At 36.2% G+C, this 288,358-nt stretch overlaps 12 protein-coding genes and 2 long non-coding RNA genes across 20 annotated transcripts; 8 read left to right on the top strand and 6 right to left on the bottom strand.

The window, feature by feature from the left end:
* Positions 1-5,205: 5,205 nt before the first annotated feature.
* LOC127174410 (uncharacterized) lies at positions 5,206-5,835 on the bottom strand. Of its 2 annotated transcripts, none has more exons than XR_007828879.1 (3): positions 5,641-5,835; positions 5,332-5,454; positions 5,206-5,240 (listed from the first exon to the last, which is right to left on the bottom strand). It is a non-coding gene; the product is annotated as an uncharacterized LOC127174410 (long non-coding RNA). The 2 variants fall into 2 exon arrangements; XR_007828878.1 differs by having other exon boundaries at positions 5,332-5,379; positions 5,730-5,835.
* Positions 5,836-57,175: 51,340 nt separating this feature from the next.
* On the bottom strand, positions 57,176-123,668 carry ccser2b (coiled-coil serine-rich protein 2b). 5 transcript variants are annotated; one of them, XM_051124462.1, is made up of 12 exons: positions 123,437-123,668; positions 107,755-109,146; positions 105,097-105,281; positions 87,545-87,644; positions 85,014-85,125; positions 84,013-84,169; positions 79,692-79,772; positions 77,820-77,906; positions 76,349-76,459; positions 73,819-73,906; positions 72,506-72,545; positions 62,783-63,087 (listed from the first exon to the last, which is right to left on the bottom strand). In XM_051124462.1, the coding sequence occupies exons 2-12, from the start codon at positions 109,109-109,111 to the stop codon at positions 62,961-62,963; spliced, it is 2,445 nt and encodes an 814-aa protein (XP_050980419.1). In that variant the 5' UTR covers positions 109,112-109,146; positions 123,437-123,668; the 3' UTR covers positions 62,783-62,960. The 5 variants fall into 5 exon arrangements, with proteins under 5 accessions (XP_050980416.1, XP_050980415.1, XP_050980417.1 ...); XM_051124459.1 differs by lacking the exons at positions 72,506-72,545; positions 73,819-73,906 and having other exon boundaries at positions 57,176-63,087; positions 123,417-123,668; XM_051124458.1 differs by lacking the exons at positions 72,506-72,545; positions 73,819-73,906 and having other exon boundaries at positions 57,176-63,087.
* A 5,781-nt stretch (positions 123,669-129,449) lies between these two features.
* Positions 129,450-138,627, top strand: patl2 (PAT1 homolog 2). The gene is given in 20 exon segments (XM_051123629.1): positions 129,450-129,558; positions 130,131-130,223; positions 130,225-130,309; positions 130,583-130,866; positions 130,943-131,008; positions 131,131-131,184; positions 131,268-131,438; positions 131,529-131,606; positions 131,705-131,850; positions 132,078-132,152; positions 132,218-132,341; positions 133,580-133,700; positions 134,143-134,240; positions 134,380-134,433; positions 134,812-134,954; positions 135,035-135,191; positions 135,268-135,408; positions 135,482-135,579; positions 136,028-136,168; positions 137,978-138,627. Coding segments are annotated over 20 exon segments (2,184 nt in total). The 5' UTR covers positions 129,450-129,537; the 3' UTR covers positions 138,012-138,627.
* A 7,147-nt stretch (positions 138,628-145,774) lies between these two features.
* cmn (calymmin) lies at positions 145,775-165,310 on the top strand. The gene is given in 48 exon segments (XM_051125098.1): positions 145,775-145,847; positions 148,202-148,252; positions 148,392-148,439; positions 149,132-149,182; positions 149,367-149,408; positions 149,547-149,594; positions 150,463-150,513; positions 151,010-151,063; positions 151,168-151,215; positions 151,341-151,397; positions 151,690-151,737; positions 151,856-151,912; positions 152,011-152,061; positions 153,011-153,067; positions 154,625-154,675; positions 155,084-155,140; positions 155,241-155,292; positions 155,724-155,767; positions 155,904-155,960; positions 156,049-156,099; positions 156,512-156,568; positions 157,155-157,202; positions 157,342-157,395; positions 157,492-157,542; positions 157,772-157,819; positions 157,960-158,016; positions 158,118-158,182; positions 158,233-158,344; positions 158,490-159,131; positions 159,676-159,723; positions 159,844-159,897; positions 160,135-160,179; positions 160,370-160,429; positions 160,558-160,593; positions 161,032-161,091; positions 161,206-161,271; positions 161,367-161,414; positions 161,651-161,713; positions 161,806-161,874; positions 161,962-162,030; positions 162,131-162,199; positions 162,390-162,449; positions 162,604-162,672; positions 163,066-163,140; positions 163,234-163,272; positions 163,741-164,001; positions 165,007-165,057; positions 165,147-165,310. Coding segments are annotated over 48 exon segments (3,429 nt in total). The 3' UTR covers positions 165,152-165,310.
* Positions 165,311-165,823: 513 nt separating this feature from the next.
* Positions 165,824-171,211, top strand: paqr4b (progestin and adipoQ receptor family member IVb). The gene is made up of 3 exons (XM_051124929.1): positions 165,824-166,207; positions 168,617-168,835; positions 169,735-171,211. The coding sequence occupies exons 1-3, from the start codon at positions 166,042-166,044 to the stop codon at positions 170,166-170,168; spliced, it is 819 nt and encodes a 272-aa protein (XP_050980886.1). The 5' UTR covers positions 165,824-166,041; the 3' UTR covers positions 170,169-171,211.
* An 80-nt stretch (positions 171,212-171,291) lies between these two features.
* pelo (pelota mRNA surveillance and ribosome rescue factor) lies at positions 171,292-178,700 on the bottom strand. The gene is made up of 13 exons (XM_051124928.1): positions 178,497-178,700; positions 177,272-177,364; positions 177,026-177,176; positions 176,633-176,723; positions 176,391-176,554; positions 176,207-176,267; positions 175,953-176,114; positions 173,497-173,543; positions 173,323-173,396; positions 172,381-172,452; positions 172,218-172,292; positions 172,095-172,126; positions 171,292-172,008 (listed from the first exon to the last, which is right to left on the bottom strand). Exons 1-13 carry the CDS (start codon positions 178,535-178,537, stop codon positions 171,914-171,916), a joined length of 1,158 nt encoding a protein of 385 aa, XP_050980885.1. The 5' UTR covers positions 178,538-178,700; the 3' UTR covers positions 171,292-171,913.
* Positions 178,701-179,062: 362 nt separating this feature from the next.
* On the top strand, positions 179,063-183,926 carry ppp1cab (protein phosphatase 1, catalytic subunit, alpha isozyme b). The gene is made up of 7 exons (XM_051124725.1): positions 179,063-179,371; positions 181,384-181,515; positions 181,614-181,844; positions 182,024-182,128; positions 182,688-182,911; positions 183,316-183,450; positions 183,697-183,926. The coding sequence occupies exons 1-7, from the start codon at positions 179,317-179,319 to the stop codon at positions 183,811-183,813; spliced, it is 999 nt and encodes a 332-aa protein (XP_050980682.1). The 5' UTR covers positions 179,063-179,316; the 3' UTR covers positions 183,814-183,926.
* A 16,298-nt stretch (positions 183,927-200,224) lies between these two features.
* atp2a1l (ATPase sarcoplasmic/endoplasmic reticulum Ca2+ transporting 1, like) lies at positions 200,225-214,455 on the top strand. Its single transcript, XM_051124630.1, has 23 exons — positions 200,225-200,496; positions 201,450-201,467; positions 201,610-201,692; positions 202,988-203,092; positions 203,207-203,345; positions 203,874-203,954; positions 204,448-204,533; positions 205,431-205,728; positions 206,901-207,067; positions 207,811-207,899; positions 208,002-208,104; positions 208,198-208,329; positions 208,419-208,535; positions 208,656-208,874; positions 210,014-210,125; positions 210,231-210,454; positions 210,561-210,781; positions 210,865-211,067; positions 211,159-211,244; positions 211,340-211,473; positions 212,679-212,796; positions 212,882-212,999; positions 214,257-214,455. The coding sequence occupies exons 1-23, from the start codon at positions 200,379-200,381 to the stop codon at positions 214,265-214,267; spliced, it is 2,982 nt and encodes a 993-aa protein (XP_050980587.1). The 5' UTR covers positions 200,225-200,378; the 3' UTR covers positions 214,268-214,455.
* Positions 214,456-221,463: 7,008 nt separating this feature from the next.
* Positions 221,464-223,200, bottom strand: LOC127174274 (uncharacterized). The gene is made up of 2 exons (XR_007828862.1): positions 223,100-223,200; positions 221,464-221,717 (listed from the first exon to the last, which is right to left on the bottom strand). It is a non-coding gene; the product is annotated as an uncharacterized LOC127174274 (long non-coding RNA).
* Positions 223,201-223,690: 490 nt separating this feature from the next.
* irf9 (interferon regulatory factor 9) lies at positions 223,691-232,629 on the top strand. Of its 2 annotated transcripts, XM_051124632.1 has the most exons (11): positions 223,713-223,784; positions 224,373-224,540; positions 224,901-224,957; positions 225,580-225,702; positions 225,948-226,128; positions 228,031-228,173; positions 228,396-228,480; positions 228,577-228,627; positions 228,708-229,112; positions 231,532-231,644; positions 231,996-232,629. In XM_051124632.1, the coding sequence occupies exons 3-11, from the start codon at positions 224,901-224,903 to the stop codon at positions 232,128-232,130; spliced, it is 1,293 nt and encodes a 430-aa protein (XP_050980589.1). In that variant the 5' UTR covers positions 223,713-223,784; positions 224,373-224,540; the 3' UTR covers positions 232,131-232,629. The 2 variants fall into 2 exon arrangements, with proteins under 2 accessions (XP_050980588.1, XP_050980589.1); XM_051124631.1 differs by lacking the exon at positions 224,373-224,540 and having other exon boundaries at positions 223,691-223,784.
* A 3,000-nt stretch (positions 232,630-235,629) lies between these two features.
* Positions 235,630-236,943, bottom strand: emc9 (ER membrane protein complex subunit 9). The gene is given in 6 exon segments (XM_051124634.1): positions 235,630-236,165; positions 236,245-236,339; positions 236,414-236,483; positions 236,557-236,633; positions 236,748-236,829; positions 236,831-236,943. Coding segments are annotated over 6 exon segments (618 nt in total). The 3' UTR covers positions 235,630-235,984.
* Positions 236,944-242,765: 5,822 nt separating this feature from the next.
* Positions 242,766-247,116, top strand: psme2 (proteasome activator subunit 2). Its single transcript, XM_051124633.1, has 11 exons — positions 242,766-242,933; positions 243,261-243,293; positions 243,378-243,440; positions 243,635-243,721; positions 243,828-243,873; positions 245,105-245,202; positions 245,293-245,361; positions 245,479-245,546; positions 245,675-245,729; positions 246,584-246,670; positions 246,796-247,116. The coding sequence occupies exons 1-11, from the start codon at positions 242,886-242,888 to the stop codon at positions 246,874-246,876; spliced, it is 735 nt and encodes a 244-aa protein (XP_050980590.1). The 5' UTR covers positions 242,766-242,885; the 3' UTR covers positions 246,877-247,116.
* Positions 247,117-247,247: 131 nt separating this feature from the next.
* Positions 247,248-252,224, bottom strand: lsm5 (LSM5 homolog, U6 small nuclear RNA and mRNA degradation associated). The gene is made up of 5 exons (XM_051124635.1): positions 252,135-252,224; positions 249,641-249,736; positions 249,307-249,334; positions 248,218-248,290; positions 247,248-247,472 (listed from the first exon to the last, which is right to left on the bottom strand). Exons 1-5 carry the CDS (start codon positions 252,178-252,180, stop codon positions 247,440-247,442), a joined length of 276 nt encoding a protein of 91 aa, XP_050980592.1. The 5' UTR covers positions 252,181-252,224; the 3' UTR covers positions 247,248-247,439.
* A 3,715-nt stretch (positions 252,225-255,939) lies between these two features.
* Positions 255,940-279,734, top strand: drosha (drosha ribonuclease III). The gene is made up of 31 exons (XM_051124625.1): positions 255,940-256,097; positions 256,989-257,725; positions 257,996-258,302; positions 258,627-258,768; positions 260,389-260,549; positions 260,928-261,008; positions 261,776-261,862; positions 261,974-262,060; positions 262,564-262,635; positions 263,099-263,180; positions 263,262-263,333; positions 264,642-264,811; positions 264,998-265,122; positions 266,319-266,418; positions 266,588-266,695; positions 267,495-267,602; positions 269,171-269,309; positions 269,416-269,476; positions 269,640-269,699; positions 269,879-269,978; positions 270,351-270,453; positions 273,008-273,078; positions 273,657-273,701; positions 274,528-274,685; positions 275,195-275,300; positions 275,576-275,717; positions 276,935-277,017; positions 277,493-277,596; positions 277,885-277,977; positions 279,164-279,210; positions 279,393-279,734. The coding sequence occupies exons 2-31, from the start codon at positions 256,989-256,991 to the stop codon at positions 279,506-279,508; spliced, it is 3,867 nt and encodes a 1,288-aa protein (XP_050980582.1). The 5' UTR covers positions 255,940-256,097; the 3' UTR covers positions 279,509-279,734.
* Positions 279,735-288,358: the final 8,624 nt, after the last annotated feature.

Here is a 288,358-nt window from a genome sequence, read left to right as displayed (position 1 = left end):
GAAAATGGGCATCCAGTGACCCCTTTAATGTAAAGTGTTTCAGATTCACAAGTTTACCTGCTCATTCATTCCTACTAACTAATGGTAAACAAATTTGGTTATTTGATTTTTGACTCAGCTTGACCTTCAAGTTAACCCTCTGTATAATGCTACTGAAATTGATAAAGGAAGAATACAATCAAGGAGGTAATGGGGAGGTTGTGGAATGCCTGAAAAAAAATTGTAGCTGGCATGGCTCAATGGCCGCCGCTTATATAGGCTTGTGATGATGACTGACAGGACTGAATGATTAGACTCCTCCAGAACCTACTTTTGGAACGTTGTTTAAATCAAAAGAAATATGATTACATAAAGATAGAATCACACAGTTAACTAAGATAATTACTTTTTCCTATAATGGCTGTACCTTAGTCGTCTTAACAAATTTGATCTCTCTTGATCATTAATTACAATCTTTTTTTTTTTTTTTTTTTTTTTTTTTTTTTTTTGGGACATGTCTCATGTCATGGGCTGTCCCTATTTATAACATTACACTTATCAACACATCTTAAATCGGGGTGCTCAACCCAAACACACCTGAACCAGGTAATTATGATCTGAAGGAGCACTTGATAATTACAGACAGGTGTGTTTGATTAGGGTTGGAACTAAACTCTGCAGAAAGGTCGATCTCCAGGAACAGGGTTGGGCACCCCTGTCTTAAATCATTAAAATCAAACATTTGCTTTTTTTCTGATTTATTATATTTAAAAGGCACCTATTATTCCCCCTTTTTTCCAAGAGGTAATTTTGGTCTTGGGTGTCCCCAAGTTTCAGCTCAAAATACCCCACAGATCATTTATTATAACTTCCAGAAAATGTAGCATATACGTTTCTGTTTTGCATACCTACAGTAATAAACAGTAGAAGCAACATGACGGAGAGTGAGAGAACCGGTGTTCAACCATATATATGGGAAGCCAAACACACCAAAAGTGGGACAAAACAGTGCAATGTTACAGATCTCGCGCCGCACTGACCTGTCATTGACGAGCCCATGCAGCGACCGACTCCACAGCACAAGGAGGACTGTTTGTTTGCGCCACAGAACTAACAGCGCAGCACAGATCAATTTTTTTTTGTTTGTTTGTTTGTTTTTCATTTTATCATTTTATCACACATGCCCTCAGATAACACACTTAACACTACTGGTCAAAACTTTTAAATTAATAAGATTTTGGTCACACTTCATTTTAAGGTCCAATACCCACTATTAACTAACTATCAGCTATGATTTTTGCCTTAATATACTTCTGATTTGCTGCTTATTAATAGTTAATGAGATAATGACATAATGGGGTAGGATTAAAGGATCTAAAATATTATAATGCAGAAAAAGGCATTACTAGTAATCAGTCAATATGCATGCTAGTTAATAGTGAGAAATGGTGCTTAAATTTAAATTCAATTACTTTTATTCTCACTAAGGCTGGATTTATTTTGATGCAAGGAAAAAAAAAAAAAAAGTAAAACATTATTACAATTTACTCCATTACTCCAGTCTTCAGTGTCACATGATCCTTCAGAAATCATTCTAATGTGGTAATTTGTGCTTAAGAAACATGTTGAAAAACAGTTTTTCATTCAAATATTTCATTTCAAATATTTTTTTTGTGGAAACCATGATACATTTAGCATTCAAAAGATTGCTATAAAAAAAAGAAAAAGGAGAAAAAGAAAGAAAAAAAAAGAAAGAAAGAAAAAATAAATTGATCATTAAATTGATCAAAAGCAACATTAAAGACATTTATAATGTTACAAAATATTTCTACTTCAAACAAATGCTGTTGTTTAAACTTGAGAATAAAAGGACACATTTAAAAAGTAAGAAGTAACTTATTTTTTTTGTAAAATGTAAAAACGAATGAATAAAAAAAAAAAAAACAACTATAACCTTTACACCTTGTAAATGTTAGAATTATCTGTTCATACAGATTTTAAATTATGGAACACATATTCATTATTAACTACTTTAAGAAATATTCTGATGTGTGGTTTAAACATTGCTTTTTGGGACTATGCTATAGGAGGGTTCCGAGGCTCATTTGGAGATTTAGTGACTCCTTTTTGTGGCCACATACTGGCCTTTCTGACCTCAGAGGTCCTGAATGTTTGTACCTGGTTACACAGGTCTCAGGGATAATAGGAAATTTAAAGTGGTGAGATTGGCAGGTAACAGTTCATTGGCAGTAGTCTCTCATCTTCCACCTGTCAAAAGGATTTAAAAACAAATCCCACTGCTGACAGATTCTCTGACTCACAATGAAACATCTCCATAATGGCACTCCCAAGTGTCAGGAGTTCTAGCAGCACACTGAAAGAACAGCGAAAAATAAAAAACACTTCCTCTTGCAGACTAAGCATACTTGTGGGGAAGGTCAACAAAGAGAAACATCTTAACAGAAGATTTTGTCTTGCTGTCAAGCTTCAGAGCATTTTTTAGTTTCACATACAGCTGCACTCTGCTCAGCCTTACCATCTCTTACCAACAGATGCATCCATTCACCTGGTTCCACCAATTCCATTAGAGAGCTTTGTAGGTGAAAACAGATGGGACACTGCAATTTAGTACAATCATTCTAATGACAAATCCCCTCAATTTGTTTATGGGTCCTTCTTGAGGAACCTACCATTTGTCCCAGAAAGTTTCGGTAGTTAGGTTAGTGGTTAACTAATTTATCAAAAATATGACAAATTAATCTTACGGACAGTAATTCAAATTTTGGCCCGAATCAATGGTTTAAAGTTAAAACACTTTACACAGGGATTTGTTTTTTTCACTTCACAAGACATAATTGATGGACTGGAGTCGTGTGGATTACCTGTGGATTATCGCATTGTTTTTATCAGCTGTTTGGAGTCACATACTGACAGCACCCATTCACTCCAGAGGATCCATTGGTAAGCAAGTGATGAAATGTTAAATTTCACCCATCTTGAACAGCCTTAAGGTACATTTTTTAAGCAAATTTTCATTATTAGAAGAACAATTAAATTAATGTTAAATTGTACATATATTAATCTATCTCTTAACATTATTGTCTGAATTTGAAAATTATGTACAAATGTTTGTATATGTTTTATGGCACATAATTTTTTTTTTTTTTACAGCATCTAAACGTACAAATACTGACGTATTTTCAGCATTTAAAAGTACAATACTGACGTACTGATGACACCTAAAAACGAATCCTTATGAATATTGAAATCGCAGAATTAGTTTAATTGCTGTTTTTATTTGTCATACCAATGACCTTATTTTTTTAATTGCATTATTAAATTGTTAATCGTTTATTTAATTTTAAATTATAACATTTTATTCCGTTCTGTGTGATTTCTGCTGCCCGCTCGTTACCAAGAATAGGCCTACATAATGTTAAACAAGGCTACACTTTAAACCCCTAAAATAATAATAACATTTCTGCAATCGTTTAACCATTCATGTAATATTAATGTGATGGGACACAAAGGGCAATTTCTGTAGACATGCTGTGACTAACAGTAGAACCATAAAATACACAGAGCACGCATCATAATTACAAAATGAAACAATTTTATTTGTGCGCTGTAATCCAAATCTTGAGAATCCATATGATTAGGAGGAACATACACAAGTTCTAACCTTTATCCAGCAACCTTCATCTCCATCCCGAGCAGCGAGTCCAGCAGCAACAGCAATAAACCCGCGCTAACGTGCATTTTACGAATTCAAATAGTGCCGCATCAAGAAAGGACAGGTTTTGCGACAGGAAAATCGAACGCTCATTGGCTCTCGCCTGCATTTGTCACAGATGTCGGCTGCGTTCGAAACCGCATACTCAATGAGTAAGTACTTAGTTTCAATAAGTACTTACTTAACGAGTGCTAAAAGAGTACGTACTTCACAGCCAAATCTCGTTTAGTATGAATGTAATTCGGACGTCATCCGCCATGTTTACGTTATCGTGATCTACGAGCTCATAACAAGCGCAACAATTTAACGAGCGGCAGGTTTGATCTATCCGTAAATATTTTGATGTTGATAATTTGCTAATTTTGTGGTCTTGTTAAAAAAACAATTTAGCATTTTATTGTGATTGTGGTATAACCAGTTTTTTTTTTTTTAAAAAACTTTAAAATATATTGTTAATAACGTGATCCAGATTTATAAAAAAAAACTTATAAGATGAAATCGTTCTCTTTAATATGTAGTTAATTTCTTCATTTTATGTGTAAAATTGGCTTAAGTGGTTTAAATCTCCGTTGTTTTCTTTTCTTTTTTTCTTGTTGAATTTAACTGTCGTTTTATCCACCAGGCTTCTAAAAAAAGCACCGTGGTGAATTATTCAGATATTTAACCTTGTTATTATGTTGTTGTTTTTTTCTGTGTATATAATCTCATGCCATGATGAATGCATGATATTTGTTTTCTGTTTTTTTGTCATTACAGTTGTCCATTGTTAGGTACAACCATATTTTCCAGATCTTATATGTAATTATCCGTTCAGCAATAATAATATAATAATAATAATAATAATAATGAAAATAGTGACAGGTGCACTAACACCTCATAGCATCAGTAACTCAACAACCCTACCTACCAAGTACGGTTAAAATACACCTCCATGTTTGCATTGTCTGCACAAAGGAGACATCAGGCAGCTGCTGGAACATCTCGCATTTGGAGACTGATTTTACATTTTACATTTGAAAAAATTAAGATAACACCATAATGAACTGCATTGCTAGCCCACCCCAACATTTAAACACAATAATAAAGATACATGCTAACTAATAATTAATTATATAACTTTTTTTTGACATAGCTATGCATGAATATACACTCGACAAATGCAGCTGATTTGAATACATCAATTTTCAGTTAAGCAATGAATTAATGCATTAGTTAACAAAATATTTATATTTTATTTATTGACAACAATAGGAAACATGAATAAATGAGTAAAAGAAGGAATAAAAGCATCATAATAAATGCATAAATATACAAGTCAACAACAGATGAAACAGAGCTTTATTCAAACTTATTGATCTAACAATCATGTATTTACAGTTGGTGAACCCCACATCCTATTGCCATCTCAATGCAGCTGTGCCAATTCTGCTGCTGCGCTGTGCTTCACAATCTCACTCTTTTCAATGGGGATGTTGTTGAGCCAGACGATGAGAATCCAATCTGGCTATCACCGTGTCTGCTCGACTACCTGTGAAACATTTAAACAGAGTAAAACATTTTACAATTCATGCTGTCAGCATTCCATTTCTTGACAAATTTCATTTCATGTTTACACTTACATGCTAATTTTTGTTGTAGCTCTATTACTTTTGTAGTGGGCTAAACCGCTGAACTGGTAAGCAGAAGGTTGCTGGTTCACAACTACCTGAGCAAGGCTCTTTTCTCCAGGGGATTGGGGGTCCCTGTAATAAGAGCACTGTAAGTCACTTTGGATAAAAGTTTCATGACTTTATTTGTTGATGCTTTTGAAACGTCTGAAAGTTGGCCTCCATTGACTAATACTGTATGAACAGAAACCGGCAGAACAGAATCACATCTTCAATATATTTTAGTCTTTTTCTAGATGCTCTCACTGGCTCTGAGCTTACTGAGGATGAAGAGGCCACAGCAACATCTGGCCCAGATGAGGCAGTAATGGCAGGTGGAGTGATGGAGGATCTCATCTATGGCACCAGACCATTTCCAGGATGCTGCTGTGGATTTCTCCTTTTTCACTGCTCACACCAGTCTGCAGACATTTCAGATCATACAAAGAAGCACAAATATAATACAAAAGCATTCATTTTAACTTTTGTTTTTTTTATATACAATAATTTACAATTTTTTGATTTCTGTATTAAAATAACAAAATGATCTTACTTTATATTTTTGTTTCAGGTCTTCCTTTCTTCCCACAAATGCTGCCATCACCTGCTCCACCACAAAAGATCTGCAGAAAATGCACAGAAATCACAAATCAAAAGTGCTGTTGGATGTTAAAATAAATAAAATAAAGTACAACTTAAGATTTAAAAGATGTTCTATTAATTTATGTAATGTATACTCACTGAAAGCCTTTGATGGCAGCTCTTCACCGGATAAACACACGTGTGTCTCATCTGTCCCTGTAACATCCAGACATGATTCAGTTACCTCTGTGATTCAATTCTGCATTTACATTTTGAGGTAGTTGCTAATTTGTTAACTGGCTTTTTATCCAACACAAATGCTCCTCAATTTATCAACAGTACTAATGGACAAATGAAAATGGATGAACTCATGTTTAGTTACTTTATGTACATGTGTTTATTTACACAATTTGCATTCAACTAAAGCAGTGTTGACAGCAGTGAATTCTACATAATAAGCACACATAACGTACACCACTCACACAGATGTCTGTTTCATGTTGTGATGTGCTCATCTGCAATTCTCTTACAACACTTTACTGTCAGTTGTTAAATAAACATTTAGTAATCGAAGATGTATATGGCTTATGTAAATCCACTTTGTTGATGTACGTGTGCTTACTGGAGCTCTGCTGTTTGCTATACACAATTAAACGTGTTTTTACAGCAAAATTACAATATACTATTTACTGTCTAGTCTTTGCACCTAAATATACAGTTCAGTAAGTCAGCAAATACAAAGGAACCATGTTTTGGTTTGCAATACTCTCATTTGTAAACACCCTCGTCGCGGTTCTCAATCACGTTCAATGATGACGTATTGCTCCCCCGTGGACTCCTGGGATTGAAAAGTATCCATCGATGAACACTCCAGAATCTGGGCTGAAGCAGTAGGACATCCAGGGATATCTCACCTATTCTTTAGGTTTCGAACGTACTTCTTTCTTCATGTACTCTTTTTTCCTACTATACAGTAGGTAAGTAGGCATATTACAACGCAAATTAAGTATACGTACGTCCGAATCTCGCGAGAATTAGTGCACTCGCCTACTAATTCTCGCCTACTCTTTTATGAATACTGAAGATTCAAACATACTTGCTTGCCTACTGTTTTTTGCCTACTATATAGTAGGGAAGTATGCGGTTTCGAACGCAGCCGATGTGTTTCTGGTGAGGTGTGTTTTGAATGATGAGTGCAAGCCTTCACAGAGTGGATAGGGAAAATAATCTGGATAATATTTTCAGTGATTAACAATTTAAATTCTGCCCTGCACCTCACACAAACCTTCCGTATTCCGACAGAAAGGACGATGCAACGCATCGTCATTTGGACTGCTTTTTGGTACTGCGTTTGATATTTTTACAATAAATAAATGATTGCGATTGCATTTATCTCGCTATAAAATGGGTAGGTTTAGGTTTGGGGGTAGGTTAAGGGGGCTAAAAATCTAAATCACTTGTTGATAAAATGATAAAAAGGCATTGATACGAATATCTTATTAATATAAAAGATGCGTAAATATTTTGTTTTTAGCTGAAAATACAAAGCGATTTGTATGTTTCAAACTTTGAAATACGTCTAAACTGTACGTTTTAGCATCTATAAAAACTTACAAAAATGTATGTTTTGTGCCTCTAAAAGTTACGTATACGTATAAACATTGAGACCAGGCTGGCATATTTGTGAACCGTAATGTAAAGTGTGACTGAAGGTGCTAATAATTTTGTAGGATCTGTACTAACATTATTTAACAGTAAGAGAGCATTCATCAGTAGCTATAGCTGGGACATTGTTATGAGGCTGAATATTTATTATCACTACGCAACTTTTGTAACATCAAACCCTTATACTCACTTCTTCTGTAGGTGAAGCTGGATCACAAATGATTTGTATTAACATAGATGCATTTATGTAAATCGGGAGGCACAATCCCTTCAAAAACGAACGTAATCCACTGCATCTTCAGCAGCTCAGATGTCAGGAGTAAATGACGACTACTATGTTCATTATTACATCCAACAACAGAACACCTCAATCGCCTAGGAGACATTCTTAACTATGTCCCGTCATCGAAACAATGGCAGACAGTTCACAGCTCATTTAGGGCAGGTCTAAGGTAAGATGCCAGTGAATTTTGCATCCGATGGCCCCTTTAAACATTTTCTGTGCATTCAGACAAACATGTTTTCTGAAAAGCTTTGTCAGTATATAATGGGAAAATTGTCAAGCCAACTCCATTATTATGGCAGCAAGATGTGCATAGTGTCATGCCCATGTGTTTGTTTTCGTGTTTGTTTTGCTTCCCATGTGCTGTGTGACCTAGTTTTCGCTTGTGTTTAATTGTGTTTATTTCATTCAGCTGTGTCTTCTTAATTACCTTGTTTAGTTTCTTGTTACTTAAGCCCAGTGTTTTCTGTGTCTAACATCGAGTGTTAATGTCAGTTTGAATGTCGTGATGGGCTATGTGTTTGTTCCTTGCTCCTCACCACAGTAGGCATTCCTGACAAACAGACAAACAGACAAACAACACGAAGGTAAAACATACAGATTTCTTTAAATTGCTTTGCATCCTCATTGGATGCTTTCCGTCTCTTGACAAGCTGTTTAGTGAGGAAGCAAAAATGCCATTCATTTGTAAGCAGTGTTTTGCTGTGCAAACCCTGCCATGATACTGGATTTTGTCTGAACATTTCTCATTACTATGTATATACCAAAGATGTTTTTTTATCTTCCTTTATGCTCAGAAAATGTCCACAGAAGTGTTCATCCAGTATTGATTGTTAAATAATAGTTTGGTTTGTTTTATGTTTTATGTTCTGCAAATGTTTGTAAAATGTCAAATTTATTTAATTGTTTAATTGTTTTTGTTTTTATTTATTTACTTAATATTAGCTGGACATTAGACTTAATTTCTAAATTAAGTATCAGTTGATATTAAAATGTATAACAATAATAAAAATAAGCAAACATTAAGATTACATTTTAATATATTGTAAGTGCAAGATAAATAACATTCATTGTTTGTCATGTAACAGTCTAATGTCACTATATTTAATAAGCAGCAGGAGCTAAATTTTAATAGCTCTATTTCTTGAGCTGATGCTGCCCGAGCTCATTAATGTTCTTAAATCCTGACAATGCTACTGCAGTAATGTAAATTCACTTGTAGGCCTATGCTTTATATTTGGGCAATGCCAACCCTTGTTTTGCTCTTGCATCCAACACAATCACTTGCATTTGTCAATCTTCTGCACTTTACTTCCTATGTCCTTGATAATATATGCTGATAATGTAGTAAGATGTGCTACAAATTAACAGTCTCTCACAAATTCTTCAGATTTGTCTGCCAACAAACTCTCTCCAGTTGACATTATTTTGATTTATTCAACAATCATCCTTGATTGTTTTTTTTTTGTTTTGTTTTGTTTCACTGTTAGGGTGAAATTCTTAGTTGGTTCTGTTCCCTGAGAACTCGTTTTGGCATTCTGGTTTGTCATTTGTGTGTGTGGTGGTGGTGGTGTTGTTGTTGTGTTTTTGTTTTTATTGAAAAAAGCATACAGACTAACTTCACTATCTGTTTTGCTTTAAGATCCAAAAATATCATAAAAGTGTCATAAAACAAATCCACATGAATCAAGCAGATTAATCCTTAAATCCTTAAAAAAATGTTCATTCAATGATGTTCCAGAAGGAAAAACAATGCATTAAGAGCTGGGGGTGAAAACTTTTGAAATATCTTTTTTTTTTTTTTTTTTCATTTAGTACTGCTCTTCGGTTACGGATTACCTTGGTCTTCAAATTCAAAAAGTTTTCACCTCCTGGCTCTTAATGCATCGTGTTTCATTCAGGAGAATCATTGAATGTTTGAACCTTTGTTAAATAGTTGTGTTTGAGTCCCTCAATTGTCGTCAGTGTGAAAAGATGGATCATACAGTCACTGCTGGAAAGGGTTCAAGTATGCAAAAGATGCTGGAAAATTAAATAATCTGCACGACCTGGAGGATTTTTCTGAAGAACAGTGCTCAATTTAACTGTTCAGAACAAACAAGGGTCTCATGAACAACCATCCCAATGCTGCAGCACCCGGGGAGCAGTCGGGGATTCGGTACCTTGCTCAAGGGTCTCACCTCATTGTATTGGCCCACTACCTACAATCCCTGCCAGACCTAAGACTCAAACCCACAACCTTTAGGTTTACAAATCTAACTTTCTAACCATTAGGCCCCTGTGACACAATTGCATGTGATGCACAAGTACCAATGAGATTGATTCTAGCATGTGACACAAACATGTGCTTTCAAGTTTGCCATATGGGAAATGCTGTATATGTGAGTGATTAAATGTGAATAAAAGCCTAAATGAAATCTGTTCATCATAAACAATTTTTAAATTAAATTGGTCAATTCATATGGTCTTTTTAAGATACACTTATGACCTTTTTGGATCTTTTAAGTTTTGGTTAAAAAAATGTTGATGGCTCAAACATTTGGAAGAACTTACAGTACTTGCTTTTGGGGTTGATCCCTCTCTCCCAGCTGATGATCTGAAAGGACAAAACTCAGCGGGTAAACCAACTCACGACCCGGTCAGTGGTGCCCAGAAAAAGACAGAAAAAAAATGACTGTCGAAATATCTCAGCTGAGTGACACAGAACAGAACAGTATGTTGTGTAAAAAATCTTTAAAAAAAATCTTTAATGATTCATCAGAACAAAATGCCCTAGAACATGATTTGTTGTTGACTGAATTATTCATTTTTCAAGCATCCACAAACAGCACGTTTAAAAGCTTAAAAAGCGAGTATAAAAACAGAAAAGGTGAATGTGACAGAGAAAAGGTGAATATGACATGAACATAATGACATCTCATGTTCCATCCCTCCTGCTGTTCAAGTACTTGATTAGTGTTTAGTGTCATCTGTACTGCTTCATTCTGCAACCAGCTGGCAAGTAGCATGACTGACACAAGCCATCCGCAACCTTATCTCTGACAGCATGGCTCCAGTGGGGAGCTGACCTTGAGAAGTAATTTGGTGGATCAATATTTGCCTGGATGTGAAACAGAAGAAAGCAGGAGAATGGCAGAAACCAGATTAAGTGAATTTTTATAGGTTTGTGGAGAGCTGCATGTGCAGAACACCACAGCGGCTCTGTTTCTCATTCTTCTCATACAGACTGTGAGAAAGACATGCACGTTCACACGAAATGCATTTATGAGCTGTCTGACAGCTCCCAGTAGTGCTCTAGGTTAATGCTGAAACCATCACATCCAATATGGTGAAAGAGTAATCTGCGGATGGCACAATCATTTGAATCAACACTGGAGTCTTTTTGGCAGACAGTTGATCCAGATACTCACACTTTCAGTAATAATTAAGAGACCAGTTCACCCATAAATAAAAATGTACTCTCCCTCATACAAGATGTAGATGACTCATCGGAACAGATTTGGAGAAATGTAGCATCATTCGCTGAACAGTGGATCTTCTGCAGTAAATAGGTGCCGTTAGGAGAGTTTAGAAAACATTACAATAAACCATATTATCCACATGACTCCAGTCTATCAGTTAACATCTTGTGAGGTGACGTGTTTGTAATAAAGAAATCCATCAAGATGTTAACTTTAAACTATTGTGTCTGACTGTTCATAATGTAGTTTTTTGTAGTGAACAAGTTGTCTTGTCTGAATAAGGAGAGATTTTGATGTGAGAGGACAAAAGGGAATGGACTTGTGATGTAGTTATGAATTATGGCCAGAAGTGACAGCTTTAATGATGGATTTGTTTTTTTACAAACACAGCTTTTCGTTTCACAAGACGTCAACTGATCGACCGAAGTTGTGTGGACCTTCAGTCTGACAGCACCCATTCACTGAAAAGGATTTTTTTTTTTCATAAATTATTCTTTTAATTATTACTATTTTTTTATTTATTTGAACACAGTTTCATAAGTGCCTCTCTTTACAATATTTTAGACTTAGAAAGTGCTAAAACAAAGCTTAATGACATTTTAAATCAAGTGCTGTGTTTGTAGGTTCTAATAACTTCTTAACTTGCTTTATTGATTCTTCTTCAGCTGATAAAAATTAATGCATGAAAAAAGTGAAGGTTGGTACTTAATGAGGTGCCTCACTCTTTCATACCTCCAGAGGAGGCTGACTTGTTCAAAAATAAATAAATAAATGGAATGCTCTACATGGGTAGCATCCTAATCATGTGACCTTTGCGCGCTCCTCGGCAACCAGTGCATGCTTATCAGGACCAGGCTGAGAGACTTGGAATGCAAGTTAAACTTAAGAGCACATTATCTTTACAATTCTACACCAGATCAAAAATGAAAATCATAGATGTTCTGAATATCACTTCTGTCTGCGTTATTTATGCTTGACATACTGCATGGATGCCGCTAGATGTCAGTGTAACTCCAGTGCAGCATCACTGACTAAACCTTTTACCATGAAATAAATTATGAAAACAAAATTAATAATTATAGAACATTTATTATAAATAATGTATGTCTTGGCTCATTGGGTGCATTCTAGGATTGCTTTCCAGATATACAATACATTCAATGCAAATGCACATTGTTTTTAAGGGGTAGCATCTTCCTCCATCCAACCCTAATTATTATTTATTCTAAATCCATTTTGCTGCAACACAATAAAATGCCATGGTATAATCCACATAGCATAAAGAGATACTTTTGAATTACAGCATTCACTTTGTGCATTCTGGACTCTGTCCACTTTTATTTGTATCATGTTTATTTGCCCATTTGTTCCTCTACATAACTTTCATCTAAGGTTAATTGAACTTGACCATGCATGTAACATGATAGTACATTGCAACCAGCGTTTATGATCATGAATTACAGTAGACAAAAGGATTATGAATGACTAGAGTTAAAACAGTTATTTACATCAATTACCATTTATTGTAAAGAAAATGCATACCTTTATTTATTTGCATAGATGCTAAATGGGTGTTGTATGCATGGATGAGTCTGTGGCCAAAGCTGTTTCCCTGTGTGCATGTGCACGTGTGTGTGTGTGTGTGTGTGTGTGTGTGTGTGTGTGTGTGTGTGTGTGTGTGTGTGTGTGTGTGTGTGCCTGTGTGTGTGTGCCTGGTATTCCCTACATTATGAGGTCCAAATGTCACCACAAGTATAGTAATACCAGTAAATTTTTACCTTGTTGGGACATTAAGGTCCCCATGAGGAACAAGCGTATAAATCATATTGAAATAGCAGAAAGTTTTCTGTGAGGGGTACGTTTAGGTGTAGGGTTATTGTTAGGGTAAGGGGAGAGAAAATACAGTTTGTACAGTATGAAAAACATTACGTCTATGGAATATCCCTATAATATCCCCATGGGATTGCCAGGATAATTTAACTGCATTCAACTGAAAGAAGGAAGTCATATACACCTAGGATGCATGGAGGGTGAGTAAATAATACGATACAGTAGTGTTGGGTCCTATCCTCAGCCTGCAAGATCGCAGATACATGATATTATCGTGCTAATGTATTTAATTATTTTACATACTTAGTTTCATTGCCCAAAACCAGCTCCAGCATAACATTATCAACATTATCAAAGAACTTTATCACTGATTAGCTTAGTCTTGCGCAAGTTTATGCATTTTAAAAAACACTCGCATTATAAGTGAAGCTATCTACACAGTATGATGAATAAAACTCTTACCACACAAATTGCTCCAACACAGCCTCGGCATGTGTTTCGTAATCGTATACTGCGTACGTCTGCAGTGCGTTACTGCTCTGAAGCGGTCACTCTAGCCAATGCTTGTATTTATACCCGCCGCGCTGCAGCTCGTTAAAGCGGCTGTCTGCGCTGCATCGATAAAGTTAGACTATTTCCTCACCTCGTCCCTACCCACCCCCCAACAACTTGAATTTCCGTAGACGGGATTTATTTTAACGATATTCTAATGGGCCGCATTGTGACATCATAGCATCCGGAAAACAACCGCTGTTGTCCAAAGGAGCTGTTTGCTGTAGTTCTTGAAAAGAGATTTTTTTAAAAAATGAAATATCTCTCTTTGGAGTGGACTTTGAGATTTGTAACTTTTTTTATGCCCAAACATACACACCATACACTGATTAAAATTCAAAAAGTGAAAAAGCATAATAGGACCCCTTTAATCAAATCATCTCAAGCCAAGGACTGGAGGAGCCGCTGGCTTTTCTTCACTATTTGGCTGTAACATTGGCTATGTTGTTTAGTTAATTTACTGAAAACTATGCAATCACCACTAAATCAGGGTTATGACCTGAATGATGCTTTGGGGTTAACACGAAATGAAAACAAAGTCTTATTTCAGTGATACAATTAGATGCCCAGACATGCAGTATTAGCTCAGTAATTCTCTCTTCATGAGCTAAACGAATGTGGCAACACAGTCTCATTGGCAAAACCATGACTCTGCTGACACTTTCTAAAAACATACCTACACATACAATTCACTACAGGTTCCATCTTTATGGCTGAAAACAACAATAACCTCAGCTACCGGTAATTTAACTGGTACAGCTTTGCACTTGCAATCTGGAGCAGGTGGTTATAGAGCTCATGGAGTACAGATGAGCTCAATATTAAGCTAGTTAACAAGCCAAGGTTTTTTTTTTTTTTTTTTGCGCACTCTTTCAGGGGGTATTGAACGTTTGAAAATCTATAGAACATGAAATTTACTGAAAAGGGCTCCAGCATGCAGTATGTTTGACAAATGGTTCAGAGAATTAATGAATAAACAGATGGATGGAATCCATGAATACATGATGGAATACAGAAACTTTTTTTTTTCATCTTTGTAATGTTTCTGATAATACCAGAGATTTTTAGATCCACTTTCAGTCCAGTCAGATGTTCCACAGAATGTGTTGCTAAACACTGTGCCAACCCCATAGCAAATTAAATTTCCGTTGATCACTGTATGCATCACTTACAAAATTAGTTTTATTTTCCTTAAGATCAAGGCTAAGTGAACATTTGTATATTTTCCCAAATGCCGTACAATATTAATTAAAAAAAGAAATAAATAAATATATTTTGGTTTTGTATTATATATTTTATTCAGTATGGAGTTGCCATGTTTAGTAGGCACTCCCTTCAGCATCATCCAACATACTCTATACCCATAAATATGTATCACCATGCATGAATTGTAAGATTTGAATAACCAGCATTCTCAAAACATCAATATGTGGGTCCACATTGTGTGGCTAAACAAGCATTTGTGCACAATGAAAGGACGTAATGCTATAAAGGCGATGCAAGCTCGTCTAGTGATTGATCATTAATGGGATGCTGCCGTGAGGAGCATGATCAGGGAATAGTAATTATCCAGACGCATTCATGCACAGCATTGGGTACACACACTCATTCATTACAGCCAAGCTGAAATGAGATATGGCACAGCAGATCAATCAATATGACACATTGAAAAAATATGAAGCCCAACATAATGATTGATCTACTGCATCCAAGGAATGTGTTGGGACCAAAATGTATGGTTATACGTTTTTAGACATATTATCAAATGGTAAGTATTTTTCTGTGAGAATGGAATGCATGGTCAACCCCTATATTTGCACATTTTTTTACAACAAAGTAAAACTGCAAGACCATTTAGAAAGTAAACTACCATCATTTAATCATTTCATAAACAGATGAAGCTGTAAGGCTCATTCTCAGTAAAGATGCCATTTGTGTCCCCATGACTCATTATGTTTGAATTTGTGTGTGAATAATGACCTTATATTTTTGATATTTATTTTCCCTGTTATATAGGGATAGACTAAATCAAATCTGAACAGCTTATCAAATATAGAAATGCATATTACTACCACCAATATTTTGATGTCAATCCATTTTTCATTATTCTTTTTCCCATAATTACATCCCATTTGGGTTTTAAGGGCAGAATAAAAAGTTTTTGGTGTTTTTAGTGAACTGACATACCAACAGAGAATGCACAAAAATACAATGAAATGTTATTTTTATTTGAGTTGTTTAAAGATTTAGAAGCCATAGCTTCAGGATGGCCAAAGGCCAAAACAATAAACAAAAGAAATCTTAAACAAAACAAAGAGTATGAAAAATAACCCACACAAATGAAAATGCAGACCAGTAACCAAAATAGCAGACAGGTCACTCCTACCCTCCAACTTACTATTAGAATTTACAATAGCAGGTAACATGGACAATGGGCGTCGCTATCTAACTCGCATCTGATATAAAATACGTTTGACCTGTCTAAAGAAGAGTCCATGGAGTCTTCAATGCAATGTGAGCCAAGCTGGAAGGAACTACTCTAATAATCATCTTATAACAACAGTGCCCTTTTCTTAAAGGGGTCATCAGATGCAAAGTTCACTTTTACATGTTGTTTGAACATTAATGTGTGTTGGCAGTGTATGTACACATCTACCCTATAATGATAAAAATCCACCTTAAATCAGCTGTAACAGTCCGACCTCCATTGTTTTGATGCCGGAGCAGGGATGTAAGTTAGACAAGAATATCTCCAATTGAGGTGTTGTGTTGCTGGATGTAATAATGAACACAGTGGTCGGCATTTACTCCCGACATCTGAGCTGCTGAAGATACAGTGGATTACGTTTGTTTGCGAATGAAATGCACCTCCCGATCTACATATATCCGTATATGTTTGTGCGAATCAAATGCGGCTGAAGTAAACAGGCTCGTCACTCCACAGAGAGAAGAGAGGGACGGGGCGAGCAGAGCTCATTAACATTTAAAGCAACCTCAACCAGAACAGGATGATTTTTGCAGAGCTGATTTTGGCAAGGTAAAAAAGATGTTTTTTACACTATCATTGAGAAAATTTAAACCAAAAATTATTGACTTTTCATTAATAATAAAGAATCATATCAACTTGTGGAAAATGGGCATCCGATGACCCCTTTAAGATAAGCTTATACCATTCTCCCACCTGGCAATATGCTAGCTGGAATTGCACATCTGAAACACATCACATGCTGATAATATTGGTGATCAGGACATTGCAGGACTATGCTGCAACAGCCTTTCCTGTAATGAAAATGACTGCAGCCTTGGAATCCATCTGTTTAGTCTAGATAATGTTTTGGACAGTTAAATTCCCATGAGGCAGAGCTACAGTATGATCTGTGTACACATCGAAGATGTTTGTGTCAGGGTAGTGATGCCATTTTTCTACTGCCCACACAACTGCTAGGCCTTTTTCATGTCCTATGTTTGCCCCTCTGAATGCCCCTGAGGAAAAAGCAGTGACTTTCTTATCACCCTCCAGGTTTTGAGTCATGACAGTTTCTGAGAGTGTTTGCTAGGTAAGCAACAAACCTCTGGTACTATTCCACCATTCCTAAAAAAATACTGTATCTAGGATAGTTTATAATGGTAATAACCCCTAGTGTGTCATTAACAGCCATCCTTCTTTTGCTCATCTCATTCCTAGAAACTTGCCAGTATCCACTCCTTATAGGTTCAGTGAGCTGAATACATGGTCTCCTTACATGGAAAAAATATGTGCACCACAGACATGGAGTTAGCATCAATGTGCATTTTTTGCACTGTTATTATAATAATCTACAAACAATTGTGTCATGTTTCCTGGGAACCAGGACTGCTGGAGATGCCTGAGCCAAAGAAGAGGGCTCTGTGACACATTCCTTCAAGATGTTCTGAATGTGTTTCCCATTGATCTCAAGACATTTTGAAGACTCTTTGTCACACTGGAACATCCTCTGTCCTCAAGATCTTAATATAATGTTGGTCATTCCTTTAGACTTTATCCAAACTAATGATCAATTCTGCAGCAGTGGTCTCACCTTTTTTTTTTTTTTTGGTTGCAAGTCAAAGAGTGGACATAGCTGGCTTTCTTAAGGAATGGTCAACAGTAGTGGATTGGATTTTGGCTCCAGTGCACTTTGGTAACTACGAAAAGAAGGGAAAAGTACTGTAGTATCTTGAACACTTCCTGATAGCCTAGCAAGACAAGCGGGATGGCTATGCCAACAGGGCAAGTAGTTGTCCATATGGAAAGCAAAGTTCACAAGGTCATCAGAATGGATTGGGAGCTTGTGCAGTTAATGAGTTTGATTCTGAATTGGATCAATCCCTCATTATGCTGAGTTAGAATTAATGATAGGAAGTTTAAGTGAATCAAAGAAATTCAACAGAGTAGAGCAGAGCAAGAACAGATATTTTGGGGTGTCTATCTAATTTTTAATGTAAGAGTTGGCATTGCAATTTTTAAATTGAACTGAATGTGTCAGCCACTTCCAATTATTTTAGCTTAATGGTTCTCAGTTCTGGTGCAAAAAATGATGGTCAACCCTACATACTAAATCTAATTCTGTCTGAACCAAAGCCACAACAGATGTTCAAATTGGCTTCAAATTCAAGATGTTTAATTGCAGTGAAAAAAAAAGAGGAATTACTTTCTGCAACTTTGTGACCTGACTTTCAATTTGTTTTCAACAGAACAACTAAACAAGCATAGTGTGTACAAAATGACAATATCTGTGGCTTACAAAATCAGTTGTTAAAAGAATGCCTGAAAGTGCCATTGTTAACTTATCCTTAGTCCTGCTGTCACGTTATAAACATTCCAGAGCTCTCTGTCCCTGTCACAAAGATACTAGATACGTTCAGTAACAGAAACGTTCTAATCTCTTTACTGCAGGTTCAAGCTTGGATATATCACGTCAAATCACGTCTTGTAGCAAAATACTAGTGAACAAGCAAAAAAGTCTACTCTTTTTTTTTGCACCTAACTATCATCAGTTTTGAGTCTTTTATACACTAAATGTCTGTGGGTCTGAATAGTAAGTGAAAATACCTAATAAAGCTGCAGGGTGAAGCACCATTGGAAAATGGGTCTAATACAGTAGAGGTTCTCAAATATGTACACAGGCAAGATTAATTCTCTACCAGATATTATATTTCAGGTTGAATCCAGTATCTGACACTAACATTAAAAGCAATTGAGAGCTTACATAGAAACATCTTCATATGCCTCAGTGCATGTCTTGACAAATGACCAGCAATCATAACATGCTGTTTTAATCACTGAAACAACCATATGTCCCCTTATAAATAATGAATACCTCTATAATGTAATAAAAACAGAACAATATGTATTACATAGTAAACAGCTGTGAAAAAAGCTCACTGCCATCTTATCAGTGGTGTAAGGAAAGGGCATGCAGGCCAAGCACTGCGGGAGGGCCCCACATGGTGGGGACCCCATAATGTTGGATGTAAATAAGTAGGTCACAGTTTATTTGGCAATGTTAAACAATTTTGTAAAAGCCACTAGCACACAATCAATAATAAGTGTTCACAGAAACTGATGAGTGGCAGGAAACTAGAATAAAAGAAACGGGAACCTGATGAATACAAATTAAAATCCATGAAAGTGAATCTAACAGAACATAGTTGTGACAGTAGATTTGCAGCCCACCAGATTTCCACTTTGTGGCCTCTGCAAATTAGTGTAATATTCAGCTTTTTACAGAGATTAATTTTCTTATTTTTGTTCAGTCTTCTCTGCCTTTGTCACAAATTTATCTTCTCCCTTTCTTCCCCTTATTAAATTCATTCATAATTGTGTACAAATTTATGTCCTTTTTTGTACTATACAATTCACAGCTTATTAAATTCCACTTTACAGAGGCATTATATTTGTTTAGACTGTAAAAATAGCTGTCTACCTGTTTTTTTTTTTTCCTAATTAAAAAATAAATAAAATTCTCTGCCTTCTGCAGAGATTTCTATGCAACTTCTTTTATTAACAAACATAATGACATAAAATTGTTAGCAGAAGTGGGTCACTGATAAGTACTGCAACTTAATTGTTGTGAAATCTTATTTATATGAGGAGGAAATATGCATCTGAATGGTAGCTGAATAACTGACATTACTTTCTCATCTCAAAACGCATTCAACTACAAATACACCTATCAGGCATAACATTATGACCACCTTCCTAATATTGTGTTGGTCCCCCTTTTGCTGCTAAAAGAGCCCTGACCTATCGTGGCATGGACTCCACTAGACTCCTGAAGGTGTGCTGTGGTATCTAGCACCAAGGAGCAGATCCTTTAAAGGGATAGTTTACCCAAAAATAAAAATTCTGTCATTCATGACTCACTCTCATCTTGTTCCAAACCTGTTAAGGCCATCGTTCATCTTCGGAACACAATTGAAGATATTTTGAAGTCCAAAAGCTTTCTGACCCTCTCACAGACAGCAAGGATACTACCACGTTCAAGACCCAGAAAAGTAAGTACCAAGATGATTGAATTTTCATTTTTGGGTGAACTAACCCTTTAAATCTTGTAAGTTGCGACGTGGGGCCTCCATGGATCAGACTTGTTCGTTCAGCACATCCTCAGTTGGATTGAGATCTGGGGAATTTAGAGGCCAAGTCAACACCTCAAAACTCATTGTGCTCCTCAAACCATTCCTGAACCATTTTTGCTTTGTGGTAGAGCGCATTATACTGCTGAAAAAGTCTGCAGCCACTAAGGAATACCATTTCCAAGAAAGGGTGTACATGGTCTGCAACAATGCTTAGTTAGGTGGTAGGGGAGAGCGGGGCACAACCTAACACTTTTTGAATTTCTCAGTTAGTGTAAATCCACATGGGGTTCAGAGGATTATTTTTTTATCTATGTTAATTTCACAACTGTCTTGTACAAATATGTTGCTTTGTTTCATAATTACAGTGTGTATGTTTTTCGTCATTTACCTCAAAAGAAAGGAAGTGAAAGTGACAACATGCCCTGTAGGTGGGGTACATTGTAACATGCGAGGGGCATGTTGTAACATGACCATATGACAGCTTAAAATGTTATCTGATCGAATGAAAAAAAATATACACAAACTAAAATATTTTGTCAATAAAATTAAATTATTAACTTTTTCAAATAAAATATTGCAGTTTTTTAAGAATTAAAAAAATCTAATTTTAAAGTTTCACAATGAACACATCGCAACCATGTGTACGACGGCCCTGAAAGCAAAACATAGCTATACAGTATAGTTCAAAACAATGTGCACAAATAGAGGAAACACATTCAGACCTTCAAAAAAATAGTCCCCTCCCTCCAAACACAGCTCTCATAGAAAACGAGACACATAAACGAGCCAAAATGTTTTACCTTTCTCGAAATAATAATTTCTCAACATTAAACTTCGATTGTCAGTCTTTATTCACCTGTTTCTTGTGAGTTCTTTTTAAAATCCATAAAAGTAAATAATGATAATTGCATGGCTAATGTCATAGAATAATAAACTATCTAAACTGATAAATAACAGATTGCAGATTAAAATAATAGCAAATTTGTCTCATTTTAAATGAAGGTGTGTCTAATTGGGGTTGTAGCTAAACTCTGCAGGACACCGGCCCTCCAGGACCGAGTTTGGGCACCTCTGCCATAGTGCATCCTGATGCCATGTGTTCCCCAGGTGAGTGACCCACACACCCCTGGCCATCCACGTGATGTAAAAGAAAATGTGATTCATCCGCTAGGTCACCTTCTTCCATTGCTCCGTGGTCCAGTTCTGATGCTCACATGCCGATGGCACTTTTGATGGACAGGGGTCAGCACTGTGTATTCTGACACCCTTCTATCAGAACCAGCATTAACTTCCTGAGCAATTTGAGATGGATTGGACCACACAGGCCAGGCTTCACTCTCCACGTGCATCAATGGCCATCCGTGACCCTGTCACCACTGTCCACCACTGTCCACTGACACCACTGCACTGACAAAATATTCACCTGCTGCCTAATGTATCCTACCCACTAACAGGTGCTGTGATGTAGAGATCAGTGTTATTCACTTCACCTGTCAGTGGTCATAATGTTATGCCTGATCGGTGTATATGCATACTTTTGCAGTTTTCACCTTTTAAATTCAAATTGTTTGAATTTAATCCATCAGCAATGCGCTTTCACTTTAATTGAATGTAAGCAGTGCTGCAAAAAAAGATTTGGCTTTGAAACATTCCATGCATTGCTGCTCACAAAGTGCTGCTGCTTCACTCTGACTTGCTGTTCATGATGTGAACACATTTGATAACATGGGTGCCAAAAAAAAAACACCTCACTGCTCACACACCACTGGTGCTGAGAAACAGACGTAAGCTCTGGGCACACATACTTTTCGAGCCAATCACCTGAGCTGTAAACGCCATATGACTAATCACTCCGGAGCCATAGGAAATTAAGTAATGCTGATTGGCTGGTGGCACACAGACTCTTTTACTAATTGCAGCAAATGAGACATCAGACAGGGAAAAACATAATACATTTATAACTGTTTGGACAAAATTCATTTTCATCAAAATGCATAGCTACTTTTGAATGGCCATCCTCCGATATCAATAAAATTTATGAAAAAAGTAATATGATTCACATAGTCCTGTTCTTGGAAATCTACCTCCCTGCAAAGTTAATTTCCAACCCTGATGAAACACCTAATTAAGATCTTCAGGAAGACTTGATAATTATAGACAGGTGCGCTGGATCAGGGTGAACTCAGGTAGGTAGAAGTTTCATATTCATATGGTTTGTATAATATCTCGATCCCTGTGAGCCTCTTGTGTCTTCTCCAATAATCTACATTCTACTACAATTTTTTTCTTGTTTTGCATTACCAAATTTCAAGGTTTATTTCTAGATTTTTTTTTTTTTTCGTTAAAATCATTAGCTGACACTTCAATTTCATGCCATTGTACAAAGCAAGAATTTATCTTTCCTGGGTACCAAGCATGAACATACTTAAATGCTGTTCTTTTTAACTTTTCATTCATTAAAGAATCCTGAAAAAAGTATTACATGTCCCCAAAAAAAAAAAACAGATTAAGCAGCACAACTGTTTAAAACATAAATCAATAAATCCAACATAACATACGTTCGGTTTAAATAAAATTTAGGTTTGCATCACAGGAATAAATTATATTTTAAACACTGTTAAAACAGAATGCCACTATTTTAAATTGTAATAATATTCAACACCATTACTGTTTTTTTCTGTATTTCTGTTTGATCAAATAAATGGAGCTTCGATGAACATAAAAAAACTTACAAGAAAAAAAAAAAAAAAAAAAAGTGTATATATAGTGTAGTTAACATGTAGTTACAAAGTAAGGTTAGTAGTATATCTAAAGTGGGCTATCAAAATGAAGTGTGACCTGATACCCTACCATGAAAAAAAAAAACTCACAATTATCTCTGAAATAACTTGAAACAAAAGTAATAGAATCATTGTTTATTCCATATTAAAAAACAGACTTTGCTTTTCATTCAACAGAATATTTTAGATAATAAAGCCAATGACAACTGCATGGAAACATTAGGTGATCTTTAAAGGAACACTCCACTTTCACGGTAGCACTTTTAGCATAGCTCAGCATAGATCTTTGAATCAGATTAGCTCGTTAGCATCTTGTTCAAAAATGACTAAAGAGTTTCGATATTTTTCCTATTTAAAACTTGACTCTTCTGTAGTTACACCATGTACTAAGACTGACGGAAAATGAAAAGTTGCGATTTTCTAAACCGATATGGCTAGGAACTATACTCTCATTCTGGCGTAATAATCAAGGAACTTTGCTGTCATACCATGGGTGCAGCAGGCACAATGTCATTGCGCAGCGCCTGAAAACAGGCTAACTTCTGTCAACATAACCAACGTGACCACCTGCTTGCACAGGGAGACTATTTTCAGGCACTGCGTAATATCATTGCGCCTGCTGCACCCATGGTCGGAATAAGAGTATAGTTCCTAGCCATATCGGTCTAGAAAATAGCAACTTTTCATTTTCCGTCAGTCTTAGTACACGATGTAACTACAGAAGAGTTTTAAAGAGGAAAAATATCGAAACTCTTCGGTCATTATTGAGTGAGATGCTCTAATCTGATTCAGTGACCTATGCTCAGCTATGCTAAAAGTGCTACCACCAGACCCGGAGATCAGCTGAATGGATTCGAAAACGGTAAAACTCAACTGTTTAACTCCAGGGGAGTTGGAAAATGAGCCTATTTTCAAAAAAAGTGGAGTGTTCCTTTAATTTAATATTCTATTCAATCTAAGAAAAAGAAATGAGCATCTTTGTACTATTTATGTGGCTTTAGAGGCAATCTTCATGTAGCTTTCAATGAGGCTTCTGCGCTATCAAAAATAGTTCACCCCACTCTTAATGAGAAAACTGTTCCAGCTGTCTCTGGTTTGAAGTACTGTATGCCCTCTCCAGTCTGCAACTCTCTCCATAGGATTTAGATCAGGACTCATAAAAGGCAACTTCAGAATAGTCCAGTATTTTGTTCTTAGTCATTCTAAGAATTCTGTGTACTTTAGCTGTATGTTTTAGGTCATTATCGTTTTGGAGGACCTAAGAGTTGCACCTGAGAGCTTTTTGATGCTCTGTAGTACATTTAGATCCAGAATGCTTTGATAGTGCTGACATTTAACTGTTCCCTATACAAATTCAAGGCAACCCATGCTGGATACAGCAAAGCCGCACCTGAAACTTGATTGAGCCGAGGTCCTTCAGAAGTGCTGAGTCCTGTTTTCCTGTTGCTGCCACAGCCAAGAAGGCTGGCTACAGTCCCATGGACCTTAAACTTCTTAACAATGATGTTTTGCAGCTGTAGTTAAAAGAACATCAAGCTGCTTGGAGATGGTCTTATAGTCTTTACTTTTGACATGCTTGACTGGTTTCTTTCTGATCTCCTCAGACAACCTTCTCCTTTGCTTTCTCATATCCAAGGTTTAAATGTTTTAAATTTCTCCATTACAAGATTAAAGGCACGTGGAAAACAGTTATTTTAAAACATCACTATAATCACTATAATCACTATAATAAAACTAAATATAATTTATTATATTTCCTTTCGAGGCATACCAACAAATCTGACCAGACTATTTAAGAGTATCTTTGTCGAATAAGCAGTAATTTAGTTAAGTGTTCAGTTCATTCAGTGTTAGATCATGTTTGTTCTTAAAGATGCTATCGCTTTAAATACTACAAAAAATAGCTTACAAGGCCTTTAAAGCTGTAAAGTTATTAGATGTATTACAAAAGTATTGGCATGAAATACCTTTGAAAAAAAAATATGAAATTGGCTTTGTTGCTTTCTAGAAACAGTGCAGCTAAAGCCACAAATCTGGCCATGTTTCAAATCTGAGGATAACTCTTAAATTTCATGTAATATTTTTAAACCATGCCATGCATTTTTTTAGGAGACTCTAAAATGCTAATTAATATTAACATTACTTATGTCTCCGTAAATAAATAATTATAGTATTGCATTAAGAATATGCTCTATTCTGTTAAAAATATACCTGAGATGGCTTTAAGAAAACCAAAAAAAAAGTATTGTCCCAATCGTGTTCATTGTCATTTTTCACCAGTTGAAACATTTACAGGTTCATCTCAATAAATTAGAATGTCGTGGAAAAGTTCATTTATTTGAGTAATTCAACTCAAACTGTGAAACTCGTGTATTAAATAAATTCAGTGCACACGGACTGAAGTAGTTTAAGTCTTTGGTTTTTTTAATTGTGATGATTTTGACTCACATTTAACAAAAACCCCCCCAATTCACTATCTCAACATATTACAATATGGTGACATGCCAATCAGCTAATCAACTCAAAACACCTGCAAAGGTTTCCTGAGCCTTCAAAATGGTCTCTCAGTTTGGTTCACTACGCTACACAATCATGGGGAAGACTGCTGATCTGACAGTTGTTCAGAAGACAATCACTGACACCCTTCACAAGGACGGTAAGTCACAATCATTCATTGCCAAAGAAGCTGGCTGTTCACAGAGTGCTGTATCCAAGCATGTTAACAGAAAGTTGAGTGGAAGGAAAAAGTGTGGAAGAAAAAGATGCACAACCAACCGAGAGAACCACAGCCTTGAGAGGCTTGTCAGGCAAAATCGATTCAAGAATTTGGATGAACTTCCCAAGGAATGGACTGAGGCTGGGGTCAAGACATCAAGAGCCACCACATACAGACATGTCAAGGAATTTGGCTACAGTTGTCATATTCCTCTTGTTAAGCCACTCCTGAACCACAGACAATGTCAGAGGCGTCTTACCTGGGCTAAAGAGAAGAAGAAATGAACTGTTGCCCAGTGGTCCTAAGTCCTCTTTTCAGATGAGAGCAAGTTTTGTATTTCATTTTTAAACCAAGGTCCTAGAGTCTGGAGGAAGGGTGGAGAAGCTCATAACCCAAGTTGCTTGAAGTCCTGTGTTAAGTTTCTACAGTCTGTGATGATTTGGGGTGCAATGTCATCTGCTGGTGTTGGTCCACTGTGTTTTTTGAAAAGCAAAGTCACTGCACCCGTTTACCAAGAAATTTTAGAGCACTTCATGCTTCCTTCTGCCGACCAGCTTTTTAAAGATGCTGGTTTCATTTTCCAGCAGGATTTGACACCTGCCCACACTGCCAAAAGCACCAAAAGTTGGTTAAATGACCATGGTGTTGGTGTGCTTGACTGGCCAGCAAACTCACCAGACCTGAACCCCGTGGAGAATCTATGGGGTATTGTCAAGAGGAAAATGAGAAACAAGAGACCAAAAAATGCAGATGAGCTGAAGGCCACTGTCAAAGAAACCTGGGCACCACAGCAGTGCCACAGACTGATCACCTCCATGCCACATAATAATGATAGATAGAAGAGAGCGCTCAGTTTGAGTGCACAGATCGGATGTTAGCAGATCGACTATAGATAGAGAGAATTGGAAGATAAAAAGAGGAAAATATTGGAGGAACATTAAAAAGAAGGCTTACGATCAGGCAAATGCGTAAAACATAACAGAACACGTTACCGAGAGACCAAACATAATCAAGTTCTCATGCTATTATTGTGCCAAAATCCTTTAATTAGCAAAACATCTCACGACTTACTGTATGTCCAGGTCATGCTTATTCGGTATTCCATTAATGGTCTACAATGTAATTGCCCTTGTTTTGCACAGAACAGAAATAGCAAGTAAATGTCCTGTCATCTCTGCAGGAATTTAATGTGAAGATTGTACAAATATATTACCATATATTTAGCAACACTGTGAAAATGAACAGCGCCCTTCCATCTCTCTGTCTTTTCATCCTCCACTCCCGCAACCTCGTAAACTTTTTGTTTTGATGTTGTTTGGATTTTGGAGGCTACCCATAGAGGAGGGGATATGTCACATCTGTTTTTGTTTTTTGAGGGGATGTTACATCAGATTTTGTTTGTTTTGTCACCATTTCTCAATGAAACTGCATTTGGGTTCTCAACTTCGGCTCGCTTCTGTGGATTTTACGTAACAGGTGCCTCCTCCTAGCACCAACTATCACAGCTTTGTAAAGGTCAAAATCGGTTAAGACATGCTTTTTTGTCATTAAATAATGTCCCTAACAATGGCATGATTAATTTCAGTTCTCTCCTCTCATAAACTTTGCATCTTAAAGCACATGCAGATCAGCCGCACAAGTCAAGTCAAGTCAAGTCACCTTTATTTATATACCTCCTTTAACAATACAGAATTATGACAAGGCGGCTGTACAGTATTAAATAGGAAATAGTACATCAACAATGCCAAGGGCAACAGTAAACACTCAATTTTCAGGTAAAGGTAGTTAATCAAATACAATAAAATAAAATACAATCTTGTGTGAAGATAAAGTGAAGATAAAGTATCCCCAACTAAGCAAGCCAGAGGCGACAGCGGCAAGGAACCAAAACTCCATCGGTGACAAATGGAGAAAAAAAACCTTGGGAGAAACCAGGCTCAGTCGGGGGGGCCAGTTCTCCTCTGGCCAGACACAGAGGACTCACCAGGTCCCGTGGTCCTGTGCCGACAGCCGTCTAGGTGATGAGGTCTTCACTGGGGATCCGTCTCTGGGGCTCATCTAGTCGATGTGGTCTCCGCTGACATTCAGTGCTGTAGAGGTCGTACAAATAATTGTGACCATGCCTATGCTAATTTTTCATGGTATGTCTTTAGTAAATCCTGACAGTAGTTTTTTAAAGCCAAAGGAAGGTTTGCAATGGTGCAAGCTATTAGTAAATCCCTGCAAATCCCTGAGAAGAAATCATGTTTATGTGGTATCAAGAGGTCTTAAAACTAAGATTACAACACCACAACTCCATCTCTGTTATTGTGGAAAAACTTTCAGCCATTCTCTAATCTCACAACTGTGCTGTGCTTGCTAAAGAGAAACCATAATAATAATTAAACCAGACTTCCAGGCCTTTTACAAGATTATCCCCAGTGACTGTCACTGCCTTTCGCTACAAAAGGAAAATCACTGAGACACATATCTTTTATATTACCATAATGTGAATATTGGCAGATTCCTTGTTTGACTTTCCTTAAAGGGGTCATCGGATGCCTATTTTCCACAAGTTGATATGATTCTTTAGGGTCTTAATGAAAGGTCTATAATACACTTTGGTTAAAAATTCTCAATGGTTGTGTAAAACAACACCCTTTTTACCTTGCCAAAACCAGCTCTTGCAAAAATCATCTCATTCTGGTCGAGGCTGCTTTATATGCAAATGAGCACTGCTCACCCCACCCCTCTATTCTCTCTGTGGATTGACAAGCCTGTTTACGCGTTTACCCGCTAAATTTGCTAACTAGCACATTATTAGGAAAGGCGATCGCAAAGATTCATAAAAAAAAAAACCTTATACTCACTTCTGCTGTAAGTGAAGCTGGATCATGAATGATTCGGCGAACATAGATGGATATATGTAGATCGGGAGGTGCAATCTGAAAAAGGGACTATTATTTCTACAGATTAATTAAAAACCACTGCATGGATTTTTATCATTATAGAGTAGATTTGTACATACACTGCCAACACATATCAATGTTCAAACAACATGTAAAAGTGGACTTAGCATCCGATGACCCCTTTAAGGATGACATTGATAACTGTGATTTTGTAAATTTCAACAGAATTATGTGAACTGAATTAATTTAAAGCTTGGTGCAAATGAGAATTGCATTGTTTGGTGTCACAAAATATTTTTATAAATGAAGTTCCAAACGTAGGTTCGGGAGGAGCCTAATCATTCAGTCCTGTCAATCATCATTACGAGCCTATATAAGCAGCTCTCATTGCACTGTCTCAGCTTCAGTTCTTCCGGCATCCCTCCACCTCCCCTTCTCCTCCCCTGTTTCTGTTATTTTCCCTCTAGGTAATATCGCAATGGGGGGTTGAACTCAGTGCTCAAGCTGAGCCTCGGGTTCGAGCCTCCATTAAGCACAGCAAGCTAAGTTTGTTTACCATTGCCCATCAGGACTGGATGGGCAGGCAAACTCGTGAAATAACCTGTTTATTGATCTCAGAGATATTGTAGGCAAAATTTAAATGTCACAGCACACATTAAAATGGTATTGTGTCTTTAATTAAAAGTAATTTCTAAAACACAGTTTTGCTGTATTTCCAGTGAAATTAAAGAAGTTTGATAAAATGCTGCCAGTTTCCTTCTGTGAGTTTTATTATGTTTTGGGTGAATGCTAAAAGAGCATATGGCTCATTTTAATACTGATAAAATATTAAAAGTGAGATTCTTGCCTGGGGGAAGCAGTATACTGCAGTGAGGGTTCGAGAATAGGGGTCAGTGAAAAAAAAAGTGAAAATCTGTGGTGGAACCTGTAAGAAGAATAGATGTTTTCATATGGTAATTTCCCCTCTCATCTCAGGAAAGGTATTTTTCAGACATAAGATGAGGGAACAAACGGTGTAAACACAAATATATACAAAAATATGTTGATAACATTTCAACATTACTTCTTCCAAAAGTAACAGGCTCTGTTGCATCTGCTGCATCTTGAAAATTCAGACCCAGATGAAATTCTGAAAAGGGCATGAGTAGTACAGCAGTATAATATAACTCTGACATTTTTTATTATGTCAAAAGCATGACAATCCATATTTAATACTGTTTATTGTACAATACTACAAATTTTATCCGCATTCGAAGAAAATAGCTGACTTCCACATTGCAAAATAAGGATATTGTCTGCATTCTTACAACCACAAACAAGAAAAAAATATGTAGTGAGTGAGACTGTTATTACAAAAATTGTGCAAGATTCAAAGGTCATGTGGATCCTGACAGAACATTTTGATTCTGCATACCATAAACTGAATCTATTTTCGCAATTTTCAACCACTGAATATTTTCTTTCATACTCTTTCATATATATTTCATTTTTAATTATTTAAACATTAATTACAAATTAAAAATAAAAAAAAATATTTATATATATATATTTAATAATTATTTAAAGTGAAGACATTTAAGGAAATTTTGTAATAATATAAAAAATATTTTTTCAAAATCTAAAAAAAATTGTGTCCCAAATGATAATGTGTGGCAGTGTAAAGAATAGGCCATGAAAATGGCGAACTCTTCCCTCCCTCCATCAGGGCCGTATTTACTTCTTATTGTGACATAGTCAAAATAAATTTTTTGAAAGTATGGTTTTTGAGGAAAGCATTTCAGGATTTTTCTCCATATAATGGACTTGATTGGTGCCCTGATTTTGAACTTCCAAAATGTAGTTAAAATGCAGCTTCAAAGGGCTCTAAACGATCCCAGCAGAGGAAGAAGGGTCTTATCTAGCGAAACAGTCTGTCATTTTTTCAGGAAAATATATTTTTTATACTTTTTAAGCACAAAAGCTCATGTAGCACAGGCTCTGGGATGCGCCATCATGACACTACGTACTATTGAATCACGTCGAAAGGTCATGCGGAACGTAGGTGGAACTACCGACCCAGTGTTTACAAAGCGAACACGTAAAGACTAAGAACAAAAATGCAAGTAAGTTGTAAACGCTGTTTACAAACAAAAAGGTACAATGCTGTCCTCCTCTCAAGTTGTAGGAGAAAATAAGATGAAGTTTTTCGCCATACTCAGTACACAGACGATGAACTTACATGTGATCCGTAGTAGTGATGGGAAGTTCAGATCAGTTTACCAACTCAGGCCTTTGAGTCTTGTTCAGCAAAATGTGTTACTTCCCTAACACATCTACTGCTTACACAAACGTTGATCACACTACAAACAAGATAAAACTATAATGCTATAAGAAACAGAAATTATTAATTCATTGTTTACCTGGGTCTTTAGTCTATGATTAACTCACCTCACCGCTTATCTGACAAGTTTTTGGGTTTGAGTCGTTCGTTCATCACGTGACTGCCCCATAATCAATATCAGAATCAGAATCAGAAAGAGCTTTCTTGCCAAGTGTGCTTACACACACAAGGAAATTGTCTTGGTGACAGAACCTTCCAGTGCACAGAAAGGATTACAAGTGATAAGACACAGATAACAAAAATAAACAAGTGATTAGAATAAATATATGAAAAGACACAAACTATAGACAAATAAATGAGTGATTAGAATAAATATGTGAAAGACAATACACAATAGACAATATAATGTAAGTACATATATTCTATACACAAATTATACAAAGGAATTGAATGTGTGGAAGATATGTTAAAGCGATAGCGTATCTATAATAAATATAGGTATGGATAGCGGTATTGCACGTTTTATTGCACAGTGGGGGGAACATTTAATTGTTCATGAGGTAGATGGACTGGGGGAAGATGCTTTTTCTATGTCTGGCTGTTTTGGTACTCAGTGCTCTGTAGCGCCGACCACATGGCAACAGTTCAAAGAGGAAGTGGGCTGGGTGTGAGGGGTCCAGAATGATTTTGCTAGCCCTTTTGCTCACTCTGGATGAATACAGATCTTGGAGGGTAGGGAGGGTTGTACCAATGATTCACTCAGCAGTCCAGACTATCCTCTGTAGTCTCTAAGATCAGTTGAGCTGAACCAGACAGTTGTTGAGGTGCAGAGGTAGTGGTAGTGCTAGTAGTGTAGAACTGTTTCAGCAGCTCCTTCGGCAGATTGAACTTCCTCAGCTGGCGAAGGAAGTATAGCCTCTGCTGGGCCTTTTTGACAATCGGGTCAATGTGTTTGTCCCACTTCAGGTTCCGAGAGATTGTAGTGCCCAGGAACCTGAATGTTTCCACTGATGTTACAGTGTTGTCCATGATGGTAAGTGGGGGGAGGGCAGGGGGATTCCTCTTGAGGTCCACTGTCATCTCTACTGTTTTGAGCGTGTTGAGCTCCAGGTTGTTGTGACTGCACCAGACAGCCAGCTCTTTAACCTGCTGTCTGTAAAGCAGACTTGTCTCCGTCCTTGATGAGGCTAATGACTGTAGTGTCATCCGCAAACTTCAGGAGCTTGACAGAGGGGTCTTTAGATGTGCAGTCATTGGTGTACAAGGAGAAGAGCAGTGGAGAGAGGACGCAAACCTGAGGAGCACCTGTGCTGGTGGTGTGGCTGTTGGATGTGAATTTACCCATTCTTACTAGCTGTTGCCTATCTGTCAGAAAGCTGGTGATCCATTGACAGATAGAACTAGGCTAGTTTGGACTAGAGGAGTGTTGGGATGAAGGTGTTGAAGGCCGAACTGAAGTCCACGAACAAGATCTTCACATAATTCCCTGTTTTGTCTAGATGTTGCAGGATGAAGTGCAGTCCCATGTTTACATCCACAGACCTGTTTGCTCGGTAAGCAAACTGCAGGGGGTCCAGTAAGGGTCCAGTGATGTTCTTCAGATGGGCCAAAACCAGTTTTTCAAACGACTTCATGACAAAAGGACAGGGACAAACGACAAAGGACATGACGTGTGGCCAAGTATGGTAACCCATACTCGGAATTTAACCCATCCAAGTGCACACACGGCTAAAAAGATCCCTTCACTGATCTGAAGTGAGTAGTGAACAAACACACGCATACACACACACCCGGAGCAGTGGGCAGCCATATTGCTATCGCTGTGGCACCCAGGGAGCAGTTGGGGGTTCGGTGCCTTGCTAAGTGACTCACCTCAGTCGTGGTATTGAGGGTGGAGAGAGCGCTGGTTATTCACTCCCCCCACCCCATTAGGCCATGGCTTTCCACCACAGACGTTAAAGCAACGTTAAACCACCCTCAATCCCTGCCGGACCTGGGACTCGAACCCGCAGGTCTGTAATCGTTAAGTCCAGTAATTTTGGGTTTCTTTGGGATAGAGACGATGGTGGAACGTTTGAAGCAGGATGGGACGCAGCTCCAGGGATCTGTTATATATTTGTGATAAGATGGGGGCCAGCTGATCAGCACAGGTTTTACAGACAGGCTGGTGTGACACTGTCTGGGCCTGGTGCCTTTATTCTTTTGTTCTTTCTGAAGACCTGGCGCACCTCGTCTTCACTGATCTGAAGAGCAGGGAGGAGGGGGGTCTCTGGAGGTGTTAAAGGTTGTAAAAAGAGATGGTCAGAACGGGTGTGGGGGTTCTGTAGTTTGCGATGGCTTTCAGACCTTTCCACACTGAAACTGAGTCATTGGAAGAGAACCGATCTTCCAATTTTTGTAGCTCTTTTTAGCCGCTGTAATCTCCTTATTCAGGGTAGAGAGCGGAAATTCACCAGATGTATGCTAGGCAGCGCCGTTCGAAATCTGCGCTGTCTAAGTTTAACGAGCGCGCCGGCTCGTTTGCCCTGTCTGCGCATCCTGAAACGTTTGATCAGCACTGCTGCTCCGCCAACCACAATGTTCAGCAAAACGTCCAAATAGTTGAAAACCAGTCGATTTTGTGATGTGTTCTGCCAAATGTTCTGGCAATGGTGTTCTGACAAGTTTCTGTGAGTAAGATTAAGTCAGAGTCCATGAACATTTCTTGTTACTTTAATGTTAAGTCAGTTTTGAGAAACAAAACTGTTTTAATTTCCTGTGAATATAACGTGAACAGAAACAACTCTGTACATTAAAAAAATAAAAATAAATATAATATATATATATATATATATATATATATATATATATATATATATATATATATATTATTATTATTATTATTATTATTATGAACATATATATATAAAAAAAAACATTTTAATGAATAATGGTACTTGCTTGTAGTATGCTTATGGATGAAAAGTGTGGTGAAATGTGAAATTCATGCATTAATAGAATTTGTTTGCTCTTAGGGGTTTAAAAGAGAAAGAGTAATACTTGGGATCAAATCACCTTAACATAGTTTGCTTACTACTGCAGTTAACGCAGAGAATTGAGACACTCTTTTTGTTATTGACTTTATATTGTGTCGTGGAAAAATTCTAAATCCATTACTAAATGTGAGACAGAGATTGAATAACCAGTCATAGGATTTGTCTTTGGTCTTTAAATTCTTGAAAGAATAGTCAATCCAACACAGAGAAGTTCTTTAGTGAGGAAGACAGAAGGTAAATCAGTACAGTCTCTTTTATACTGATAAAGGCTGTCCAAGGATCAACTTTGACCTTCAACAGTATCTTCTCAGATTAGTTCTAACCAGTCATAGCCATTCCCCTGTTAGAGGAATGTTCACAAAAGAATTAGCCATGTACACAGAGAAAATACTGCAGGCCAACAGCTGTGCAAATAGGACATGTGGAAAATAGAGAATATACAATATGGAAAAGAGAAAATAAAGAAATTATTTTTTTGTTTGTTTGTTAGTTTCATTTTACATGTTTTATTTGTACTTTGAAAAATTATTTCTCACATGATTATTTAATACATATTTGCTAAATGCTGAATATTGATTTAAGATCATGACAAACATTAATTGTGTGGTCACAGTACCTAAAATGTACACTGTACATTAAAGGAGTCGTGACATGGATTGTTTTATTAGTTTAATGTTCCTTTTAATGTTTTTTGCACAAATAAATAAATGAGTATTTTTCTAAAACAACCTGTTTTAAGGGACATGTCCTTTAAGGCTTGTCAGTAATCGGCCACTGTTATTATTGGCTAACGTCATTGCATAGGAAACAGCATCAATGCCCCACCCCCTCACTATTGCACGTCAGTGTTTTGACAATATGATCCAAACAAAACGGTCATTTCCAGACAAAGCATTATGAAAATAATTTACTTACAGTTTGTGATGCAGCTACAGTCTATAACGCTTCATCTTTCAACAAACCTTTCTTTGTGAACTTTCCATGACACGCTTCATTAACAAAACAACATGCTCTGAACAATCCTCTGATATGATCCATTAAAAATTAACTATTGACTTGTTCCTTATGCTGGGATCCTTTTGATAACTGTACAATGATGTGAACGAGCTGTTTAAACCAAACGCATAAAAGGAAACGTTCTTTTACTCTATTTGTCTGAAAGCAAAAACACATCTGTATACTGTATCCAGTGTAGACAAGATAGCAGCAGTGATTGTAATTTCTATTTGCTGGTGTCGCATTGCATAATCAAGTGTTAAACATTAAGTGACTGGATGCCAGTGGGCAGGGCCTATGGTGAGAAGATGACTATTTGTCAATGTCTTCTTCTACAGGCAGTGTTTATGCAAATATCCGAATGATCTATTTTTGGAGCTTGATTAACCCTCTGGGTTCTGTGGGTGTTTTAGGGGCCTGGAGAAGTTTTGACAGTGACATTTTCAGTTGCTTATAAACATATAAATGGCTTATAACACTGTATTCAGCATAAAGTGGGCTACAATAATATGTAAACAGCATGTATGTACATGATTGTGTTTTTAAGAAATCAATGTTTATGCATGGTTAGTGAAAAACTAAAATCTTTAAGTCACTGAAATTAGGCCATACAGAACATTTGTTCACAAGACTTTTGAGAACTGGATCTTATAGCCTAAATGCTTCATTCATAATGAGGGGGACATTTTAAGCTATGAAACTTTTAATGGTACAAAGACCTTTTATATGCTAAAAGGCAAATTTGATTTCTCATGTCCCAACCCCTTTAAATATTCACATACATTTTAAATTATGTATTTGTTAACAACCTATGTATAGTGTACACAGGAAAAACACTCAGGAGTCACACTGCTAGAAATCTACCTAATGCAAAGATGCCCCCAGATTGAGAACCACTGTTTTATAACATAGCTCATGAGACATGTAGCTAGGCGAGTAGTAAATGCAATAATAAAAGTAATTTTAGATACAGGTTTTTGTTATGAGGACAAATAAAGGGAACTATGCATATGTTCCATTTTCTCAATGCTTATTAAATATATTCATCTTTTCATGCCTTTCTCCAGCAGCAGTACAAACATGAAAACGTTCATACATGTTCACAGTTCATTTAGTGGTATAGTAATGTTTACCACAGAGCAACAAACACAGTAATTATTCTCAATTAGAGCGGTCCCTGCCATACTGAGAATCTCTTTTCCCCTGCTGAGACCCTCCAATTCCTTCTCTGTCACTTTCTCTCTCTCAGTGATGTAGTCCTCACTCCCTGTCAAAGTTCAGATCAGTGGAGGCCTCAAAGAGTCTTTTAGAATGATGAAACTATTACCAACCTCATGACTTTATCTGACACATGCACTTAGATAACCTGTTTTCGACTTTACTTCTCACTTTTCTTTCTTTCACTGTGCATTCCTTCACTCCAGTCATTACCTTTCTTCTTATATACTACTACACCAAGACATTTTCAAAAAGCCATTTCAGTTTTGCTCATAAAAGTGAGCTGTATAAAATGGTTGTCTACTGTTATGAACTGTAATTTACTGACCTTAACAAAATTCTGTTAACAACGCTTAATAAACCATCAGTTAAGAAATAATAAATATAAAAGGCTGTATTATATTGTGAATATATTTACTGCTAAAGGGCATTGATTGCCATGATATACAAAAAGTATACTTATTACATTTAGCACAGCCCCAAATATCTTATTGCCTTTTAAAAAGGATTACTACATAGTCAAATATTAAGGCCATATATTTTCACTAAAGTTTTATGTAATAAAGCAAGTTTCGTCCTTCTGCTAGAAGATCTCATCTCTGATGTGCAAAACAGTAAGCTGTTGATATACACAGTAGCTGATGAACTACTGTGTATATCATGGCTGTTACTGTTGTATATTGCATATTTTAAAGGGGTCCTATTATGCTTTTTCACTTTAAATTTTAGCCAGTGTGTGGTGTGTATGTTTAGCATAAAAAAGATCTACAAAGTTACAAATCTCAAAGTCCACTCCAAAGGGAGATATTTTGTTTTTTAAAAATCCCTTTTCAAGAACTACAACGAGTGGCTCCTTTGGACTACAGCGTTTGTTTTCCGCATGTTATGATGCCACAACGTGGTCCATTAGAATATAATTTCACGAGTTCACCCTTACATCTAATCTGGTTGAGCAAATAGTAAGCATATTTTGGCGTACTGCTCTGGGGGAGGGCTCCGAGCCTGGAATATGGCCTGGACCCAGAGAACTTCCCCTATCCCTATATGGGATACAACAGATTTAGAGTGAGGAGTTGGGGTGGAGGAGGGATGCCGGAAAACTGTCATATGATAGGGGTAAGTAGGGTGTATACATATATGTGACTGTGCTAGTTAGGATGATTAGCTAGACGAGTTACACCTGTGCCGAATTGGTTGATTATCTGATTGTGCTCTTCCCGAACCTTGGTAGAGGTGGGGGATTAGCCTAACTTTAGCAATGCAGCACGGAGAGCAGCTTCTAAGACAAGCCGGAGCACGGCGGGTGTAAACACAAGCATTGACTAGAGTGGCCGCGTCAGAGCCACAACGCACCGCAGAGTCGCCACTGGTATAAACACAAGCATTAACTAGAGTGGCCGTGTCTGAGCTGTAATGCGCCACAGATGCATTTATTTTTGATTGCTTAGATTGCTTTTTGCCAGTCGCAACACAATGATACAGCTAACCAATCACAACACATTTTGTTTTTTGGAAGGCAGGTCTTCATCAAACCTAAACTGATCAAGCCATTTGTTCCAGGCTGGGAGAAAGCAATAATGCAATGTAATAATGTAAATTATTTGAAAAATGATGCGTTTTTCGAACCACCAAGCATGAAAGCATGTTCTTGTACACCCCCAAAACAAAATCAAGACTTTGTAAAAGAGCATAATAGGACCCCTTTAACACAATATTAACCAGACAGTATACAAGACCATAACTATTTATATGATTTTAAACATTAATTACTATATGTAAATAATATAGGTGACTGCTTATTGCTAATCTGTCCAAAAAAAAAAAAAAAAAAAAAAAAATAACCCCTTTTAGTGAAGATGTCAAAGGTGCTGCCTTCTGAGCTAACAGTGGGTTTCATCACATTTAAAAAGATTCCTAAGTCCACAGAGGGAATGTCTTGCAGCACAAATGTCAGTGTGTATCTCATGAGCACTCAAGCTCAGGCAGTCTGCAATCACAGTCATTGAAATGCAAGGTCATTCTCTCCAAATCCATTGGTACTTCAGTCCAGTGAGATTTCTGTATTGGCTGGGCCCAGCGCAAGGGCACAGGAATAGAAAACAAATCATCTACAAAATTCAGTGTCACTCATTGGAATCTGGGAATAAGGTCATTAGCTCATTAGTTAGAGGCTCCAGGGACATGGCTGAGAACTATTCATTTAGGACAACAACATGGAAAAGCTAACTTGTATTACGTGTCAATTTGTGATGCAATGAAAGGACACTTACTTTGCTAAACCTCTAACACGTTATTAAAATGTTACTTTTGATATGTCACACTTCAACTTGCTATTTTGATAATAAACATGTAAACTCAGGAAAGAACATTTTGCATATTAAACAATTTCTTGGTGAATCCAGTGGATTTTCCAGAAATGATGAATCACATTTTTTCCAGGTAATCTTATACAATGTATAACAGACTCTTGCATCAGACAAGTGTTACTATGGAAGCCGCATGTTAAAAGCAGAAGCGAAAAGCCAAAAGATGATTTTCCAGTGCACCATACTGAGTTCAATACTGGCTCCTAGTGAGAGCTGACAGTATGTTTTATACACAGGTGAACCCTGCTATGGCACAGGTCACAGCTAACTCTGATTCATTCATAAATGCGTCACAGGCTGACTTTTACTGTGAGAGGTTATAATGAGTTATAAGTGGTTTAATGACAAACTAGGCAGGCACGACCTAAATGTACTGATAAAGCATCAACATTTGAGAGAGTTTCTTGCACATACTCATCTTAATAAAATCACACCTGACCTGATTCAAAATATCCTTGTAATTAAACTGAAAAGCAAATCCTTGTCAAAGGCAAGATTGGAGATCATACAACAACTCTGAAACAAAAGCATAAAAAACATACTATCAAAAAATATATAATAGTGGCCAAAAATGATATCCTGCCTAAAAAAACAGACATCTTCGTTCTTTATTCAAGAAATGTACGATTTTGTAAATATAGTTCACTTAAAGCAAATCGTGTGCAAATATTCCCTTCTTACATTACTTTTGGCCACTGCTGTGCTGTATGGCAAATTTCAAGTGCAAAAGCCCCCAAACTGACCAAAAATCAAAGTGAAAGAACTGCCTTGCTGTCTACTGTCTACACAGAGAGGTTTTGTCATTGGATGCAGGCAGCATCCAAGCTGGAACTTGTCTCAATTCCTCTGCATATCGAATAGGTCAGAAAAACTTGATTATATAAAAGAAACAATGGACTCTCTCTTTTCTAGCACTTTAGATACGGTTGCTCCTTTAAGCTTGAAGAAGATTAAGGAAAACAGTCCGCCACCATGGTATAACGAGCACACTTGCACCCTAAAGAGAGCAGTCTGGAAAATGGAGCACAGCTGGAAGAATAGAAAACTAGAGGTATTTCATATTGCATGGAGAAAAAGTGCGATCTCCTACAGAAAAGCCTTAAAGGGGTCCTATTATGCTCTTTTACAAAGTCTTGATTTTGTTTTGGGGGGGTGTACTAGAACATGCTTTCATGCTTGGTGGTTCGAAAAACGCATTATTTTTAACATAATTTACATTATTACAATACATTTCTCCCAGCACTGTAAAATCTAATTAGTTGGGCTTACTTAAAAAAGCATGCAAACCGATTGCCTTAAAAAAAAAAAGTAAAGTGAAATAGGAATACTATGTTGTACTGACAAATGCTTAGTACAGTTTACTTACACGAGAGTTCTAGTAACTAAAAAAGAACTGTAGGGGGGTACTTAATCTTTTACTTTAGGCCTACACTTGACTTAGTATAGCTACTCACAGACTCCCAGAGTGCATTGCGACATGAATAAATTATGAAATTTCTTTGTTAATTAAGAATTGCCTCACCTCAAAAACTTTTCTTTTCTTCTTCTTCTGTTATTATTTTGCAAATTAGCAACATATTAATGCACTGCTGCCTCTCGTTTATTAATGTCATTGGTTAATTTGTGGCTTCTTGAATATTTTATGTAAGCGTCACTAAAAGCAGTAAGTAAATTGTTTTACTCACTTGAAAGTAGCTGTAACTGAAAGAAGGAAGTCATATACACCTAGGATGCACGGAGGGTGAGTAAATAATACGCTATAGTAGTGTTGGGTCCTATCGTCAGCCTGCGAGATCGCCAATACATGATATTATCATGCTAATGTATTTAATTATTTGCATACTTAGTTTTCGTTGTAGTTCTGTCAGCTACAGTATCACATCAGATAGTGTGCTATAGATCCCCTAAGGAACAATTCCACACATTATCTGCTATAGGGGAGGAAGAAATATATACATTTGTTAAATTATCTAAACCAGCAACATGTATTTTGACCCTATACTATCTAAGCTACTAGAAGAGGTGCTTCCAGAAGTCATAGATCCTCTTCTGAATATTTTTAATTCGCCATTTTACTGTTTTTTTTTTTTTAATTTCCTTCATATTTTTGTGACTGGTCATTGGTCTTAAATCTTCAAGGTATACTGTTTCATACAAGGAAACTTCATTCTCTGCATCGCAGAAACATTTTCACTTTGGTAACTGACTAAAAACTGTGTCCCTACAGGATGTACATTTATTCCTTATTTTGTTATGAAAACTGTACACGCTTCATTAGATGACTATATTTCTGCCCCACACTAGCAGAGTAATTGGATGACTGGATATTACAGCATGCCAGTCCAGCAATACTGTAACTCAGACATTTCTCTCATTCAATGCTTAATTAAACCTGTAGTTTTCAATACTGGTCCTGGGACATTTTGTGCATCTCTCTTATTTGGCACAAGATGCATTTCATACAATCATAAGTGCCCTGTGAAGTGGATTTTACAGGTTATTCTGGCATTAAAAGTGAGATTCCAGTTTGAAGGGAGCGTAGCTGCATGTACTATGTTATATTTAAAGGCCACTGAACAGCATAGGGAAGAAGAGAACATCAATATATCACATTAGATTATATGAAAAGGGAGGGAAATGAAGGGAAGATCAGGTAAACTTGAAAATACCTTTAATACTTTTACACAAATGACATTGGGGTCTCTGGAAGCTTAAACCATGAAGTAAAGCAAGCCTTGGTAAACTACCAGGGAACAGATAATTCACAGGCCATTTCTCACAGCACCTGATTTCTGAATGAGACCTCTCCAAAACTTAAACGTCTACTTTTCTGCTTTCTGCGGATGTTGGCATTCTGATTTGAGCCTCTTGGGTTGCTTAGCAACAGCACACCACAATTAGAGGCTTGCGTGGTGCTGAGATGCCATAGTTCCTGGAGCCTTTGTACAGCATTCCCATATTTTAAGTGACTATTAAGAGAACAAAATGGATCAAAATTAAAAGCATTAAGAATATGTTCTCAGAAATTATTTTTTTAATCGCTCCTAAAATGTCAGGTGGCACAACCAAAGGTAGTTTTTTGGAAAAACAATGGATTTAATTTGCCTTTTTGTCTGTTTTTGTAAAATTTTATTTGCTTTGTTTATTTTGCTGCTTATTAAGCCACTTTGTGCTAAACATACAATGCTCCATTGAGGAGATAAGTCATCAAAGTGTTTAACACAAACATTTGCATGACTTATCTACTCACCAGAGCATTTAACAGCAGCATTTAAGTAAGAAATGTATTCTTATTAAAGATACTAAAGTTCTTCAATCAAGAGCAGTGAGGGATCTTCTGGTTTTCAGTTGTTTGAATCATTTCAACAGCATAGACAGCAGCAGGTGGTGTATAGGTATTGTTTAATAAACAGATTTAATATACACATCTGTTTTTTTTCCCAGCTGTTTATTTATTCTTTTTTTTTTTTTATTTATTTATTTATTTATTTATTTATTTTTGTTGACAGAACCAGATGTATGCTTAATTTAAAATCTAATAGCCAACTAATAAAGTTTGTGTCATTGTTCAAATGCTTATAGACCTAAACTGTATATGCAGTGATAAATAGCTTTCTTTGGAAATCACCATATGAGGACAGTGTTTTCAGTGAGATCATAATGTAATTAATTTCTCATATTGCCATATAATATATATAATATTATTATATATATAATATTAATTATGATTAAATTAATATCAGCTTAGCAATAATATGGCATGATTCAATTCTTTTCTCTTTTATGGTAAAGCATAAACAGAGTGTATTCAACTATAATTGACAAACAAAAAGCAAGATAAACAAATTATTCCTGATCATAAAGATGCATGAATGTCTCTAGAGACACACAATAGTTGAAGCAGTTATCCCAGTCGAAGCCTTTGAAGGATAACATGCTTCTCACTCTGACAGACACCAGCTGAGAGTCGACATCACTTATCACATTCCCCAGAGCTTATGCCCACAGCACAGAAAGCAGAGAGAACACAATTTATCCCTGACGTCGATCCACATCATTAAGTGGCTGGTGGCACAGGACAGGCCCATTGCGAGGATCAGTAACTCTTATAAGAACTGATTAAAATCACCCTTGGACTCTTGCTGGTCCCTGTAGCGCCAGCCATCTTGTGCATCAGAGGAAATATCACCCTTCTGGTGAAGGTTCATTCAGTTTCTCCCATCCTTCTCACTATTTAATGCAGAGAGAATTTAGGTAAGATAAGACTTGAGATTTTTACAGTTGTCTAAATAAATTTGATTGCCTGTGCAAACCTTGCCATATACAGGTGCATCTCAATAAATTAGAATGTCGTGGAAAAGTGCATTTATTTCAGTAATTCAATTTAAATTGTGAAACTTGTGTATTAAATAAATTCAATGCACACAGACTGAAGTAGTTTAAGTCTTTGGTTCTTTTAATTGTTATGATTTTGGCTCAGATTTAACAAAAACCCACCAATAACTCAACAAATTAGAATACTTCATAAGACCAATAAAAAAAACAAAAACATTTTTAGTGAATTGTTGGCCTTCTGGAAAGTATGTTAATTTACTGTATATGTACTCAATACTTGGACCTTGGTTTCCAAATGAAATACAAAACTTGCTCTCATCTGAAGGACATCTGAGGACTTTAAACCACTCTGCAACAGTCCATTTCTTCCTCTCCTTAGCCCAGGTAAGACGCCTCTGACGTTGTCTGTGGTTCAGGAGTGGCTTAACAAGGGGAATACGACAAATTCCTTGACACGTCTGTGTGTGGTGGCTCTTGATGCCTTGACCCCAGCCTCAGTCCATTCCTTGTGAAGTTCACCCAAATTCTTGAAACGATTTTGCTTGACAAGCCTCTCAAAGCTGCGGTTCTCTCGGTTGGTTGTGCATCTTTTTCTTCCACACTTTTTCCTTCCACTCAACTCTCTGTTAACATGCTTGGATACAGCACTCTGTGAACAGCCAGCTTCTTTGGCAATGAATGTTTGTGGCTTACCCCCTTGTGAAGGGTGTCAATGATTGTCTTCTGGACAACTGTCAGATCAGCAGTCTTCCCCATGATTGTGTAGCCTAGTGAACCAAACTGAGAGACCATTTTGCAGGCTCAGGAAACCTTTGCAGGTGTTTTGAATTGATTAGCTGATTAGCATGTCACCAAATATAAATTTGTTGAGTGAATTGGGGGGTTTTGTTAAATGTGAGTCAAAATCAACACAATTAAAGGAACCAAAGATTTAAACTACTTCAGTCTGTGTGCACTGAATTTATTTTATACACGAGTTTCACAATTTGAGTTGAATTACTGAAATAAATGAACTTTTCCACAACATTCTAATTTATTGAGATGCACCTGTATTGCTGTTATTTCTGTGTTCTCAGTAGTACTACTTTGCCATACTGTTACCGGTGTGTTTTGGGAGATTGCTTGTGTGGGTCAGTTGCTTACTGACCCAAATCAAAAGGGCAAGTTGCAATGTGATTTGTAAGGCATTCTAGAGTGTTGCTGCTGAGCAGCTGCTTATTAGTAAAAACTATATTCTGACCAATAAGATGAAAATTCGGATTGCACAGAATGTGCAAAAGTATAAAGTATAATGGATCATGACAGAATGTTTAATCATTGGAACTGCAAGATTGTCGATTGTCACAAAGCAGCAGTTAGGGCTTGATTCCCTGAGAGTCTGGAAGAGGGGTCAAACCAAATAAACAGATCTGCGGCTGTACTAACTACAACTTGTGAATTTTAAATATGGCAGCACAAAATGTGTCACACCAAAATAAAATCATAACTGATTCACATGTATGACCAACCATGAAAGTGTTTCAAAAATTAAACAAGCACATAATTGCATTTGAAAGACAATCCAGTCCAAAAAATATTTAATTTATTTCCAATTAATTTCCGTTTTATTGTCATTGCATAAAATACAAAGAAATAAGTTAGCAAATCTAACTATGACAGTAAGTATAGCATATTAGAATACAATAACAATATCTTTAGCAGCTGAAGTGAGGTATTGCATATAAAAATATTGCACATCATTATCTTGAAATGGCTCTGTATACAATTAGTGCAACTGAAGTATGTTCTTTCAAAGTGCAATTGGGAGTTCAGTGTTTAACAGTATTCAGTTGCTGTATGGCTCTGGGGTAGAAACTGTTCTTAAATCTGTTTGTCCATGGTACAATGGATCTGAAGCGCTTACAACAGATGGCAGCCAGACAAACAGATGATGTCTAAGGTTGGGTGGGTCTTTTAGTATGTTAGCTGCTCTATTCAGACAACGTGAGCTGAATAAATGTTCCAGTGTGGGCAGTTGATGATCTTCTTTGGGGTTTTGTGCTTGCGTTTTTGTGCAGCTCTGTATATTTATGGTGGCTATCTATATTGCTGGTTAAGTAGATTTACTTATTGTAGAGTTAACGAAGGTTATCATGTGCATTGTAATGTTCGAAGCAGGTGTCATAACAAATGTCAGTAAACCAGGAAGACTTGAAAGGGTTAGTTCACCCAAAAATGAAAATTAGCCCATTATTTACTCACACTCAAGGCATGTTAGGTGTATATGACTTCCTTCTTTCAGACGAATGCAATTGGAGTTATATTTAAAAATGTTCTGGCTTATTTAAGCTTTATAATGGCAATGGGTGGGTGTTTCTTTTCAACAGTCCAAAACAAGTCCAATAAAGTGCATCCATCCATAATTAAAAATGCCTCACACGGCTTCAGGGGGTGAATAAAAGCCTCCTGTAGTGAATCGATGCATTTTGTAAGACATATAAATAACCCAGCTTGCATTAAGAGTCGTACACAGAAGCCATTCCAGGCAGATGGCGTAAGATGTCAGCATTACGTATGCGCCGGTGAGAAGTGACGAAGGCAGACGCGCAGAGGAGAGAGTAAAACAAAACAATGGTCACGAATTAGAAGTACAAAACGAGGATTTGTAAAGAAAAATGTCAGAGGATTTCAAAATAAACTAAGAGGAGAGTGGTTTCCTTTGCTAAAGTAAAGAAACTTTGCTTCCTTTTGCTCCTGTAAACAAACTGCCTATTGTAATCTCACTATTATAATTCATTTCAGTGTCATTTATAATGTCCTCAACAACATTAGACACACTTGAACTTTTTTCATTGGCTATTTGATCAATAACTATACTTTCAAAAAAGCTCTTCTTACATCCATTTTTCTCCAAAGTTGTTTTTCCTCATGACACTTAGTTTGTATTCTTTCAGGCTTATCCCAGAAAATAAATAATTTGTTGTGGCTGCTCTGGGCAAGCGGTGAAAAATTAAGCATTTCAGCACACAGCAAACGGCCTGTCGAATCTATTAAATTAGTTGTGGTCTATCAAACTTTAAATGCTAATGTTTTATATTTATAATTTTTCACCTGAGTGCATAAGGTTGCCTCAGATTTATCAAGATTACTATACATTATTACATTATTACTTCTGTATTTCTGTCATTTTCTTGTGTAAGCTCCTTATAATTATCAGCACAAATGTGTTACATATTTCAGAGTAACCAAAAACAAATATCTACATTTTTACATTTTTGGAGTGTCATTCAACAGTACTTGCTGTTTACATTGAATTGCGCAATACCATCGGTTTCCTTGCTTTTAGAACATCTAAATACCTGTTAGCCAGTCAACATATTTCCTAGAGTTGAGAGCTGTGTCTGTAATCGGCTGATCCTCTCATACAACCAAAACCAACTGAAGCATAACATAAACAGATTTTTGAAAGCTGGGGATGACACAGTCTTGAGGAAATTTGAAAGTTTCCTCTCCACTTCATGGTTTGAAAGTGATCATGGTGTCCATCAAGTTATTTGAGAATGAGCTATTAACTGCAACAGTGGATTCATTCTCCCTTGGGGAACTACAAACGGTTGTCAAGTGTGCATGAAATAAACACACACAGCTCTGGAATATCTACCAGTGCAAGGTACATTAATAATTCAGAAATAAACAGCTATTTCTCTGGCACAGATAGGTTGCCTACACAGAAGAAAGCCCTGTCTAGGCACTGGCCCATATGGTTTGTGTCAAAGAATTCCTTGGTCGAGTTGTTTGTTGAGAGAGAAGACGTAGTTGAAATAAACACTTTAAGAATAAGTACAGGTATAACTGAAGGACTATTATTTTGTCGTATGGCACAGTTTAACCTTTAGTTGACCAATCAGTGGAAAGCTGTGTTTCATGCCCACCCACATGATGAAATACATTTTTTCAAAATATCTATTTGTTTTTCCAATTTCTACCAATGTACATAAAAACAAAAATCTCCACACAAAACTGATCATGCAGACCAAACATAAAATGTAGAAACTTGGAGGGATGGTAGTTGTCATGATCCTGGTCTTCGTTTTCTGTATCCGTGTTTAAGGACACTTATTTTGTAGTTTTTGTGTCTTATTGTTCACTGTTTCCCTGCCTCTCTGTTCTCTTGTTTGTCGCCATGGATGTTCATTGAACCACACCCACTCCCTCATTAGTTACCCTGGTTACCAATTAGATCATTACCTCTGCCCTGTGTATAAATAGTCCTTGTCTTTCCCCTGTATTTTGTCAGTTGTTAATGTCTGTAATGGTTGCTTCCGGTTCTGGTCGGGTTTCTCAGTGTCACCCGTTTTGGATTACTTGTTGTTTTTTCCTTGGACTTTCAATAAACTCCTGCACTTAGATCCTCACCTCATCCTGCCTCAGCTCCGCTTCGTTACAGAACAACTGACCACTAAATGGATCTAGTAGGAGTTTTGTGCGACCCTCTGAGTACCCTTTGCTCAGTTTTTCAAAACGGCCGACCTATCGAATATTATGTGGAGGAGTTCCTTTTATATAGCCATCTTGTGCCTGGAGATGACACTAAAATAAAGGACTGTTTCTGGAGTGGACTCGATCCAGAAATTAGTTTAACCTTACCTGATGAGGACCCCAGCTGGACCTTGGCACAGTATATAGACTTTGTTTTGCTGTTTTGTGAGTCCCCTTTTACTGTGGAGGAGGTTGAGAGGGCAATTCACAACATGGTCGCCAGCCCAGACCCGCTGGACAAGATGGCCGCCATGCCGGAGCCTGTCGCAAAGATGGCCGCCACGCCAGAGCCTGCACACAGGATGGCCATGCCAGAACCAGCCTACCGTAAGTCTGCTGCTCAGAACCAGCTTACACCATGTCAGCCAAGCCACAGCCTGTTAACTTCATGTCTGCTTCTCCTGAGCCTGCACCAGCTGCTGTTCCTGCAAATTCAAGTCACGTCACAACTGCTGTTCTGGTAAAGTCCAGTCAAGTTTCCGAGCCAAGTCAAGTTGCAGCAGTGTTTCCTGAGTCAAGTCGGGTTTCTGAGTCCAGTCAAGTTGCAGCTGAATTTCCCGAGTCAAGTCAAGTTGCAGCTTCAGCGTCCAGTCAAGCCTCAGCTTCCAGTCAAGCTTCCGAGTCAAGTCAAGCCAAAGCTGTAGTTCCAGAGTCAAGCAAATATACAGTCGCTGTTCCAGTGTCAAATAAAGCCACAGCCGCTGCCTCAGGGTCGAGTCAAGTCTCATCTGACCGCTCAGAGCCTCGCCATGCATCGTTCGACGATCCTGAGTTAAGTCACGCCCCGTTCGACATTCCAAGGTCACGGCCCATCATGATGGCCAGCGTACTGGATCCACCCCTAGTGTCAGTAAGGGCAGTTAACATCTCAGCTGCATCAGCGTCTCCAAGACCAACTATTAATGAGGTCCTGCCCCCAGCTGCTGCTCTTCCTGTCATGGCGGTTGCCATTTGGTGTGTGTGGGCTGCACACTGTACTCCTGAGCTCATGTCTGTTCACCAGTTAGCTCCTGAGGTTACGTCTGTTCTTAAGTCAGCTCCTGAGGACACGCCTGTTCACAGGTCAGCACCAGAGCTCTCGTCTGATCACAAGCCTGCACCAGAGCTCTCGTCTGATCACAAGCCTGCACCAGAGCTCTCGTCTGATCACAAGCCTGCACCAGAGCTCTCGTCTGATCACAAGCCTGCACCAGAGCTCTCGTCTGATCACAAGCCTGCACCAGAGGCCTTCCCCGTCGGAGAAGCTGCGCCAATGCCTCCAGAGGTGTCGGCGCCTGCCGTAGAACCTCTTATGGAGGGGGCGTTAACCTCTAAACACTCTGCTTCTCCCTTTTTCCTGTCTGCATCCTCTGTCACTGTTCTCCCCAGGTCCCAGTCGATGACGCAGCCTCCTGTTCCGCCCTGGAGGGCTGCTCCGCCTCCTGTTCCGCCCCGGAGGGCTGCTCCGCCTCCTGTTCCGCCCCGGAGGGCTGCTGCGCCTTCTCCCTCTATTCTGTCTGCCTCCTCTGTCCCTGCTCTCCCCAGGTCCCAGAGCGTGATGCAGATTCCTGTTCCGCCCCGCAGGGCTGCGGCGCCTCCTGTTCCGCCTGGGAGGGCTGTTGCGCCTCCGGCTCCGCCCTTGGGGGCTCTAGTGTCGCTGGCTCTGCCTCCGGCTCCGACCTGGAGGGCTGTAGCGCCGTCTGTTCGGCCTCCGGCACCGCCCTGGAGGGCTCTAGCGCCACCTGTTCTGCCTCCGGCTCCGCCCTGGAGGGCTCTAGCACTGCCTGTTCTGCCTCCGGCTCCGCCCTGGAGGGTTCTAGCGCCTCCTGTTCCGCCCTGGAGGGTTGCTACGCGCTGGAGGGCTCCTGCGCCTCCTGCTCCGCCCTGGAGGATTCCGGCGCTTCATGCTCCGTCCGTTCCGCCCTAGTGGGCTCCTGCTCCGCCCTGCTGGGTTCCGCCTGCTCCGCCGTGGAGGTCTTCTCTCATGATCTGGTGGTCCTCAGCTCCCCCATCTGGCTGACTCCACCCTGGCCTCTTGTTCTGCTTCAGTCCCCTGTTTATCTCCCCTCACATAGACCTGGCCCTCCATCCCTTCCCCAGTTCTGCCTGAGCTCCTCCCCCCTCCTGGACTTGAATTCCTGTTTGGAGCGTCTGGAAGCCGCTCCTTGGAGGGGGGCTTATGTCATGATCCTGGTCTTCGTTTTCTGTATCCGTGTTTAAGGACACTTATTTTGTAGTTTTTGTGTCTTATTGTTCACTGTTTCCCTGCCTCTCTGTTCTCTTGTTTGTCGCCATGGATGTTCATTGAACCACACCCACTCCCTCATTAGTTACCCTGGTTACCAATTAGATCATTACCTCTGCCCTGTGTATAAATAGTCCTTGTCTTTCCCCTGTATTTTGTCAGTTGTTAATGTCTGTAATGGTTGCTTCCGGTTCTGGTCGGGTTTCTCAGTGTCACCCGTTTTGGATTACTTGTTGTTTTTTCCTTGGACTTTCAATAAACTCCTGCACTTAGATCCTCACCTCATCCTGCCTCAGCTCCACTTCGTTACAGTAGTACTCACACAACCTACAATGTCACCAAGGCTCACCCCAATCGGCCTGGCTGGGGCGCTACAGTGATCAAAAGTAAGCAATCGCCCATAACTTCTAAACCATCATGTCGTTTGAATCCTCGCCTCACGCCGGGCAAAACCAACATATTCCCCAGATTCCATCGTGGTTATTTAGGATGTTTTGCAAAACCTACTTTTGTGAACTAGTCCTAGGTTTTTGGCCCGACTGGAACCAAACCAGTGCAGAAAGATTCTCTGGAGAGTGAATATCAATAATTATAAAAAATTGTCCAAATTGGCCCAAATTCCTAGTAAGCCTAAAGGAAAACTCAAAACTTCATGATTTGAAAAAACAGTTGATAGTTTTTGTGAATTTAGGCTTACAATCAGTGTTTGGTGCTTATACATCAATGTCATTCATCTATCATTTCCTCTGATTTTAGGGATTACTCATGGGTAAGGTTAGGTTTAGGTGTAGGGATGTGGTCAAGTTAAAATTTTTGGATTAAAATGTTGTTCCAGGGTCAACAAAATATGTTGACCAAGGAACACATCTAACTTAGCAAAATCAGGACGTGCATCAGACCACAGCTGGCACCATAACAGTGATAAATGTAAAAAAATAAAAAATAAATTAAAAACATACATATAAAATATTTCTATAATAAATCACCTGGATTTGCCAAAAAAATCATTGATTAAATGGTTACAGGCTTGCTAAATGTCTTATTTCATATGTGCTTAAATGCCTTAAAGTTTTTAAACTACTTTTTTTCTAATTGAAAATTTCAAGTGAAAACATAAACAGCTCAGTGGTAGCACTTTAATGCAGTAACCATCACTAACTGATGAGCAATACATTCTTACAGTTTTCTGAAAATATGTGCCAGTTAGGGAGGGATCATCATTATTGTTTTGTGTTCTTATTGGTTTGTTGGCATGTGAGTGATTTTATGAACAAGAAAACCTGCCCACAAACTGCTCGTCAAAGTGGAAAAAGGTTCCGTTGCCGCCAGATCTCAATTACAGAAAATTACATTGTATGTGATGCAAAACTAACTTGACTAAATCATTAAATAATAAATAAATAAAAACTGTTCTATGTTCATGTTTTCTCAAGCAAAATATTTTGCTCTTTTGGCATTGACAAAATATGCTGAGGGTGCATGTTATTTGAGCAAACTAACCTTTTTTTACATGAACTCTAATTCTCCTGCCAACTAGCTTTGAAATGTCAAGTCAGTTATATTTGCTTTTCAAAATACACATTGTTTCAAAGCAGCCATGATGAAATTGTAATGCCCTCCAGCTTCATTCATTAAGGCCTTGAGAGCTCTTACTCAAGAAGCTGAATGTTCAGCATGAACAGACAATATTTGTGTTCCTACTTGCAAAAATAAGAGACAAAGGAGTTCTTTCTCACTGGTTCAGTTATGTGGTTTAAAGATGACGAAACCAAACAAATCCAACCTGGTTCCAGTGCCCTAACCATGCTTGCTATAAACATTTTCTGTCAACTCTGGGATTGATCCAGAGTTTATGCTTAATTCTGAAGCCTGTGCACCTGATGGAGTGGCAACTGCAGAATCACATGAAGCAGAGAAAGTTAGTGTCACAGTTCACTTCTTTGCTAAAGACTAAAAATTCAATTTTTTGCTGAAAAGCGGGGATAACAGGTAAAGAAAAAACACTGTGAGAAACTAAGCTATCTCCTGTGGGTCTACCCTGTTGAAAAAACAGCATATGCTAGTTAGGTAGGTTTTGATGCTGAGATGCTGGTTTATGCTGGTTTTAGCTGGTTTATGCTGGTCCTTTGCTGGTTTACACTGGTCGTAACTGCTAGTTGTTCATACTAGTTCTTAAGACACAATCTTAACATAATGGCTATGTTCATATAACTGGCCATTGGTATATATTGGACTGTGGTGGATGGTGTTGCTATTTGCACATTCCCTAAAATAGAATCCCTAATAACCAGGGTGCTTTCAAAAGGCTTCTCAGTGGGCGCGGAGAGAACCTGTTTGAATCAGGAACAGGAGAGTGAAATCACTTTTCTGTGCAGGTATGCTGCTGCGCTGTCACTCAATCGCTCTGCTACAAGCCTCTTTTACCAGTGTTGTGCTAAATTTTGACTTCCTGTCAGATTATTATCCTGCCTCATTGAGGCTACTACCCGACTGACGCATGTAGTGTTAACCAGCGATGCCTTATCAGTTTTAATAATAAAGAAAATATGAATCACCAAGGATAATCAATGATAAATCGATGCACGCAGTAAATCGCAGTCTAATAAAATGAAAATATATATGATTGCACTGCACTGGAAAGTAATTAAGAGTTAATTAAAGTGTTTTAATTGATGTGTTGCATCAAATTATTTGTGTGTGTGAAAAAAGTATCATTCACTGTAAAAAAAAATGACAGTGATTTTAATGGTAAAAGACTGTAAAAAACCTATTAATTGGTGACCAGTAAGTTCCCCTACTATATATGGTGAAAAACTGTATTACATTACATGCAATTTTACTGTCGTATACCATTTCTGGTAGTGAAAAAGCGTATAATTTACAGTAAATAACCATAAATTGTGTCATCACATTTGATGTTTTTTTTGTTAAAATAACTATGTTTCTTCTTAGTTTTTTCTTATCAGTTGTATACATGTAAAAATATTGTATAAACCAAGCATAGTATTTACACTCCAGAGGAGAAAGAGTCATTTTATGGTGAGAGAAAAAAGCACTGATATAGGAAATATATGTACAGATATACACACATATACCTAAAACAAATAATGAACAATAACAGAGCAAATTTGTTTCAACACTGCAGATCAGGCAAAGCATGGAGCACTAAAGCCATCTACTGGCCATAGTCAAAAAAATAACATTTCATATCATGACACCCAGTGTATAATTTGATTGATTGATTGATTGATTGATTGATTGATTGATTGATTGATTGATTCATTCATTCATTCATTCATTCATTCATTCATTCATTCATTACTTATGACAAATATTTTCATTTACCATTCATTCATTACTTACAACAAATATTTTCATTTATTGAAAATATTTTTACTGAAATGCAGATTAAAAATGTACTTATTTTAACCGAAAAATGTAGAGGTTAAAACCCGCAAAATCCCTGTAGAATTGCATTCCCAAGAAATAAATGCATCCATTGTTTTTATTTTATTGAGAATGAACAATTTTGGGAAAAAATAAAAAAACTTTTTGTTATAGTCTCTCTGGAAGTATAACTATGGTATAATATTGGCTTTCCCAGTAATAAAGATGGTTCTGCTAATTCTTTTCTCTGCTTTTTTTTCTAAACCATGTCCTTTTTCTACCCTCTCTATACTCTGCATAATCTGACAGCGTCCTACTTTCAAGAAGCAACTCCTAACACGCAATTTGGCTGATAAGTCCTGACGGCTGTTTGAAAACTCACATTGAAATTCAGATATCAATTTCATACCATTTGAATTTTGCTTTTATAGTCTTACAAATGGCATGAGAGGCATGCCATGTCGAATTGCATGGGGCATATGGCATTGGCTTTTGATGTAGATGTTCACGGCAGACCGCAACAGGTGGTTAGTCTGGGTTCAGCATGTGTCTGAATTTTCAAAAGCGTGTCAGTGACATACAGTATAACCACAGAAAACCATCAACGCTTGGAGAACCTTTTTTCTTCTCCAAGACCTACTTTTTGAGAATTAGTATGCACTTGAAAAGTCAAAAAGCAAATTATACAGAATTCTGATTCATTTAAATTAATTCCAGTGTACTGTATTAATATGAAGAAATTTTCTGTATTGATTTCTTTTTTTCCTCTTCTAAGAGTTAAAGAAAATGGCTTTCAATTTTTAAAAACTATTTTTTCTGCCAGGACTTTGAATGTTTTTCTTTGCTTACAGTTTTGTTCATTATACCCCTGTATCATTGATAGCAACCTGAAGAAGGCCATGTGAGGCCAATTTCTGGCAGCCAAAAAAAAAAAACAATCAACCATTGCCTAAATTAATGTGCTTTGCAATTATGCATACAGCTTTTTTTCTCCAAGTCAATCAAATAAAAGAAATAATGCCACTGTTTTTCAAAGCCTGATTTAGAATGGAATTTTTTTAACGATACATAAAATTTAAGAAAAGTAACAAAAATAGAGTGAGTGGTCATTTGTATAAATGGTAAAATGCACAGGTGTGTGTCAAACAGTTTAGACATTTAGATTAAATTTAGACACGATTTGGGTGGTTCTGTGTCTCCATGTTGTAAATTAAAAAACTGTACAACATGTACAACAAAAACTTCCAGACAATAATTAAATACATTAATTTTAAAGATGCTGAAAATGTTTGAATCAATGATACATTTCCACAAATATGATTTATTACAATGTCTTGATTAACAACACATCTTGCTTCAAATTATTGAATCCCTGAGGTAGGAGTTAAGATGAATGGAAAGGAAATTAGAATGCCTTAACAGCAACTGCTAGCAGAACTTCAAGTGTGTACACTAGTTAATTCAAATGCTGTGGAAGCCAGGACTGCTAAAAGTACCTGAGGAAAAATGAGATATGGCACATTAAATTTTTCTGGCTTTGGCTTTCTTGCTCATTTTGGTCCATTTTAGCTGAATTTGAGCAGAAGTTTGGTTTATTCAGTGAGAATTGTATGTCATACTCCCTTTTCTATGCCGTAACTTCACACTCTTGTATTAGATGCCTTGAGTCAGCAAATGGGTGTGGAAGCAGTTTCAAAGATTGAGTATGCAAATGCTGATGCCAGTAATGACTTTGGCATGCACCAGATCGAGTGGGTGGAAATAGACACCAGACAGCTGCAACAGTTCTTCCTTTACCTGCAAATGAAATTTTATGTTTAGCTTTTGTCATTTTGTACTTAGCAAACTGTCTACTAATACTCTAATGAGAATTAGTTGACATGCAGATGCAACATTTTTTATCAACAGAATGTTCAAAAGGGACCATCAAAATAAATACTTACCGAACAATATTGTTGGAGTCACTTACAGAATTATGTTTTTCCAGGTGATGAACAATGAAAACATTGACAGCCAATCAGAACCCACTCGATTTTAAAGAGCTCGAGCATTTAAAGGGGTCATATGATGCAGTTTCTTGTTTTCCTTTGTCTTTGGAGTGTTACAAGCTATTTGTGCATATATAAGATATGTAAAGTTGCAAAGCCTAAAGTCTCAAACCCAAAGAGATATTTATTATCGCCTTCCTAAAACGGTTCGTTCAAACACGGCCCCACATGTCTACATCACGGTGTGGGTAGATTTGCATAACACCGCCCATATGTATATGCAAAGAAAGAAGGGGTAACTTTTTATACCGGCTGTAGTATTGTTGCATCCGCCACCATGTTGTGGAGATGCCGTGTTTCATTACGAAAGCGAAAGTACTTGTTTAGCCTCCCAAATGAGGACACAACTAGAAATCAGTGGAACATCAGTACACCGCAAATATTCTAGTGGGTGCTGCGTATTTTAAGGAGGACTGTTTCCTGACCCTGGGAGAGTAGCCTACAATGCCAGCTGTACACAAAAGGTTAATGCTATGAAATGGGGCAATTCCAACTTTGCAAGGACAGTCTGGCACTTCTGACTCACGGCCTGTAAGTATGTTTTCATATTTAAAGAATTTGCTACTGACTATTCAAACGCAAGTTTTGAGCAATGTAGAGTAGTGCTTGTTTGTCGTTTTTACGATCACAAATTCAGAAAATGTGTTATGTTTACGCAGCGTGGTGCGGTGCGACGCAACGCGTAAGAAGACAGTATGAGTCATTATAATATACATCTCATCACGCCAGGAAACAGCATCACATCATGGTAAGGTTTAATTTTAATTTTATATTGTTTCATTCTTTTTTTATTTGTTTAATGTTGTATTTTTTATGTTATCTATTATGTAATTGCCCTTGTATGTTTTTTTGTTCTAAAAACTGCAATAAAAAAAAAAAAAAGAAAAAAGAAAAAAATCACATCATGGTAAGGGGTGTAACATTTCCATCACACGCTTGAGGTATTTGGCCAATCACAATGCACCGGATAGTTGGCCAATCAGAGAACACCTCACTTTTCAGAACAATGAGTTTTGTAAAAATCAAAGTGTTTCAGAAAGGCGGGGCAGATAGAAGCAACAATAATGTATGGTATGTGGAAAATGTGTTTTTTTGAACCTTAAACCGCATAAACACATTGCATTACACCAAATACACAAAATAATGTTCTTTTTAGCAACATCATATGACCCTTTAAAGCAGCAGATGACATAAATGCAGCGCATACTTATAATAAACTAAACATTATCAAGGGTTGATGTGGGCACTAATGGCTCGTTTCCACCAAGCAGTATTGTTCGGGATGGAACACCCTGTTCCGGCTTGTGTTTCCACTGCCAACAGTGCACTTAATTGATAGGTGTGGTGTATCCCACAATGTAGAGATCCACGTCTTCTCACGCAGAGAATAGCGCAACATTGTGTGTGTGTGTGAAAATATAAAATTATAAAATACACTATCATATTTTTTTGTGTTTGCACACTCTGATGTAAACAAGCCCAACATGCGCGAGCAGCATGGCGGAACAAGTGAAGGACGTGCTTCTTTCATTCAGTTACGATTCTCTGACTCTTAGTTAGCTATTTTAGTATCATTCACTTCTGACAATGGAAATGGAAATAATTGCAGAACGAACTGTAATGTACTAAACTGCACAGCTCGGTGGAAACATGAAATAATCTAGTTATTGTTTTGATTTTATAGTTATCTTTCTTGGAGTGAACAGGCCTCCTGCCTGCACTTGTAGTTCTGAGTCACACTGAGTTAGTTGATAGCTTTGGTCATACTGCATCATTGTACTTCCTGGCCAGCATTTACAGGACTTGGAAGCTATTCACCCCTACGGTCACTGTCCATAAGAACTCCTATTCCATTACCCTCTGCAGGCCTCACATTTATTGTTTGGTTGGACACTAAAATTCAGATTTCCGGATACTGGAAAATAACACGCATACTTCTGTGAAGTGATATTTGAAACCAGGAAGCACAGACATACACACAAACACATACTTGGACAAAGAAGATTGCAGTAGCTTTTGGTGCTGTCTTTATTTAGAGCTCTTGTACACTCAGCCTTATGAAGAGATGTAAAGCACATGAAAACATCTCTCATCTATACATTTAAAGTGCATATCTGATTAAGGGGTTATCAGTAACATACACACACACTTTGAAGTGCACAAATAAATTAAGTTTGAACAGAGGTTTACATTAAAAGGCAGTGCAAAATTTCCATACAGTTATAATGTAGCACAAATAAGGTAAACATGGTAGACAACATAAAGAACAATAAAATATTACTAAAAGAGCAAAAAAATGTTTCCATTATGCATTAACATTTTGCTATATATATATAATACTACAGGGGGACACGCAGTATTGACAGTGATATTGTTCCTTAAACGTTTACATGCGTCAGATGAGACAAAAAGAAATCAGAAGCTGAAAACCTCTTTTAAGGAAACCCTCATCTCCACAAAACTGGTGTTTATTATAGGTACCGCCACATAGGATAAAATACAAGTATTTTATAGCTACAAATCAAAAGTTTCAAGTAATCCACATATTCAAAAAAAATGGTGAGGCCACAGAAGCACTGTAACATTTGTGCATTTTATACAGATTTAAAATAAAAGTCATAGACGTTATTTTATAGTTCTTAAACCTTTATAATGATTTAAAGACAGTAGTGTACCACATAACATTTCTTACATTTTCAAGACCTGCTCCAGCTTGTTCCCGTGAGATTCTGGCCCACTCCTGCAAAATTCATGTAATATTTTGACCTGCGCCCACCCGCAAAAGCCTGCAGGTGAAGGTTGGATTTTTCAGTCCTGCTCTGGCCCACTTTGCCTTAGCTGGACCAAACTATTCTCTGAACACACAGAGCATCGCACTGTGTTGCATTTAACCTGTTTATCAGTTTTATTTATTGTTAGATGTAAAATTAAATTAAGTATCAGGAGTGGAGACAAGAAAAGAGGAAGGCAATAAGAATGAGTCAAACTCTGGTTGTTTGCATATTGATCCTTCCTTTACTCTCCACATTACTACAGCAATATAACCGAAATGTCCTAAATTAGATTTCTATGGTTCCAGCAAACTTCCTGGAGTGCAAACACAGTAGCTGGGCTGGGTGGTAAATGCTATTTGCACCTGGATGCAAATACACACCTTAAAAAGTATCTGAGGACTTAAGCCACATTTAAATGTATGTATGAATGTCACGGTATTATGTCACAAAATAGCACATCCCAAGCAAATGTTTTACAATATAAGTTAGGTTTATAAGTTAAAAAAAAGCAATACAGGTTTACAGTAGTGTTCAAAATGAAATGTCTGGCAAACATTGGAAAAATGTACTACACTTGCACTACACACTTCGTTAAGACACTTGTGTGAACATTAATAGTGGACAAAAGGGTATCAGAGAGCACAACACAGCCAAGTATACCAGTCAGACATTTTAGGTTTGATAACATGTGTCCATTATACTTCAATGATATTTATAACTAAATAAGCTTTGCAGTTACTTGCTTCATGTTTAAGTAGGAAAACACAGCTACGTATATTGCTGGCTGCTTTTTGTCAGTAGTATATGAAAGATGCTAGAGTGTTTGCTTGAGCTTTCAGTAAGGACTCTCTCCTCCATCTACAGAGACTCTGAATATCTTCACTCCAATGCACTTTAGCAAAAGAACACCTCATCTCATCTACAGTTCGTCAGAAGAGATATTGTCTACTCACTCAAATATGTACTCTCTCCAGCAATAGCTGAGGCCACAAGTAGAGAGCAGAAGTAGCGATGGGAGAATTTTGTGAGGTGAGTGTACGTTGAAGAGGATCTAGGGATTAGGGTGAGGGTTTGGCGTTAATCTAGCTATTGCGTCAGGTTCCTCTTCACCGTATTAAGGATCTGTATCATTAAAACCCTTTTAACATCTATAGTGTCTAATGCAATGTGGATGCCATCTCGACAGCTTCACTGTTGAAGTGGCAAAGGATGGATGAGACGAATGAAATAAGATGAACCGAGACGCGGGGATAAACAGTTTGACTTGTGTAGAAAGCTGTCGCGCTGACTGAAGGGCCTGACAGAATCGCACCGGGTAAGTCAGTGTCTGCTCTAACCAATTCCTGCAATGTTTACTAAGGCAATCAGACAACCTGAATTTGTTGTGAATCGGTGTGGAAAGAAAGTAAGGGGCTGCTGCTGCAAAGCTTGGACATTTAATTTTTCATAAGATTGAACTACAAGAGTAGAAAGGGTGGGGGATGTTGTTTCAAAACTGTGGAAAAAGAGACTTTAAGAAAAGGGGAACTGCTAAGTTGTTAAACTTAGCTAAAAAATAATAAAAAAAATAAATAAAATCACTAAAACATAGTTTTTTCATTTTAAACACAAAAACAAAGAAAGCTGCAAACAATCTAATAGGCATGGTATTATATTATCAGGTGTGGTCTAGAGGTAACAAGAGGCCAGCTAGGAAGAGTTGCACAAGTAAACCTGACCTCCCTGGCCTTGAGAGGTGACAAAATAGAGGCTGTAGTCTTTAGCGTCCTTGTTAGCATGCGGTCCAATCGCCACTCATAGTAGTCAAGCAGAACTGCTTGTATTGGTTCCGTGACCCGGATGGGGGTGAGTCCAGAGGCCAACTAGTAAGAGCTATGCCTCATAATAAATGATCAAATTACCTGTTCTATGATTTGCAATCAGGCACTGCTCTTGAATCACTGTGTAACTGTGTTTTATCTTGCCAGAATTCAAACGTGCACAAAATATTCCTTGATTCCTGCGAGTCACAATCAAGCACAGTTCACTTTGAGCATACCACAGTATACCATTCCTTTCAAACAATCATAATCTTAACCATATCCCTATCCCTTATAGGTCTCCTAACTCTTAAAGAAGTCCACTTTCAGAACAAAAATGTACAGATAATGTCCTCACCCCTTGTCATCCAAGATGTTCATACCTTTCTTTCTTCAGTCGTAAAGAAATTATGTTTTTTGAGGAAAACATTTCAGCATTTTTCTCCATATAGTGGACTTCTATGGTGCCCCGAGTTTGAACATCCAAATGTAGTTTAAATGCGGCTTCAAATGATCCCAAATGCGGTTGTAAATCCCAGCCGAGAGTCTTATCTAGCAAAACGATCATTTATTTTCATAAAAATAATACAATTTATATACTTTTTAATGTCAAATGATCGTCTTGTCTTACTCTGCCTGTTTTTTTCCGGTTCGTGACAGTTAGGGTATGTCGAAAAACTCCCATCTCATGTTCTCCCTCAACTTCAAAATCATCCTATATCGCTGTTTTACCTTTTTTGTTAAGGGTGTTTGATCTTCTTTGCACGTTCACTTTGCAAAGACTGGGTTGGTACTTATGCAGCGATGTAGGATGATTTTGAAATGATTTTTGAAGTTGAGGGAGAAAATATGATTGGAGTTTTTCAACATACCCTAACTGTCTTGAGCCAGAACACACAGAGTTCAGGGAGAGCAAGACAAGACGAGCGTTTAAGATTAAAAAGCATTTACATTTTATTTTTTAATGAAAATAACCATTTGTTTTGCTAGATAAGACCCTTCTTCCTCGGCTGGGATCGTTTCTAACCGCATTTGGGATCGTTTGAAGCCGCATTTTGGAAGTTCAAACTCGGGGCACCATAAAAGTTCATTATATGGGAAAAAATAATATGAAATAATAAACAGAATTTCTTTACGACTGAAAAAAGAAAGACTTGAATGAAAAGGGGGTGAGTACATTATCTGTGAATTTTTGTTTTGGATGTGGACTTCTCCTTTAAAGGGTACATCACATGCCCATTTTCCAGAAGTTAGTATGATTCTTTAGGGTCTTCATCAAATGTCTGTTACATACTTTGGTTAAAATGAACCAAATTGTTCTAAAACAACACCTTTTTACCTTGCCAAAAACAGCTCTGTTCACAGTGACCTATTTCGGTGCATGCCTCTTTAAATGATAATGAGCTAGAGCTCACACCACCCCTCTTTTCCATTTTTTTTGTGTATTTGGTGTCACGTTGACATCAAAAATAAAACTAATCCACTGTACCCTCAATGGCTCTGATGTCAAGAGAAAATGAAAATTTATATGTTTACTGTTATACCCAACACCTGCATTGCTTACTAGACATTTGTGTCTCTGCTCGAGTGAGAAGAAAATGACGGAAAATGTACAAGTGGCTGAGGGCGGAAATATGCTAATACGGGACAGTCCATCAGTAGTCAGGGGGCAGGGTCTGAACAGTATGATGTCATACTCCTCAGAAAATAAAAACAGCTTGATAACTGAGACTGCTTAGTTTTCTTGGGGATTAAAAAAAAAGGAGTAAATGTATTTTTTTGTTGTGTCCACACTGCTATAACACAATTAAAATTGAATCTTGCATCCAATATCCCCTTCAAATCTGATGAATGTGGTCCAGGACCAACAATCAAAAAACATGTCCTACTTGGCAAAATCATTCTAATTGTAAAGTAGCTATGCCAATCTCTTCAAACTGTCTCACTGTATAGACTAATGTTCCTCACAGACAGATTTTTTTCATTTTACATTATGTTCACACCTTACAACTCATTCTGCTGTAAGATTGACTTGGCTTCCAGAACTTGCTCTTATTAGGTACGGTGGTGGGAGGCCAATTCCAGCAGGACGCAATCTTCATGCTAGCGGCAAAGAACAAAGGTACAAAGAGAGATGGGTAGAGAAGCAATTGGAAAAGACGGCTCCTCTCAAAATCTCAGTGGGCACCCCTCATCATGGCCCACGCGGTGCACATAACATGGTGTTAGTTAAGACAAGAAAATGCAAGTCTCTCTCAAAAGGATCAATAAGAGCGATACAAAAAGATTATGTGGGAGCAATAACAATACTCTGCTTGGTTTTGGTCGTTGTCCTAGAGAAGTGGCGCCTTGATAATCTATCAAAGAAGCACTATCTTATGCAAGGTGCAAAGGTACAAGTTGGACAATAGTGTCTCTTACAACTTTGTGCATTATGTCATGTTTTGTACATGGTAAGCATAACTAGCAAGATACTTGATACAAACAGAGCCTTAAGCAGCAGCTTTTCTACACTCTGGTGGGATGCCTGAAGCCTTGCTTAGCTAATCTAGAATTGTGGAAGCATACGAGAAGACAGAGCGGGGGAGGTTGTTGTTTGACCTTGTTGAGCAGCAGGGTTTGGGAGAGAAGAAAGTGTCTTTGGCTTAGGAAGGCGGGAATGTTTGGGCTGGAGGGGGGCAATGGCTCTGGGCAAACTGCTCTCTATCTTTCTGAGCAATAAGGACTGTCTGTATCCTTGATTTTGTTGGTTAAATATTGGTACAGTAGTGCTGTGCATGGTTGTTTGTCGGACTGGGTTGATGCAAGGTAGTCCGGGAGCTGATAAAGGTTGATGTCTTGTTCTGGATAGACCTGTGGCTCCAAACCTACCCAGGGCTCCGGTGAACATACTGACCTGCTGTACTTCCTGGGGCTTGATGAATGTTGAAGCTCTCTTAATATAAGTGGGTGGCTGTAGGGTTGAAAAACTGCTTCTTCTCAAAGGAAGTTTTTGTATACCTGTCTCTAGCTTAGAGCAAAAGCTGGCAGAAGCTGGTGGGCTTGCTGGCTCATTGATTTTAAGCCGGCTGCTCATGAGGCCAAGCTCAGCAGGATCAGAGCTCTGAAATGTTCTGGAAGAGGAGGCAGCAGAGCTATCAGCAGATATAGTTACCGTTGGTACAGCACAGTTTGGGGTAGACTCAACAGTGGTGGGACTTTGTAGGTCTGGGGAGCAGGACTGGGGCGTCAGTGGGTGGTGACCAGGCTTGGCATCCAAACGGTCACAAGGCGCCTCTGAAGAGGTTGGACTTGACAGTCCTTCACGGTTGTGGAGCGTGTTGGGTAAGAATCTGGAAGTCTGTAGTATTTGCAGCTATTGGAGAGAAAAAATAAGAAGTAATTAATGAACATTAGTTTGATCTCATTTCAAAATGGCCATATTAGGGTAATTCTTCAGTTACTAGATTTGATCTGAGTTTTTAAAAAGTTTTTAAAAATCACTGGTTTAAAAGAAAAAAAAAAATACAAAAGGACAGAACAAGAGGTTAACCTATTTTCCTAAAATTGCTAAATGAATCAACTGAAAAATTTAAAATTCAATAATTTGAACAAAAGCTTTCCACTTAATGAAAAAACGTTATTCGAAAATAAAAAGTAATCCTTTAACTATGAGAATGTTTAGTAATTATTAACTAAATTAAAAATAAATAAACACTATGCTTCAAAACTACTGACCAGTGTTGGGGGTACTTACAATTAACGCAAGTTATGTAATCAGATTACTTTTTTAAGTAACTAGTAAAGTAACGCATTAGTTTTTAATTTACAAGAACATATCCGAGTTATTTTTTTAAAGAAGTAACGCCAGTTACTTTGTTTTCCCATTTATTGACTGACAGCTCTCCTGACCATATTTTGAGAGAAATCGGGAGTAAATGCAGAGGATTTGTGTGCACTGTGTAAAATTATGTTTCAGTAGTTCTAAACTAAATGTGAACATGCATATTTATCTCACAGCTTCAGTATTCCTCAAAATGAATGAAATCAGTAAAATGCACACCTGCAATATGATGCAAACCTGCAAAAATGAAATGTTAAATAACACAAATATCCTTTAATATCCCATTTTATTAACCATTGTCTTGATCTGATCCTTCATGATCCAATTCAACCATACTAATAAGCAAAAATTTAAATTAAAGCCATATCCAATATTTTATACTGTCACTTAAATGACTAATTACATTTGAAAAATGTTAAAATCAGATCAGACTTTTCGACAACCTTGTTGTATTTCGTCAGACGTTTCAATATTTTCACTTAGGACAACAGACCATGTTTTTATTAATACTATTTGGAAACTGCTTAAATGCTTCTGTTTTTCTTTACAGTGAAGTTGATGGCAAAAAAGTTGGACGTTTTTTGTGTTCCACAGAAGAAAGAAAACTATATACTATAACAGTAAATGATGACAGATTGTTCATTTTTGAGTGAACTATACTTTTAAATCTCTTATATGATTGATTTATTGTTCCATGACTATATGTAATGGTAAGGCTCAGTGCATACATACTTTGGCTTTTCTCTGTTGATGTTTTAAACCCACTTTTTTGTGTAGATCGACATGGATCTCTACTCAACAAAGAGTCCGTAATTAGTTTAATTTAACCAGAAGTTGAACCCTTCAGTGCTAATGAAGGATGTGCTAATGAAAGGATTATAAAGAATCTAAAATCTAATCTAGAATCTACTATAAATATTGATTTTTCCACATACTAATAATAATAATGTATGAAAATGCAACTATATGTGTTGATAAACTGATATATCGACCATGCTCTAAGAGACACTATCACCAGCTTTTGCCACACAACTTCAGACGAACCTGCTCTGGATGTTAACTCAGACTTAAGTGAGACAGAGTGAAGCATCCACACATGACAAGCTGTCTGAGAGGGCTTTGATCCTTACAGTTCTTGGCGAAGTGGATCTCAGCCTCTCCACACTCATTAGCAATGATGCGGACTTACACGTGAGGTGATGAGGTCATTGTCAAAGCAGAACATGCACTCAAGCACACTCTCAGACTGACAAACAAGTACGCAATTCAAGTTAACAACTTACGACTGGCACCAAAAAGCATCTAGAACAGAGAAGCTAGTATTGTCACAAAGTTCAAAACATCCAAAGTAGGACAAGTTTTTCTAAGGATGGCACAAAGACAAATTTCTGCCTGCAAACTCTTGATCACAAGAAATACACATGATGTTGATAGAGAAGCCAACCTATCCATCACAAAGTGAATTATTCCATGTGACGCAAGGCTCTGTGGTATACAGGACACTGAGGTGCTGGAGTATAGTAATATTTAGCTGAGTCTTTGATGTCTGCTTTGCTGTTGGTGCTGGTAGATGATTTCTGGTGGGTGGCATTTATTCCATGCAAACAGAGCTTTAGGAATAGTCACCCATGTCCCTTAATGTTATCCTCACAAAAATACCATGCAAAAGTTAGTTAAGATTTCATATTTTAAAACACAGAGATGACTTATGGACCAATTATCTGTTTGTAAACATTCAGGATGCACGCGCAGCATGGTTGCAGAAAACCCGGGAGAGATAGCCTTTATGGCAAGAGAATTACACGGATACGGTACAAAATACTTAGATTTAAAAAGAGTATAGATTATATTAATTAGATGTCATTTTCAAAATGTTGCATCAATACATATTACAAGAGCTTGTCACCCACTGTTCTTCAACGAAATTGACTGTTAGATATTAGGATAGTCTTACAGATCTGAAACAGGGATGACGTTTTTTTCTTTTTGTGGGCGGTTCAAGTGGCAGTCTATGGAGCCATGGAATAAAAGAATAAAAAAGGTAAATATGATTTTATATTTCAAAATTCTGACTTTATTTTCGCAATTCCGAGATTATATCTCACAACTCTAGAGGAAAAACAACTCGTCATTCTCTCTTTTCCCCTCAGCTCAGAGTTTATATCCCACAATTCTGTCTTTTTTCCCCTCAGAAGTAACAAACTCACTAGTTTTGTTAAAAAGAGTTATAAAGTCCATATTAGGAGATATAAACTTGCATTTGTGAGAAAGATAAAATAAAAAAATGTTATGTAAAAATGTTAATAGTAATGGGTTTAAATAAGATTTCATGCTATAACTCTATGGGATAATACAACACGTCCCCTATGAACGGCATATGTGAATATTATGTAGACCTATTGTTTAAATCAAATTTATGCTTTAAAAGTCGAGTAATCACAGCAGTTTTCATCCATAGTATGTCTGTTTAAATGTCTGTGTTTAGCTTTAAAATGGCGTCTTTGACAATAGTATTCTATAAAAATTATTTGCATTCTGATTTTGACATCAAAAGGCACAAAAAAAATTCTCTTATTCCATGGATTTTACCCATTTACATCCACTTGTTACCAGTGTTTAATGCAATCCATGTATAATTCAATGACAGCCTTTCCCTCTAGTAAGCTGTTAACTAATTAGTTCAGTATGTTCGAAAACAAATCATTAAGATTGGTTCTGTGAACTGAATTAACTAATCCACTGAAAAGTTCAGACTCAAAAGAATTGGTTCACACAAAGTTATCACATATGCACAACATGAGGGTGAGTAAATAATGACAAAATCCACATTATTGGTCTAAAAAAATCCCTGTAGCCAGTCTCCATTATCTCCTCTACTTCACAAATGCTTCATTTCCTGGTTCATAGCACCCTCTAATGGATACCATCCTTCATACAATGCAGTGCTGTGTGCTTGTTTTATTGACTGAGCCTATCTCTCTGTTTTGTGCCAATTTCAGGACCCAGACCTTTTCTCAAAAATATAATCCTTTGAAGATTTTTTTCCCCAGTCTGTGGTTCAGAATGGACGAGACAGGGCAGTAAGGGTTTTGTCTGGAAAGGTGAAGTCTCAATTGGGCTAACCTGAGAACACCTACAACCCCGTCAAAACTTCAGAGGAAGTCTTAGTGGAAGGTGTGTAGGGTGCTCAGCTGTTCATACATAATTTATGACAGCTCACCAAGAATTAAAATAAGGCAGCTGAGAAAAGGTGACAGAGTTCTGGAGCAGAAAGACAATACGGAGGGAGGGAAAAAGGTAGACTGACACGTTGAAGAGAAGTAAAGAAAGAAGAGGGACCAGAGAAAAATATAAAAACTACAAAAGCGTACATACATTGGTGAGTGAAATGAGCTGTCGAAAGACTCCCCCAATATGAAGAGCCCTCAGTTCTCTACAAATGACTTTCTCTCAGTTGGAAAACCTTTTATTCCATGAAACGCATCACTCGAAATGATAGCTGATGCGGGGTGCTGCTGTTTCTTTTCATTTCTATGTATTCACATCTACATTGACTCCAAATATGTATTTTAATAATGATAACCTACCACCTCTAGCTACAGCCAGCATTTCAAATAATTATCTGAATTACAATAATGTCTCTTTCTAAAGGCAGGGAGTCAAGGGAAGCTTCAGTTTTGTGTGACGGTTTGGTCTGAAAGAGGTGTTTACATGGCAATGAGGTGTGAAGAACAAACTGCAGAACATAAAAGCACATCACATAATTATGCCTCAAGGCCCATGTACTCTATGTTCCCTACTTATACAAAACAAAAAGGATGACTGATGTGAGGGAAGATGTTGTATAATCAGGTATACAGTATTATTACAATAATCATAAATGACCACTACCTGAAAAATGAAGAACTAAGCACTACATGAAGACAGAAGGGCTTTGATAAAAGTAATTAACATGCCCCTTAAAAGTGTGATTTTCTGTAACTTTAAGTACTTTAGCATGTGAAAGCAAAATATGAAATAAATTTTGGAAAGTCTTTCATTCTCGCTGTTGCTTTTGTTGGTTGCACTGATTGAAGAAAAAAAGAAAAAAGAAAAGAAAAGAAAAAAAAACAGGCCAAAAATGTGGATTTTGTACAATACCAAGCTCTTTCACTTTATTATCAATACTACATTATAATTTTACTATGCAAGATGACTGGTAAGATGAAATAGAAAATTAATGTCCTACATAAAATTGTGTAGATACAAAAGTTTGTTGCTTGCTTTGTAAGCATTTTAACAATTAACACTTCAACTCAGTACTTCGTTGACATTAACAGGGACCATAAGCACTCAAACATACAGTTAAGAACTAGTGAGTGAAAATTATACAACAACATTGATAATTCTGCACACTTGTCAGTAGCTGAGGCCATTGTAATTCGGGATTAGCACAGGTCTTGTGGCATTGTTTGCAGACTGATTGGTTTTTAAGTTAACATGTTTTCTCAAAATGCCAAGTAATTTCATATTTTGCTTCAGCACTGATTTTGCTAAAGTGCTGCTTTTTTTAGTGAGTTAAGGGCAAAGCTATAAAAATCAACATCTTTTGCTGTGTCTACCAATTCTCATCACTCAGCTGGTTCACTGAGTGTCACACTGACTGACTTTTCACAATGCCGGAATCATATTTTTTTTTTTTTACATTTTATATTTTCGTTCTGCATTTTTTTTACTACAGGGCTCAACGCTAAGGATTTTTTGTACTGGCCCGGTCGGGCCAGTTGTTCAAATTTTTACTTGCCCAGTTAAAGTTTTCACTGGCCCTGCCACAAAAAAATGAAATAGTTTCTGTTGTCATTGTTTCTGACTCATGTTATCTTTTATTTTAATAAATAAGCTTATGTGACACCAACTATTATATACCAATTAAATAGTACAATTCTTGATTCCAATTTCGATACCACATCAAAACCTACTAGCCTAACAAGTATAAAGTTCAAACATTATTTGTCTGTGCAAAAATTCTTTTATTTTCATTAATATTTTATTATAAATGAAAAGATGCTGTAGGGAAAAACAGCACAGACTGAAAAAACTCTCTGCCAGTAGGTGGCACTTATGGAATAACAGCGATATTACGTTTATTTGGTTACAGCTGTAAACAAAGCAGAGCCGTGCTTATGAACGCTAGTTTAAATGCATTATACAGAGGCAAATGAAGAGAAAACGCCATGTAAACTTTTCTTTAAATAGTCAGTTCCCCTCAGAGACATATGAATCCCCGATTCAATATGTAGGATAATATTTCCTATATTTCGCGCATTGTGAACCCTGATCTGACCTCCATGCAGTTCCTGTGCGAGCCCAGCCTAGATCGGTTGAAATATGTCCGGTCGATCAGTGCATCTGTACTCCACTGTATAGCCTAAATTAAATATAGATTAATCATTGTTAAAGCGACATACTTTTATAGGTTATTTGGTCTTCAGAGACACGTCTCTCTGTGATCGCTTAAAATTTTAAATGAACAAGGCTTAAAAACAAGTTCAAATGATAAACTTTCGTGACGATGCGGCAGTGGCCCGATCGGGGCAGTGACAAATTCATCAACTGTCCCGAGCGTCTTTCACGCTTCCCTGGGCCATCAGGCACTCCTTATTGTCGAGCCCTGTAGTATCAGTATACCTTGCATTCACAATTTTTAAAAGTCCAACAAAAAAGGGCTAATTGTGTACAGTAGAACATTTTGGTCTGATGGTCTTGAGTTTGAGACCTCTCAGGACTACATAAATACAGCCTTCCCTGTTGAAAAAAACAGCATATGCTGGTAAATAGGTTTTGATGCTTAGATGCTGGTTAGGTATGTTTTGATGCTGGTTTAAGATGGTCCTTTGCTGGTTTATGCTGGTCCTTGACCAGCAACATGACCAGCTAAGGACCAGCATAAACCAGCAAAGGACCAGCATAGACCAGCATAATCCAGCAAAGGACCATCTTAAACCAGCATCCCAGCATCAAAACATACCTACCAGCATATGGTGTTTTTTTCTACCAGGGTTGGATTGGGTCTTTGTCTTATTGTTTGATGTCTTGGTCTGACAGTCTGAGGTGCAATGTTTGAAATGAATGCTGGAATTAATTTAGTATTTTCTTCATTTCTCCATTTAAAATGGACAGTCTGGTTCCTGGGCATACAGATCTTGGTCTGGATCTAAGCCTCAGGAGTTAATCCCAATATTTGCTTCAGCTATTCATTTGGCACTACATCTCGCACACAGTGTGCATGCTGTGAATTTCACTATAGCAAAAAGTTGGGCTGTTGCTTTTAAAACTACTCGAAGAAGAAGACAGAAATGTCAATAAAAACAACAGGAGACGAAGTTAGAAAACAGTAAAAATGGATATGTGAGGAGGTCAGAAGCTACCTTGATTTGTTCAACTTTGAAACAGGTTTGAAACAGTATACAGTAAATCAGGGATGGGCAACTGGTTCAGAAGGGCCACTGTCCTGCAGAGTTTAGCTCCTCCTTTATTAAACACACCTGCCTGACTTTGGTTAGATGTTTCAGGTGTGATTGATTAAGAATGAAGCTAAACTCTGCAGGACAATGTACAGTGGTAAAGTTGCCCATCCCTGGTATAAAGCAACTACATTTTCAATCACATTTATTTAAGGCAGCTGACTTATTTGTTTTATCTGAAATTATAATTTGAAAATTTTATCTGAAATTATGTATTTTCAGACATATTCAATTAATTATTTATAAATTATTTAAGATTTATTCTCGAAATATTTTGGCTTTATTCTCATAATTTTGACTTTATTTTCAAAATATTTTGACCATAGTCTCAAAATATTTTGACTTTATTCTCAAAATTTTGACTTTATTCTCATTATTTCAACTTTATTCCCATTATTTTAATTTTATTCTCAAAATATTTAGCCTTTATTCTCATAATTTTGACTTTAAAGAAAAGAAAAGAAAAACAGGCCAAAAATGTGGATTTTGTACAACACCAAGCTCTCTCACCTTAGTATCAATACTAAATTATAATTTTACTAGGCAAGATGACTGGTAAGATGAAATTTTGAAGAAAATTACCATCCTACATAAAATTGTATAGATACAAAAGTTTGTTGCTTGCTTTGTAACCATTTAATTAAAACTTCAACTCAGTAATTCATTGGCATTAACAGCAACTTTATTCCCATTATTTAAACTTATAAATATTTTGTCAAAATATTTTGCCTTTATTCTCGCAATTTCGACTTTATTCTCAAAATATTCTGACTTTATTCACAATATATTTTGACTTTATTCTCAAAATATTGTGACTATTCATATTTCAACTTTATTCTGGAAATATTTTGGGTTTATTCTTGTAATTTTGACTTTATCCCGAAATATTTAATCTTTATTCTCGTAATTTCAACTTTATTCTCTTTATTCTCAAAATATTTAATATTTTACTTTAATCTTGTAATTGTAAACTTAATTCTCGTAAATTTGACTTTATTCTTGAAATATTTTGCCTTTATTCTCTGCATTTTTACTTTATACTGGATATATTTTGAGTTTATTCTCACAATTTAGACTTTATTCTCTTTATTCTCAAAATATTATAACATTAATCCTGTAATTGCTACAACTTAATTCTCGTAATTTTTAATTTATTCTCAAAATATTTTGACTTTATTCACTAAATATTTTAACTTTATTCTTGTTATTTCGACATTATTCTCGAAATATTTTGGCTTTATTCTTGTAATTTAGACTTTATCTTGAAATATTTCAACTTTATTCTCATAATTTCGACTTTATTCTCTTTATTCTCAAAATATTATTTAATATTTTACTTTACTCTCATAATTGCTACAACTTAATTCTCGTAATTTTGACTTTATTCTCAAAATATTTTGACTTTATTCTTGAAATATTTTGACTTTATTCTCGAAATATTTTAAGTTTATTCTCAAAACATTTTGAGTTTATTCTTGTAATTTCGAATTTATTCTCAAAATATTGACTTCATTCTCATAATTTTTACTTTATTCTCGAAATAATTTAAGCGTATTCTTGTAATTTAAATTTTATTATCTTTATTCTCTTGTAATTTTGACTTTATTCTCGTAATTTTGACTTAATTCTTAAACTATTTCGACTTTATTCTTGTAATTTCAACTTTATTCTCAAAGTATTTCTACTTTTCCTGAAATATTTTGACTTTATTCTCGTAATGTTGACTTTATTCTCTAAATATTTAGACTTTATTCTCAGATTGCTATGATTGCTATATTTTTTTATAAAACGCTGTTGTAATTTTGTCAATCAATGGGATGAAAAATATATTTTCTGAATACAAAAAAAAAACATATTTAATGGTACATATATATTTAATGGTATTTTTTGCTTACATTTTCTTTTTATAGTGTCTATGGAAGTGGTTATATTTAGGTTTGGGGCTAGGGTTAAGAATCTAAAATATATCAATAAAAAAATGTAACCATTTTTATAACCATATTTATGATATAAAAGATTTGTATTTTAGTAAGACTTGTAATGCTTTATGTTTCTATTGCTGCAAATATGTAATATCATTTATGTTTTAGATGCTGTCAGTAAGTCCATATTGTACATTTCAGTATCTGTCTAAATGTACAAAAAAGTCATTACACTTGTAAATGTTACATATTAAAACCTACATATAAACAATATGAGCAGGGTGGGGATACATTCTAGGGGTTGTTTAAACAGACGAGAGAGAACTTGGGGAAAAAAAAGAGCGAGTAAAAGAGAATGAAAGATAGGAATGACAGAAGAAGGTTTGAAGAAACAATGGAAGTAGTGTAAACCTGTATGATGCAGATGGGCTGTCCTCGCTTTATAGAATAAGAGACCATGCAAACAGAAAGAAAAGAGGAAGGACTTGAGAGGATGCTTTAGAGAAAAGACAGGCAGTACTATACCACGCAGTGTCTCTGAAGTAATGTACTAGATGCTCCACTCCTTTTGCCAGAGATTGGGAGAGGCAGAGGGAGAGAAACAATAAGGAAAAATCAGTCGATGAAAGTTTTAAACACAGATGGCAAAGGCAAGAAGCGACCTCAGCACATACGACAAACAACACAAAGGCAAACATTTTACTATAACATTATAAAAAACAAAATGCAAAAATGGAACAGCCTGTTCAGCCATGATAGTAACCAAGGCTTTGCATGTCACGTGACATGAATGAAAGCAGGGGGAAACAATTGCATTCAGGTCCATGCTCATTAGCACAACTAAAAGCACACTGCCAAAGACAGAGAAGGAATATATGTGTCTTAATGTCGGAGGGTCGTTGCAGTTCTCTGAGGGATCCCACAGTGACAGATCAAAAGATGTCCTGTAATGTGCTAGCATCTCTCTTTGCTAGTACCAGTCCTCCCACAGCTGCCTACTGACAGTATTAGTCATTTTGTCCACGTGACTCTTCTGAAGCCATGCAATATGTTTTATGAGGAACAAAGATTGAAGGTTTGCTCACTGAAAATTCATTGAAAATCTGCTGTAGCTCTTGAATCGCAATTGTCTGTACATACATTCAACCTTGACATCTCAAGGTGAATTTTATCAAGTTACATCATTGGTTTTCATGTCTCATGATCAAACACCTTGTATCTCAATACTATCCCTAACTATTTGCAAGCATGAACAAGATAGAGAGCAGCAAAGAGTAACATTTTCAATGAATAAACACTTGTTTTGGCCTGTTCCTCAAAAAAGCTATTGTACGACTGCAGGAAAGTCTGGAACAGCATGAGGGAGAGTAAATGATTTTTCAATTTTGGGTCAACAGTTCATTCCTTTCACCTTCACGATCTCACGACTCGGGATTCTCAACTGCATAAGATTACCAAAAAGATTACAAAACTGGGTATCTCAAAAGAAGTGCTCTATTGAAAACAATTAAACAGCTCAGACCCTCTAGGAAATTGGTCCGAAGGACAAAAAGTACAAGAAAAATTCATTTAATGAGAGTATGATGATTGTCTGGCTTTACAGACAGTCATTATAAGAACTACACAGAATAAACTAGAGGTCAGCAGACTCTAAACCAAGTAGACAGACAGGGGACAATGAAATTAAAAGTGCAAATGATGGCCTGGTTCTGCACTGGAATGTGATTGGATGGTAAATTTGTGTGCATGACTCAAGGGGGCACAAGGGAGAGGCAGGCGGACATGCAGCAAGCACTGGGGCCAGTGCACAGACTGGTTCGCTTGGTTAAAGGACTCACTCTGTCTGTGGTGACGTGGCGCACATGGCCGCACACTCCCCCGCTGTGATTGTTGCCAAGAGGAGAGAATAGGGGCAAGCAAAATGCCCTGTACAGAGGAAGAAAAAGAGAAAGACTGATCCCAGCACCACACACTCAGACACACATACGATACACACAGATGGTCGTTTTTCGTTTATCGACTTAGTGCCAGAACAGGAAAAAAAAGTACAAAAGTTAAAGCCACAATTACTCAGTTTGGTACTTTTATGGATACTCTGTTTTGTCAAATTATGGGAATACTAGTCTCACAGGGCTAGACTTCTAATTTTAGCATCCAAGCAAGGTCCAATTTTCAAATGATGACATGTAAAGCCACCAATTCTTTTTTTCTTTTTTATTCAATGTTATATATATATATATATATATATATATATATATATATATATATATATAGAATTGCAAGGGTGCCGATATTTTTGGCCATGACTGTATATATATATATATATATATATATATTTTACGATCATGTCCAAAAATATCGGCACCCTTGCAATTCTGTCAGAAAACGCAACCCTTCTCTCAGAAAATTGTTGCAGTTGCAAATGTTTTGGTACTGTTTTGGAACAACACAGAGAAGAAAAAGTCGAATCTGATACAGTTCCACACAGAACCCCAAAAATGCACTGGACAAAATTATTGGCACCCTTAACCTAATATTTGGTAGCACTCCCTTTGGAAAAATAAGTTTTGGCAAACTCCAGTCTTGTTTTTTATGCCTTTGTGTCAGCAGTGGTGTCCTACCAGAGCGTCCCTTTTCATTCAGATGGCAACGGATAGTGCGAGCTGACACTGTTCCCTGTGTCTGCAGATCAGCTTGAATTTAATTGGAAGTTAATTGGGGTTCTTTATCGACCATTCGAACAATCCTTTGTTGTAATTTTTCATTAATTTTGCTCTTCTGTCCACGTCCAGGCAGGTTAGCTACAGTGCCATGGGCTGTAAACCTCGATGATATTGCGCACAGTGGACACAGGAACATTAAGATCTTTGGAGATGGACTTATAGCCTTAAGATGGTCAATGTTTTCCACTATTTTTTCTCTCAAATCCACAGACCACTCTTTACACTTATTTTATTTTGTCCATGCTCAGTGTGACACACAACACAAAGGTTGAGTCAACTTTTCTCCATTTTAACTGGTTGCAAGGTGCCAATAATTTTGTCCAGTCCATTTTTGAGTTCTGTGTGAAATTTTATCAAGTTTGACTTTCCTTCTCTGTTTTTTTGTGTTGTTGCAGTGCAAACAAAAACAATAAGCATGTGAATACCAATATCATTCTGATTCGCTACTCAAAAAACATTTATTATTATTATTAGAAGTAGTAGTAGTAGTACGTTGAAAATCCATATTTTGGATTAAATAAATGCAGGCCTGGTGAGCAAAAGAGAATTCTTTAAAAAAAAAAAAAAACAATGTTACTGTTCAAAAACTTCTGACTGGTAATGTATATATAGAAATGTACGCTACTTTCAGCTTTTTAAAAGTTTTATGCCTTGTCATGCAATATAGTAAACCGCACTGCAGTGGTTTTTGTACTTCTATATGATGTTTTCCCATTCTTCCTGGATTCCTGTTAACTCCTGCATATTTGATTATCATTAAACATAAGCTGTAATTAGATCCACACTACTCTCCACTTTGACTGTCCCATTATATATCTGGCAGACTCTGATAAATCCATAATTAGATCTTGAAAAGTGCACAGAGTAGCATTTTGTCATTTTTGTGCACAATATGCATCACACTGTTCATTGAGGTCCGTCCGAGGATTGGAATAAGTGAACCAAGCAACTGAAGAAAGAGAGTCATTCAGGTTTAAAAGAAAATGATGACAGAATTCAAATTTTTGGATTTGCTATGACATTAGGATAATCTGTTACGCAAGTTAAACTAAATTATGATATGGAACCCTGCCATTAATATACTCAACAAACTGCAACAAACTCTACCCAAACATGCATTTGCTGAAGTAACCATACTAATTTAGTTTCCTTATACAAGTCTTTGAGCTTTCATGACTTGTTTTTTCCATGGGACTCGTACCCAAGCGCTCTGCATCGCAGGTTCAATGATGTATCAGGTGAGTTAAAAAACAAATTTACTGTGTCAGAAAATCCATATATATGAAGCCAGTTACACGCTACAAACATCACAACGTGTTACTTTACAAATTACACACTGTGGTAGAAGTGTTTTAAAGGGTAAATGTATCATTGTTCAAGGAACCATGCAAAATAAGTGGCCTATTAATCAATAATCTGCCTCTGTACTCATAACTTTACTGCCACTAGCATTCATGCCGATTACACCACCCCTAGCCTCTATCTGGGGATCTCAGACACATGCACATACTTTTTACCCACAGGTGAATGTAATCATCTGAACTATGCCTCTGTCAGTCAGTACTATCCCTAACTATTTACCTCATATACCCAACACTGTAGTGATAAAGCTGCCCTGATCATCTATCTCTATAAGTATACTCACATTATGTGCCTTCCACAAGGTTTGAGTATCCTTGTCCTGATGCTCTGGTGACTCCTTGTTAGTCTCTGACCCCTGCAAGCAGTGGCACTGCATATCCTCTACTGGAGAAGACTATGAAAAATAATAGTAAAAAAGCCCATGTATTGCCACATAAAAGAGTTTTGTTAACAGCATGTAAATGAAACACTGGTCTCATCACGTCTGCTTGTTTTTTCCAGGAACTTTCACAATAGATTACAACACACTTTACAGTAAAAAAAAAGAATAAAAATAAATTAATTTTGCTGTTTAAGAAAGTTAATCCTATTTTAGCACAATTAAGCTGTTTTTGTATTGTGACAACACAACAATTATAACTATAATAACAATATTTATGCAAAAATGACATGTTACTTAAATACTATTAACATATTATTGATATATTATTTGCAATGAAGGGTTCATTTGCAAAAACAGATAAAAAATCATGTTTTTTTTTTTTTTTTTTTATTGTGCATTCCAATTATTTCTATTAAACTGCAGTTGGGTTATTAAAATAAATATATATATATATATATATATATATATATATATATATATATATATATATATATAACTAACACAGAAACATGATAACAGTAAAAAAAAAAAAACTTACAGTAATTAAAAAAAACAATGTGAAATTAAAAAAAAAAAAAAAAAAAAAAAAAACAGATTAATTTGTTTTTGCAAATAAACTCTTCAAATATATATTACATATATTTCTGAAATATATACATGTGTGTGTGTGTGTGTGTGTTTATATATAAACATATAAACATACACAGTACACACATATATTATTTAAGCACAAACTTTTATTTTGGATGTGATTAATCGTGATTTATTGATTTGACAGCACTAACAATTACTTAAATTAAATATGACCTTTTCCTAGAATTATCTTCAATTTTTCATATAATTATGAAAGTTAGTATGAAAGACAAACTCTTACACAGAAAACAGTAACTAAAGAAATATTAACTAAAACTGAGAATTAAAATGATGAGGGAAGGATCTGAGTTTGGAGTTCATGTACAAAATCTCATTTGGCAACAATTTTTCTGCCAATTTGTCTGCCAGTGTAATTTCCTAACATAATATTTCACTTTTGTTGCTTTGATAAGAAACCATATAAATAAATACAGTTTCTGCATGAAAGAGTTTGATTTTGTAATTAATAATCAGTTCAACACTACCTGTTTCAAGATAGATTAATTTACATTTAGTATTAGCATGAATTTATTGTTACTACTTCATTCACAATCTCATTGATGAGTTCTTTACTTACCATAACCTATCTAATATAACATGTCAGTAATATAGCATATTCCAACTTTTTCTCAGAACTGGACTTTTCTGAGAGATTGCTAGTGACTTTTAGGTTGGTGTCTGTGATTTTTGGTTGATGTTTAAAGTTCTCTTCAGTAAATATTTAGACTATAATACATACCAGCTGCTGGGAAAGCTCAGCGATCATCTTGTCTTTGCTTCTAAGCTCATTTCTCAGTTCCTGAACCTCTTTCAAAAGCAGGGCCACCTAGAAAATAATACAATACAAGATAAACCTGCATCTTTTTTGCCTGATCAGAACAGGGATTGATTTGTATCAGGGCTTAGATAGGAATATGTAAAAGTTACAGGCTTAATCATATTATAGCATGCTCATTTAGCAAAAATATGACAATACACACATTTATTTTTGATTTTAGGTGAGCCGGCTCAGCTATTGGTGCATTAAACAAACATCACATTTGCATACACATTAAAATGCCAGATAACATACATACAACTGTGCGCATGATCAAGACATATAAGATCTGTTGGCTTACAGGGGGCCGTTTGCACCAGCTGGATGTACACCCGGTTGTAAATCAAATCTGGATGTAAAATATGCTTTAAGTCATGTGTAGAATTAATACTTGTTGCGCCATCTAGGCGTAGTACTGTGTCTGAGAATAATCATATGCCTAGACAAATATTTTTTCGAACATGATTTGTTTTTAGGATTCATGTCTGTGAATAATTAGTACTGCAGATATGCACTGCGATGTTTATTATCTTTTTATTTTTTATTACCAAGTATAGCAATCGTCAAGAGCAGAAACCGTACCATGCATCATCATGCTAGGAGGGACAGTATAAAAGCCTGAAAATAATATTTCATGTAAGTCTGCCATCCAATAATTGCAGTAATTGTTACTTTTAATACAAAAAGTCTCTATTTTAAATTTTATCATGAAATACAAACAATAAATGTGGTTTTGATGCTCTTTAATGTGGTGTTCGCTGCAGCGGTCTCAGTTCAACCAGTAAGTGAACTAATCATTTCTTCCTCTTTAGTACTATAGCCCCCCACAAAAAAAGAAATCATTGTTTCAACCTAAAGAAAGATGTCAGTAAAACAACTTAAGGGAGAAGTCAACTTCCAGAACAACAATTTACAAGCAAATAGATTACAATCTACAACATAGATTGTGAGCAAATTATCTGTAAATTTTTGTTTTGGAAGTGAACTTATCCTTTAAAGAATCATGTAACGTCACATTTACCTCAGGTGAGACATTCAATGTCCATAAACTTAATAGTCAGACGAAAAAAATATATTTCACTATATTACATATTCATTATATTTTTATTTAACCTGACAAGTGTTGATTATTAAATACATTTGATTAATACATTTAATTATTATTAAATATAATTTTATATATTGTTTCAGCTAAATGAAAACTTTTATTTGAATTTTAGTGTTACAGTAGCTAAAATATTCATTTTGGTACTTCACTAATAGGGCGTTCGCATTATAAGAATGTGCAGGGAGACTTCAGATATAATGCTGACTTGTTAAGAAATGTTAACTCAATGAAATCATAGCACGTTAGTAGTACATTTATGTGTGTAGCCATAACATGAATCTCAACTATCTCTGCACTAGAATGTGTCGGCATGGATGTGCATCGTCTACACTGGGTGTAGTTCTATTTGCTGCAACAGGTGTAAATATTTATAAGAATGCTGGACATAGCTAAACCCAGTGTAGGGCTTACAACTCTTTTACATCTAGATGGTGCAACCAGCCCAGGGCAAACAAAGCCATGTCCTAATCCTGATAAACATGGCTTAACTTTTTATCTATAGATAAAAAAGATTTGCAAGATTTGCTCAAACTAGAGGGACCTGGACAATTAATTATTATGCTTAAAAAAAGAAATATAAAATATGGTGGCTTCAAACACATACGCACCCTTTTGTAAATCCTTTTGTAAAATGTCAAAGATTTAGGGGCGATCAAGAAGTTTAGGACAATAACACAAGGTCTTACCTTATGATCGAGTAAAGACTGGTCAGTGGATGGTGGAGTATGAGCCTCTAAAGTATCTTCAACCGAACCATCGGTCTCTAACTAAAACAAACAACATAGAAAATCAATCTTGTAGTTCTGCAGTTGAGTCACTTGTCATATTCTTGAAGTTGCTTAGTGTATGGAGGTGGTTACACTAGTGTTTCTTCCCTCCACTGACTGACATTCATTTGTATGTAAATGCTGATGAGCAGAAATACAAGCTAATACAAAGTTTTGCATTCAGCTGCGTACAGAAGTTCAAGTTAAGGTAACTCTGACCTGCATCTCTGAACCCCTGAACTAGGCATGGAATAGCAAGCCAGCCAGAAGTTAACAATAGCATGAATATAGCTCCACACAATGCATTTACTCCTAGAGTCATTGCACTGCTGACTGCTATTAATTATTTTACACTCCCTTTGGTAAACTCTTTACCTCTTAACCTCACTATTCAGTTGCGAGTCTCTGTCTAACTTTGAAGTTTTGCCAATGGTCACTGTCGCCTCAACTCACTAACTCCACCAATCAGTGTAAATGTCCTTTAGATAGCATGCTGGGCCATGCAGATCCATGCCCTAGCAATTAGTGCACATGCTCTGGCATTCTGTTTTCTATATCATTTGTTTGCTCCATTACCCCAAGATCTTCACACCAATTATTTTCTTTCTTCTTGCAACTACTCTCATATCAAGTCAACGTGAAATCCTAAGGTCAAAAAAATATATACATATTTTTTGTTTACCAATAAAGACATAAATGGTCCATTATTACTCTGTTTCATTGTAATGCATCTCTGGAAAGAAACTTTTGAAAAGTTCATGAAATTGAGCTGTATTCGTATCTAACAATCAAACAAAAACTAGATACTTAGAAAAAAAAAACTGAGATTTAACATTATTTAAATACTTTTAGAAAGTTGGTAGGAGACTAATGGTCTAAATTAGGAGACTAAATATAAGAAATATTTTGGAAGAAACTCCTTCTCTTTATTCCACCCTCTCTCTCTTTAACAAACTCACTTGAAGAACTCACAAAAGTAGATTTGCATATGTATAGTCCTCATGATGTAAGGGAGTGGAAAAAGAGGAGCATCCTTCCTTCCTTATGTGTGATCTCTCCATACTCCCATAACATCTTAGTCATCCTTTTATCCCTTCAAAAGCCATTAAAGCCTTTAGTGTGACTGGAGGAGTTGTAACACCCCTCTAAAGAGCTCTAAAACATGTCCCACCTATCAGAAATGATCTACAATCAGCTCTAAACAGAGACCGTTTGAGCTCACATGGCTCAGAAAAGGCTCAGAGTTAAAGCCGTAGCTTTGTGGGCAGTGCTCCAACATACAGTATAGCACTGATTTGTCTCGGATGACACAAGTTCAAGAGCCAGGTTGAGATCCTTTTACTTCTCTTCTCTCCTCTCCCATTGATTTTTGTCTCTATCCACTGTCACTCTTAAAAAAAGAGAGAACAGGCTCTGAGAAAAATAGTCATTAAAGTTGTAGAAAGAGCAAGAGAATGGAAAAGAACTCAGGGGTCTCAAGACACAAAAGTTTGATCTTAAAACTGCAGTTCATCAGCACCGATAGCCTCGTGGTTAGTGTGCCGACATATAGCGTGACTGTGCTTGTGGCGATCCGAGGTCCTTTGCCGATCCCTCCCCCCTCTCTTCACCCAATGCTTTCCTGTCTGCTCTCTACTGTCCTATCAAAATAAAAACAGGCAAAAGGCTATCTTTTCTGCAAAGTGAATTTGTTTTACATTTACACCATGTTGACCACTTTTATGTGTGGTGTACTTGGAATAGGACAAACACATAGTCGTGCAAGTTTTTGATAAAGAGAATCTTACTTGAATCACGTTGTGGTCACATTTTTAAGTTGACTAGTTAAACAGGTTGTCTGGCTTTTTCTTGTAGCATTCTCTTGTTACTATTTGCACTAATTTAAATAGTTAGCTAGGTTACCTAGCACCTCCTTATTCTGATTTTTAGAGATAACAAGAGAGACTATAACTGGAACTGTTCAGTTACTACAAGTCAACCATTGATTTCAAGCCTTGTTGATACTGTTTCTACTGGAGCATACAGAAGAGGATGTGTTTTCATTGTTAATTGACTTCGGTTCCTGTCGCCATGCTTTTAATCGCTCAAAAAAATAAAGTAGTAGCAAAGCAACACATTTTCTATAATAACAGGGCACCATTATCTTGTCTAGCAACAAAGCATCTACCACCCATTGAAAAAAAAAGATCTTGCTGCAGATCATATAAAGATCTGTTGCTGTAGACTCTGATATTGATATTTTGTCAGCAAAGGGAAGTAATTGTGGTGGGGGATTGATTTTTTTGGTGGTTTTGATTTGTTTTATTCTTATTGTTTGTTTAGCTTGTCTCAGAAATGTTTCTTTTTTTATACTGCATGGAAATTGCATTACTAAACACAACATGCATTGCAGCATTCATCCGTGCCATCAAGTCAAATATTATTTGTGCAATCCTGAAAAATGATGAGGACTGATGTTGAAAAAAAATGATGTTTGTGTATACTTACTTTCTTTTTTGTGCTTTTATAACTGTACTGTATTAATGGTTTGATGTTTATAACCGTTTAAAAAAAAAAATCTGGAAAAAAAGAACCCACACCAAAGTCCCACTCTGAATCAAATGATTCACGATCCATGCTCAGAAATTTCAATCTAAGTCAAATGATTTGTGATCCGCGCTCCGAAGTTCCAACATAAATCAAATGATGTGCGATTCTTGCTCCGAAGTTTCAATCTAAAGCAAAAGATTTGCAAACCTGCTGCGAAGTTGCAATTTTAATCAAATGATTCACGGTCCATGCTCCGAAATTTCAATCTAAATCAAATGATTCGTGATCCGTGCTCCGAAGTTTCAATCTAAAGAAAAAGATTTGCAAACCCGCTCCGAAGTTCCGGTCTAAGTCAAATGATTTGCGATCCACACTCTGAAGTCTCGATCTGAATTTGACTTAGATCGAGACTTTAAATCATGTATCATGAATCATTCGATCTGAATCATTTAATTCGCTAAATGATTCACAAACCCGTTCCGATCTAAATTAAATGATTTGCGATACGCACTTCGAAGTCCCAAGCTGAATCAAATGATTCGTAATACGCTAAGTTTCAATCTGAAATCAAATGATTAGTGAAATCCAAAGTTCCAATCTAAATCAAATGATTAGCGATACATGATTTAAAGTCCAGGTCTTAAACAAATTATTTGCAATACGCAATCCAATTGGAACGCTTCGAAACAGTGAATCATTTTGTGACGCAATTGTTTAACTGATTCAGAGTTTCAAAAAGCTCTGTTTCACCCATCACTATGTGCTTTTTTACAAGCGTTGTCGAAATTCGAAAATGATGAATGACTCTTTTAATTTAATATGGTTTTTGCTAGTGAATCGTTTGAAATGAATGATCGAAGTCATGAGTTTAAATCAATCGGAGCAGTTCCAGCATAAATGACTCAATTGATTTGGTTCATCAGTTCCTCTTTTCGCATCTTCAGCCATGTTTACACTACACTGTCAGTACAACTACTTGCTTAACTTGACTGCTTTGCGTAAAAAGATATGTGCTTATTAACAAAATTGAACACTTATTTCATAGATACATTGTTTTTCAATAATTCAGGCAGTTTTCAAGTACCTCTTCAGAAATATTACTATTTTCAAGGGTTGTCCAGGCCTTAAGGGTTGTCCAGGCCTTATTAAGTCAAATTCAAGTACTTCAAGCACTTCAACCAACTTGTACGAACCCTGTATAAGCTATTTTTGTAATATTATTGAATAAAGATGCAATATGTTCAAGAACTTTTGGTACTCTCGTGAACATGTGGCGGAGACTGACACAGAACAGAAAAAATTGATGAATGTCATTACGGTTGAACCACTGATGTCATATTGACTATTTTAACAATGTCCTTACTACCTTTCTGGGCCTTGAATGTGGTTGTTGCATTGCTGGCTATGCAGGGTCAGAAAGCTCTCGGATTTCATTAAAAATATATTAATCTGTGTTTCGAAGATGAAGGAAGGTCTTACGGGTTTGAAACGATATGAGGGTGAGTTGATGATATCACATTTTAATGAACGATTTGATGATATAACATTTAATCAGGAAACTTTATTAATGTTAGTTACAATTTTTGAGTGTAATAAAAATGTAAATAAAACAAGGGGTTGCTAGGGTAATAATGCAGCTGTAATAGTATTTGGGCACCACTCAGAAAAGATGTTAAAGGCTATATATGCAGAGCATTTGTTTGTGTCTGACCTGAAGCAGTGTCTTCAGTTGAAGCAGCTGTTCTTTGACAGAAGAGCAGTCTTGAACCATGAGTTTCAGAGTCAGCTCATCCAATGTCAAATGGTCTGACCTTGACCTCTCCAGCCCCTGTTCCTTGCGCCCGTTAAAGGACTGCAGAATGCCACTTCTGTAGGTCAAACAGAAACAAAATAATCACAGAACATATACGAGGTTACCCAGAGGCCTCAACCTGCAGAATAAAGCTTTAAACAGGTCAACAATGCTGAGTTATACAATGACAGCCATGTAATTCAGAATCCCCCTGAGTCTGGATATATAGGGCAAGCAGGAACTCTGACAAGAATGTGGCTTTTAAGTGCTCATGTGCAGTGACTTTTCAGTGTCTATGATTATTCATGTTCAGATTTAAAACAATATGTGAATGCAGCAAAGAGACAAATTTGCCTTTTAAATCATGTAAAACAGGCACAGATGCACTTGTGGAGACTAAAGGCTGAAAAGTGGAACTGTAAATAACAAAATGTCAGAACAAAGACAGTTGAAAACTGCCTTCAGATTGTGGGTATTCATTATAAAAATACTTGCTTATCTTTTTTAGGTAAGCTTTAGCCTCAGATGGCTTAACGCCAGCCTGTTCACAGTCTGTTTACAGCTGTCTGCCACATATTGGACTTAAAAATGCCCTTAGTGACAATTCTGCAAAATGACATTATACTGATTCTTGCTGACGATTATGCTAAATATGTGATGCAAACATCAAAATGTATTAGTCATACACTATTTTAAAAGTGTTTTGAGGTCATAACATATAAGCTACATGACAATATGACAACATTGTTAAAAGGTATACAAGTTGTTAGTGTTTTACTACCACTAGTGTTCATTTCAACTGAATGAGTGAATTGTATATATACTATAGATACGTTTTCAGAATTTTACAATGTAGGTAAGTGACTGACAAAATTTACACTAAATAATTTGACATCAAAATGCATGAATAAAAAGATTACCTGTTTTCATAGCAGAACTGATCACGCCTGCCCCAGTGTTGCTGTCGTCTCCTCCTTTGAGTTGGCCAGCCATCTTTTTCAGAGAATTCATAAGGTGACATCCCATCAGTGTCTACAATAGATAAGTATATCAAGAACTAGTTTTGCGAGTGACTTCAAGTTTGTGCTTTCTAGAGTTTTGTGAGTTTGCTTACTGGTCCAAGTCAAACTTTCCTCTCTGATATTTTATTCCTCTAGATACAGCTTGTGTCCCTCCTGTAATAAAAGTCTATGGGATTTATTTGCCTGTTTTATAATTCACCAAGTACAGTAAGTCTAAGACATCATAAATAGTAATGAACAGCAGGATAAACAAGACATACTGTAAAGAAATACTATACTGTATTGCACTGCACTGAGTTAAACTATCAGCAGTACAGACATTGTTGATATAAATAGAATTTATTCACTTAAAAATAACCATAAAGGGACAGTTCAGCCAAAAAAATCATTTCATCATTTACTCACTCTCAAGTTGTTCCAAACCTGTATTTCTTCTTCTGCTAAAAATACATGTAACCAAACAGTTGATGGCCTTCCATAGTATTTTTTTTCCCATACAATGGAAGTCAATGCGGACCATTATCCGTTTGGTCACCCATATTCTTGGAAATATCTTCTTTTAAAAAGAAATGCACACAGGTTTGAAACAACTTAAGAGTGAGTAGCAACGACAGAATTTTCTTTTCTGGCTGAACTATCACTTTCAGGAGAAATAAGAGCAGATCCACAAGTGAACACAAGTGAATTTACACTCCTACACTGACATCTACTGCCAACTCTGTATTCAGTGTTTAGATATTGTTCTAGTAAAAGCTCACAGCTCAGTGCGATATCTAAAACTCCACTCAAAACACAGGAGAATGGCATCAAATTGTCTCTCTATTCAGAGTCTTTCGTTCTTTCATGTTTTGTTATGTTAAACTGCTTTGATGTTGAAGCGCCTTTTGTTAAACTAATTTAAAAAAAAAATGAAATTAGAAAAAAAGATGAAATAAGTGTACTGCATAAGTATTCACACCCTTAACTCAGTACTTAGCTGAAGCACCTTTTCAGCCTCAAGTCTTTTGGGGTATGATGCGACATGTTTTACACATCTGCATTTGGCAAGTATCTGCCATTCTTCTCATCTCTTCGCCCCTCAAGCTCTGTCAGCTTGAATGGGGGCAGATGCACATTTTCAGGTTTCTCCAGAAATGTTTGATTGGGTTCAAGTTCAGGCTGTGGCTGGGTCACTCAAGGACATTTACAGAGTTGTCTATAAGCCACTCTTGCTATGTGCTTAGGGTCACTGTCCTGTTGGAAGGACGAGTCTCTAAGTCCCTGCTGCTTAAAAACAGCCCCACAGCATGAGGTTGCTACCACCACACTTTCTGGATTGTACTCTTCATGTGTTCAGGTCCTTCAAATACAGTATGATGCTTGGAATTGAGGTTCATCAGACCAGGGAATCTTGTTTCTCACAGTCTGGGGGTCCTTTAGTTTTTTTTTTGCAAATTCCAAGTGTGTTTTCATGTGTCTTCATGTTCATGTGTCTTGTAATTTAAAGCAATTTAACATTAGGCAGCAACGTAACAAAATGTGAAAAAAAGAATAATTTTGCAAGGCACTGTAAAAACCTGAATTTGCATACAGTGAGAAATTATTATTAGTAGTATTTAAACTCAGGGGGAAAAAAAAAATGTGACTATTTAAGGACATATTATAAAGATATTTTTGTAAAGTCCATTTTGTAAGTATTACTAAAAATGTATTAGAATGTTTTTGGTTTTTTTTTTGCATCTTTATGCCTTTATTTAGATAGGACAGTGTAGGTGGACAGGAAGCGAAGTGGGAAAGAGAGAAGCGGGTGGGATTGGGAAAGGTCCATGAGCCGCTAACCACAAGGTTATTGGCACCAACTAGAATGACATTTTTTATAACCGTGCTGTGGAACAGTCCTAAAGACACAAACAGTTTACAGGCCATAGGCAATGAAGGTCACTGCTGCAATTACTTAGAATTTTCTACTGACTCTAAAAAAACACCAGATGAAAGATGCCCAGGGTTCCTGCTCACCTGGATGAACATGCCAAAGGCCTGCTGTAGGGAGGCATAAAAAGAGGATGTGGCCAGAGCAATTTAAACTGCAATGTCCCTAACGTAAAATTCCTAAGACAGTGCTACAGAGATATAGGAAGAACAGCTGATCATTCTTGCACACATGTAACAAGATGTGATCAAGAACTTGCAAGTGACTTGGTGGAAGAGTGAGGTAACATCTCATAGCAAGAACTGGCAAATTTGGTTCAATCCATGGGGATGAGATGCACTGTAAGCACTGTAGTACTAAATAAAAGATATTCACAGAGACTTTTGAAACTTGTTCAGGTTATGTTAAGTTGCTTACCTTGTTAAAATGAATATTTACATGTTCAGAAATTAGCTGAAAATAAAAGCAGTTGAAAGTAAAAGGATGTTTCTCTTTTTGCTCAGTTTATATCATCACTCACCGCTGTGTAAAGATGCATCTTCAGACAAGTCCAAATCCAACATGAGGTCATCTTCCTCCAGATCACATGACTCCACATTCTCCAGGTTGTTGAGAATGTCCTTAAATGTAAAATGTGAAAAGAGAGTCAAGCCAGATCTTTGCAATCTATATGACAACAGACCTCAATTTCAAGCAACCTTTTGTAAAGAGGCAGGTTAAAGTCCCCCCCAAAAAAACAACAACAACACCTTCTGTTATTCTGAGGTATGATTCTGTTATTCTGAGGGATGAAGTCAAAATATTGAGAAAATCGCCTTTAAAGTTATCCAAATGAAGTTCTTAGCAATGCATATGACTAATCGAACATTGTTTTTATATATTTACAATAGGAAATAGGAAATATCAGTCACACTTTATTTTAAGGTCCAATTCTCAGTATTAACATATCATTAACTACGACTTTTGCCTTAATAAACTCCTAATTTGCTGCCTGAGGTAGTTGTTAAGTTTAGGTATTAGATAGGATCAGGGATGTAGAATATAGTCATGTTAAATATGTGCTTTATAAGTACTAGTAAACAGCCAATATGCTTGTAATATGCATGCAAATAAGTAGCTAGTTAACAGTGGTAATTGGTCCCTATACTGAAGTGTTACAAAAAAATCTTCATGGAACATGATCTTTACTTAATATCCTAATGATTTTTGGCATAAAAGATAATTCTGATCATTTTGACCCTGGTTTTGTGGTCAAAGGTCACGAATCATTTGAACTTTTAAAATGGTCAATAGCATTGATTGGTTTTCTCTATACACCATGAATGTAAGTTCACTAAAAACATACATTTTGCTCAGTTCACAAGAACAAATGCATACAGCCCTTCGTTCATCCTGAAACCATCCTTAAAACATAGAGACAAAAACAACAACAAATTGCTTTCACGGATAGGGGTCTATAGATGCCTTTTAGCCAAAGGAAAAGAGCAAACAAATTTAAAAGATAAGGACGGGTAATTTCAGAATGAGAAAGCAATGGGCAGGGTAGACTTCTCTGAAGGAGGACGCAAGACAACTGATGCGTACTCAAGCAAGGAGCAGTTCTCATACATGATGGAAGCCACCTCCCCTCTCCACAACTCATCTCTCTCAGAGAAGATTTAGTGCCAACTGAGGACCTCCAGTAAATGACTTTTCCCCATGACCGGCTATCTACTCACGGCATGACAATAGAGGCATACTCAGAAGGGAACAGGCGATTTCGAAAACGGTGCAGGATAAAATGAGAGGTTTCTTGGAATAGACTGACTATTTTTTAGTTCATTGAAAAATGTTGACAAAGCAACAACCAAAGTCAACAAACAGCATGACTATAATTCTTTGTTTTATCCACCTTATGTTTTCCGTAAGAACAGGCACAGTCATTGGCAAATTTTATGGGTCTGGCTCCTGGTCTCATCTGCGTCCAGCTATTTTTAGCTGTACAAAACAGCTCGTTTTGCTGTGTGACAGTGCAAATTGGTGTGTCTTACCATATTATGTTAAAGTGTTATCTTAATTATGAACACACTGGCTTGTAGTGCAAACTGTTTTATGGTTTACTGCATGTTGTTATTCTTCTCGTTATTTTCCTGTAGCGGCTAAAGAACCAGAAGTCTGCTTACTTCCACATTGAAGAATAAGGTGGATAGTCATGGCCAGTGAAATACAGCTCTTAGCTTTAAAAAAAACTACCATTACTAATATTGGATATTTTCAGCTTGGTATGCAAAGTCCTTAATGTCTCATACACAATCACTCACAGTGGCGTTCAGTAGAATCACACTGGAGATCTGTTATTCAAATTATTTAATCATGAAAACAAACAGACCTTTAGGATTTAAAAAAAAAGTTTAATAGACATTTTATTGAACAGTTTAAAAAATATGTACGATTCCGCACTATGTTACAAATCAAATAAGCAAGTTTGTGATAGATCATGCTGGGATAACATGGATTATCAGGTTGTATTCATTTTCAACTTAAACTTAAAATCTAAAAAATGGTTATGCATAAATACAACATGATTTATCTCTTTCACCAGTACGCGTAAAGAAAAAAAAAAATGTATGACTCATTCTGCATTTCAGAGTCTCATTAGAAATTTCTCCTACATTATAAAAACACCTTACCAAAGTCAGCATTAATGAGTGTGAGTCATTGGTGTGTCTTTGGGTGCGTCTCAATCAGCTCCCCAGTTTAAAAGCCAGGGCACTGATCAGTGAGTTGACCATTTTAAGGACTGTCTCAATCGCAAAATTCTTCAAACCAGGGAGCATCAATGCTCACTATGCTCCCTTACCTGAAACTGTCACATTTCTGAAGAGCAAAACAAAAAACAGCCAAGTCAACTTAATAAATATAATGTGATGTTTTTAATTACGTCAGCATAAACTAAGGTTTTTTACAACAAAACCCACCTAATCGCTTCTCAAAACTAGCCCAAAACTAGCAGAATCATGTTTCGAGGGGGGTCCCCCATTAAAAATCGAGTTCCAGGGTGTAAAATACATGTTTGTAAAAAGGTAACTTTGCATTCCAGGGGCTAAATATGACGTTATTGGGGTCGCTTAAACCTGCGGCAACAGTGTTAAAGTAGCCCGATTCCAGGGCAAAAACACAGACTTGAAAACACTGGCATAAACACATCCCTAGACAAGTAGCACATCTTGTTAACGTTTAAAATTAATATTCCAGCTGAAATGTTGTAGGGATATGTAACAAAACAATGTGTTTAAAGAGCATTAAAAATAATATCAAAAAGATAGCTGTTGATCAATACCAGCGGTGGTGTTCTACAACATTGTACGTTATGCTGTTTCACAAGCTCTGGAGCTGATTGAAACACGTTTCTTTGGCTGTTCTAACCCTAACTTTAAGTTGGTTGAGAATTAAACAGCTTGATTATCCTTCCTGCATAATAAATACCACCTACGTCCTACTAAAGCTGCATCTGAAATCAGTTTCTTGTTCACTGTTTTACTAATTCCATAAATAGTGTACTTTAAAGGACAGGTTTCTCAAATGAGGGTTTGTGAACCCCTTGGGGTTTGTGAGGGAACAACAGGGGTGGTTGTAAGTTGATTAAAAACTAATTCAATCATAAAATGTAAAATTAAAGTAAAGCAATAGGGCTGCAAGTGGAAAAACAACTTAAAACATGATTTGGCCTGGAGCAATTATCAAACTGAAAAAGGCTGTGATTTAGTTGTGCGCTACATGTTTCAGAGTGAAGTGTGACATTGGTGTTCATGTGTTTTGGGTGCCTCTGAGCTGCACCATACGAACACCATTTCTGCACGTCACTTATAATGGGCCTCATTAATGAAACTTGCACAAATATCTGAGTAAATCTGCACGTAAAACAGACCTTCCTGAAAACTGTTCTCCGGATTCAGTCTTAAACATCTGATTTGATAATTAAATATGTGTATATTAAAGGAGAACTCCACTTCCAGAACAACAATTTACAAATAATTTACTCACCCCCTTGTCATCCAAGATGTTCATGTCTTTCTGTCTTCAGTCGTAAAGAAATTCTGTTTTTTGAGGAAAGCATTTCAGTATTTTTCTCCATATAATGCACTTCATTGGTGACCCAATTTTGAACTTCCAAAATCTAAAAAAGTAAAGTAAAATAAAGATTTGTATATTTTTTAAGCACAAAAGCCCGTGTAGTACAGGCTCTGGGATGCGCGTCCACAACGCTACGAATCACATCTAAGTTCATCGTCTGAGTACTCCGGCTCAAAAAGGTACAGTATGGCGAAAAACTCCATCTTATTTTCTCCTACAACTTCAGAATCATCCGACATCGTTGTAACTTTGTAAACAGCGTTTGACTTACTTGCATTTCCTTAGTCTTTGCACATTTGCTTTGTAAACACTGGGTCTGTAGTTCCGGCTATGTCCGCATGACCTTTCGACGTGATTCAATAGTATGTAGTATCGTGGACACGCATCCCAGAACTAGTGCTACACAAGCTTTTGTGCTTAAAAAGTATACAATTTTTAATTTTCCAAAAAAAAAATGGCAGATCGTTGTGCTAGATAAGACCCTTCTTCCTCGGCCGGGATCGTTTAGAGCCCTTTGAAGCTGCTACATTTAAACTACATTTTGTAAGTTCAACATCGGGGCACCAATGAAGTCCATTTTATATGGAGAAAAATCCAGAAATGTTTTCCTCAAAAACCATAATTTCTTCACGACTGAAGACAGAAAGACATGAACATCTTGACAAGGGGGTGAGTAATTTATTTGCAAATTGTTGTTCTGGAAGTGGACTTCTCCTTTAATGAATTCCAATCATTCGTAAATAGGGCGCTCGTGCACGCTCATAATTAGCATAATCCCCACCTATGAATTACAGCTATGCAAATTGCATGTCCAGGAACGCAGTGGAATATTCTCGTCTACTTTCTCAGGTTTGGCTCTGGTATATTGCATAAATGCAAAAAAAAAACACTAATAGGCCATATGTTTAACAATAAATATTTAATAACATGTGTCTACCTGTTATGATTCCAGTCTGGTCTGCCCGCCACCAGAGGTCGCCTGTGCTTCCTATGAACTGTTCACATCACACAGAGTGTTGCACTACACCCCAGACTACGTCTCCCATCACCCATCGCGCTGATTGCGCTAACACCTGTAGCCAATCAGACGATCTATATAAGCCTTGGACTTCCCCTCGTATCTTACCAAGTATTGTGGTGTTTTCGATGGTTGTTTCGCGTGTGTAGTGCAACAGTCTGTGTGATGTGAACGGTTCGTGGGAAGCACAGGCGACCTCTGGTGGCGGGCAGACCAGACAGGAATCATAACACTACCAAAGAGTTTTTAGCCAACTTAAAAAAAAATTTCAGGCGCTCTTCTTATAACGACCAGTTGGTGGCGCTTGGAAATGCTTTAGTGGCACAGCATTTTTCCAGTTGAGATGCTTTAGTTACTGTGATTTGGAATATCCATGTATTACTATTATCTCTTTTTTAAGACTTTTACTAAATATAAAAAAGCAGTAACCAGTAATATTGACTTCTCCATTGCTGTAGGTAGTTGTTGTACAAGTATGATGGTTGGTCGGTTATTTGTCCCGCCCCTCCTTTATTTATGGCTGGGTCAATAGTGACAATGACGAGCGCTGCGTTTTACAGTTATCAACTCAACTTCAAAGAAAAAATTAAAAAGAGAGCAAGGGCAAAGAACTTGTAATTTTTATGACAGTGCATCAAAATTCAGTGTCATCAGTTTGCCAAAAAGAACACAGAACTTTTTACGCACCATTTACACGTAGTAGGGAGCAGGTGTACATTTTTTTTCGTATCAACTAACATTTTGAAATTATGAACATTTTCATGAATTCGAAATGTTACATCAAAATGGCTTTACGAACAATTTACACAAAAATTAATTCTGCTCGTGTTTCATGAATGAGGCCCAATGTGTATTCGGGAACACAACACACACACTAGATCACTTAATTTTCACATTAACACATTTTTGTAGACATACATTTTCATACATCTTAGCTGAATTGTAATTCATAGTGTTTTTATTTTTTATTTTTTTACTTAGTAGGAGTAGTAGTAGCAGTAGTCAGTAGCAATCAAAACAATCTTAATATATTTTTGAACATTTTTGTAACCCATATTGTAAATACAAACAATCAAAATAAAATCCATCCTAAAAATATATATATTTTATTTTAGTATTTTGTTTTCCTGCATGTCATGTGACCATTACAGTAAGCCACATTTGAGTAACTAAAATTTGCTAACAAAAAAAGTTTGCTAACAAAAAAATGGATAGGGAGCAATTCAGAAAGTTTAAATATGCTTTCCATTGTAGAGAATGAATTCGCTTTTGCTTAAATCAATATGCGCAATGGCTCTATATTAGCATGCATACTTGTGCCGCTGGTAATCACAGTCGTGCTGAGCCATATCACACTCCTACTCGTGATATTGCCAATTTAAAGCGCTATGGAGCAGGTCAAAGAGTTAGACATCCTCAACAAACTTCAAATAACGGTGCCATCCACCAACAAAAATTTCAAAGAAGAATTCTTTATATATTACACATCATAACCATTACTAAAATTAAGTTTTAAGAAACATGGCTTTAACAGTAACAACTAACTAGTCAAGATACGTATCACAGACTATTGACAGCGCCAGGTTTTATGATTTAGCCATGAAAAGATAAAGTGGGAAAGGCAGATATTTAAAAAAAAAAAAATTTAGCAAGTGGTTGCCCAACTCATCAAAAACAAGGCAAGAAGTGAAAATATGACCTTGACAGTAGAAACTAAATAACAGTGTATTTGGGAAAGATTATTTGCAGTCTCTCTTTTCTCTAGCTCTCAAAGCATCCTCTTTTTCCTCTGACTAAGACACAGGAAGTGCTCCTGAATGAGCTTTACTGCCTGCTCCATTTTTGGCCTTTCTCTCCCATCAGAGAGTGATTTGCTGTTTCATGGTACTTTTTTTCATTAAGACAACAAAAGGCCATTTCTCATACAGCCTCCAAGCCTTCACACAATGGAGCTACAGCCTTTCAGACATGGCCCAGATGTGACCGGCTCTATTCACACATACATACAATTACCTTGCTCGCTGCTTACACCAAGAAAGCTTGCTTTTCAGTGCCTGCTTTTTGATAAATAAATAATATATTTATATGTCTCACCAACCAGCAAGATGTGAAATTCTGTATGCTTTGAACTCAAAATGAACTGAAAAAATGAGAAATAAAAAAGAAACTGTGTCTAATTAACTATACACAATTAAGAATTTGTATATCTAATAATCAAGCAATGAAGATAATGGAAATAAAATGTTTTACTTTACCTTTTTTCAAAAAAATTTGTATGTTCATTTCTGACATTCATTTCCCTTTTAAAAAATCCTTTCCATTTTATTTTTAGAATCCAACCCTTTTGCTAAATACTTCAAGGAAGGAATGTGTTCAAAAGTGTATTAGTTTTTGCTGTGGAATCTACATTAGTATCAAGAATTGTAACACTTTTTGTATTGTAATGATTGCAATTTAAAATGATAGCTGTGTTTTGGAATACTGTTTCTAACTGAGCTAGTGCAATGTGATACCAACGTATGGTGATCAAGCTGATTTTTGGAACATGAAAATGGTCATTTAACCAATTTGCATAATTCTCTTAGTGAACTGGATGTCACCTACTTCCTACTTCCTGGATGTTCACAACAGACCTTTATGAGACAGTTAAGGATTACATGAGAAACGAGAAAGCTCCTGGATCAATATCACTATAGAGTGCCTTTCAACCCTCACAATACTAAAAAATTTTAGTCTTAATTTCCAGTTCGCTTTATGTCATGTCATAAATAGTAGACACTCAAGTATTACAGAAACATATTAGCTGAGCTCCCACACATTATTTAGATAATTATTGGCCATTATTCAAAGCATAAACCATAAGATATGTCCACCCTGTCATGGACATATATATTACTGTTAAATAAGTTTTCATTGCAATATTAAAATGCAAATGATATTTTCTGAAAAGTATAATGTCCCTTTCCCTTTTTCCCTTTTTTTAATTATAAATACATAAAAGATTTTGTGGAAACCATGTGTTTTTAAAGAAATTCTCACATGTATTTTTTTCTTATTTGGAGAAAACTGTGATGTTTGAATGCAGTTTTTTGTTTGCATGTTATTGTCCCCACACCTAGCTATGGAACACACTGGATTATATAGATATGATTGAATTATTTTTTAAAATAATCATTTAAAATATCAAGATGACAGGGTGGACAAGCACATGATGGGGTGGGTGCATAAAGCAGAACACAAAAAGCATGACAAAATATGACAATGAAACATTTATTCAACTTCAAAAATAATATAATATTAATAAATAATATAAATACATTTTCAATCACATTGATATACCCCCTCCATTTATTTTAGTTTTTAGCTATATTTACTACTAATTAATGCTATGTCCAGCCTGTCATGTGTATGTCCACCCTATCAAGTCTAAGTGGCCGACACGGTGGACATTTTGAGCTTCAATGAGCATATCAGCTTACAACAAAGTGTGACTAGCTAAATAGTTAGTCTGGTTGTTGAAGAGAATTTGGTATATTGAAACTTACATATTTTGAAAATACTGTATTCTAATCACTGCTGGCATATTTTATGCCAACAGGGTGGACATGTTAAGCTTAGAAAAAGCAAGTAAGCAAATTCATACGAAGAAAATTTTTCAGTTTAAAAGTCACCAATTTACTCAACTCCCGCCACTGAAGAGACAAAAAAATCTGTTGTCCTGATGTCACTAAAGGGGATGGCCTTTTCTTAAAGGGGCAGATTCCCCAATATGACAGGGTGGACAACCATTCAAGGGATATGGACAAACTCTTCTTTTTCAATACACTCAAATTGAGTTATCTCTTATTTAACAAAATATTAATAGGAGAACGAAATTTTATGATTTGACTATGTTCTACTCTCATTCAAATTTAATGAGCAGAGCATGGGACATAGCAAAATATCATGCATCCTCCTACACAAAACTTCTAAAAAAAAATAAAAATAAAATAAAAATAAAAAAATCTAGAAAATGTATCTAAAAAGCCAAGTAATGCTTTTGTTATGAATATAAAAACGTAGAATATAACACACCATTTCATAGTCATTTTTATGTTAAGTTATCATGGCAAATGAGTTATGTACAGGTGTTACTGACTTTCCTAAACCTTAATGTTGGATTTTTTTAACATTGGTGTGCTTTTGAACATTTTCTAAAGTAGTATACAATTATGATTCCAAGCAGCAAAGCGAAAATATTACACAGCTGACAGATTACCACAGAGAAGGGGGGGAAAAGGATTTTGAGCAGTAGCTTTTAAAAGCAGAGGGAGTAGAAGAGAAAGTCACTAATCAATATTTCAGATGGGTTCTTGTGTCAGCGGTGTGTGACCATCTGAACACACTATATTGAAATTCTGTAGCACTCTAGGCAGTGGTTATGAGGTAGACAAAAAAAAAAAGTTTATGAGTGGGTGTAAAAAAAAAAGGTTGACTTCATGTCTGTTGTATTTTTAGTTCATCTGTTTTTTGTTAGAATTTGGCACCAGACAACAGTCAGCAAATTAATGATAACAGAACATCAACTAAATAGAGGTCTATTGGTCTACAATACAAGGAATTAATATGACAGCAAAAAAAAAAAAAGCTTTATTAAAGCATTAGCTCAGGGGTGCCCAAACTCAGTCCTGGAGGGTCGGTATCCTCCAGAGTTTAGCTCCAACCCCATTTCAACACATTTGAATCAGCTAATCAATCTCTTACTAGACATAATAGAAACTTACAGGCAGGTGTGTTGAGGCAAGTCGGAGCTAAACTCTGCAGGACACTGGCTCTCCAGGACTGAAGTTAAGTTAAGTCTCTAAAGTATAAACTGGTATTTTAATGTGATATTACACAACTGCTTTAGTTTATCATATATAGATATTATTTGTAGTTTATTTGCTAGGGATAGTGTACAAGTGCACCAAATCCTTCTCTGAGAACCAAAAGATGCTTTTCATCACATTATAATCAAATATATCTTTCCACCTGTAGTCCCTAATGGCCGGTTTGACATTGCAGAAAAGGTACCATGCCAGGAATCTTTTGACTAAAATATTTATCAGTTTCAGTGGCATTTACTCTTTCATTCTAATTCAGTTTTATTTAATTTTACTCAAAAACTAGTCTGTTTTTGGGCAAGGTCAAAACTTTGGTGTTCAACACATTGTTTAAAAAAGTGCTAACAATTAAAGATCGAAAATTAAACCTCATTTGATTTGCTTTATTTTGTTTAAGTTAGCTTTAAGAAAAGAAATATGACTGCAAAAAATGTTAGTTTATTAAGTTTTTTAAAAGAGGTAAATATCCTTAAAATTTCACATGGGTTTGAATCAAATTCAGTCAGATGGGCAGTTTTCACCCAGATGGTGCATCTTACCCCCTGAGTTGGGTCAACTTACCCCTAACCTCGAACATGCCATATTTTTAGAACACAGATACATTCTGATCATTTAAAAAGACAGGAAACATTCTAAAATTACTTTCATTGTACTTCTTGCCTCATCTCAAGACCACATAAGTAAAAAACGACACCTTACCCTTACCTCACTCTCACCTACTGTATATCAGCTAGTTATTATCGCAAAGCCAGGGTGAATAAGGTCTTGTATCACCCTGAAAATTTCAAAAACTGGTTTTGTAACGACCACTTTTTTATGTGTCTGTTTTCCCATTGAGTAGCATTTCAATTTGTGATTACAGTGTGTTTTTTTTTCTATTTTGATGATGATAATGGAAGTGGGTACAATGTGGTAAACAGCAGGATTTGAGAAATCCTGTGAAACAGAGCACTAGTTCAGTGCATACCTTGACAGCTCTGTGCTGGGGCGGCACCCTGTTGTGACGCCCTAGGCAGCTGCCTATATCGCCTATGGCATGTTGTTCTTCCATGTTCTTACACACAAAAACAGAAGTCATGAAGGTCAATCACACTGCTCCTTTCCATAAAATAGATGCAAACTGGGACTAATGCTGTCAAGCTCTAAATATTACCATTTAAAAATATGGGTTTGGAATAGGGCAGCCCCCTAATAATAGACTAACCATTAGCTGACGAGAAGAGGCCTAGTCAATCAAAATGTTATTAGTTGCTTAGTTGCAGGGGGAAAAAAAGAAAGTGGCAACGTCACGTAGTCCATGACGGACAGATTGAACTGTGGTCAGGACATGCAAACGTTAAGTTCGTTAGTCAACCTCAAATGTGGCTTCTGAAATGTGCAGCCACAGTTAGTGGTTGTAGCATCATTACATGGCCGCTCGCTTTAACCTAAAAAAAATGTGCGCTATTCAAGTGTTTTTGCGGAGTGTGAATAGTAGCATGCTCACTGCATGACAGTTAACTTAAAGGTGGCAGTGTGAATATTTGCATTTAACTTCAAATACATAGAATCTGCAAAAGGTCTACTTTCATTTGTGTGCACAATAATAACAAAATGTTGTGCTTTTGTAAAATAATACATGCAAACAGCTTTCTGTCATCTAGGTCTCTGTGAAATTAATTGTGTCAAAACAAAACTGCACAGAAATTCTGTGCTTGCCTCACAGACATGAAAAAGTACACATACAAAATACAAAATGTCTACTGTTAAATGAACCAATTCAAATAGAAAACAGTGAAATATTTTCACTATTATCACTGTGGAGATGATGAGTCAATGTTGTTGCCTTCATAACTGCAGCCAAAAATACAAAAAACACTAGTTTATCAATAAATTATTATGATATAATTAATATTAAATTGTTAAGACAGTCTTCTTGCTGTTTTTTCCCTGAAGCATTCATAATCATTACTTCTGTGGTGCGATGTGGCAAGCTTTATCCGTGCTTGAGCGCTGATAGGCTATAGGCAATTAAAGGGCTCATAATTATGAATTATATGGTTTATTAATATTAAATGTGCAAATAGTCAACTAATCACTTCAAATGAATGACAATTAGTCGAGAAAATCTTTAATCGAGGGCAGCCTTAGTTTAGAATGACATGAAAGTTGAGTTGAATGTTGAGTTATGAGTTATGGCAGAATTTTCACTTTGGTTGAAGTATTCCATTAATGAAAAAAATAATCATTCTTTCTGCATTGTTTTAATAAAGTGTGGCACATCCTCCCTATTTGCTGTATTTATAAGGAGAGTTACTCAGTCTAAGTTAAAGGGTTAGTTCACCCAAAAATGAAAATTCAGTTATTAACTACTCACCCTCAATGTTGTTCCAAACCTGTAAGACTTTCGTTCATCTTTGGAACACAAATTAAGATATTTTTGAGAGAGCTTTCTGACCCTCCATAGACAGCAAGGGTACTACCACGGTCAAGGTCCAGAAAGGTCGTAAGGACATCAGAAACAAAAATAATGAATTCATTTAACAATTCTTCTCCTCTGCATCAGCCTAGCGCCATACCGGAGAGTATCATGATGCATGTCAGGCTTTCCCCACATGTAAACAATGCATGTTGACGTAGAACACGCATGCACCGTGTTTTGCTTATGTTTAGAGAAAGCCCGCACATGCATTGTGATACTCTCCAATATGGCGCTAGGGTGACGCAGAGGAGAAGAATTGTTGAATAAACTGGACTTATTATTTTAGTTTTCTTTGCATACAAAAAGTATTCCAGTAGCTTCATAAAATTACAATTGAGCCACTGATATCACACAGACTGTTGTAACGATGTCTTTGCAACCTTCCTAGACCTTGACCGTGGCAGTACCCTTGCTGTCTATGGAGGGTCAGAAAACTCTTGGATTTGTGTTCCAAAAGATGAACGAAGATCTTATGGGTTTGAAACAACATGAGGGTGAGTAATTAATGACTGAATTTTGGGTGAACTAACCCTTTAAATAGCTTATCGGAACTTGTGAAACTACCGTACTGTGCACAGTGCCATTTGCTTAGCTCTGTCAGGCCCCTAATGCCCCGTAAATATTGATAATATATCACTGTTCCAGAGGCTGATATTCTTTAAGCCTTATCTTATTGAGCCAAAGCAACTCAACCAAAGCAACTTAAAAGTTGACCTAATTTTACTAGCTAACGAACAAGCTAGAAAGAATGCACAATGGCACAAACAGTCCAACCCTAAAGAAATAAGTCCCAGATAAAATAGATGGCTTAAAAATTATGAGTTTTACGTCTGTAAACCCACTTTGCAACTCGACTTTAAAAGTGCATCAAGTAGGTCTAAGTTGATCTAACATCTGTTTTTTGTTTTTAAATAATGTAAATTTATGCAGCAAATGAGAATCATTAAAGTTTCCAAATATATTCTGAGACAAAGCTTTAGTTAATGATCTTCAGTTTTCAGTTACTGGCCCCATGCTGATGAGCCTTTTGCTCTGAGTGTGGGGTAAAAGGCCCCCCTCCCTAACTCATACATGTAAATGATTTTTAAACAAAACAAATTACTTTTAGGATTTATTATTTTCTCACAAAATGTATTACTCCATCATTATTCAATAAAAAGTTATTTCTGCAATCATGCACTGCAGAAGCAATGAAAAACACATTTTCCTTAAGGGCAGCCCTATTGTACCCTAAAACTTTTACAGCGGGAAAATAGTTAGTAACATCTTTTGTACTGTTGTTTACTATTAAAATCAAATGCTGTAGCAAACTTGCAAATTCTTTTGGGAATGATTATAGATTAAGTTTTGCATTCAGGAAAGAAAAAAAAAAGAGAAACATGTGTTATCTTAATGGATTCAGTGCCACAGTGAGAGCCCTCAAGTGATGCTTGGCAGGCAACAACAACAGACGGTCCTGGAGAACTAGGGAGATGCATCAAACTTCTAAACAGCCCAAATGACTAGACAATGTTAAGAAAGTAGCACTGAAAGCCCATATGACGAGAGTGAAAGTGAGAAAGAGACCTAAACAGAGAATAAGAAAGCAAAAGAAATAGAGAAAGAATGAAGTCATGTATAATGTAAGTGTCTCTCTTGCAAACAACAGTCTTGTAGCAATTCACCATGTTGGAAACATGCTGCCCTCTAATGGCGCACTGCCTCATCTGACCTTTTCAGGTTTGAGAGGACTGGGTTTGCTGACTGTTATTTTGTTCCCTTTTTTAACATTTATTAATTACAACAACGTTTTGACATGTCCTATATGAAAATCAGTTTGATCAAAGTCTAGTTCATTTTCCCAGAATATAAAGACTGTAAATTTAAAACACATCTTCTATACATTTTTGTCCCATAATTTCAGCTAGTTTGGCTACTCAGTGTCTCAGACACATCACTTTGCAACAAACTTGCATGACTTTAACATCCTGCACTAGCATAACCCAGGTCAGTGAGCAAGTGCAGACACACAGCACACTGGGTCAGCTGAACTGTCTGAAGAAATACACATAGGCAGTGGGGAGGAAATCATCCTTTCTGACTCAGCCAATGAGAGGAGGACGCTGATATCGGAGCGTGACAGACGTTCTGGCAGAGAGAGGGAGCAGAACATTGTCGCTCAGATTTCTCTCGCTTAGTTGCATCCTGAGTCACTTCTATGCCTTGGTTTAAAATTTGACAAGTCACAGTGTGTGCGTGATATTTACTGTATTTGCTAATGAACTTCTGTTTGTCTAAGGTATATGTTTATTATTATATGTATATGATTATAGCAGATAAATTAACAGCCTATTTTGCTAAAATTGTATATTTGGTCAAACACTTCCTAGCTCACATAATTTGCTTATAGAGTGCTACAGGACTGACATACTGTCTTTTTGTATGTTAACAAGTTAGCATTTTAGCACTTCCACTGCCATTTTCCTGAAATAAATGGGCTTTTTGTATAGGGTTTTGGTTATGGTCAGCCATACATGAGAGAGGCAGACGCTGTCAGCCTACTTACAACACCTTGGGATTTTTCAACCTAATTTACACCTTCACTGTGGCCACAACATTGAACTGTCAAGATTTCGCCTGTATTTTATCACACATCTGATGAAACCACATGGCAGAGTGGTGAAGTGAAATAGGTGACATCCCATTAATCTGTAATACACAAAGCACAGTGGCTGTTTTGGGAAAAGAAGTTCAGGCAAAATGAAAATTCTGTCACTATTTATTCACCCTCATGTGTTACACCAGGTCTAAGCATCAATGAACAGACATCGATGTCAAACCTGGCAAATATTGCAAACAAATATTTGAGTCCTGTTGTGGTGGAGAACCAGTGAATAAGAAAATGAATTTGAGTCTATTCCTCCAACAAAGCTATCATATGAATTCTTAAGACTTAAAAATAATGCATGAGTCATATGAGCTCCTTTTTCATACATTAATCTGTAAACCCCATTCCCCATTGTGTTTTACAAAAAAGATAAGCTAAAAAAAAATCAAAACAGCTCCTTGTGTGTATCACTGAAAAAATAAAGCCATATAGGTTTGGAACAACACAAGGTTGAATAAAGAAGTTATTCCTGTAGGATGTTCTGTAAAATAAGCTTACTGAAATAGATGATGCTTTTTATAGAGTGAATATGTGTGAGTTTCTGCTGCCCCCCTGCGGTTCTTGAAGGTATTACAGAAACACTAATTGTGCTTTCAACAAGGAGAGACTCCTGTCTGGCTACTCTGCCTCAAAGCCCTGATCAGCAAAGTGTTGCAGTGATAGCAGTCCTTCTGTACATTTTTCCCATCTCTACACAAGATCTCAGGTTCTTGGTCATCTCTCTTACCAAGGTCCTTTTTCACTGATCTCTCACTTTGGCCAAACGATCAGCTGTAGGAAGAATAATGGAGGCCACTGTGCTCTTGGGAACCTTCAATGCAGCAAAAATGTTTCTGTAGCCTTTCCCAGATCTTTGACCCCAGATGGCTTAGTTTTTGCTCTAATATATTTTGTGGACTTCAGTAAAACAGTACAAAGAGCCAAAAGATGATTTAGAAAAAATGGAATACACCTGGGTTAATATCCAAATGTCGAAGCAAAAGGTCTGAATACTCATGTATATTTGGTATTTCAGTTATGTCTGTACATTTAACAGCCCAATTGTTTGGTGTTTTAAGTACAACTGTCCTAATGGTTATGACTGCGTACACAAACCATAGCAAGACTTAATCAGCAAAGAACAATAGTGGGCCAGAACTATTCCTGTTTCCGTAAAAACTGACCACAGTGGTTCACAAAGTCAACTTCCATGAAACTTCCTGCAACTGCTAAAACTTTCTTTTGTTGTTTGATCTGAGCCAAAGACGGTAGCAGTTATATATCGCAGTTGTCACTTCAAGTGGTAATGCACAGATTCAACATATACAAATGTTTGCGCTTACAGATATAACTGAGTGACTGGCATTGTGTGTATTTGACTGTTCAGCAATAAGCCATGAAAGAGAACTCAAACAGCTTCAAAAGACATTAAAACAGTCATTTACTTTTGTTTTCATAATTAAAAAGCTGTCACTAATCTAAGAGAGGCTACTATGACAAGAATCTTTTACTACAAAGAAATAGTGCTGTTACAATACCAAAATTGATATAATGACTTTGACGTAATCTTGTGAATACTTGACTGTTAAGCCATGAAAGAGAACTGGTATTCGGTATTGTTTCGAGTTACTACACCAGAATGTGAAACCAAAATCTTACAGATTTCATAATGTTTAATATCACCACAAAAAGAATTACTAACTTGACAACTACTATAGGTATACTGAACATTATTCGAACATAAAGCAAAAAATACTACATATAGCAAATCTTAACCAATCCAATCTTATCCAATTGCCCAGCTCTAATGTGGAAAATTTAATGTGGCAAATTTGTGAATTTCTGTAAATCTGCTTTTAAATAGTATTTTGTGAAAAGTACAAAAATTGGCTTGACTTCACTTACATTCAAAAAACAACTCATATACAGTAGTTTCCGATTAAATCTGATGAAATGCAATTAAAAAATGGTGAATAGCATTTTAGTCTAAAGAGCAAAAATCGCAAAAAACACAATTTTTTCATCATTGATACATAACTTGTATGTAATGTCATATACAATACACAATGTAGTAGTATTGGCTATGACAGAAACTGAACAACTAAAGGAACTAAACCAAGCCCAAAAGCAGGCCTACATATCATCAAACTATGGCATTAAATATCCACAAGGTGTCTCTGTCAGACCAGTCACTTACTGTATGTGGCAGTTATCAACACCACATATGAATAACAAATATTATCTAATATTATTTAGCAACGGTATTACTATAATACACTGAAGTCGTAATAGGACTATGCAAATGTCATTTATCTTATCTAATATATCCACTATTTTACAAAACAGAGCCATAGTTAGACTGATTATTTTAAAATCTGTCTTAAAATACTGAAAGATACTTATCTTTATAGGAAGAGGCAATTAACAAGATCATAGTTGCAAAGAAGGATAAACCCTAGCGCTGTAGGCATAAATGCAGAGTCATTTTCTCATCTGACTTTGATTTCACCTCACTATTTACCGACTGCCATAAAGCTGACAATCTGATCGCCTGCTTCCAGGGGAAAGACAAATGAATATCAGCAGGAGCCAATTTGGAGTACTCTCAGTATTATGATGCATAATCACAGATGCACCTTCAATAAATCAAGGTGACAGCCATATCCAGTCAGTCTCTGGGCTATGAACACAAAACAGACTTCACTTAACCACACACAAAAATTAGCAGTGCTGTCAACAGCACAATCAGCTGAGATTTTAAATGTCAAACATAAAGCACGCTGATCCAAAAAGTGCATTTCAGGAGCTTGTAAACAAGATTGTAGAGAGTTGTCTAAAGGAGTGATTCTTCACCGCAGGGCCATGTACCACTAAGGAGGATTGCTTAGAGGGTTGTATAAGCAAGTTAAAGAACCACTACTAAAACTAATTAAAATGCTGTTTATGAAAAAAAAAGGTTTGTGTTGTTTTCACTTAAAGGCTTCGGACTCACCATGCTGTTGAGATCAGAGTCAAAGCTTCCACAGGGGTGTCCAGAGTCTGCCAGTGCCTCCATTCCCTCTTCGTCCCACATGTAAGTCCCTCCGGAGCTGTCTGAGGGTGACAGGTCCAAAGACGAGCCATGAGGAAAATCGCCTTCAGAAGACAACATCTCATGCTCAAAGCCATCTTTACCAGCTGAAAGAAAGACAATAAACTGGATAAGAAAGGGACAGAGAGAAATATTTGAAAGTAATCTTAGTGACAATATTTCATCATTATGCTGCCTTCTAAGGTACCTTGTTTTGGCAAAAATCTAAGGAAGCGTCACACATATCCTTTGTATATTTTCCGGAAATGCAATACAGCATTATGTGCAATGCTGAGAAGCACCAATAAAAATATACATAGTTGAGGTCAAAAGTTTACATACACCTCGCAGAATTACCAAAATAAGGGGGATCATACAAAATGCATGTTATTTTTTGTTTAGTACTGACCGGAATAAGATATTTTACATAAAAGACATTTACATATAGTCCTTAATAGAAAATTATTTAAAAAATGACCCCGTTCGAAAGTTTACATGTGCTTGATTCTTATTACTGTGTTGTTACCTGAATGATCCACAGCTCCCTGGTGAAACAACCAGCATATGCTGGTAGGTATGTTTTGATGCTGGGATGCTGGTTAGGTATGTTTTGATGCTGGTTTAAGCTGGTCCTTAGCTGGTTTATGCTGGCCCCTCCTGGATTTTGCTGGTAATGTTGCTGGTCAAGGACCAGCATCAACCAGCAAAGGACCAGCATAAACCAACTAAGGACCAGCTTAAGCCAGCATCAAAACATACCTAACCAGCATCCCAGCATCAAAACATACCTACCAGCATATGCTGTTTTTTTCACCAGGGCTGTTTGTTCGTTTATTTTTTGTTTTGTTTTGTAGTGATAGTTGTTAATGAGTCCTTTGTTTGTCCTGAACAGTTAAAATGCCCGCTGTTCTTAAAAAAATCCCTGGTAAAAAAAATCTTTGGTTTTTCAGCATTTTTGTGTATTTGAACCCTTTCCAACAATGACTGTATGATTTTGAGATCCATCTTTTCACACTGAGGACAACTGAGGGACTCACATGCAACTATTACAGAAGGTTCAAACACTCACTGCCAGGGGTGTAAACTTTTGAACAGAATGAAGGATGTGTACATTTTTCTTATTTTGTCTAAATACCATTCTTTTTCATTTAGTACTGCCCTTCAGAAGCTACAAAAGATACTTGTTTTCCAAAGGACAAAATAAGTTAAATTTACCCAGATCTTCAAATTCTTAATGCATTGTGTGAGCATTTGAACCTTCTGTAATAAGAGTCTCTCAGTTGTCCTCAGTGTAAAAAGATGGATCTCAAAATTATACAGTCATGGTTGGAAAGGATTCAAATACACAAAAAATGGTGAAAAACCAAAGAATTTGTGCGACCTGAAGGGTTTTTCTGAAGAACAGTGGGCAGTTTAACTGTTCAGGACTCATGAACAACTATCTCTAAACAAACAAACAAACAAAAAAAAAACACAGCTGTGGATCATTCAGGTAACAACACAGTATTAATAATCAAGTGTATGTAAACTTTTGGACGGGTTATTTTTTTAATTCAGCTATTATTTTCTCTTGTAGACTATATGTAAACATCTTTTATGTGAAATATCTTATTTAGGTTAATACTGAATAAAAAAAGAACATGCATTTTGTATGATCCCTCTTATTTTGGTAAAATAATGAACATTTTGCAGATTTTGCAAGGTGTATGTAAACTTTTGACCTCAACTGCATGTATAGTACATACTAAGATAAGAGAATCGAAGCTACTTTAACAATGAAAAAAATGACACACTTCACCTTTCAACACTGTATTTTTGTGTAATTTTACCATTATTTAAGAAGAAATCACACTGGCTTGTGTCTACGAGAGAATATAATGTCAATCTGTCAATACTAAACCCTGAGAGGATGATCAGATTCATGATACATTGAGATTAAAATTAATAAAGTATATTAAGAATAAAGAATAGAGAATGAAGTTAAAAATGCTTTGTATTCCCAAAACATTTCTCAAGAAGGTTTTTACCTTTTTTATGAGATTGTTCCAAGACAAAATTTATAACAAATATGAATTACTGAGGCGAATGCTCTAAATTTAGGATAATGTCCAGTTACACATAAGGTAAGATGGTTAATGAATTTATTGGGTTGTTTTGAATATTAAGCATTACATCATAAGACAAGCTACATATTAATATTACTAGAGATGTGAACAAATACGCTGAGACAATAATGATTGCTAATGATTATGCTCATGATGTGTCGAAATTTAAAAATTACTCAAATTAATCCAATAAGGGACAGGTTTTTAAAAAATATTATTTAAAAACAAATGATGAAAAAAGGTGCTAAACTCCCATTAAGACAAGTTTTTGAGGTGTTTTTCCATGAGTTATTAAGAGAGTCTTTAGCAAGAACCGTCAACCAATCACCAAATTAAGCCTGTAATTAAGAAAAAAAAATGTTCTTAAGAATATATTTAAGATCTTTAAGAACCATTTAATTATTGCATTTATGAACATTCATGTAGAAAATGCGAAAAGTTGTTATGAGGTGTAATGCTCAATTCTTAGTCACACCTGTGAGGCCCATCCCTGCCCAGTCAACAGTTTCGGATAAGAAGGTGTGAAGGCTGGTCACCGACGATTCCTCATTGCACTTTGTAATTAGAGCGCTGTCATCTTTACATAGTCCTAAGTGGTCAAACCCATCAAGGACAGGCAGCAGCAGGGTCTCACCTCCATTCCCAAGATTATCAAAGTCATCCATATACTCTTCACTAGTGTCATTGTGTTCCACAGAGGAGGACGATGATAGCGACATATCCTCCAAGGAGGGGCCCAGACTCCGCTCAGCCTCCTTTGCTTCAAAAGAAATCTCATTTGGGATAGTTTCAATACTTTCAGTTTTGCTACTTGGTTCTGAAGTGGTGTCTGCTATCTTTGTAGCGTCTTGGACATTTTTACTCAATTCTGCTTCTTTTTGGACAGTTCCAGGGAGAACAGGACGGGGATGTTTGGTTAGTGTTGGACGTGTAAGTCTATAGCTGAGCACAGAAGGTTTGTTACTTGAAAAGCTAGGCAAAAGGGATTTCTTTGTTGTGTTTGTCTGCAAAAGATGACTGCTAGTCGTTGCAGATGGTCTTGGAATTCCATATTTACTTACTTTCTCTTCAGAAAACACTATATTTGGCTGTATGGGGGATGATTTAGCCACTGGAGATTGTGCCAAAGGTCTGGGAAGTTCTTTAGCAAGATCTGCAGCTTTGTTAAAGGAGTAGGAACGGGTAATGGGTGTGTTGGTGGACCATGCTGCCCTCTTGGAATGGGTGAAACTCTGAGAGCGCACTATGCTGTCTTTAGAGGCAGACTTGATGCTGTCGTTAGACAATGATAGTTTGTTCTGCAGGGTTCTTTGCTGGGGAACATGACCAACACCGGACCCTGACGAGCCACAGCGCCCATTACCAGCACTTACTCCATTCTGAGTAGCTATGTCATTATACAGTGAATTCCCTGTTGAGAGGCGTTTGGGAGTAGTCATGCGGGGAAAGGTTTTGCTAGGCTGGGGTACGCTCCTGGGATAACTACTTTGTAAAGTGGGGACTGAACTTTTACATTTTACTCCAGCTGCAGGGGAAGGCTTTTTAGTCACCATCACTGGAGACTGTGAATTTATAGTTACACTAGTCTCCTCATCCAAACTGCCAGAGGGTTGTACTTTATTTCCAATGACCTCTTCACCCTTTCTCCAATTTGGGGATTGCAGACGTGTTAAATTATTGTGCCTGCCTAGAGGTCCACCTTTAGACTCCGATGAGGAAACCGGGAAGCCAGATCCTTGAGGAAGGGTGGTCATAGTGGTGCCTGAAGGCCAAGAAGCAAACTTGGGCAGCCTTGAGACCATGTTGAGCTGTTTGACAGCGTTCCCTTCCATCAGCTAGGTTTACCACCATTGATGTGAGGACAGAACTGCAAAAAAAGAGAAAGAGAGGATAAAATATGAACCAAGTATTTTGATTACATGTTGTACTCCAGGTGTGCCCAATCCTGTTCCTGGAAACCTACCTTCCTGTAAAGTACAGCTCCAACCGTGACAAAAACACAACCAAACCAGCTAGATCTTCAGATGATTACAGACAGGTGTGTTCGATCAGGTTTGGAACTCTGCAGGTAGGAAGATCTCTAGGAACAGGATTGGGCACCTCTGTTATACACAACAGCCACCGGAGCAGCACATGGATATGCAGTGTTTACATAGTGTAATATCACATGCCTTTTCATGCACATTTTGAACCATAAAAATCAGCAAACTTTTGCATATATTCAAATTCAATAATGTGATGATGCAAATGAAAGTCATTGAAGTTTTGGCACAGTAGGGGAGAGTGGGGTGAGTTGAGCCAGTTTTTACTTACAGTGTGTTTAAGTGAGCACATGACATGAGCACATAATGGTTCCAACTTAAATATGTACACAAATTTCAGGATGTGGTGCATCCTTGGGAATAATCACTCTGGATCTAAAATGAACTGCTTTCAAAACATGGCTTTTCAAAAAAAAAAAAAAAAAAAAAAAGTGAGGGGTAAGTTGAACCTAGGGAGAGGGTAAGTTTAGCCACGTCGAGTTAAACTGCTATTGATTATGCTGACGTAAAACTGAACATTTTCACCTCATGCTATATCAAAGGAAGAGAAATTCAATACACATGACTTCATAAAATCTCTGTGTCAGCCTTGTGATGGACTGGTCATCCATCTAGGGAGTTTCCTTGTCTGTGGCTCAAGACACTAGGTGAGGATCCAGCTCCCCTCAATCCTAATAAGGACAAAGAGGTTTGGACACAATTTTTTGTTTTGTTTAGACACAACAAGCATGATTCCTTGAACATACAAAACTCACTTTAAACTCACTAAAAATGTTTTTTGAACCTAAATGTAGTTACCAATTATTCCATGGGCCTCTCTCCATCACAGGGGGAGTAAAATGGTTAACTGTTCAAATATGTGTGGTCATATCACCAGTTTTGTTTAAGATTATCTAGAAACAAGGGGTAGATTAACTTCTCCACATGCTCAAATCATTCCACTCTCCCCTATATCATAATTTGACAGAACAAGGTGGAAAAGAAGTTTTCTTCAAGAAATCAACCAAATATAGACCTCACACATAGCTTTGTTATCCCTTTAGAAAACTTTAAATTTCAGAGCATGGTAATCAGAGTAGGGACTACTAATATTAGAGATTCAAAATCTCTGAGATGCTGTATATGCCCTTACATATTTATGCACATGCACACTCTTAAAAAATGATGTTGATTGTAGTTGCAACCACTTAATTTTGCAATGCTTTTTGCAAATGTTTGTTTGAAATATGGTTTCAGAAAGCTCCAAATTTTTTGAACTATGTTGGAAAAGAGAGCACTTGTGATCTTAATCAGGTGTGTTAGAAAAGAAAGACACACAAAATGTGCAGAGCACTGGGGCGCCAGGACCAGAATTGAAAACCACCTTAGCCTTGTCCTCAGACTTTCCCTTGTTTGATGGGACTGACATGAGGATTTCAACAATAACACTATTAAATGCGGTGCTCGAGGCTTTGAAATACAGCCAAATGATATACAAGTACTTAAAAAAATGTCTTGATATTTTTAACAAAGAGGCATCATATGAGAGGGCCCCCTTCCTGAAATACTCTGATGAAGATCAGAGGTGAAAGCCACGTGTGCACTTGGATGAAGATTAACCTGATGAAGGGGTATAAAGCATTACACAATCATTATGTTACAATGTTCAAAAGCCCTGTCCGTGTTAATGAATTCACTGGAGGGCTAAAGCATGACCAAGTGGAGATATTGCCACATTGCCAAAAGTTAGTGGATACAAAGTATCTATTCAGGAGAAAGACAGACCAACATGCCCTGTGACTAACTGAGATCAGTTCGTACTGGAAGCATGTTATGTTCAAGCCTCTAAAGAATTTATTTATGGTTGCAATGAAAAGACTGTAAATCAGTTTTTGATATGACAATCTGACTAAACTAACAAATAACCAAAAAACTAAGTGATCCATTGAGTTTAGTAACTTAGAGCTTACCAGCAACAAACTCCACCAAATGTTTCTTGTAGCTGCTTATAAGATTTGCACAAGATTCAGCATGAATTTTGGACCCTTTCTTCCCTTCTTAGTTCATTAACATTTTGTGTTGGACTGGCTCTTTTAGTCATGCAGTCCATTGTCGGAAGGTCTCATCAAGTAATTGACAGAAAATGTACAACGGTATTTCAAAGATCTGTGGTAAGTACATGGTACATGAATTTTACACTCATTCTTTACAGGAATAATTCTATAAACTACTCTAGCAGAGTTTTCAGGGATGCTAAGCAAGCAAGCTTATACGTGGTATTAACAGAGAGCTGCCATGATGACTTATTTTTGTAGACCAACACAGAAGTTAGAATTGCCCTGGTCTCCTCGACAAAAACTAACAAATTTTTCCCATTGGGTTGTGGATTTTTGCAGAAAATATGCACTGTGATCAACAAAGAATGCCTGTAATGAATTTGTGCTCAGAAATCACCTGTACCTGTTGTACTCTACACTGTTAAAAAAAAAAAAAAAAAAAAAAACACAATTTGTCAACTTAAAATAATTTGTTACCCTGCTGCCTTGAAATTTTAAGTTCAGTCAATTCAAAAAAAAGTTTTGTTAACTTGAAATGTTAAGTTGTACTAAGTGACAACTTAGATATTCGAGTTGACTACACTAAAAATTGGTTTGCTGAACTTAAAAGCTGTGCTTGTTACCTAGCTGCCTTAAAATTGTAAGTTGAATTAACTCCAATATCTAAGTTGTCACTTAGTAAAACTTAACATTTCAAATTGATTAAACCTTTTTTGAGTTGACTGAACTTAAAATTTTAAGGCAGCAGGGTAACAAATTATTTTAAGTTGACTCATTGTTTTTTACGGTGTAGTTAAAAAAGAAAAGTATCATTTAACAATGAACAGGTTCATACCCATCATCTTTTACTTATTCAATAACAAATATGACTGAAGAGTATTAAAAGCTGAACTAAAATCTCAGCTCTACATTAGAGTTGTCCACCTTAAGAATCATGCCTATATAGAGAGAGTCGAAAATGACGTTGCAGTCATTCAGCTCATTTGTTTTCTGTAGATCAATAGCAGTCTGAATAGGCCTATGGTATGTGCTTGCCTTGAGTTCATGTTAGTAATAACTTAAGAACTTTCATTGAGTCATTCAAGTTTTTAATTTGAATTTTCAGCATTCACTACTCCAGTCTTCAGTGACCCACATGATCCTTCAGAAGTTCATTAATATGCTGAATTAGAAAAACATTTATTACTATTAATGTAGAAAACAGTTCTGTGCTTAATATTTTTGTAGAAACTGTGAAACATTCAACAAATATATTTTACAAAGAAAAAAACTAAGAAGTGTCAAAACAGATTGACACATGTGACAAGGAATACTGTCATGAGAATTCCAGGAAGTTCTTTTTTATCTAGCTGAGTCACTGAAAAGAATGAAGCTGGACTGAAACCCACTGGATTGAATGACTGAAGATCTAACAGAATAGACTATGCACCTTCTATAGCTGTTTACTTAAGACACATTTGCTTCCCATCACTATTTGCATTTGTACTGTATGTTGTACTGAGTGAATGTGTTTGCTGTCAAACACCCAGGCACACCTATGCTTACACATGACACATGACACATGAGGTGATGCAAAAGGATGCAAGCATGAAAAAAAATCAAATATTGTCTTTAGAAGACCAACAAAAATAAGACAGACTAAGACAAAATGACAGACACATACAGATGAGACAGATGTGACAGATGTGACTCACCAATGAAATGCCAGAAAAACAAACGCAGGCAAATGGTAATGATTGCTGCAACAGCCAACCTTGCCTACACACACACCACTGTATCATTTACAAGATACAATTCTAAAAGGCACAGTAAGTCACAGTAAAGGCACAATTACTAAATCACAGTATGAGTAACTATTTACATACACACACACATTAAAATGTGTCTTGTTTAACCATTTTTAGAGCAAAAAAAAGACTATTTTGCCAGGCATATTTACCATTAGATGACATTAAAAGACTCTATTTAAGGATCAAAGTGCTAAAAGCTAATTACAAGATTTTAAATCTTTACTTATATTTACCATTATCTTAACCACTAAGTTTTACCCATTTGTCAGCAAAAAAAATTATATATACATATATATATACACACATATCATCTTATCTGGTAACAGTATATATCACAATACAATTTACTTTAGGTTATGAATGAATAAATAATGAATAAATCCGGCATTACACAAACTTAACGTAAATGTAAATGTAAATGACTCAAATGTTCCAATAAAAGTTCCCACTCTAAAATCCGACGGGATGAGATGAATCACAAGCAGCATTTAAAAGCAGCATATCTGATTTGCACATGTGGCACACATCATTTGAATTCTGTGTTAATGTGGCAAACTGTGATGTTGCTCACCAACAGTAATTAACTAATATCCGCTTTATATCACACCTTAATAACAAGTTCTTCCTTGTCTCATTTGAGGCGCATCGCACTTTGTTTTCACACTTCTCCATGCTTCTGTGACACTCTCATGTGTAAAGCATTCCTGCCCAAATGCATTATATCTACTGTGGTATAAACAGTATAACAGAATCTGCACATTATACTGTCACACCACCAACAGTTGTGCTTAAAATTATTCATACCCTATATGATCAAAGAAGGCTGTGAAAATAAGTCTGTATTGTTTATCCATTTGATTTTTCATTCAACAATTTCATTTTCATTTGATAAAGAGTACCCCATGTGCACAATGGAATATACTAATGTTTCTTTAATGTTGTGGGCCTACTTTTCTGCCAGAGATCCTGGATATCTTGTTCAGATAGTTGGCATCATAGACTCTAACAAATACCCTGCTAGAAATCTTAACTGCTTGTGGTTGGATCCTCCAACAGGACAATGATCCACAAACAAACATCAAAATCAAAACAAAAATGAGTCACTGAGAACAAAACCAAGCTTCTGCCATAGCCAACTCAGTTCCCTGACCTGAACCCTATCTGACGGGTCTGAAGAGATTCTGTATGAAGAAATGGTCTGTGATCTCTTGTCAGATGTTCTCTAAACTTATCAGGCATTATAGGTGAAGACTCAGAGCTGTTGTCTTGGCAAAAGGAGGTTGCAAAAAATATTGAATAAAAGGGTATGATTAATTGTGGCCAATGTGTTAGAGAAAAACATCATGAGATCATGAGAAAAACATCAAGAGATTTCTCTTCCATTTTAAATTCTTATTCTACAATGAAAGGATATATTTTTGTAAATCTTTAAAATAAACAATCAAAAGGATTAATGATACAGATTAATTTTCACAGCCTTCTTTGATCATATTTACCAAGAGTATGAATTATTTTGAGCACCTTTACAAAGCTAACAATTAATGACACAGACAACATAATCATAACCATCTAAACGGTTACAGTCCTGCTGCTGCAAACTTGGTAAACTTGCTCAGGGGCTCACCTGGTACAACACTACACTTGCACAGCGAACTGCTCGAGCATGAGTCTCAATGCATGAGTCATGATAAAAACATAAAGACATGTAGAAACAAGCTCAAATAAAATAGATGCTTCAGCAAAAGATTTTTTATCCCACATTTTCTTTTGTTTACACGCATTTAGTGCCACTTTTATTTTACATGTGTCACGGAACGTACAAGAAGCAACGTGATTTCATTTTGCTGAAATGTCACTACAGGTATGTTTTTCCCATGAGCCTGGGTTTGACATGATGAGAATTAAACACATTAAATAACTACAACATACACAATAAGAAAAAAGTGAGAAAAATGGAAAATGTACAAGTAAATTTTTTCTGCTGTTTTTTATGGTAAGAGATAAGCGAGGACTCAATTGCAGAGTTTAGTGGGCATGTTTTTTTTTTTTTTTTTTTTTTAAGGCCTACCATATGGGGGAAAACACGACTGGCAGCTGTACTGGGCAGGGCAGGAACAGAAAAGGCACACAGGCAACACATGATGGGAAAATATTTTCAACAAGGACAGCTTTTGTGTTTTTGTTGATCAATCTTTTGAATTTTGTTAGGCCTGCATGTTTAAATCAATAATGTTTATACATGTTTTATGTTTTATTTTTAAATATGTTTAATGCTCTGGCTTTTACAGTTTGATACATTTGTGTGACTGTGACCATTACAAAATGCTATTTTCATAAAATCATATATAGAAATTATACTATACTGATATATATTATATCAAATGGACCTCATTTTGTGAACATGAAACTTATTGACTACATAAAGAACATTTTCATCAAAACAGAAAAACTAACCAAACAAAAAAATGAAAAGAGTAAACCTAGAGCCTTGCTAAAGATGCAAACACTGACAAATCATTAGAGTCTGCATGGTAAACAGAGCGAAAGAGACCCAAGTCACCTTCATCTGAGGTGTTACTGACCATACAGCTCTTTATATAGCTATATGTCTCCATTGAACTGTCTAAAAGCACGCTGTAAAAGTCAGCATATCCAATTCAGATCATACATGATGCAGCCTCCACAAAAAAGAGGAAGTATACATCATCTCACAGTCACAAGATCATTATATCAAACACACACACACTTAAAATTCCCATCATTCCAGTGGCTGATCCTCACATCATCTTCCAAAACCTTTTATAATAAAAGTCATTAATCAGCTAATTAATATGGCCACAGAAAATACAATGCACAAAGCTACAGACTATTTATTCGTTTATTTATTTTATGGATGGATGCATAAATTAAGGCAGAATTTTCATTTTTAGGTGAACTATATTAAGGCACTGCAAAATGAGCATAAAATTATTCACTGGCTATTTTTAATCAAATTGGAGCAAAGAAAAAATATCACTCTCATTTTCTTTTTCAGCTTACTAAGTACCACAGAAGCATTTAAACAAGCACTATCTATGCTGACTTACCCTACAACTAATAAACTTTATCGCTTCATTCTCATCACACACCTCTCTGGCCTTAACAAAGTTAAGTCCATTGTAACTGTGGCTGAAACCATATCTGTCGACTACCAACCAGAATACTGGGGGAGAAAAAAAAACAAAAGACGGGATTTAACGTCTCATTTTCTATTAAAATTAACATGAAATGGAAGTTGCAACCTCCCACTCTCTCTATTGAAATCAACACGGAAGTGACTTAAACTGCAATTCATCAACTAACCGCTAGAGACTGGCTCCAAAAGGGAGTCAATCCCATAGACTCCCCATGTTAAAATGCCCAACTTTACAGCAGAAAAAAAATATGTTTACAGCCTGGTACAAAAAGTGGTTTTGGTCTATATAGCTAATTTTTGCCCTTCATGTCAACTGTGAGGGAGCTGAATTTTTTTAAATTATATTAAGTCTTAAAGTTCTGCATAATTTACGGCATGCCCACTTAAGTGACAGGTGGATTGCCGCTCCTGTCACCACTGTCGCGCTAGGCGGGCATGGTTTCTGCAACCAGCTCCACCCACCTCCTGCCTCTTTGCCCATTTTCGATTATCCAGGAGTGACGCGATTCCAAGATGGCGACGGCCAACTCCCGCCCACTAAGAGCTTCAAAAATGCTCTTCAGAAACCTACAGGTGATGCCACAGACACTATGTCCATATTCTTTACAGTCTATGGTATAAACACAAGCATTGACTAGAGTGGCAGAGCTGTAACGCGCCGCAGACGTGTGCAGTACAAGGGGTCGAGAAACATGCCAAAGATCTACTCCGGTTGCCGTGTCGGAGCTGTAACACGCTGCAAACGTGCGCAGTGTGTGGTAAGAGATTTATTCATTATAAAGTGTAGATAGCTTCACTTATAACATGAGTGTTTTTTAAAATGCATAAACCTGCACTAGAATAGGCTAGGGTGATCAGTGATGATGTTATCTGATAATGTTAGGCTGCTTTTAGCCTTATGCTGGAGCTGGTTTCCGGCAATGAAACTAAGTATGTAAAATAATTAAATAAACTAGCACGATAATATCATGTATCTGCGATCTCACAGGCTGAGGATGGGAATCAACACTACTGTAGCGTATTATTTACTCACCCTAAATGCATCCTAGGTGTATATGACTTCCTTCTTTCAGTTAATACAATCGGAGTCTAATAAAGTCAAATAAAGTGCATCCATCCATAATAAAAAGTGCCTCACACAGCTACCGGAGGTCACCTGTAGCGAATCGATGTGCTTTTTTTGTAAGAAAAATATCCATATTTAAAACATAAGATTTACTATTAATCTAGCTTGCACTAACTGCTTTGACAAGGGGCGTGGCAGTACTAAAACACAGTCTAAGCTGTTCACCAATCGCAACGCACTGGGATAGCTAACCAATCATAACACATTTCCTTTTTTCGGAAGGCTGGCCTTCATTAAACCTGGAACTAATCGAGCTATTTGTGCCAGGCTGGGAGAAAGGTATTGTAATAATTTAAATTATGTTAAAAATTTTCAAACCACCAAGCATGAGAGCATGTTCTAGTACACCCCCAAAACAAAATCAAGACTTTGAAAAAGAGTATAACAGGACCCCTTTAACAACCATGTTGTTCCGAGTGAAACGACTTATCGAACAATAGAATACAAAGGGCAGGACATGATTTTATTCATCTGTTGTTGATTTAATTGTGAAATGTGAGCTTTGTGTATCAAACTGTAGGCATGCAATTGGATTAACTGCAGCATAGTCTTGCATACATCAGCAGAGAGTCATAAACATTATGTTATACAAAATATGCAAAGATGAATTGTTGAAGTGGTGTCACACCCCTGACTTTTGTATTGGTTTTTCCCTTATGTGCCCATATATGGTTGTTCCTGTTCCTGTGCTCGTTGAGTCATTATTAGTTTATCACCATCATCTGTTTGTGTATCATTAGCCACTCTTTATAAGTTGTTTAAGTTCAATGCTTTGTGTCCGGTCTCATCAATGAACGTGTGTTCCTGTCTCCCTTTTGTGGATCAACCTGTGTGGATTATGTTAAAGACTTTACATTGCATTTGATCGTCGTGTTGTGCCTTCCTCCTCATGTGTTGTGACAAGTGTCTTTCGTTAAGAAAATAATTTGGGTCAATTTTGATTTCATGGTAAATATCACATGAGCAAAAATGTATTATATCATGGTTGTGATTTGGCCATACGAACAAGCAAACAACTAATTACAGCTGTGCTGAGAAATTACCGAAGCAGTTTTGTAGTGGCTCTTAATGTGTTAAAATCCAAATTCAACATTAACATTCACCATATTTATACCAATTTAAAAGCTGTCGATAACATATATGTGACTCTGGACCACAAAACCAGTCATACATAGCATTAGTACATTTATAGCAATAGCCAACAATATATATGTATGGGTCAAAATTATTGATTTTTTTTCTTTTATGCCAAAAATCATTAGGATATTAAGTAAAGATTGTGTTCCATAAAGTTATTTTGTTCATTTCCTTCCGTAAATATATCAACACTTAATTTCTGATTAGTAATATCAGGGCTCGACAATAAGGAGTGTAATAAAACAATAATAATAATAAAATCATTTTTGAACAAACAAATAATGTTTGAACTTTATATTAGGCTAGTAGGTTTTGCTGTAATATCGAAATTGGAATCGAGAATTGTACAATTTCATTGGCATTTTTGATGTCATACAAGCTTATTTATTAAAATAAAAAAAAAAAAAAAACCTTAGCGTTGAGCCCAGAATATGCATTGCTAAGAACTTCATTTGGACAACTTTAAAGGCAGTTTTTCCTTTAAAGGAGATTTTTTTGCACCCTCAGATTCCAGATTTTCAAATAGTTGTATCTCGGCCAAATATTGTCCTATCCTAACAAACCATGCATCAAAGCTTATTTATTGAGCTTTCATGTGATGTATAAATCGCAATTTAAAAAAAAATTACACTTATGACTGGTTTTGTGGTCCAGGGTAGCGTGAGAAAACAAAAAACATTTCAGAAGAGTTACAACAAAAAAAAAAAGAAGAAGAAGGTAAAGACCATGAAGATAAAATGAAAGTTTTGCCGTTTGGGGGCTATAACCAGTAGCTTCATGTGTCTTTACCTGCACCTCTTGGGCTGGTATAAGACATGTTTTGAAAAATCACACCAAAATCTCATCTTTCATGAGGCAGAGATATGTCTAATAAAAAGACTGAATTTAACATGGTTAAGGCCCTTGCTGTAGGTATCTGAATGTTCCATAAAATGCTGGGAAAACAAAGCACATGCAATATGTAAAGAGCACTTTAAAGCCACCTGCAGGCACTAGACACACCTTATTTTCCTTATTTTATGTGGCTGCTTTTGTAGTTTGACTATTTCAGAGCACTTGTTCTGAACAATACACCTGAGAGTTCAGACAATGGGGAAACAAAGCTACTTCAAGCAAGTTTGCATAGTTTGTCTGAACTAAACAAATGACTCACAATAACCAAGTCACTGTGCAAATAATGCACACAACATGAATGCCTCTGTAAAGGCTTCTGAAGATACAGCTGCAAGAACAATTTTGTGAACCCATATGGAATTACCTGGATTTTTTGATTATAAAATACAGTCAGACTAGACGTTGGAAAAAGTAACCTTGAGTCTAGCAACTCATACCCTCCTTTAGCAGCAACAATGAACAAACTTTTTGTTTCACCCCACATCTTCACAGTTAGGTTATGATCAGGACTCCATCTTCATTTGATTTACTCCTGTGCATTGTTCTGTTGATTTACCCCACCTCTTTTAAGTTTGAGGTCAAGCACTGCTATCCTGACATTCACTGGTAAAATGTCTTGGCAGTTGGCACTTTGGACTTATCTGTTCCTTCAAGGAACATGCTTACACAAACACCAGTATGCTAATAACTACCAAAAATCTACTTATTAAAAAGCAAACCAATAACCTAACAATGTAAGAAACCTGTATGACTTTTATTTTTAAGCAGGTCATTACCCAGTACTGACATTAAAACATAAGATTGTGTTTATCAGACTCATGAGTATTCCATTGCAATGAGATGCAATGTTAAACAAAGCATTACAAGCCTCAGATTTTACCAAAAAAGCACTGAGAAACCTGTACAGACTCATATTCTTTTCTTATGTTTCAGTTTTTGTAAAAGCTGTTAACTTAATTTTTCCCAGCATGCACTGTTAATGGTTAGTCAAATACTGAAAAGTACAATTGTTTGTTTGTTATTTGCTTTGCCATATTATGTTTGGTTAGAATTGTGATTTAAAAGAAGATCACAATGAATGAGCAATTAATGAGAAAACCCAGGTAATTATAAAGTGTTCACAAAATTTTTCTTGCAACTGTACTGAACACACAAATCTTTGAATTCATAAATACTTTTGTGTAATCTGGATTTGGAGGAATCCTAAATAGTCAGGGACATTTTTACATACATGCAAACCGTGGCGAACAACCAAGTAAAACACAGCACACACACTGATCCCTATACTAAAAATGGCATGATTTGCAATGGACGCAAAAAAAATGATAATACATGCTTCTGCTAGACCAAAGGCTCAAAAGACTCCACTGGGTTGAGCCTTTGTCCTCCACTGAAAAAAGTCATGTGATCATGGTTGGTGTCAACCTGAGCTGACCTCATTGCCACCAAGCCACCGTTGCTTTTTCAGTGACGTAAGGCTTGCATTGACAGGGTAATAATATCCGATCTGTCCACTTACATGGCAGACACAAATAAATTCATATTTGATCTATTTCCACATATAAATGAGGCCTGAAACTGATCTGAGCACATTGGTATCCATGTGTTTTTTTCTGCTTACACGTTTGTGGGTCATTCTGATCTGTGCCACATGGGAGGGAAAAAAAAATGGAGTTCGGCTTAAACCATGTGATGTAAATGCGGCCTTAGTTTGCCTGACCACTAGACTGTGTCAACAACAACTGATGCATCGACCTAAAATAGGGATGCCAAATCCTGTTCCTGGAGAGCCACTTTCCAGCGTTTAGTTGTGTAGCTGTCATTAAACACACCTGAACCAGATCATCAAGGTCTCTTTTGCAGCTTACTATTCACTTATAATAAATGAATGGATGAATATGTCAAAATGTTGGACCCATGCCAAAATGTAAGTATTTTTTAGACAACAGCATTTTTGTATGAATTCTTACGATGTTATTTGTATAAAAACATGATAACGGAGCATAAGCACACTGTAGGAAAATGTGGATTGTATGAATCCATACAAAATAAAAAATAAAAAGTGTATTGGTGTATGTCCTTAATTCTAATCAAACAGCAAAATTAAAAGAGAAAATTACTCACTGCTCTTGACTGAGTAACGTTTGTGTATATTTAATTCATATACTCCCCAGTGTTTTATTTTACATTTGTTACTTGTTTGATTTCTTTTTTTGCGAATTAGGCTAATAACATGGCTTTTTTGTTATTATTACGTTTCTTGAGCTTCATTTATTTACTAGGTCTTTGAGAACTGTATCTGAGAAATTCCACAGTATATCATGATATTTATCATTATTGTGATATAAGATGCATGTATGCACTGATATCACAACTGGGACATTTCTTTACCATGCACAGGCATTCTCTGGCTTGCCCAGACTGCACAAACCACACCCAACCATCACAAACCCTGCCAGAGAGGTCAAAGCATGAATTATCTATGAAGATCAGATATCGGAGAAAGCCAAGAACAGCACAGAGAACAGTTTATGTTGGGGGAGGTAACACATAGTAATTATATTTAGCACATGGATCTTTTTATACAGTATGTTCTGAACCATAGCAAACAAAACCACAGGACTTTACTAACTAGTATCAGTTAAGCTTAGTTGATTGGATAATCATATTAGACAAAAAAGCATCTAATTCCCTTCTTATCATTAAAGCCATGTGAGAGAGTAAGCAAAGATCATGGTCATTATTTGCATCATACAGACTAGACTAAAAATCATCTAAGTAACCTGCATTATGCAAGAGCTCATGGATCATTAAAGACTATGAGAGATCATTGTAGGCCACCAAAGTATTAGTCTTTTTGTAGTGAAATGGAGTGTCACATTACCCAAAGGCCATCATTACCTGTGTGTCTGACCTTTAAGTGTTCAAAACACCACAAAAGTTTTTATCATCTGCTTGAATTGCTCTTATCACACAGACAAGAAGGTTGCACTGCAAAAATGCTGAAATAACATTAATTCTTTTTTGTTGTTGTTGTTCTTTGGAACAATCAATTGACATGGCTATCATTGAAACAATTCCTTCAAAATATGCATTAAGTTTCATCCACCCAATTAATCAGGGGACAATTAAACTTTTTAAAATACAAAATAAGAACCATGCGAAAGAAAAGAGAGTTATTTGTCTCAAATCTAGTTTTCTCAAGTTTTCAGCACCTAATTTAAAAAGAGAATAATAATCAAATTAAAATATAATAGGACAAACAGTGGAATACATGTGCCAGACATGTGACGTGATGAGTAATGGATGAATACTCTGATAGACTAATAATAAAAACAATAATAATAGTAATTACAATTAGTCAGATCTACTATATTAATAAATATATTTTTTTTTATGTCAAACCAAATAATTGTGGGGGTTTTTAATTTATCATTAAATGGCTGTCACAATATTTTCTAGGTTGTTTGTGTTCTGTTATAACATGACATTTTGATTAACAACTATCACAAATAACAGAGTAACATTTACTACAAAACATTAATATGTAAACTGTTATATAATGTTTTACACATTTCACTTTTTGTTTATTTCGTTTTATGCCAAATACACTATATAAAAACACACTTATGACTTGCAAAATGTGTGCTTTGATGCATTACAAAATCTTTTTAAGAGACTTTCAATAATTAAATGAAAACTATTACAAGATTATTATTATTGAAAAATTAAGTTAAACACGTCTGTGAGCTCAAAAGCGAGTTTTTTTCCTAAATATTTTAAGTGACAGCATCTGCCATTGCAAGCGTAGAATGACTCGGGATTGTAAACAAAGTCAAATGCACATCAGCTCACATGATCAAACCACTATGAGCAAATTATAGTCCATATTAACACAGCGTAACCTACCGTAATAAGAAAAATGTTAAATACGCACAGTTAGAAGGAAACCCACACCTTATCTGAACGGCCGCCTGTACGATTTCATCCGACTGAAGGCGAATACAGCTGGGCGTGGAAATCAAGCCCGTTTACTGCCACTGTTAAAGCTTCCACCTGATCTGACTCTTAGTCGATATATAGAGTTGTCCATGCATAGGACGACTAGCTCTTCTCATCACATTCTATGTTATTGTGAAGGTACGTCCTGCCGGTACGAGAGCATGTTGTGTGAAACAGCTGACACTTACGTCAGCATTCCTCATACTGCGGGTATACCCGGAAATGGGCGTTGCTTAGCGGCGCGGACGTTGTTTCTGATTTGGGCCTCTCCCTGTCATACGAAGATGCCGCATTCGCCTACAAGTACGCGGCCCCATCTGGCAAAGGTCAGCAAGTAGTAGATAGGGTAACAGAGCTTTTAAAAACAATTAAACCAAGTGCTTCTCAAAATGATTCAGTATTTCCAAGCACTAGAAACAGAATACTGGCGACACCAGTGCTTGTAAACACCCCACTCTGGTGGTCAAAAAGGTGTAAAAGCAACCATGACACGGTCTAAAAATGTATGATGCATTTTACAAACGTATTCATATTTTCACAAAATGTTAATCTATTATGTTAACTAAAAACCATTAAATATAAAACGTCTGTACATAACGTATTCTTTTATTATTTTAGTGCTGGTTTCATGTAGGCTAGATATTTTTAGTGAGAGCTTGGCTAATTAGGCCAGTTAGAGTCAATTAGTTCACTCTTTCTTATTATGCATGTCGTTAAAACTAGCAGACAAAAGTAGTATGGTTGGAATTTTTTAGAGAAAATCTATCATTCCAGTGTTCACACATTTGTTTTGCTGAGAACTTCTTCGGCTTAAGAGTTGGGAAAATATTCTTTCACCTTGCAAGAATTGCAGTAATTGAAAAGTATTTATTGATTAGGTGGAGTAGATGATGAAATATCATTTGGTGTTTTGCCTACTACTCCAGTGGATCAACAAAAAGATTCCATTATACTCCAACGGGTGCATGCAATATGGACTCTTTGTATCTCATCTATAGTCCAAGAGCTCACATTATTTTTCCCATTTATTAATTTAGTAAACACTCTTCTTTTTATCTCCTGTCCTTTTACTGAAGTGTTTATGGTGATTTTGGTATTAGCAGTGTTAGCAATTTGTGTGCTTTCATTTATTTTATGAAATATTCTGAAAATTCTGTGATTTACTCACTTTCGTATCATTTTAAATGTTTATTTTTTTCTTCAGTTGAACACAAAAATTATTTTAAAAGTAAATAAATAAATAAATAAATAATGTTTGACTGTTTTCCATACAATTAAATACAATGAAAGACCTTAAAACAACTGTCCATTGACAGACACAATCCAACCTGACAGCTCAGAGGATGCAGAGAAGTATGTCAGAAAATCCCCAAATCCAGATGTGAAAACATTGTCATATTATACCCAAAAAGACACATTTTATACACAGTTAATACACATTTAATACACAGTCAAAAAGCCTGTAATCACCACCAAGGGAACCTTAAAAAGTACAGCGTTAAAAGTCTGTATATCACGTTTTTTTGCTTTTTATTGTCTTTTTGTCTTTGACAGAATAGACTGATGTGATTTTTTTCTTTAATAATTTTAGCATAAGGCGCAAATGTGGGAAAACATTAAAGGGGCTAAATACTTTTTGAATGTGCTTTACATTTGCCTGTTGAACAGCAGGTGTCACCAGCATGCAATGTTTTGAGTGCGGGAATCCTTTTGTGACGAATTTGGTTTAACTGGTTCAAAACTAACCTCAAAATCATTTTATTTGCTGATATTTCAGTGATTAATCATGTGTGAGTTTTCTCTTAGCTGTTAAAATCGGAACTTGAGACGTGAATGAAATATATGGGTTGTTGACGTGACATGGCATTTTCACTGTCCCACAAGATAAAAATGAAGATAATTAATATTGTCGTTGTTTAAAATGCAGTAAATCGTTAAATTTCCTTGTCCTACACGGACCTGTTTTTATAAAAGCTGCAGTGTTATTCTATTTTTTTGTATTATTATTATTATTTTATTTTTATTCTTTTTTTATTATTTATTTATTTATTTTATTTTATTTTTATTTTTATTATTTTTTTTTTTTTGGCCAAATTTAAACATTGTCCTATGGTGTGACTGTCTCAAGCATGGTTTAATAAATTACAAATTTTATAAATTAAAAAGAAAAGCATAAAAATGTTAATAAATGCCTCTGGCATAATTGTACAAGTGTCTATTTTAGTAAATGGCAATCATTTTTTTTCATCCATATATTTCTGAAAGCGTAGGAAATTTGTACATTTTGTCTGCAAACCACGTGACACCATATCCTGATTTTAAATTGGCCAAATCCAAAAAAAAAATGTGTATATATAAAATTAATTAGTTGAAGGACCCCATTCATGATCATGTTACTGAAGTCCCCTGTGAAGCCCATGACATGTGCACTTTGTGTCAGAATTGTTCAAATATTCTTATAGAACTTTTCTGGAACCACTACAAAAGTTACATTGTATTGTCCTTTGCCGTAACACCCCTAAATTACATATTCTTAAATTGAAACTGTATGTTAAACTACGTAATCGTGGAAATATATGCAAATGTGTCTTGCTAACCACTAATAACAGGTTAGTTTGGAATAGCAAGGTCATTAATTGACACAAAAAGCTGAAATGTCCTATGGTGTGACAGATAATGTGCTCAGTACACTTGTACTGTCACACCATAGAACAAAGATGCCTCACACACACAATCTTTAAACAACTTTAATAACTACCCTATCTGTCATATGGTGTGACACATAAAAAAACCCCACATATTTGTTATTATCTCAAAATATCTTTAAAAACAGTTCAGGATTGCAATAGGGGAAATAGAAATATCACTCATCTTAAAATGGTATAATTTTCAGCAGTTTTGAACAGCAAAGTTTGTCTTGTTGTCAAAGTTTGTCTTGAAATCGTCCAACAAGTCATGGGGGGAAATTATGTTAATTTTATATTAAATAAATAAAACTATATGAAAATAAGTGTCTAACAATAAAGATAAATCCCTCTCATGCTATTTGTATATTATTAAGAGTTTTTGTTTTTGTTTTTTTTTTTTGCTATGTCACACCATAGAACAAATGTATGGTATAGTTAAGTAAAAAATAAATAAATAAATAAATAAATAAATATTCTCCAAGATCAGACTTCACACTACATAAATAAATGCATTTCTTCTTTTACAAAAAAAACATTGTTACTGCCTTTTTGTCAACTACACGTTTATAAATAATATATTGTTTAGATAACGAGGGAAAGTGATTATTTAAATAGCCAGGGAAAGTGGATGGAATTTACGTGTCATGAGTTTTGAGGAAAATATAATCACGGTTTTAATTCATTTGTGACCTAATGAAATGTATTCTTATTCATTTATTTGGTCCGTTCCGGAGTAATGGGGTACTATGTAAATGGGAGGAAACGGTTTACGAAATACGTGTTATAGAAAACTGGAACATCCAGAAGGGGTCGCATTTTGGTCTTGTTTTTCAGATCATGTCGCTTATTTCTCTTTTTATACAAACTTGGCAACACTGCTAAGGCGGACACGTCGTCCGCAATAATCAGATACGGCCGCTAAACGGTCCCCATTTGATATTATCAGGGCTCTCAAGTTTTGGAAGAAGTTTGGAGTGAGATTACTGTTAGGGGAGAAGCCACTCAAATATTTGCAGCAGCGGCCCCTCGGCCCCACACAATTCTCTTTTTTTTAGAAGTTACATTTTATCTATTGTTCAAAATTGACCAGCACAAAATAGGAATTTTATCAACTGGTAAATCTGATAAAAGTCAAATTAATGGAAATAAAATAAAATGTTTTATATATTTCAGAAATACAGATCAAAGATAAAAAGAAATTTGGCCCCAAACGAACCAACATAACAGCAGCACTCAATACTGTACATATATACCTATACAGTAGGATTGCAGAACTTGCCCTCTGCATGTAGCCTATGTAAAGCTGTGCATTTCAGCATTCCAGCTTATGAATGGCTTTTTTTTTTTTTATTGCAAGTGTTTTTTGCACATTTTGATGTCTTGATGATAGTGGTAGGAGCTTGAACTAAACTAGAGTAGCTAGTAATGGAATTATGTAATTTAATAACAAATGTAACTAATGAAAATTAACTTGTATTAAAATTAAAATGTAACTTATGAAAATGTTAACGATTACAATGGGGATTACATCTGAATATTTTCACACACTTACAGATTTGATTTCCCAAATTGCACTGACTGCTCTAAAATATGAGACACCAATGTTTCTGGAGTTTAGGACACAGAACAGAACACCTGCCTATTTGATAACTGTTTATTTCCAATTTGGGTTTATTGTATATGCTTTATTTTTTTTAAGATTAACTGTTTTTTTGTTTGTTTGTTTTTTGTTTTTGTTTTTGTTTTTTTTGTTTTTTGTCCAAGGCATTGTTAGATCACAGTGTTTCCAGTCAAAGCCATGCAAGGATTTTATTTCAAAAATGGTATCATAGCTATTAAACTATATCTTATCATTTTAAAAATCTGTATTTAACCTCAGAATGATCTCAAAGTAAAGAGATGCTAAAGTCTGATTTTGCGGTGGCTGTGCTTTAAAATTAAAGTATAATGATCATAATTCAAGTGATAAAGGATTTCGTAGGTCTCACAGCAATTAGTGTTCAGTACTACTGTAAGGTTAAACTTGCCTGCTTTAAAAGTTTAAAAAGGATTAACAGCTGAAAACATTCCATAGAATTTTAGAAAGGTAATCAAAACGTAATCAAATGTAAGCAGTTGCATTACTTCTAAAGCACTTGAAGTAGTTACACTACTTATTACATTTTAAATAGGGTAACTTGTAATCTGTAACCTATTAAATTTTCAAAATAACCTTCCCAACAATGTTGATACATTTAATGTATTTCTGAAATATATATATATAAATTATTTGGATGATAATTAATCTGTTTTACCAATTTTATTGGTAATATACCAGATTTACCAATTATCTAGTGCTTTCCTTAGTGTTCAGTAGCCAAAACTTAGTTAAAGCTGTTGGAGAGCTAATAATCTTGCAAGAATTTGGCTATATTTCCAAACATCAGCTCTAACTATCTTTGATCACAGGCAAGTGATTTTGTCCAGGAATCGTAAAATAAAGAAAAAAAAAAAACAAAAAAAAACAGAAGGGGTTACCTACTCCATTAATTTTGTTAGTTTTTAGAAAATACAAAGGGCAACGTCCACTCCGTGACCGCAACGCGACCACCGCCTCAACTGCACAAAACGCTTCCAAAAAGCGGCAGCCCCGTGACCGACAATTCCACAGTTTGCCGCGTCCAGTGTGTGCGCGTCTATGTTGCCTAGTGACGAACGTTACTGTAGCGGGATCACGTAATTTACCCAAAAACAAAAAAATTCTAATTTCTGATATTTGCTGGTAGGTGGCATTTAACTGTCAACAACACAGCAATGAACTCCCCCTGCAAGCCAGCGCCTCGTCCATTAACATTATATAGCGGGATAAGTTATGCCTTACTTCTCAGCGTGAGACATACAAGGTGTGGCGTGAGATCGTGTGAACTGGTTGAAATGCGTGTGTCTCACGGTGAATGCGTGAGACTTGAGAGCCCTGATTATTATTGATTTGCACTACGCCGTTTTCACGGTTCTATATGTTGTTAGGATAACAACAGTGTAAAAAGGTAAATTTTAGGGTCTGCTTCAAGTCTAATAACGGTTGTCAATGTCAAAATTAAGAGAACCAATCAGAAGGCTTAACGTGCACATACATTTTGTCCTGTGGGTGCCAGACACTGACAGGCCCGAATGCACAACTGTTTTCTGGAAATAAGCCCAAACAAAGCGGACTTGGCAACTACCTATTGTGGTTACGCCCTTGCGTAAAGCACCACCTTCAAACGCGCAGGTGTGTTCATTTCCAAACACTGATAAGCACGTGTAACAGCACTGGCTGTTGTAGATGTTCAACGAGTGTGGAAGCTTAACAAAACATTTTGCAAATATTGAAATAGTGACAGTATTTAAATGGGTGACTCTGAACATCCCGTAAGTACATGAAGCAAAAACACTGTGAGTGGGTTGCACATTTTGGGTTGGTTTATAGAAGGAAAGCGAGTGCCATGCATATTGCCTATTATAAGTTTACGTATTCACACTTAAGATTTTTGATTTCACTTTACAATAAGGTCTTATTAGTTAGCGTTGGTTAATGCATTTACTAACAATCGCTAAAAACCCATAATACATCTGCTACAGTATTTATTCATCTTTGTTAATGTTAGTTTATACTACAGTTTCTTGCTAGTTTATGTTTGCTCACATCCATTAAATATTATCACGCAGCTTTATTTAATAACGTGATAATGCTGTGACTAATTCGTTTATTTGAAGTTAACTGTGATTAATGCATATTTTAAAAGTATTGTTTGCTATCTGGTGTTAACCTTATTGTAAAGTGTCAACATTTTCTTAGGATGCAATACAAGAAAAACAATCCTTCACTGGTATTGGTTTTCAGCTTTATAGAACTGTATGTGATGTGTAGATTGTTTGCACTTACTTTTAGTTTTTTGTTAGTAGTGTTTTATAATGCATTTTGTTTCTCTCTGTGTGTTCAGGAGAAAACCGGGGAACCCGTTCCTGATGCCAGTTGGCCAGAGAATGGGGATCAGTGGAGCGATAAAGGAGAAGAGGAGGGAGGAGGAGGAGGAGGAGGAGGATGAATGTGGACTATTGCAGGAAATGGCTGAAGAAGATGAGGACATTGACCTCTACAATGAGGAGACATTTGGCTTGGGTATTATTGTATTATAAAGTCTGTAAGCTTACTGGAATTGGATATCATGCACAAACTGTTACTGGATTGGAATCCAATATATAATACATTTAAAATTGAGCTAAATGTCTGAAGCAGAACGTTTCCCATGTGTTTCTTTTCTCTGAGATGGGTAGAAATGAAAATGTGTTGATCAATTGATTTTAATTACTGTAGGTTTTTTTTTTTTTTTTGTTTTTTTTTTTTTTTTTTACTTGCTCTCTAAAATGTCATTATGCAAAAATATGCACGCAGATGAAGCCACAAGTGGTGATAATCCAGATGCTGACCCTATGGATCTCCTGCTGCTGTGTAGCAATAACTCCCCAACACCACGGTCTTCACCTCCTCCACCACCACCACCATCTCCACCTCGCAGATCACCTTCCCCTCACATTTCCCGTTCACCCTCCAGACCAGGATCTTGCGTTTGGCCCCACACTCCAACTGGCCGGTCTCAGAGAGGTAGAGCAGGCCGAGGGCAGCTGTTTGATGACCCAGCTGTGGTGAAGACTGTGGAAGGTCGACCAAGCTTGAAGGTTTACCTGCCTGAGGTTTATTAAAAAAAACTGTGTAATCTTAAATTGAGTACTAACCAGTACTACTCTTCTCTAGAGTCTTGATAGTGCCATTGTGGATTGCAGCCTCAGCTCCTACTGGGAGGACCTCAATTCAAATACAGTGTGTACTCTTCAGTTTTTCAGCAATATTTTCCTCTATAATTTTTTTTTTTTTTTTTTTTTTTTTTTTTTTTTTTTTTTTTTTGACCTGGCATATAATGTTTGCCTCTGTCTTTCTCACAGTGGATGATAGCACCTCTAAAGTCCAGCAGGCCACCTACGCCGTCTATACTTCAGGTGCTCGAGCAAATCTCAAATGTGTATCTTGAAGCTATACATCACAATAATCTGTTGATCACTTTGATCTTTTTACCCTTTAGGACCAGGCAATTGTGGGAGTCATTGATGGATCAAGACATGGCAGGGTCCCACCTGTGTCTCCAAATTTTGTGTCTCCAAACTTTCTGTCTCCTATGCGCCCTTATTCCACTAGCCGGGGCAGGAGAGGACATCCTTTTGTTGGTTCCTTTAATCAGAGATGTCATTATCAGGTAGTGGGGTTTCCAGTATATGTAGACCGTATAGACGAACTGTCAGTGACTATGCTAGAATGTTAAATCGATCTGTTTCTTCTTGCTTAGGCACAAAAGAATCCCATGGGCCCTTGCTCTCCCTTTCGTCCCCAAAGACTCTTTTCACCCCAGCAACAATACAACCAGGTGACCCCTTTGTTTATACAACTGCTAATATGGAAGGTTCCGTTTGAATAAAGCATTCTTGTGCCAGTGGCTTATATCTGCTTTAATTACTTTTTCAGCCTAGAGGTTTTCTGTCACCTTCCCGTCCTCCTCTCTCTACCCCAATGCCCCACACACCCAAACTCATGACTTTGCAATTTGGGACTGACTCCCCCAGGCCTGTTCCATTCTACAGCCCTTCTGCCAACATCATGCAGGGCTTCAGGTTAATAATCTTCATAAAGGAAAAGTTTATCCAAGATGAAATAATTATGTACCCTCGTGTTCACAGTTCTTCTATGAAACACAAAGGAGATACTTGCAGATATTTTCATATAGTTTTGTAATAATAATCCAAGAGTGACCAAACCATACATACGAAGTCATAAAATAGACTTTACTAGCTACTGTTTGGTCTGTTTCCACAAAAGTTTTTTCTTTGTCAACTTTTAGAGCACCAGGTCCAGTTGCCCAGTTCCATCCCCAGCATAAGCGGCTTTTGAGTCAACGACAACAGAGACCTCTCAGGTGAGAGCAAAGAGCATTGACTCTTTGAGAGGTTTTCATTTTCTGAATTAAAATGTAATTCACAGAAAGCCAGTAAGCTGGGACCCATATTCCCAAATCATGACTGATAAAGAAAAGGAATGGATAATCAGGCTGCAGATGATTCAGCTACAGAGTGAAAATCCACATCTGGATGACTACTATTACCAGGTCTGTACAAAGACTTTATATATAGGAAGATTGTGCACTCCTATTACATATGAATGGGAGAAAGTGCAACGCCCAATATGGCGAATAAGCCCTGCCTTCTAAATAAAAGAGCTAATTGTTGATTAAAGTCTGCACGCCACTGCAGCTGTTGTTAGAAGCTCCGGTTCCTATAAAAATGGGCAGTGCTCGGAAACTCACACTTTTTTTTTTTTTTTTTTTTTTTTTTTTTTTTTTTTTTCCTTCCCAAAATGGTATTTGAACATGAGAACAAGCTATATGAGCCTGTTTTTGTCATTTCATAGGTGTTTTCAAATATGAAATTTAATTGTGAGCTTAGTGAACAGTTTTGGAGAATTGGATGTTATAGAGAAAATAAAAATGTACAAATGGCTGTACTATATACCAAATATAAAGCTAAAAAATAAAATCTGTAAAAATAACTCTGTATCAGTATGAAATTTTGAAATGTGTAGGAACCCTGAAGTTGTATCTACTTTTTCACAATACGATCCCAGTGGCCTTAATAATTACTTTAAATGGTGTTTTCACAATGCGTCATCAATCAGCATATTGTCCTCACTGAACCAAATGAAACTTGCATATTTTTCTGATTATTGCTGCTGAAAATGGTCAATTATTGTTATAACAAATCAAAGAGAAGAGTGCAAAAAACTGTCAGCAAAAGGTGTTTGTGGTTGGCCAAACTGAACCAGAATTTCCAGGGCAAGAGTCTTGACAACATTAGTGTTTGTTCTCATTTCTGGTCAGGTAGGTGAAATATTAGGCTAATATCTTAGTTTGTCGAAATATTGCACCCTTTCCTGCTTACAAAGTCCTTCTCTATATGATTTAGCAGCTTCCTCACAGTTTTTATGTGGTTTAGATGGCTTAAATTAGCAGAACAACGTATTTAGTAGTACGTTTAACCGTGCAACCCATGTTGTTGTTTACATCAGAGTATCGCCAATATGGCCGCATGTCGGGGTAACTGACCAAATCGTGAGACAAGTGCAAACCCTCTATAGTATGTTTTTATTTTTTAATTCATTTACATGTATCAGTGACGTGCGTTTAAAAAAAAAATATATATATATATATATATATATATATATATATATATATATATATTTTTATATTTTTATTTTTATTTTTTTTTTTTTTTTTTTTTTTTTAAACAAATGTTTGAATAAGACTAAAAGAAACTGTTGGATGTCAAGCCTAGTTGTTCATCTCTGCAGGAGTACTATCAGAGGATGGAAACCAAACTTGCTGAAGAGGAGTATTTGGGTGACCGGTTAAAGAAGGAACCACCTAAACTCACAACCCCATATGTTACCAAAACACTCTCGTATATCCCAGGTCTGAAACGATGAACTGATGTATTTTCTGATGTTTTTTGATGATATGTGGTGTGTGTGTGTGTGTGTACTTGTTCTTGCTACATTGTGGGGACCAAATGTCCCCACATGGATAGTAAAACCTGAAATTTTTCAGGTTTTGAAAATTGAGTACTAACCGGTCCCCACAATGTTAAAAAAATATTAAAAATAGTAAATGGTGTTTATCTGAAAGTGTAACGATGCAAACATGTTTTCTGTAAGGGGTAGGTTTAGGGTTAGGGTTGGGTTAGGGGATAGACAATATTGTTTTGTCAGTATAAAATCTATAGAAGTCTATGGAAAGTCCCCACAATTTACAAAAACAAATGTGTGTGTGTGTGTGTGTGTTTTTTTTTTTTTTTTTTTTTTTTTTTTTAAAGAAATTTAGTGAATAGTTTGCAGTAATTCTTGCATTACTTCAGTTGTCCACATTGAAGGTTCACTCGGGCAGGTTGCAGTGTCTACTTGTTTCTCTCCTAGACGAGCAATTGATGCTGTTCATGCGAACACACCTGATGAGGTGAGGTTTCGTTACTTTAAATGAGGCTCCAAAATAATTGGCAAAGTTTTGGTGAATTTGGCTATTATATAATATTTTATATATATATGTATGTATGTATGTATGTATAATATATAATTTTTTTTTTTTTTGGGAGCAGGAGCACAAAGACACTAGACAGCAAAGGTTGGAGGTGTTGAGCACTATTGAGAAGGTAAAGTAACCAGTGTTTTTGGTTTTAAATCCAGTTTATTTTTTTTAAAATCTTAGTTATTTTTTGTTTGGGCTGTAAATTTGCACTTGTACAGCGTCCTAACCAGACATGTGATCACATCAACCAACTTTCTTGAATTTCTTTTCTATAAGGTGAGCCTGCAACCAGGAAACACCTTAAAATGCTGCCGCTCTCTAGTGGCTAGCCATTGAAAATGTCAAAATGGTTATGACATGATATAGCCTGGTTTGATGGAATTGCGTGATTTTTGGCAGTTTGATAAGTGCTCCAAAACACTGATTTGAAATTCAACAGTAAGGTAACTTGTGGGTAGCGTATATGACTGTTTGACTCCATTCAACCCATTTGCTTTCTCAGTTGTACATGGTTTTGTTAGAAGTTGAAGAGGCAGATAAGATGAAGGCAACAGTGTCTGACAAAGATGAGGAAAAGCGGTTGACACAGAACATTAAGAGGAAGGTGGAACAGCTGTACAATGAGCTGCGATGCACTAATCTATTGTAAGAAACTTTCTTTTCTGTTGTGAATGTACAGTGTAAGATTCTCATCTCATATGCTCCTATGGTGTACCACATTACAGGGACTCTGGAGAGGAATTTCTCTCCTGTCTACTAATATCAAAAGGAAAGCGGATGCTCGCCAGACTCCTTCCCTTCCTGTCACATGATGCATCTCTGCATGTCCTGAGCGTGGTGACCAAAAACCTCCCAGTACTGATGAGCAGGGATACAGATGAGGTCTGAAGCGTATGTAATTGTGACTTATCAGTGCATGTCTTGAATATGTAATCATCAAGCTCTAAACTCTTAACAGGCTCTGCCTGTTCTGTATCCATCCCTCCGTGCCGTGATTGATCGTCTTGCGTTCAGTCAACTAATCAGAATTCTCAAAGAGTTCACCGCATCACTGCCTGACTCAAAAGACACACGGTTAACACTGGCCTGTCAAAACAAGGTCAGCTTTTTGCGCAGGTTTTAAAATGTATATAATTTTGCCTTGCTATCTTAAATTAACTCCTTGTTTGCAGTTTGGTCTGTCGCTGCTGTACGCTTTGCTCTCGCAGGGGGAAAGGCTTTTATCTTCTGACCTTCCCATGGAGCCCAGCATTGGAGACTTTGAAACCTGGTATTTTTTTTTTTTTTGCTTGCATTCTAATTGCTTGAAGCAACTAAGTTCTCCCCTTTTCTCTCTGTGAAATGTTTAGCAGAATGTTCACACAGCTTTTTTTTTTTTTTTTTTTTTTTTTTTCTTCTCCTTCCATACAATGAAAGTAGACTTTCACAAGAGGTTGGCAAGCTCCAGCAAAGACAAAAGTACAATAAATGTTTCATGTAACTTGTACACTATAATCAAAGCCTCTAAAAGTCATATGGTAACTGTCAGAAACGGACCCAAATTTAAGGCATAAGTAATTGGGGAAAATCTAATTCTCAAGACAATGAATTGTCCATGGTTCTGTGTGTTATATGAGAACTAGTAATATTTAAGATTTCTTATGTGGTGTCATAGTTTTCAGATGTATTGTGAATGTGAGTTTGAAATGTATATGATTGGCAGCATAATTTGTTTCCAGGACGGATACAGTATTCCATGTGGCCCGGCAGCTATCCCAAACAACACTTGTTGAGCCACTTCTTCTGCCCTCCAACCTGCTAACACTGTTCTGTCGATATCTGGACAAGCGGACCGTACATCAACTAAAGAACAACATGGAGTGAGTCCAAATACTACACTCAGTACTTTGCACTTGGCATATCTCTTAAAACAAGGGTGTCCAAACATGTTAATGGAGGGCCGTTGTTCTACAGAGGTTAGCTCCAACAGATAAACCACCTAGTCTCTTCAGTTTCACTAGAAATTTCTAGGTAAGCGTGTTGGAGCTAAACTATGCAGGACTTTGACCTTCCAGGAACAGGTTTGGGCACCTCTGTCCTAAGGTAATTTCAGACCTGTTTGTTTGTTTTTTTGTTTTTGTTTTTTTTTTTCCCCACAAAACAGGAATTTTAATTGGTACATTTTGTGTGTGGGTTTTTTTTTTTTTTTTTTTGGCTCAGATCACTTTCACAAGGCAAAATTTTAAAGCTTATCAATTTAAATGAGTTACTAGAGTAAAACTGTCCTCTCATTGGTCTGAATGCACCTGTTTATGTTCTGGGATTCCCCTCATAGCTGTCAGCCATTAAAATAAAGTGATCAGCTGTTGTTAGAAGCATCTCTTGTATAATGTTTCACCACAAGTGAACTGCTTCAGAGTCTGTTTTTAAGTGAGGGTGTCTTGGACCCATTATATTTTATATATTTGATTTTATTTTTGTTACATAATTTGTGTCCTTACACCTTAACCAAATTAAAGGGGTCATCGGATGCAAAATTCAAAATTCACTTTTACATGTTTAAACATAAATGTGTGTGGCACAAGATTACTTTTTGGTTTTTGAAGGGAATGCAAGCCCCCCCCCCATACCTACATGCATCTGTTCACGCAAATCCTTCGTGATAACTCAGTAGTAAGTATGAGGGTGTTTTTGTTTTTTTTTTTTTTTTTTAATGCATAAAGTAAACGGGATGGCTCATGACCCCACAGAAGAGAGGGGTAGGGAGAGAATAGATCATTAGCATTTAAAGAGACATGCAACAAAATGGGTTGCTTTGTGCAGTGCTGATTTTGGCTAGGTGTGTTGTTTTTTTTTTTTTTTTTTTTTTTTTTTTTTTTTTAATATATACTCCAAATTGGCCATTGCATTAAAAATAATCGGTAATGTAATTTTATTCCAGTCTCTGCAGTTCACCAAATCATTTGCACAAATCTGATTTTCTTGTTTTCTATCTGAAGCTATATAGCTACAACACTGAAAAGCTCCATGTTTTAGTGTTGTCCAGTTGTCCAGAGTGCTGCGTCGATACGATTATTGGGTTAACTTTCGTTGTGTGCAATGGCTTACAACCTCCCGAAAGTACGCCCAGTATAAAAACACTGCAAAAAAAAAAAAATGTAATCAATATAAAACGACTGAAGCAGCGAACACACTGATCTTGGGTCCATATAAATTTAGCTTTGTGAATATGGTCCTCATACTCTCGTACATACAGTTTCATGGTGGTCATGTTTGTAATAGTTTTGGCTGTTATTAAATACTTTTGGCTGTTATTAAAGACAACTTTATGTAGCATCACAAAAAACTTCCCGTGGCTCTACGCAGAAAATACTAAACACGTCGGTGCCATTAGCCTTGTGGGCAGGATGCCGACATGTGGCGCAGTTGCGCTTCGGGTGTCCTGTGTTCGAATCCCGCCTTGTGGACCTTTCCCGATCCTACCAACCCCACCCCCTCTCTCTACCCCTAGTTTTCTGTCACTCTCCACTGTCCTATATAGAAAACATGTAGGACCCCCTAAAAAAATACTAAAACATTTAGTGTGGTGGACAACAGTAAAATCCAATTTGTTAGTAAATTTTAATTTAAATTTTTTTTTTTTTTTTTTTTTTTTTTTTTTTTTTTTTGTTTTCTTTTCCCAACTGCAGATCAGCTACAGGATATCTGGCTGTAGCATCATAAATGAGCACTGACCCTATGACGTCTCTCTACATTGACCTGAAACATAGGACGATGCTAAGCCTGAATTAAACTGGATTTTGTGGTGGACCACATTCATCCAAGACTTATCTGTATTCTTCTAATCAACCTACATTTCTTTTTCTCCCAATTTTTTTTCCGAAGTTGCGTCAAGGTCAGATTTGCACACTAATTGGCAATTAGCACTTTTTTGATATGTGGCTGATATTCAGTCATTAATCATGACCATATGAAGCGTGTCGTGTCACAGATAAAGCTGATAATGTTGGATTTGTGGTCTGCAGGTCTTCAGAGCAAGCTGCTGGGGTTGATGTAATTATGCAGTTGCACTAAAGGTGTTGGGTTTAATTTGTGATTATAAAAATGTATTTTGTTATAAATCCAGCTATGTCTTTCAAAGAAAGGTTTTGGGTGTTAATTTAGATGCCTTTGTTAATTTCAAAAGTATGCATGTTTATCTGAAAAATGTTTGCGGTATGGTTTAATTTGTTTTATTTTTGTAATTGTTCAATCAGTGTCCTAACTAATATATATATATATATATTCACTGTTGCAGAGCACATGCAAATAAAAAAAATCTAAAAATAAAAATTTGTAAAAGGAACTGACTCCATGTTGATTGACTAAATCAAAGATTTGAAACTCAGAACCTTATGTTTTGGTTTGTTGTTATTATTATTATTATTATTATTATTATTATTATTATTATTATTATTACAGCATGGCCATAAGTAAATTTTAAGCAATTTCTTAAGCACACTTTTTCATTAACTGCAAATTTGTGAATACCACAATGGTGTTAGATGATGTGCTGCACTTGATCAATGTTGGTTTTTTTTTTTTTTTTTTTTTTTTTTTGGGGGGGTCTCTTCTTCTTCTTCTTCTTTCCCCTCCTTCTTCTTCTTCTTCTTCTTCTTCTTCTTCTTCTTCTTCTTCTTCTTCTTCTTCTTCTTCTTCTTCTTCTTCTTCTTCTTCTTCTTCTTCTTCTTCTTCTTCTTCTTCTTCTTCTTCTTCTTCTTCTTCTTCTTCTTCTTCTTCTTCTTCTTCTTCTTCTTCTTCTTCTTCTTCTTCTTCTTCTTCTTCTTCTTCTTCTTCTTCTTCTTCTTCTTCTTCTTCTTCTTCTTCTTCTTCTTCTTCTTCTTCTTCTTCTTCTTCTTCTTCTTCTTCTTCTTCTTCTTCTTCTTCTTCTTCTTCTTCTTCTTCTTCTTCTTCTTCTTCTTCTTCTTCTTCTTCTTCTTCTTCTTCTTCTTCTTCTTCTTCTTCTTCTTCTTCTTCTTCTTCTTCTTCTTCTTCTTCTTCTTCTTCTTCTTCTTCTTCTTCTTCTTCTTCTTCTTCTTCTTCTTCTTCTTCTTCTTCTTCTTCTTCTTCTTCTTCTTCTTCTTCTTCTTCTTCTTCTTCTTCTTCTTCTTCTTCTTCTTCTTCTTCTTCTTCTTCTTCTTCTTCTTCTTCTTCTTCTTCTTCTTCTTCTTCTTCTTCTTCTTCTTCTTCTTCTTCTTCTTCTTCTTCTTCTTCTTCTTCTTCTTCTTCTTCTTCTTCTTCTTCTTCTTCTTCTTCTTCTTCTTCTTCTTCTTCTTCTTCTTCTTCTTCTTCTTCTTCTTCTTCTTCTTCTTCTTCTTCTTCTTCTTCTTCTTCTTCTTCTTCTTCTTCTTCTTCTTCTTCTTCTTCTTCTTCTTCTTCTTCTTCTTCTTCTTCTTCTTCTTCTTCTTCTTCTTCTTCTTCTTCTTCTTCTTCTTCTTCTTCTTCTTCTTCTTCTTCTTCTTCTTCTTCTTCTTCTTCTTCTTCTTCTTCTTCTTCTTCTTCTTCTTCTTCTTCTTCTTCTTCTTCTTCTTCTTCTTCTTCTTCTTCTTCTTCTTCTTCTTCTTCTTCTTCTTCTTCTTCTTCTTCTTCTTCTTCTTCTTCTTCTTCTTCTTCTTCTTCTTCTTCTTCTTCTTCTTCTTCTTCTTCTTCTTCTTCTTCTTCTTCTTCTTCTTCTTCTTCTTCTTCTTCTTCTTCTTCTTCTTCTTCTTCTTCTTCTTCTTCTTCTTCTTCTTCTTCTTCTTCTTCTTCTTCTTCTTCTTCTTCTTCTTCTTCTTCTTCTTCTTCTTCTTCTTCTTCTTCTTCTTCTTCTTCTTCTTCTTCTTCTTCTTCTTCTTCTTCTTCTTCTTCTTCTTCTTCTTCTTCTTCTTCTTCTTCTTCTTCTTCTTCTTCTTCTTCTTCTTCTTCTTCTTCTTCTTCTTCTTCTTCTTCTTCTTCTTCTTCTTCTTCTTCTTCTTCTTCTTCTTCTTCTTCTTCTTCTTCTTCTTCTTCTTCTTCTTCTTCTTCTTCTTCTTCTTCTTCTTCTTCTTCTTCTTCTTCTTCTTCTTCTTCTTCTTCTTCTTCTTCTTCTTCTTCTTCTTCTTCTTCTTCTTCTTCTTCTTCTTCTTCTTCTTCTTTCCCCTCCAACTTGCACTGTTACTCATGAGTTGTTTGTAGTGTTCTAGACAATAATTAATAATTCTACTTTCCTAGCAACAAAAAAAAAATAACATGGGCATTACCTGATATCATTACTCATAAAGCACAATAAGAAGTGTATTTCACTTAATTTGCACTTTTCACATCCTTAAACAACATGCTACATGAACAGTGTAGCTTGTTTACAGAAAACAATTGTAAGTAGAGAGAGAACTAGTGTGCCCCTGTGTGTGTGTGTGTGTGTATGTCATGTGAAAAAGTTAGGACACCCTATTGAATTCCATGTTTTTCTGTATCAGGACATTTAAAAAAAAAAAAAAACTGGTCTTTGGCTGGTCTTAAAATTTCAAAAATAAAACCTCAGATGAACAACACATGACAAATTGCATCGTGTCATTATTTACTGAACTAAAATAAAGCCAAAATGGAAAAGCCATGTGTGACAAAGTTAGGACACCCTTACTGTTAACACTGGAATTAAGTGGGTAAATAACGGTCAAGCACTGCTAATCAAATACCTTTGGTTAACTGATCATCAGCAAGTCTGAGCGCCTCTATAAAAGCATAAGCTTTGACAGTTTGCTGGTCTGGAGCCTTCAGGTGTGTGTTAACACAATGCCAAGAAGGTAAGACATCAGCAATCATCTTAGAGAAGCAATTGTTGTTGCCATCAATCTGAGAGGAGTAATATGGCCATTTCCAAACAATTTGAAGTTTATTCACAAGTGGAAGACATTTAAAACACACACCTCTCCTTCCAGGAGTGGACGTCCCAGAAAATTCACCCCAAGATCAGACCGTGTAAAGCTCAGAGAAATGGCAGACAACTCAAGAACTACACTTCAGATGCTACAGGCCTCAGTTAACATGTTAAATGATAAAGTTCATGACAATACCATTAGAAAAATATGGGACAAAAAATTTTCATGTTTAGCAGGCTTGGTAGAAGAAAGCAAAACACAAGTCTTCTAGAATAATGTCCTTTGAACAGATGAGACTGAAGTGGAGATGTGTGGCCATAATGCACAGCGCCAAGTTTAGTCAAAACCTAAAAAGCATATCAGTCCAAACACCTCATACCAAAAGACAAGCATGCTGGAGAAGGGCTGATTATTTTGGGCTTGTTTTGTAGCCACAGGACCTGGGCACCTCACAGTCATTGAGTTGGCCAGGAGGTCCTCTGTATATCAAAGTATTCTAGAGTCAAATGCGAGGGCATCTGTCCGACATCTAAAGTTGGGCCAAAATTGGGTCAATCAGCAGGACAATGATCCCAAGCACACCAGCAAATCTACAACAGAATGGCTGAAAAGAAAAGAATCAAAGTGCTGCAATAGCCCAGTCCATGTCCAGAGCTCATCCTGACTCAAATGCTGTGGTGAGAGCTGTGCATAAGCAAATACCCACAAACCTCAATAAACTGGAGCAATGCTGAAAAGAAGAGTGGTCCAAATTTCTCCAGAATGATGTGAGAGACTCATAAAGTCACACAGAAAATGAATTTATCGCTGCTAAAAGTGAATCTAAAGGCCTAACTTCAGTCACACATGGCCTTTCCGTCTTGGCTGTGTTTTTCTTAAATAAATAATGACACTGTGTGATATGTCATGTGATGATGTTTATCTGAGGATTTATTTTCCAAATTTTAAGACCTGCCAAGGACCAGATAATTTTTTATTATGTCCTGATACAAAAAACCATGAAATTCAATAGGGTGTCCTAACTTTTTTACATGACTGTATGTATATAAATATATATATATATATATATATATATATATATATATATATACATACATATATATATGTATATATATATATATACACTGCCCTCCAAAAGTTTGAAAACACCCCTTCCAAAGTGTGGTTTTGGACGATATCAGCATAAATCTTTATCATTTTTTGGTGCAAATACATTAAAGTAAATTGACATTGTCATTGAAGACCAGCAATAATAATTTTCATTTTGATTACATAATAATGGCAATATACTGTATACATGTCAAAGTCGGACATGCCCCTTTGCCAGCTGTGATGCCTGGTTACTGATTTAAACTTGGCCCAGGTTTTTAGATTTTAAAAGATTTTTGGGTTAGCACACCTTAATAGCTTCAACAATTGATTGCCAATTAAGTTTAGAATACAATGAATTTAGGCCCAGATTATGCAGAGCTGTAATAGCTGCTAATGGTGGATATTTTGATGAATCGAAAATTAAATTTTTTTCTATGTGTAAACTGTTTATGTAATAAAATATGTTTTCATAGTTAGTGTTGTTCCCGTATCAGTGCAAAATTATCACAAATTAAAAAGGATTCCTGTTAATAATATCCAAAACCCCACTTTTCTAGGGCGTTTCCAAACTTTTGGAGGGCAGTGTTTATATATATACATATTATATTAACAATAGTATGATTCATACAAAAAGTATCTTTTTTCTCTGTCTCTGTTTGCTTGTTTTTACTAAACTGAAACACGGTGGTCATCCTATAGTTTCAGATCAGTTACATCTTTATTCTAACTAACAGAGAGCTCCTTTGTGTGTTTTTGTTTGTTTTGGGGTGGGTCAGGGTGATGTAATTTGACATATCAGTGTATGTGTATCGGAAAAGAGTAGGCTCTGGGGTTAAAGGTCACGCTTTCAACTCTCCTTCACCTCTTGATATGAGGATTTTAGTCCAGTGTGTGGAATGTCAGCCTGAAGTGAGACACTGAAGGTTTTTTTTTTTCTTTTGCTGTACCCACATTGTTTTACTTTCTCATGAGCTGTGTTTGCATATTGAAAGGAAGTTAACTCAAGCAAGGAAATTATCCAATACGTATGCTTCTTGGTAAATAAACTTCATTTGGGTAATCACAGTCTCTCATGTAGCCTACCTTTAAAAGATTGATTCACTGTAGCTAGTAGTTTTGTCTTAAACATGTCTCACTTATATGTAGTGGTGGAAAGACTGATTTATTCTAATGAATCAGTTCATCCTATGTATCTCTGGAAAGTCTAGTTCATTGTGTTGAATTGGTTGTTTAGATGGTTCTTGTAAATGAAATCCTGAATCTATTACCAATCTGTTCACGTCCCTATGTGGACTTTCCTCTAATTATAGATTATACATTTTTTAGGTTGAGATTAAAAGTTTACATACACCTTGCAGAATCTGCAAAATGTTAATTATTTTACCAAAATAGGAGGGATCATACAAAATGCAAAAAAAGTCCCTTGTTTTTCCCTTGTCTGCCCTGAAGAACTGCCCGCTGTTCTTCAGAAAAATCCTTCAGTTCCCACAAATTCTTTGATTTTTCAGCATTTCTGTGTATTTGAACCCTTTCCAACAATGACTGTATGATTTGATTTTGAGATGCATCTTTTCACACTATGAACAACTGAGGGACTCGTATGCAACTATTACAGGTTAAAATGCTCACTAATGCTTCACAAGGAAACTCAATGCACTGAGAGCCGGGGGGGTGAAAACTTTTGGAATTTGAAGATCAGGGTAAATTTAACTTTTGTCTTCTGGGAAACATGGCTTCTGGCTTTTAATGCATCGTTTTTCCTTCTGAAGCATCAGTGAGCATTTGAAACTTCGGTAATAGTTGCATATGAGTCCCATTTGTCCTCAGTGTGACGAGATGGATCTCAAAATCATAGTGTCATTATTTGAAAGGATTAAAATAAACAAAAATGTTGAAAAACCAAAGAATTTGTGCGAACTGAAGGTTTTTTTTTTCTGAAGAACAGCGGGCAGTTTAACTGTTCATGGCAAACAATGGACTCATGAACATCACTTGTATTAGGATAAACAACACAGTATTAAGAATCAAGCGTATGTAAACTTTTGAACAGGGTCATTTTTATAAATTCAACTATTATTTTCTCTCTTGTGGACTATATGTAAATGTCTTTTATGTGAAATATCTTATTCAGGTCAGTAGTAGATAAAAAGAAAACTGGCAGCAGTTGTATGATCCCTTTTGTTTTTGGTAAAATAATTAACATTTTGCAGATTCTGCATGGTGTGTGTAAACTTTTGACCTCAACTGTATATAGATATTTAGTATGCCTGTTTTCAGTTTTAGCATTGTCTGCTTGGCTTAGACTTATTTTAATTCATTCAAAAACATTGATAAACATTGATAAAATCTAAATAATATAATTAGATTAAATTAGATTAGAAATCCACCCTGTTTCACAAAGATAGACCCACTTGGAAATTTCTGGCCCACCACTAGTTCATAGTTTCTTTAATACAGTTCTTTTAGAGTCTTCAAACTAAAATAGGCTTTTTGGACCAATTTAATCAATAAATAAATAACTGACTTACAATAAATATTATGAAAAGACTATACTGCATCAAGGCTAACTACATCATCCAGGCTTAGTGAGAGAGGTTAAAATGATAAGACTATAGAAAAAAGAAAGTAAAATCGTCCAGTACTATGAAATATATTACAGTTTCTTTTTTGGCCACAGCCATAATAATGTGCTTCTGGAAATGGCACTTTAGATTACTTGTGTTGAACAGAGTTGCTATTGCGTAATGTTATTGACTCAGAGCCCTGTGTGTTTGTGCATTGTGTTTCAAGTGTATTAGCGTTTGAGTGACAAGCCTCATAGTTTACATAGTGTCTGACTGTCAGCTGGTTTTATTCTACATGTCTGCAAGTCAAACCTATAAACAGTGTCTCTTCAAACTCTGTGCCAGACATAAGTCTTTTCACTAGCTAGTGGCGATGTAATGTTTTATTTGAATAGCATACAGTGAACTGCTGTCTGGATAAATGTATTTTTGCTCTGTTTAACATTCACATTCTGAATTCTCTGGTGACCATGTTGGTATTTGCTTTAGCTGTATCCTAAAAATCAAGATGCTTTCCTGATAAACAAGGACCTGGCAATAAAGCTAATGGTTGAAATATGTTTCTAGTAATATGATTGAAACCTAATTGTTTGTATATGTAAATATTTGACCAACAAGAATTGCGAAGGTGCAATTACGTTGAAACCACTTCGCTAATAAGTCAATGTTCAGTTAATATCAGTCAAGCATGTGGCAGTCAATATCTACACTACAGCTATTTAGCACATGTGCTAAGGTACATAAAGTTTTATGAGGCCCCAGAGAAGGGAAATGAAAGCTGGTCTCTTTTTTTTTGAATGACCCCTAAGAGGAGGTGCCACTGCTCACAAAATAGTTTAAAAACTCAGTGGACAACTTAAGTGTCTTCTGTCTATGAGCTGTTCCCTGTGCACATTGGGTTGGGTTTTCTGTATCTTTCTGTTTTCCTGGTTATTTCCCTTTAGGTATATCTACAATGTTTAGATGGATGCTTCTAAGGATGATGTTATTGCTCTGGATGACAAGAGAAACACTTCAGGGCGGCACAGGTAAGCATGCTGATAAGAAAAAATGCTCATATCTAGTTTTTAAAATCTGTTTGGGGATTTGTGTGCAGTAGTACTTATGCTATATAGCTAAACCTTCAAAGAACAGAATTGCAAGAGTTTTTACCTTAAGTTGTTGAGACACAAATTGGGTTTCCAATCTTCTGTGTTCTCCATGGTATAGAGCTCTTTGACTTCTGAGATGTTAGCAAACAAAATATTTCATGCTATCCAGAGAAAGGCATATTACTAATTGAATGTTGTAGCTTAAGGCATGTGGATACAGTATGGATGAGTTGTGACAGTAAACAGTTACAGTGTTTTTTAAGAATTTCAGGAAAAAAAAAATCACTCTAAAGTTACGTGAAATTTCCAGTTAAATAATTTGTAGTTACAGAGTACAATTACAGAGTAAGGACACTTAATATTAATCAATTAATAAAAATTTCACCCTAGCAATTTTGTTTTTTAAACACTGAATAATTCAGGATGACTTCTGTGTCCAAATCGCTAATTTGTTTATTCATTTACTAATTCTTAGTGCATTAAAGTTGTTTAGCTTTCAGTTTAGCTTTCTTTGTCCTAAATCCTTTGGTCCTCAAGGTGCACTTAGACCATGATGAACTGAACATGATGTCCATCATGGTGGAATTTAATTGACTTCTAGCTCACAGGCTCGAAAACAGAGGAGCAAGGAAACAATTAAAAAAGAAATTAGAAACTTCCCAGAGGTTTGTCTGAAATTGCATACTGGTTCCTTAAGAACAGGTTCATGAAACACCAAATTGGGGTATTGAGAAGCACCCAGTGTTGGGGAAAGTTACTATGTTAATGCATTACAATATTCTGTTACTTCCTAAAAAATTACATTACTTAGTTACTTTTTATGGAAAGTAATGTGTTACATTACTTTTGCATTACTTTTAAAATCTGGACAGGGCTTGTTTGTTTGTTTTTAATATAAAAAGTTGTATCTTTAGCAAATGTAAAAGCCTTTTCACACCAAAGTGAAATGAATAATGAAAAGTAAATTCACGTCTATACAGTAGAACCCAGGAGAAGAAAGTTCAACACTCTTCAGCAATTAAAAAAAAAATGAAGCACAGATGTTAGTTCATCTAAAGTAATTTTTCTTATTAGTATGGTTGAACTGGATCATCAAAGGTCAGCAGCAAAGACATTGGTTAATAAAAAGGGATTAAATACATATTTGTATTTGTGTTATTTATCATTTAATTATTGCAGGTTTGCATCATATTCTAAGTCACTGTTTTAAATCATTTTAATGACTACTGAATCTGTTTTTTGCAAGTGAGATGAGTAAATGCATGTTCGCATTTAGTATAGAACTGCAGTATCATCATGTTCACACAACGCACAAAACGCCTCTGTACTTCTGATTTCTCTCTCAACATGGGGACAGGAGACTAGTCAGTCAATAATTAGGAAAACAAAGTAACTGAGATTACTTATTTGAAAAAGTAACTCAGATATTTTCTTGTAAATTAAAAAGTAATGTGTTACTTTATTAGTTACCTGAAAAAAAGTAATCTGATTACGTAACTCACATTACCCTCAACACTGGAAGCACCCCTGCCAGATATACACTAAATCAGTAAATTAAAGCAGGGACTGAAGTTGTTCACTCAAAATTCAGACACCACCACAAATGGTATAGACATCCAATATAGTACAGCATGAAGGGGGATAGGAAGCATCTGTGGAAACAGCTAACGTTTTTTATGAATAATTTATGAGTAGTTAATGTAATTTGAGACATTGCACACATAAACTGGCATATCATTAATCTTTGTCTGGCTAATCTGGTTAATCCTACCATGTTTACACGTAACTCACTAGTCTGTTAATGACTGGATTGACTGCTCAGGCTTAAAACCCACCATGAACATGTTCAAATTAAAATTTGGTCAGATCAAAAGAAATGGTGTAGATTGTAAATAATCTTTTAAATATGAACATTTTAGCCATGTAAACTTATGAATCAGACTAGTTTCTCAGTACCTGTCACATATGCGCAGTGGTGTGTACTCTATGTGTTTATGGCAGGAGGTAAAAGAACTGGTCAGTGGAAGAGAAAAGCTTTTCTGTTTTTTTTGTTTGTTTGTTTGTTTGTTTGTTTGTTTTTTATAGTTATCTACTGTATATAGCAATGCTGTGTTGATAAGAATGTGTGATAAATATGTGTCTGTATAAACATTCTTATCCAACAATGGAGCATCCATAAACCTCAGTTATGTTGTTTTTTATAGTTATATATTTTTGTGATTCTGTAGGTTTGTCCTGATAGGTTATCCTCTGACAAGACTTTTTTTTTTTTTTTTTCATTGTTGTGTAAGGGTACAAACCTCAAAATCCAAATGGTGGTGCAGCACAAATGTCAACAAGAGGTATTGTAAATCTCTCTATGTTGATTTATCAGTTTTAATTCAGGGTTATTTGCATGGAACTTATTTTTTATTTATTTTTTATTTTAATTAATTATGAAATTTAATCAATTATAAAACTCAATAAATGTCTTATTTCCAGATTATGGTTTGGGTCCAAATGGCAATTCAGCAAACATGAAAGGAAATGGTGAGCAAAATCAGAATTTATAATAAAAAATATATTTTTTTTATTTTAAAGGTTTTTGATATTTAGAACTGATTTTATTTCTTCTTCATATTATTTTTTAAGTATTCAGTTCTTCTACAAAATTCTCAGGTAGAAATCATGTTTGAATTATGTTACTAAAAATGTTAATAAATATACCTTCATTTTTAATTAGTGCACTTCTTAAAACTCATCTTACTTAATTCAGTAAATATTAATGAAATGTGATTAGATAAATCATTGGTTTTATTCACAAGATTATTTTGCTTGGTTTTTTCAAATATTTTGTTTGAAAGTTTTGTTTGAAAGTATATTAACATTATTTTAGAAAAGTCTTGTAACACTGATCTTAGATAGATGGATGGATGAATGGATGAATTCTTAACTTAATGAAGTTTTTTTTATTATTATTTTTATTAGGTTATCCTGTGAACAAAGGTACAGGTAAGCCTCACTTGAGAAAAGCAACAACACCGTGTAATATACAATATCATGTAGTGAATCATTCTAAAAATTTTAATCATCATACATCCTGTATTTCAGGTGCTTATGGGAATGCACAAAATAAGCCTGGATATGGAGGTCATCCCCAATATGGTATGAGCTTACTTTGCTTATAAAATATGCACATAATCACAAGTTTTTCTCTTTTAACATATTTTGACTGTTATTAGGTGGTACAGGCAAGGGAATGATGAACCAACATGCATTGAAGCAGAGGGGAGGTATGTGATCTAATGTACACCAAAAATAATTTGAATAAATAAATAAAGCCTAATTGATCATTTAGATTTTTTTTAAAGCCTGTTCTTTTTAAACAATGTGGCTATCACTTATTTAGACACTTCGTTTTTCTGATTACACTAAATTTCTGTAATTTCTTTTTTTGTTTGTTTGTTTTTTTGCTAGGTTATGGAAATGGTAATGGCTACAGAGCTCCATCTTATGGGGGTGAGTTTAATGCCAAGTCAAGTACAGATTTGAGCATAACATGTTCTTGTTAGAATACCATTGTGTTGTTTAAGCATATAAAACTGGTGCAATTTTGTATTTGCTTTCATTAAAATTTTCATTAAATCTTTCGCTAAGGCTACAGCAATTTAATGGGTGCTCATCCCCAAAAAGGAGTTGGTCTAGGTGAGTCTGTTATTTAAGTATTAGGTTTAGTTCACCTAAAACATGTCTGTCATTTTTTTACTTTTTATTCTTTTGTGGAACACAAATGGTAAATATCCAAAGAATTTGGGAGACTTTGGTCAGTTTTTGGATAAATATCACAAACCAAAAAAGCTACACCACCAATTCTCTGTCACAAACTAGGTATATTTGTTTCCATTACATTTGTTAATATATTTTACATTAGTTGAAAATGGTAGAACTGATCACAAGGTTCATTGTAAAATAGTATGCAGTCATTTGTAGCATCTGTTATTAAGCCTGTAAGAAAGACATATTATTTTTACATTAACTTTATTAGAGTAGAGTATTTATTTCAGTAGAGGATGTAACATTTTTCAAACCATTTTTTTTTTCTTTTGAAACCCATTCTAAATTTGTTTTGCAGTATTACAGACCATGGCCAAGACCCAAACATTTTAAGAATCAAGATGATTTTTATTTAGTCATGATTTTCATTTGGAATCGCCAAGCAGAGTCCTGACCATTTATAATTATGACTGACCAGAACCTCAACTTGAAACTGGATTTTTATTGTCTAAAATTCATTGTAATCGCATTAAAAAGAGTGGTTTCTTATTCAAAAGTTCTCCTTGGTGTTCCACAAATTAAAGAAAGTCTGTTTGAATTAAAATGTAAAGGTTTAGATGTTAGAAATACTAATGATTTACATATTGAAGTGGATAATCTAATACAAAATCTGTCAAAACTGGCAGTTAACTATCATATCAAATGCTAAAGAGATGTAAAAATGTATAACAAATCTTAAACCACATTGGTTTTTGCACTATATTTGCATTAAAAGTGTTTTGTTAACAATGTTCACTAGGTTTTGGTGCTGGGCCTGCAGCTGCTAAAGGACAAGGCTCAAAATCTGGAGGTAAATTCTTTCTGTATATGGCATTCTATCTGTATATGTTGAAATCCTCTCATTCTGAAAGAACAGAAGTCAATACAGAAAAGCACATCTAATGTAGTCTAGTTTTTCTTTCATTGTCAGGAGATTAATTACAACATATAACTTTACCAGGTGTAGGAAAGTTGTAATGTTACCCTGGGTGCTGTCCTTTATACAAGGATTACTTTGTTATCTAGATTTAATTGTTGATGATTTCAGTCAATGTTCCATTTTTTTAAACACATCTCATAGTCATATCAACAGCGCAATTCATTCACATAAACACATAAAGATTGCAGGTCTTTGTCAATACTGAAACTCTATCCCAAATTAATAACAATAGTAAAAATAATAATGAGTAGAGATTAATTATCATGATTAGAAGGTCTGGCATATGTAATATAATCTCAGATGCGTTAAGTGAAGTATGAAAAACAGGGCCAAGGTTTGAGTGAATTCATTTTCATCTCACTTACAGGATATGGCATCTCTGCAGGATACCCCAATGGTGGGGCAACCAAGGCACAACAAGGTATATATAAATTTAAAATAATTCTATTAAGTCAACTTCCTTCTGCTAGCTTGTCTGGATTGTAAACTGCACTTCTAAACTGATGTGGGATTGGTTTTGGTCAGGATATGGAGGATATGCTAATGGAGGTGCAGCTAAGCAACCTAATACAGGTAATATATTGGATGTTTAAATAAATTTGATTTCACAATGTAATTACTACAGTGTGGATAATAGGCTACTAAACTGAGGGCATTACACAATTATTTATCACAAAAAAAATGTTTTCTCTAATTAGGCTCTTCTCTTCAAAATATGGGGTATCCCAGTGGTGGAACCAAGGGACCTAAACCAGGTAAACTTTTTTTTCTGTGTAATGCATATTTTTTTCTTTGTATTAATTTTCAGTATAATTTGAATCTTATGTGTGTTGAATCTACTTCTAAGGATATGGTGCTAAAGCTGGAGCCTCAAATGGACAAGGGGCCAAGCCTAATGGTAAATAGCTTATGATTATACTATTATAAAACATATTTTTTGGCCTTAAAATCTGGTTGGATATGCTGCTTTCACAACTTTTGTTAAAAATAAAAAGGTATAGTAGTGATAAAAAAGTATAGTAGTGATTTGGGATTGGTTTTGTTCAGGATATGGAGGATATCCTAATGGAGGTGCAGCAAAGCAGCCTAATACAGGTTTAATATTTTTTTCTTAAATTTAATTCTACAATTTAATTACTACAGTGTGGATAATACTAAATTCTGAAATAAACTGAGGTTATTACACTGGTTTAAAGTATTTTTCTTTAATTAGGCTCTTATCTTCAAAATATGGGGTATCCCAATGGTGGAACCAAGGGCCCTAAACCAGGTAAACTTTTTGGTGTGTTTGTGTGTGTAGTGCATATGATGTGTATTTCTTTTTCCTTTCTCTCATTTTGGATCTTCTGTGTTGGGTTTGCATTACAGCATATGGTGCTAAAGCTGGATCCTCAAATGGACAAGGAGCCATGCCTAATGGTAAATAGCATGTGATTATTACTATTATAAAACATAGTTTTTTAGTATAACATAAAACAAGTAAAATGTGTTTGAATAAGCCATGTTCAATACCACTATAAAAATATGTGAAGTGCATTCCTTTGATTGCACATTTGTTTATTGAAAAGAAAGGACGATACAAAACAAACTACACACATTTACACATATACATGAGACAAAACATAATCAGGTCAGACTGAAAATACTTCACTACATGGTGAGGGATTTACATGGCTTAAATACAAAGAGTAGCAGGAAATGATACACTTGAACTGAACTAGAATTCAGGTGATAGCTCCCTCTGTTGGCTAGATGTATAGCCCATAGCCTTAGATGTTACAGAATCCCCCTCCTAGGAACACTTCCTGGTGTTCTTTTGCTAGGACGTCCACTAGGTCTGGGTGCCAGATGATCTGGATGGTTCCAAAATGTCCTTGGGTGCAACCTATGATCTCTCCTCTGGACCATATTCCTCCCAATCCATTTGGTATTGCATCTGGATCTCTCAGACTAGATAGATTTTAGTTTATTATGATCTGTGATCATCTGGTGAGCTTCTTCCCACCAGTGCCTCTATTCTTCTAACGTAGCTTTGTTGGACAAAAGATCCTTATTGCCTCCAGGACAAATTCATAGTCTGCTGCAGATTGACTACCTTGATTTAAATGAAGCAGCTGAACTGGTGAATCTGATTCTCCTGCAGGATACTCAAACACTTCCCTAATCTGCTCAGAAAAACATAAGGAGCTTTGAATTTGGCCATCATTATACTGAGCCAAATGATCCTTGGCAGCGTGTAGATTCAGAGGTTGACCTTGAAATTCCCACAGTGGCTAATTCTGGTAAGAGATAGCCACTCACGCAATGGCTGCCTCTGTTAGATGATACATTGTAGTTGCACTGGTTTGAAATATTTTTCTTTAATTAGGCTCTTCTCTTCAAAATATGGGGTATCCCAATGGTGGAACCAAGGGACCTAAACCAGGTAAACTTTTTTTGTGTGTGTGTAATACGCAGTGTTGGGGAGTAACTAGTTACATGTAACAGAATTACATAATTTAATTACAAAATAAATGTAATTGTAATTAGTTACAGTTACTGAGAAAAAATGTGTCATTAAATTACAGTTACTTTTGAAAAATGCCAGTGATTACAAAGGGGATTACATCTGAATTTTTTCACACCCCCACCCCCACTTACAGATATAATTGACTTCTTTCATAAATTGCATTGACTGCTCTAAAATGAGACACCAATGTTTCAGGAGTTTAGGACACAGTATAGGACACATGCTTATTCGATAACTGTTTTATTTCCTATTTGGGTTTATGCATAAACTTTATTTTTTAAGGTTTTTTCCAAGGCATTGTTAGATGCTAGTGTTTTCTGTCATAACTATGCAAACATTTGATTTCAAACCCAGTATCATAGCTATTAAACTATTTCTTGTTATGATGTTATTTATGTTATGATCTTGTTATGACATATAACGCAACTGCACTCACGGTGACCAGAGTTCGATTCCCGTCAAGAGGGCCTTTGCCGATCGCGCTCCCCTCTCTCCTCCCAGCTCTTTCCTGTCATCTCTCTACTGTCCTATCACATTAAAAGGCATAAAAAAAAAAAAATAAAAAAAAAAAAAAAAAAAAAAAAAATGTCTGAATTTGTGGTGGCTGTGCTTTAAATTAAATTATTACACAGCTCAGGCTCATTCGGGGCAACTTAAGTCAGTGCTATATGCTTTATAATTTTTCTTGGTGGAAGCTTTGCATTTGGTAAGGTAATAAAATATTAAAGCTTAATTCAATATTATGTGGACAGTTTCTTAATTCTGTCATCCTGGTATCGTGGACTTGCTCTATTGTTTCATGCAAACGCAGCTGTTGCCCTTTTTTTAAGATAACTAACAAACTAGTACTACTACTTAATTATTTATGTGGTGAAATGTTGTGTAAGAAAACTGGTATGACTGCACTGTATCTCTAAAATGTCTAGTTTGAACTTGCCATTTGCTAGCAACTGATTTCTTAATGGAAGCTTTGCGTTGAAATATTTCAACTCAGATCAGTGTTTCGTGTCTAATAATTTTGACACGAAACATCTAAATAATCTGTCAAGCAGCTGTGTAATAAGTGAGGTAATGTACATTCAGCCAGCTGTTATCGCAAAATAAAGATGTATATTGTCCCTTACTTATTATAATCTTAATTCAAGTGATAAAGGATTTTGAAAGTCTGACAGTAATTAGTGTTGAGTGCTACTGTAAGGTTAACTCTGCCTGGTTTAAAACAGTTGAAAATATTAGAAATTTAGAAAAGTAATCAAAAAGTAATTAAAAGTAATGTTGCATTACTTCAATAAAGTAATTGAAAAGTTACACTACTTATTACATTTTAAATCAAGTAACTTGTAATCTGTAACCTATTACATTTCCAAAGTAACCCTCCCAACACTGGTAATACGTATGGTGTGTATTTCTTTTTCTTTTGTCTGATTTTTCCACGTCATTTGAATCTTATTTGTATTGGGTCTTCTTCAAAAGGATATGGAACTAAAGCTGGCCCCTCAAATGGACAAGAGGCCAATCCTAATGGTATACAGCATGTGATTATTACTATTATAAAACATACTTTGGGCTCTAATATCTGTTTTAATTTAATGACACGTTCAAAGCCACTGTAAACTACATGAGGGGTAAAGCGCTAAATTTCCTATATTGTAAACTAAAGTATCGCCTCTAAAGTTTTGTTTAGGATATGGAAGATATGTTAATGGAGATAGTCATGAGGATAGTCAAAAGTATTTTTCTGTTATTAGGCTCTTTTCTTCAAAATATGGGGTATATGTGTTAACTGTGTGTGTGTGTGTGTACGCTTGAATACATGGTGTATGAGAACAAAAATCTGTATAGTGTATAATGACTTTGGAGGGGTATTACATTAAAGGGGTATTATAAACACTGAGGGTATTACACAAATCTAAAGTATTTTTGTCTAATTAGGCTCTTCTCTTCAAAATATGGGGTATCCCAATGGTGGAATCAAGGGACCTAAACCAGGTAAACTTTTTTTGTGTGTGTAATGCATATGGTGTGTATTTCTTTTTCTTTTGTCTGATTTTTCCATGTCATTTGAATCATATTGGGTCTTCTTCAAAAGGGTATGGTGCTAAAGCTGGACCCTCAAATGGACAAAAAGCCAAGCCTAATGGTAAATAGCATGTGATTAAAACATACTTCTAGGCTCTAACATCTGTTTTAATATGACACGTTTAAAGCCACTGTAAACTACATGAGGGGTAAAGTGCTAAATTTCCCAAATTGTAAACTAAAGTAGCACCAAAGTGATTTGGGATTGGTTTTGTTTAGGACAGGGGTGCTCAACCCTGTTCCTGGAGATCTACCTTCCTGCAGAGTTCAGCTCCAACCCTGATCAAACACACCTGAACCAACTAATTAGGATCTGAAGGAGCACTTGATAATTACAGACAGGTGTGTTTGATCAGGGTTGGAACTAAACTCTGCAGGAAGGTAGATCTCCAGGAACGGGGTTGGGCACCCCTTTAGGATATGGAAGATATGCTAATGGCGATGTAATGAGGATAGTCAAAAGTATTTTTCTGTTATTAGCCTCTTTTCTTCAAAATATGGGGTATCCCAATGGCGGAACCAAAGGCTCTAAACCAGGTAAACTTTCTGTGTGTGTACGCTTGAATACATGGTGTATGATAACAAAAATCTCTGTAGTGTATAATGACTTTGGAGAGGTATTACATTAAAGGGGTATTATAAAAACCCAAATCTAAAGAATTTTTTCAATTAGGCTCTTCTCCTCAAAATATGGGGTATCCCAATGGTGGAACCAAGGGACCTCAACCAGGTAAACCTTTTCTGTAATTATAGTGTATATTACTTTTTCCTTTGTCTTAGTTTTTCATATTATTTGAAAATTATCTTGGGTCTGATAGGATATGGTGCTAAAGCTGGACCATTAAATGCACAAGGAGCCAGGCCTAATGGTAAATAGCATGTGATTATTACTACTATAAAAAAAATATTTATAGGTTTTGAATTCAAAATCTGATTTGATATGTCACATACAACACTGTAAAATATATGTACATCTTTTATAATTCACAATAATTTAAAATATATATTAATACACCAAATGTAGTGTGGCCCTATTTATATTAATAATGTACTGTACATTATGGGAGGACAAGTTCTTTAGGGGTAAAGGTCTGTTTTGGGTCTGTATTGTAAACTGAGATAACTGGAGCACCTCAGAACTGATTTGGGATTGGTTTTGTCCAGGATATGAAGGATATCCTAATGGACTTTTTTAAATAGATTTGTTTCTACATGGATATTACTAAATTCTGAAAAGAACTGAGAATATTACACAGATCTAAAGTATTTTTCTCTATTTAGGTTCTTCCCTTCAAAATATGGGGTATCCCAGTGGTGGAATGAAGGGACCTAAAGCAGGTAAACTTTTTTTGTGTATGTGTTATGCATGAAGAGTTCAGATGCAAAAGCCTCTAAGTATGTCTGACTTATTTATTTAAAATTAGCATTTCTTTCTGGCTACTTTGTATAGGTTTCTATGTAAGTACTGGTACTTTGGAATGAGTTAAAGTACTTGATGAACATATACTATGTGTGGAGTGCATTCACTCAGTATTGTTATTTCATTTTTGACCAAGATGCTTTGGCTTTTAGAGGCTTTTGCATTGGAACTCTTCATATGGTATTCATTTTTAATTTGTTTTATTTTTCCATATCATTTAGAATCCTTTGTGTGTTGGGTCTTCTTCAAAGAATATGGTGCTAAAGCTGTATTCTCAAATGGGCTCAAATTATTACCATTACGATTTTGGACTGCAGTAGCCATTTCAACTGCTAGCTGTCAATATTACATACACCAACTGTAGTGTAGTAGTGTAGCCCTATTTAGATTAATAATTATTATTGGTGGTGGAGTTGTTCATTAGGAGTAAAGCACTGAAGGTCTGTATTGTAAACTGAAGTAACTGGAGCAACTCTAAACTGATTTGGGATTGGTTTTGTTAAGGATATGGAGGATATCCTAATGGAGGTGCAGCTAGGCAACCTAATACAGGTAATATACTGGATGTCACCAATTTTTTTTTTTTTTTTAGTAAACTTGATTCTACATTGCCTATTACATTGTGGATAATAATGAATTCTGAAAAGAACTGAGGATAGTACACTGGTCTGAAGTATTTTTCTCTAATTAGGCTCTTTTCAAAATATGGGGTATCCCAATGGTGGAACCAAGGGACCTAAACCAGGTAAACTTTTTTGTGTGTGTACTGCATATAGTATTTCTTTTTTCATTGTCTTATTTTTATCATTTGAATCTTATGTGTGTTGGGTCTGTTTCAAAGGATATGGTGCTAAAGCTGGGTTCTCAAATGGGCAAGGAGCCAAGCCTAATGGTAAAAAGCATGTCATTATTACTCTTATAAGACATATAGTTTGGTGCTTGAACATATAGCTTGAAAGGCTATCTTTAAAGCCACTTTAAAATATATAATAGATGCACACCTTAATGATCTGTATTATTGGGGAAGGAGTTGTTTATTAGGGGTAAAGCACTAAAGCTCTGTATTGTAAACTGAAGCAACTGGAGCACCTCTAAACTGATATGGGATTGGTTTTGTTCAGGATATGGAGGCTATCCTAATGGAGGTGCAGGTAGCCAACCTAATACAGGTAGGGCTAATATATTGGATGACACCAACTTTTTTTTAATAAATTAGTTTCTACATTGTAATTATTACATTGCGGATAATGCTGAATTCTGAAAAGAACTAAGGATATTACACGGGTCTAAATGGTTTTTCTCTAATTAGGCTCTTCTCCTCAATATATGGGGTATCCCAATGGTGGAACCAAGGGACCTAAAGCAGGTAAACTTCATTATGTGTAATGCTTACGGTGTGTATTTCTTTTTCCTTTTTCTTTAATTTGCATAACATTTAAATGTGTGTATGATTGGTCTGCTTTAAAGGATATGGTGCTAAAGCTGGACCCACAAATGGACAAGGTGCCAAGCCTAATGGTAATATGATGCATGTGATTATTACTATTATAAAACATAGTTTTTGGCTCTAAAAACTGCATAGATAAGCTCTATATCATGTAAAAACCTCACAGTCATATCTACGTTCTTATGATCTATAGGTTATGGTGTTCCTCAACATATATCAGAAGGACCTTATAAAGCAGCTAATTCAGGTAAATCATCATTGAACGTACTTAAGTAATTTTATTTACTTCTTCCACATGACATGAAAAGATGTAGTTTTATAATCTTTCATTTAGAAATACGTCTCTATGTAAATTTGTCATATAGTTTGTACTAAAATTGCTTTGCTTCTAGGATATATGCCTGTAACAACTGGAAAAGCCGATGTTTCCAATGGAAAAGGACCTAAAGGGGAGATTTTAAGCCCTGAAGCACCAAGTCGTCTTCCAGTAACTTCTAGCACCAAGGGTGTTTTACCACCAGCTGAACGTGAGCCAAATACAGGATTACTTCCAGAACAAACTAAATACCTTCCACCAGTTCTACAACAAACAAAAGGACAAAATCTTAATGCACAACTTCAACAAGTCAAAACCCCCAACTCTATGGCACCTCAGCTTGCTCCAAAGCCATTTATGCAAGGTCCAGGTTTTTATAAACCAAGTAAAGCTTATAAACCACCCACACCTTTAATTCCACAATACAAAGCTCAAAAACCAGATGTACCAGCAGTCCCTCAAGCTATTCCTGCACCAGAATCTGCTCCCATTCCTCAGACAAATTCTCCTCAAACATTACAAACTGTTGCACTAGAGCAGGAACAAGTCCTGTCACAGGAACAAACCATAACTCCAGTCGTACCACAACCAATTACACCACAAGGCAGTATTTCTTCACAGGTGCCTCTGTTGCCAAAAACTCCAGAGATGCAACAATCCAAAATTCAGTCAAACCCAGCTTTGCCTCAAATGAAGAATCCATCAACAACAAATCCTGGTAAACCTCTATAGATTTAGTAAATCATTATATGATTACCTGAAACCATATAACAGCTTCAAGATACACCTCTTCTGTGACATTTAACGTATAGTTAACCATAATCAAAGATACTTCCTATAACTCCTATATAAAATCCCCCTATTCCCTCTTTCTTTACATAGCAAATCCATAGAAACACCATTTTGGGTTCCCCAAAGAACCTATTATAATTGTGAAGAATATTTTAATACTCTAAAGCATCTTTTTTTTTACTGTAAGGATCCTTGTGCATTGAAAACGTTTAATGGATCTTAATGGATCTGGTTCTTTGTGGAGCTATATATGTTCTTATTTTTAAGAATGTAGAGAAATTTTATTTAATTAAAAAATAAAAAAATAAATAAAAATTTGAAAGTATTTCCAAATATCTGCTTTGTAATACATTGTGCAAGTGGGTCTTCACTTCACAATATAACAGCTGTTACTGATATCAGGGAATCTTTCAAGGTTAAGTTAATTTAAGTAATTTAAGTTTTATTTATAAGTTGTTTGTGTTCTGCAGAACTCACTGGTCAAGGACAGGTGCAGGGAGCTATGCCTTCAAAGCCTGGTAAATTACAAATAATTATCCATATATATAATATAAATCATGTTAAAATTGGGCTATTGTAACCCAAAGTTTTGGTTAAATACAAAATATTTAATTGTTGATATATATATATATTTTTAGATTGTGGACCTGGAGGACGACCTAATGGACAGTGGGTGAAACTTCCAAGTCCAGGTGAACCCTGATTATTTTTTCCCCCACTTGTTTATTGTCATATAACTGAATAAACAGACTGACCAAACACATGATAATGCTTATCAAAAGCTTGATGTTTATAAGACACAATTAAATATAAAAAAAAGATTTTTTGAGTTTAGTCAATGTTTTTTTGACGTGCTTTGACTTCTAAATGTTTGTGAAGATAAGAAATAAGCAGCCAATCCCAAAAATAACTAAAAATGTGGTTTGCAGGGACAGGGTACCCCAAAGGAAAAGGAGAAGTGTCATCACAACCAGGTACGTAAAAATAAACATTAACTTTCCATACATCCATCCAATACATAGAATTTTAAGCACTTTGAATACAAAATTACTTTAGGGAAAAAGCCTATATAACTGTTTAGGCCTATACAACAAAATAAAAGGAGTATATATTAGATTTGTTTATATTGTAAATGTGATTAATATGTCTTAATTCTGTCACTAGGCTTTGGAGCAGGAATTGGTGGTTATCCAGCTCAGGGCATGAAAAATGGCTACAAAGCAGGTCAATTATTTCAAATCACATTTCATTGTAGTTTACATCACTTATTATTAGGCTTCAGCTTTTTTCAAAGCCTAAATACAGCTGTTTGTCAAAAATTTAGAAATTATTTTTCTGTTTTTACTCTACAGGTTATGGAGGCTATGGAAACAAATTCACAAATCCAGGTAGGAATATCCTACTTCATGGATATTTCTTATATCATTTGTTAACATAGACATAATTCAAATGTATATTTAGTAAATATTTCATCTGATGCTTTTATGTCTAGGTATAAGTGCAATATCATGTCAATGCAACCTACAAGTAAATAGATTATAAAGTAAATCATTCAAACAAGTTTTCCTTTTGTCCACATTTTTAAAATTGTGTATTAATACTTTCATCGTCATTTGCTTGTAAATGAATACTAAAAATTAGGAATCATAAAAATATCAGTGACTTGATATGCCTTTTGCTAAACTTGTATTGTTTAATTTACCTGTTTAATTGAATGTGTTTATATTTGTGTTATGGATTTTGCACTCATTTTCTGTGCTAGGCATTAAGAAGAAACAATTTGATTACTTGTTTATTAATATTTAGACATTTCTTTACTCTGATAGCTGGGCAAGGTGGGCAGCCATTAGGATTTGGATCTAAGGGAAAATCTCAAGCAAAATATGGTTAGTCTAAACAAAATCCTTTCTGATAATTTAATAAGAACTCACCAAATATGTGTCCATATGCTTCACATTGACTTCTGCTCAGTTTTCATAACCACAGTCTTATTTTGTCAGGAATTGGTGGACTTCCGTTTGGTGGTTCCCCCAGTGGATATCAAACCAACCCCTCTGGAAAATATGGCATGTTATCTTCTTCATACTGTAATATTTAGGGTTAATGTTAACCACAACAGCAGTCCTAAATGGGCACACTGATTTATATGTCTGTCTTATAGGTAAAGATGGTCAACACTATGGAGCCAAACCCTACAATCCTCAACAAGGTGAAGATTGCTTTAATATTCCCCTACACTTTTTCACCGTTTTTTATTTATTTGCAATAAAATGTATGTAGTTGTGAAATTATTATATATATATATATATATATATATATATTTCAGCTTTAAATAAATAATTGATTCAACACCTGACATAAGCTGTACGTCTTAAAACATTACACAGAATGCTATTTAATGCATTTTGTTTTATCTAATACTACTGTACTTGGACCCCAAAACAGGATATGGCAATTTACCATACAACTCTCAGCCTCTTCTTCCAGAATCTGTTGCCAAATCACCTGGTAAATATGGTGAGCTAATAAAGCATGTTGACTATTCATACAGCACATCTGTTTTTGAAGATATTTTAAATGATGTGTGTCTGTATTTTCAGATTTTGGAGGTTTACCCTACAATAGTCAGCCACTTGGATATGGCGGTGATAAGTCCTCTGGCAAATATGGTGACTGTTATTTCTTTTTTCAGTTGCATTGTTTGTTATTTCTACAAATTCCAAAAGTGATTATATTTTACTGTAACACTCCCACAGGACAAAAGGGTCTTAATTATGGTGGTCAGCCATTTGATCGTAGGCCTGATGCTATGCCTGGGAAATATGGTAAAAGCCATTGTTTTGTATTGATAATTACACTACAATGCTAATAATATCAATGTATTAAAGAGCTAATAAGTATGCCCCTCATCTCCACTTTCTGTAGGTTCTCCTGAATCCCTGTATAATCCAGAATCTGTCAGTCTCAGTGGTAATGCCAAATCAGCAAAATATGGTGCGACTTTTTTCTTTTTCACATCTATTTTGAATTCATTCATACTCTGGTTTAAAGATCCTAGTCATCACTCTTCTGTACGTGAATCATGTCAAACAGCATTTAGTTAGGCTAATAATTGTTTTGTAAATCACTGTAAAACACAGTATATAATGTAATGATATTCCAACTTTGTTTATATGGCCTTCAGGTAATCCAGCAGTGTCATATGAACTCCTCGGCCCCGTGACTGATGGCCAATCTGTTGAAGGTACATACATCTCCCTCTGTTTAGTACACTATTTATTTAATCAACCAAGAGCTACTGAACTACTATGTTGTAATTCTATTACATTCTACAGTTTAATGAAGAAAATACAAGGTTGGTCATTTAAATGTGAACTTCTTTTTTCTAATTTGACCAGAGAACAGAAGCCTGGAGGCTTTGCACCAAGGTCCTGAGATTGATGGACAGAAATCCATAGACCAATTTGGTTAGTCATGTTTGTCTATGCTTTTTCAAAGTTTTTACTTACACCTTTCATCTGATAGAAGCAAAAATCCACATGAGATCCAGCAATTTTTGCATTCGTTATAAGCCACTTGGTTTTAAATCAGATACATATCCAATGTCTGGACATCTGACTTATGTCTAAACACACATTTCTGATTGGCCATTCCAAGACACCACAAGGTAAAGGCCAAACATTTACCCACAAAACTTTAAGACTGGCCTTGTATAAAAAAATGTGCAATTATCTTTATCCCCTCAGATTTGCAGGATATAAACTTAGAATATATAAACTTTATAATTCTGAGGGGAAAAGTCAGAATTGTGAGATATGATGTGAGATAAGTGTCTTTCTGTGTATCTGTGCTTGATTCAGGAGATGGAGAGATTCCACCCCATCCTGATACTCCAGGAGCTAGAGAGGCAAATGCACAATCCATTGACAAATACGGTACAATCATTTGTTGACACTGAAAGTATCTACAGGAATGTGGTGTGTAAATATGCATATAATATTCTTCACATTTCACCCTCTTTGTTTAAGGAACGGGTGATTATACCAATGGAAGGGTACAACCAGAAGGTAAAAGAAATGTTCAAAACCATGATGTTTCTGTGAATGTTGTACATTGTGTATTTACAGAATTTTTTTTTTTTTTTTTTTTTTGTAGTGGCATACTGCCATTTTTTGCCCCCTTGTCTTAAAATTAGGGGACATTTGTTTGTTTTAGTGGCATCCCCATATACTATACACAATAAAGGTTCGTTATTGGCACTATTGGTTCCATGAAGAGCCTTGAACATCTATGGAACCTTTCAAATGCAGAAGAGGTTCTTTAGATTTTTTTTTAAATGTTCTTCAAAATGGTTCTTTTAAGAACTGTTCACTGAAAGATTCTTTGAGGAACCAAAAATGGTTCTTCTATGGCATCACAGCGAAAACACTCCTTGGAACTTTTATTTTTAAGAGTGTATCCTTGTATGCCAAATAAATTAAGAGATGAGTCAAATCCAGTCATTCCACTAATTGTCTTTCTTGACTGTCCTGCAGTTGTCTCTTTCCCTGGTGTTCCCACCGTGGGCCCCGCTCCTCACATCCCAGCTGTCACCTCATTTGACACCACCCTTGACGGTTCCTCCTTGGCCCCTGTCTCTGTGCCTGATGTGTCCACTGTTTCTGAGGTGTCTGCTTCACCTGTATTCCCTCAGCCTGAGCTGCCCAGTCTAAAGCAGCAGCCAGCACCACCACATCAGATCCAAATCCAGCAGCACCTCAAGTTCCATTTCCTCCCACAAGGCAACTCCCAGACAGGTAAAATGCTAATAGACACACACTTGTAAAAACACATTCAAAATTGTGTTGATTTGCAACTGATAACAGCTGGACTATTGAACTATATTCATTTTTTAGAATAATTTCTAATTCACACTATTATAAATATGTAGCTATTTGAATATTAATTATCACAAAAACCACCAGTTAACACTTTCCAAGAATTTAATGCATAATGCCCACACTATTAAATAAAACAAACTAAAAAATAACCTAAAAATCTATGCTACCGGTCAAGTTTTTTAACAGTAAGATTTTTAATGTTTTTTTTTTTTTTTTTAAAGATTTCTCTTCTGCTCACCAAGCCTGTATTTATTTGTTCCTAAGTACAGCAAAAATAACAGTGAACATAAGTTTTCTTTCTGAATATATTTTAAAATGTACTTTATTCCTGTGATTTCAAAGCTGAATTTTTAGTATCATTACTTCAGTCACATGATCCTTCAGAAATCATTCTAATATTCTGATTTGCTGCTCAAAAAACATTATTATTATTACTATTATGTTGAAAACAGCTGAGTAGATTTTTTCCAGGTTTCTTTGATGAACAGAACGTTCAGAAGCATTTATGTAAATTGCACTCAACTGTTTTAAATATTTCTAATAATAATAATAATAAATGTTTCTTGAACAGCAAATCAGCATATTAGAATGATTTCTGAAGGATCATGTAACACTGAAGACTGGAGTAATGATGCTGAAAATTTTACTTTGATCACAAGAATAAATTACATTTTAAAATATATTCAAATAGTTTCATTTATTTTAGTTACTGAATAGTTTTTCATTTATTTTAAATAGTAAAAGTGTTTCACAATTTTACTGCTTTTGCTGTATTTTGGATCAAATAAATGCAGGCTTGGTGAGCAGAAGAGAATTGTTTAAAAAACATTAAAAATCTTACAGTTCAAAAACTTTTGACTGGTGGTGTAGATTTGCATAATTTCTGAACTTTGTGCATTAAAAGTTGATTATTTTTAACAGGAAAGGAAGGCAAATACAAATTGAATGGATTCTTCGGAAATAAATACCAAGGTATGGATAAAGTGTATACACATTTAGCATTAAAAAAAAGTAATCAACGTGGCACATTTTCCAACTCATACCTCTGTTTCTCTTCTTAGGATAATTTGGAGGTGGACAGTGATATTGCAAAAATGTGGATCTTCACTTGATTTCTCTGTTTTACACTTAATGTTTCTGTGAATGTTGTAAATTTTCTATCGTTTTGAGTCATTTGATCTCCTTAGCCTCTAGTTTTGTATTTTAATGTTTGTTACCCTGCTTGAAATTAAATAGCAGCTTGTAAAAATAAAGACATTTTAGATTTAGAATGATTGTAGCTTATGCATCTTTATTTTCTTTTCCATTGTTTCTTTAAATTCTATTTTTGTCCTTACTTTTGAAAAACAAAAATGTATTTTATGTATTTACGTTTCATGTAGATGCGTGTTATTTTGTTTCTAGAAGCCATTGTTATTTATTTCTTTTTAATTTCCTGTGGCTATGTATGTTTTGAATAAATACAAATAAACTCTAAATCCAAGCCATGTTTAACTCTTTAAAGCTTTCCCTGGACTATAGCACCAAAAGATGTCCAGTATATGATTAACTAACATGACAGTATAACAAATGTGAGTAATAAGAAATTAAAAGCGTGTGTCAAAGTCTGCCAGTATAGGCTAGCGTTTGTACTTAAGGAACTGTAATCTTCTGTGAGCTGACCTCTGCTGAGTCTGACTGCTGCCTGCTGATTGGCTAAGATGCTAAGTAGCCGTAAATTGGCCCACAGCTTCTTTGCAAGCAACAAGTTACTGCAGTTCTACACGCGGGTATTTCCGAGATAATGGGTATCTGGTGCCAAAAAGTTGAAACTTTTGCAAAAACTAGCTAACATTTTCTTAAAAACGATGTATTTATAGCTCTTTTTTTTTAATCTGAAGAGACTACAGGCTTTCCTCCCAAGGGAAAGTGAAGAAGGTGGTCAAGGACACCTGAGCATAATTTATTTTTTCTGCAATGGATTTTTTTACTGGGCCAAAACTTTTGGATTTTAAGAATTCACCGCCACATCTTCAGTTCAACAAGTATGTGCTGACAGGATACCGGCCTATATCCACTTACAGAGACTGTCTGCGAAGTTTGTTCTATCTGCACAATGAATTTGGGAACATCTATACACATGGTATGAAATATACCCTCCATAATTTGCATTGTAACATCTAGAATTTGTCTAACATACCATCTGCTGTAAAGTAAAGGAGCTGTAAATTAATTTTGCGGATGTAAAAATAAAATGTAGAACGCCTGAATTATCCCATTAATGGGAAAGTTATTGAAGCAAGGTGGGGAAATCCAATGGCTCTCTTACAGAGAAGGGGAACCTTCTGAATATGTAATTTAGGGCTACTTTCTCCAACATTCACCCAGTGACACCCTTCAGAAGGGTGCGTAAATAGCATTACATGAGATTACTTCTAATCCTCGTCAGGGAATCGCTGTCTTGGAAGTGATGCTGTGTAATTGCTGTGACTGGTAAAAGTGCAGTTAAAATCCTGGAAGTTTGTTGGATTTTAGAACTAAGAAATAACTATTTTTAATGCACGCATCTGTTAAAAGTCATGTTAACTCTAAAGCATACTATCATGTTTGATACACAAATTTAAAAACTTTGCAGAAAAACTTCTTCACAATCTACTTGCCTTCTGTCAGCTGTCATAGTTTTTAGCAAGTAAAAAGCCTTTTAGTATAATTCTAAAAACGTCTCCTATATGTTTCATTTTGCTGTGAAATCTTTACAGAGTAAATGTAAAAATAACTTTTATTCTGTTAGTGATATTACAAGGTGAACACTTACTGGACTGAAGCAACTTAAGATATACCTGATTATTCACACATTTTATGTTAAAATGTATCAAATATCATACATCAGGCTGAGGAACGTTTAAGTCCACATTTCTCAATCGCTGTACTGCATTGCAGAGCTTTGATAATAAAACTAAGAATTTACTAAAACACACTATATTGCCAAAATCATTGGGACACCCTCTTATAATGGACAAGTTTGACTACTTCAGTCATTTCCATGAGTACAAATCTTAATGTTTAAGCATGAAATGGTATTCTGGGGAAATGTGTGCGTCCCATTTTATAGCAACAGTTTGGTCAGGACCCTTTTCTATTCTAACATGCCAATGCCTCTGTGCATAAGACAAGGTTAAAAAAAAATGATTCAGTCACTGTGGATAAACTTGGCTGGTCTGCAGTTGAACGCCTCTGGTGTGACTTTAAATGCAGACCTTGAGCCAAAAAACCATCACCAAACACCAATGACTTGTACATACATTATATGGACAAAAGTATTGAGACACCCTCTTCTTTAGAACAGAAAAAGGCACTTCCAAAACTGTGGCAACAAAGATGGAATCATAATTCATTTATTTAAAAATTGTATTTCTATCTCTGTTGCAACAGTTTTAAAATTGTCTAAAACGACTGTACCCATATGTACAAGTCATTGGTGTTTGGTGATAAGTCTTTGGCTCAAGGCCTGCATTTAAAGTCATACCAAAGGTGTTCAACTGATTAGGACTTGGCTTTAGGAAAGGAAAGAAGTTGACTTGTGACCAAGTATGGTGAGCCATACATAGGCAGTGAACAAACACCCGGAGCAGTGGGCAGCCAATAAAGCAGCTGGGGGTTCAGTGCCTTGTTCAGCAGTCTCACCTCAGTTGTTATACTGAGGGTGGAGAGAGTGCTGGATATTCACTTCCCCCCACCTACAATCCCCGCCAGACCTGAGAATTGAACCCATGACTTTTGGGTTACAAGTCTAACTTGCTAACCATTAGGCCATGACTGCCCAGTCAAGTTCTTCCACACAAGCAGAGGCACTGTCTTGTTAGAATAGAAAAAGGTCCTGCCCAAACTGTTGCTATAAAATTAGAAGCACAACAATTCCATAGAGTACCACTTTATGCTTAACCATTAAGCTTTAATTTTATGTAAGTAGCCTGCAATACTGTTCAAGATCCCATTGATTTACGTTTTTCATTACAAGCTATCAGAATTTCATCTTACTTTTGAATCATATAAATATCAACAACTGCATCAAATTGCATATTTTTGATCAGTTTGGGCCTAGGAATAAAACTGAGGGGTTTTTTTCCTCCTCAAGCTCCATATTTTCCTAGATCATACTATATGAGCCACAAAAGCCTCAATTATCAAATAATTAGGAGATCATTAAGATTTCCTTTCACTGTAACCATTAAAACAGCTCTATATCCCATATCCCTCCTCAACCGAACAGTTGGCACTATGCAGTCAGGCAACTAACATTCTCCTGGCATCCACCAAACTCACTCTCCCATCAGACAAAGAGAAAAGCATGTTTTGGTACTTCACAGAACAGGTTTCCTCTACTTGAGAGTCCAGTGGCAAGGTCCTTTACACCACTTAATTTGGTTGAAAACACCAGCATTAAGAATGCTAGTGAACACATTTGGCTTACTCCTTATCACAGTAACTAATTTCACTCATATCAAACCAGTCTCATAGTGTAACATTCTCTTCTTGGTATTCTGTCCAACAGGTATCCCCTTCATCTGTTTTTTGCTGTTTTTGCCTTTGAGTATCCCATGGGATGAAGTCGATGAGTGGTGGATAGGAGTGGTGCATTATTTGGCTTGTCTGTCTCCCACTGTTTTTTCAGTCTTCTATCATCTCTTCATGAACCATGAGGGTGGAGCACCTATTTATGACACGCTGCTGTGCTTCGACATGTTTGGCGTCTGTCTCGTCAACACTCTTGGTAAGCTACGAAATTTAGGACTATACAGAGATTACTGTTATGTGCACTGCATTGATAAGCCAATGAAAATTCAGGTTCCTTACACAGATATATTCATGCAGTACAGCTATGTAAATATCCATCCATCATATATTAATTTACCAAACTGTTTGTCTTATGTAGGGTTGCAGGGATGTTGAGGTCTATCCCAGCATCTCTAGCTGAAATACCTGTATTAACAAAAACTTAAACACTAGAATTGTTCCCAGAAACAGTGCCAGAGTACACAAACTAGAGCAGGGGAGTCCAAACTCCTCCAGGGTCCTGGAGGGCCATTGTCCTGCAGAGTTTAGCTTTAGCTCCAATTAAACACACCATCAGCTAATCAGGGTCTTACTAGTCATACTAGAAATTTCCATGCAGGTGTGTTGAGGCACATTGGAGCTAAACAGGACAGGTCACCCTCAGTTGAAACTGCATTCTCATGGCGCTGACTCTTCTTGGGAAAAAAAGCCTGATCGTACACTCTTAAAAATAAAGGTGCTTTAAAAGGTTCTTCACAACAATACCATAGAAGAACCATTTTTGCTTCCACAAAGAACCATTTTTTCTTACCATTTATAATATGAAGAACCTTCTTTCACCACAAAAAACCTTTTGTGAAACAGAAAGGTTCTTATGTTAAAAGTTCATTATGCAACCATTTAGACAAAAAAGGTTATTCTATGGCATCATGAAGCACCTTTATTTTTAAGAGTGTAGCTGGTTTGCAGGCTGGATTTAGAAGGCTTTGACCACTTCTGGTTTGAAGACTAGCTGAGCAACCACGTAAAACCAGCTTGACCAGCTAAGACCAGCCAACCAGCTTAGACTGTTTTTAGCCAATGTTCAATTAATTCCCTGTACTTTTCTTTCTGCAGGTGCTCTGCCAATCATTCACATAACTTTGTTGTGTCACCCATCCTTTCATCATGTGGCGATGTTGGCGTACCTCCTCCTCTCTGGCTACGGTGTTCACTGCGCCGTCACAGCACGGAGCAACGTCCACCGGCTGCAATCTTTTGCCTGGCAGGCAGTATTTCGCTTCGTTCTCTTTATGTTACGTCTCACTGGTGCTGGCAGAGGAAGTCCCGCCTCCCTTCGCCTCTACCTCACCATGGATACTCTTGCATTGCTAGGAGGACTAGTCAATATTTCCCGCTTACCAGAGCGCTTCAGACCTGGTGGGTTTGACTACTGGTTTAACAGTCACCAGATTATGCACATCATGGTCGTCCTGTCCATTATGTACTTACACTGGGGCATGCTGGAGGATTTAACATGGTTAAAGGGATATCACTGTCCCAGTGAATAAACTTCAAGGTGATAAATCATCAAGATATTGAAAGAACTGCAGGGAAATGATGGTACTATGTTATAGTGCCGATATCAGTTGTTAATGCCATGGTAATGCCTTTAAAATAATTAATATTTACAACTACCAAGTGATATGAATTTGCACTACAGATGTTAATGGCACACAACCTGGGCATCAACAACAAATGATAGGGAAACAATATGTTAACTTTTAAAGGTTGATAATCTACTATATGGTTAGTTGCACTGAAGAATATTTGCATTTAGCACTGTTTTCCATGTCTGCGGCCATATTAAAACAGTCCTACAACCTACAACTAAAACCTACAATTTTAGTTGAGAAACACAGAATACCATGGTACAAATCCTAAAAAAGCTTTGTAAGCGCTTTTCAAAAATTAAAAGCTATATTTGAATTTTTCGGCAAAATATTGAATAATGAAATGTGAAATAATGCACTTTATCCTCCTAACTTTTGGAAATCAGATGGAGATGATTGTATTGTGGATGGCACTACTGTTGAATCTGATGCTTTCTATTTACATGGTGCTACATATGTCAAATATGAAATGTATATCAGTGTAAAATATTACTTGAATTAAACAAGCTGGACTTGAATGTCTTTGAAAGCCTTTCCTGCAAGTCACTGAAGTATACCAACTAGCCACACATTAGGAAATTAGTTTACATTAAAGAGTATGCACTAATATTTTCCATTTTCAATGCTGTAAAATTTGAAAAAAGGTGTTATAACTTCAACATTACATATTCTATCGTAATTGCACAGTAGTCATATTTTGTACATGCAGCTTTGTTATTTTATTGCAAATGAAATACAACTTCATTCATTTCAATAAATCTAAAGTCAATATTGATGCTGCATCTACTGCGTTCGACGTCTTTTCACACTGACATACCTCCAACTTGAAAACTCAGGGCTTAAATGAGTTTCTCTCTTATAAATATGACTTTGTAGTGCAATTTATGTACACAACTTGAATGTCATCATCAATAAAGAAGCTACATATTGACTGGAACCTGCTCCTGCATGGATAGGTAAATTGAGTTTCGCTACTGTGTTTATGCATCGGCCTTTAAGTGTGACTACTTGGGTATATTTGCTTCTACTTCTGTGTGTAACATAAACGGTGATGTTGGATTGGTCCACTATGCACAGAAATTTCTGAATACACACCAAACACCTCTGAGAACCAATTTCACTAATTTATCACTGATAAGTTTATCATACAGTGTTTGTAGCGTTTGTTTCAAAACCTGGGGCATTTTCTTCCTTGGCTTGTTGTTTTTTTATTTTGTTATTGCTCTTTTCTGAAACATTCTGTACATAGCAAGAATGCATTGCAATTTAATTCCCCTGTTTCAGAACTACACAAATGATTCTCAGGTCTGAAATGCCTTAAGACTATTATTTTGCAGTTATTTGCAATTAAATGTTGTTTCAATGACTGCAGAATACCCACTCTGCAAAGTGGATTATGTATCTTTGATAATATAGCACACAAGGATGAATAAAGTAAATGAAATTCAGTACTTTTTAGCATTTTTCAGAGCTCTGCTCTGCTTCATAATCACTCCAAATAATCAGAATTATCCTGTTTTTTTGTGATGTTTCAACTGATTTCAAATCCTTTATTAAGGCCATAATAGTCTCATTCCATTTAGTCCTAACTGTAAAGCATTTCCATCCTTTCATACCAAATCCTTTTGCATGACAGTATAATGTCAGTCTTCATCAGAGCTGCTGTCCTCCTCAGTTTCAGACATGTCAGCGATGGGGAACCTCAGAATGGCCGCCACTCCACTCAGCTGATTCAACTCTACAGAGACATAATCACACTGTGTCAGTCAAATGATGATCCAAAATAATTCTCTCTGAAACAAAGATTATAGAAAAGAAACTTACGTTCTCCAGATACGTGAAGGCTTGAGAATATTCTAAAAATATTATTAAACAGAAAAAAAGAGCTAAATATTTTGCATAACACAGAAAACATAAGAATATGACCTTACACCATCATATTAATACCTGACATTTCCTCCATTTTCCTTTACGTTGTCTACAAGCCGAACATACCGGCTACGGGTGGCTACGTCTTGATGTCTGTCATAAAAAAAGAAAAAATAAAATAGATATTTTTGTATGACGTACACAATTAAAACATAACAGATCATTACATAAAGACTAGTACCTAAATAGTTTGTCGCTGATCAGCAGGATGTCAATGGCTAAAGCTTCACTCGCTCTTTCCACATGAGCCAATCTGTACAGAGCAAAAGCTTTATTAACAGATGCAAAGACTGTTATAAATGATCATGTCTCAAGAATATGTTACATTTCATTAAAGGTGCACTAAACACTTTTGGCCAAACAATGTTTATATTTAAAAGCACCAAAACAAACACGCCCATACCCAACAGGACGTCGCCCCTATTTTCACACATATATACACAACCATGGCATAACGACAATCGCAGAAACAAGCTCCGATATTTACGTGGTCCTACCTCTTGCCTGATTGTAACCCTTCTTTTAACATTTTGCTCCTCTAAAATTTTCGCTTTTTTTTTTATATCTGCCATCTCTCTCTATAGTCGATCTGCTAATATCCGTTCTGTGCCCTCAAATTGAGCGCTTTGTTCTATCTATCATTTCTACTCATTCCCCCTACTGCTGATGGGCTACAAGCGTGTTTTGGGACTCAGTCCGGCACTGCGGTCAAAAGCGTTTTTCAAAAATTGCTTAGTGCACCTTTAACGAACCTGATGCACAAATGTTTTGATAACACTTTATTTCCATAGCCCCTTTAGACATTCTACTAACTATAGTAAATTATTTTGCAACTACATGTCAACTAACTCATTTTAGAGTATTAGTTGATTGTTAGGGTTAGTAGAGTAAGTCCACAGTAAAACGTCTGATGGGGGACCATCAAAATATTAAGATATTAAGAACACAGTCTACCAATACTCAAATGACTGGTAGTTGACATGTAGTTGCAAAATGACTTACAGTTAGTAGAATGTCTAAAATAAAGTGTCTTAAAGTGTTACCAATGTTTTCTTTCTTTTTTTTTTACTCATTGAGATGTGATATTGACAAGAATGATTTATTTAGTAGTGATTTTGATCACCCATAGAAAGCTCGATCAGGCTCTTGTTGAAGCATCTTGTAAAAGTCTTCCAAAGCCTTGACTTCTCCAGCTGCCTAAAACAGAAAAAAAAACATCACATAGAATTAAAAACCACACTGTGCTTGCAGAATGCTACAAGCTATATGTGCAAATGCACAAATGCAAATTTGTTACCTTGGTGTCAGACAACCGGGCCGTGACTGCTGGATCACACAGGACTTCTGAAGAAGTAAAATCTCACATTTATATTGTCACTTTAAAACAACAATGAATATAAACAAAACAGAAACACAAAAAGTAAAAAAAATGACAGTCTTTATTTTTTTATGTATCTATCCATCTAGATAGATAGAATGTTGGATTTAATATGCAATAGGCATAAAATCTTTGACACATTTTTGATGCGACTATGAGCAGTGTTGGGAAGGTTACCTTGAAAATGTAATAGGTTACAGATTACAAGTTACTTGATTTAAAATGTAATAAGTAGTGTAACTTTTCAATTACTTTATTAATGTAACATTACTTTTAATTACTTTTTGATTACTTTTCTAAATTTCTAATATTTTCAACTGTTAATCATTTTGGAAACATTTAAACCATGCAAAGTTAACCTTACAGTAGCACTCAACACTGATTACTGTCGGACTTTCAAAATCCTTTATTACTTGAATTAAGATTATAATAAGTAAGGGATAACATACATCTTTATTTAACAACTGGCTGAATCTACATTATCTCACTTATTACACAGCTGCTTGATAGATTATTTAGATGTTTCGTGTCAAAATTATTAGACATGAAACACTGATCTGAGTTGAAATATTTGAGCGCAAAACTTCCATGAAGAAATCAGTTGCTTGCAAACGGCAAGTTCAAACTAGACATTTTAGGGATACAGTGCAGTCATACCAGTTTTCTTACACAACATTTTACCACATAAATAATTAAGTAGTAGTACTAGTTTGTTAGTTATTTTATAATCCATTACAGTGTACAAAAAAAAAAAAAAATTGCAGCAACTGCGTTTGTATGAAACAATAGAGCAAGTCCACAATACCAGGATGACAGAATTAAGAAATTGTCCACATAATATTGAATTAAGCTTTAATATTTAATTAGCCAACCAAACACAAAGCTTCCGCCAATAAAAATTATGACTTAAGTTGCCCCGAATGACCCTGAGCTGTGTAATAATTTAACTTAAAGCACAGCCACAAATTCAGACTTTTTTTTTTTTTAACATATTTTTTATGTCTTTTATTGTGATAGGACAGTAGAGAGATGGCAGGAAAGAGCTGGGAGAAGAGAGAGGAGCGGGATCGGCAAAGGACCTCGAGACGGGAATCGAACTCGGGTCACCGTAAGCGCAGTTGCGTTATATGTCATAACAAGATTATAACATAAATAACATCATAACAAGAAATAGTTTAATAGCTATGATACTGGGTTTGAAATCAAATGTTTGCATAGTTATGACAGAAAACACTAGCATCTAACAATACCTTGGAAAAAACAACCTTAAAATATAAAGTTTATGCATAAACCCAGATAGGAAATAAAACAGTTATCGAATAAGCATGTGTCCTATTCTGTGTCCTAAACTCCTGAAACACTGGTGTCTCATTTTAGACCAGTCAATGCAATTTATGAAAGAAGTCAATTAAATCTGTAAGTGGGGGTGGGTGTGTGAAAAAAATCAGATGTAATCCCCTTTGTAATCACTGGTATTTTTTAAAAAATAACTGTAATTTAATTACACATTTTTTTCTCAGTAACTGTAACTAATTACAATTACATTTATTTTGTAATTAAATTACATAATTCCATTACATGTAACTAGTTACTCCCCAACACTGACTATGAAAACATGATTTTTGTCTATGTGTAGTATCCAGTTGTTCCTACATTTTTATTTTTTATTTATTGATTTATTTATTTATTTTCAGAAATTTAGAGAAAATTATATCACACACAAATTTGCACTTACACTTGGTTAGTCAATGAGACATTTAACAATGAACTTCAGTATTTCTATCAGTATGCAAAATCCACAACTTCATTGCATACTGTGGTGTTATTTGTTCACTTGGTGTCCGTCAAATACATTCTGATAAACAGTAGAACCTTTTTAATAAATTTAATAAAGTAGAAATACAATATATTTTTATAATATTTCTAATCTGATCGACTCCATCCAAATATACAGACGGGTGAACATGACACAGTGTTTTGGGGGAAATAGCCTACATAATAACAAAAGACAGCTTAATTTTACCCTTTGAAATTATGTATTTAAAAAAAATTATACTGATCAGATCAAATTGTGTATTGTTTACCAGACCTCAACCCTCTTGCCAAACAGATAACTCTTCTTTATTCTGATAATGGTTCTGACTTTGAAAAGCAGCTAGAGCAATACCTGTGCAATGTTTAGTTATTTTTTACGTTTATGAGTCACAAACTCTTCATTCTGTGATTTTACATTATGTAATGATATTCTACTTCAACTCCGAAGAACCCTTTTCATAGTGTCCTCCCTTATGGTATCACCATAAAATTTAAAGCCTACCAGACAATTATTAATGTTTTGCATATGTCTACTTTGAAAAGGTGAACTGAGTATTGACCTTTGAGTGAATACTTGTGTCCAGATGAGGAGTGCACCACCATGAATTTGGGTCTGTTCTCCAGAAGAATTTTACAGTCTTGCCTCACAGCCTCTTTAAAGAGGTACGAGATGAACTGATCTTTCACAAATCCTGGACTGGCCACCAGAATACACTTCACCACTGGAAAACACATATATGCAATAAAACTACTAGCATTTAATTTTCCATTGTCCACCCTCATTACCTGATTAAAAAAATATAATAATAATTACCATCAAAATTGAAGTGTCTCAGAATGCCCTGCATGACAGCCTCATAAAATCTCTCTAGAGCCTAAAGAAGAACACACTGTCACTATATGCAATACGTACACCATATTTTGAAATATACATGCAGTTGTTAAGAAGCATCTATTGCATAAATATATAGTCAGATTTATTGGTTTTATCGGTTTACCTTGTCATGTTGTGTACAACTGCCTTTTCTCTTGCGGGGAATGGTGACCTCAACCTTTGCCCTTAGTAAGGTCATGGCTGGAGTCACAAGAACCAGATTGGCCAGGCCTTCCTGCATCACAACAGCAGCTACATCTGCTTTCTGAGCGGGATCACATGCCTGCTCTATAGATGAAAGCAGAATCAGGGTTCAAATAAGTCATTTTAGTCAGAAAATATACTGAAAACACACCAACACATTACCAATTCTGTCTAACACCACACTGTCCCAGCATTTTTTGGCGAGAGTGAACTTCCTGTTGAGCTCCAGCTCAATGGTATGATAGGCACCCATCTACATATGACACAAGAGTAAAAAACATGACTCATTTCATTCCAGATTTCAAATACAGGCTAAATTAACACATCAAAAATTCCCTGAGGGTCAATATCCATTACTACACTTAATATTCTAATTTATAAAGTATAAATTCTATTTTAGGTGTAAAGTTAGCACTAAGTTTAACACTATTTATATCATACATTATATATGTTACATTATATGTCATAATAACACATGCGAAGGGCAACAAACTTTTGAAATGTGACAAAAATAAAAGAACTTAAATCTTTTAGAAATTCTATATGCGCTCTGACCTTCACATACTGGTTCTCCTGGATGTTTGTTCCTTTGACTCTAAGCTGACAGGCCTGGGAATCAAAGTCTATCGTCTCCACACATAAAGTCAGCGTGGTGCGCACACGTGAACTGCCCACACTGCCCGTGGAGGACTCTGTCTGCACTTTCCTGTTTGTGACATCAGATTGTTTTCATAGTAAGTGTGATAAACCAAAACTGGAAACATATCAGTATGTTTAGTATGGCAAAAAAAAAAGGCTGACCTGATGGTTGAGGCTCTGAGGCTGTCGCCCACCTGCAGGAGGTTGTAGGTGTGCCACATATCCTCAGCCTCCTCAGGTATTAGTGTCACCTGACTGGAAGGAAAAGAAAAAAAAAATTACAGTTGGAATTTTCACAGGTATCAAACATTGTTTCTTACCCTCAAATAATGACAATGAATAATATAATTCACAATGATTTGTTTATCTCACTACTTCATGAAAAAAAGGTTTATCTCTGACTTAAAAAAAACTGTGAATTGTGAAAATTGTGAACTAAAGAAAAGTCATAGGGTAAGTCACATGAAATCAAAACTGACCACATTTACTTTATTACCGAATTTACTTGTCCTGTGGTGAATAAATTAAACAAAAAAATTGTGTGCCAGTCTGGAGTGAATTTCCATTACTTGAAATTGCATCAAAATTAACTAAATTAAAATAACAAGGCAACATTTCCCTGTTCTCTTGACCACACTAATTTTTCTGACATTTTATCACCCATTTCTCAGCATAAGAATATCCAAATGTAAAGATTTTATTCCTAAAAACACAGAAAGATTTTTAGCAAATGATCCCTACCTTTTGTCTCTCCTTGCTATGGTATTGGAGTTATTAGTCATTATTTTTGTGTATGTCATTCAGAAAACAACAGTTTTTAAAATGCCTTTAGGGAGTTGAGGGCTAAACAAAAAGTTGTCTTTTGCTCCAAAATGCTGTAACTTTTGCATACTACATGCCATCACCACAAAATTTGAAAAGGATACAGCTAACATCTTGCAGAACATCACCAAAAAGTGTCCTCCTACCATATTTCTGTCCTGAGATACTGAATGTCAAGTAAGACAGATACGAAAAGCGTCCTTTAAGCACAAAAATTAGCGCAAGAACTAGCTATTAGCCAATAGATGGCGCTACAGGAAAGGCAAACGCATTTTTGGGCTGTGGCAATATTGTGTCTGGAACAATCATGCCAAGTTTGCCAACAAAGCACTGGGCTATCAATGAACAATGACAGCATCTGAGGTATAAAATGCGCGTTCCAAGTCTGTTCGACAAACAAAAACCCATTACATTATCGTAATTTATCTATACCAAAGTACCCAGTTGCTGTTATGATACCACAAACTACATTATGGTACTACCACACGACTTGACTCAGAATGCACACATGATGTCCAAAATTGCTGTACAGAAAGACGCAAGTCATGTGTTCTCAAACACTTACCCGGCATTATCCTTCTCGATGTCTTTGTGAACCAACTTCATGGTCAAAAAGTTTAGCTATTCAAAAACAAAATGCATATTTGATTATAAGTATTCTACTCCATTTAATCGTCGATTTTGGTGACGTTTCCGCATCAACAGTGGCACATTCTGCCACTTTAGAATGAATCAGACGACTAGAACTGTCGCTTTCTGACCGCGTCATTGGCTGATAGATTGCGTCATTACGTCATTTCTATCTTTGGTTACTTCCGTAGGTTGGAAGAACGAATACATTTTATACGTTTAACAGTACATTTTATGAATACTTAGCGATTGGTGGTAATAAAGTATATTAACCATCCAACCTTTAGAACAGTTTTTACATCGCTATAATGACGAGGGTTAACAGTGTTTTAATTTATATGGTAAACGTAATATTACATAGATGAATGTGGTTTTAATTTGCTTGTTAACAATTAAATATAGAAAAGATTGACACACTAGATGACCTATTGGCTCTTTGGATCTGCATTTGAAGCGTTCGTCATGAGCCGAGAATAACCAATCAGATAGGAGCTTTAGTGTCTACCCCGCCCCTTCAGGGTTTCCTACAACCGTCAGCGGTCGTGGTGCTAGTTTACCTCACACAACGAAGTACTGAAGGGACCATTCGCGGCAATAACATCATAATATGAACTCAGGAATACTATCAGTAGTGTGAAGTTATTTTATAGACATTTGTTTTAAAGTTATTGTCGTGTAATTGTATTGGGCGGTTTCCTGGGTCGTCTTGTTCCTTCCTGCCTCTGTTAGCCGGCTAATCTCCAGCGAGCGACAAAATGGCTGATTCGGACAAGTTAAACATCGATTCAATCATCCAGCGCCTTTTGGAGGGTAATAAACGTTATTTTTTTCTTATTACTATTTCAAACTGTGCGGTTTTATCATATTAAATAGCGATGCAGTGTCTGAAAACGTATGATTTTATTTGTGTTTATTTCGGTACTGCAATCGAACGTATTTGTAGCTAAGTATTATTAGGTGTAAATACGTAACTATTAATCCAATTCAAATGTTCATTCGCATGTTTATTACATGTAATCCGAACAAAACTTCAGCGCATGCGCAGTACGTCAGCCGAAGCGTTCGGAAACGGAGAAAGCCTCTAGGAAGATGTCACCGGTGTTCTGCCAAATTTTGACGCCCTGATTAATAACCCCCTCTTTAAGGCTGGTAACTTACATAATTAACAAGAGATTCCCATCTCTGTGCCTTAATGCATCATTAACCGATGATTGATGGCTTGGTGATAGGAAGTGCCACTGCCTGCGTTCCATTGTGGTGTTTTCATGCCTAACATTGTCACAAACCTGTTAATCAAAATCAAAGGACATAAATTCTTTCAGTTCAGTACATCAAACAGAAATACACAAAAGCACAGATATATTTATGGGTGGCTCAAAAAAAAAAAATCTAGAAACTGGAAGAACAGAACTAGTTAAATACATACCTAAACATCAGGCCTGTCATAAAAAAAAGAAAGCATTAATAGTCAGTTTTTGGAGTCTTTCTGGCTCTCCAGTGGATGGACAAGGTGAACACTGAAAGAGGAGTAATATGCCCAGGCTTGCTGCAGTTCAAAGCATAGTATGTGAAATATTTTTGGTGTTTTACAGAAATTACAGATTAAATGTGGAGTGTAGCAAAGAGGTAGGCACGGGGGCAAAAAAAATCATCAAAGATGCAAGGGAAAGAAGGTTCTGAAAGTAGAATGACAGTATTAATAAGAAGAAGAGAATATTTGATAATCAGACTCTGCGTAAATCATTCATGATTAAATGCATATCCATGTATAAATATTCAGATGGATTATGTGATTATTGTGGTGAAGCAGAAAGTGTAGAGAATGTTATAAAGTGATATGAAAGGAATTCAAACCATGTTCTAGATATAGGCTATTCTAGATATTTTATTTCAAACAGATCTAGATATTTAACTTCTAGGCACCTGCACATATCGAGGCTTCCTTCGTGCCTATGAAAATTGACTCAATATATATATATATTTTTTTGGCAAAGTCAACACGTTAATGCAAGCTGCCTTTAAAATCTCAGGTTGCCATAGAAACAGTCAGTGTCCTGAGACTTGCCACTGTGACGTATATCCGAATGAAATGGCTTTACAAATAAGAAGAAATGTAGGGTGGGATTTCATGGTGAATTTAATTACACCTACAAGCAGAACCTAGTCTGTATGTGTATATAAACTTATTATCTAGAGACAGACATGTAGCTGTCTGCAAAAGATAATTTAAGGCCATAACAGATATATGCAAACTATTTACATGCTATTTACAGAGGGTTTTTTTTTCCCCCTCTATTTTGGGTTTTTGTACTTTTTTTTTTTTTTTGTTTGTTTGTTTGTTTGTTTGTTTGTTTGTGTTTTTGTAGGGGATGGGCTTTGTTAAATTATTGTATCACACTTTGTGGGTTATGTAGACTGGATGTGAAGATTTAATGCATTTAATCATGCATACAAAAATACTAATATTAATGTTTTCAAATTATTAAGCGTTGCAATATTAATGAGAAATTCAGCTGCATTGAAAAAACATGCATGTTTAATTAATGTAAAATATTGCATTAGAGTACTATAGGCCTAGTATTACATCACATTTGTTTAATGTTTTATTTTATTACATCAGTCTTATAGGAAGATGAGAGAGCTAGTGTTTCTTGTCACTGTTGTCTGTTTTTTTTTTTTTTTTTTTTTTTTTTTTTTTTTTTTTTTTTTTTTTCTCTCTCCAAGTTCTTTACACACACATGGATACATGCACAAATATGTAAACAAGTACTCACAATGCTTTTGTGAAAACTTTTGTTTTTTGTTTTTGTCTTGATTTTCAGTGAAGGGCTCCAGACCTGGTAAAAATGTTCAGTTAACTGAACATGAAATTCGTGGACTGTGTCTGAAATCTCGGGAAATTTTCCTTAGCCAGCCGATACTGCTGGAACTGGAGGCCCCACTCAAGATTTGTGGTAAAGTTCTGAAAATCATTATGCTTAGTTTTTTTAAACAGAACTGATGAAGCTAATTTAAAAAATATATATATATTTTACTCTATTCCTTTCTGCAGGTGATGTTCATGGTCAGTACTATGACCTGCTCAGGCTTTTTGAGTATGGAGGATATCCTCCGGAGAGCAACTACCTGTTTCTGGGAGACTACGTAGACAGGGGCAAGCAGTCACTGGAGACCATCTGCCTGCTGCTTGCCTACAAGGTCAAATATCCAGAGAACTTCTTTCTTCTCAGAGGAAACCATGAATGTGCCTCCATCAACAGGATATATGGATTTTATGATGAATGTAAGTACGCTTATATGGGGGTAGATGCTATGACCAAAAGTTGACAGTCTGAATTTGTCACTGTTTAAAACTATTTATTAAATGTATACGTTTTGCTTAAGTTGAAGCATTTTTATTTTATAAAACTTACACCAGATCAAAAGCTGAAATACAAGTATGAACACACCCTTTTTTTGCAGGTAAAAGGCGGTATAACATCAAGCTTTGGAAGACATTCACAGACTGTTTCAATTGCTTACCAGTAGCTGCTATTGTGGATGAAAAGATTTTTTGTTGCCATGGAGGTATGCATTTTTTAAAAATAACTTATTTAGTATTTATCCTCTTTAACCCATTTAATTGTCTGTCTTTAGGCAGTAATTTCAAGGAACTTTTTTTTAGTTTTCCTAACATTTTAAGATCAGCACCTTTTGAAGGGCTGAAGTAATTGTTTTACTCTAGTAGTCAGGTTTTCTGGAATTTCTACATGGAGAATATTTACAGACTGTTACAAAGTCACCATCAAATGCTTGTCTGGAAGGAGCTGATTGAGAAATGTAGCATTCTCTTAAAGCATTTGTATAAGGTTATTTTTCATGTATTTAAAATTTACGTTGTTGCAGAAATCCTACATATGAAATATTGTATTTCTGACAAATAGAACCTAAGAGGAGCATATTGTGTTATGGTCAACCGTATTGTTAAGCTCACAATATTGTATTTTCCTATAAATGTGCATTTATCACATAGGCGGTTTTGAGAAATAGAGTCGGTGAATGGTGGACTTTGGTTCTTGATGTGTTTACAAGTGTGCATGAATTCAGATATTCTTTCTAAACTGCAGCTGAATGATCTTTTGCCCAGGTCTTTCTCCAGACCTGCAGTCTATGGAACAGATCCGCCGTGTGATGAGGCCCACAGACGTCCCAGACCAGGGTTTGCTGTGTGATCTGCTCTGGGCTGACCCAGATAAAGATGTCATGGGCTGGGGAGAGAACGACCGTGGTGTTTCTTTCACCTTTGGGTCTGATGTTGTGGCCAAGTTCCTCCACAAACATGACATGGACCTCATATGTAGGGCCCACCAGGTAATTAATGTAGTTTTATATAGTGTCATCACACTGTGTATATGTAGCCAAACGCACCATATTTTGATTGAAGGGCAGTATTTCACAGGTTTTTTCACGATTTCCGTACTAATCTGTATAATGTAACAAATGTTCAGAAAATGTAAAAGCTAGATAATTCATTGGTTCATGGGTTCACAGAGATCACCCCTAGTGGCAAACAGTTGAAATTTCAGATTTTATGATGGAACAGCCTTATTTACTGATTTTAATTTTGATCTGTGCTTCGAATTGCTGGTTCAAAACATGTGTCGCAAAGGTTTCTAAGCTTCACAAAGCAGTATTTTGAAAGCGCTCATCACTCGGAGTAATAACGTGGTCTTGTGCAGCATTTGTGATGCATAAATCTTCTGCTCTCTGAACAGGTGGTGGAGGATGGCTATGAGTTCTTCGCTAAGAGACAGTTAGTCACACTTTTCTCAGCTCCCAACTACTGCGGAGAGTTTGACAACGCAGGTGCTATGATGAGTGTTGATGAGACCCTGATGTGCTCATTTCAGGTTTGTATATGCTTTTATTTTTTTAAATTAGTAGCTACCAGAGATGCCAATTGCTCACTTTTGGGAAACCGTTTGGAAAGCAAAAGTTTTCCACAGAAAATTAGTGAAATTTAACTAGAATCTAAATGCCATATTGCACTTTAAATATGAGTTTAGTGTATAAAGAGCATGCTAAATGACTCCAACACTAGCTTTATTATACATTGTACCTGATGAATGGTTGTTGAGGCTCTCTGTTTCTTCCAGATTCTGAAACCAGCGGAGAAGAAGATGCTGTCGTATGGCAGTGCAGGAGGATTTGGGTCTGGTAGACCTGTAACGCCTCCACGAAACGCAGCCAAGGGTGGCAAAGCAAAGAAATAACATCAACTACTGCAGCGCGCCTATACATCCTGTCCATCATTCTACCTCTCCTTCTCCTTTTCCTTCTCCTCTTCAACTCCAAACACCAAAACAATGCAGGGCTTTTTTTTTTTTTAGCTGTCTCCATCAAGATGAGACTGCTGGGGATCTGAGCGGTCGTGTGTGCTTGACTGAAATACCCTTGTGGAGTGTGTTGGTTTTGTATGTGGAACAAAGTGCGTGTTTGTAGAAAATGGTTTTGTTGTGTGAGTTTGTGTGTGAGGGTTTCTTTTTCTCTTTCTTTGGTAATTGCGCACCTTTTACTGCGTTTTTAGATGTTCTGGTTAATTTCCTTCTAATATATATATATATATCTTCATGTCTTCAGCCATAACATGATAATCCTTTTTTAGGCCATTTATTGGACCTATGTGATGCCCTTCTCTTCAGACCAAGCCTCAGGGTCCAGCTTTTCATCCCCGCTGTGGGGACAGACTTTTCCATTCCCTTCCCTGCTCTAAAGCAATCTCAAAGGAGGTGATTGTGCTCTTGAACATGTGCAAATCACTGCCAGTCTCTTCAATGTGAAACTTCGTCCAAGTGCGTGTCTGTTTACAGTAGTTATCGACGGCATCCTGCACATTTTGTCATATACCTATATTGGCGCAACCTTTTGCTTCTTCAAACTGTACACTCAGGTAGTATTTAGCCTGGCCTGTGGAAATTCTGTTTTGTTTTGGATGTTTTTGTTTTATTCGCTAGCACACATCAGTTGTAGCTTTTTTTTTTTTTTTTTTCTTTTCTTTTCTTTTCTTTTCTTTAAGATTAAAATCATGTACAGTGTGCAAAGAATACCAAGTGTGAATGTCTGCAAAGTGGGTGCCATCGCTGTTTCAGTTTGCACAGAAATGCACTGTTCCTTTTTTTGAGTGATTGTGGCTGTGCGCCACTTTGTAAACTGCAAAGCTCACTTTTTCCTGTTAAAAGGACTTTTTTTTTTTTTTTTTTTTTTTTCTTTTTTAAAGTAGTCATGAATTTAGCCAATAAAGTGAGAATCTGGTGCAAATTTTTCTTGTTTTCATTTTCTGTCCATGAATATTGAGTGTCTTCTAAGATACCTGTTTATCTTTTAACATATTGCTGCTAAGAACAATGTTTTATAAAAACAATTCAACAAAGGCAACTGTAAACTATTACAAAAAGTTAATACAATTTTGAATGATTCTGAGAATGTAATGTTCGTAGCTCTAAAAATTGGCTCTAAACAGTCATGGACGAAATTATTCAACCTCCAAAAGTCAAATTTTGTGCATAATCTTTTATATCCTCCAATAAACAATCTTTTTTCACATGATCTCTACTGCAATCTTGGCCCATTCCTCGCTTGAAAACGCTTCCAGATCATGGATAATATTTGGTTTTCATATTCCCACTGCTTTCTTCAAATTCCGCCGAATATTTTCAATGGAATTAAAACTGAACAGACCATTCAAGAACATTCTACGACAAAACACTTAAAGCACACATTGGATCGCAATGAATGAAATATTCAAGTTTGAAATCTTTACTTGCATACATTGCATAATTCATTGAGAAGAAAATGATGGTCAGTGGAATCCAAAATCTTTGGATTCAAAAGATCTGGACAATGGCATCAGTAAGGACAGTCTGTGGCACTATTTGGCAGCTTCAAAGGCTTAAATACATAAGCATCAGTCCCTTCATTATCCAGAAACTGCCTACACACTCTGGCCTCATGAGGCTGGGTATTGCCATGAAGGAGGAACCCATGGATGATACTGGCTCTGAGGATTTCATTCCAGTACCTAACAGCAGTAAGGGCTAGCATGGTCTGTGTGAAACCTCTAAGGATGTTCCACCCTAGACCATCAGTGACCCACTGCCAAACCGGTCATGCTGGATGATGTTGCAGGAAATTTTCCACTGTATCACCTTACTGTCCCTGGAGAAAAGTGTTAGTCACATGTGAAAGTTAGCTTTAGCACTGTATGTTTTTACTCTGACTATAGTGGCATTTCGTTTTAGTCAGCAAAAATAGTGAGACAGGCTTTTCTTCTTCTGAGGATGTTGTTAGTGCATTGTTAATGTCTCACTCTGTCCCATCTAATTAGGACATGTATGAAAGATAATACATACCATTGTAGGTGATACTGGGACAAGCTTTTCAAGAGATCCCTACAGGCCAAATCAACCAATTCAACCTTCAAGATCTCAGTAAATGGCAGCAGCATCAGTCACAAAGATGGAGCCACATCTTCCTTCCTCCATTTTCTTGCTGAAGAATATTTTCAGCAAATATGGTCTATAATGAATCATTTTTACTTTTATAAAGCAGTGCCCTGCAGTGTGTCCTCCCATACTTACTCTAAAACTATTTTAACATTGTTTCTCATTTTTATATAATTATAATACTTATACTTATTGTGATAACTTCAAATTAATTGAGAAATATATGGAATATCTGACTTCTCAAAAATTCATTTGTCACACTACAGGACTTTTCATGTGAACTGCAATAAAATCAAAACCCTTACAAAAATTAACCATGATTTTCCACAAATAAAACCAAAAAACCATGGTTACTATAGTCAATCTATAGTAACCACAAATTAACAATGGCCTTGCTACACTAACCATAGTTTAACCAAGGTTTTTGTAATAAAACTATGGTTATACACATGGTAATCACTGCACCAAAAAAACATGGTTACTACACTTTTACTATAATTAAAGCATGGTTAATTTTCGTAAGGGATTGAATTGTGATTTAAAAAATTATGATTATGAATATGATTATGATGAATATACATTTTGAGTTATGGCAATTTTGGGTTATTATGTAAATAAACTCACCCTTAATTCCACCCATGATCTCATCACAGTCCAGCTGTCTCAGCAGATGTGATTCACTCGCACATGCTCACGGACCAACTAAATATCCTCCACTTGCTGGTTCTCTACAGTGGACGGGTGGGACTTCAGGGCTACTAGAAGGTTCCTGATTATCATTGTACTCTTCAGTATGACATCTTGTAGAGAAATCTGGCCTAAAGACAGGAATATCAACCAAAAGCTTGTTTTAATCAAACATTATCAATAATTCTTCATTAATGATCTTGAAAATTATACCTCTTTTGTACATGTATATCAAAACATTTGTAAGTATTGTGGAAAATATCTGCATTTTAATAAAGTGTTATGGTGATTTGGGTTTTTATACTGTGTGTAAATGAGTAGGAGACTTCATGTTCAGAGACCGTCAATCAGTGTCCTGGTCCAACCCGGTCCAACCCTGCTTCTGCACCGCCTAAGCTTTGGGGAATTTGAGGTGAGAGAAACAAAAAGCAAAACCAGGCAAACCTCCGAAACCCCCTATTTTTCTGCCTCTTTCTTTTTTTTGTCTTCTCACCCCCTCCCTCCTTTCTCTTCTGACCACCTCACTCACCGACACCTACAAGCGTCTCGTCAGAACGAAGATGAAGCTTCACGTGTGGTCGGTGGGTGTCAGTGGTGCACGTGTATTGACCCTGTTCACAAACTCACCACCTCCATCCGCTTTCTCTCCCAATCTGTGCCATAATCAACACAAGAAATCGCTATCAACAACTGTAAAAACACGGTAAACACCGCTGATAGCACTACTTCCTGCTCGATACAAACGATAAAAAATGTCTTTTATCGTTTGTCAACGACGAAGACGCTAGCATGATGCTTGTGAACGACTCTGTGTTAGCCAAACGTTACATGTAAAGATTTATCCGTTTATATTCAAAACAGTGATTAAAATAATATCTGAACGTTTTTTTGTTGTTGTTGTTCTCCTTACAAACAGATTAGTTAAGACATCGTAAGCGTAGGTGTTCTACCCTACTATATTTGTTAGGATTTGTAGTAGTAGTAGTAGTAGTATACCTTAAAACTGTTTGGGTGTCAAGATACAGAAGTATCCTCTGTAGCTTCTCAAGGGCAGTACTAAATGAAAAAACAACAACAAAAAGATATTTAGGCAAAATAAGTAAAATGTACACATCTTCATTCTGTTCAAAAGTTTACACCCCTGGCTCTTAATGCATATTTTTTCCTTCTGTAACATCAGTGAGTATTTGAAAGTTTCTGTAATATTTGCATATGAGTAGTTGTCCTCAGTGTGAAAAAACTGGATCTCAAAATCATATAGTCATTGTTGTAAAGGGTTCAAATACACAAAAATGCTGAAAACCCAAAGAATTTGTGGGACGATAAAGGTTTTTTATGAAGAACAGTGGACTGTTCAGGGACTCATGAACAACTATCACCAAACCAAAAAAAAAAAAAAAAAAAAAACACAGCTGTGGATCATTCAGGAAACAACACAGTATTAAGAATCACGCATATGTAAGCTTTTGAACGGGGTCATTTTTATAAATTCAACTATTATTTTATCTTGTAGACTATATGTCAACATCTTTTATGTGAAATATTTTACTCAGGTCAGTACTAATAAAATAACATGCATTTTGTATGATCCTTATTATTTTGGTAAAATAAGTAACATTGTGGAGATTTTGTAAACTTTCGACATTAACTGTACATGCAGAAACCCAAAAGTGATAGGATGGTCCCAAATCCCCCTGCAACTACTCAGCCGTGCATACACAGTCTTACACTAGGTGGCACAATTATAATACTTGGTTCTGCCCAACCTGTTTACCCAGATTTGCCTTACTCAGATAGTCCTTGAATCAAGCCTTACAATGTATGTAATTATTTTCTTTTGCCATTTTGCCAAAAATATCTATCTCCAGATTCTTTTGTGTATTTTTTTTAAGCTTATAGCTGTTTCTAACCCTGCTCTTGCAAAGGCACCTTCCTGCAGTTTTGCGCTCAAGCCGAGCCTCGGGTTCGAGCCTCCATTAAGGACAGGAAGCCAAGTTTATTTACCATTGCCCATTAGGACTGGATGGGCAGGCGAACTCGTGAAAGGTGCTTTAAAAAGTTCTTCACAGCGATGCCAAAGAAGAACCATTTTGGTTCCACAAAGAACAATTCAGTCAAAGGTTCTTTAAAGAACCATCTCTTTCTTACCTTTTTATAACCTGAAGAACCTACAAAGAACCTTTTGCGAAACAGAAAGGTTCAAAAGATGTTAAAGGTTCTTTATGGAACCATTTAGACCTAAAAGTTTCTTCTATTACATTGTGAAGCACATTTATTTTTAAGAGTGTATGGTAAACTAATCAAACAAATAATCTAAATACCTGCCAATAACCAATCAAAATTCATAAGTCACATGATTTTACTTAGATGAGGCAGTTACCATTTGCAAAAGTGTTGCTATAATAATCTAATTGATGTTTTTGCTAAAACTTTGGAACTAGGTTTTCATAACTAGCATTCTAGATGTTTTAAAACAGACATAGAGGCGGTAAGATTGCATTTATTTGAGAGTGTGTAAATTGTCTGCATCTGTGCAACATCTCTCTACTAAATCAAGATGTGAGATTAATTACTTTAAAAGCAGCAGTGTTACTCCCTGGTTGCTAAAAAATATAATCCAGCAATTCAGTAGCAAATCTATTTTATTAATAAAATAAAAGGGTAGGCTAGCATTGGCAGTAACGTTTCTGTAACAGATCCTTATCGATCAATCGAATAAAGTTCTGTGTCAACACCCAGCCCTATACCATGTATAAATAAGTAATAGAAGTGAATTTTTCAGTATTTTTAATTCAGATGTAGTTATTTGGGTTTATTGTTCACAATATTGTTTTGTCTAGACTACTTGAATGTGAGACATATTGTAATAATGAACAACCAACAAATGGACGAGTCTCCAAAATTAATTTGAAAGCAGAAGTTACGGGAAGGTGAGTTAGTTAAAGCTAAACTCGGCAGGAAAGTGGACCTTGAGGGCCAGAGTGGAGAACCCCTACCATATGGTTTCCCATTTGTCATTTCAGATTTCAGAAGTGTGCTTATGGCCGCCCCCTCAGTGCACATTTCTGCCAAGCCCACAATAAGACAAGCTGTATGCCAGACTTCTACCTGACAGTAACAGCACTATTTTGTCACTCTTTCAGTCACTTCAGTTGAGCATCACCCTCAATGAGTTCTGCGAAAAGAGTGATGCAACGGGTAAATAGGCACTTTTCATGATTAGGTAATTGCAACAGTCATAATTATCTTCCTGATGAGGTAATTTCTGTGATTCTGGCGACTTTTTATGATGTTGGTGTTCTCAGAAAATAAATGTCCAGTGAGTGTTCTACAAAATTAATGGTTAGTTACTACCTACATTAAACCAAAACAAAAGCATAAATGAGATAGAACCGCATTTGCTAAAGCAACCATGCTATTTTAACTTGCCTGTACAAGTATCAAGCTCTTTTATCGTGACTCATGTTTCACCGGACTCATACTCAAGCAATCCACATTTCATGTGCAATGCTGTACCACTTGAGTTACCATGCAAGTTTACTATGTAAGAAAAGAAATACATATGGGGGATGGTTATGTTATGCAACCAATGTGTTACTTCACATACACCATGTAAATGTCTTAAGGGCATAGTATTGCGTGCAAGAAACCATGCATTTATTAATTGATAATCTGCCCTTGTAATCATAGTTTGTGTAAAATGGAATAAAAGTTGTCGGTGTTTTACTGCCACTAGTGTTTTATTTCAGCTGGAAACTGCAGTGAACATATTTGGAGTTTCATTTGTTCTTCAGAGAGTCGATGAGTTCTTCAAAAACAGTATGTACAAAGCATAAAAATATTTAATGTGGCATAAACTGTTCAGTTAAAGATTTATTTCTTTATTTTTTTGGCTAAACAAGTGCTTGTTATATTCTAACACTGCATCGTTTCACACTGTATGCCACTGGCGCTGTAATGTGGGATTAACCCCACAAAATCAGGGTCTTAACCCTGGGTTAAAAGCAGTGATAAGACCCTTTCAAAATGGTATGTGTGAAACATTGTTTTACCCAGGGTTAAAACAAAGTTTAAAACCCCATAACCCAGGGTTAAGCACAGTGTGAAAAGCCCTTCGGAGTCTTATATGTGTCTATGCTTTCTATGATGTAAGAGCAACACGCTCTCGATGATTATAGCAAAGCAGGCGGGTGTGTAGTTTTCCTGCGAGAACCCAATGACATTTAACTCAATATCTCACAAGACAGACTATCCTCTTCCTTGCCTAGCATTCACAGCACAGGGGATTAGCTGTAACCAATCCATCAATCTTACTTTACTCTTTTAAACTTACACCCCATGAAAAGAGTACACTTTATTCTTTATGTTTTCCAGTATTTTCCTCTTGACCCCAAGATAAAACACACACAAACTTAAATACAATCTACTCAGCTAAAAAAGTGTGGCATTATTATGAAAAATTATTTAAAGAATAAAATATAGTCACTATGTTTCTGAGTACCTGATCTTGTTATTTTATTAATTACAAATTGTAATCTCTCTCTCTCTTTCTATCTGATTTGATTTAAGGTGAAACATGATCTGGACATGTTCTGGACAGGCTTCTACATCATTCATTGAATACATATTGAGTGAGGACACTATGATCTTGTCTTGTTCCACCTTCTACAACTTGACACAGACACATTTAGAGTTACTTAAGCTGGTGTTCCCTATTTCTGCTGACTTAGAACAGCTGAGCTACCCATACACATTCATACCACAGTCAGGACACAGAGCTATGCTCTCATATTTATCATTCTTAAGTTCTAACTCTATCAAACATTATAAATTCTATATTTGTAGATGCAGTTGTGACTTGTATTTTGCATGTGCACAGGAGTATTATATAAATAGTGGCATTGTGAAGGATGTGAATAAAGGAAACTCCAAGAATAGTACAAGTAGTGGTAATGGCTACATTTGTGACACTTGTATTGGTGTTGAGCTAAAAAAATAACCCAATATTCACTATAAGGCACAATTTAGAATCTATTCTTTTAGTTGTTCCATTTTTAGCTTTGTTAAGAATAAAATACATCACTTATAACAATAACCATTTCAAATATTTGTACATTTATACCTCATCGCAATGATAAATTAATTCAGTAATCATCCAGATACCATCTCAAAAGTACATATGGTTATTTACTATTTTTAATCTCTTCAAGTACATTACATTGTGGGATACAGTATTGTGTCCTTTTTGATAGTTGGATAGGAAGATGGATAGTATACCCAATTAGGGAATGGTCTATGCAAGGATAAAACAGTGTTTCTGTTTATTCAACTAATACAGCAATCTAATATGATTTAGTAAACACTGTACCATGGATCTTAGATGTCATAAGGGACTGTTGCATTCCAGCAGTTTTCATTGATACTTTTATTTTTTTAAAGTGTGCGTCAGTTGGTGCAGTTGTTCACTCATGCCTCCCACAAAAGGCCATATTACAAGTTTCATGTTTATGCATGTGAGAGGAACTCGAGGCTCATGTCTGAGTGGTTGAAAGTTAAACCATGTTAAACCATGCTTATTATAGCCTTTTCTTGCTTTCTCATCAAAATAGAGAAGACTTCAAATACACCAAAGAACTTGCATGTTATGACATTTGCATTCATGTTCTTGATTTTTGTGCTTGCTTGAAAAAATGAACTAGCCACGGTATGGTGTCAGAAAATGATCGTCCTTCAAATTCTCAAGATTCAGAAAAACCCTAAAACAAACTGCACACGGCGATAAGTCATTTTCTTCCTTAGTATTTTGTCTTTTTTTCCAGTACAAATATCTAAACATTCTAAAACCAAAATCCATTTATATGAGATGCAAAATAAAAAGCTAAGAATTTTTGTTTTATGAAAAACTGATCAAAATTAGGTGAGCAATACTTAATAATTTCACGAGTGTCGCAGGCAAGGAGCCAGGAGAAGGCAAAGAGACAGCAAAGGGTAGGCATGCCGGCAGAGGAAACTGGCAGAGGACAGCTTACGCAGGAGGAGATATAACTGAAGGGTCCAGGGCGGTGCAGAATGAGGTGAAAGCCAGGGAGGAGCCTTAAGCAGACGCATGATGGCAGGTGCCCTGGCCAAAGCCATAGATGTGCTCTATGATGGCGTCGACAGAGGCAGAAGCAATGGTAGTAAATGTCCTGATGCCACTAGGGGGACAACTGGAGGCGATGATGATGGAGCGAGAGCCCACTGTGTAGCTGAAGGTCTGAAGCGAGGGAGTGACTATGAAGGCCCTGGTGACCGTAACTCAGCCACAATGCAACGACCTCCCCCAAATGATGGTCTAGGTCCAGAGGGCAGAGGGCTAGCAGAGGCGACAAAGGGTGGTGGCAGAGCCTGAGGGATGGCTGAGTGGGCCTTAGATGAAGGGGCAAAAGGCTGAACCACAGCAGATGGCCCACAAGTCTGCATCGCAACGTTTGACTTAAGTGGAGGCAACCGACCGAAGGAGCCCGGCAAGGCCGAATCTGGGGTGGAAGGAGTGAGGTGATGGAGTCTAGAAGAAGGAGGAGCGCTGTCTGCCAAGGTCGTAGGCAAAGTTGTGGGCTCCTCTTGCCCAGGCGAAGATGGCTCCCAGCTGGTCTGAAGTGGATCCATGCCACTGAGAGGCGGAGAGGATCCAGAGGGGCTGGTGGGAGACAGTGACGAGTGGGCAACGGGAATGGCTGAGAATGGGGCTGGAGAGTAAACCATAGTCCAATGACAAGGGTTAAGCCCCCTAAGATGGTTTGATGTTGGAGGTAGGGTGGCTCTAATGGGGCAGAAGATGAAGAATCATTTGATTAAAGGTCTGAAAGTGGCATGGCCAGTCTCCACAAAAGCTCCCTCGACTGTGGATGACAGCTGGCACACACATGGTCAGACTCACACATTTCAGGCTCTATAATGATGCAGGGCATATACATTCTTGATGACGTGGGCTTGCAGTGGAGAAAGGCTCGAAGTCTGCGGTGGGCTCAAACCTTTTCATTTCGACCGTAGGGTTCTGGCTGGGCACTGGGTCTGGAGTGGGGCTGCTTATGTTCTCAATGGTGAAGGCTGATCCGCAGGAAACCAGCATCCACTCCACAAGAAGAAGCTCCCTCAAGGAGATTCCAAAAAAGACAAACAGGAAAAAACCATCTGACAGGTGTAACAGCCAAAATGAACTGGTGCAAGATGCACACAGGTTGGAGAGTAGCAGAAATCAATAGTCAAATGAGGCAGACAGGTGAGGTAACCAAACTGATAATCAGGTCAACAAGGGAGTGGGGTTCAAACACAATAGGGAACAAACAGAAAAGCATGTGACGCAAAAATAAATTAAAGTTGCAAGCAGCTCTGAAAGGGCCCTCACTCCCGGCTCACCGCCTCCCGGTGGGCAATATGCATTTAAAAGTGGTAAACATGGAAGGAATATGTCAAAGTCATTTACATGTACCAAACTTCCTGCTACCAGGCGATGGCGCTATGACTGTAACTGGAAATTGGTATGTAGATGTCTTCTGGCCAGCACTTTTATCAAATATATGAAGTTTGGTGCAGATTAAAAAGCATGACATATCCTGTTGCCAACAGGTGGCGTAATGATTATAACTGAATATTGACCTTTAGATGTCTTCAATCCAGGACTCTTAGCGAACATGAAGTTTGGTGCAGTTTGCATGTTTAAGTGGTTTAAGTGTAAAACAAGTCATTTCTGTTGCCAGTAGGTGGCGTTATGATTATAACAGAATACTGGCCTTTAGATGTGTTCAGGCCAGGACTTTTATTGAACGGATGAAGTTTTGGGGCAGATCGGACATTGGATGGCTGAGCTACAACACCTTCTATTTCCATGGAGAAACACTGAACTTTGTCAGGCCGCCACGGACACGCCCGTCAACGAAAACTCAAGATCTTCACAATTTAGTATCGCAAATGCCTTTAGATTAGACTGACCGAATATGATGTTGATGTCATTAAATCTCTATGAGGAGTTTGTTACAGCATAAAACATGCCACTCCCTGTTGCCAACAGGTGGCGCTATGACTATAACTGAATATGGGCATGTAGATCTCTTCAGCACAGGAATCTTATCAAACTTGTCAATTTTGGTGCAGATCGGATATTGTATGCTTGAATTATAACAACTTCCTTTTTCATGGAGAAACATCAAAGTTTGTCAGGCCAACTGACTTTTTTTATAGGTATTGGTGTGTTACATGTGTCTACCGAATTTCGTACATGTATGTAAAACATAGCTCGAGAGGCGCTAATGAGCTATTTTGCCACACCCATATCTGAAACCCATATCAGATGTAAATTCTCACCACTTTTGCAAAGTTTCATGAGTTTTCAAGCATGTTTTGGCCCTCAAAAATATGATTCATTTTGAATCTAAGCAATTTCAATAGGGTCTTCACACCAGTGCTCGGGCCCTAACAAAAGCCATGTGCTCAAACCAACACTGAGACAAGACAGAAGAGCACATGGCAAAAAAAAATAAATAAATTAAAAAAAAAAAAACCCTGATAAGCCATGTGCTCAGACAGAAAAATGTGACAAACAAATTAACAGAAGAGCACAAAACAAGGAATCTTAAAATAAAGCCATGCGCTCACAACAGAGACCCACAACATGGATCATGAATGTTAGGATCCTGACTCTGGCAACAGGCCCTCATCTGTACCAGAATTGTCAAGATCCAGATGCCATGTTCCAAACACATGACTGAAAAAGGGTATTGCAGTGAAACTGAGACAAATGATGTGCTCCCACAGAGACAAGAACAAGATGCTCAACAGAACCAAGAGGAAAGCACATGTCCAGACAACATACAAAAAAGTCTTTCAGCCTTCCTTTGATGATTGTTCTAAAACTAGATGAGCATGGAGATGGAACAAGGAAGATTTATTCACTAGATTCCTCTTTAGGGCAAGTTTGTTCTGTTGCATGCAGTCAAGGAGAGTGAGGATGTAGAGTTGAATTGCCATATCAGCAGGGCAACAACTGAATGAAATTGCAGACAGAGCACACATGGAGATTAAATTGAGATAGTAGCCAAGAAGCACACAAGGCAGACAGGTGAGGTAATAGATGATTAGGTAAACATGGGGTCTGATTTCAAACACAACAGGGAACAGACAGCAGACCACATCACACACAGAAGCAAACCAAAGCATAGGACTCATAAAAGAGCGCATGGCACGGAAACTGAATACGACAAGATCAAGATTTAATCTTTAAGCTGTTATGAGCTAAATGTGTTTGGCTTGCTTTCTGCAAGAAGGGTAGAGCAAAATACCTAAGCAGGGTATCTAAAACATTGATCTCCAAGTCTCCTCCTGCAGACTTCAGTTCCAACCCTGTTTCAACACACCTGTCAGTTATAGCCTTGTGATTTGTGCACCGACATATAGCACAACTGTGCTTGCAATACCAGAGTTCGATTCCCATCTTGTGATCCTTTGCTGATCCAGTTCCCCTCTCTCTGCCCAATGCTTTCCTGTCACATATCTACTGTCATATCACATTAAAGGCATTAAAAAGCCTATAAATCTAACTTTAAAAAAGTTTAGTTGAACTCTGTTGGTAACGACAGAACTTGTGACCATAGTTGCTTTTGAGAAACATATCCCAGATAGTCATCCAGTTGGTGAGAGCACATAAAGAGGACAAACCGGAACTAGGTCAGGGGTCTCCAAACTTGCTCTTGGTGTGTCACCGTTCTGCAGATTTCAGCTCCAACCTCAATTAACACACCTGTAACTTGACAATTACAGACAGCTGTGTTGAAGCTGGACGGTAGCTCTCCAGGATCAAGGTTGGAGATACCTGAAATAGTTTTACAGACAAATTTTTATGTGGCCAAGTGTAAATACTCAATCTGATAGCAGTCAGATTAATTGAGATGCATTAAGTGTCTAACTGTACATCATGAATTTCCTCTAATTTTCTTCTCTTTTTTGGTACATGGAAAAAGGATCTGCTTTGTTATGACTGGGACCTGCATTTCTCCCCATACTTTTCTCACTCCATGGCTATGATCCATTAGTATGTCTGTCATATATCAAATGTTATACAGTCTCACTCCCCTTCTTCTTATTTTCATTTCCTTTCTATCTTTAGCTCTCTATCACTATTACTATCTAGCATTTAAAGGGGTCATCGGATGCTAAGTTCACTTTTACGTGTTGTTTGAACATTAATGTGTGTTGGCAGTGTATGTACAAATCTAGCCTATAATGATAAAAATCCATGCAGTGGTTTTAATTAATCTGTAAAAATAATATTCCCTTTTTCAAGTCAAGCCATTCTCAGATGCCTGTCGTTGTGGCGTCGCACAAATCATTCGTGATCCAGCTTTACTTACAGCAGAAGTGAGTATAAGGTTTTTTTTTTTTTTTTTTTAATGAATTTTTGCGATCGCCTTTCCTAATAATGTGCTAGTTAGCAAGTTTAGCGGCTAAACATGGCTACAGTAAACATGCTCGTCACTCCACAGCGAAAAGAGAGGGGCGGGGCGGCAAGCAGAGCTCATTTGCATTTAAAGCAACCTCGACCAGAATGGGATGATTTTTGCAGAGCTGATTTTGGCAAGGTAAAAAGGGCATTGTTTTACACTCCCATTGAGAATTTTTAACCAAAGTAGATTATAGACTTTTCATTAAGACCCTAAAGAATCATATCAACTTGTGGAAAATCGGCATCCGATGACCCCTTTAAGTATTCTCATTTTAAACATCAGACCCTGGCTTTGTATTAGAGCCAATGTAATTACAAGAAAAATGGTCTCGTCCATCTGCTGACTTTCTCTTCCCTAAAAAGAATAGTTGATAAATGTGTAAGCAGTGGCACTAAGCATGACATAGCCTATTTATAGTTTATGAACCCCCTTAAAATTCAAGATCAAGTTCATGAATGTACCTAACCTCAAGAGCATTTGAGCTTTGAAATTAAAACCATACAAAAGTAATTTCTTTCACCAGGAAGTTCTGAGTACAGAAGCTATGTGTTGTGTTCTGCAAGGGGTGCATGGAAATTGCCCAGCATCCAGAGAAACCAAAAATAAGTAGAGCCTAGTCTTTGAGCAAGCTTTTTAATAACTTGGAGGGAAATCAACAAGGACAAAGGTCAAATCAAAATTACTAATGAAATCACTGTTTCTCTGCTTATCCTTTTAATTTACCTTTGTCTTGTTCGCTCTTCAGCCATGAAAAATCATTTGTCTATTTGATTGTATTTGTGTGCAGCATTTGGCCCTTCTGGGAAAGTTTATGTAGGGTGTGTAAGAGTGTATACGAGTCCTATCACAAGTTACAATGCTAGGTGGAAACAACAATGTGAACAACACTTGATCACATGTGATTTGATCACTAACCGGTGGAAACAAGGTCAGGGTCTTACAAATCCTTCACTGAATGAGTGAACAATAAGTTCTCATTAATTTCAATGATGCCCCTCTTAAGCAAGTCCTTTGCTAAAAACAACAATTCTGTAAGAGACGCTTTGCCTACTAAATTATGGAGAGCACTGAGAACTTTTAGGTCCAGATTAGGTCCAAACCATCTTTTGGCTACTGTCAGAAAATAGTACTGTCAGGATTTACTAAAGACGTGCAGTGAAGAATTAGCACTGAAAAGGCATGGACACAAGTATTGTTGCGCGTGATCTTACTGAATATGCATTTGTAGGTCTTTCCCTTCCAGACACAAAATTTATGGAAGGAGAGTTTTTACTTGCACTGCTCTTGGTAGATTGCGCTAGTTGTTATGGAAAGGATCTGGCTGTGTCTGTGTTCTTTAATGTGCCCATTGTTAGTAAATTACACATAGAATTTTCCCCTCCCATTAGCGCTTTTATGTAATTGCGCTCTAACGCTAATTTGCCCTGTTTGGTAAAACTGGCCCTTAATCTCTAAATGTCTTCATCATTTCAATATTGTTCCTTTACCCTGCTGAAAAAAACAGCTAAACCAGCCTAAGCTGGTTGGCTGGTTTTAGCTGGTCTTTCAGGCTGGTCTTAGCTGGTCTTAGCTGGTCATAGCTGGTCAGCAGGCTGGTTTTAGAGGGGTTTTGGCCACTTCCAGGCTGGTCTTAGCTGGTCAGGCTGGGAGACCAGCTGGAACAATCAGCTAAAACCAGCCTGGCCAGGCTGGAAGATCAGCTAAAACCAGCTACTTCCAGCTTAAACCAGCTAAAACCAGCCAACCAGCCTAGGCTGGTTTTAGCAGTTTTTTCATCTGTATAAAATGAACACAAATAATGTTTCGAAAGGCAGCCAGCCAAAAACAATGATACAAATGAAAAATCTAACCAAATCTAATAAGAAACATAACTATTTTATGATGTGGAAATTTCATAAGAATTTGCATGATGTGATTCAAAATATAAGAACTAAGGTCCACCCCTAAACGCACCCCTAAATCTAACTATCAGTGGAGCATAACCATATTGTAAGAAAACATACAAATGAGACCATATATGTGACCCTTGACCACAAAACCAGTCATAAATAACACGGATGTATTTGTAGCAATAGCCAACAATACATTGTATTGTTCAAAATTATTGATTTTTCTTTTATGCCAAACTTCAGTAGGACATTAAGTAAAGAACATGTTCAATGAAGATATTTAGTAAATTTCCTACTGTAAATATATCAAAACTTAATTTTTGATTAGTAATATGCATTGCTAAGAACTTCATTTGGACAGCTTTAAAAGCTATTTTCTCAATATTTAGATTTTTTTGCACCCTCAGATTACAATTTTTCAAATAGTTGTATCTCAGCCAAATATTGTCCTATTCTAACAAACCAGGCATCAGTCATTCAAAGAAATTTACCCTTTTGACTTTTTTTGTGGTCCAGGGTCACATATATGAATTTATATAAATTTGCCAAATGTACAGTAGTTACAAATTGTCATGGATGCTTGGCTACCTACTGATGCACAACATCATCTTCTAGTGTCTAGATCTTAGATCTTAATGCTAAGACTTTTAAGAGAGATTTGAAAAGGATCATAGGAAATGATGGTGTTCTTGTTCTTGCCAAACCAATGTGTGGATGTCAGTGTGACACTTTAAGCCTCCCATGTAACCACACTCCTCTAATGCTTGTTCCAAATTAACCTTCCAGCACTCCTCTAACTGCCCCCTCCCATCAGAGGCCACTTGGCCCATCACTCACTCTAGCTCTCTCACCTTCTCCACTCTCCTTATTCCACTGACCATGCATGTTCCAAAAACAGATCAACTTTTCATTTCAGTGCTACCCCCTACGTACGCTACCGCCTCATGCTCCTTGGCCACCAAATAACCCCCCACATCCTCAAGTCTGAGATGCCGAAGACGTTCAACCCCTAGACTATAACTCAGTCCTGCAGAGCCATACGCAACTGATTGGAATTTTGGGGTGTGGCGACGGCCAGCTTTGACCAATAGGGCAGCTGGCAGCAGTATAAAACTCTGCACATGTGTGAATTTATTCGCTCTTTCTGTCAGTCCATCACTCCTGTGAGGAGGGGGTCCAAGTAACGGGGGGCAGATTTTGTAGTACAGAGAGCAATAAACGGACGGATAGACCTATTTAACTAAGCTTTCGCCACTCCTGAAGATCCTTCACCCCTGACAGGATGGAGGACGCCCACATCAAGGCACCGTCCGAATGTCTGGCCTACTTCGCAGTTAGTGAGACCAGTGGTCTTACCCCGGATCAGGTCAAGAAGAACCTGGCTAAATACGGCTACAATGGTGAGATACATGAGATGTCTTGAAGACACATGCGGGGCTTAGACAGTGAAACACTCTGACTGATGGAAATGTCTCTTTTTAGGAAGGCACAGAGATAGCATTACAATAGTGGCTTTCAGTTAAACTTTTAAATAGTGATAATAGGAGATGCAGTTGCATAGATCTTGGCTTCAGGAAGAACACCTAATGGATAGTTTAGGATTTTCGTAAATGTTGAGACAGGTTGTGGTGCAGAAGCTGGGATTGAAAATAGACTTTGGCGGAGGGGGAGAAGGGAAGAAAGACAGGTGATGGCACAGCGGCCTTGCTTTGGTTATTTGAGAGGTCTTATTAGATTAGCAGTATTTCAGGCTGATGGGGGAGGGAGATTCTTAGGTTCTGGCTGAAGTTGGCCTGGGCGATTAGATATGTCACTGGCATTAAAGTTATGATGTACAAAACAGGCCCTCTTGTACAGAGGGGACTTAGCATGCACAATCACTTTTCCAAAAAAAAATAATAATGTCAAATGTAAATGATCCCAAATGTTGGAAATCTTCCTTGTAGAAAGCAACTTTCACAATATTCTTCTTCTTCTTTAATTATTATTTAATAAATATTAAAGCTGGGACTGTAAATGTTAGTATTGCTCGTAAACAGTTTGTATTTTATAAATATGTCCATTCAAAATTGATGAGTACAGTGTAAAACATCGGTTTCTGTGTGAGACTGAACATATTCTTTCTTACTAATACTTTCTGTAAGTAATTTGCAAAGTTCTCAACTTCCTTTTCATATGAGTCACATAAAAATCAGTTGGAAATGTTAAGTCTTAATAGCTCCTCTGAGGTACAATGAAAGATTGGCCAGAGTAATGTTGTTGTGCTGTCTTGAATTCTGGTCAGTTGTTCATTTTCTTTCTTTCTTTCTTTCTTTTTTCTTTCTCTTGTCTCTGTCTATACTTTATTTCTCAGAGCTGCCAGCTGAAGAGGGTAAGTACATAACATATTGCTAAAAAAAAGTGACATCATGAGAAATAAATCAAGTGTTATATTTACCAGCGACTATGTCATTGATAGAATCTCAAAATCTAGTAAGGATTGAACTGAAATTGAAAATTTCCATTCCCTTTAGGAAAGTCCATCTGGGAGCTGATCATTGAGCAGTTTGAAGATCTGTTGGTCAGAATTCTGCTGCTGGCTGCCTGCATCTCTTTCGTAAGTTACTAACAAGTGAACCGTTTAAAAAATGGAAATATACCAGCAATCTTAATATAATTTTTATTGGCCATATAGTGACGATTATAAAACGATTAAACATGAATCATACCTTTGTTTCGGAACAAAAGAGTTCTCTAAATCATGGCCTTATGTATGTACAAGACATATCAAACACTGCTTCATGTGATTTATTCAGACCTGTCAGCATATAGATACAGCATGTCACACACTTTTAAACATACCCTTTAAACTTGAGTGGTATGTCGTGTAAACAGCTGTTGTGACAGTATAGGTTGCCATACTGCACTTAAAACTGTAACATACACCATAGCCATCTATGGTGTTATGCAACACGGTACATATGCTAATTTGTCATGTATTTAGCATTATGGTTATGCGCAAAGGTCTACATAGTACTGTGAGCAGTACAGCATCAGCCTATCACATGTTCGTAGTATTACCTACTGCAACGTAGAGTCACAAAGTTTTCAACTATAGAGTTGATTCATCTTAATTCATTGTGTCAGGAAGCCATACAGGTTGGGTTATTTATCTCACTTCTTTCTAAACAGGAAAGACTCTGTAAGGTGGATGTTTAGGGGGTTCAGCGGGTATTGGGAGGTTAAAGGTGAACATGGGGGGTATTAATGTCTGCCCCCCTCCACACTGTGCCTCAGCCAGCTGTTCCAATGGCCATAGAAGGAAAATATTAAGGGGCTCAGAAGACGTGTGAGAAGGAGAAGGGGGTTATTTTAAGAAGGACTCAAGTTGAAGACAGAAACTCTATCCTTTTGAAAGGTCAAGAGAGATGCATGGGAGAAAGCACAGCAAGAGTAGTTATAACAGCAGGTCTGTTGTGCAACAATATTGGGAAATAATGTTTTGACTGGTTTTTATGTATGCATGCATTGCACAAGAGAAGAAATTAAGTAACCAGATCATTAGCATCATGATATATATCACATATATTTGTCATTTTCAGAAGTAATATTAAGGGTGGGCCCTGTAAGCCTCTAAGCCTTCCACTGATCCATAAATACAAAAGCATCTTCTCTAAAAGCCTATATTAATGGTCTAATTGCCAAACTAAAACTAAAATTCAAAATGTTAACACATTCGATTATTTAATATGACAACATATTTTTTTCATAAATAATTAGGATATTTACCGGATACCGCCAAGATATCAGGTCTTAATATTATCTGTTGTAAACACTGGAATATGGTATCCTGAATAGAACAAAGAGCAAAATGTACCATGTGCTAATGTATCGCTTTGTGTGTGTTTTAAGGTCCTGGCCTGGTTTGAGGAGGGTGAAGAGACTGTCACTGCCTTTGTTGAGCCTTTTGTCATTCTGCTCATTCTCATCGCCAATGCCGTCGTCGGTGTGTGGCAGGTAATGCACCAAATACACAGATAAATGTAGATTTTACTCATTTCATCAAGTAAATTAAGTGAATGCATAACTCACTTACATATGTAAACCAAGCAATGTTTGTCTGTCATCCAGGAGCGTAATGCTGAGAGCGCCATTGAGGCTCTGAAGGAGTATGAGCCTGAGATGGGTAAGGTCTACCGTTCTGACAGAAAGAGCGTCCAGAGGATCAAGGCCAGAGAGATTGTCCCTGGTGACATTGTGGAAGTGTCTGGTAAGTCTTTTTTTACATCCTTCTTTTTAATAAAAAATAGTATTCAATGCACTGTATATAATGTGCAAAGTAGGCCATGGTGGCCTACTTTATTTGTCACTATGTGCAGTATACTGTAGAGCACACTGCATAGAATACTATACCCACCATGCATTGCTAGCATTTTAGATTGATGCTGTTCAGTCTATCTTGGCTACTGCAGGAAATAGTTAATGGTAGAAAAGCAACACACTGTATATTAAAGAATAGCACACAGTCTTACATTCATAGCTTGAGGCACTATTTCTAGGTCATTTCAGAGTCAGAGTTGTTCACAAAGCATGTAGTTTTGTTGTCGTTAACAGTTTGCTTCTGGCACAGAGGCCACACACACTATACTGTTTGGTCCATAACTAAATATTCAAATCTTTTACATATTTCAAGTTTCCTGTAGGTCTGATTTTTGGTTCTTTTTGTTGTATCACTGGTATAATCACATAATCACTAGTATTTTGTCATACTGAAAACTCATTCTTTCTTCTTCCCTAGTTGGTGACAAAGTCCCTGCTGACATCAGGATTACTGCTATCCGTTCTACCACCCTTCGTGTTGACCAGTCTATCCTGACTGGTTAGTGCTCTCTACTCTACTCTACTCTACTCTAACTATGATCATAAAAATGGGCCTATTGGTACATATTCTGCAAACCTGACAACTGCTTTCTTTTCAATTGAAATTAATTTGTAAAGCAACATTATGCTCTTCTACAGTGTGTGTGTGTGTGTGTGTGTGTATAAGAAGAGTTCAGAGGCAAAACCAGCTAAAAGCCATCTCGGTCAAAATAGAGATAATGATGCTGAGTGAATGCTCCTGACACATAGTATATGTCCATCAAATACTTTTGCTTCAAACTCGCTAAATTCCAGCCTCAGCCCAATCAGAAGTACCAGTACTTACATAGAAACCTATACAAAGTAGCCAGAACGAAATTCTAATTTTAAAGAAATACTTCAGATGGATTTAGAGGCTTTTGCATCTGAACTCTTCATATATATATATATATATATGAAGTATGGTATATTTTATTGTAACTGTATATAAATATGGTCAACTCTTTGTACAGGTGAGTCCGTCAGTGTGATCAAGCACACCGAGCCTGTCCCCGACCCAAGAGCTGTCAATCAGGACAAAAAGAACATGCTTTTCTCTGTGAGTTTTTATCCACACACTCCTCCATATACACACTAATTGGTTCCTACTCCAATTAGCTACATACCTCAATACACAGAAGTTTCTGGGAAAAAAAAATTACTATCAGATAATGATAGTTCTAATGTTAACCAGTGATGGGAATAACACCATTATAAATAAAAGGTGTTACTAACGGCATTATTTTTTTCAGTAACAAGTAATGAAACTAGAGAGAGTCTTATATACCATGCAGAATTGACATGCTACATGTAAACGATATTCTTTGTTGTATTTTCCTCTCAAAATAATGAGGTTCCTTTGGAATTCTTACGCTTTTAAGAACTGCCAGTTTCACCAGTAGTAGTAATTAGTAGAATTTGCAGTAGTTTGGTTATCTTATCAGTATCAGTTTTAGTTTTTTTTCCCTTTTTATAGAAACACTAAATTACAAACAATATCCTAAGCACCACCACCAGTCCTAAGTTCAGTCAACATGACAAATATGCATATATATATGTACATCAGATATTTAATATTAGTCTGGTGAGTAAACTAAAAATTCAACTGATTTCATTTAAATTTCATTCATTTGACATTATTTGTACATTTATACATTTACATTTTTTAAAAGTACACAATAGTTACGTTCCCTGGTAATTAGTTACTTTTTTAAAGTAACATTTCCAACACTGATGTTAACCCAGCTTCTAACATGGTAACCGTGATTTTGCCTATTAGAATGTGTTTTTGGTACTGGAACAACAAACCTAATCATAACCCTAACCACTAACTCCAACTCCAGCCTGATCATAAAGTCTTAATGGCAGAAAGTAGTATTGTTCCAGGAACAAGAAGTAGTTGATCCTGGAAGATATGCTGCTTGGGTAAATCACAAGTTTCCTCTCCCACCTCTAGGGCACAAACATTGCTGCTGGCAAGGCTATTGGAGTTGCTGTCGCTACTGGTGTAAGCACTGAGATTGGTAAGATCCGTGACCAGATGGCCGCCACCGAGCAGGAGAAGACCCCTCTGCAGCAGAAACTGGATGAGTTTGGTGAGCAGCTTTCTAAGGTTATCTCTCTGATCTGCGTCGCTGTCTGGATGATCAACATCGGCCACTTCAATGACCCCGTCCATGGTGGATCCTGGATCCGTGGCGCTGTCTACTACTTCAAGATCGCTGTTGCTCTGGCTGTAGCTGCCATCCCTGAGGGTGAGCATGATAACATATGCAGAAAGTTACAGAAAAGTTTATTTCATTTAGTACACTTAAGTGAAGTTCAAGTATATTATTAAGTATACTTTATGTAGTGAGTATACAAATGTCAGTGTACTAGTAGTATACTTGTAAGTGTACTATTTCAATACTCCTTGGGACTAAATTGGCCCACTTTCTAGTATATAAAAGTATACATTTAAGTATACTTTAAGCATAAAAGTATTAAACTTTGAGTATAACTAGTTTTTATGTTTTAGTTTGTACTGCAACTATACTAAAAGTGAACTTATAGGTATACTGATAGTTTACTAATTAAATACTTGCATTTTTAGTACACCTAAGTATTTAGTCTCAGTAATCTACTAGTTTGGAAGTTTTATACTGCAAGTTGAAAGAACAGGGTACCTGCATGTAAACAAAAAACATTTTATTCTAGCTTTATGCATTCTTTTTTAGAAACACTTGAATGTGGGTCTTTATAATATAATAATAAATAATAATAAAAACTAAATAAATAATATTTTGAACAAAAAGATAAAAAAAGACTATGAATTGGATTCAGAGTAATAATCAAAACATAGATGGAGCCGATCAACACCCCAAAGCTTGACAGTCATTATTACCTCTTGATTGGTCAAATTCTATTCCATAACGTTACAGTTTTTATGCTCTTTTATGACTGATGATTGTGTTAAAAACATGTTGAAGCAATAGTTGGATCGGGTTCTTCTTCGTTTGTGTTTTTGAAATTCTGTACAGAAGATGTGTAATAGCGCCCTACCATATAGCAATGAAAACATGGATTCTCTGAGAAAAATATGTCTCAAATATATTTAGACTTTTTCTTAATCAAGTATACTTAAATGTCATTTTAAGTATATTTATTAGAAGTACATACAGTACATTTCTGAGAAGTACAGAAAAAGTAGACTGAAAGTATGCTTTCCTATATTTAGTTTAAAAGAAGTGTACTAATAGCACACTTGAATAAACTTTTTTTTCGCACTGGAAGGTTAAATATGCAACAAATTATATCCAGAAGAGGGCTAAAAGCTTGACCTTTAGTCTATACTAAATCCATAAGCATAGATACTACATCTAAATCTTTTGAGATAATCATTATTATTAAAAGATATTAATCCATCTATAAACTGTCCTCTCATCAGGTTTGCCTGCTGTCATCACTACCTGTCTGGCTCTTGGTACCAGACGTATGGCCAAGAAAAACGCCATTGTCCGTTCACTGCCATCTGTGGAGACCCTGGGCTGCACTTCTGTCATCTGCTCCGACAAGACTGGCACACTGACCACCAATCAGATGTGTGTGACCAAAGTAGGTGTTCAGCTATCTTTATGTACACATATAAACTAAGAAATAATGCAGCTATTGTTAATACTGATGTACTGTAATCCTAAAGGTGAAGTGTGTAATTATTTCAGTGATGAAATAATCTTCTCCCAGTTTAATCTTCTGAAACAACTGTTTCACTCTTAAAAATGAAGGTGCTTTAAAGGTTCTTCGCAGTGATGCCATAGAAGAACCATTTTTGGTTCCACAAAGACCCATCCGGTCAAAGGTTCTTTAAAGAACTCTTTCTCACCTTTTTATAATCTGAAGAACCTTTTGTGAAACAGAAAGGTTCTTCAGATATTAAAGGTTCTTTATGGAACCATTTAGACAAAAAAGGTTCTTCTATGGTATCGTGAAGCACCTTTATTTTTAAGAGTGTAGGCTGTCTTCCACAGTTCTCTTTCCAAACATTGCTAAGATAATATAATTTATGCTTTACCTAGACTAAAATGCCAACTTCTGGATCAACCAAAGTTTGAGAGTTTGGGAAAGGATTATTTATTTATTTATTTATTTATTTATTCAGAAAAATGGCAAACTGGAAGGAGAAGTAGGTGTGTTTGGAAAAAGCACAAGTTTTTTTGTAATTTCTTTGGGTGCTGTAAATGGTAATGAAAATATACACTTTGATCATGGGTACTGTATAAGTCTTCACATGTATACATTTATATTAATAATGGCATATTTTTACTTGCACACTAAGATGATATTGTGTATCATTACAGATGTTCGTCATTGATAGAATTGATGGTGATCACGTTGAACTTGACTGCTTTGATATCTCTGGCTCCAAGTACACACCCGAGGGTGAGGTGTAAGTATTCAATTAAACACTTCCCCAAACTACTCATTTTTATTATCAGGCTATCAGCATGTTAAAGTCATAAATCTAATCTGAGTGGCATCTTTCTTTTAGCACAAAGTTGGGTAATCGTGTTGACTGCAGTCAGTATGACAGTTTAGTTGAGTTGGCCACCATCTGCGCCCTCTGCAACGATTCCTCCCTTGACTACAATGAGGTGAGAGATACATGCTGTTTCATACTTCATACTTTGGTTCTCTTTTCTATATTTGTCTGAAGACAAAAACTGTCATCTACCTCTGTGTTACAGTCCAAGAAGATCTATGAGAAGGTCGGTGAGGCCACTGAAACTGCTTTGTGCTGCTTGGTTGAGAAGATGAATGTTTTCAAGAGCAATGTCAACAACCTGTCCAAGATTGAGAGAGCAAATGCCTGCTGTAGTGTAAGTAGAGGTGTAAACCTTCTCAAAACATCATTGATGTAACTTGGCACTGTCCTGTAACTCAAAATTTCTATTTTTATCCTGCGTAGGTTGTGAAGCAGCTTATGAAGAAGAACTTCACTCTGGAGTTCTCCCGTGACAGGAAATCCATGTCTGTGTACTGTACCCCTACCAAGGGTGATGCTGGCAGCAAAATGTTTGTGAAGGTACAGTATGTGTCCCACTCAGGATTTAATAAGTAAATTATCACAGAAAATGTTAGTATTGATGGAGATCTTCAACAAAATAATAGATGCATTTCATGACTTCTCATTTTGTTAATAAAGGGCGCTCCAGAGGGTGTGATTGACAGGTGTTCCTATGTACGTGTTGGTTCTACTCGAGTACCCCTGACTGGCATCATAAAAGATAAGATCATGTCCGTCATCAAGGAGTGGGGTACTGGCCGTGACACTCTGCGTTGCCTGGCCCTGGCCACCCGAGACAATCCCCTGAAGGTTGATGAAATGAACCTTGAGGACTCTACTAAATTTGCTGACTATGAGGTGAATATGGAAAACATAACAACCATCCATCCTCCCATGCCAGTTTGTAATTGGTCTGGCTGGTGAAACTTATTGCCCAGCAAGTCTTACTAGCTAAAAAGTAGTATACTTCAAGTTTATTTTATTAAGTATATCTAAGTAAAGTTCAAGTATATTTTTAAGTATACTTTATGTAGTAAGTACAGCAATATCAGTGTACTAGTAGTATGCTTGTAAGTGTACTATTTCAATACTCCTTGGGACTATATTGGCCCACTTTCTATATACTTCAAGTACACGTCTAGTTTACATCTAAGTTTTTAGTTTGTACTGGAACTATACAAAAAGTGAACTTATAGGTATGCTGATAGTTTACTAATTAAATACTTGTAGCATTTTTAGTACACTTTGAAATATACAGTATTCAACATTTGAAGTGGATCAAAAAAGGTTCATCAAAGTTGTCCTAAGACACAAATGTGTATTGCTTTGGTTATAGGGCAACTTTGATGAAAGGTTTTGATCCACTTCAAATGTTGACTACTGTAGTCTCATACAAAAAAAAAACTAAAGTCATGTATGTCATTTTAAGTATATCTCTGAGACGTACATAAAGCACATTTCTGAGAAGTACTAGAAAAGTGGACTGAAAGTATACTTTCCTATTTTTTAGTTTAAAAGAAGTATATTAATAGTACACTTGAATAAACTTTCGTAAGGGAGGCTGCCAACCCATGCTGAAGACCAGATTCCAAAACATTCCATATCGTAAACTTTTATGTGGCTGTGGAGTTTTTCCTCGTTAAGTATATTTTGCCAGAATCTCATGTTAAAAAAATTGGCACTATTCACAGGCTACTTAAGACAATATTAGGACTAGATGGCAAATGCTAGACTAAATGCTGCACTTTAACCTACAGTGGTTTGCCTGCACTACTGTTTTCTTCAGGAAAGAAAATGCTGTACTCACTCAAAGCTCTCAAAGTCTCAAAACAATCACAATTATAATCTCAATCTGAATAATATAATAGCAAACTATAGAGATATATGGCAGCCATGATATGCTTCAGCTATGGTGGTACAGCATGGATGATGTATAAGGTTTAATAAATGCTAAGCTACATAAAATCTTTGTCTTGTTACTTTCCTGTCTGGTTCAGACTGACCTGACCTTCGTTGGCTGTGTCGGTATGTTGGATCCCCCCCGTAAAGAGGTTACTGGCTCCATTGAACTGTGCAGGGCTGCTGGCATTCGTGTTATCATGATCACTGGTATGCTTTTCATCCTTCCTTTCAACTCATCAGTCATTCTAATTTTTTATTGTTGCAAGACCTGACACCTTTCCACAAAATGACTCTTGAAACAAAAACCCTCAGGTGACAACAAGGGTACTGCTGTGGCCATCTGCCGTCGTATTGGCATCTTTGCTGAGGATGAGGATGTGACTGGCAAGGCTTACACTGGCCGTGAGTTTGATGACCTGCCCCGTAGTGAACAGAGCGAAGCTGTTTGTAAGGCTTGCTGCTTTGCCCGTGTTGAGCCCTCCCACAAGTCTAAGATCGTTGAGTTCCTGCAGGGTTACGATGAGATTACTGCTATGGTGAGACATAAGTACACTTACACTTTACAAGCCAATATCCACAACACCATATCATATGAAATCCTTCCCTTAAGATGAAACAGTAATGTCGTCGTCTTTGGTCTAGACTGGTGATGGTGTCAACGATGCCCCTGCCTTGAAGAAGGCAGAAATTGGCATTGCCATGGGCTCTGGCACTGCCGTTGCCAAGTCAGCCTCTGAGATGGTCCTGGCCGATGACAACTTTTCTTCTATTGTGGCTGCCGTTGAGGAAGGCAGAGCCATTTACAACAACATGAAGCAGTTTATCCGTTACCTGATTTCTTCCAACGTTGGAGAGGTCGTCTGGTGAGAATCTCTGGCCTTGTTTTATGTTCTCATTCACAGTACGCTCGTGTTTGACATTCTTCTCGTCTCTTATTTTCTCATAGTATTTTCCTTACCGCTGCTCTTGGTCTGCCTGAGGCTCTGATCCCAGTCCAACTGCTGTGGGTGAACTTGGTGACTGATGGTCTGCCCGCCACTGCCCTGGGCTTCAACCCCCCTGATCTTGACATCATGGGCAAGCCTCCCCGCTCTGCCAAGGAGCCCCTGATCTCCGGCTGGCTGTTCTTCAGATACATGGCCATTGGTGGTGGGTACCATCATTGTTTCTGTGGCATGTCAGCTTGCTCATGTTCTTCGTATGAGCTCTGGTGTTAGTCTAATAAACTGACTGTCCTCAGGATATGTGGGTGCTGCTACTGTGGCTGCTGCTGCTTACTGGTTCCTGTATGATGAGGAGGGTCCTCAGGTTACCTACTACCAGCTGGTGAGCAATATCTCCATCATATTATTATTTATCATTGTAATTATCATTGAAAGAAATTCCTTTGTTATGTCTGCTAATTTCTCTTCCTGTTGTAGTCTCACTTCATGCAGTGCCACGATGAGAATGAGGACTTCACTGGCATTGACTGTGAGGTGTTTGAGGCTGCTCCACCAATGACCATGGCCCTGTCTGTCCTGGTCACAATTGAGATGTTCAACGCTCTCAACAGGTTTGTCATACATGATTTTGTCTTATAAGAAGTTTCTACTCCTGTAAATCAACAGCTATATTCCAAAATCTTGTGAGCCTCCTTGCTAATCAAACGTCTAAGACAGTATGTTAACCAAAATATTCCCCATAGTAACTATGAGTGATTTCTAATGTTCTTCACAGGAAGCAACCTATAGCTTAAGTGGTTTCCCTGGACTCCATCCAGCATTTTGAATGAATATATATATTTCTGTGCAAGATACATGCATCACAGCATTAGAATTGAGCAAACAAATTGGCATCTTAATTCCCTAAACAAAAATTAATTATTTGAATTTTTTAACTAGGGCTGTCAGTTTAACGCATTAACTTAATTAATTAGTTATGAAAAATAATGCGATTAAAATATTTAAACGCAGTTAACGCACTGGCCCCGCCCCCAGATCTGTACGTCATCTTATATTTCATATAGTTGACTGTTGAAAATTATGATGCAGGGCAACAACTCCACAAATGCAGTTATGCCCTAAAATTCAAGATATTGGTGCAAAAAATGCCCCAGTATGTGTCTCATACAACATTTATAAATATTACATATCACACGATACCACACTGGAAGCAAGAGCAATATGACACCAGTGCTGATTTTGTCCCGATCTATCACGAGCTTAAATGTGATTTTATACAACAGTTCAGTAAATAAGATAAATAATAAAACAATATTATGTGTTTTTGTTCAGTTTTGCAGAAAACATATTACCTTTGAAGCCACAGAAGAACTGTTGCGCGTCTCAGAGCAACACAGCCGTGTTTAGTTTCTGAATGAATCTGCGTTTTGAACCAATCCTGTGAACCAATTTGTTTTAAAAGTCTATTCATATGAAGAGAATGAACCCGCTGAATTCTTTCTAAAGCTGCTATTTGCAATGTCTACTTGCTACTTTCTCATTTAACACAATAATAGCATTAAATAGTTTTTTGTGGGTATTTTCACAGCCAAATGTAGTTTGCAATTGATTAATTAATTTTAAAATTGTATCATTTTGGAGAAAAATCAGTTCCTAAAATGTAAAAATACTTCAAAATCGAAATACAATCCCAAGTGATCAGAGGGGAAACATGTTATTGACAGGTGTAACTGAGGTTATGGAACAGAGCTAAATTTACCCTGGCTTTGATGGTGGCAATAAGGGTTCCTCTCTGTGTTTCTGTCTTTCTCAACAGCTTGTCTGAGAATCAGTCCCTGGTGCGCATGCCTCCATGGAGTAATGGCTGGCTGGTGGCTGCCATGACCCTCTCCATGTCCCTCCACTTCATGATCATCTATGTGGACCCCCTGCCTGTACATCTCTCCCCTTTATTTCATCCTGTTCTTTATATTTGACTATATCTCTACACTGGCCACAACCTTTCTTTTCTTGTTACAGATGATTTTCAAGTTAACTCACTTGAACCCAGAACAGTGGATTGTGGTACTGAAACTTTCTTTCCCCGTTATCCTTATTGATGAGGTGCTGAAGTTTGTTGCTCGCAACTACCTGGAGGGTAAGTTCTCAAATATATGCAAATATGCATCTATTCACATAATTATAAAATAACATTAAGTAAACATTTTAAATGTCAAACTGCATTCATACTTATACTTTATATTACCATACCGACCTAATTATACTGTTTTTGCTGACTTCTATTAATGTTCCTATTAATGAAACCTAATAAAAAAATCTTCTTTAAACTTTAATATTTTTCTTCATATAACTTGGTTGCACTAAAAAGCTTGTTTTTAATCTGACAATCATCTTCCATCATTTCTCTTATGTCTCACACCCATTTCATTTATTTTACACTAACCTACTATATTCATTTCTAGCCTAAACAGTCCCCACCTCCCAGTTTTCAAGTAACAGAAGCAAGGTATCCAACACTCCCTCATAGCCTTTGTGCTGTACCTGTTATACTTGTCTACATGTCGCTATACTTTTGCATGTTTATTGTTTTGGTTGGTGATGCTTTGAAAGAACATGTGGTGTTAAACTTGTCTGTGATGTCAGCCATGCATGGAGCTTTTATATAGTTCACAGGTTGCAGCAACCTGTGATTGCATTGTCAGCCCAATGGAAAAACTGGCTCATTTCGACTCATGGAGGCATTATATTTTATATGATATAAACTTATAAAATTAAGTTTACATTAAATATTTATTGTGGATAGACAATGTGCATTTTGCAACCCTTAATATAACCCTAAAATCTGATTAACTAAGAGGAATGTTGTTCCAGGAACATTAAGGATGATCCAGGAATGTCCTGTTATGTAAATCATGTTCTAAGAACATGTTCTGCTTGTGTATATCAAGTCAAACTTTCAAGCGTTCAAAAGACAGTGTTGTGTATTAATACATCAGTTAATATTACAATACTATGTATTGTAATTTAAGGGAATGTGGATGTTAAGCTCCAAAAAAGATAAATCAGTTGCAGACATATGTGATTGTGGGAATACTTGTTTTTTAAAGACAACTTTTACTTTAAAAAAGCACTTGCTTTTTCTTTTTCTGTCTTTTTCTGTCTTTGTTGTTGTTGTTGTTAGTGCTTTCAATGCAACAATTATAATATGATGCTTTGTTATATATTGCATAGTGATGTATGTATGTATTACGATACATATCGTGCTGTGAAGTAGTGGATGATACCCAGTATCATGATGCCCAGTCCAGTGTTTCACAATCATGTTTAGTGCCGCTTAACTTTTACTCAGTGTTGACATTTTGTTTATTGAAACTCCTCTTTTTGTGATTTCCAGCTAAAGCTTGAAATGTAGAGACAAAGACGTGAGAGTGAAAAAAATGGGAAGAAGAAGAGAACATCAAGAGAATGAATGAGGAAAAATGGGAGAAGAGAGTATTTACATCCACTGAGACGGAAGCTCTCATGACCCCATCTGCAGAATGGAGAGCGCAAAATCTCTGGAAAATATAAAAAAAAAAAAACACACAGAAAAAGTTTAGTGACAGAGATGAATATATAGGTCAGCCCTTCCAAATTAGTGTTTGAATGCTGAATTGTTTTATTCTTAAATGGACTAACAAGTGTATTAAACATTTTTTGTTAAAATTGTACACTATTTTAAAGTCTTTTATTTCTCTTCATTCTATCTCTACATATACGTGCACAGTTTTGTGTTTTTAATTCTGCTCCTTAATTTGCCTCCTGGAGTTTTATATATAACATATAGAAATGTTATGTTCATAACTTAATTGTTAAAAAACATATATTTGTTAATCTGTAAAAAATAATTTAATTGGATTTAAAAGGATTTGCAAAAGAGGTATTTTTGTTGTAAGGCAATCAAGCTTTTCTTATCTTTCAAGTGAAACAAGTTATAAACATGGTGATATGAATTCTGTTAATGGAAGACACAGTAGTTTACACACAAATAGATTTACACGTTTTTACTTCATTGGTGAAGCAAAGGTGTTGCATTTAAAAAACAAATCACTTTACACATTAGCCCAGTAATATGAATCCTACTTTTGAACCCAAGAAATGGCATAACAAAATTAAAATGAATGTCAAGCTGTGACCGAGATGGGTCTTGCACATGTTTCCCAGTTGGGTCCCACCAAGTGGCAAGTGTAACCCCATATGGAATCCATGTGGGCAACTGGCATGGGGCCTTTATGGAACCCACGGACAATCCCATATAGAGCCCATTTTTCAGCCCATGTCAAACCCACATGGGCCCCACAATCAAGTGTTAGCTTGGTTAAAGCTGGGACCAAGATGGGTCTTGTGCATGTTGCCCAGTTGGGTCCCACTTTGTGACAAGTGCAATCCTATATGAAATCCATGTGGGCAGTTAACATGGGGCCATTATGGAACCCGCGGACAATCCTATATGGGGCCCATTTTTCAGCCCAGTTCATACCCATATGGGCCCCACATACAAATGTTGGCTGGGTCGTTCATGAAGCCTTTGCAAAAGAAGCCTAATTGTGCTTCAGAAATGCAGTACATATAAGAAATATTTGGCTACAAATTAATTTGTCTACAAATGTAGTATCTACAGTGAAAGTTCTCTCATCAATAGGGTTGGGTATCGTTTGAATTTGATTGATTCTGATTTAGATTCTTACCAATTCCTAGTTTGATTCCAATCACATTAAAAAGTAAATAAAAAATTAAGTCAAACATTTTTATTCTGTATTTTTACAAAGCTTTCTGTTGCAGCTGAATAACATGAACAAAAATCAGCAGCCTACAGAACACTTAGGCCTAAGAGGAACTTTTGCCTATGGTTTTAACAAAAAACAAAATACCACAGCAAAAACAACTAATAAACGACTAATATAAATTTCAAACATTAAATTGTTAAAGGCAATTAAACAGCCAGTAATAAAATAGGAACAAGCAAATAAATTAGCAATAGCTTTAATAAATACAATTTAACAAATTACAGGTATAGAAATGTAAATCAAAAGCTTAAAAACACTGCATTGTTTTCTTTTCATGAAATAAAATATAGATTAGCTAACTCATTAACTTTACAAAAGATAGCCAGTAAAAATCAGTGAATGATTTTTTTTGTTCCTGTATTAATATTAATGGCACGCAGCACATTTATTAGGCTGCTGTCTCTTTAACACCAAACGCATGCAGATCTAAAAATACTGTTACATGTGCCGTTTCGTACTCATCTGTTTACTTACACATGCGTTTACTTTCTCATTTGTTTACTTTCACTTTCAACAAAAAACGGCTGGGTTTATGATGATATACTGACGTATTTTGTGCGTACTGGGCGGTAAATGTAAAAGAGTAGTCAGATTCAGCCTGGAAGTGATGCCAAGTCTGCAGTTTTCCCGTGGAACTGGGCTGCTTGTACACTGTTGCCGCAATAGTGTCATATTTTGCCCCTGAAATGCGAATTTACCAGGGGAACCACGACAAAAAGGTGTATTTTATTCCCCTTAATGTGTTTTTTAACCCCTCGAAATGCAATTGGGCTAGTTTTGGGCTAGTTTTGAGTAGCATTTGGGCGGGTTTTGTTATAAAAACCTGGCAATGCTGCAGTAGAAATGCACTGGACAGTTCAAGAATGGACACAGGCCGCTGTTCACTGTGCTAGCGCTTCAGATGTGTGTACTGCACGCAAGCAGTGTGCAACTTCTTTCCACTCCTGCACTTAAATCATTTGATTTTAAACTGTAAAATCGCATTAAAAAGTGAATGCAGGAATCGTTAGGTGGAACCTAAATGCACGTTTTATCAATTACCCGGTTCTTGGAAATTTGGAACCGGTTCTACAATGGAAACGGTTCTCGATACCCAACCCTACTCATCAAGTACTGTAGTATAAAAAATAGAATACAGTACAGTGCCTATGACAGATTTCATTTATTTTACAGTAGCTACTGTTTTCTGAATGTGCACACCACTTACATCCATCTAAACTAGAATGGAGAGCTTCCCTCATGGTCATTCTTTCCACAAGAACACGATCTAAATTGCTACATATTTCATCATTTTTTCCATTTCTACATATTTTCCATTTCATCTCATTTCCTCTTCCTTTCTGTCTTTCCACTTTCCCAGTGTTAGGATGCATTTTCCAGAGCACACAATCACCTGTTTCCCTAACTGTATTATCCTGAGTTTATGATTAAGTATGTTGTCAGTTTTGCTACGTAGTTTATTTTTAATTGTGTTGGTAAAATTTTTACAATAAAGTGGTTAATTTTTTAAAACTCTTAGGACTAATCTCACAACAGATCATTTAAAAAAAAGAGTTATCAATTTGTTACCTTGGTTGCCCATGAGTCAGCCGGGGCACGTTCAAGCTCACACCGGTGCCCAACGTTTTGCTACGGTTTACATGTTGAATGACGTGTTTCCTGGAAATGATATGCAACAGGGTTTGAGATACATTTTCTCTTGTTTGGTGGTGTCAAAAAGGTCAGCCCAATCAGCAGCAACATGTATATAAACCATGCGGTATTAAAGAGACACTGATTAATGTAACAAAAATACTTATACATATTTATATATTTTGCTATTGTATTGTGGAGTGACACTTTGATAAACTTTTCTATACTCCTCTGATTAAATAATGATAAATATAATGAGAAGTCTAATTATTACTCACAATAAAAATAATAAAGTCATACAGATCATAACACAGTCTCAGAGATAAGAAGTGGATTATCCTTTACCTGAAATGTTTGTCTTTTCATCTTGAAATGCGAGACAAATGTTGGATCACAATAATTACGAACCATAGTTTCCACAAATCCCTTCACTCGATTGGGATGTTCTCTTTTTTCTGGACAGCAAGGGCAGTGACTACAACATCGAGCGTATTTTGCAGTATTAAACACCGATTTCATCAGGCTCTGAAAATTCTTCAAAAAGAACACGAAGAATGGCCTTCTCAGCTGCCATATTTGCAAATCTTGCATCATCAGAACAGGGTGTTCAGTCACCGTTTCCATTTAAAAAATGTTTCGCGTCATTTAGTCGGGGCTGAACGCAGGGCTGATTAGCATTCACCAGTTTTTCTGCTTAGTTGATTATCTTCCCTGTGTATTTATGCTGTTCCAGAAAACTTTAAGATTTTTCCAATGTCCTACTTGGAAATAATGTCTGAAACACAGCTTGAAACACAACCTATAACTGTGCCCAAATTCTGGTTCTGAACTGGACCTTGGGCCCCATGCTGCACACACCAGTACGTTCTGCATATGTCTACACATATGTATACTATATGTGACCCCAAACCACAAAACCAGTCATAAGGGTAAATTTTTTGAGATTGAGATTCATGCATAATATGGAATCCGAATAAATAAGCTTTCTATTAATGTATGGTTTGCTAGGATAGGACAATATTTGGCCAAGATACAACTATTTGAAAATCTGGAATCTGAGGATGCTAAAAAAACTAAATATTGCGAAAATGGCCTTCGAAGTTGTCCAAATGAAGTTCTTAGCAATGCATATTACTAATCAAAAAAATAAGTTTGGTATGTTTATGGTAGTAAATATATAAAATATCTTCATGGAATATGATCTTTACTTAAAATCCTAATGATTTTTGACATTAAGAAAAAGATAATTTTTGACTCATGCAGTGTGCTGTTGGCTATTGCTACAAATATACCTGTGCTACTTATGACTGGTTTTGAGATCCAGGGTCGCATATGTGACCAATACATGCAACATCATATTCACACAATTACTCATACACAACTTGGTAGGTAAATTCAACAAACAAAAGCTTTACGGTGTCACAAATCTGTAAAAAATAATAATAATAATAGTAATAAATAAATATATAAAGGGGGGACAATGTACTGTATTAAACTGTGTTGAAAGAATTTTCCACATTTATTTTTTACAGGTATTTACCTAGGGGGTTAACCCTCTATGGTACGCATTAAGTTTTTATTACATGAAATAGCTTCAATTATACAAAAAAAAAATATGGCAACATACCTATTTTTCTGTAGTGGTACAGTGTTGCCATATGGCAACATTGATATTTTCTAATTTTACAGAAAAACTAAAAAATATTGATTTCTGAATAAAAATATGTCATTTACTAACCAAAAATGATGCAAAAAAAAATCTCCCTTGAGAAGAGACATTCAGAAATTAGGTGTACAGAGCAATTTCTGGAGCACTTCAACAGGTGTCCTCCATGTTGGGGTGACAGTGGAAAAAAAGTGTTTGGAGGAACATTCAAATGTCATGTGGCTTAAAAACATCACATCGACAACTGGCCCTTTTAATTAACATATTGCAATATATTGTATTTTTTTCAGAATAACAAGGAAATAAGTAGAAACAGGCCCCTCCCACTATAATTGATTGACATGACTGTCTTACCTTCCGACCGAGCTGTGAACAGTGTGAGAAATGTCTCCTAGGCAATGGAGGTGTCAATTGTTGGATGTAATATAAAGGTTATAAAGTATAAAGAGTATTTATGAATCGTTACAAATCGCCTTTCTTAATAATGCGCTAGTAAGTAAACAGAAAGGCTTGTCACCCCACAGAAGAGCGGAGCAGGGAAAGCAGAGCTCATTATCATTTAAAGAGCCATGCAACAAAACGGGTTGCTGAGTGCAGAGCTGATTTTGACAAGGCAAAAAGTGTGTATTTTACACTACCATTGAGAAGTTTTAACCAAAGTATGTTATAGACTTTTCATTAAGACCCTAAAGAATCATATCAACTTGTGCAAAATGGGCATCCGATGACCCCTTTAACAGTGTAGATTATGTCAAAACTGTTAAATGTATATGATATAAAAATGAGCACAAATACTACTGCTTATAAATAAATAAATGTCTTGAGCTGCACATGATAATCTCTCATTTGAATTTGAGGCATGCAAATAATCTAAACGTAAATGTTTAACATAGTCCACATACACCTCAAGCACAAAAATAAGCATAGTTAACATCAACACAAACATAGTGCATCACACTAATTTTTTGTTATCAATGCACAAAAACACAAAAGTAAAATTGCCAAGAAGGCAATTTTAATTATTTTTTGCTGTGTTCTTCTGTTACCTTAGATTATTATGTTTTAAAACTGGGTCTTTTTCCTTTTTGTCTATGTCAGAGTAAAACAGCATGGTCTTGAAAAACTGGTTCAAAGTGTGATTCTGGAGTTTTAGGAAATGAGAGGAGGTTTTAGGAAATGGAAAGAACAGTGATGAAGGAGAGAAGGAGCAAGCAGCTGAGAGCCGTGGTTGACTTGCTAGAGCGACTCACCCTGTTGTTTGAGAGTGTGGGCGAGAACTGTAATGAGCTGTGCCTCATTTCTTGCATCATCAAGCCTGTCTCATTTCAGAAAAGCAACCATTATATCCCAAAGTAAGAATGAAACTACAGTAATTATGCCTCACAAAGAACAACAGTTAATACTGGCTACATTGGACTGTGCTAGTGTGCTTTTAGACACACACCCGCAATGTTCCCTAAGCACTTCCCCTCAGGGTAATCCCCGCCACCATTTTGAAGTGCGTTCCACATTGTCAAGTATATGAGTGAGGTATGGACAGACACCTGACCACTATGATTTTGACCAAGGGAGCAAGTCTACTCATACACTTCAGGCAGCCACATATACCACAGTACAACATAACTGTGGCGTGACAGTAGATTGCGCATCCTCCTGCCTAGGACACACCCTTCGAAATGAGACGCAGCTACAGTGTCTTCGCCATCTTCACCTCTTTCTCCACCAACTTTGCTGGCTCCATCTCAGCCAGTCAAGTCTTCTGTCAGACAAGGGTACAGATGAGAGGAGACTCATACAGTATATGTGACCCTGGACTTCTTAAGCTACTTCTTAAGTAGCACGGGTATATTCAATAATAGCAATAGTCAAAAATACATTGTGTGGGTCAAAAATATAGATTTTTCTTTTATGCCAAAAATCATTAGGATATTAAGTAAAGATCATGTTCTATGAAGATATTTTGTAAAATCCCTACCATAAATATATCAAAATTTAATTTTGTAATTAGTAAAGCATGGCTAAGAACTTCATTTGGACAACTTTAAAGGCGATTTTCTCAATATTTAGATTTTTTTCCACCCTCAGATTCCAGATATTGTCATATCCTAACAAACCATACCTCAATGGAAAGCGTATTTGTTCAGCTTTCAGGTAATGTATAAATCTCAATTTCAACAAAATTGGCCCTTATGACTGGTTTTGTGGTCCAGAGTCACATATGTGGTTCCAAAAGTGTGATGTCAACCAACAATGGACCTTTCTCACATTTCCGGGTTTCTCATAGCGGAAGTTGATAGAGTTGGGTAAAATCTGAAAGTACCACAAATATGTTTTTTGCATTCCTATATGCAAAAATATTAAAAGAAAAACTACACAATAGTGTTTTCACGACTTTAAATCAAATGATTTGAGGGTCAAAGACTGTGAACACACGGTAAAAAGAGAAACAACACCAAACAAAGAAGAGTTAGAGATACTTGAATTAATATTGTATTTATTTTAATATATCTATGTTTATGCAAGAATAAAGTTTACATGAAACGGAAATTGTTTTTTCTTTCCTTTTGTGATGCATCTCCAAGGGAAACAGCTTACTGAGTGAGAAAAAAAAGTAGGGCGGAACTTCATTGTCAATTGTCAATTGACTGGTTCTTTGCCATTTGCTATACTGCTGTGATCACATGTGAGTGACAGGGTGCTGGATGGGTCCCTGGATTATTCCACCTTCTTGCTAATGTACCAAACATGAAAGAAGAAATTATATTGTAAGGGGAGGGACAGTTAATGTTATTGATTAAAGTTTAAAACGGCACATTAAAAAAATATATGTTACTTATAAATAATTTATAGGGTGAAGTCTGCTAAAATGGGCCATGTACCATCAAATAAGCTATACATGAGATCTAATAATATTTCTATAAGTCTCTTAAAGATAAAGATGTTTTAAATGGACAAAAGTATAATTATTTTAAAATTATGAAAGTTAGAGTATCAGCAGGTATCTTCTTGAGCCACAGCACAACATTGAGATAAAATGAGCCAACTGTTCAGTTAAAATGGGCCAATATAAAAAGAGAACAAACACAGGTAATTTCATCTTCAATCATTTTATTTCTGACAGTAAATTTACATTATTATCTTTAGTGTGCCATAGCAACAACACCATAAATGTATTTCATTAAATATAAAGTTGAACGAATATTTCATTAAACAATGCAATTAAAAATGAACTGATCAGATTTTTCTGTGTATTGGTGTCTTTTGTTTGCATGTATAGATGTATGCTTGTGTTTTATTTTATTTTATTTTAAAGACTGTTAGGACTGTTTAGACTGTTTTGTATGGGTACGTATCTAGGTCTATTTTAAACCTAGTTTCACCCTCATTTTCTGTGTAATGTGTGTGTGCAGCCCATTTTACTGATATCTACCTTTCTTTCCCTTTCCCTTTCCCTTTATCTTCTCTCTTCTTGTCTCTCTGTTTCGTTTCTTTGCGTGTCCTCCTGCCATACTGTCTCCAATGAAATTTTTTAAAAGACTATTAACATTTTGTATGGATACATATCTAGGCCTATAAACCTATTTTCACCCTCAAATTCGCCATTTTAGCTTAATCAGTCATTTCTACATAAAATTATATATATATATTTTTTCACAGAAATCAAAGTTTCTTTATTAAATTAAATTATTTGAAAGAGCTTTGTTGATAAGCTTACTTATAATTGCTGTAGTACGCTTATTAGTGATGAATGAAATTTACTATGTAATTTCTCTGACAAGCTTCATTTAACATTCTGCCCTGCCTGCCTTAAAAAAAAAAATCAGACCAATTATTATTGTTACATGTTAACAAGTGTTGAAGCAACAATGCAAGATCAGTTATTGTGATTTTCTGTAAAAACGTAAAGAGATAAGACGCTACGAGCTTATTTGGCCCATTTTACCTGATAACCCATTTTAGCTGACTTCACCCATATATATATATATATATATATATATATATATATATATACACACACACACACACTTCACCCATATATATATTATTCATCATTATTGCCACATAGTTTAACGAGTTTAAATGCATCGAATTAACAATATATGAAACACATACCTAGAGTGCATCAGTTTTTTTGCTTGCTGAACACTAAAATGAGAGCTCCTTAATATCACGTGATTTCTGGGAAGCTGCAGGTCTTGTGTTGAAATGTATGAAACTGGCAGAAGGGAAATAGGGTGGGTAGATGAACATACCAAAGTGGGAGGGGTTTATCGTCCCGTTTATCGTTACTTGTATTTGCTACGCTATGATGGCTCAATAAAGATGCCACATTACACCTACTCATATTACATTAAATAATATACATTATTACCTTGAAGTGGCGTAGCTGAAGGAGTGGCGTGGGCTACAGTGAACGTCACGTGGTACTTAAGAGTTTTCTCATCGCTGTTGAAGTCGGTCCAATCACAATCGTTTAAAGTAGGCTAAGAAGGAGGACTAAGGAAAAATATTTTAAAGTAAACTTTTGCAATGTTTGTATAGGATACCTTAGCCTTAAGCCTATATAACGTATTTCATGGATAATTTATTAATTCAAAAATATTCTGTATTTTCCGAAGATAATCATGATGTTATGGTCTAATTGAGCCACCGAGCGCCCCCTGTAGATGTAAGTTGCATTAATATATTAAACAGCTTCGGTCTCTCCACTGCTTTGCTTTCAGGAATTTACAGTGCTATGGGCTGAACGGACTGTGATCTTCCAGCACGGCTGACGGTGTACAGGACCGAAACTAAGGTAATCGAAACTACGAACAAACTACATAAGGATTTGAACGAAGATTAAACAAAACAGCTGTTTTATCCGCGAATTAATTTAAATACACAGGTATTGTGCTACATTGATTTGGAGTGGATGATTCTGGAAGAAACTGTTGAAATTATTAAATGTATTTATTATTATTTGATTTTCATTCTCACGAGATATTTTAAACAGATCTTTGGATTGTAAGATGTACAAAAAGTACTGTGGTGGTTATAGAATAAAAGGTATATACAAGGGTGACGTTAGTTATTTACAAATCCTCCTTACTTTATACACAGAGAACCTACCTAGGGCACTACCAAGGGGGCACCAGGCGGCGATTTCTTTCGTGGGTGTTTACCACATTAAATGAATATTTAAGAATCTTAGACTCAGTATAATATTTAATCATTTTCCCGTAATTACAATTCAGAAATATTGTTTTTGTCACTCTGACCCTGTTGTCCCTAATGAGCCCACGAATATTTTATACCACACATAAAACTGAATTAATTGTGCTCAGAATACATCCATTATTCGGAAATTTGACTATTTTACTTTCATTTACTCTTCATTGTGGAGACAAAATGGGCACAAAACAACTGACTGTATGATAAAGAAGAGAAGTCTCTCAAACTGCTGCACTGACAAAAAGAAAATGAGTTGATATGCAGAACCTGAAATAGAGTGAAAGAAAGTGTCCTGATACATGCTCAGCCAGAGAGAATAGAGATTGTGGACTTTCATAAGGTAAGATATAAGAAAAGGTTAAAGGAACCATGACCAGATAACATCCAGATCAAAAGTTTAGACTGATAAGATATGTTCCGCTACTGCTGAATAGGTGCTAAAAAAATGTCAAATAGCCTATTAAATTGTAACCTACTTTCATCCAGTTTGATTAGCAGTTATTTAATTAGTTCGGCTAACCATTCAAAAATGTATCAAAATTAGAGTATTTGGTTATTTACATTTAACTACATCAAAACATGGTACTTTTAGGTACTTTTTATTTGTTGTGACAATTAGTCACTTCCCTGATCTGTCAATGCATGATATGCCTGACCTTCTTACCACAAATCAGCGGCTGACAATCAATGTGTTTTTCAGATGGCATCTGGAAGGATTCGTTCCACGCGTCGCCTGCGTTCCTGGATAGTGGAACAGGTGCGTGTTCGTGCAGTGTGTTGAGTATATCGAAGGATATGAATTTATGGAGTATGAATACAGAAGATCAGATGGATTGACACTATGAGATCCACTGGCTCCTAATCTAGTGAGATTCCTACCTAGACAGCAGTTTAGTCATAGGCACAAACACTTTCTTAAACTGAAGGAAGCAGATTATGCTCTCTTAGTTTATATGCATCCTTTATGGATTAATGTTGTAGTAGATGCACTTGTGATGGACTCTTTTTACCACTTGTGTTTTAAGGTTGTAAGATAAACAATGATTTTAATGATTTTTTCAAACATTTACATTGTTTCGGTAAAATTTTTTTTTTTTTTTTTAAACTTTAAATGTCAACAGGTCAGAACTTTGCACCCCACAGCCAATACAAAAAAATTTATTGACCGTGTTAAATTACAGTTAGAATAAGGTTGGTAGCATGTAGCATTACTGTTTGTAATGATCGGATTCATCCATAATTTTTTATCCATAACCTCTCATGTTTGAGACATGCCCTTTTTTTCATTATATAACAACTACTAGTGTTTCATGATATGTTTTTGTTTGTTGTTGATGACTTTTGGGTTGTTTCTCTATTGTTTGTGCTTTGGGATATAGGTGAACAGTGGGAATTATAATGGCCTAGTGTGGGACAACCCTGAGAAAACCATGTTTCGAATCCCATGGAAACATGCAGGAAAACAGGATTTTCGAACAGAGGAAGATGCAGCTATTTTCAAGGTGCAAATGTTTTCTTTGTTTTTTCTTTTTTTAAGCAGTGAACAACTTCCCAAGTGTGAGTGTTACCTAGTGAAGATTTAAACTTCTATTCATAATCAAAGTAATAATTACATGCTGATGATAAACAGTTTACACATTTATGGTCAGAATTAATTACTAAGGAGCTTAATCTGTAATTTATTTATTTTAAGTATGCAAGCTATTTGAAAGGTGTCGACTGAAATTTTCATTTGAATTTTTTCCAGGCTTGGGCAGAGTTTAAAGGGAAGCTTGGGGAGAATGGAAGTTCAGACCCTGCATCCTGGAAAACTCGCCTTCGCTGTGCCCTCAACAAAAGTCCAGAGTTTAGTGAGGTCACTGAAAGGTCACAGCTGGACATCTCAGAACCCTACAAGGTGTACCGCCTCGTACCATTAGAAGAACAAGGTAACTAATGTATGTGGAAAATATACAGATATTTGCAGGGTTGTCAACTCTTTCAACTTTCAGGTCTTCAAACCTCTTGCCAATTAACGAAATGACACAAAAGAAATCCATAACAGATATTCTTGACTGGACTGGTCTAAAGTGGTGAAGTTTAACCAATGACATTTTTTGCTGCACTTACTATTAAAGGGGAAGTTCACTTCCAGAACAAAAATTTAGATACTTGACAGACACTTGTCTAACCACTGGCATTTCTTCATGTTCTCCATTCAGGACTATAGACAGCTAGCACTTTAAAGGAGAAGTTCACTTCCACAACAAAAATGTACAGATAATTTACTCACCCCTTTGTGGTCCAAGATGTTCATGTCTTTCTTTCGTCAGTCGTAAAGAAGTTATGTTTTTTGAGGAAAACATTTCAGGAATTATCTCCATATAGCGGACTTCAAAGGTGCCCCCAAGTTTTAACTTCCAAAATGCAGTTTAAATGCAGCTTCAAATGGCTCTAAAAGATCCCAGCCGAGGAAAAAGGGTCTTATCTAGCGAAACAATCTGTCATTTTCTAAACAAATTGACATTTTTATGTACTTTTTAACCTCAAACGCTTGTCTTGTCTCTGCGATACATATTGTGTAGTCTGTGTAATCCGTGTCAATACAGTTAGGGTATGTCGAAAAACTCCCATCTCGTTTTCTTCTTCAACTTCAAAATCATCCTTTTGAAGTTGGGGAAGAAAACGAGATGTGAGTTTTTCGACATGCCCTAACTGTATTGACCCGGAAAAAACACAGACTTAGACAAGACGCACGTTTGAGGTTAAAAAGTATAGAAATTGTTGATTTGTTTCGAAAATGACAGATCTTTTTGCTAGATGAGACCCTTCTTTCTCGGCTGGGATCGTTTAGAGCCATCTAAAGCTGCATTTAAACTGCATTTTGGAAGTTCAAACTTGGGGGCACCATTGAAGTCCACTATATGGAGATAATTCCTGCAATGTTTTCCTCAAGAAACATAATTTCTTATCGACTGAAGAAAGAAAGACATGAACATCTTGGATGACAAGGGGGTGAGTTAATTATCTGTACATTTTTGTTCTGGAAGTGAACTTCTCCTTTAAAGTGCTAGCTCTCTATAGTACCGAATGGAGAACATGAAGAAATGCCAGTGCCAGGCAAGTGTTTGTGCCTTCAAACGAAGATATGAAATGAACACAGACCAAACACCAAATGCAGGTTGTGTGTTCTGTTTTGTCTGTGAATTTCACAATGTCACAGGCCACTATGGTGAATGAGAATATTTGCACTGAGGCATAAAAAACCTGTCAGTAATGTCGCTTATAGAGCAGAGTCAAGTCCAAAATCAGATTCAGTTTACACAGTTTCTACTTTGCATAGACAAAAACCCCTCATCATGTGATTTCCTCTTCAGAGGGTGCACAAAGATAAAACGATAAAAGTAATTGTTTACTCCTTAACACAGATGCAGAATAACAAGTGTGTAATGTAACCTTGAACAAAGAAAAACACCAAGTAATTTTTTAGGCTGTTTTTTTTTTAAGCCAGAAACTCCTAGCTTAAAGAAGGGCTACTTGTAGAGCTTACATAAATGTATTATATTAAAGGGAATTTATATCTAAGCTAAAATGCCTGACTAATTGACTAGTCATCAAAAATTAGGTTGGCTAGCTAATTTTAATAATATGGAATCTGTTGTTTGTTCTTTTTTGAATGCAGAAATAGTATTCTAAAACATTAATTAAACAAACTGTGTGATTATGAAAATTTGCAATTTTGCACATCTCTACAACTTTCATTACCAACAAAAAATGTCTTTGACAGCTGCAGTGAATATGTAAAGGAATTACTTTTTGTAATTATTTAGTTCAATTTCCTCTTATCATAGGAGTGGAGAAGGTTAAAAAAGAGAACGGACAGAAGCCAGCGAGGAGCAGCAGGAGGAAACGCAGTGAATCCGAGCAAGATGAGCAGCAGATTGCATGCAAAAAGATCAAAGAGGAGCTTATTGTGCCCCAGGCCATCAACATGGTAAAAACATCCAGCACATCATAACTAATCATAGAGGAGCTATGCTGTTCAAACTTAAAATAAATTGCCACTTGCATGCATGCAAAGAATGAAAAACTGTTACAAAACCACATTAATGGGTCACGAACATGCACTGAGAGGCATTTTGCATTCCACAGCTTGGTTTTGCAATGCAAGGTATGAGTCTACAATTAACTGGCCACTTTTTTTTTATTTACACAGAGTGCGCAGGAGATCATCCCACACACAGGAAGAGAGATAACACTCCAAGCAGAGGTGGAGACCAGCCCCTTAAAGACTGACAACAGTAATGATCTAATTTTACTCCATGAATTTTACCCTTGTATTCAACTTAATGTTTAAAATGCAAAGTTGGTGAACGATCATTCTTTTCTTTCTTGAGGCACTGAAGATATCCAGGTGAACTTCACCATTGAAGCTGTAGAGAAGAGAGGTGATTAAAAATAACATTTTATTCCTCTCAATTTTTAACCAAACTATTGCCAGTTTTTTACAACTCTTTTGTTCTTTCAGTGCTGCACACATTCCACATAACCGTGTACTACATTGGTCAGGAGGTTCTGCGGCGAGAAGTAATGGGTAATGATGTTCGGATCGCTTACCTGCCTCCCTCACCTGTCCCTCCGTCTCCACCGTCTCTAAACGGCACTAGCTTCCATCGAATCCCTCTCCCAGACCCCCCATCAGACATGAGCTCCGACCCCAGCCTCACCCCACGTTTGCTCGCTCTCAACAAATTGCTGCCCTTCATGAAGGGGGGAATAGTGCTGACCTTGTCAGGAGGAGGCATCTATGCCATGCGCTTGTGTCAGGGACGGGTGTTCTGGAAGGGACCACATAACACCACCACAGGGCCCTGTAAAATGGAGAGAGGAGGCGAGCCCACCCAACTGTTCAGCAAGGATATATTCAAACAGGGTAAGTGTTTCACAAACTTATATTGTGCACTGTAAATTAAACCTTAGCTGAATGCTCATTCAAATTTCTGTGCTCCTTATACTTTTTTGGCTTACATGTTCATTTAAAGTTCACTTCCAAAACAAAAAAGTACAAATCTTGCTTTCTTCAGTCGACTAGAAATTATGTTTCTTGAGGAAAACATTTCAGGAATTATCTCCATATAGTGGACTTCAATGGTGCCCCCAAGTTTGAACTTCCAAAATGCAGTTTAAATGCAGCTTCAAATGGCTCTAAAGCATCCCAGCCGAGGAAGAAGGGTCTTATCAGGCAAAACGATCGGTCATTTTCAAAACAAATTGACAATTTAGATACTTTTTAACCTCAAAGGCTCATCTTGTCTTGTCTCTCGCTCGATGCACATGCGTAGTCTGTGTAATCTGGGTCAATACAGTTAAGAAAAATGAGAAAACGTCCTACATCGCTGTTTTACCTTTTTTTGTAAAGGGCGTTTGATCTTCTTTGCATGTTCACTTTGTAAACATTGGGTCGGTACTTCTGCAGCAATGTAGGACGATTTTGAAGTTGTGGAAGAAAATGAGATGGGAGTTTTTCGACATACCCTAACTGTATTGACCGTATTGAACAGGAAAAAAACTGAGTTCACGCAGACTTAGGCAAGATGAGCGTTTGAGTTTTAAAAGTATATAAATTGTCAATTTGTTTTGAAAATGACTGATCGTTTTTCTAGTTATACCCATGGTCTTTTTTACAGTAGCTCCCCAGTAGCTCCCCAGAAACTTGCCATCTTTATTAGTAGACTACTAGTCCTAAAAGTAATTAAGGCCCTTAAAGTAAAAAAGGTCCTACATCCAATACTGTCAACTCAGGGTTTGGGTTCACAATGAAAGTTCTGTCATTAAAGGAGAAGTCCACTTCCAGAACAAAAATTGACAGATAGTGTACTCAACATGTTCATGTCTTTATTTCTTCAGCCATGAGAAATTTTGATTATTTGAGGAAAACATTTCAGGATTTTTCTCCATATAATGGACTGGTATGGTGCCCCGATTTTGAACTTCCAAAGTGCAGTTTAAATGAATCTTCAAACGATCCCAAATGCGCTTGTAAACGATCCCAGCTGAGGAAGAAGGGTCTTATCTAGCGAAACAATTGGTTATTTTCAGTTTAAAAATATAATATAAATACTTTTTATTGTCAAACACTCCTCTTGTCTTGCTCTCCCTGAACTCTGTATTCTGCCTTAAGACAGTTAAGGTATGTCAAAAAACGTTATTTTCTCCCTCAACTTCAAAAATCTTTTCAAAATCATCCTACATCACCGTAAAAGTACCGACCCAGTCGGAAGATCAAACACCCTTAACAAAAAAGTTAAAACAGAAATGGGAATTTTTCGACATACCCTAACTGTCATGAACCAGAAAAACACAGTTCAGGCAGAATGAGTCAAGATGAGTGTTTGACATTAAAAAGTATTTAAATTGTATTATTTTTATGAAAATAACAGATCGTTTCACTAGATAAGACCCTTCTTCCTCAGCTGGGATCGTTTACAACCGCATTTCAACTACATTTTGGAAGTTCAAAATTGGGGCATCATACCAGTCCATTATATGAAGAAAAATTCTGAAATTTTTCCCCTTAAAAAAAACAATTTCTTTATGGCTGAAGAAAGAAAGACATGAACATCTTTGAATGACAAGGGGGTGCGTACATTATCTGTCAGTTTTTGTTCTGGAAGTGGACTTCTCCTTTTAATTACTCACCCTCATGTTGTTCCAAACCCGTAAGACCATTGTTCATCTTTCAACACAAATTAAGATTTTTTTTTTTGATGAAGATAGTGAAGACATTGTTAAAAGTACATGTGACATGTGTGGTTCAACATTATTTTTTTGAAGCTACAAGAACACTTTTTGTCCACAAAGAAACCAAAAATAACAGCTTTATTCAACAGTTCCTTCTCTTCTGTGTCAGTCTTCAATGTTTTCATGAGAGTAATTTCTGGGCATAGTTCCATCACTGTCTATCCAAAGCTCTCAGATTTCATCAAAAATATCTTAATTTGTATTTTGAAGATGAACAAAGGTCTTACTGGTTTGGAATGACATGAGGGTGAATAATTAATGACAGGATTTTCATTTTTGGGTGAACTATCCCTTTAAGTGCTGTTGAGCTGATTTCGCTAAAATTATGTGTTTGCATTGTGTATATTTTGGATATACTGCTTAATTTGCTTCTAGAAAGTTATTCCATATTCTTTAGCTCTTTAGTCCCCTAATGAGCATGCCAGAGGCCACTGTGACAGAGACCTACAAACAATTTAAAGTTCACTAAATGATCTTCACATCTAAAACTAGATATTACCAAGTTTTAAAATGATTACAGAATTATTTTAAAGTTTCTTTGTTCCTCTCAGAGTTGGACTCGTTCCACAATGGAGGAAGACAACCTCAAAGTGAGATCACGCTGTGTTTTGGAGAAGAGCTGCATGATGGAGATAACATCAATGATAAACACATCATCATTAAGGTAAAGAGCTGATGTCAATGCAGCAGTGTCTTTTGTATAGATCATATACTACATCTGTGCTATAAGTGGATGAAACTTTTGATAATTTAGCAGCTACAAAAGGGTTAATTAATGAAAGTAATTTTTGAAAAAAGGACAGAAAACAGCTGAAAGTATAAGCAGTCTTGTCAATCATACGAAGACATCATCTCATTCACAAAACTTGCCAGTTTAAAACTTGGATCTTCATTTGTGTTACAACAAAAGTGTGAATGATAGTTTTTGAGATATTGAGATATAGTTTTTGAGAAAAAAACATTCACATTTGTTTTTGGGTGCATTATTGTTTTAATTTTTATTTTCTTTCTCTAGATCTCTATTCCCTGGGTTGAGTCACAGATAGAAGAGGTCAAGGACCTCAGAGACTCTTTTGCAATTCTCAAAAGTTTGGCCAGCCAGTCTCCTACAGGGGAAGTGACACTGAACTTTGAATTATTGGAGCAGTAACAAACCTTATATAACAAAACACTTACTACATTGTTGACATTAAGGATCAGAATGAAGAAGAACTATATACAGTATGAAATGAGACTTGTAGAAACACTTTACTGTAAGTAGTTGGTGAAAATAAATATTGTAATTATTATAGTTGCCTTAAGTACTTAAAATATATAGCCATATAGTAGTAGAATCCACATATTTATAAGTAATAAAAAACATGTCTTTTTATCAATATAAAGTCAATATTTCATTGTATGTTTCACAGCAAGATTTGTAGGAGCACACCGAATATTTTTTGTGTCATTTGTACCACTACACCATCTGGCCTAGTGGAGTCTGAGTAGAGATGTTCTGACTCATTAAATGCATTAATAACAATGTACATGGATTACTACAAATGGGTTGTTAAATTAGCCTGTACGTTTTCATCAACGCTAATGTTTCATTGAATTTATCAATATTTGTAAATAAATTAATCAGTGGCAGTAAATGATGTTGTCACTTGTCTTGTTCTCTACTGTTGGCTGTCTTAATCATTAGGGCTGTATATTTCCAAGAATCTGGCGATACGATTCCACGATACATGAGTAGCTATACGATATGTTGCGATTCTGTAAACAAGGCGATATATTGGGATATTTCTTATTTTATGAATAGGACATAATTTTAAGAAAACTGTAATTAAGAACACACCACCATATGCAAACCATTCAGTGTTACTGAATCACTTTTTGTGCAGTACGAGTAAAGGGGGAAAATAAAGTGCTTGCAAGATTCTTTAGTTATTAAATGTATAAAATGTAAGCTTTTATAAACCATATATATTTTAGACCCTGCTTTACAATTTAAGTTTACATTTGTAGCCATGTCAGATCATTTTGATCTGAACTTAAGAATTACATCTGCTTAATATCAATAAAAAAAATAAAGTGCTTACAGGGTTCCTAAAGAAAACAAAAGAACTGTAAAACAATAAAATAAATACAGATATTGGACATTCTCAGAACCTTTTTGTTCTCAGAATTTCGCAAGTTTTTCAGTTTGTAATTATGCTCCGCTGAGACCGCGACGCTAGCACCGCTTCAACTGCACAAAATAGCTCCAACAATGAGAGAAAGCAGATAGAATCATAATGACAGAAACCGGATAGAATCAATTTCTTGGATTCTATCCACACATTACAGATTTTAGTCACCAGCACCCATGCAAACACAGTTAACCATGCAGATATCAGGGGTGTTAATACACCTTTTTTAGGGATCCAAATACCAAAGGTGTGTTTGAATTGGTTTTCTTCTTCCTTCTCTTCTCTTTTTTTATTCTGCCCTAAAAGTGTACAGGCATCAGAGAACGTAAAATTAGAAACCCTAAACATGGTTGGATGGTGCCAATTATGCACATCTGCTCAGGCTCACAGAAACTCATCCTGCTGTTATGACACATTTTTGTTGGCCAAAACCCCAAAATGAGTATTTAACACTTCCAGCTTCACATTTCTGAAGTCAGTTGATTTTTTTTTATGTGGTTTTTGGCTAAATGGCTAAAATAAGGTCTGTGATTAACACAAGCTCAAAATATTCTGAAGTTTTATTCTATTGCACAAAATTCTATTCTATGTCTATTCTACTTGCTAGTCTGCTTTTACAGCCTCAAAGTGTTTAGAACTGTACACTTCCAAACTATTCTAACTCAAAAGGGATATTTTAAAAAAAATAATAATAAAATAAAGACTTAATAAGAACTGTCGGTTACTCGGTTTCTCTACAATAGGGATGCAACATCGGTTCTGGAGTGCCGATGACCTGCAGAGTTTAGCTCCAACCCTATTCAAACACACCTGCACACGCACAAGTTCTTCAGAATTACTAGGGCTTTTTTCAGGGTGGAGCTAAACTCTGCAGGTCATTGGCACTCCAGGACTGACGTTGCCTATCCCTGCTCCATTCACAATTTGCAGAAAAGTTTTGTCTAAGAGGACCAAAAGCCTATGTACAATGTTTCCCCAGATAACACAACATCTGCAAGATGCCTGTTAAAGATCACTTGATCTGGAAAGCATCTGCTGTGTACAAACATCTGACAGACGTCTGTAAGATGTCAGTTTTACATGATATGTGTGCTATCAGGGTCAGGAATGACAAACGCAAAAAAAAATCTGCGAGTGACTCCACTAAATTGTTCTGAGTCATCACTATGATTGACAATGGTAAGTGACAGTGTACCAATGGACGGAACAAACCATCTGACAAGCCACCAAAATAGAGCTTTGCACATTAAGTGATGCACAGTTAATCAGAGTAACAAAACTACAGCAGCAACAAGTGTGTTTAAGTCAATTGTATTTAGACATCAAAATTCACTAAAGTTGTGTTAATTTGTGAAGGTTTTTATGATGAACAAAACATGCAAGAATCATGAAGGCCATTGGTAGGAAACCAGGGTGATGCTAATTTCTGGGATGGACAACAAAGAATATTTCATGACCACAGTGATCTAAGACAGTTTATGTTTTGATACTTTTAACTCTGGAACCCTAAAGGCTAGAAACAGATTGTTTTCCCTGAATCTTGAGTCAAGCTCTACCAAATGTATATCTCTGATTACATTTCAATCTATAAAATTCTTGAATTTACTGAAAAACCTACTTTTCCAAACTCCTCCTGGGCCCTTGATCTGATCTTCACCAAATTTCATACAAAGCAGCAGTAAATGCTGGCAAAAAATAATTAATTTGTAATAGAGTAGCAAGTCACAAACTAACTTGTATCTCCTGACGTCAATGTCCAAACTTAACAAAACTTAATGCAGATAGACCACAGGATATTCTGAGGACGTACTCCAAGTTGCATCAGAATTGCATCTATAGGGGGCACAACAACTACAAATCCTTAATAATGTTGTAATGTTTGTTATTTGGTGCTCTCCTAAAGGGTATTCCAGAAAGTAAACAATAATTTATTGTGACAGCAACCCTAACATACTTGCAGTTATCAGGTCCAAAATTACAGTTTGGTTTTAGTTAAATCAACCCACTTTGTAAGAATTCCAAACACCATTTTAGTTCGTTTGAAAGGAACTGTGTAAAAGAATGCCACACCAAAAGGTTGTTCAAACTAAAAGTGAAATAGACTGGTGACAAAAAGGATATAATTTGAAGTATGCTATTAACCAAACCATTTCAGTCAAACCCTGACTAATTTTTTAAAATATTTTTTTATGTTTCACAGAAGTTAGTCATACAGGTTAGGAAATGCAAACGTCAGCAGTGGGGAAAAAAGGCATCAGAACAGCAAATATAAGCTCCAGACAGACCTGAAGATTCACATATTGCAGGACACAACTTGAATCGCACACTCACACTATTCTGAACACTTTGATTTGCTCTCAGTTTGCTGAAAGGAAATGTCTAAATTATTAAAGACTTGATTCACTCACAAAAACCTTCACACTATTTAATTCTATAAAATGGAGAACCCCATGTAATGACAGCACCTGAGGAACAATATGTAGTTTTTACAGATTAATTTAATGTTTAGTTAGATAAATATTTAAAAACAAACAAATTAATAGCTTATTATTAAATTACTGAAATATGACAGATGATCAAAGTGATCTAAGTAAGAAAAAAAATATGCTGCTCATATCAAGAATCTACCTCAATGTTAGCGTGTTTATTTTTAGGGTCAAAGCACTTAATCATACCCCAAAAAGAATTAAAACGGCTCTTTTTGCATATTTGGGAACATCATTTATATCATATAAATGTGATGATACACAAAGTGAAATAACCTAAAAACACAATTTTATGGTGACATTCTGAAGAGGAAAAATTATGAGGTGAGCAGATTTAATCTATATAGTTAAACATTTCCATTGGCTGGGGAGACCAGCTCCATGATCTTGGCATTGAGTTTCTGATTGGTCCAATCTTTTGTGATGTCATCCAAATGGCTGTCAAAGTCCACCAATAGCGCCTGATCACCAGCGCTGAACAGCTGATTAACTATGGAACAGGTTTCTTCCCACTGCCGAAGCATTATTCTAAAGAATACATGTCATTAATAACTGCACTGCAGGATTATCATCAACAAAGCAGCACATTGTTTGAGATTTGTCTTACGTGTGTTTGTCTTTAAGAGCCCAACGGGCGTCTTTCCGCTCATACATCACAATTGGAGGAACACGGCAGCCTGGAAACATCTTCTCTCCATCAATCTGAGGCACAAACTCCCATTAAAAAAGGACTTTACTAAATAACTTTCAAACCAAGGTGACATTTTCTAAATTACCATGAGCAAAACAGCATTGTTACACTGCTCGAAGATCTTCTCTGCAATTTTCAATGCACACGGTGTAGGGCTGGGAAAAAAAAAAAACAGTAAGAGGAAAGTAAAATGCAGAGAAAATACTTTTGTGAAAACAGACAGAGTACCTGCTGTCTGAGACACAAGCATTGGCTTGATAATATCCCACAATCCTTTGCTGTGTTTGCGAACACCAGACGTCGACCTACAAGAGGAAAACAATGTTTTTCACTATGTTTGTAGTTCCGCAGTGAAAAAACAATTGTTGCGTTAACTGGAGTGCAGCGGCGTTCCAATTTTTCACTAAAGTTGCACTTACCTGTGTGAGAGCGAGCTGCGTGATTGGAGCTAGAGATAAGTGTGAGTGAAGCAGCGGCACACAGTCTGTGATACATGTAGCCCCCCCCTGCTGGACTGGAGGACAAGAGCAAACCATTCACACTGCAGCGTGGGAACTGACTTGCATGTAGGTACATTTTGGCATAAGCCAGACAGGACAACTCCACCTCACCCATCTGAAGTCACAAAAAACAGAGGTCATAATTTGAATCACTAGATCCTGTCTGGTCACAGTACTGATGTTTGCAAGTAGGTGTGGTTATTCAGGTCATTACGTGTATATATTTTTGTGCATGTAAATACAGTCTTTGATAACAGGGTTGTAAAAATGTCTTCTTGGACTTGGTACAAATTAACCCACTGATCAATATTTTCTCTTGGTCTTTCTGTTCATGTTGTCTGTCTGTTTGATGGTCATAATCAGTGTCGGGGAAGGTTACTTTTTTTAAAAAATAAAGCATTATAATTTTGCACAACACACTAAATAAGTAAATAATTACGTTACTTAGTTATGGAAAGTAATGCGTTACATTACTTTTGATTTACTTTTTAAATCTGGGCAGGGCATGCTTCTTTGTTTTAATATAGAAAGTTATATTTTTGGCAAATGTAAAAGCCTGTTCATACCAAAAGCCACAGGCTGAAGGAAAAGTAAATTTACATCTTTACAGCACAATTCAGAAGAACAAATGTTAGTTTATCTTGAGTATTTTTTTTTATTAATATAGTTGAATTGGATCATCGAAGATCAGCAGCAAAAACGCTGGTTAATAAATTGGGATTAAACATATTTGTTTTTATATATATATATATATATATATATATATATATATTTAATTATTGCAGGTTTGCCTCATATTCTGAGTTGCATTTCACTGTTTTTATTAATTTTGAGAAAAACTGAATCAGTTTTTTTTTTGTGAGCGAGAATAATGCATTTTCTCTCTCTGTTGATGTGGGTTTTCTGCAGGTAATACACCACAATACAATGCCATTAAGGATATATGAAACTGGAGACAGTAAGAGTGTATGTTTAGCCCAGTGATGGCCTGGTCATCTGTCCAGGGTGTTTCCCTGCCTTAGGCCTGAGATGCTCCAGAATCCCCGCGACCCTACACTGGACAAGCAGTTTGTTTGGAAGATGGGTGAAAGGATTCAAAATGATCGAACATGCAAATCAAAACAAACTGCCGTCTTTTTGCCACTTAGGAAGGGTTCTTTCTAGATTTTGATACTGCAATCCTCAAAACTATATGGTCAGCAAAGGAATACCTGTTTGTGAAAGTAGAAACCGTTTAAACACTTCTCGTGTGTGAACAGCTTTTAGGATGGTCGATGTTCACACAGGCTGGAGTTCATAATTTAAAACGCCTTGACATCATCTGAAGATGACACTTAATTCAGTCAGGTAATGTTTTTAAATTAGCAGATTTGCTACTAAAGTTGACAGGGTTTACAAATGGATTTCAACCAAGTGTTTCCACACTATTAAGAAACGTGAGTACGGGATTTAAATCGCGTTATATGATAACGATTCAGTAATAAATAACTAACGTTCGCAATACAATGAACATCTATGAATCGTTAATCACAGTCGTTGATTCACAGAAATCCACAGACGAATGCACGTACCTTTATGTGTTTTTCCTTTTGCAGTAACGGTAATCAAATATGAAATATCAGTAATTTAATCAAACACATTAAAAGAAGAATTTTTGACTGTTTACTTCATAAGAACTCGCGGAAATGGACATTTAGGATAACGGCAGCGTCCTTTTCTTCGTGACGCTATTGCCATGCTCTGCTCTTGCCTATGTCGCACGGTACTGCCGCCTGTAGGTCCTTAGTGGATCATCCATCATCATTGTTTTGCCATTATTTTTGAACTATCCCTGTAACATTTCATGGTGAAAAAAGTAGTCTCTTTTCTCTACTTGGCCCCCAGTGAAGGGTAAATTGACTCTAGGGAGAGGGTAAGATGAGACACATGGAGTTAAACTGTGCCTTTGATTATGCTTAAGTATGCTGAACATTTTCACCTCATGCAACATTTGCAAGCAAAATTATTCAACCCCCCCCAGAGACTGCAGCACGTACCAATACAAATTGCATCTACAACAGTTTACTGGAATATTAAAAGTGGTAATGTCAATATATAATGTGATGTTTTTGTGTTATAGGAATTTTAATAACACAGCTATGTCACAATTATTCAACACCTATTTTACATCACTGTTTTAACACACTTATTTTTATGGTAGAAAACAAAATTGTCTTAAAACACAATTAAGCCTTTAGAAACTCTATTTAAAAAACAGAATTAGCTTGGGCTGTTACACATATATATATAATTAGCCCAAGCATGTGCTGAACATGAGTAACAAATATGGTAAAGTCAACAGAGTTCTCACAAAAGCTATAGAAAATAAATACTTTATTACATTAGAAAATCTAAGGCAAGGAAAATGATAGTAACATAGTAATATAGTAAAGGCTATATATAGTAAATCTAAGATTTCCAAGACACTAGAAGTTCATAGAGACACAGCTGGCAGCTTTATTCCTTGGTTTAAAGCATGTTGTACCAGAAAACATTTGAGGATGTTGAACAAAGAAAGCACAATATCATAAAATGTTTGATCAGAGCAACTGAGGAAAAACCTGCAAAGTACAGCCAAAGACTTACGATGACCCGAAGAATAGAGGAAAAACATTTCAATGCAGAGTATAAGATGAACATGGCCTTCATGTTGAGGCATATTGCTGAATACCACTCAGGCAGACTTGAATATGCTAAAATTAATTTGGATAGACCTGTGGAGTTCTGGAAGAATGTTTTATGGTTTGATGTTACCAAACTGGAACTTTCTGGACCTATGGATCTAGTACGTCTAGTGCAAAAAAAGGCAAAGCTTACAACACCATCTACATCGTCAAACTTGGAAAAGGGCCAGTCCTGTTATGAGGTTGTTTTACTGTAGCAGGAAGTGGAAATTAAGACCAAAATGTAGGACATCATAGATTCTTTGAAGTATCAGGCCATTTTGGCAAGAATTGTGATGCCTTTTGTGCAAAGACAGAAGTTAATGATTAACTGACTTTCCTGCAGGACAATCATCCCAAATTATACATCCAAAACCTACTTACGCTTGGTTCAGGGATCAGTCACATAATGTTCTTGAGTGGCCTGATCAGTCTCCAGATTTATTTCTCATTGTTAATATTTGGTTGAATTTAAAGAAAGGAGTGGCAAAGTGAAAACCAAAGATTATCAGTGATCTGAAAGCTTTTTGAGGTGAGGAATGGGCCAAGATTGCAGTAGAGAAGTGACAGAAGCTTCTAAGCACTTAGCAGCACTTAAGCCCTCTAAGCAGCACTTATTGGTGGTTGTAAAGAATAAAAGATTCTGCACCAACTTTACTGTTTGGGGGTTGAATAATTTTGAAATTTACTGTTTAGAGCCAATTAGATTATTTTTTCAGTATTCATCAACTTACGTTCTCAGAATCACTCAAATATGTAGGCCTATTAATAAACTCTCTCTAACTGTGTACTGATGCCTTTCTTTAAACTGTTTTCACTAGAACAAATAAGTCTTGCAGGTCAAGGGGGCTGAATAATTTTGATTGCAACTGTATATCAAAGAAAGAAAGAAAAAAAACTACTTCTTTTTTTTTTTATCTATGCGTGAGCTTCCTGATGGACTGGCCATTCATCTAGGGAGTTTCCCCAACTGTGGCTCAAGACCATGGGTTTGGCTCCATAATAGAATGGATGGATTGACGACTTCTTAAAAGTATTATTTAAAGATACAATTCACAACTGTGAAGGCATTATTAAAATTATTTAAAAATGCTAGAACAAGAAAAGTTCAAATTGAAAAATTGTAAAAAATAAAATTAATAAAACAGAATTGACATAACTGTGCTAATAGTACTCAACATCCCACTTAAAATTTTGCAGGGAAATACAATTTCAAAACGTCAATGGCCAATTTTTATAAACAATGCCAATTTAAACATTTCTGGACAAAGTCAAATTCAAAACAAAGAAAAATGTTTGGTCTAAAATGAATGAAATATAACGTAGAATAACAATACAATACTTCACAAACATAAGAAGCGGTGAGCCACTGGCTCAACTTACCCCAGGCCTTCTGGCTCAAATTACCATTTTAACAAACTTGTATCCAGTGTTGGGGGTAACGCATTACAAGAAAGCGAGTTACGTAATAATATTACTTTTTTTAAGTAACTAGTAAAGTAGCGCATTACTTTTGAATTTCTAAGAAAATATCTGAGTTACTTTTTCAAATAAGTAACGCCAGTTACTTTTTTCCATATTTATTGATTGACAAGTCTCCTGTCAGGGAATTGGGAGTAAACATGGTGTTACTGTAGTTCTAGACTAAATGTGAACATGCATTAATTCATCTCACGCACAAAAAACAGACTCATTATTCCTCAAAATGAATAAAACAGTGAAACGCAAACTCAGAATATGACGCAACCCTGCAATAATTAAATGTTAAATAAAACAAATATCCTTTATGTATTTAATTCCATTTTATTAACCAGTATCTTTGCTGCTGACCTTCGATGATGCAATTCAGCCATACTAATAAGCAAAAATTACTTTAGATGAACTAACATTTGTGCTTCATTTTTTTTATAGCTGTAGTGTGATCTCCTGAATAAATATACTTTTCTTTCAGCCTGAGGTGAATTAATTTCACTTTTGGTGTAAAAGGGCTTTTACATTAGAATTGTTTTATATTAAAAACAAAGAAGCAAGCCCTGCCCAGATTTAAAAAGTAACGCAAAAGTAATGTAACACATTACTTTCCATAAAAAATAACTAAGTAACGTAATTAGTTACTTTTTCAGGGAGTAACACAAAATTGTTAATGCATTGCTTTTAAAAAGTAACTTTCCCCAACACTGCTTGTATCATCCAGAATCTTAGAGCTAGCATCATGCTAACATTATAGCCTTGTATTATAATTTCTTGTAAATTATAATTTTGGTTAAGCAAGTGAGTTCATGACGGACAGATCGTTAACGACTGGTAATACAGCAGGACATCCAAATGCTCACCTATCATTCATCGACCATACTGCTTTTCATCTGAAAGATGTATGTAGTAGCAAGTTTACATGGCCGCTCAATCTAATGTTAACCTAGAAAAATGTGCGCTTTTGAAGTGTCTGTGTGAGTGTGGAAGCCGAATAGTAGCGCGGTACTGCATGACAGAGGCGCCGGTGCGCTCACTTGCTCTTAAAATACCGTCATTTTTGGGCATACAGATAAGAGTGATAGGCATCTTTCGAATTTGTAAAGACTCAACGTTTATTTGTGTGCACTCAGAAAAACAAGGAAACGTTGCGCTTTTGTAAACAAATTAAAGCAAAAAGGACGAGCTTTCTGCCGTCTGTCTCTGTGAACTTGAGCGCGTCACTTCGAAACTCCGTGTATACTTGCTTTAGAGACATGAAAAATGTATCTATAGAGTGAAATGTCTACTTTCAAATGGACCAATTAAAATAGGAAACGTGTGTCTGCATGAATGATTTACGTGAAATTTAATGTGTGTGCAATGCACACTGTGCATTTGTTTAAGATGGCTTTCAGTTCAATAATAATAATAATAATAATAATAAACAAAATCTTGCATTTTTATTCAACTAATGTAAAAAAAAAAAAGTTACGGGCATACTGTGATCTGTACTGTATTCTTTACTGTAACTGGCAGATTCTAGCCAAAAAAAAAAAAAAAAAAAAAAACACATAATACGGGAGTGGGAGGGAATGGGAGTCATTCTTCCGGGATTGGGACGGGACGGGATTTTTTTTTGTGGGAGTGGGACGGGAGAGATTTGAAAATCCACTCCCGTGTCACCCTCTAGTGCTGATATCTGCCTGACTGCAGCACTGGATCGTTCATGAAGTGAATAGCGCCCTCTATTGTTGCTTACGTTAACAGGTGGTCATTTTGGATTGTGGGCGTCATTAAGATATCGAAAGTATCGTGAAGTGAAAGTGTGCGAGGCACTTGAACGTCTGCTGCTCACGGTACCGCGATCTCTTTTTCTGAAAATAACGAACACTTGCATTCAATTATGTCAAAAACGAATGTTCTGAAGATAAACTCCGATAATGCAGTGAGGGTAAGTTCATCTCACCAAGTTTTTCCACCGTCAACAGAGTGCAATGAATGTAAACGCGTATGCGACTTTTTGAGCTTTGACCAGTATTGACTGAGTCCTCAGTTAAATTTTAAAGGGCTTTGTGTTGTTTGTTTGGTAGGTATTGAACGTAAAACACTGCTGGAGATCTCTGTTTATATTTTTTTTTTTTAAAAATCCTTAGTCACACTTCCTCATCCACGAACGTTGAAAGTGAAAGCAAACATGCAAACATGGATGGCGCGATCACGTTCATGGACAAAGATAATTTTTGAATTATAATTGTACATTTGTGTTACCTTCATCCAGATAGAAAACTACCGCCAGTCACTGTATAAGGAGGTATGCATTCTCTTGAAATAATACACACATACGTTGTATTTGAGATCGTTGCATTATGTTTGACAATATTCATTGTGTTGACAGGCAGAAGAGCTGTTCTCCAATCACATACCTCTGAAGATCTCACAGCTTGACAACCTGCTGAAGGTACATTTATTTACCTTTGTTCATTTGCCAGATGGTTTTATCCAAAGTGACCAATACTTTGGGGAATTTGTGCATGTGTGCCCTTGGGAAATGAACTTGTGATCTTGGTTCTGTTGCCCTGGTTACCATTTGAGCAATTTCACCCTGACTTCAGCAACAACTTAATTAAAAAAACTTTCTTTTTATGGTTTTAGGGGGATGAGTTCAGTATCACTGACCTCTCATCACTCCATGCACCCCTGGAAATTCCCATTCCTGACCCCCCTGCTCCAGAAGATGAGGTTGGCATCTAGCCTGTGATTCATAAATATAATTTTTGAAATTAATTTGGGGGGTTATTTAATTAAATAAAAAGATTTTTAAAAATGTATTAAAATATTTTAACAGCAGATGGAGACAGATAAAAATGACGATGATGAGAAAAAGAAGAAAGGTAATTTCACACACACACATGCACATTCCGAGACATAATAGTTTTTATGCTGTACAAACTGTATTTTCTATGCACTTACCCTAAGCTTACGCCTAAACCTGCCCCTCACACAAAACATTCTGCATTTTTAGATTTAAAAAAAAAAAAAAAAAACTTAATTCTGTATGATTTACAGTGTAAGCTGTTTTCTTCATGGGGATTTTCTCATGCAATCATGAGCACACAAATGACTAAGCAACATTGTATTTATGAGTGGGAAATTATGAAAGATGATACACAAATGACTGATGTTGAGAGAGGCATGTTGAATTGAAACACTGAGGAAACACTGATCTATAGCTAATATAAATCAGTGGTTCTCAGCCTTTTTGACTTCAAAGACCATATTGTCCACAACAATATTTTGTGTTTCCTAGTTTCCTAGTCCAACAATATTTTCTCATTCCTAGTTTTGTTTCAGAAATTGTTTTAATCTATAGGTACTCCTAATTTCTGGAAATTGAAAAAAAGAAAGTCATTAAAATAATTATAAAATTAAAACTGGAGCTGAATGTCCTTCAGGCAAGATTGTTCAAAATAAACAAAGATGAATGTTACACATGTGCACCAAATTATACAGTGCTTTGCGAAAGTATTCATACCCTTTCAATTTTTTACATTTTGTTATGTTGCTGCCTTATATTAAACTGCTTTAAATTACTTTTTTTCCACATCACTCCATACACCATAATGACAAAATTTCAAACAGAATTGTCACAACTTCTTGAATTTATTAAAAATAAAAAAAACTACATTGCATAAGTATTCATATCCTTAACTCAGTATTTAGCTGAAGCACCTTCACAGCCTCAAGTCTTTTTGGGTATGATGCGACAAGCTTTGCACATCAGCATTTAGCAATTATTTGCCATTCTTCTCTTCACCTCTTCACCTCTCAAGCTCTGTCAGCTTGGATGGGGGCTGGCAGACATTTTCAGGTTTCTCCAGAAGTATTTGATTGGGTTCAAACCCAGGCATTCACAGAGTTTTCTATAAGCCACTCTTGCTGTGTGCTTAGGGTCATTGTCCTATTTGAAGGTGAACCTTCTGCCCAGTCTGAGTTTCTGAAACATAAGACAGCAACATAACAAAACGTGAAAAAAATTAAGGGGTATGAATACTTGCAACGTGCTGTAACTAAAATTGTTGTGATATGGCATATTTCTGTAATGTTACATTCTTCTTGTGTCAGCTCCCAAGTGTGGTTTCATCAAAGGAAATGAGCGGATTGTGAAGTTGCTGGATATTGTAAAACCAGAGATAATGGCTCTGAAGGAGACCTGCATCACTGTAAGTTGGTCAAAATTGACTCATAAGTTTGCAGCATTTTTTCCAGATGTACCATACAGTAGTGACAGTTTTATTCTTTTATTTTTGCAGGTTTCATCCTGGATTTCTCATCTAATTCCAAAAATAGAGGACGGAAATGATTTTGGAGTTGCAATTCAGGTTATTAACCCTTAAAATGCTCAAACTCCTCCTTAAAACTGCTTTACACAACATCATGTTTTTGATTGTGAATCTCAAAGATAATCAGTGGGTTAACATGATTGGTTGATATTTTAGGAAAAAATTCTTGAGAGAATTACTGCTGTGAAGACCAAGGTGGAGGGTTTTCAGACCAACATTAACAAGTATGAGCAATACCTAACTCTTTTAGTACATTGATTATGTTTACTGAAGGTTGTCAGGGTGCAATATAATTTATACTGCCCACATTTATTCACATTGTCGTGTTGTTAATAAAAGTGTTTATCGGCAGGTACTTCTCAGAGAGAGGTGATGCAGTGGCCAAAGCTTCCAAAGACACACATGTGGTAAGTGACCTACCTATCAAGTCAACTTATTAGTTTCATTACTTTTTATTTCTTTTGTATAGGGCTTTCAGTACCATATTATCAGTTTTTGCCATTTAACTCTTTGATGGGTAAGTTAAGAGGTCATTCGAGTACTCTCGGTTTTCCTGTTTGACACTGTAAACCTGCTTTGACACAATCTGTATTGTACAAAGCGCTATATAAATAAAGGTGACTTAACATGACTTGACTCTGTGCAAACACAAAAGTAATACAACTATATACTGTAATATACTGTAGCCTTGAGCGGTGAAAATGAGTATTTCAGAAATTACACTTTTGCAAAAAAAAAAGTGATTTCAGTTTTAACACAGCATAAATAAAACATCCCCTCCCCCATATTTTAAGTATATGAATAGGCATGTACAAAGTAATTTAATCCAATTATTAGAACTGTCATTTTTACACATTCAGTCAAATATTTCGCTGCAAAAAGCAATACTAGTTTTAAATTGTCTATAACTTGGCAAATTAAGCTGGGATAACGAACGGCTTGCCGTGCATTCAAGGATTTTAAATGCACTTCACGGAGGCAATCGCTCGACGCAAAGCAGACGTTCTACGCCTCCACGTTGTGCATTTAAAATACCTTACTTAAGCAATTAATTAAAAAAATATTAATAATTAAATTTTATTTGCAGTTTTCTCTAAAGATATTTGACAATTATTATAGATAATTATTCTGTGGTTTGCATATTGACTGTTTGGGGATAAATCATCAGATTTACACATTGACCTCTTAACATAAGTCACTTTTAAAGTTCTGAAATACGCTTTCATACCCTTTTTGTGTAATAAAGAATGTTTTTTGACAGATGGATTATCGTTCTTTGGTGCACGAGAAGGATGAAGCAGCATATTCTGAGATCAGAGTGATTGTGCTTGATATACGCGGTTTCTATGTGAGTTGCTTACACTTATTTGTTCAGCAAACAGCTTCTAAATGTGAAACACAATCAGTTCCTCCTAAAGATATGGCCTGTACAAATTAATCATAATAAATGTGGACACATCTGTCATTTCTCAGGCTGAACTCTATGATGTCATCAGCAAGAACCTGGAGAAAGTGACGAATCCTAAAGGAGAAGAGAAGCCCTCCATGTACTGAGACAGATGTTTACTGGGAGCAGTGTAGTTCTACAACTAGAGCAGTTTTCAGAATTTCTCATCTCTTTACATGATTTTGACACTCTACAGATATGCCTTTAAAGTAGTTTGTTACTAAACTTGTTAAATCATTCATAAACATACAGTGAGTTCAAGTAAATCTACATGTACGTTTATTTCAACATATACAAAATAAATCAGGAAAACGCACAAATTTACAAATGTGACACTGTTAAAGCAAGAAACCACATTAAAACCAAAAATGATGACTTCACCAAATATCCTCCGTTTCTTCATTCACACTTAAGGAATATACTACAACAAATGCTGTTATAACATTGACACATACAATTAAATTCCAACTCAGTCCAATTCATTTAATTTGTTTTATTGTAACAAGCAACAAATGTTTACAAAAACTTTTTTGATCACTTAAAGAACAGAATTAATGTGGAAAAACTTCCCTCATTAAATAAAAATGAATACTTAAACAATAAGGGATCAATTCTCTGGTCTCTTACATGAAACAAGAACAGAAATTTTGTGGAAGGTGCTACATATTTCTCAAACTTCCGGTCCTTCTCCTCCTGGAATCAACTGGAAAACAGCAGAAACATATGATTTCATTACAATGGACAAAGTAATGTGTCATTTTGATTAGCATTCATCTATTAATGCAAATTTAGTTTAGAGTGTTTTGGTAATGTTTAAAGCGGAAAAATGTAGTCCAAATAATGAAAGCACTTGTGGACTAAAGTAATAGTTAATAACAGATCGAGGAACACAAAATATTAAATGGGCCACTAACTAGTCTTTCTATAGCTTTTGTACTGTGTTAAGGCATGGTTTTAGATCTTTGGGCATCCTCCTATTTTCTTTGTTCTCTGCCTTTGGAAAATCTGTTTATCTATTTAGGTCAAAACACTTGATCTGTTTGCATCATCACTCACATTTAAAAGTCCTCATGTGACATTTTAGATGTTTCAGTAAAATTTGGACATAGTATTGATATTTATTAGGTTTTGTTTTGTTGGTCCATATAAAAAAAAATTAAATTACATTCTTTTTGTTTTTTGTTTTTTAGTAAACTAAAAATACTGGAAAACAAAACTGCTGAGATGCTATTTTTCTATATAACCTAGCCTTACTGAATCCTTATGGTTGTCAGTGGAAATGCAGTGCACTGCAACTGGCTACAAAAACAGTAAATTTACATAAGAGCTTTACTCATATGCATATTCATACACTACACCAATCTCAAAGCAAATGTTGTCAGTTCATTAAGTGTGATATATAGTGGATTGTTATTTGATTTAAAGATGAACTACATTTTTTATCATACCATTGTGATGTTATTGCCATTGAGTAGAATCTGATCCAGCTTTGTGATTCTTCTGCCTTCTGGAGTGATTTCACTGTGACACAAAAATAACAAATGTTATGGCTCAGCAACATTTACGATGAAGAAACAGTTTTCTGAAACATAATCTCACATTCAATTTGATATCAAATTTTTTTTAATAAAAAAAAATTAATTAAAAAAAAAAATCAAATTTCCAAACATATAACTAATTTCAGAATTCAATTTCAATCAATTTAATTCAGATTTCCGATTTGAGAAAATGTGGTGGAGCCACATAAAAAGTCATAAATAATTTTGTTTACACCTTGTACATTTCAAAAACGTCTAAGTGAATTTCTGACATTTACAACATCATAAATTATAATAATACAGTTCCCATGGGGTTATTCTATTTAACCTGGAACAACCACCCTTTAAAAAAAAAAAAAAAAAAGGTGTCGGTTTCCCCAGAAGTTGTGTTTTTGCTCTTTTGAACACATTAAATGGAAAGGCTGCTTTATTCACTGTTTTTGCAGTACAAATGCTATTGAAATGTACACTTGGCACGATGAAGACAAGACACATGGATGCCATTTCTAGGGGAGTCAAAGCATAGAGCAGGGGTGCCCAATCCCGTTCCTGGAGATCTACCTTCCTGCAGAGTTTAGTTCCAACCCTGATCAAACACACCTGTCTGTAATTATCAAGTGCTCCTTCTGATCCTTCAGGGTTGGAGCTGAACTCTGCAGGAAAGTAGATCTCCAGGAACAGGGTTGAGCATCCCTGGCATAGAGACACACTGTGACACATTAAGGCATTAAGCCACCTTTGCTTTTTATTTCAAATGTTCAATTACTTTCTACTTTTATAACATTAGATGTTTTAAGAAAATGAAAAAATAGACACATTCCAAACTCTGTATGAACCTTGTTAATAGTAACAAAACCATGGTGTCTGGCCCCTAAATATGCCATAAAGAATCATAAGTTTGAGGAGCAGGTAAAGTCAAAGCAGATGGATCGATGCATATACCAGGTAAAGATAATGAAGAAATATATAAGTACATTTTAGGTAGGAACATATACTTACAATTCTGTCACATCCTCCAAAACCATGTCTGGTTAAAACAGTCAAGAAAATGTATCTGTAATACAGTCCTACCACAATTTTTGAACTTCTTTCACCTTCTCTTTCTTTACATCATGTGAAATAAATGATAATGCAGATTTCATTAAAACTGTAACTATAATGGTATTATAACAAAGAGTCTCTTACATCCATAGAACAAATAAATAATGATAAAGTGTTGCTATGTCCAGAGGAGTGAATGTCTAACTTGGCTGGCTCTGTAAATTGAATCTGATCCTGAAACATTAACCATCACAAATATGTACCAGTGTTTTTCCAGCACGTAAAAGGATACTGACAAAGTCATCAAACCCGAGCAGAGTTCCCACAATCTCTTTATCGTTCTTCATGACGATGTGAATCCGTGAGCCAATGCATTTATCCACCAGCTCTGAAAGACATCACAGAGGCCGTGACAAACACAGTCACAGACAACTAAATGTTTCAAAGCAGATTACAGTATACAACAAAAGACACATACAGTATCCCATAATACAGTGTGTTTGGCAAATCAGTGTGACGAAAGAAGCAGAACTGACAAATAAAGTGAAAAACAAGTTTTACATGTTTCAAGGTAGATCATTTTGTTATAACTGAAGCCTGTCAGTTAGCTAAGCGTCAAATGAAAAATAAGGTTTTGATCAATTTCAAATAGAAGAACAAACAGGAGTGACATAATTTTAAACTAAATTTGTTTAAAAAGAAGTTCTATTTTAATATGTAACAGCATTTCGAAAAAAGCTTGCCAGAGTGAACTTTCCATGAACCTGTTTAACTCCTCAAGACTGCAGTTGGTCGATGATAATTACATGGCAGGTGGGTGTGCTCCGAGGATCTACCATCTTTGAAATAACATATCTATCACTTTCATTTTTAACACTTATTCTGTCAGGTTCAGACACAAGGGAAAACACTGATACACAGGAGAGTTGCTTTAAAGTTGATAATTCTGATTCCTTTATTCAATATTCCCATATACTGGAATAAAGCAGAACTTTTTATACCCCCCAGTAAGCTTCCTTACGAGTATGTCAAATTTTATCCAGTTATTAAGTTAAGTTAAAATTCACATCACAGGTGAAGAATACTTTGGGTTTTTAGTGTTCCAACTGGGACAAGACCCGTTTCGGGTATTTATGTTCCTCGCACTTAAGTAAGAAACATAAACACGAGTAGGCTACAATACAAAATACTTACACATTCAAATTAAATTTCAAAATGATGAAGAAAAAAAACTATTCTATCACTTATAGGTCAGTTAATTTTAAGGCTAAATGATTAAAAACTTTCAAAACAACGTCAAAACTCAACAATTACGTCTATCATCCAGAATTTTCCACTTTTAAAACGACTTTGTCGTGTGTGTGTAACTTGTAATTACGATGTTGCAAGTCTACAGATATCCTCCTGACTACCAGGGAAAACAAGTTTTGTGATTTGAATATTTTTTCATGTCACTACATTGTTTAGAGCATAAGAAAAAAAATAAAAAAAAAACATTTTTGAAAAATTATATTTTATTCATAAGCTTTGCTCCGTCCTCTGTAGAGGACACCAGAACTTTAAACATATTTAAAAATAAATAAATAAAAAGACATTAATAGACATAAACTGGCAAAAACAGTGGGATTTGGTTTTAGTCACAAATCAAATTAAATTTTTTATACCAAACTTTATATGAAGATGATTCTCAACTATGTTATGAAAGATATAACAGAATATACCATTTTTCTTTATGCAAAATGTGTGTAAAATGGCCATGAATGGCTTCTCCCAATTCTCCCATTATAAACAATGTATCTATAAACTGTATCTAATTTGTACATTAATGTGTTTTTTGGGCAACATATAATGCAAAAATAAGTGTAAAAATGGGAGCAATAATTGGCAACATTTTCATAATAATATCAAATATTTCATAGCAATATTGAAATATAATTTCTTTCCCTATTCACTTGTTGTGTCTCCCAAAATGGGTAATAAACATACTTAATAAACAAGTCCCGGTGTCCTCTACAGTGGACATGTAAGAAATTGATGTCCTGTTTTATAACAAAAAGTCATATTTTGAATTGAAACCCCATAACATTTTCTTGAGATGTTGTTTCATGACAAACAACTTGAAAATTGGTCAGATTTAAATGATCATTACAAAATATTATCATATTTCCATAAGGGTATTAAATTTGATCACTAAATTAATGTCAACCATTTTTAAAGGCCAAGGAGAGGGAGTGGTAATGGTGAAACTTCCAGACATTTGGTATCTCTGAAAAGCCCTGATTGTGCTCTGTACAGGACATCCATATTTAACACTGTGACATGTAAGATCTCAGAGAAATCACTAAAAACTAATGTCCTCTACAGAGGAAAAAACTCCATAGCTGGTAGTCAGGAGGATATTTAAGACTACAGACTACAACTGAGGAGGGGTAAGGGAATGCCAATAGAAGTGAATGGGATCTAAGGATATATGGGGGTAAATTCGATGCAGCCACAGTAACACAGTAGTGATGCTCACTTTCCATCAGAATTCGCCCTTACTGGACTGTAGGAACAGATTTTCTTTTATATCAAAGATCAGAATTACTTAAACCATATAACTGTATTCATATAATTGGACCTATACATTTAGTATACACGTGTGTTCAATAAAATATAAAAATAAAGCATATTGAGATTTGAATGCGACTGAGTGAAAACTGGGAACTCTTTGTCCCCACTACAACATTTCCAAAAATTCACTTAGTAAAGCAAGTATTTTCCATTAAAACGAAAGTCGCACATACCGAGAGGTAAAAGCTGCGAAGGATTCGTCGCTGCGATTGCCGCCATTTTGATAACAGACCTGAATAATCAGCCACTGAAAATAAATACAGACATGAGAGATCGATATTAGCAGCCATCGATGGTTGTGTAAACATGAGGAGGTGCTCTTCCGTTCGTTTAGATAGTAGACAGTCATGAGTAGACTTTTTCTTGTAATAAAGGTGTTTGCTTCCATTATTAGCTACGTTCCGTTTTTTAACATTAAAACAGGGGTCTCCAAACTCGGTCCTAAAGGGCCATTGTCCTGTAGAGTTTAGCTCCAACTTGCCTCAACACACCTGCTTGCAAGTAGGCCTGTCACGATAACAACTTTTTGTTGTGCGATATATTGCCCCAGAAATAATTGCGATAAGGGATATTATTGTCATCTTAAGACCATTTTATATATAACAGCATGATAATACAAGAAGGCCTACACACTTTCAAGTGACAACTAATTTTCTTAAGAATATTTAGATCGTGGAATTTAAGTATCAAAATATTAGATACATTAAAAAACTTAAATAAATAGTAAATAAACATTTTCTAACAAAAAGTGCAAAATAACAAGTAGAAAAAAGAAAAATGCACAAAGAACTTGTATGGAGATGTTTCCGTCTACAGATTTTTCCCTGACCTTCTCTCTGTAAATTAAGGCTGCACACTATCTCTGAAAAACACAATTCCTATAGCAGTCATATGTCCGTATGCACAAATGCACAGATCCCTAAACAAGGCCATATCTGCTAATGAAACTTTTGTAGAAGCACCATGGTAAGTATGAGAAGCTGCAAAAGACACAAGCACAAATGGAATGCAAAAAAGACAAAGTGACATTAATTTTTATGTTAATATAATGGGCAATATATTACGTCACCAAAATTATTGAGGTCATGTAAATATATTGTGCAATTAGCCAATATATTGATTATTGCGACAAGCCTACCTGCAAGTTTCTAGCACAGGGATAGGCAATTAGAGGCTGACATTTGTTCGGGAATCCCGCGGGTCACGGGATTCCAACGGGAATCCCGCGGGATGGGAAACAAAATCACTAATAATGACGGGATTGGGACGGGACAGGAAAAAATGTCAGCGGGAGTGGGCGGGACCGGGAATCGTAACGCTATGAAACCCAACTTTACAGACAAATATATCTTTTATATATATATTGTAATTTTGAACTTAATTCTAGTTGACCCGTCTCTTTATTCTGTCCTTCTGTATGCTTTGGTGTGGCTGGTTAAGCAAGTGAGTTCATGACGGACAGATCGTTAACGACTGGTAATACAGCAGGACATCCAAATGCTCACCTATCATTCATCGACCATATTGCTTTTCATCTGAAAGATGTATGTAGTAGCAAGTTTACATGGCCGCTCAATCTAATGTTAACCTAGAAAAATGTGCGCTTTTGAAGTGTCTGTGTGAGTGTGGAAGCCGAATAGTAGCGCGGTACTGCATGACAGAGGCGCCGGTGCGCTCACTTGCTCTTAAAATACCGTCATTTTTGGGCATACAGATAAGAGTGATAGGCATCTTTCGAGTTTGTAAAGACTCAACGTTTATTTGTGTGCACTCAGAAAAACAAGGAAACGTTGCGCTTTTGTAAACAAATTAAAGCAAAAAGGACGAGCTTTCTGCCGTCTGTCTCTGTGAACTTGAGCGCGTCACTTCGAAACTCCGTGTATACTTGCTTTAGAGACATGAAAAATGTATCTATAGAGTGAAATGTCTACTTTCAAATGGACCAATTAAAATAGGAAACGTGTGTCTGCATGAATGATTTACGTGAAATTTAATGTGTGTGCAATGCACACTGTGCATTTGTTTAAGATGGCTTTCAGTTCAATAATAATAATAATAATAATAATAATAATAATAATAATAAACAAAATTTTGCATTTTTATTCAACTAATGTAAAAAAAAAAAGTTACGGGCATACTGTGATCTGTACTGTATTCTTTACTGTAACTGGCAGATTAGCCAAAAAAAAAAAAAAAAACGTCTTTGTCGGAATATAGACATGATCTGCACGTCGGGTGGAATACGGGAGTGGGAGGGAATGGGAGTCATTCTTCCGGGATTGGGACGGGACGGGATTTTTTCCCAGTTTTTTTGTGGGATTGGGATGGGATGGGATTTTTTTTTTGTGGGAGTGGGACGGGAGAGATTTGAAAATCCACTCCCGTGTCACCCTCTATAGGCAATGTCAGTCCTGGAGTGCCGATGTCCTGCAGAGTTTAGTTCCAACCCTAAAAAAAACCTCACCTGCCTGTAGCCCCAGTAATCCTGAAGACCTTGATTAGCTTGTTCAGGTGTGTTTGATTAGAGTTGGAAATAAACTCTGCAGGTCATCGGCACTCCAGGACAGATGTTGCCTATCCCTGTATTAGCATGTCTAGTATGACTTTCATTAGCTGTTTAAAGTGTGTTTAATTAGGGTTAGGGCTAAACTCCAGGGTTCTGGCCCTCTGGGACAGAGTTTGGAGACCCCTGTTTTAAAAACATTTACAGATTTAAATTTTGTTACAGTACAACTTGTCCAATGATAATTTTTCTTTGCATGCATTCTTACCCTTTTTGTATTTATCACAGTATTTATTTTTCTTGTGTTTTTCTGTGTGTTCAACTGTCATGGTTCAGCTGCTAGACTTGTATTTTCACATTTTTTTCTTTATGATTCATCAGGCACTACTCCTTACAAATTAGACAAGGGGGACAAAAGCATCTCCCAAATGAATGCATGCAAGTCTAATGTAATCTGTCACTCATTTATGACCTGTAATGTTCACGGTATATTCAACATTACTTAGTGCTTGTGATTTTTACTTCTCCAAAGACATGTACTTTGTTCTCCCACAAAAAGCAGGAGAACATATCGTCTTTTGACCTTTAGGGGATGCAGCCTTCATCAGACTGGAGATGCTATTCATTTTTGTAAATATGATTAATTTCAAGATATCTGGGACCCATACACAGTTCTTTATTGTAATACAGTAATGCCATTTCATTTTACTCAGCTTGAACATCCCAATAATGTGATATTCCAAAAAAAAAAAAAAAAAAAGAGAGAGAGAGAAAAGATATTGTACTGATGTGCATGTTACGATAAATGTAAAACTTTTTTAATTTAAAACTGGAAAGTTTTAGGATTATACCCCCCCGTTTCACAGACAAGGCTTAAGTCTAGTCCCAGACTAAAATGTAGGTCTGAGCTGTTTCAGCTGAAAGAACTTGCACTGTCTGATCTTAAAATATATCAGTGCCTTTGTTTTGTCTCAAGATGCACACCAGTAATGGTTCTAAGGCACTTAAAAATTACTTAAATGAACTATGACTTAATCCTGGCTTAGTCTAAGGCCTGTCTATTAAAGTTATATAATGAAAAGAAGATGAAACATTTTGGATTGTGCACTATTTATAGTTAACTAAACAAATGTGAGTAAGTGAGCTGATTCTCTTTCAAACATCTCAAAATCTAAGAACATGGTTATCATGTTTTATTATGTCAGCTCTAGGACTGCTGTCATAAAAGGAATATAGTTCAACCAAAAATGAGAAAGCATGATGAATTTGTTTTATTACAAACATGTCTGATGTACACATAGAAAAAACTGTTGACAAAGTAAACATTTACTAGAATCAAGTAAATCAAGCGTTGTCCTTTTGCGTGGCCTCTCTGCACTCCAGCTCAGTTGGTGGCAGTGATGCACCAAAACGACAAGATGAAGGGTATTTCAGCGAGGTATCATTTCTCGCGTTCTCATTGGGTACATGTCATACAGCATTCGTCTGATTGGCTGCAGCACACATCGCGTCGTGAACGAGCTAAAGCACTGCATCATAAACTGAGCATTTTATCGCTGTAAAGATAAAATACCATAAATAGCATTACTGGTTTATTTCTTCAGTTTCTAAGCGTTAGCGAAGGCTTCTAAAGGTGAGTTGTATTCTTCTGGAAAAAAAAAATTTGATTTCATAGTTAAATTCTTGTTCTGTCTGATGCTGAAAATGATGTGCTATAGATACACTTTAGAGTGAATTAGTGAATTAATTTTTAGTGTTAAAACGCTAGGAGAACATACCTTCTAAGATGCATTTGGGTGGGACAATGCATTGATCTTTCAAATCAGGTTTTGAGAGGACTACAAGATTTGACTCCGCCAAAGACCTGTAACGTTATAACGGAGCAGGCTTGCAAGGCCAGTGGTTTAGATATGCCATGTTAATTTTTTTTTTACCGGCTGCACCTCAGAATGATCTTGTTTTATGTTAATCACTGCTTCCAAGACATTAGAAACGCCGCTGTCTTTTGACCTCATATTTAGAAACTGCTACTATGTCTAAAAGAAATTTTATTATTGTCCTCTCATATTTAGAAACTGCTACTGTGTCCAATGGAATGTTATTGTGTTTCGATGTAACGTTATTCATAAAGGAATAAAATAATTTGTCTTCTGTGGAGCTCAAAAGAAAATATTTTGAAGAATGTGTAGGTTAACACTGACCACTGTATAGACAAACTGAGATATTTCTCAACATATTTTTTTATACCTTCCACTGGGGGAAAAACTAACTGCAGGCTAAAATGTAGAGTTATATGTAACAAATATAAAGAAGACATATATATTGAAGACAAGTAAACAGACAGCAAAATAAAACAAAGTAAATAATACAATTCAGATGTGTTTCCTCCAGTTCTAACTGACAGAAAGTGTTTCAGTCGCATTGGTGTCTTTATATGACTGGCCACAGGTCACATGTGATCCAAGTTGAACAACATTCTTCTGGCTATATCCACATCTTTCTCACATCCGTGTCTTTTTTACAGATGTCTTTCCACGCTGGCCGTGGATGCCCGAGGGGAAGACCACCTGCTCCGGGCCCAATGTACCGGCCCGCTCCCCCACGGTATCACTACGACCCTCCAGCCGCTCCAGGTCCCATATACAACCCTCAAGGCAGCAGTGGCTACATGCCACCTCATCCTGACTTCATGCCATTCCATTTCCCTCCACCACCACAGGGCTCTAACACTCTGCCCCAATGCCCCGTACGCCCACCAGTCTTCCCAGAGCCTCCCCCTTTTCCTCCACCTGCTCCTCACAACTCAGACAGCTCTGCTTCAGTTCCAGTTCAGAGCCCTTACCCCTACATGATGCCCACTGTCACCCCTCCACCCCTTCCACCTGTGCCGCCCTCAGTGCCACCTTCCATGCCCTACCCGCCATCATATCCCATGAGCTACCCTCCACAGCCACAGCTCCCTCCTCCACCGAGCTTCAACCCAGCTTACGTGCAGCCTGGAGGTTCCTTCAAATCTGAACGCTCCCGCCCACCTCCGCAGTACAAGACAGAATCCTGTTCTCGTTCACCTGAAAGACTTCGTCACCATGATGACCACCGGCACCGGGGCCACAGCTACGGAGGATATGGAGGCCGGCATAATCGAGAGTTTGGAGGAGAGAAACGGGATAGAGGGTGCAGTTCAGAGCGCAGGCGGTCAGACAGCCCGCGGTGTAAATCGGACTATGACAGAGGCCGAGTGCCGTCGAGACACCGCAGCAGGTAACAGACTTTACTGTTTATATTCTGCATTTTCTGTTTAGACTTCTGGGACCAGCTTATCATAAGCCACTGTAACACTTCCAAAGTGTCTTATGACAGCATTATAATTCAGAAAGGTATTTAATGCTGCCGCAAAGTGGTATAAATGCTTTTTTTTCCTACCCAAAAATGTTTTTGAGTTGACAACTTTTAAACACTTATGTCAATAAGTACTATTTCTGGGTTGCCTGTTGCTATGTTATTTTTACCCCCGTAATATTGCCTCCCCAGAGAGCGCTATAGACATAGAGATGAGCCAGGTTCGCCCCCCTCAGACAGACACAGGAAACACACTCGCAACCGCTCAGGCAGTCGAGAGAGAAAGCGTCGGCGTGTGGAGGAGGAGAAAGAGAGGAGAATGGACAGCGCCTCAAGCAGTCGAGAGAGATCTGCGAGCTACAGCAGGAGTAGAGATTCAGAGGAGCCGTCCACGGACCGCCACGAAGAGGAGAAAGGAGAGGAAGAGTTACTTAAACCTGCCTGGATCCGCTGTACACATGCTGAGAACTACTACTCAAATGATCCCATGGACCAAGTGGTAATCAACAGTAATCAACAAAACACAAACTGCGGACAAACAGTCCTGATCCAAATTCACTCCAGTGGTTGAGTCAAAAATTGACATGTTGGCCTGCTTAAACAAACAGATCATTGTTTTGAAAGTGTAACAAACTTTAAAAGTGAAAATAACAATAATGTATGAGTGGCTAGAAATTAAAGAGACATTTTTACAAATTTACCACAAAATTACACCTTTGAAATGAATGCACTGTAAAGAGTTTTGTACTAAATATTGTGATGGCATCATGACCAAAATGTGTCAGATACTCAGTTTCTAATTTTTTTTTTTATTAATCTGTAGGGTGACTCTACAGTCGTGGGTACTAGTAAGTTGAGAGATCTGTATGAGCGCTTTGAGGAAGAGCTTGGTCGGAGACAGGAGCGGGCCAAATCCAGCAGGCCTAAATGGGAACCACCCAAGACCAAACTGGATGAGGATCAGGGTATTGTTTATCTTACTATTTAAAATATGTAATGTATATTCTATACTATAATATTCTATCAAATTTGCCAGCATTATGAACATGACAGTACATTCTGCAGTGAAGTCATTAAACTGCATTTGTATCTTTATATCTTTGCAATGACAAAATGACAATGACTTGTGTTTCAGTAGACCAGAATGTAGGGCTGCCCTCGACTAAAGATTGTCATTTTAAGCATTAGTCAACTATTAGTTGCACATTTATAAATAAACCATATAAATCATAATAATGAGCCTTTAATTGCCTACATAACCTAATAAGCATTTAAGCACATGCAAAAAAAGCTTATAAGAAGTAATAATTAGGAATGTGTCAGGGATAAACAGCAGGGAGACTGCATTAACGTTTTAATAAGTTATTGAAAAAATAGTGTTTTCGGCTTAAGAGATGAAATTGGCGGAGATGCGCCTGTATGTATGTTTCATACAGATTGCATAATCTAAGAATATTTGTTTTCTGTTTGAATTGGTTCATTTAAAAGTAGACATTTCGCTCTCTGTAGATACATTTTTCATGTCTGTAAGGCAAGTATACACAGAACTTAGAAGTTTCTCGCTCAAGTTCACAGAGACCTGTTTGCTTTCATTATTTTACAAAAGCGCAATGTTTCGTTTACAGAGTTGAAAGATGTATTACTTTTAGTTGTATGACCAAAAATGGAGTATTTTAAGAGCAAGTGACTGCACCGGCACCTCCATCTGTCATGCAGTGTGCATGCTGCTGTTCAGCCTCCACACTCTGCACAGAATAGCGCACATTTTTCAAGTTTAACATTAGACTAACATTAGATTGAGCGGCCATGTGTAGTTTGCTGCTACATATATGTATTTCAGATGAAAAGCCATATTTGAGATCGATGAATGATAGGCTAGCATTTGGATGTCCTGTCTGATGTACTGTATTACCACATAGACCAGCTGTTAATGATCTGTCCGTTACTGACTGTGTGAATTTTTTTTTTTTTTTTTTTTTTTTTTTCCTGCGACGTAATAAAATTTTGGTCGACCAAACCTCTTCTCGTCGACTAATGCTTAGTTGACTAATGACTGTTAGTCCAAATGCAATAGTTTCCATTCCAGATATTTGTTGTATAATTCATATTTCATTTTTGTTCAAACTATATTTAAAATAAAGCTAAAACAGCAACACCAAAACGTTTTGCTCAAATGTACACTTAGAGCACCTCTTGGCCAGACAGGTAAGAGGACTAGAACAAACTGTTTCATGTTTATGTATATTAATGAAAATGAAATAAATAATTTTTCTTCATTTACATGAAGCAGTAAAGCAATAAAAAAAATCACTACGTCGAGTCTGGAATGTCTTGCAATTACAAGGGAGTTGCAGTATTCTAAATGCATGTATACTGTTTCTCCAACAGTATTTTAGACCTACAGTAAGTGATGGGTGGAGGTAAAGAAGTGAAGGGGTAAACATAAAACAATCAGTTTCGTGTGTATGTCCAGAGTGTTCCTTTGATTGATTTAGTTTTAATTTCAGAGCACAATATTAAGCAAATACACAAATAGTTTTAGCTATATTACTCAGCCCTTGATGAATTTCTTGTGTGTTATGCAGATGAGAGCTCCAGCGAATCTGAATGTGATTCCGACGGAGGCGGTAGCAGTTGCTCCAGCAGTTCTGACTCTGAGGTGTTTGATGTCATTGCTGAGATCAAGAGGAAGAAAGCTCATCCTGACCGCCTCCATGAGGAGCTGTGGTACAATGACCCCGGACAGGTGTGCTTCACCTTCACTGCAGCCACTTTACTGAGAAATAATTTTTTGCACAATAAGCCATTTTAAGATAGTGATGCATCAAATAAAAATAACCAAACCAGATAATTTTGAACCCAATAGGCTGAAAAATCAAATCCAGAGATGCTAATTTAAAATTTTGGATAACTAAACAAAGTATATTATTATCAGTTTTTTTTTAACCAGTCTTCTTACATTGCTTACATTACATTACAACACAACCTCAGTACTTGATGGGGACAATATTATTAAAATGCCTCTGTTAGTAAAGGGATAGTTCAACCAAAAGTGAATATTCATAAGTATATTTGTATGGGTTACAGTTATTCATCTTCCTTTGTTCTTGTGTTTAAAACTCAGATGAATGACGGGCCATTATGCAAGTGCAGTGCTAAAGCCAGGCGAACTGGAATCCGACACAGTATTTATCCGGGTGAACAGGTATATATGCGTTGATTTAATTACTTCATCTGTTTTAAAGCCATATTCAGATGTTTATACACTTAAATGCAAACATTTACAATTTTAAAGTATCTGAAGTTTGAAATTGATAACACATCTGGTAGAAAAAGATGTATTCCGTAATCTCAAAAGCACAAACACCTCAGGACAGGAGCTTTGGATGCATGTTGATTTTGAAAAAGCAGGAATATTCACACAGGACACAAGATTTGGAGTAATGGAAGTAAATTTGGGAATCTCAGCATTTAAGATTAACTCCATTTAAATGGACAACAGATGCTGAAAACGTGCCAAGACGTTCATCATTAGTGGTCTGAAAGAAAACAGGGCAGAAAAATCCATCCCACACAAAGAAATTTAGACCAAGAAAACAGTCAATGCCAAAGTTGAACTCTTTTCACCGGTGGACATGCTAATAGAGTTTATTGCAAATCAAAGCACTGATTTTATGTCCAAGCAAATCTGGCGAGCCTACTTTAAGTTAGACGTGCTTTTTTACTATAATTGTTTGTGTGTAATTTTTTTGTGTAAATTGTACTGATCAGCATAATAGCAATACCAGCGTTATTATAATTGTGGATTCCTAGGCGTTCATTTTTATTCTGAAAATAAAATGTCATGTTTATGCTTTTGTTTAAAAGTTATTTTAACCCAGCATTTTCATCACAGTGATTATGAATGCTAGAAATGTCAGTAATTTGTCTGGGTTGTCAAACTGATTGGAGCTTTTTTCTTTTCTCTTACAGCCAGTGAAATCTTGTCGGCCGATGAGTAACAATGCCGGCAAACTGTTCCACTACAGAATAACTGTGTCCCCACCCACCAACTTCCTAGTAGGTTTCTGTGCTGTTTTAATCCAACTATTCTTCTGATTATTATTTTTTTTCAGTTCTTATATTGTTTCTGCCAGTGGATATAGTTGTTGCTCTTTCTCTCTCTTTTAGACAGATAGACCTACGGTTATTGAATATGACGACCACGAGTACCTGTTTGAGGGCTTTTCCTGCTTCTCTCACACACCACTTACTAATGTAAGCTTGTGACTTTTGCGTGGTTGCAGTCAAACCTAGTATCTAGATTATTACATGTTCCCTAGTTTTTGTTACTAAACAACAATTGAAAGAAAAATCAGTATTTAAATAATCTAAACGTTTCTGTTTTAACTTGCACAAAAGAACAGCAGACAATCCATGGTGTAATTGTTTGAAAAATAAACCCCACTAATAGTAATTATATCAGCAGTACATAACCAGAAATTTATCTGCCTATAACAGTAGTTCAACAGCTAAATGAACAATTTAGACTTTTGGGCTCAGATTTACTAACACGGCGTTCCAGCGCAAACACTGTCAGGATTTACTAAAGATATACAGTGAAAAAGTATTTTTATGCATGCCACAGATATTGTTCATAGATCATTGCTTGTATATAAATTAACTCAAAAATGAATAAAATTAGTATGTGCCAGTGAGCGAAGATTAATTGAATTTAATTCACATTTATATCCCAGACTAACTGTTTTCCCCCTCTTTAGATCCCTTTGTGTCGGGTTATTCGCTTCAACATCGATTACACCATCCACTTTATAGAAGAGATGGCACCTGAGGTATGTGGCATCCCACATTATCAAATTTCACACGGGGCATCAGCATTAACGCTTCACAGAGGGCGTGTCTGAAGCTTTGTCTGCACCGAACGGGATTGGCTAGCATCTGCACTAGTATATTTGCATAAGGCGATCTGATTGGCTGACGCCTGCGTTGGTGCTTGAAAAGTAACGCCAGTGACGCGACGCAACAGACCCATAATTCAGTTCGGCATCGAGAAAGCGTTAATGCTGACGCCCTGTGTGAATGGGGCATAATAATTCTATGCACATATAATTAAAATTCTTCTAATGAGACAAACATGTTGACACTGACTTAAATATTAATGATTTTTTTTTTTTTTTTTTTAGTTTCCCTTTGTTTTTGATGTTTTTAGTGCTAATTCAGACATACTGGTTGTTTCTAGCACAAGTGAAGTGACCCACAAATGCTCAGCTTTTGTAATCTGTTGTGTTTGACCAGAACTACTGCGTTAAAGGCCTGGAGCTGTTTTCCTCATACCTCTTTAAAGACGTCTTGGAGTTGTACGATTGGAACCTCATAGGTAACGTGCACACACATATTCAACCCTACACAAGCGCACCATAAGTACATAAGCCATAGTAATAGTTGTGCTGTCACACAGGTCCTGATGAAAATGGCCACTCAGGTTGTCAGAGGTTTCATTTTATGCCACGGTTCGTTCGATTCCTCCCAGGTGAGTTCATCATGGACTTCTGTCCATTTCATTGATGAACAAAAAATAAATATCTATATACAGTCATGGCCAAAAATATCGGCACCCTAGCAATTCTGTCAGAAGATGCAACACTTCTCTCAGAAAATTGTTGCAGTTGCAAATGTTTCGGTACTCAATTGTTTATTTTTTTGTTTGCATTGGAATAACACAAAAAAACTGAGAATAAAAGTCAAATCTTATACAATTCCACACAGAGCCCAAAAAATGCACTGGACAAAGTTATTGAGACTCTTGACTTAATATTTGGTTGCACCCCCTTTGGAAAAAATAACTGAAATCAGTCGCTTCCTGTAACCATGACTGAGGTTTTTACACCTCTCTACTGGAATTTTGGACCACTCCTCTGTTCCAGGTCATTCAGATTTGAAGGATGCCTTCTCCCAACTGCTGTTTTGAGATCTCTCCACAGGTGTTCGATGAGATTCGGATCTGGACTCATCGCTTGCCATTTCAGTCTTCGTGTCAGCAGTGGTGTCCTCCCATAGCGTCCCTTTTCATTCAGATGGCGACAGATAGTGCGAGCTGACACTCTTGTACCCTGTGTCTGCAGATCAACTTGAAATTGTTTGGAAGTTAATCAGGGTTCTTCATCCACCATTCGAACAATCCTTCATTGTAATTTTTCATTAATTTTGCTCTTCCGTCCACATCCAGAGAGTTTAGCTACAGTGTCATGGGCTGTAAACCTCTTGATGATATTGCGCACAGTGGACACAGGAACATTTAAGATCTCTGGAGATGGACTTGTAGCCTTGAGATTGTCCATGTTTTTCCAAAAAATTTTTCTCTCAGATCCACAGACAACTCTTTACACTTCTTTTCTCTATGCTCAGTGTGACACAAAGGTTGAGTCAACTTTTCTCTATTTAAACTGGTTGCAAGTGTGATTACTATATTGCCCACACCTGTTACTTGCCACAGGTGTGTCTAAATACAAACTACAGGAGCATTACATGCTTGAAAAGCAATTATTTCTTACAATTTTGACAAGGTGCCAATCATTTTGCCCAGTGCATTTTTGAGTTCTGTGTGAAATTTTATCAAGTTTGACTTTTCTTCTCTGTTTTTTTGTGTTGTTGCAGTGCAAACAAAAACAATAAGCACATGAATACCAAAACATTTGCAATTGGAACAATTTCCTGAGAGAAGTGTTGAAAAAATTGAACAGTATTTTATGTTGTGTGATTTATGTGATTAGTTTATTTATACAGTAGAGAAAATGCTTCACCAGTGTGATTGATGTTGTCGTGTCTGCTCATGTGTCAGATGGAGGAAAGGAAGTGCTGTCCATGCACCAGGTGCTGCTGTATCTGCTGCGCAGCAGCACAGCTCTAGTTCCTGAAGAGGAGATCGCAAACATGCTACAGTGGGAGGAGCTGGAGTGGCAAAAATATGCTGAGGAGTGCAAAGGCATGATCGTCACCAATCCTGGCATGGTAAAACACATTTACACAAAAACAATGGCATGATGTCAGGTGAAAAGACTGAGTTTCTGCACTGACATCAGCAGCCAAAAGCTTTTGCATGATTGTGCATCCACAGTAATATAAGGTCACTGTCATGTCATCAAAACACGGTTGTCCTTTAACTGTGTCCTTGTGTATGTGCCTGTATTCACACAGAAACCCAGCTCTGTGAGGATTGACCAGTTAGATCGTGAGCAGTTCAACTCCAGTGTCATCACTTTTCCCATCATTGTGCATTTTGGTATCCGACCTGCCCAGCTTAGCTATGCTGGAGACCCACAGTAAGTCTGACTGAGCACTCACCACTTCTCTTTTTGCTTTTTAGCTGGGCTTCTAATGATTTATCTGATTTAAACCAATACTATGCTGAAGTTCCTAACAAAGTTACCAGCTAACTTAAGCCGGGCTCACACTATAGGATTTTAAAATCCTAACCGATTATGAAATCTGGTTGCAGCGCACACATAAGGAGAATCTTACCCTGGAATCTTAAACATGCGCACACTACAAGATTTGAAAATCATGGCGCAGCACACATTACAAGATATTATTAAGATTATCATAATGGAGGGAGCGTCTCACGTGATCTTACACAACAGATCGTCATTTCAGCAACTAATGTTTACATATGTTAGCTAGTGTGCTTAATGCAAAACTGAGATGATTTCACCCCAAACCTTCTCTTACTCCTTGCGGATGTGGTATGTTTTCAACATATTATACAGACAGTGTTACTACAAAAACTCAAGAAGCAGTTTTCTCCGTCTCCACTATCCAACGGACCATACAGCAGCTGTTTTATGGCCGCGCATTGGCTGTTGTGAAAGTGCTGATGCAATCATATAGCTGTCATCATCCCGATTTAAAATACCAAATAGCAAACATGTTTGATTATTAATCGGAGTGGCCCCGATTTGTGTGCGAGCAATCTAATGTTTGCATAGAAAATATGTGCTATTCAAGTGTCTGTGAGGAGGCGCTGGTGTGGTCACTTGCTCTTAAAATTACTAATTAATAAAATACTTTTTTGGTCATACAGATAAAAGAAATACATCTTTCTAATCTGTAAAGACTCTACATTTATTTGTGTGCAGTCAGAATAACAAAGAAACGTTGCGCTTTTGTAAAATAATTAAAGCGAACAGGATGCACTTTCTGCAGTCTTCTTGCTCTTTTTTTCCTGCTGTTTTTACATTCATAATTATCACATCTGCCGGTGCGCTGTGGCAAGCTTATGTTGCATGTGCTTGAGTACTTATTAGGCTATGTAGGCAAATAAAGACTCATTATTATGATTTATATAGTTTATTAATAAAAGTGTGACTAATAGTCGACTAATGCTTAAAATGAATGACTACTAGTCGACCAGAAAAATCTTTAGTCGAGGCTAAAAATACTAGCCTCTAAAAATACTAAAAATCTTTAGCCTAGTGTTAATAATATGATAAAAAAAGATGAAATACTGCTTTCATTGCAGGTATCAAAAGTTGTGGAAGAGTTACGTGAAATTGAGGCACTTGCTGGCCAACAGCCCGAAGGTTAAACAAATTGACAAACAAAAGTTGACGCAAAGAGAGGTAAGTGTCTGCACATGTGGTTTATGGACTTAGAAATAGTTAATGTGACAAAGACACCTTCAAATATTAAATATGGAGGGTAACATAAAGTTATTTTTCATTTAGGACAGTACATCATGATTTGAGAAAGTGTAGATTCATAATGTTGTCCAAAAACTGTGATTTACAGGAAGCTCTGCAGAAGATCAGGCAGAAGAATACGATGAGAAGGGAGGTCACAGTGGAGCTCAGCAGTCAGGGTTTCTGGAAGACTGGTATCCGCTCTGATGTTTGCCAGGTACACATACACACCAACACATTTGGCTTGGGTTTGAGCTTGGGTTTGCTGAAGTGTGGGGCTACAGCTGTTGAAATCAAACAAGATAAACATAAGATAAAAATGCACATTTGTATTTAAAACTGTACTTTTGAATTTAAAGTGTGTGGCAAACACTTGATTAGAACAGATGTAAATTAAAACACATTGCATTAATAAAGTATTCTGTTCTTTAATTTTTTTTTTTCCTGTGTATTGTTCTGTTGCAGCGTATTCTATTAATACAAATGTTCCATCACTTAAATCGTTATACTTGAGTTAATTGTGAATTAAGTAATATTTAATATTTGAGTAGTTATTTAGTACATGTTGTCTTGTAAATGCCTGACAACCCAATGAAGCACACATTTATAATGACTGGCTGCATTTACACTCATGGGTGTGCAGTTTCTGTTACCAAATGTTTGGCCATTTCATTACAGGTAATTTTTCTTTATTATGACTGTAAACCAATATCATCAAAAAAAATTAAACAATGGCAGGGAATGGTGTTAATTTCATGTCAAACATATAATGAAATCTACAAGCCTGTTTATAGATTGATTTAAGATGAAGAATTGTCAGAAGTGGCCAAGAAGAACTGATCTGGCCTTGCTACTGTTTATGCACCTACAGTATGCTGTGTGATATTTTTATTTTTTATTTTTTATTTTTTGTGATGGACCATGTAAAAACTTGAAAAACATGTGCATTTTAAAGGCCAATGAATCTTAGACAGGTTTTGTGGCAAACATTTAAGTCAGATGCCTTATTTTTCCAGCATGCCATGATGTTGCCGGTTCTTACTCACCACATCCGCTACCACCAGTGCCTGATGCATTTAGACAAGCTGATCGGTTACACATTCAAGGAACGATGCCTGCTGCAGGTAAGAGAAATAGTTAAAGACTTGTGTAGGGTTGTTTTCTCATTCTGTAAAATTGCAGCACAGATTACTGGGGCTACAGAGTAAGAATTTAGTACTTCAGGCTTTTCTTGCTCTGCCAGTATTTTCTCCACAAAAGAAAAAATAAAGAGTTTGGTTCCAAACCGTGATAAACACCATTTTTTACAAAATTTAGTTTCTGCCAAAATCACTATTGTATCTGGTCGGTATTGAAAAGGCAATTTTTAATTTTACGCAAAGTGCAATATCTACCGTGTTATTCTGTCATGTTTTTGCCCTATTTTTCCAAACCGCGACAAAATGTGGGGGGAATCAGTTTTTATAATAAATCTCTGATAATCTAAATCTGGATTTGAATTTTTAATGTTATTATAACCTAAATATGCTATGTAAAGATTTAAAACAGAAAATAGGGAATTTCATCTTGCCACTTTCTTGGTAAAGAAAACACATTTTTACCCAAATGAATCTATTTATTTGTAAATATATATGCATGTGTGTATGTGTATGTGTGTGTGTGTGTGTGTGTGTGTGTGTGTGTGTATATATATATATATATATTTTTTTTTTTTTTTTTTTTTTTTTTTTTTTAAAGAAAAGTTAACTACATTTTTTTTTTTTGTAGGAACAGCTAGAAATTAAAAACTAATGGCTATAATGTATAACTCCACAACAGTTATATATTTGTTTACTTAGATGTGTGGAGAAGTGCTCCACTGATCTCAACTTTATGGCCAATAGGCCAGATGGAAGCCTCTTAGTCAAGGCACATTAAAGCCCACTTGGAATTTACAAATAAGCACGTAAAGGACTGTCAGAAGAAAATTCTTGGAATTGAAGCCTTAAGTTTTTAATTTGCAATAACATCTTGAAATTAGCCCATGATTTACTCTCCAGCCATGCTAGGTGTATACTGAATGACATCCTTTTTTAAACAAATCCAATCAGAGCTATACTAAAAAAGTTATCCTGGCACTTCCTAGATTTAGAATAGCATGGACCGGTGTTTCTCTTTTTCATTCCAAAACAATTGCAATAAAGTGCATCCATCCATAATGAAAGTGCCTCACACTGCTCCGGGGGATGGATAAAGGCCTCCTGTAGCGAATCGATGCACTTTTGTAAGAAAAATATCCATATTTTAAACCGTAATAATCACTTTAACTTACGCCAACTGGTCGTACACTGAAGCCCTTCCAGGCGGCTGACTTAGGACGATGGCATTGCGCATGCACCAGTGAATCTCGCTCAAACCAACATTTGTCTGCTGGAAAATGTTGCACAAAATATTTAAATTAACACAGTTTTCAACAGAAAGTCTAAGAAAGGCGGTAAAAGTCTCTGATCTTACAGAACAATTCTCAGTTCTGCTTGTTGTTGGGTCATTAGTCCTGCATAGCTGCAAGTATGTGTTATGTGTTAGCATGTAGCTATAGTACTTAATGCTCATAAAAGACATTATACTATGTTCAGTTGTTAGTGATGTTTAGTTTGACGCCATGCATTACAGCTCTCACTTTCCTTTTCTTTGGCTTTTCTTTCTTGCCCAGTTGGCAATGACTCACCCTAGTCATCATCTTAATTTTGGGATGAATCCTGACCATGCTCGCAACTCTCTGTCGAACTGTGGCATACGCCAGCCCAAATATGGAGACCGGAAAGTGCATCATATGTACATGAGAAAAAAGGGTTAGCAAATCTCTCCTGACATGTTTTTAGAGCTTTTCTTGGAAAAAAAACAAAAAAAAACAAACAAAAAAAAGCTTTACTAACAATTTTGTCCCTTTTTCACTAGGGATTAACACCTTGATTAATATTATGTCAAGACTGGGCCAGGATGACCCGTCACCCTCCAGGTTAGTGCGTGTGTTTTATTATGTTATTTTATTTTAGTCAAGTCATTTGTTTCTTCCGATAAACATTTGGTAATCATAGATGATTTGTTTTTTTTACTATTTTTTCATTTAAAAAAGGCAGTAGAAATATAACTAAAGGCTGTGATCCCTGTCTTCTTAACAGAATCAATCATAATGAGCGCTTAGAGTTTCTTGGTGATGCAGTTGTTGAGTTCCTGACCAGGTGAGACTTCTTTCTTTTCAACAGTGCTGTAAATCTCTCACTACATAGGGCATGAGTTTAGCTTTTGAAAGTTTCCTTTTGATTTCAGATCTGTTGTTTCTATTTTTATAGCATAGAGTGAATCGCAGACTGTTGTTCTTGCCTATTGTAGTTGTATAATTATCTTTTTTTATTTTCAGCGTACATCTCTATTACCTGTTCCCAAACCTGGAGGAGGGAGGACTCGCCACATATCGCACAGCAATCGTTCAGAATCAGCATCTTGCTATGCTTGCTAAGGTGACTGTTTACTAGATGTTAGATATAATTAAAAATGTCTGCACACTGTAAATTATAGCTGCAAAAAACATTTATTTTATCCTTTGTAGTTTGAGTTTATCATTTGTATCTTTTTTTGTTCTGTACTCGAACCCAGCAAACATGCTACCCAAAAAGATGACAAAAATTGTCCACAATTTTTTTTTAAGTGAACTTAAACCTTTGCATAACACTTATTACTGTTTTGATTAATTGAAGTATGTTTGCACATCTTTTAGCATGTATACATGTTTTCATAGTTATGTGTTGGTGGATGTTATTAGGCATTGTGTTGTTGTTGATGTTGTTGTTGTTGTTGTTGTTTTAATCTTTATCATTGTTTTGCATCACCAGAAATTGGAGTTGGATCGGTTCATGTTATATGCCCACGGCCCTGACCTGTGCAGAGAGTCAGATCTCCGACATGCAATGGCAAACTGTTTTGAGGCCCTGATAGGTTAGTGCTTTATCATGTATGCTTGTCTGTCTGTGTTTAATACGCTTACTGAGGTCAAATTTTGCAAACATAGTTTCAGAAACTTAGTTTGTGTTTTGTAACTAGTGGTGTCAATCGATTAAACATTTTTTTAACTAATTAATCACACATTTAATAAGTGCGATTAATCATTAATCATAAAATTAATCTTCAAATTAATGTAAAAACAATAAAGAATGTATGTTTTTCATATTTGTTTAATGCCATGTTTTTTATGACTGAAAGCAAGTATCACTGACACCAACTGATGTCTCTATGAGCATTACTCTATAATTGAGCACTGTCACAATATTTAACATTTATTAGACTTTAAAAAGTAACTTTAAGTAAACTCAAAACGATCTTCACATAAAACCCATGATAATAAATGTCATATATATACCTGTACCCTTCAGCAAGAAAATAAAGCCTAATTTAATAAAGTTATCAAACTCTAAATTAAATAGAATAAAGCTTAAATTTACTGAAGTTATTTATTTTTCCTTTTTTTCATTTTGTTCTTTGATTAACAGACATCACAGCAGATGGTTATTAGGATATTTTGGCTGCTGTTACTTTGAAAGCTCCCACTGCTGAACTTGACACGGATCTGATACTGCTTTAAATGTGACTCATAAATAATAAATACTTACATACACAGTTTTAAGGCAGCTTTAATTGCCTTTTTTGTAACTTCTTGACCTAACTGATGACATAACCACGACATTGCATCCTCGTAGTTTAATTCGGTTTGAATATGATACAGCTCTTTAATATAGCCTCATTCGGCGTGCACCGGCATATTTGTGCATCTACTTGAAGAGCGCACGCTACGCTACGTGCACAGTATAACAGCTGACAGGACAGGAAGATTCGTTTTTACTGACATATGGCCTGACCACTCTCATCTGACCACAGTTACTACTACTGATGTTCTGCTGAAGCTCCGATCGTCACCGGTTGAGTTTCCGTGCTTGTTTGACTCATGCCTGGTGCTGAGGGGACGTTGAGAGTGCGCGGCTGAAACTTCTCCTGTTTGATATGCTCGTAAAGACGTTCCGGGTCTAAATAAAGTTCTTTAGCAGTTGTGAGTGGGATGGGGAAACCTAGCCCCGCCCCTGCGTTAATTGCGTTAAATAATTTAAATTGGAAAAAAATGAATCACCTGCGTTAACGCACTAATTTTGACACCACTAGTAAGAACAAATTTACAGAATGTTGTAAATACTGCTCTATATGCATGACAGCTTTAGACAGTGGTTCTCAACTCCTAGTGATCCAATGCTTTGCACATATTGTGCATCACTTAATCCAGGCATGCACTGTGATTTCAACAAATTTTTTTTGTTAAATACCAACTAAACATACAAGTAAATCACACGTGCTATGTGCTCACACGATGTGGTCCAATCGTCAAACTGTTTCTTGACTGCTATACGTGTGAAATAAACAGGTTGGACACCCCGAATCTGGGACTGTGTAGCCTCCATTGGCGTGGTTTGATTTCTGTTTTCACACAGATGCAGTGAGGGGAAAAATACTTTTTAGGGAGACTGGTTCGTAGTTCTGCTATAACTTAATTTATAATGGACTATATCATATTACATTTATTTTTTACATTATATTACGTTTTGTTTTGATGGTCCCTCTAGTCTATTGACAATAAGCAATTTTCCAACTACATGTCAAGTAACACTCCTTAGAGCAGTGGTTCCTAACCACGTTCCTGGAGGGCCCCCTACACTGCATGTTTTCCATGTCTCTTTAATCAAACACACGTGATTTAGATAATCGGCTCATTAGTAGAGACACCAAGACCTGTGTCAGACAAAGGAGATGCAAAATGTGCAGTGTTGGGGGGCCCTCCAGGAACGTGGTTGGGAACCACTGCCTTAGAGTATTAGTAGACTTAGGTTAAGGTTAGGCTAGGTAGCAGGTACACGTACTTGCAAAGTTACTTATAATCAGTTTGTCTTTTGGGGAACCATCAAAATACAGTGTTAGCATATATTTAGAATACTACTAATAATAATTACTGCTAGCTGACATGCAGTACCATCAAAATGATCAAACTGCTAATACAAATGTGTCAATATTACACATTCATCTGATCTGATACCTGATCTTATGGCTCTTTGAGAAATATTATTAATATAATTAATTACTTATAAGTGGTCTTTGCATGCTTTAAGTAAAGTGACGTGTAATATGGCAAGATATGAGACTTATAATACGTTATAACTATGAGGAGGTAATCATACTCTTAATAGCTATAACCACAAATACGTAAAAATTATAATACATTTAAACTGTTCTTATGAATTCTCATGAGATGATACCACATAATGTAAGGCTTTTTATAATGCATTATGCATTCATTATAATGCCTTAAGAATACCCTTATAATGTATTATAAATACTGGCTTCATAGAAAGTGTTACTCAATAATACAGTGTCTTTGGTTAATAAATGCATAATTTCTCATTTAAAAAGAAACGTATAGTCATCCCTTTTTTTTTTTTTTTTTTTTTTGTAGGGGCCGTTTACCTTGAAGGTGGTTTAGAGGAAGCCAAACATCTCTTTGGGAGACTGCTGTTCAACAGTGAGGTGAGTTTTGTGTGTTTGTAGGGATAAACAAATTTTAGATTTAGATTTATTATAGTGAGCCTTTTAGTCTATAAATACAAGATAAAGAGGTGTTGTGTTGCAATTTCTGTATTTTGTCTTCCTCCCAGACTTCTACCAAATATAGTTTATAAAGTGTTAAAATACTTTCATAAGAAGTAAAAAGAATCATGTTCAATCATTATTTTGTCCCTGGTACTGCTGTCATTTACCATGACTTCAAACATTTTTTTTTTTTTGGTAGAGCTTCTTTTTGTTTATGAAGGAAATGTGACAGTAAAAAGACAGCGTAAAGAGCACAAATATTGTTTATTATGATCTGAGAGTGGCTCTGCTGCTGTCATTATTTAGTAAGTTAATTGACTGTAGCCTGAAACTGAAAAAAAACATCATAATAAAAAACAACAAAACTACCAAAAAAAAATTATAGATCAAACATTTCATAGATGAAATAAGATGTTTCTTTTCTAAACTCTCTAAATAGTACATCAAATACTTCTTATTCTTCTCAAATGGACTGTGTCATGTTGTATTCAATTTGTTTCCTCTTTGTTTTTCAGGAGCTGAGGGATGTTTGGCTCAACTATCCACCTCATCCTTTACAGGTGTGAGCAGAATTGATTTTCAATGTTTAAATGTCATGCACAAGTTTTTTTTTTTTTTTTTTTTTTTCTTAAATATGCGTTGGTGGAATTGTGCAGGGCAATGCAAAGAGACCAGAGTTTACCAGAAATGTTAATTCTGTCATTTTACTCGCCTTTATGTTGTTCCACACAGATACAACTTTTGTTCATTCTTTGGAAAACAAATGAAGATATTTTAGTATTTTCATCATTTTTGTCCATACACTGAAAATCCACACATATTCAAATATTCAAATAAAACAAAAACACAAAACAAAAAATGTATAAGCTTTGAACATGAGAACCAATATGTTCTTCAGCGCGTCAAGCATGTCTGAGCTTCTGTTTACCATATTTGATGTGCTTTTTGCATATTATTTGCTATAGTATGCACTTAAATGAATGTTTATATGTGAATAAAAGCCTAACTTACATTTATTCATCATATAAAGTGATCGTGTCTCTTAGAAGACTTGAATTTAAAAAGAAGTCTTGGTGCACTTTTTAGGTCTGGAAATGTTGATTGCCTAGACTTTCAATGGATGGGCAAAAATAATGAGAGAATATTTTCTTATGTGTAAGGAAGATAAAAAAAAGTCTCATGGGTTTGGAACAACATGAGGATAAGTAAATGATGGCACTCTTTTTGGGTGAACCGTCTTTTTATTATAAATTTTTATTATAAACTACTAATTTTTTTTTCTTTTTTGGATTAAAGAAACTATCTGTAAGATTCATTGTAGTAATATAATAGTTGAGTTTATTTAATGCATAAAAGCAAATACTTAATGTTTTGCTGTATGTATAGGTACAGGAGCCACTGACAGACAGGCAGTTGATCGAGTCATCTCCAGTTCTGCAGAAACTCACTAATTTTGAGGATGCCATCGGAGTGCTGTTCACTCATGTACGTCTCCTTGCACGGGCCTTCACTCTGCGAACAGTAGGCTTCAACCACCTCACCCTGTAAGTGCTCTAGTGTGACTTTTTTTTTTGTATGGAACAGTTTATTGAACCGTAAGACAATATATTTTTTAAAAAATACTTTGTTGCGTATCATATTTGATACATCAGGCTGTTATGGCTCATATAATATGATACAAGAGAATATGGAGATAATGCTCAAAGTTATTTTTAAATCTGGGAATAAGAGAGTAACATGACGTCATTCTTAACAAAACATTTTTCTTGAGTTTATAAATCTTGATCCAGCTGGTTGTCATGGCCCAGATAGCATATGCAGCACACAGTACATAAAATTTAAACAGTCATTCCCTTATTTGCTGTCGGGTCCTACGTAACTGACAAATCTTTCAAAGCGGTGTCTGTGCTCCCTCACATGGTGAACCCACATGGTGGTCAGGCCCCACAGAGACAGAAGCTGTTTTTCCAAAGCCAGGAACTACACAACAGTAATCTTATCATTAGTTAACTATCGACTAGAGCTTTAATGCAGCTGCTGTATCTGTCTGCAGAGGCCACAACCAGAGGATGGAGTTCCTGGGAGATTCTATAATGCAGCTGGTGGCAACTGAATATCTGTTCATTCACTTCCCAGACCATCATGAAGGACATTTGACAGTGAGTATATCCCTCATTTGTTTTTCATTTCATTCCATTATTGGTTTCAGGTTTTATTTCTGTCTTTTCTTGAACTCACTATTATGCATGGTGTCCAGTACAGTAATTTTTAAAAGCCATTTTTAATGGTAACCTGTACCAACAGACTCTGTGGTTACTCCTACTCTATAGTGCAAAAAGTCATCATTAGCCATTTCAGTCGCTATGTTCCCTCTCCTCTGGTCAGTCAGCCTGTATAAAACCCAGAAGTATAAAGTATGTTTGTCTGGTTGTAGTTACTGCGCAGCTCATTAGTGAATAACCGGACACAAGCGAAGGTTGCAGAGGAATTGGGCATGCAGGAATATGCCATCACCAACGACAAGACCAAACGGCCTGTTGCCTTGAGAACCAAGACTTTAGCCGATCTACTGGAGTGTAAGTGTGACATGATACTGCAGATTATTGCAAGAGATCTTTAACTTCTTAAAAAAAACACTTTTTCTCATTATAACAAGCTAAATAAAAACAACACATTCTATAAGATTTCTGGGATTTGTAATTTCTTATATAAATGATTATGTGCAGCACTTTTGATCTGGAGGATCAGTTTTCCTAATATGCCTAGTAATTTTATATCCATCTGTTCTGAAGTTCTTAAAGGAGAAGTCCACTTCCAGAGCAACAGTTCACATATAATGTACTCACCCCCTTGTCATCCAAGATGTTCATGTTTTTCTTTCTTCAGAAGAAATTGTGTTTTTTGAGGAAAACATTTCAGGATTTTTCTCCATATAATGTACTGATATGGTGCCCCGAGTTTGAACTTCCAAAATGCAGTTTAAATGCGGCTTCAAACAATCCCAAAAGCGGTTGTAAACGATCCCAGCCGAGGAAGAAGGGTCTTATCTAGCAAAATGATCGGTTACTTTCATTTAAAAAATGGCATTTAAATACTTTTTAATCTCAAACGCTCATCTTGTCTCGCTCTCCCTGAACTCTGTATTCTGGCTCAAGACAATTAGGGTATATCGAAAAACTCCAAATGTATTTTCTCCCTCAACTTCAAAAATCTTTTCAAAATCATCCTACATCGCTGCAGAAGTACCAACCCAGTCTTTCCAAAGTGAACATACAAAGAAGATCAAACACCCTCAACAAAAAAGGTAAAACAGGGATATAGGACGATTTTGAAGTTGAGGGAGAAAATACGATCAGATTTTTCCGACATAACCTAACTGACATAAACTGGAAAAAAACAGAGGTTGGGACAAGACAAGGCGAGCATTTGACATTTAAAAAGTATATAAATTGTATTGTTTTTATAAAAATAACCTATCGTTTCACTAGATAAGACGCTTCTTCCTCGGCTGGGATCATTTACAACTGCATTTGGGATTGTTTGAAGCCACATTTAAACTGCATTTTGGAAGTTCAAACTCGGAGCACCATATCAGTGCATTACATGGAGAAAAATCCTGAAATGTTTTCCTCAAAAAACATAATTTCTTTACGACTGAAACGAAAAACATGAACATCTTGGATGACAAGGGGGTGAGTACATTATCTGTAAATTGTTGCTCTGGAAGTGGACTTTTCCTTTAATGCATATTGTCTGTATTGCTATTAAATTTTCAATATTTTCTTCTTCCCAGCATTCATTGCAGCTCTTTACATTGATAAAGACCTGGAGTTTGTGCACACATTTATGAATGTTTGCTTCTTCCCACGACTCAAGGTATGGCAAACTTAATTAGAGATTAGCTTATTTTTTTAAAATCCATATTTATACACCTGCACTTCATCAGTCATTATAAGTCAGGATTTTTAAACAACTCAGAGGCATGTAATGAAAAACTGACATTCACTGAAAAGAATAAGGTGCCATTTACACTGGGCATAGTCTTGTATTCTGACAGGGCTGTTTTTTTTAAACAGCTGTCTACATATGCAATAGACATTTATTTTTTTTTTTTATTTCATGTTGTGTAGTGAGTGCAGAGAGTACAAACAATTTCAAACATGACATGAAACCCCTGCTGCTTCCTTTACATTTTGAATGACCCCTTAATTAAAAGAATATGATTATATAAATATGGTTGCAGTCTTTTGTAGCAAAACAAATTTTTTGATGTTTTGTGTTTGTATATAAAATGTGTAACTTTTCATTGTACTGCTGTTTGATTGGTTCAATTATTTATTTATTTTTTCAGGAGTTTATCTTGAATCAGGACTGGAATGATCCAAAATCACAGCTGCAGCAATGTTGTTTAACCCTGCGGACAGAGGGCAAAGAGCCAGACATTCCTCTATACAAGTAAGAAGCTTCTGTCCATTACCATCCTTTAATTTATGTCTTCATCTCTTCATTCTCCTTCGATTAATAGGTAGAGATAAAGATAAAGAGATAAATTTAATAAAAAGAAAAAACAATTTAGCCGTAGTCACGTCTTATTTCTCTGGATCTTCTTTGAGAATTTTTGTTATAAGGCCACCGGTCAGTTTCAGGTCTTATAATGGTGTAATATAGCCACAGATTAATTGAATTGTTTCAGTTTGGTTTGTTCTCATTTATCTAAACTTTGATGCTTATCTTCTTTTACAGAACACTTCAGACAGTTGGACCCTCTCATGCCAGGACCTACACAGTGGCAGTGTATTTTAAGGGCGAACGGATTGGCTGTGGAAAAGGACCAAGGTATTAATATACCTAGATATTTACCCTCATTACCACATTCCTGCATATCATACTAGTCCTGTGTCAAAAATGGCTTTTGTATGTCACTCTCTCAGACCTTGGTATGTCCAGTGCTAGCTTTATGCCACTAAAAGCTCTCGTTTTCTGTCTTGTGACATTTCTAGCATTTGCTCGTTTCCTATTTCTGTTGTGTTGCTCTGTGTAACAGGCATACGGACAGCACTTCCTACAGTCTTATGTCTTACATCTTGGCTTTTGATTTCAGAGTAATTTTGTAATCACTTGTATGTTAGTTATCTGCCAACTCATGCAACTTAAATTTCATGACGTGGTTAGAATAGTTGTCAGTAGCTTAATAAAGTTAACTAATAGAAATGGAACAAAGGGAATGAAAGCTAAATTGTTTATTACGGTTGGTTTTTGCATGGATGACACACAGAGGCATATATGTGACCCTGGTCCACAAAGCAATAGCCAAAAATACATTGTATGGGTCAAATTTTTTTATTTTTTTATTTTTTGCACCCTCAGATTCCAAATTTTCGAATAGCTGTATTTTAGCCAAATGCTGTCAAATCCTAACAAATCATACATCAATGGAACGCTTATTTATTTGGCTTTAAATTTAAAAAATGTCAAAAAGGGGTCAAAGGGTTAAAAATATTGACCTTTATGACTTGTTTTGTGGTCCACTAGTATAATATGCAATGTTGCTTCCCTGAAACATTTGTTTAATTTCTTTTGTGAGAGACCCGCAAAAAATATTGTAAAAAAATACAAAATATTTTAAAGTATTATATAAAATATTGCCTGAAATTTAAGTGACTCATTATTAACTAATTGTTATTTGCACTTTGCTGGTGTGATATCAACCTAAAAATGAATGTGTTATAGAGGTTTCACCTGTATGAAACCTCTATAAAAACCTTGTTTATATTTGTCATAAATCCCAAATGAATTTGTGCAATGTTCCCCTTTTTTTCTTTTTTCCCCCCATGTTAACATGTTAAGTTTATGTGTTTAGGTGTGTTAATACGTTGAAAAATGTTTGGCTTGAGTTTTAATTTTGAACATGAGCCCTGCTGTAGGTTCAATGGGTCATACATACTGGATTTAATTCCTTCATGAGAATGATAGCCATTATTTGAGTTGCTTAACATTTTTACTTTTCATTTTATCCCGACAGTATTCAGCAAGCTGAGATGGGAGCAGCCATGGATGCACTGGAGAAATGTAAGTGACTTGTGGCATTTTTCACAAAAAAACTGAATATGGTTTCAGAAGAAACATTTTCACACCTTATGTGAATAGGTTGTTACTATGGAGTCTTTTGGTTTGTTAAAGCATCTTTTACAGTACTAAGGGTTATGAAAGTCTTGCTTTTCTATTTTACATGTTCATTTCCTCTTCTGTAGATAATTTTCCTCAGATGGCTCATCAGAAACGCTTCATTGAAAGGAAGTACCGACAAGAACTGAAGGAGATGAGAAGAGAGCGAGAGCGACAGGAGAGAGACAGTGATGAAGGGTAGAAAAGCAGAAAGTGAAGGACGAAAGCAGGATGTTACATGAAGCGAGTCGCACAACATCAGGCTTAGAAACGCAAGAATATTTTTGTTGTTGTTTTGTATGTAAATCTGTGTATAAATCTGTGTTTGTTAATCCAGTTCATACCATTGGAATGTTTTAAAAAGAGAAAAGTTTTGTGTGAAATAAATCAAACCATTAAAATTCATAACATGAAGCATAACATGATTGTGAAAAATGACTGTTACATACTAGGGATTATGGCTGCAATGATTCATCAATTCTATTTGTTACTCGATTAAAAAAAAAAAAATCCTCCATTGCATTTTGCCCACGTCGAGTAATCAACAAAATACCGGAATTGGCGTATTCCACATTTAAAAATTATAATAATGCATAATGCTATTTAGAATTCACAAACGCTACGTTTCAATTTAATAAATATATGCGATGCAGGTTTAATATATGCGCTTTAATTATTTGCATGCCTCTAGGTTACGTATGTGCGTCTCAAACTCCATCTCTGCATATTGTTCTGAGTTTGGATCATCTGGGAACGCAACGTGCGCTATTTCATCAGATTTGTAAGGTTAGTAATTTAATAGCTTACGCAAACAGGAGAATATACCAATATCTTTCTTGCTAAGGGTTCTTCGCGATTTCAAAATAAAAGTTCAAAGACTCTCTCTAAGTTTACACGTTTTGATGTCCACATATTCAAGAAATTACAGTCCTGTCATAAAGAAATGGCCAAATATTAAGGATTAAGTGGACATTTAAATTCAATGTTGTTTAGTCAATATTAAACACAGATTAGTAAAGTGTAAAAACAATCGTCAGGCCTTTGGCGCTTTCTGCAGGCATTTGATATAATGGGTAATGTACAGTGAAGTATGCGGAGGCCAGAAAGTTGCTCTTCTTTAGTTAGAATCAGGTATGTGTTCTTCTGTTATCAGCTTTAGGACAGTCAGAGACTGTAATTTATCATGTCATGAAATCTCTGATATTTTTAACTGTCGCTATCAGTAGTATATATTCATCATTCAAAAGGAGAAACCAAAACAAGGATATACGAGATGTACGCAGATATACTAAACGCAAACAAAACAGTACTTGCTTACAAATATGCTGATAACTTTATTTATTTTAAGCGGCTCATGATGTTATTAAAATATTTGTGTTTTTTTTTAATGTTAGGATAAGATCACCTAACAGTCTTCTGTTTGTGCCGCCTTCATTTACTTACTCGTTTTCATAACTTTATAATATAACAATAATTTGTTACCCTGCTGCCTTAAAATTTTCAGTTCAGTCAGCTCAAATAAGTTTAGTCTTGAAAAGTTAAGATGTACTAAGTGACAATGTAGATATTTGAGGAGCTCCACTTCCAGAACAACAATTTACAAATAATTTACTCACCCCCCTTGTCATCCAAGTTGTCTTGTCATGTCTTTCTGTCTTCAGTCATTAAGAAATTATGTTTTTTGAAGAACGCATTTCAGGATTTTTCTCCATATAATGGTCTTCATTGGTGCCCTGTTTTTGAACTTCCAAAATGTAGTTTAAATGCAGCTTCAAAGGGCTCTAAACGATCCCAGCCGAGGAAGATGGGTCTTATCTTGCGATACAATCTGTCTTCTTTTTTCTTTTTTTTCCGAGAAATAAAAAATTGTATACTTTTTAAGCACAAAAGTTTGTGTAGCACAGGCTCTGGGATGCGCGTCCACAACACTACGAATCACGTCTAAGTTCATTGTCTGTGTACTTCGGATCAAAAAGGTAATGTTAGAGTATGGCGAAAAACTCCATCTCATTTTCTCCTACAACTTCAGAATCGTCCGACATCGTTGACACCTTTTTGTTTGTAAACAGCGTTTGACTTACTTGCACTTCCTTAGTCTTTGCATGTTCGCTTTGTAAACACTGGGTCTGTAGTTCCGGCTATGTTCCACGTGATCTTTCGACGTGATTCAATAGTGCATAGTGTCATGGACGCGCATCACAGACCCTGTGCTACACAAGCTTTCGTGCTTAAAAAGTAAACAAATTTTTATTTTCCGAGCAAAAAAGGCCAGATCGTTTTGCTAGAAAAGACCCTTCTTCCTCGGCTGGGATCGTTTAGAGCCCTTTGAAGCTGCATTTAAACTACATTTTGGAAGTTCAAAATCAGGGCACCAATGAAGTCCATTGTATGGAGAAAAATCCTGAAATGCTTTCCTCAAAAACCATAATTTCTTCACGACTGAAAACAGAAAGACATGAACATCTTGGATTATAAGGGGTGAGTAAATTTTTTGTAAATTGTTGTTGTGAAGGTGGAGTTCTCCTTTAACAAAAAATTTGTTTGTTAAACTTAAAAGCTGGGTAACTAACCCAGCTGCATTAAAATTTTAAGTTGAATCAACTCAAATATCTAAGTTGTCACTTAGTACAACTTCACATTTCAAGTTAACTAAACATTTTTTTGAGTTGACTGAACTTAATTTTAAGGCAGTAAACTAATTATTTTAAGTTGACTCAACAAATTGTTTTTAACGGTGTAATTCTCTTCTTGCACAGTATTGTTTCTCTTTGGGGACGTTATCAGGAACAATAGCATTAGTTTCCACCATTATGCAGATGGTACTCAACTTTATATTTCCCCCATTTTGACTTGCCAAGGTAGCAGAGTATATATCAAAGACTGGATGGCTACAAATTTCCTTCTCTCTTTTAACAAAACACATATTAGTTTTTTGATCAAAATTCTGAGACAACAATATAATTTGTCTTTGTACAGAATTACCCTTACGCTGTCTTCTACATTTATGAAGTTGGGTGTTATGTTTAATAGCAATCTGTGCTTTGCCAACCATATTTCTAGTGTTTGCAGAACAGCCTCATTCCATCTTGCTACACTAAGACACTTGCTGTCTCTGATGCTTAAAAAAACATATTAATGTGATCATCCTCAAGACTACATTACAATAATGTGGTACTGGATGTCCTGCTGGCTCAATAAATTAAGCTTCAGCTGGTTTAAAATGCAGTAAAGAAATATGATCGTATCAGCCTAATTTTATCATCTACTTCATTGGCTGTTAATCAGGTTTTGTTTTGTTTAATCAGTTTCAAAATTATGTTCACTACACAAAGCTATGTTACGAATCCATCATATTCACTATGGTCACAACATCGCAGCTTGTCCTATAGAATATCAAAATCCACATAAGGAGGTAGATCCTTCTCCTATTTGATTACTAAATTATGGAGTCAAAAGTTTGAGGTCAGTTCATATAGTAAGCTACATGTTTCATTTACAGCAAGCCCAGCTGTGCTACAGATAAGCCAACTATTCAGCTTTTATTCTTCTTTTGTCTTCCATATAGGGGAACTATGCTGATTTCAGTCAGAATGAGATTCCCAGTGAAATGGAAACCCATTCAAACTCCACAAGAGGGTGCAAAGAGCTTGGTTGTAGTGTTTCTCAACCCTCCCTGCCCCACAGTGTTTTGTCAAAAAATAATTGAGTAAATAATAATTTATATTATTTAGTATATTGTATAAATTATATTATTTATTTTTGTATATTATTAGCATTTATTAATATAATTTATATTAAAAAAACATTTTCCAAATAGAACAATAAAAATTATTTTACGACCAGATTTTTTGTGATTAAAAATAACCCAATCCATGTAAGTTAATACAGAAACATACAGTTTTTATCCACCTTATTTTTCAGTGCGGAAGTAAGTTGTTTTCTGGTAATGTGTTAGACGTCCGGTTCATAATCCACCATAGGGAAATAACGAGAAGAATATCAAAGTGCAGTAAACGGTAAAACAGTTTGCACTACTAACCAGTGTGTTTATAATTAAGATAATACATTAAAATAATATGGTAAGACACACCAATTTCAAGCAGCAAAACAAGCTTTTTGTGCAGCTAAAAATAGCTGGAAGTGGATGAGACCGGAAGCTAGACACAAAAAATTTACAAATGGCTGCACCCACTCTTATGGGAAAAATAAGGTGGATAGCAAAATAGAAAGAAAGAAAAAAACCCACACCCAACCACCAGTGGAGTGAAAGCTGATCATATGAAAATCTAAAAATGAGGTCCAATTTCATATGAATTAGCCACCAATTCCAAAACTGTAAAATGTTTTACAGTACTGTTTTGTACTGAGTGCATTGAAAATCACTTAATGCATTAAAACCCCAATTCACAAAAATAATATAAAGATGATTTACAGTTTAAGCAGTCTGACTTTTTATTGTAGAACAAGAACACTAAAAAAGAAAATGTACGGTATAGTGATCAAGAATATTAATTGAAATGTTTCATCACTGAAGACACCTTAAGGCCAGATAAAAAAAACTAACAAACAGGGCATTAAAAAGATAAAAACACGTGAAAACAGACAATTAATTAATTCATAATACCTTATTTAGAATATAGACTAAAATATGTATATGAACACATACATATATATATATATATATATGCATATATTTTATTTTTATGATCACAGTGGTACATGCTGGTACAGAGCTGCACTGAAGCCCAAACAAAATGATTTAACCTGCAGTTAGTGTACTGTACCTTTAAATTTCACACAAGTACTTTTTATTCTCTTGTTTTGAGAAGATTATCTGTACTGCTGTGGCAGAAAGCGCTATTTGGTAGGAAGAGACTTATGCAGTAAAGAAACCTTGATGAGTGTGCAGTAGGTTTGTGCCCTTGTTCTTCTGCTGGCTGAGGTCTGTCCTCTGTTCTTCACTGTATGTGGGTTAATATTTTTAGCAGTGCCCTATTTTTCTTATGGTTGCGTTATTCTAGTTGCTTTCTGTGATTAGACAAAACCCTGATAAAAATGACCCTGGCTAAATTTACCACCAGAAGAAACAGCGAGAAATGTTTCTTTTACCAGTGGACAGAGTCTGTGCAAGTCTTGCCACTGACTAAAATATTATGTATCTTAGAACTGAAACTTGTTATTTGTCAGTTGGACAGCAATGGCATGTCATAATATCGAAAGAAAAAAAAATTGTATATCTAATGTTTTTACCAACAATTCACATCAGTCTGAATGAATGAATAACACGAACTGAATAAAATAGTTTAAATAACGTTTAAATAAATGCATAAATATTCATACCTCGGTTGTTCCTTTTCAGAATTGCATATTTAAAAAAAAATCCTTCTATATTAGTAGAGATTCCAAGATTGTTGACAGTAAAAAACACATTATATGTAAAGAGATACATGACAGTTCTGTCACCATGGACCATTGGTGTCGGAACACTTGATTAAGTCACTATATTAATTATCATTATTTAAATTTAAAGCTCTTTATTTACTGTTGTAAAGTATGTGGACTCATATCAACACATGTGGTTTTTAATGGTGTTATAATAATAATATGACACTGACATTGGTCATTAACTTTTATTTACAATTTAACTTTCTCATTCTGCATGTGGTTCATCTGTTGTAAAATGAAGCGAGTTTGAGTGTCCTGATCTGGCAGTGTGGGTATATCCTTTAGTGACCCAGTGAGGATTTACAAGAGTGCATCTGTCAATGGATACTGTGCAGTCTTTCCAGGGATTTCAGAATCAATCTGTGTTGCACATTTCTTACTCTGAGTGAGGAATACTGGGAAATTCCTTAGAGAAATTATCTTTGGCTCATATGAACAGATGGAGGATTTTTCTCACAATGCAGAAAAAAAAGTTGACTTTATTGCCTTACAGACTTGTTTCTTACTCCTTTTTTTTCTCTCTACCTTCTATCTTGTATTCCTTTAAAAATTGTGTAACTTTTGTAGCATTTTCTGTTACTGCCTCCTCAGGATGAAGCTTAAAAATTGTTTGCTAAATAAATACATTTAAATGACTGATGAACCCAGATTTTATAGTGGTAGTAGTATTGAATTTCACATGCTTTAACACTGCATCACGAAATCCGAAATATAGTCATGACTTTGTTAGATTCATCTTATTTATTTTGGTAAACTTAATTTCATCATTAATCAAAATGTTTTATACAGTGCATTGGGCAGTATAATAGTAATTATAAAGGTTTATTAAGTTCAGTAATCACTGCAATTTCTATATATCAAATACATTCTTATTCCCTATACTTTCTTAGTCAGTAAATTGAAAAGCAAGTTTAAGTAAGTCATATTTTTCAGCTTCGGCATGCTAATGATTCTCTAGGGGTTCCTGGAGGCTGATCATAGTTAATTTGCTGTTCTGGAGGAGATTAATAAGTAAAGCTGCCATGTTTGTTGATCATCTCTCATCTGAGTCTCTCTTATTTCAAAATAGCCTTTGGAGGCAAAGAAGTGCCCACACATAATCATAATTACATCTGAGCAACTTAAATCAATTGTGGAACTCAAACTTCCATCTTTCAATAAAGAGTGATGGATGACTGTACCCACACATTTTCCTTTACTTTATCTTTGCTATTTTTCCATACACATTCCTGTTGCTGAATGATCCATTGAGCATGATACTAACAAACCTTGCTCATGCATTCGATTCCCTTTGGACAACAGCATCTGCCTAAATCTATAAATGTAAATAAATATGTGCTATACTGAAGTCAACAGGGGATTCAAAATGTGAAAAATCATTGAGATATCATGGGCTTTTCAAAGATACCAAATGTTTGGCATCATAATTCAGTAAATTCAGTGTATAGAAAGAGAAAAAAAGTTTATTATTGTGTTTTCAATCATGATTTTCACAAAATTTCTGGTAACACTTTTTATGGAGTCTGTATTACTAATGAATTGTAATGCCACCTATTTGGGGTTATAATTTTTTAAGATACAACTGTTATAATACATTATAATTCCAATTTATTTGGGGTTATAACTCTTAGGAGTATAACACACAATAAGCTAATGGAGCTAAGTCATGACCACCTACACTGAGACTAAGACCAAGGCAGGGCAAGACCGAGTCAAGATTGCTTTATTGCTTCTCAAATTAATCTAAAAGATTATTATGAAACACTGCTGTGTGTTGCTTGGAAATGCAGTTCTTGATTTGTTTGGAATGATTTTCATTACTGAAACAGCAAAAACTTGTTTAAAATTTTGTCTAAAATGCAGTTCACTTAATAGTAACTTGTTTTTTGAACATTTATATAAAATGAATATCACGTTTGCAATTGTGCTATATGTTCATGAAAACAGCTCTCTAGCTTTTGTGATATTGCTTAATTGCTTAATTTTATTTAAAATATGACTAACATTGTTGCAATCATATCTTTTTTTATTTGGTGGGGTCGGGTGGGGGTTTCTATTATTTTGCTGAAATTTTTTGACACACTTCCCCAACACAATATCAAAAGAAATCGAATTAGAAATAAGATGTTGATTGCATTTGAAGCAGGAAGTTTTACATCCAGTCAAATTAATGATGTTAACGAATAAATAGTGCATCGCAATATAGTGATTTCACTGCAGTTGTGGTCTCGACTGACTTATAAAGCACATATTAATGCCTTATTCTGCATGACCATATTTTACATCCCTTAATCCAACCCAAAACCTAAACTTAACAACTACTTTACTAACTATGACTATGAAAAATCATAGTTAAAAGTGAATATGTGTTCCTCTATGTCTTACTTTTAATGGACCCTTTGCAAAGAGCTTGATTGAGAAGCGATCTGTCCAATCATAATGCTGAACTTCGGTGGACTTAAACTTGAAAAATTGTGTGTATTGACATCTTTCCATGTTTGAAATGAAATACGTTCTGATGTCCATTTTTTATGCTTTAATAAAGAAGAAAAGAAGACAGGTTCACGTCTTATTGATCTAGTATGGCAATAGGGTAATCTGTCCAGACACATTGAAGAGCCACAAAGTACTTTGTCATTTATTTATTATGAAAAATTATCCAGCGTTAAATATTTGTGAGTTCCAAAAGTATGTAAATCTCTAGGATTAGCAGTTAATTTGAAGGTGAAATTATAGTCTATCTTTTCAGAAGTGTTTTCAGTCAATAGGATGACAATTAGGTGTCAGTTAATGCCCTGTTTTATTTAAAACTATTAAAATCTGATCAGGTCTGTGAAAGTGAATCATGACACAAACAAAGGAGATCTCTGAGAACCTCAGAAAACAATGAACAATAATGGTGTGCATGGCAGAGTTGCAAGAAGAAAGTCACAATTCTCCAAATAACACTGCTGCCTGTCTGCAGTTTGATAAAGATCATGTGGACAAGTCAGAAGGCTACTGGAGGGTTTTTTTTTATGGATGGATGAGACCAAAATATAATTTTTGGTTTAAATGAAAAGTGTTATGTTTGGAGAAAGAAAAACACTGCATTCCAGCATAAGAAGAACCTTATCCCATCTGTGAAACGTGGTGGTAGTATCATGTTTTGGGCCTGTTTTGCTGCATCTGGGCCAGGACGACTTGCCATCACTGATGGAACAATAAATTCTGAATTATACCAGCAAATTCTAAAGGAAAATGTCAGAACATCTGTCCATGAACTAAAATCTAAAGAGAAAGTGAGTGATGCAGCAAGACAACGACCCCAAGCGCACAAGTCAAAGTCAAAATCCGGACCTTAATCCAATTAAAATGTTGGAAGAACCTGAAGCAAGCAGTTTTTAGGAGGAAACCCACCAGCATCACAGAGTTCAAGTGTTTCTGTACTAAAGAAAGGGCTAAAATTCCTAAAAGTCATTGTGCAGGACTGATCAGCAGTTACAAAAAACATTACCTGCAGTTATTGCTTCAAAAAGGGGTCATAACAGATACTAAAAGCAAAGATTCACATACTTTTGCACCTCGCAAATATTTAACACTGGATCATTTTTCTCAGTAATTAAAT

Source organism: Labeo rohita, chromosome 12 (genome assembly GCF_022985175.1).
Source record: "Labeo rohita strain BAU-BD-2019 chromosome 12, IGBB_LRoh.1.0, whole genome shotgun sequence".
Lineage (NCBI taxonomy): Eukaryota > Metazoa > Chordata > Actinopteri > Cypriniformes > Cyprinidae > Labeo > Labeo rohita.
Note: the sequence above shows the minus strand (reverse complement) of the source record. Positions and strands in the feature narration are given on the sequence as shown.

Bases quoted from the DNA above. Each gene is read 5' to 3' on its own strand.
- ccser2b (XM_051124459.1), bottom strand. From the start codon at position 109,111: ATGGAAGGGAACGCTGTCAAACAGCTCAACATGGTCTCAAGGCTGCCC. The intron at 85,126-87,544 runs GTGAGTGATGAT...TATCTATTGTAG, and splicing joins AGATGCATCTTTACACAGCG to ACACTGATGGGATGTCACCT. The intron at 77,907-79,691 runs GTAAGACCTTGT...ATTATTTTCTAG, and splicing joins AGTCTTTACTCGATCATAAG to GTGGCCCTGCTTTTGAAAGA.
- paqr4b (XM_051124929.1), top strand. From the start codon at position 166,042: ATGGATTTTTTTACTGGGCCAAAACTTTTGGATTTTAAGAATTCACCG. The intron at 166,208-168,616 runs GTATGAAATATA...TCTGTCCAACAG, and splicing joins TGGGAACATCTATACACATG to GTATCCCCTTCATCTGTTTT. The intron at 168,836-169,734 runs GTAAGCTACGAA...TTCTTTCTGCAG, and splicing joins CTGTCTCGTCAACACTCTTG to GTGCTCTGCCAATCATTCAC.
- pelo (XM_051124928.1), bottom strand. From the start codon at position 178,537: ATGAAGTTGGTTCACAAAGACATCGAGAAGGATAATGCCGG. The intron at 176,724-177,025 runs GTCAGAGCGCAT...TGTCATATGTAG, and splicing joins AGGAGAACCAGTATGTGAAG to ATGGGTGCCTATCATACCAT. The intron at 173,544-175,952 runs GTCAATACTCAG...TTACTTCTTCAG, and splicing joins ACACAAGTATTCACTCAAAG to AAGTCCTGTGTGATCCAGCA.
- ppp1cab (XM_051124725.1), top strand. From the start codon at position 179,317: ATGGCTGATTCGGACAAGTTAAACATCGATTCAATCATCCAGCGCCTT. The intron at 179,372-181,383 runs GTAATAAACGTT...CTTGATTTTCAG, and splicing joins CATCCAGCGCCTTTTGGAGG to TGAAGGGCTCCAGACCTGGT. The intron at 183,451-183,696 runs GTTTGTATATGC...TGTTTCTTCCAG, and splicing joins CCCTGATGTGCTCATTTCAG to ATTCTGAAACCAGCGGAGAA.
- atp2a1l (XM_051124630.1), top strand. From the start codon at position 200,379: ATGGAGGACGCCCACATCAAGGCACCGTCCGAATGTCTGGCCTACTTC. The intron at 208,105-208,197 runs GTGAGAGATACA...TCTGTGTTACAG, and splicing joins CCTCCCTTGACTACAATGAG to TCCAAGAAGATCTATGAGAA. The intron at 210,126-210,230 runs GTATGCTTTTCA...AAAAACCCTCAG, and splicing joins TCGTGTTATCATGATCACTG to GTGACAACAAGGGTACTGCT.
- irf9 (XM_051124631.1), top strand. From the start codon at position 224,901: ATGGCATCTGGAAGGATTCGTTCCACGCGTCGCCTGCGTTCCTGGATA. The intron at 224,958-225,579 runs GTGCGTGTTCGT...TTTGGGATATAG, and splicing joins GTTCCTGGATAGTGGAACAG to GTGAACAGTGGGAATTATAA. The intron at 228,628-228,707 runs GTGATTAAAAAT...TTGTTCTTTCAG, and splicing joins TGAAGCTGTAGAGAAGAGAG to TGCTGCACACATTCCACATA.
- psme2 (XM_051124633.1), top strand. From the start codon at position 242,886: ATGTCAAAAACGAATGTTCTGAAGATAAACTCCGATAATGCAGTGAGG. The intron at 245,203-245,292 runs GTAAGTTGGTCA...TTATTTTTGCAG, and splicing joins TGAAGGAGACCTGCATCACT to GTTTCATCCTGGATTTCTCA. The intron at 245,547-245,674 runs GTATGAGCAATA...GTTTATCGGCAG, and splicing joins TTTCAGACCAACATTAACAA to GTACTTCTCAGAGAGAGGTG.
- lsm5 (XM_051124635.1), bottom strand. From the start codon at position 252,180: ATGGCGGCAATCGCAGCGACGAATCCTTCGCAGCTTTTACCTCTCG. The intron at 249,737-252,134 runs GTATGTGCGACT...GATGTCTTTCAG, and splicing joins TTCGCAGCTTTTACCTCTCG to AGCTGGTGGATAAATGCATT. The intron at 248,291-249,306 runs GTAAGTATATGT...TTTGTGTCACAG, and splicing joins TTGGAGGATGTGACAGAATT to TGAAATCACTCCAGAAGGCA.
- drosha (XM_051124625.1), top strand. From the start codon at position 256,989: ATGTCTTTCCACGCTGGCCGTGGATGCCCGAGGGGAAGACCACCTGCT. The intron at 269,979-270,350 runs GTGACTGTTTAC...TTGCATCACCAG, and splicing joins ATCTTGCTATGCTTGCTAAG to AAATTGGAGTTGGATCGGTT. The intron at 274,686-275,194 runs GTAAGTGCTCTA...ATCTGTCTGCAG, and splicing joins GGCTTCAACCACCTCACCCT to AGGCCACAACCAGAGGATGG.